The sequence below is a fragment of the Actinia tenebrosa genome, unplaced genomic scaffold (genome assembly GCF_029948245.1).
Source record: "Actinia tenebrosa isolate PJP-AT-01 unplaced genomic scaffold, QUT_ActTen_1.0 utg344__unscaffolded, whole genome shotgun sequence".
NCBI lineage: Eukaryota > Metazoa > Cnidaria > Anthozoa > Actiniaria > Actiniidae > Actinia > Actinia tenebrosa.
The window spans coordinates 929,049-1,139,312 of record NW_028292606.1 but is presented as its reverse complement, the minus strand read 5'-3'; the positions used below and the strand labels follow the sequence as shown (position 1 = coordinate 1,139,312).

The following is a 210,264-nucleotide window of genomic DNA, read 5'->3' as shown; positions in this document are numbered from 1 at the left end:
CTAATTAAACTGTAGACGTGTTTTTTCGATTCCCACCGTATTTTGTTTTCTTTTCTTTCGTCTGCTTCGTTTCCACAGCCTGGAAATTTTTTATATTCAATATTTATTATTTTTTAATAAACGACTTTTAGTATTCAAGAAATGAGACTCTTGTGTTTTTTTTCTTTCCTTTAAAAGGAATCTTAATCTAGAAAATTCGAGCTGTTGCTATTTTTTCCCCCCCCCTGGTATAAAAAACTATCGAGGGAGCAGTTTTGACTGACAAGAGCTTTTAACACTAGTCTAATATGCATACAATGATTTCGGGTCGGCGTTATTCTATTGTTACTAGCAATCACGTGACTTTTTTTGGAGTTGACTGGAGAGCAAACAATGCGGTGAACTGGGGGGCACTATCGATGCTAGTCAAAACCATATCAAAAGTCAGTCCTAAAACTAATTGTATTTACTATGTCACGACATCACACCAGAAAAACAAGAGATCCAACAACCTCCAGATTCTGTAAGCCACACAAAAATAGCTATTACCGGAAGTGACGTCTATTGATAGCAACCTATAGAGAACCACACATACTTCGTGGTCAATTGCTCTCGGGTGATTATAATAAACCTAAATACTTTTCTGATATTATCAGTGACGAGCCTGCTCGTAATGACGTTCATTGCTAAAAGTAACATAGGGAAAGGCGTGATCGGTAGTGAACAGCCTATCTATATTTTTTTATTGTATGGTAAAAATGTGTTGTATAAATTTCATAAACTTTATAGGTGGAGAATTGACAAAAAACATAAAAAGAAAAGTGAGGCTCGTACCTAGCAACGAAAGTAATAGTAACAACTCGGAAAAAAAGAAAAAAATAACTACTCAGTCAAAAAATTCTTCTAACCATTCCAAGGCAGCAATGACATTGGAGACTCTTGAGGACCAAAGATAGACGCCCTTGGACATAATCTTAAAAAACCATCCCACAATGCACTGCTATTCCAACGTCACTCAGTTTTTTTCCTCAATCTTGGAATTTGCTCATTTGTCGTAATATTCCGGACCAAGGGAAAAATTAATTGTTTCTTTTTTAGACATGAATTACAGCAAAATGGAAGAAGATGCAATGTTAGGGAATTCAAACATGGAATTTTACTTGCTGCACGATTACCAGGTGGCAAAACAGTGGTTGAGATCATCAAAAGAAGTCAAAATAGTCAAAAGTGTTGACCATCAGTTTTGGCATTGGGATGTTAGTAACTGGTGATTTTGATCCTCTGACAAGCATGTTAACCGCATACAAAGAGAAGTCACTGATTTCTATCAAATCGAAATGGTATGTGTGATTCATATTTTCAATAACCATTTACTTGTAACTCTAAGGGCCCATTTTTTAACGGCTAGTAGGGGAGGTGTGGTGGGATTTGCTTGGTAACCCATACAAGAAATCGTAATTCCTCCCCTCTCCGTTGTTGCATTAAGATATGTCCCCTTCATTGTTTAACCTAATTTATAAAAGAATCTAATACGTTTACCACTCCTGGGTGGACGACTTAATGCCTAACAGGCCTTGCGACCCAATTGATAAGGCAGGCGGTAGATCGAATTATAATTTAGAAGTTGATTTTTGAGGAGAGGTAGGAAAAAACCGGAGACCCCGGAGGAAAAACCCTCGAAGCACAGGAGAGAAGCAACAAAACAACTCTAATCACATACGACACCGAGACCGGCAGTGCTCGAACCCGGGTCGCATTGGTGAGAGGCGACGCATTAGCAGCGCGCGCCACCCATAGCTTCTCAAGAATGAATTTGATCCATGACCCACTCTCATCCACAATACAAAACTACCACCAACCACCACCATCTCCCTACCGAACATAGACCTATTCTGTTTATCATAAAGTTCTGTGTATTCTTATGGATTCCCCCTTTCAACTGAAATTCTTTTGTGTCCGCCCCCTACTTTTCATGACCTCCTCCCTCCCTCCCCTGTAAAACAAACAGCCCCTATACACATATTCATTCTGTAGGCCAACCAAAAGCTGCAAGCCCACAACTCATCTTTCCCGCCACAAGAGTCGGGCATCGCTTCTCAACACGTTCTCCTGATTGCCACTGCTAGTTTGCTCGTACTTTTAGTAGTGATGGGTTTCCTGTGTGAATGGCTTAGGAAAGGAAAAACAGCAAGAGTATCAGGTATGTAAAGTCTTTGAATGAATTTTAACCGACACCCGCTTGGCTCAGTTAACTGAGAATCGGACTTTCATGCGTGAGGTAGTAGTTCGATTCTCGACCGGACCAACATTCAGGGTCTTAAGATAACTGAGGAGAAGGTGCTGCCTTTGTAATAACAATTACAAACAGTTAGACCTTCGTACTAGACCTATCCCGAATTCGCTTGACTGGTCACGAAACAATGGTTTCAAGTCGAGGTTGAACTTGACGAATACAAGAATCCAGTTCAGTCTCGACTTCAAACCATTGTCTCGTGGTATGGTCAGTCAAGCGAATTCGGGATAGGTCTATTGACTGTCCCATCTCTTCACACGCCTCACCCTGCATCGGAGAGACGTAAAAGAACCACTGAGGACGCAAAGAAAACCTGGCAGTGACCACCCTCAGTGTCTGGCCTTTACTGACCGGATTTGCCAAATATACTCCAAGTTTTTTTTAAGTCGGCAAATATTAACCATTTTCCATACATCGGTTCACTGGTCAAACACAAAGCGTTTAAGCGAGGCGCCAAGGTACTTTCAAAGGATTATTCAAATTTGGACCTTGAAACCTCGAGTGAATGCTTCGTGTTTGACCAGTGAACCCATGTATGGAAAATGGTGAATTTAGTTCTGCTGCGACGATCAGATTATAATTTCCAATGTTTTTCTTATTTTGAGGAGGTTTCAAAAGATCATAAAAATATATCGAGCACATTTTAAAGTACGTTAACCTTCAAATTTTATCTCAAGCAACTCTGGGCTGATCTAAGTCAGGCAAGGTGTCTAGGTCTTGCTACGTCCCATTACGACAGTCTGAAATAAAGAATTTAGAGCTATTCCACAAAAAAAAAAAAAAAAAAAAAAAAAAAAAAACGTGTTGACAGCTTATTTTGCGTTCTCCTTTTTCTAGGTTTATCAACAATTTAGCTACCATACAGCATAGAATGACATACAGTATAGAATGACATGGTTAATATATTCAACAATTTCGCGAACATTAAATCAAAAAAAAAATGCTTGGGATTTATGTTCGTCGTTACTTTGGCAACTGAACAAAATTAGCTGCATTACGTCATTGCAAACTTTAATCCTGGTAAAACATCTGGCATGAAAACAAGATCGATTCACTCAAAGTAGCTAGCATTAATTATTTGCCGACTTAAAATTTGGACTTGTGACCCGAAATTTTTTTTACTAAGAGCCACTTTGAATAGCTGCAAATCCTGACATCATAAAGGTTTGATTTGAGAACGCTCAGAAGTGTTTTATTGGGATTGGGATCGCGTTTTTCATATGGCATATTTTCCCGATGTTTTCCCGCTCACTTTAACGCGCGTTGTAATAAGTTTGTGGATGTATCTACTGATATGATAAAAAGAAAATTAGATGTCGGCTTGAAGATATGAAGTTTATCTTCTCGTCGGATGAAAACTGTTTTACCACTCAAAAATAAACTTCACATCTTCGCGCCATTATGTGATATATTCTATTTACTCTGGTAATCTTAAAATTCAAGATTACGGGTTTTTACGTAACTTCTTGTTTTTTCATCAATCATTTCAGATGTGGAATCCCAAGTACCAAGACCTGCATTTTCGACAACGATTCCATCATTTTTTTTTGTCGAGTCAAGAACTTCGTCCAATAAACTCGAATATTAAAAGTAAACCGGCTCTGAATCAATGCTATGAGATGCGATTTCGAAAGATATTATCATTCTTTATTCCTTTTATATATGTTCAGTGTTCTCAGTTTGTTCCGACATTAACAACTCTTTGAACTTCTAAACGTCTTTAAATGCCTTCTGATTTTGAGACATTCATGAAAGAGAAAATTCGACTGATCTCAGCAAGTTCATCTTCAGTTTCATTGAAAGATGAGATAAATCGCGTTTAGCCTGTGAATATATTTGCTTCTGCAATTTAATGCAGTCCGCCCATAGCATGGTAAATAATGGGTGAACTATTTCTAATTACAGTAAAGGCGCGATTACACAGAGCATTTTTCTCTGCAACTTGTGGCAAGAGTGATTGCAAAATGCAAAGGAGACGCTATCGCTGCCAAAAGTAGAAAAGAATTCCGTGCAACTTGATTCCCAACGCCGTTGTAAAATGACTGAATCATGCAAAATAACAGTCTTAGTGCCTTCATTAGGTCAATCATTCTGGGAGATCAATAGATGATTTTATTTTTATTGGGCGTAATGTTTACCCATTGTAGCTGCAGACCACTTGTCGTTCTCTTGAAAATGAGATTCTTTGTAAATTTGAATTGTATCTATCGATATTCATGAATGCGTCGTCTCATGCGCAGCTGTTAAAAAGAAAAGAAAAGAAAATCTTGGGAATAATATACGTGGTCTGAAATGGGAAAACATTACGCCCAAGGTAAACGGTCTATAATTTAAACTAGTGACTAGACATTATCACTTTGTCATGACCAACTGCTTGAAGCCATCAGTAAATATTCTGTTTATCATGGGCACACTTAGTGTTTTGCTATGTTACAAGTCAGCAGGGGATCTTTAGTGAGACTCTTCTCGTTATCACGTCCAATTAGTTTGCAGTGTGTTGTTTCTATCAAGATCGTCACTAGTTACTGACGGGTTTCTATAGTTTTCCTTCTCAAACCTAACAAGTTCAATTCCTATTCGATGTGTGAATTTAGCCGTCCCCTGACTTAGATCATCATTGAGGGTTCAATCCGAGTTATCCGTGCCCTAACTTAGATCAGCCCAGAGCTGGTCTCAGGGTTCGAATTGTGTTACTCGTGCCCTGACTTATATAAGTCTAGATGTTGTTTCAGAGTTCAATAACATTTGAAGATTTGATGAATATAAACGAAGTTTATTCCATTTTACGTGTGCATGTATAGTTCTTGTTTTAAAACCATTTTCCAAATCGAAAAATTAATATAAATATGACGTGAACAATTTATAAAACTAAATCAAAAAGTTAACAAAAAACTAACAAAGCATTTTTTTATTTCTAGTCTTCTTCTTTTGTCAAGTTTTACTTGGTTCTTGGTTCCAGTAGTTCTTATAATTCTTTATTCAACACTTTAGCACGTTCTCTAATCAAAAATTATACCTTTGACTAGGAATCAATTTTAAATATTCATGAAAAATACGATATGCTAATAATCTGAGAGCCAATTACGACATCGTTGAACACACGAACATTTGCGTCACCGAAGGACTAACGACAATCAGTTTGAGGAAATCTATTTTGTAAGACTTGTCTAAACAAGCTGCTTAATGAAACTATGTATGTTAAACTAGTAAAACATATTTGCTAGAATGATACGGCCTTCGATGGTCAAGAAAGTGATTATTATTTTGAGTGCTGTATTCAGTTTTAACATGACATTGGCTCGGAACGACTCGATGTCTTGTCCTTCCATTCTGAACATCACCATCAATTGGATAGAACTTATGCCATTCTTGTTCTTTAGCTTGGAGTACAACAACAAAACGGGGCTGGCCGCCGGTTATTTACCGTATTATATGCAGCGTGCTTCTAACAAATGTGGCTGTCCAATGATGAGCTTCAACTATCAAAGAATGAATATTTCCTCATCTGAAGAGATGGAGATCAAAATTCGAAGCAGTCTTCGAACAACAACTCCAGAATTGTATTTTCCTATTTTTGCTAATCGTAAAGAATCGACTCAATTCCAGAGACCTTTTCTAGCGCTGTTCCAGTCCCCGGGACCTGCAGTTGTTGAGGTTGAAGTTGGTTCTTGGAGTGAAAATGTGGCATCAATTAACATGGTTATGCAGACTTGGCCTATTTTGTCTGTTTGTTTGTTGTTCGGTATTCTGGCAGGTTTTATCGTATGGGCCATTGTAAGTAACCTTACGTTTACACATAACATATAAATTAACAACCGTTTATTCCACTTGAATGATTTTCTTTGAATCTCAATTGAAGTTTTTTTTATTTTTTATTTCTTCCTTTTAATAATACTTCATTCACAGCACATTTTAGAAGAAGAAAAACAATACATTTAGTACAGTGCAATTTAGAAATTAGGGAGGATTGATTTTTACAAATTACAAAATTGCAGGGATTATCAAATCAAAACAATTATATAATGTATAATAGCGGTTTCCATCTACGAACAAATTTCCCAGACGATTTGAAGTTTAGTGTAATGTAGTACCACCTGAATTCACTCGGAGTTCCGAATTACTTTCGCAGTTGCCGAGGCATGAGACATACATCCATGTTGAGAAACTTTGATATTTTTATATATATATATATATATATATATATATATATATATATATATATATATATATAGCTATTTCAAAAGAAAACAACTCCGTTAAAACTGATAAAGAATGAAAATATTTTGATGTTATTGGGAATTCCAATTAATAAGTCGGTAGAGAAATTTTAAAAACATTTTTAGGTTAATATTTTTAAGAACCGTCAAATATCAACAAATAATTGTTTAGGTAAAAATAAAAAGTCACGTTTTTGGCTTTTTTTTGTGTTCATTTTTCTTTAGAATTTTTCAAATTGAGAGTCGGTAAAAATTCTATTCTCTTCGCTGGGGATGTTATTAGCATCTATTGGCAGGATTCTCCGTTTAGCTTACTTCTTATTGGTCCATGCCGGATTATGGGCACTTTCTCTATAATTTCCCGTAAATATTGTGGAAATTTCGTTTATGGCAATATTGATCTACTTCACTGCTTCAATTGTTTCTTCAACCCAAGTTTGAACAATTCATTAGACTCTTTCGGCCATAAACTGTCACCATAAGCATAAACTCGGCTATTTTTTAAAAAAAAGGTTGATGAAGATTTTGGTGCATTCTAAAATTTTAATAACAATTGATAAATAATGATTGAATAATTTTTTGAACATGTTTTTAATTTTTTAGAAGTTTAAGAACTTCTGCGATCTCTAGAAAACTAAATATCTCGTTTAGAAATATCTTAATAAAAAAAATTCCTCAGATACGATACATATTCTATTTTAGGAGCATCGAAAGAATTCAGAAGAATTTCCCGCCAAATTTCCACACGGTGCTTTAGTCGGCATATGGTGGTCATTCGTTACCATGACAACAGTAGGGTAAGAAGGAAATATATTTACCATAAATTATTTTGATAGTTAGACGTTTTCAATTTAAGTCGAATTTACTCTATCTAACACAATGACAGCTGATGATTGACTTTTGATTTTACTCTCTCTTCGAGGTACGGCGATAAGACAACCCGCACTTTCTGGGGTCGTATGTTCGCAGTGTTTTGGATGGTTCTCGGGACTATTGTAATGTCCATGTTTACTGGTCAAATCACAGCTAATATTACGTCCAGTGAAATAGCTACTGTTGACTTGATGGATACTAAGGTATAATCCATTCGATGTTTGCTTATTATTTTGAAATGGTATTTGCAGAAACGTATAAACGTATAACTGATTGAAACGTGTAACACTATAACCATGCTCCGCAATATTGAAATATGCAAATTAGGAATTTTGATACTATATTTAGAATTTGTATGCAAATTGCACATTTCAGAACACGTGACAATTCCTTGAGAATACATTTTTTATGACTATTATGTTAAAGTTTTTATACATGAAAGAATCGACTCCCAAGAGTTGCATCACATGGTCTGAATTGTGACAACAAACAACCAAGCTAAAAAAAAGTGTATTCAAGAATTAAGGGTAGTGTAGTGGAAGTACATTCACTTCTCACCTGTGTAGTCTCTCAGGTTTGAACTCTGGACTCGGCACCAATTGTGAGTAGTCTTCGTTAGTTTAGATCCCTTCCTGTATTCCAGATTTCAAGTTTTTCCAAATTTTCTGGTTGATACACTTACAGCTTCAAAGTGTACGATTGAAAAATTGATTGAAAAAAAAAAAAAAAAAAAAAACATTACTTCACAACAGTTTCTGATGAATCATTTATAATTGTTTTATTGTGTTTTTTAAGGTTGCTGTTCCCATGGGTATGAAGTCGTTTCTTGGACAGGAGTTCAACCTTGGTGCCCAGTATTCGGGTAAGTTTGATAACCATGATAACGGATCGTAACCATGGGAATGAAAATTTTGGCCACTTAAAATTCACATTTCCCATTACCCTCAATACAAATCTTCTTTAGACCAAAGACAAAGACGATCAATAGATCCTTTTAGCTTGGGCGTAACAGTTTTCCATTTCATAGCACAAGTCATCTCTTTCAAGAATAAAATTTGTTTTGAGTTGTGTATACTATATTCATGTGTTTTCTCATGCGCAACCGTTAAACATAGAAACAATACTCCAGGGAATGACACATGAAGACATTACGCCCTAGCTAAAAGTGTCATTTCTCATAATATCGGAACACAGGCTAACCACTCTAATAAATGAAGGAAATACTCTAAAAATGGTGTCTTGTCTTTGTCTTTTTTATGCGCGCGCGTTAACGATTTTTTGTCATCTCCCCTACCCCCAAGTGTTTTTGGTTCGTTACCACATACTTCCCAACCAACCAAAAACGAACCAAAAACACTTGGAGAGGGAGGGAGAGGACTTGTTTGGAATCCCTTTTCTCGTGTTCAGGCCCGCTCGGATGCAAGCATAACTGACGGCACATAAGTTTTCGTTAAAAAAGCCCAAAAAACCCTCCTTATAGAGAATTTATATTATCAAAAATCCTTTAAATTATTGAAGGTTAGATGTAAGTACGACGTTCTGTATACTTTTTTTTTGTTTTCGGAGTCAAAATATCTGGATAAATTCGCGGCTTTCTCTCGTCAAAGTTTGAATTCTCCTCAGGAAGCCCGTGAAGTTGCCTACCTTGTTAGTATATTGTATAGTAGAAAAACAAAATTGTTACCAAGGGGGGTAGGGGAGATGACAAAAAATCGATAACGCGCGCGCATAAAAAAGACAAAGAAAAGACACCATTTGGTATTTCCTTCATTTATTAGAGTGGTTAGCCTGTGATCGGAATAATTGATATAAAAAGGCCTTGCTAACTATTTTCTAGACATGACGTACAGTGATATGCAGAAATTATTGATGACTCCAAAAGATGAATTGAAATACTTTTTGATACACGATAATGAAATGGCAAGGAAGTGGATGGTCAATGAAACAAACGGCAAACTGAAGATCGCCAAAAACATTGACAAACAGTTCATGATCGGCTTGACGGTCACTGGTGACTTTAAACACATTCAAGTATTTTTCAGCTGTTTGCAAGAGGAAGTCATCGATATTTACCAGATTGAGCAGGTACGTGCTTTGGTGGTAATAGATCAGTGGCAGTGCTAGTGCTAGCGGCACGAGTTTATTGAACGCATTTTGAAGGCAAGAACAATATTTAATATAAATTATTTTACTTTTGCTGAAGGCTAAAGATAAACTGGCTGTGAAGTCATCAGAGCCTGAGAGCGAATCAGGACCCAACACACAAGTATGGTTCATTATATCGACTGCAACGATATTTGCTGTATTCAGCCTGTTGGGTTTCCTGTGGGAATGGAGGAGGAGAAGAATGATGTCCAGGCTTTCATCTGGTAAGTTATTGTTACATTATTACAGGGCGCGGTTGTACAAAGCGGGGTGGATAGTGCTATCCAAGCAACAGACAAATCTTATCCAGTGGATAAATGTATTGGATAACAGCATCATCTTATCCACTGGATAAATATTTATCCACTAAAAACCAATATCCACCCTTCGTACAACCAGGACCTGAGCTTTAAATATAATGTTCTAGCTTCTTACTCGTGCGTGACCATTTGCAATTCCGAAGTTGACAGGGAGACTGGTAATAACTTAATTTTTTATTTAAGACGTAGAGGATTTTAGACGAACAAGAAAAGTAATAGAGGTGCAGCCAGCTCGTGGTCAACATCCCTGGGAAACAACGCATCATTAAAGAAAATGCTGTACAGTTACAACAACAACTGAGTAGCAACAGCGAGAGCAGAAACAGAAGCAACAACAATGGCAACAACAATAACAGCAACAAGCAAGAACAAAAACAACATTAACAACAGCAATAGCAACAGCAACAGCAACAGCACCACCACCACCAACAACAGTACTGACAACAACAACAGTAGCAACAACAACAGCAGCAACAACAGCAGCAACAACAGCAGCAAAAACAGCAGCAAAAACAGCAACAGCAACAGAAGTAAATAGCAGCAACAACAGCAGCAATAGCAACAGCAATGGCAACAGCAACAAACAACATTAGCAACAACAGCAACAGCAGCAATAGCAACAGCAGCAGCAACGACAACAGCAACAACGCAACAACAACAACAGTGGCAACAACAGCAGAATCAATAATAGCAACAATAGCATCTAGCTTATATATCTGAGAAAAATGTCAGCCAATCAGGTTCGAGAAAATTTGCAAAACTGAGGTGTTACTTTTCCTCTTGAAATTATGGATTTCCAGGCCACAAAATGAAAAAAAAAAACCTTGATAATAAACGGGTTATACAAAGTAACACAATAGCTAGTGAGTTTTATATTCATATTGCAATGGTGGACAGGTTTTTTATTTTTCGCTCGTTAATTAATTGCACAGGCTTTATGACACTTCAGTTTTGTAGTGACGTCATTTCTACGTCACTCTTTCAGATCAGCTCGATCCAGCAAGAGGGTAATGCAACAATTAACCAAATTCAATAAAATAATCACATCAAAAATAATTGAATGTTTGATACATAATATTTCAAATTCCAACATTTTATGAGAGCGCAAAATTAGGTCGACATCGGCTGTTTCATCCATCAAGTGAAGTGTTAATCAGGAAGTGCATGTTATACACATATCCGACGCATACTCTGGTCATTTCTATAATCCACCAAAGCTTGGAATAGACAATACTGAGTTTGAGTTTAACTTGAAGTGTCCAACTGATGTCAGATATTATTAATTATATCTAATAGTTGATAAAGTTTTTTGATAAAAGCTAAATGAAATTTTCAAGATATAAATAATGCATAATAATTCTAATAAACATTTTTTAGCTGGTCACTCTCCAGTGTCATCGTGTTTCGTTGGTTCCGTGTCTTATTAAAACACTAGATGCTTGAAGCTTGTTTGTTCGTTTATTCGCTGAGTTTCATCTAAAAATAGGCCAGTTGATACGTCCCAGCACCTAAAAAACGAACATACATAACACACCTTAGTCTAGTGGAGCCGAGTTTGAAAGAGGTGCCGACCGCTCGCGCTTGGTGTGTCATACATACTTCATTAGTCAAATCCAGATAGGGGTCTGTATTCAATGCTGCGTTCTGATTGCATGAGCTACTACTAGTCTATAACTTATACTCTACTACTGCTGTGTTCTGATTGAATGAGGTACTACTAGGCTAAGTTATACTCTACTAGTAGCAAAAAGTGCCGGCTTTGAAAACTAAAACATTAAATTTAACTTTTATTCAAAACTTATCTATATATTTGACCGACTAGTTGGATTTGACTAAAACAATTGGTCCTCTCGTTCGTATGGGCTATGAGTATGAGTATGGCATGATGCAGAACACAGTTTTATTTATATCTAACAATAGGCCAGTTGATACATCCCTGCTCCTGACATGAGATAAATGAACATAGAAAAACCACTCAGTCCAGACGTCTTTACTTGCAAAGGTGCAAAGTCAACCCATTTCAGGTTATTCTCTTGAGAATAAGATTTTTTTGCTTGAGTTGTATCCATATTCATATGTCTCCTCGTGCCACTTGTTCGTTCTTTCATTGAGTCGTGTGCTTTGTATCTCATATACACCTATTTCAGAAATCGTTGTCTCACCAAAATCCTCAAGCAACAAGCCAAGACCGCAGAGAACGCCGGTACTTTTAGCTGTAATAGGCCCTTTGCAGCTAGTGGTCACGTGCTTGGATACCGCTTAGCAACACAAAACTGGAGAGCAAGCCTTCCAGTAAACAAAAGTTGTAATAGGTCAAGCACGCGTGGTTTTATACGATAGTTTCATCGTTCAAAACGCTTAATCCTTTTGCCCTATCTACAAACACAGTAAGATAATCTTAAATTCTCTCCTTTGGACTCGATTTTTGGTTCGAAGTAACGATATTCTTCGCGTTATCGCGAAAAAATTGTCACCGCCGGCCCGCTCGACGGCTGAAAAACATGGCGACTTCGCAAGGTATGTACTTCAAAACTCTCCTTTTTTTTGGTTTCTTTTCAATTATTGGACTTCTAAAATCTCTAAAATAACAGTTTAGATTGTGAATGGTGATCGATTGTAATTGGACGGCATTTTAATGGACGATTTGTTTATTTTTTGTGAGAGTGATTCCACGTCTAAAGTCAAGACTAACCCATGTTTACATATATTCGCTGTAGATGTTAGAACTCCCGACGAGCCATCACATACCAAGAAAAATTCTTCGTACTGATATTTTTATATTTATTTTTGTTTTAGATGAAGTAGAAACTCAAGACATCTCTATCTTTCCTTCCCTCACCTTCGATGATGTAGGGAGCTACGCTATAGAGAAGTCTGGCTGCACAAGCACTTCGAAAGCGTACAAATTTATGGCGGAACCAGGCTATTTACATGACGTTAAAGGTACTTGATAGCCAAAATGTTTTTTCTATTTCATTATGATATGAATGGCAGACAATTCACACTAATTTTTCCAATTTTTTAGTGATATATACCGACCAGTGCGTGAGAGTTAAATGCAAGTGTTACCGCTCAATGAGGAAGTCTGAACCACCGCACATTTTAGAGGTGTCAGTCCAGAACAACAATTTGACATTGCTGTCTGGGCTGTGCTCATGTGTAGCCGGGGCAGGTGGATACTGCCATCATGTGATCGGGCTTCTTTACTATTTAGCCCTTCTTAAGCAACTGGGACATCGGACATTGCCTGATGAGCTAACATGTACCAGCATGAAGCAGCGTTGGAGCATACCTAGAGGATCCAAAATCGCACAAAAAGAAATACAAGACGTGCTAGTGAAAAAACCCCAACTTGGCGCTTCGTACAGTAGATATATCAAGAGTAATTTGTATTCCCCATCTACCCAGTATCCTACCCTCACAAAAGAGCACTTTAATGGCTTCCAACCACCTTATCCTCTCTTTACAACCATTCTGCCCAATCAAGATCAACTTGGCAATATCCCATTTGTACAGAGCAAGTTTGGAAATGTCCCAAAAGGCTGTGTCCTGTCATATCAACAAAAGATGTCAACTGACTACATCATAAATGATTTTACTTGCACTTCTTTCCCAGAGCTTCCCCTCTCAAGTGCAGAGGACAGATTTAATAACAATGTGTCAATCTGTCTTGACAGTCGTCAACAATCTATATTTGGAACATTGTCTGTGACAACAGAGTCATCACTGAGAGTGCAGCAGCAAACAGTCACTCAAAGTCAGAGTGATGTATGGCACCCGCTCAGAAAAAAAAGGGTAACAGCAAGCAAATTTGGCATTGTCGCTCGCCGGGTGTCACATTTTGACACCCTTGTCAATCAGCTAAACCCCACCAGATTTGTACAAACTGCAGCAATGAGAAGAGGCATTGAACTTGAACCACATGCTGCCATGGTCTATGCTAGCAATGCAAAGGGTGGAAGAGTAAACCTCTTCCCATCTGGGCTGATTGTCCACCCAAAGTGCCCATGGCTAGGTTGTAGCCCAGACAGGAAAGTTTATGACCTTGATGCCGTAAATAATGGTCAGAATCCCTTTGGCTTGTTAGAAATAAAGGTCGTTAAAGAGGGGGAAACATCATTTGACAATGTGAGGTATCTCACCAAGGACCAGAACACTAACCAGTACAAACTGAAAACAACAGACATTTATTATTACCAGATCCAGTGCCAGCTTGGACTCACAGGATTAGAATGGTGTGATTTTTTCAGTTACATTGACGAAAATTTGTTTGTTTGCTCTAGAATTAATTTTGATTCAGTGTTTTTCCAGCAAGCAAAGGACAAAGTTGATAGTTTTTTCTTCAATTACTATTTACATTAATACACTAAGATTTTTGTTGTTGTTCTCAAACCATGGCCAGATTTCTTATGATAACAAATATTATATTATTTTATTAATGACAAATCAATTCATAATCTTAATTTATTTTTTATTAATATTTATATCATATTAGTATTATATTTATTTGTGCTATTTAGATTTTGTGTTTGTTCATTAGTTTTTTTTTTTGAGTTTTCATTTACAAACAAATTGAAATAGTTACAAAAAGCAATCCAAGACACATGATAAACCAACCTGCATTAAAGATTATCTAATGGGTTATGTAAGCCACATTAATCATACATTCACCAACTTCTTACAGACACTATGCCTCATTATTACCATTGGATAAAATAAGTGGGCCTTGAAAATTTGTAAGGAGGCAGGCTACAGTATATAACTGATTGACTGAACCTAAAGTGGACAATGGCACATCTGAATCAAAAAAGTGGTACTCTTTGACTCTTCTTATTGCCCTCTCGACATGAATTCTAAGACTTGCTAGTGTCTTTGTTTTTTGAACATCTGCGGCCTAGAATTGTTCCTGACTTTCAAGAAACGGAGGAATATTTAACTCTACCCGCTTCTCCCTAAGTAAATCTTCAATGTCAAACCCTTTGTCTGCCATGACTGAATCACCAGGTTCTAACAAATCTAGAATGCCGCTGCACCTTGTGATTTCCTTATCACTAATCCCCCCTGTGTAAAGGCTAGAAACGAAGCTAATAGCTCCATTAGGGGTAATGCCTATCAAACCCTTGAGTGTAGTATTACTCTTATAACTAGAATAAAGCTGCGACTGAAGTAGTAGGGAGGTAGGTGTTTGAACAAAAATCTCTGTACAATCTAAAATGACACGTGTGCTTGCATAAAGCTTTTTAAAACCTTCTGGCATAAACCTATCAACATCTTGCCTTGAAGGCCAGATCACTTGACTACCAAGAAGAAAATACAAAAAATTAGTCCATGTGATCAATTTCCTGCAAACTGACGATTTATGTATTCGGAACCTATGAGCTAAATCCTGTCCGAATAGACCTAGTTTGAGGCGTACACAAAACATAAACAATTCATCCACAAGAAGCATATTTCTTGAGTCTGGTCTACTTTCTCTTTCTCCAGAGGCATAACAATATGTCATTTGTGCAGCACATGGCTGCAAAAACTTAAAAAAGAACTGAATATGTAAATAGGATGGGAAACCTGTATAAAATCTTATGATCTCATTGTCTGTGCCAAATCTCTCAAGCCCAAATTTATTAAGTGCTAATTGTTCTGCAGCTTGCCTCTTAATGTCCTCAATTTCTTTTGCAGCTTCAACTTTAACCCTTTTTATTTCAGTGAGGGCAGCTGCAGTTTCATTTCTACTTTGTTCAAGTTGCTTTTGTGCATCTTGGAACTGTGCTCTGAGTGACTGGACTTGTGCTTGTAGGTCATCCATGCTGAAGGTTGTAGAAGTGCTGGGACTATTATCTTCATTGTCATCACTTTCATCTGTCTGAGTGTCTCTGTAAAAAGGTTTTGAAATTATGATGACACTCAGTTCACACTCAGTTCACACTAAATAAAAAATTATAAAAGACTAAATTATTAAAATTATAAAATTATTTTGGTTTAAACCAAAATAAACATCAAGTACAATTCCATCAGTCAAGTCTAAATGAAATGTATTGAAGTAGAAATATGTGATATTCATTACCTATCTACTTGTCGAATTATCTTTCTTCTTGCTTTGGATTTGGTTGACCAGTCAAAGATTGATGGTACAGCTTCTCTTTTTAGCAACTGACGTCCAGAATCAGTGGGAGGATTGTAATCTTCCTCAGTGAAGTGTTTTGAGCACACTCTGGTACTTTTGTTAACCTATTATAAATCAAATGTCCTTTTAATAACAATGTAACTGTATTCAACTATTTTTATCTTCATTACAGTTTTTTAAAGATCCACAGGCAATTCGTATTGTGCATTGATATTGTTAGATTCCTATATACCTTGAAGTGTGGGCCCACATCTCTTCGTATCTTCACCAGCCATTCCTTTTTCAATTGCTCATCCCTTGCACGGCCTGGTAAGCGGTGAAACTTTAAATCAGGATGATATCGAGAATCTCCGTTACACAAGGGAACACAACAATGGTACGAAGAATTTTTCTTGGTATGTGATGGCTCGTCGGGAGTTCTAACATCTACAGCGAATATATGTAAACATGGGTTAGTCTTGACTTTAGACGTGGAATCACTCTCACAAAAAATAAACAAATCGTCCATTAAAATGCCGTCCAATTACAATCGATCACCATTCACAATCTAAACTGTTATTTTAGAGATTTTAGAAGTCCAATAATTGAAAAGAAACCAAAAAAAAGGAGAGTTTTGAAGTACATACCTTGCGAAGTCGCCATGTTTTTCAGCCGTCGAGCGGGCCGGCGGTGACAATTTTTTCGCGATAACGCGAAGAATATCGTTACTTCGAACCAAAAATCGAGTCCAAAGGAGAGAATTTAAGATTATCTTACTGTGTTTGTAGATAGGGCAAAAGGATTAAGCGTTTTGAACGATGAAACTATCGTATAAAACCACGCGTGCTTGACCTATTACAACTTTTGTTTACTGGAAGGCTTGCTCTCCAGTTTTGTGTTGCTAAGCGGTATCCAAGCACGTGACCACTAGCTGCAAAGGGCCTATTAGTTTATTCATGGTGCATTTTCATTTATTGACTTCACATATTGCTCCAAGCAAGGCTGCTTGAGATGATAATTAGTGGAGAGCTATAGCCACTTGCATGAACCATGATAAATCAATTATAATTAAAAGTACCGACGTTCTCTGGAGCCTTGGCTTGTCACTTGAGGCTCTTGGTGCGACAACGATTCTCGAAATAGGTGTATACTTCGTTTGTTCGTCCATTCAGTCGCGTGCTTGTTGTCCCGTGTACACTAGTATATACTCACCACCAGTCAAGACTTTATCGATTGGTAAAGTAGTTAGAAGAGACAAAGCCACAAGAATCGCTCCCACACACACGATAAACACGATCATCCCTGTAGTCTGCTGGTAATCAGTAATCCCATCCAAAATCTCTCAATGTTTTATTGTATTCTTCTGAAAGTATAAGATTTTTATATTTTTGGAGCATTAGGTATATTTTTCTGCACGCCATATTTATTTTTGAATGACTAGTCATTCTTCACCAGACAGGTGCCAGCTCTTTTTATATATACAGGTACATTGTTGCCTGAGGGGGGAGGGCTCGGGCTTACTCGTCGTTCTTCACCGGACAGGTGCCAGCTCTCTGTATATATACAGGTACATTGTTGCCTGAGGGGGGAGGGCTCGTGCTGACTCGTTATTTTTCACCGAACAGGTGACCAATCCTTTGATCTACATACATGTCCAAAATAGACGATCTGATACCGACGGTAAAAGTATTTTACCGACGGTACAGATGGTGAAGTTAATTTATATGCAAAATTCACGAATTAATTATCAAACTCATTAAAATCAAACACACCCGTTGATAAGTAGAATTGGTCACCCTTTGGTAAAGCGTGCGTCTTCATAATAATAGAATTGGTCACCCTTTGGTAAACATGAATATTCATCAGATGCAATCACTGAACACATACCACTTTGGTTTACCGATGGTACCGATGGTACCGATGGTACTAATTCTTTGCCAGTATTATGTCATAATAACTTTGGTCGAATTCCCTACTAATTCATTAGCATCCTGAGCGACAATACGTATAAGACGGATCTATTCATCGATCTCTTGTACTTCGATTTCATCTACGTAAGTTTGAAAAGTAAATAATCATTGGAAAATAATCGACTCTTGTGTGATGCGTCGTTTTGAACTTGCTAAGACGGATCTATCCATCGATCTCATGTACTTCGATTTCATCTACGTAAGTTTGAAAAGTAAATAATCATTGGAAAATAATCGACTCTTGTGTGATGCGCCGTTTTCAAGTCGCTAAGACGGATCTATTCATCGATCTCTTGTACTTCGATTTCATCTACGTGTTTGAAAAGTAAATAATCATTGGAAAATAATCGACTCTTGTGTGATGCGCCGTTTTCAAGTCGCTAAGACGGATCTATTCATTGATCTCGTTTACTTCGATTTCATCTACGTAAGTTTGAAAAGTAAATAATCATTGGAAAATAATCGACTCTCGTGTGATGCGCCGTTTTCAAGTCGCTAAGACGGATCTATTCATTGATCTCGTTTACTTCGATTTCATCTACGTAAGTTTGAAAAGTAAATAATCATTGGAAAATAATCGACTCTTGTGTGATGCGCCGTTTTCAAGTCGCTAAGACGGATCTATTCATTGATCTCGTTTACTTCGATTTCATCTACGTAAGTTTGATAAGTTAATAATCATTGGAAAATAATCGACTCTTGTGTGATGCGCCGTTTTCAAGTCGCTAAGACGGATCTATCCATCGATCTCGTTTACTTCGATTTCATCTACGTAATTCAACAAAGTAAAATTCAACTATGATTAATGAAATCCATATATAATATATATTTTTTTAACATTAGAGTGCTTTTAGTCTCACTGTTGAATAGGTGACGTCAACTAAATTAGATAAGTTATTTACTATTTTAGGTGACGTCACCCAAATTTGAAACTGAGTAAACAGCTACTGAGATCAGGGGGAGAAACGATAATACAGATGAATGTCTATTCACTCATTCTCTGGTAAAACAACCCCCTGGATTAGCATGACCGTTATTTGGCGCGCTTTTACTATTTTAGGTGACGTCAACTAAATAGTTATCTAAGTTAGATAAATTTATCTAACTATTCAACAGTGAGACTAAAAGCACTCTAACAGTATTTCTTTGCATAACTAATAGTAACATCTTTGCAAAGGGTGTATAGTCACTTTTTTATTTTCAATTATTAAATTTTAAACTATATCCTTATCATTTATGAATATCAGTAGGATATCATATATTGCCTTTTTTAAACTTAGGGAAATATGGATATAGAATTGTACCCCCAAACTATTTTGCCAAAAATTAAAAATGACCACCTCCCCCTCCCCCCCAATCATTTCCAGTCTGTTTTGAAAAACGTGCCCCTATCTAAAAACCGCCCATGCCCTCCTGATGATAATTAAAGAACAGATTGATAGATTACAGAATAGAGCTTGCAAGTTTGGGTGTATTGACCATGTCACTCCCATTGAGCAGATCATCTGACTTGATCAATACACCCAAACTTACACTCAAGGACCTTTTACCTCCAAAGAATGCAGTCTCAGAAAGAGAAATCATGAATTTTTACTACCTAAAGTTAAAATCGTAACATTTATGAATTGTTTTGTAAATAGGTGTCTTTTCAAATAGGTGCATGCAATTATTCTTTGAGAATATAGTTTTCAGTTTTGTAAAAATTCTGCATTGTGCACTTTATAACATTCATGCTGCTTCAAGATCTTGATGGTCGTATACAATAAATAACAGGTAATAATAGGTGGGAATTTCAGTGTACCAGACCCTGCATAATCAATTAAAATAAAACTATATCCATGTATTCATGCCAGTAAGTATTGATAGTAAATATTGAACTATAAGACTTTGTGAATGAGAATGGCATTTTGAGGATATTTTTTTTTAACATGTCATTGTATCCTTTCTACTCTTGATTGATATCACCAATAAAGCATGGTTCCCATATTTCTGATGCATATTCAAAGTGACCAACATCAGAAGTGAGTTATAGCATTCGCCTCAAAAATACACACTGAATGTAGTAAGTGTTTTCTTTTAAACCTATAATTCTATTATTATTAAGTTGTTTACTTCAGCACCTTTATGTTTCTACTGTAGTTAACTTGTTGAAGCCCAAGACACACAAATCTTGATAGTCTTAATTGTGAGAAGCCCTCTCACCAACGCGACCCGGGTTTGAGTCCAGCTGGTCTCAGTGTCGTACGTGAGTAGAGTTGTTTGTTGGTTCTCTCATGTGCTTTGAGGGTTTTCTGGGTTCTCCGGCTTTCCTCCCTCCGCAAAAATCAACTCCTAAATTTCAATTGGAATTACAGTGGATGATTAGCTACTCTGTAGAAATGCCACTGCTAAATCCCATTTATTTTATTTATTTATTTATTTAATAATTAATATACAGTAGTGACAACTAAAATAACACAGTAATTTTTATTACTCTATGATTATGGCCCTTTAGTTCACTGTGCAATGAACTTAGCAAATAAATTGTCTAAGAATCTCTTATCATTTCATTGATTAGTAAGGCCCATGTGGGTATTACAGAAGGTAAACGGATAGTGGGTTACATAAAGACCCATCTACATTTTTTCAAATTTTGATATGAGGGATTTAGCAAAATTCTATTAAGATGGTGGAAAAAGCACCTCAAATTTAGCACATTTGCCAAGTTTGAGGGTAGTTTTTTATGTTAGATTCATTAGATTAATACAAGAAAACTTGTAATGATAAAACAATTAACAACTGAAATAATATAAATCCACAAAAAGATGCGATTGAAAAACTATGAGCATCTGTTATGTGCTTAAGCAAATAAGAATGTTTTACTAAGACTAAATTATTTCTTTTAATTAATTCTTTCCTAAGACTCGTTATTACCAACAGGCCCTTATGTATTAATATCACATAGTATTTCTTTAACATGATTGTCATATCTGTTATTTGACTGTAATGTTATTCCAATAAGCTCCTTACATTGTGGTATCTGTTCAATACAATGCAATACAGTTGTTGTAATCATCATTATCACCCTTCTTTCTAAAGATAACCTCTTTACAATTTGATGTATTAAACTTGTCCAGTTAAGATACTCTTTAATGTAAACATGAGAGTTGTTAAAAATATTGCTATTGTGATGCCTTACAGGTGATACAATAGTTGTGTCATAAGCATATTTTATAATAACTGATTTGTTGATGCATGTGTTATCACTAATTTTCAGATCATTTATATACAGTAAATAAGCTGAACAGGTAAGGCCCACTGACACTTCCTTGGGTGGTAGCCCTATTAACCCACTTCCAGTCAGCTATATTCCCATTTGAAATAACCCGTTGTTGATGGCCAGAAAGACAACTGTGATACCAATTTCATATTAATATATTATGTTAATAATTAGTAAGGGTCTATATTGATCAAAAGTACAATAGCTATCAAAAGATCTAGATGTCATATTATTGATAATTTTTGTAATATGATTTACTCTCACTCTCTATATTCTGGTGTTTTTTTTTATGATTGATAAACAATTCCAAGACTTTTATTAGTGTCGAGCATTTAAACTAAAAAGTATAGCAATCAGGCAACTTTCCAATGCCTTCATTATCTGCCCAAGTTATCTGGTAAATTGCTTAATCTGTTTAACAAAACCTTAAAATATTATTTATCAACCTTTCATAAAATTATAAAAGTCATTTCCAGAGTAAAAGTAGGTCGTAAATTATCACATTATTTCGTTGACCTTTTATTCTTTACAGTTTCGCTGTAATTCAAATTCCCATGAATCAAATCCTAATCTCACGAAACGAAGCAAACATTAATTTAGTCTAAGTACTCATACTTAGAATAAAATCTTATTCGATATTTTGTTTGCTAGAAAATATTATAAGCAATTAGTACATATAACATTGTAATGCTCTATGAATGTTGCATGTACTGACCTCATATTTTCGAGAAGACGAGATCAACTTCAGTTTAAAAAGTCATACATTGTATAACAAAATTAAATTCCTTTTTCATAACTTGATCGGTATTATACCGATGGTACCGATGGTACACTTGGTGAAATATAGAATTGGTTTTCCTGTGGTAAAGCAAAGCTTGTAAATTTTGGAAAAGAAAATGGCGGATGATATAAATATCGGAGTACTGCTGAAATATGAAAGTTTTTACTCATCTGGAGGCCAATCACTGCGTATTTTGACCGTAATTTTTTCATGTGGATAAAGACATAACCACCTATTGGGCAGTTGCATTTTTAGTCCGCACCCCCCCTATTGAGGACATAACTTTTCAGTTCCCCCCTCCCCTGGATTTTCCAGGGCCCTCAAACCCCCCCTCCCCTGGATTTCCACTTAAATTTAATACCCCCTCCCCTGGATTTTCCAGTGCCCTCAAACCCCTCCTCCCCTGGATTTCCACTTAAATTTAATACCCCCTCCCCTGGATTTTCACTACCAAATTTAATACCCCCTCCTCTGGGTTTTCCAGTGCCCTCAAACCCCCTCTACACTGGATTTCCACTTCCAAATTTAATACCCCTCACATTTCTACTTAATTTTAACACCCTTTCCCTTATTTGACATAAAATATGTATTTTGTCTTATTTAAAAATTTACCTTATTGGAAAAGTGTTTCAAATTATTTCCAAACTACATTCTTTTTGTTTTTCGACTGCTTTTACATACACGGCCTAGTTGAAAGAAGCCTCGTAGGAAGAAAGAACTTATGTAATTTAGTGAGGAATTTAATAATTAAATTATTAGTGATTGACCATAATCCTAAGGAATGTCTTGGTTATTAAAAAAAAGAAAAAGATCAGCTCCAGTGATTTATTTTGTCTTTTTAATACATTCCTTTATCAGTAAATCAATAATTAAAATCCTCACTAAATTACAAAAGTTCTTTCTTCCTATGACAACCTTCTTGCAACTAGGTGTAACTTGAAACAGTTCCTTACGTTTATGTATGAAACTGAATTCTGCTAGAATGCAGCGCTTCTAATCAGATCAGAGATTATTTTTTCAATATTCAATTCAATGACAAGAATGATCTTTGTTATCTACCAATGGTCAGTTTGATTATCATCATCAAGAGAAGTCTTACGCCAGGAAAGGACAGCCAGATCATCGTAATGGTTGGACAAGAGAACAGCTAGATCATCTTAATGGTTGGACGAGAGAACAGCCAGATCATCGTCATGGTTGGACAAGAGAACAGCCAGATTATCTTAATGGTTGGACAAGAGAACAGCCAGATCATCGTCATGGTTGGACATGAGAACAGCCAGATCATCGTCATGGTTGGACCAGAGAACAGCCAGATTATCTTAATGGTTGGACAAGAGAACAGCCAGATTATCTTAATGGTTGGACAAGAGAACAGCCAGATCATCTTAATGGTTGGACGAGAGAACAGCCAGATCATCGTCATGGTTGGACAAGAGAACAGCCAGATTATCTTAATGGTTGGACAAGAGAACAGCCAGATCATCGTAATGGTTGGACATGAGAACAGCCAGATCATCGTAATGGTTGGACGAGAGAACAGCCAGATCATCGTCATGGTTGGACAAGAGAACAGCCAGATCATCGTAATGGTTGGACAAGAGAACAGCCAGATCAACGTAATGGTTGGACAAGAGAACAGCCAGATTATCTTAATGGTTGGACAAGAGAACCGCCAGATTATCTTAATGGTTGGACAAGAGAACAGCCAGATCATCTTAATGGTTGGACGAGAGAACAGCCAGATCATCGTCATGGTTGGACAAGAGAACAGCCAGATTATCTTAATGGTTGGACAAGAGAACCGCCAGATTATCTTAATGGTTGGACGAGAGAACAGCCAGATCATCGTCATGGTTGGACAAGAGAACAGCCAGATTATCTTAATGGTTGGACAAGAGAACAGCCAGATCATCGTAATGGTTGGACATGAGAACAGCCAGATCATCGTAATGGTTGGACGAGAGAACAGCCAGATCATCGTCATGGTTGGACAAGATAACAGCCAGATCATCGTCATGGTTGGACATGAGAACAGCCAGATCAACGTAATGGTTGGACAAGAGAACAGCCAGATTATCTTAATGGTTGGACAAGAGAACCGCCAGATTATCTTAATGGTTGGACGAGAGAACAGCCAGATCATCGTCATGGTTGGACAAGAGAACAGCCAGATTATCTTAATGGTTGGACAAGAGAACAGCCAGATCATCGTAATGGTTGGACATGAGAACAGCCAGATCATCGTCATGGTTGGACGAGAGAACAGCCAGATCATCGTAATGGTTGGACAAGAGAACAGCCAGATCATCGTAATGGTTGGACAAGAGAACAGCCAGATCAACGTAATGGTTGGACAAGAGAACAGCCAGATTATCTTAATGGTTGGACAAGAGAACCGCCAGATTATCTTAATGGTTGGACAAGAGAACAGCCAGATCATCTTAATGGTTGGACGAGAGAACAGCCAGATCATCGTCATGGTTGGACAAGAGAACAGCCAGATTATCTTAATGGTTGGACAAGAGAACAGCCAGATCATCGTCATGGTTGGACATGAGAACAGCCAGATCATCGTCATGGTTGGACAAGAGAACAGCCAGATCATCGTAATGGTTGGACAAGAGAACAGCCAGATTATCTTAATGGTTGGACAAGAGAACAGCCAGATCATCGTAATGGTTGGACAAGAGAACAGCCAGATCATCTTAATGGTTGGACGAGAGAACAGCCAGATCATCGTCATGGTTGGACAAGAGAACAGCCAGATCATCGTCATGGTTGGACAAGAGAACAGCCAGATCATCGTCATGGTTGGACAAGAGAACAGCCAGATCATCGTCATGGTTGGACAAGAGAACAGCCAGATCATCTTAATGGTTGGACAAGAGAACAGCCAGATTATCTTAATGGTTGGACAAGAGAACAGCCAGATCATCGTAATGGTTGGACGAGAGAACAGCCAGATCAACGTAATGGTTGGACAAGAGAACAGCCAGATCATCGTAATGGTTGGACGAGAGAACAGCCAGATCATCGTAATGGTTGGACGAGAGAACAGCCAGATCATCGTAATGGTTGGACGAGAGAACAGCCAGATCATCGTAATGGTTGGACGAGAGAACAGCCAGATCATCGTAATGGTTGGACAAGAGAACAGCCAAATTAACGTTATAACGGTCTTCACTTTTGTACGGGCATCAGCTTTCCTTTTGACAAATATTCTGATATGCATATTGTATATACACTTTCCTCCTCAGCAAAATATACAATGTCTATTGTGTCGTTTTCAATGGAAAAACCTTGGACTGCTGCAGAGTACCATCCTACTTTCCAACCACTATCTCCAATTTCTTCTCTTGACCACTTGACTTTCACTTTTTTCCCGACCACAAAGAATTGTTCATGGTCGGGAGCTTCAGGTTCTGGCATATCTTGATTAAATAGCGGCTTGGCTTGTAGCGTTTCACATTTCTGTCTCCGACTTTCCTTTAAAATACTTAAATAATCATACAGGGGTCTTAACATTTCTAAATGGATATTGTTTATATCGACACTGTCAGGAACTGGAAGGAAGCTTTTATCTTTGATATTTGACGAGTGGGTCCTTTTTTTGAATTTGTCAGTTGGGTTCAATATTGCCATTCTCCTCTCCTCTAAAATAATTTTAGGAATTAGAGAAAGCATTCTTCTTATTTCGTCTTCATGGCTTTTAAAGGCAAGTTGGTATCGGTTTTGTCTCAGTAAGAATATCCTCAGGCACAGTTCTTCTTTGTTACCTTGGGTTGGTAAGCCATGATAGTGAAGAATGTACCTCAGCTTCGCTACAGGTAATTTTCTTAGACGTGGTATGGATGATGGAACTGTCTGAAAATGTCCATTATAGAGCTGTTCTTTTAATGGTGGCTCGTCTCCCTCCGACGTTGCAATTCGTTCCACTAAGTGGTGTTTCTGCCCTTTTGTTGAAAGACCCATCTTTTTACAAACATCCCTTAAGGTTGCAACATTTTTAGAGAACCGTTTATGTCTCCTCCACCGTTCCCTTTCTTGATCTTCGATCACCTCTGTTGATATTCTTTCCCCTTCCTCTTGAAAATATCTAGCAACCTCTTTTTCAGGAAGCCACACCAAAAATGATATTGCAGGAAAGACACTCTCAGGAGGGTCACAATTCATCGCACTCATTATATCCAGAAGTCTCTCAGGTCTGAAGAGCCCTGGAGACTCGTCCCAGGGTCCGCAGATTATTTGATTTCTATCAAATGACAGATAATGAAGTTCTCCACCAGTAGCTAGCCATCTCATATAATCAGGAATTGGTTGCATTTCTTTTCTTGGCAGTGCTTCCCCTCGCCACTGTTCGTTTGGCCTGTAAAAGGTAGCCTCATACTTGTCAACCCAAGCAGTTCTAAATTGAGTATAATTATTATTAATCATCTGGTAGTCATCCAGATAGTTTCCTGAAATATTTTCCTGCTTCAAATTCCAAATTAGCTCAATGTCTTTCCAAACCCAGCTCTCCTCTATTACTTTGTATGACCAATCACACTCTTCTTTATTTTCTTCTGAAAGCGACAGAAAGTTTTTCAAGCGTTCCTCGTCGTTGAAGATATATTCTGATGACCTTATCCCCCTGTAGGCCTCCAACGCCTCCCCCCCATATTTTGCCTGGCTAAGGCAGGAAATAACATCATTTGTCATTGCTTCCATGTTCTCTTTGTGCTTGTTAGACCCGGGGTCTACTTGGCCTTGGTAAACTTTGTGAGCCGAAAATGGCCCGTGGCGAGATAGAGCCTCGTCCTCGATGGCGTGAACACGTTCAACGAAGTTTCTCTTGCTGTGATATTCCGCAAAAGATACTTGTGTAATCTTGTCAAGATTAAGAAGACGTAAAAGTCTAACAAGGAGCATTTGAACCAGGGGACTTGCTGGCTGTTCAGCTGGACCGTTGTCGACAATGAAAACAAAAATTGTCTTGAGACTTCCTTTCGAGGGGTCCCGGAAAACGCAATCCAAAGACGGTTTTGACATCAGAAGAAAGAGCTCATTAAATAATTTTATAGTTGTATCGGGCTCCAACAAAGATGGATTTAAAAGCGTCACTGCTTTTCCAGTACGAGTAACATGAAGAAGAGTGTTAGAACTATGCAGATTCAAATGGAGGTCATTAACAGTAAGAGAGGACGGAATGCTTTCACGTTTTGTTATCAACGTCTTCATGAACAGGTGGGTCATAGGTGTCACTGCATCTGTTCTGCTTTGGTTCCAATCGTGGTCTGGGCACTCTATGGTCTTCCAAGCTTTTCCAGGCTTTTGAACAGGAGTTATTTCACCACATACAATTTTTTTGGCATCTTTAGAATCAATAAGTACGTTGTCTTTTCTTTTGTCACTTAAATCGCAAATATAATTTACATTGGCAGTGCTGTAGTGGAGATTTACTACAAGTTTATTTACAAGAGTTTTGGATTGGTGGTGCAAGGAAATTTTAGCGTTGACTTCCTTTCCATGATGATGTCTTAAGGCGCTTGCAGAATTTTTTTTATATGTCATTGTGTAGTTGAAACAAGTACTGAGAGAAATGTGAAAAGAGGGAGGTGAAACGGCGTTAATTACTTCTAAAGCTTGCCTCATGAAAGTGTTGTTATCTTTACTTCTAAACAACACATCATTCTTTAGTCGGGGGTGTGCCTCTAATCCTCCTCCTGAATTTTCTCTTTGATCCGCTTCACCAAAAACGTACTCTAAAACACTTGCTAGCTCAGGCCATTCCTCGCACTTCATCATTCTTCCTCTACTTTCTATATTGAGTTTCATTTCCTTATCCTTTCTAGCTTTGATTATTCTTTTCTGGAGACGGCTTTGCTGACTGTTTGTCATGTCGTTACGGACACATTGGGACGTAATGTTGATGTCAAGAAACTTTGAAATATTACCTTTAAGCTCGTCTCTGCAATTCATTACTGCGGTCTTATTTTTTACGCCTTGGAGTTTTGAAACGAAGTTAACACTTGTAGCATGTGCGAAAATTCCTTTAAGAATGTCTCGATCCCTTTTGGTATCCATCATCTCCAGAGACTTGTTGAAAATTCCTCCGATTTTCTGATCTATGTCATTGTTCATGGAATATTGGGAATCAATTGATAATTTTTGCAACTGTTCTATTACTACCTCGAACGTTTGGTTTCTGTTTTCCATAATGTACGATTTTCCATTAAGATAAAATTGTACAATGTTAACGTATCGTCCGAAATAAGAAAATAAGTATGACGAAGGCATGGCACGGGGTTTCTCTGAGAAGATTCCTTCACTTTCTTGTTTGGCTGCGACGTATACTTTTCCTGCCTCCTGAACCGCACTGACTGCAGAAGATTTGATAAAGTTTCCCACAGCCAGCAATCCCGATAACTCAGCTGTTCTTTTACTTCCAGTTTTAATAGACATCTCTGTAACTATATCATTAATGTTTTTTTCCAGCGTTCCTTTCGCAATACCAAATTGAAACCCGTTCCCTCCATTTCTTGAATGTTTATTCGTTTCCGCCGTTCGACTCCAATTCTTTGCAGCCAATCTACCTCGCTTTCCCAACCAGTTCTTTGTGACTGCATTCATAGCTATCTGCACGTCTTCGGGTTTGTCATGATATCTTAAATTTTCTTCTTCGTGTTTTTTATTAATTGCTATTCCTCTTCCAACATCTTTATTTGGAACATTAGTTGCAGGCCTCGCAGTCTTGTTTCCCCTCGCGCGATACCATTTTCGTGAAACTAATGGAAGAGATAGCAAAGATTTAAGATTTCCGTTTTCGTCATTGGTATTACGAAGCTCCAATTGGTTACCTCTAGTATTATATCAAGACCGTGACAAACTTTGCATTGAAACGTAAAAGAAGTCATCTTTGTCTTTGCTGTTCTCGTCACTATCAAGATTCACAAGAGGTACAGAGGCACAGGAAGGGGAGGCAAGAGAAGAATTATCTACACCATCGTCATCTTTGTCTTTGCTGTTCTCGTCACTATCAAGATTCACAGGAGGTACAGAGGCACAGGAAGGGGAGGCAAGAGAAGAATTATCTACACCATCGTCATCTTTGTCTTTGCTGTTCTCGTCACTATCAAGATTCACAGGAGGTACAGAGGCACAGGAAGGGGAGGCAAGAGAAGAATTATCTACACCATCGTCATCTTTGTCTTTGCTGTTCTCGTCACTATCAAGATTCACAGGAGGTACAGAGGCACAGGAAGGGGAGGCAAGAGAAGAATTATCTACACCATCGTCATCTTTGTCTTTGCTGTTCTCGTCACTATCAAGATTCACAAGAGGTACAGAGGCACAGGAAGGGGAGGCAAGAGAAGAATTATTTACTTTATCGTCATCTTTGTCTTTGCTGTTCTCGTCACTATCAAGATTCACATGAGGTACAGAGGCACAGGAAGGGGAGGCAAGAGAAGAATTATTTACTTCATCGTCATCTTTGTCTTTGCTGTTCTCGTCACTATCAAGATTCACAAGAGGTACAGAGGCACAGGAAGGGGAGGCAAGAGAAGAATTATCTACACCATCGTCATCTTTGTCTTTGCTGTTCTCGTCACTATCAAGATCTATATACACAGAGGCACGCGGAATTGAGCACTTTTTCATCTCTTGTTTCCTTTTTTTCTGTGGTAAAGGTTTTCTTTTTTGTTTCTTGCCAGTGCTAGAAGGTACTAGTGGTGGAAAATCAAACTCTGTAAAAATAGTATCGTTTTGAGATGGAAAAATAGGCCAGAAATGGTTCGGCTGGAATGCTGTTCCTTTATTGTTATCAAGATTGCCGTCTCTAGTAAACATTATGTGAAGTACTCCGTCGCCCCTTTTTTTACCACGAGGATTAATAAGGCCATGGAAAAGTGGTCTGATGGCTAGATTTAACTCTGGATATACGGAAAAGATTGGTATACCAACGATAGATGAAAGCGCCATCATATGTATTAAACCAGACCAATTTCTTTGTATACATGTTTGTGTTGCTTGTTGTTTTAAGCAATGAAGTCTTTTATGTCCATCCATTACGTCGACCGACAGAGACATCACAAAGAGCGATGTTGTGCTGTAGTTTGTACTTGCGTCTGTAAACCTTTGTTGGTAAAGTTATATGTTTCATGTTAAAATCGTACAAAATCCTGAGATTAATTAATTTATATATATATAACATGTAATATTAATTTTCTTTGCATAATTTAAATTTTCTAATATTCCTTTCACCAGGAGACCAAAACATAGAGCTACATATTTAAATTCGCTTAAAGAATTAAGCAGCAAAGCACTTTTTAGCCAGAAACAAAGGTTCAACGAGAAATGTTGACCAGATCTTCATATAGATCTAACCGAAGGAATTATCGCTTTTCGCGGGAATCTATTTTAGAGCACTTAGCTTCATTAAAGTAATAAATTCTTGAAACCATTTCAAATCTAATAAATATCGATTTTCGAAATTTGAAATTTGAAATTTTTTTTTTAACTGTTGGCGCCCGGAGTCACGAGTCCAAATTTCTAGTGCGAACGTAGATTTAAACGTCCATCAAATCTTTGCCAACTGACTGAAATATCAATGGCGAAGTCGGCAAGGGTAGAAACTGGACTTTTCGGTTCCCTGGAAATAGCATTACAAGTTACGAAGTTACAAAATTAGGAAGTTAAAAAATTACGAAGTTACAGACTAAATCAGTATCTGTCATATTTCTGTCAACATATCGTGATTGGCCCGGGTCGCACTAGGTTTGGTAGAATTTGGTGTCTTAATCCGACTGAATCTGTCATCGCAAGACGATTTCTAGTGCGACCGTAAGTTTGCCCGTCCACGAAAAATTTGCCAAGCGACCAAATTATCAAAGGAGCCGTCGAACATGTTCGAAGCTGGAACTTTTGGTCAAAGTTTCTCTAAACAATAGAAATCGCAGCGAGAACTGTCATCGCTTGTTAGTATGGCTGTTAGAATAAAACCAGAGAGCGATTATTATGCCCCTAAAATGTGTTCTGAAAGGATACAATCCTACCAAAACTTTAAAAAAAGATTATTTTCTATCAATTACGAGTTTATTAGTGACTGCGGGTTGATACATTTCGATTTAAGACATTCAGATATCGCATCGTGTAAAACCAAATCAATTTGTTTAAAAGTTATAGAGTCAAAACTACAAGAAGGACAACAAATAAGCACAGTTTTAGGTACGCTTTGATTACGCGCCCGTTACTACTTCTGTTGAACGTTGACATTCAAAAATCGGTATAGATCTCTAGTGCGACCCTGTTCAAAATACCAGACATTTGTTGTTTCCGGTGTCAGGGTAAAAACTTTGTGGGGACTTTGGCGTGCAAAGTTTTAAATTTGGCTTCGCTTGTCATATATTTACAGAAAACCAGAAGCCTTTATATGTCTGATCAACTAGAGTGGAATATTTATTATTTCTGTCATTTAATATGAATATCTGCTTTTTCGGCATGTACTGTTGTCTTTGCTTACCTTGGATGATTTGCGTAGAAGTCGGCATTTAAGAATAACTCTGCAGCGGTCAGGAGACGAAGCACAGCATTTAAATTTTCTTCTCCACATAGTAGTAAAGAAACAGAATTAAAGAGACAGTTTCCGTTGCCAGTCGACTTGATTGGTGTGGAATCGGGGGGAATATCTCTTGGCATTATGCACCTAGATAATTCATCAATTTTCCACGTGCTGTCCCATGTGCTTGTCTGATCACTCTTCGGGAGATATTTTTCATATACCTCTACAAGGTAAAGAGCAACATCTCTATTTCCAGCTTCAATTGCTCGCTTCAAAGTAAACAAATCTGCGCTGACGGTTTTTTCACTTGGAATATTCATTTTTAAATTGAGTAACTCCGTAATCCGATGCAAGCACTCACTTCTACTACTACCGAAGTAATAAGTGATAAATACAAAACAATGCCGACTTTTATCTATGTGCGACGATTCGCCTTACCGTGATAATTGTGCAAATCATTTACTGAGTCGGTCATTGTGCAAACCCCGATTTGGCAGCTGTACATTAAGAAATTTTGGCCGTATAATAAAAGAAATCAAATAGTATGTGCCCAAAAAATGATGTTTATTCCTATGATAGAATCATTCCATAAATGCGAGAAAATAGAAACTTTCAAGAAAAACTAATTACAATTTCTTAACTATTTACATAAGATCTTATAAAACATCAATATCATGTTCTTCTTTGATATTTTTTGCCAGCCCCTCAGTTTCATCAAGCGTGAGCTCTTCTATTTTTCCGTCATTTGTCCCCGCGTCTTCATATTTAGCTTTGCCTTGGCCTACCCAATTTAAGCTTTTCACTAGATCAGCCTGAGCAAGTTTCAGCTTAGAAAATAAGTCATGAAGTACGTTTTCTTCAGCTTCAATGATTTCCTTATTTTCTACAGTGACTTGGTTTAGCTCTACAATTCTTTGATATGAAGCATTTCGATCAAAATCTGCCTTCGAAAGTTTTTCAATATTTTTCAGTAGGTTTCGTTTCCTCTGCTCGCCTATTTCATCATTTATTAAGTGTTTATCAGCTTCTACTTTTAGTAGTTCTGTGTATCTTAGAGTCCATTCAGTGTCAATTATTCCATGTTGCTCCTGAATGGACCACGAACCATAAATGGGATGCCTGCTAATCTTTTTTCCAAAATCGTTCCAAAATTCCCTTCTTTGCCGCTCAAACCAGGTGATGCTTGGCGTATCAATCTCTATCTTGCTGTAGGTCTTCATTCGCTTCCGTGGATCCAAATTGGATTCGGAAGGATCAAAACATCTTTTTTGAGGTGGAGCAGAACAATTACCCGATGTTGAAGGTCTTTCAGTAAATCGCATGTGAACTTGGGACGCTGGTGGCTGGGAATTTTCAATATTGGTCATCACTTGTCGCAGCCGCAGCATGCTCTCTTGTTTCGTGGACAACGATACCATTCTATGGGTGAACTTGAAGATTGCCTTCATGCGCGGTTTTTCTTTAGAAATTAATTCTCTTAATTTCTCAAGCGTCATATCTAGAGCGATGCTCGGAAACTCTATAACTAAATCTTGGTTTTCGTCGATCACATGCACTGTTGCATACATTTTCTGTGTCATACTAACGGTATAAAAATTATAAATGAATATTGGGTCAAGAGAGGGTGTTAATAAATACTGGAGAAGAAACCGGAAATCACAGCTTGCATAAGATTTCACGGAACACACAGACTTTTCTGTGTTAATCCTTATAGATTACAAAATACCGGAAATAGAGCTTTGTCGGACCCCTCTGACAGAAATATGATTAAAAGTTGCTTTCGATCTTTATATGCATAATTACTTTGACAATGAATCCGAAATTGAGCTCGCGGTAAATTATTAGCCTTCCCGCCAACTTCCCGCTATTTAAGCGTTATTTACACGAAGGAAAAAGGTCTTAATCTTAAAATGTCTAAATCAGCCCGTAATAAATAGAGCTTTTGTTAAGGGTCATGATGATGTATGGTTTGTATTTTTGAACTCGTTGGGGTCTATTGCATAGCAACAACGTCGATGTATCGAAAGCATTTTATAAAGTGCGATGCTTAAACCAAAACAAGCGACAACAACATGCCTATGATCGCTTCCGAGAAGGACTCGGGCAGGAAAATCACATGAAGTCATGACGTCAGCGTATTCGAAACGTTCCGGTTACGAAATGTTAAGTTCCGTTTTTGGTGGAAAATTGTTCCGGATTCATCCGGACTAGTGTGGACGGAATGCCTAACCGGATAAATAAAGTTGCGGATTCAAATTTATCCGGCATAGTGTGGACGGGGCTCAGTGACCAGCAAAAACAGAACCAGCAATTAAAAAAATTATTCTTCATTTTTTCTTACATTTCGTTTCTTAGAAATTATACCAAAAATGTTCATAGCACCATAATTTTTTCTTCTGGGATTGATCCTAAAAATAGTCATGGAATTGAATTATGCTATATAAAAGATTACTAAAATTCGTAATTTCAAATCAAAGTAAACAAAGGAATGAACAATAACAAAGATATCATTTAAACCAAGTATTTAGCTTGATTTTTTAATGTTTTTTCTTAAAGCGTCTTGGGCTTTTCTTAGGGTACTTCGAGCTATATCGAAATTCGATTGGAGTCCTCTTAGTTCAATCATCTGTTGCTCGGTCTTGGCAGACTCAGTCTTCATTAGCTCCTTTATCTTGTCACTTAGAGTTTCACACTCTCTCTTAGCTAATTGAACTCTTTCTTTATTTTTTTCTAATGTTCCTTTCTTCATACTCGTGGATGCCATACGGACACCACTGCTTTCTCCTAAAAGGATTTCAGTTTTCTTTAATCGCCAAGCATTGTGTATTTCCTCATGAATTTGAGTTTTTTTCAAATTAGACTTGGCAAGAATTTTGGCCTTTGCATTCCAGAAGATTCGCCTTTCTTTTTCTTTGCCACGTGCATCTTCAATCTCCTTTTCCTTGTATATTTTGATCCCTTTAAGTAGCCATGCTTCGGGTGATTTAAGGCCCATTACAGTAGCCTGCTCAGGGATAGGTTCCTTGTTTGGTTCTTTTTCACAGACTTGCTTCACAGAAGAGGTTGATGTGGGTGGGCACACTGATTCACCAAGGTCGAAGACGGTTTGTTCTTTCTTTTCCGGAGGATATGTAGGATCTCTTTTTTCCTCAACAAAACGCATGTAGTGGCCTACTCCCTCAGTGTATGAGACCGCTTTAACTGCGACGCGTGCCTCTTGTCGTAGGGAAATATGAACGCCAGATGAAGGAAAAAGGAATCGAAAATCGTGGGGCAGCAAATCCGGAACTTCTTCCATTATTCTAGTTCTCAAATCCGAAAGAAAACATCCTGGATTAACTTCAAAAAGAGAACTGGAAGGCACATCGTTTTCATCATTTATCAAAGTCAAAACATCCATGATTACTCGGTGATGAGTATAGTTTAAACTTGCGCTTTTATGCTTCCCTACGGATGAAATCCAATTAGCGAAAACAGCCCACCCATTATACTCGGCGTATTAGTCATATCCGCAGGAAATAGGGAGGATCAAACCAATCAGTGTTAGCCATACACATCCCACTACGAGCGTGCATCAACGAATATTAATATATAAGGCAAATCTAAAATATGTCCGCTCTTTTTGTTGGTGTGAACAGCGTTTTAAAAGGGTTTCATGCCACTCAAGCTGTGCTTGAAGTGGGCAAAGAATATATTCTGACGAAAATGAATTCCGTGCATGATGAGAATGCATTTTTTGTTTTAAGTAAGGATGGGACTATCCAAGCATCTATGCCAAGAGAGCTGGCGAGACTTATTGCTCCATTTAAAGTTCGGGGGCAAGTGTTGTGCATCGTGTGGTAAGTAAAAATTCATATTAAGAATTAACAAAATAAAAATAAAAATGCAAAAGCTCGACGATTTTTTTTTACTATTTTCAGTTCCCCCACAGCCGGCCTCAGAGAATCAAACAAAGGTTTATTTGAAGTGGGAGGTGGCATTGTCATGCCTTGCATTTACTGCATACAATGCAAAAGCGAAAACGTTGCCCGGACTCTTGCAGGAATTATCCCGAATAGTCATCTGCGCAAACTAAAGGTTAGTAAGAATCAATTGTCCGAGGTTGGCAAACATTCACGTCTTCATTACGACAAGTAATTATATACTTATCAATCATATGCGACTTTATAAGACCCAAAGTGACAGTGTCATTTCAGTCTATTATGTTGTCACGTTTGGGAACCTGATTCAAAATTTTGTAAATACTATTGACCCAAGACTCGGTACCCACAACAAACTCTTTTTGGACCATGTAAAGCATTCGGCTTGCCATTGCTACTTTTAATACGAAATGATTGAATTTGAACTGATTTTGAAAATATGTTTATGAAGTTTGTTTGTCGCTAGATAACTATGAAAACTATTTTACCTTGGTTGTTTTTTTCAAGCCAATTTTTTATCCGTCTATTCGGAAGTGTTTTCAAATGCCGTTGTTGCTGCCGTTGTACGTGTTGAAGTATCATCTAAATATTACTAAAAAAAGTAAATTTATACGCGTCTTTTTATAAATTCAGGAACAAAACGATACTATAAAGGATCAAGAAATAAATGTCGGTAGCAGAAGCTCCTGTAGTGCACAGGATTCGGAAGACTGCAAGGACAATGAAAACCACGATGACAGTGAAGAAAGTGATAGCTATCGATATCAGGAGCAAGACGACCCTGGACAAGAAACGTTCTATGCAGAATACCAACAAGCCCAAGAACCAATTGACTTTGACGAGGAAGACAACTACGATTACGATCTGGTTCCATCTTCAGTATCCCCGCCAGGCATAACAGATGATTGGGATGTTTATTTTCAAGGATTACCCCAACTGAACCAGCTGTAATATGTGTACTCGGTTTTAAATTATGAAATGTGAAAAGACATGAACAAATTCGAACTTACATGTAATAAATCAATACTGTTAGTTTTTACTATGTTTGTGTCTTAGAATTTACCTCATAATTTTGAATTTTGCAAACTATTAAACATTGTATACTGTTTTAATACTCTTTGCAGTTGCATTTTGCCGTATGCAAGGTCTACATGTTACACTTAAAACCAAAAATTTTGAATCTAAATCAGGTATATACCCATGTGGGCCACGATCGATAATAAGATTTGCCACTTTTTCCGATATATTTGCTTTGCATTGAGTAAAAGCAGATATTTCAAAAAAATTTGAAATTTTACTGAAAACCTGACACTTTCCCATCTTCCTGTAATTCCAGTAAATTAATTAGATTATTAATTTTAGTTGATTAATTAATCTTCCCAAGGATAATTGACGATTTTAATTGACCCCTTTCATTTCTATCATTGAGTTATCCACCTTTTAACAACATTGCCAGGATTCCAATTAACCATACAATAAACCATACCTTGGAAATCCAACTTTTACAGACCACCCCTCCCTTGGATTTTCCAAAGAACTCAAGATACCCCTCCCTTGGAAATCCAACGTTTTCAGACCACCCCTCCCTTGGATTTTCCAAAGAACTCAAGATACCCCTCCCTTGGAAATCCAACTTTTACAGACCACCCCTCCCTTGGATTTTCCGAATGTCCTCAATAGGGGGTGTGCGGACTAAAAATGCAACTGCCCATTACATTGGGTGAGGGGACCTATACCAAGTCCGTACCACAGAAATACCAATTCTATATTTCACCAAGTGTACCATCGGTACCATTGGTATTACATTTGGTGAGGGGACCTATACCAAGTCCGTACCACAGAAATACCAATTCTATATTTCACCAAGTGTACCATCGGTACCATTGGTATTACATTTGGTGAGGGGACCTATACCAAGTCCGTACCACAGAAATACCAATTCTATATTTCACCAAGTGTACCATCGGTACCATCGGTATTACATTTGGTGAGGGGAAATATACAGAGTCCATTCCACAGGAAAACCAATTCTATATTTCACCAAGTGTACCATCGGTACCATCGGTATTACATTTGGTGAGGGGACCTATACCAAGTCTTTACCACAGGAATACCAATTCTATATTTCACCAAGTGTACCATCGGTACCATCGGTACCATCGGTACCATCGGTACCAGCGGTATTACATTTGGTGAGGGGACCTATACCAAGTCCGTACCACAGAAATACCAATTCTATATTTCACCAAGTGTACCATCGGTACCATCGGTACCATCGGTACCATCGGTATTACATTTGGTGAGGGGACCTATACCAAGTCCGTACCACAGGAATACCAATTCTATATTTCACCAAGTGTACCATTGGTACCATCGGTACCATCGGTATTACATTTGGTGAGGGGACCTATACCAAGTCCGTACCACAGAAATACCAATTCTATATTTCACCAAGTGTACCATCGGTACCATCGGTATTATATTTGGTGAGGGGACCTATACCAAGTCCGTACCACAGGAATACCAATTCTATATTTCACCAAGTGTACCATCGGTACCATCGGTACCATCGGTATTACATTTGGTGAGGGGACCTATACCAAGTCCGTACCACAGAAATACCAATTCTATATTTCACCAAGTGTACCATCGGTACCATTGGTATTACATTTGGTGAGGGGACCTATACCAAGTCCGTACCACAGAAATACCAATTCTATATTTCACCAAGTGTACCATCGGTACCATCGGTACCATCGGTACCATCGGTATTACATTTGGTGAGGGGACCTACGCTAAGTCCGCTACGTTTTTTTTGAAGTACTTAAACTTCAAGTACTACGTAATTCATTTATAAACGTTACGTAACAACCAAATTTGTTAATTATATGCGCATTTCTTGCATATAAATTACTTTCACCATCTGTACCGTCGGTAAAATACTTTTACCGTCCGTATCAGATCGTCTATTTTGGACAACCCTCTTGATCTACAGATATATTTTAATTTTTATTGGAAGGGCTCTCGTAATGTTTGCTGTAGCTGTAGTTCTACTTTCATAACCTCTTTCATGCATATCTATGCCAAGTATATTTTTCAAATTCTTTTTTTTTATCATTTTAAATTATTAATTTTGATATATAAACGTTTCACTTATGATTCTTTCTCTCTCTCTCTCTCTTTATCCTATTCTTACTTTTTAAGTTGCTATTGTCATAGCTTGACTACAATATTCATTGTTGTCTTTGATGGGAGACCTTTTTCTTGTCAAGTCATCGTGGGATTCTTGGAGTGCAAGCACGTGACCGAAAAATCCCTTGATATAAACAACAATGAAACCGCCGCCATCTTGGTTGATCTAACGAGAGAAGCTTAATGAGGAATGCTTTTTATAGTCAACCAACATGACGTATGACGTAACATGCACTCCAAGAATAGAGGTTCATTAACATCTTTGTGTTGTATATGACACGTCTGTTTTAAAGTCAAAGCCGGCTGGTCCACTCTGTTTCCATTCGTTCAGAGAGTACGGTAAAATGAATTTTATCCATGACTCCGCTTTGTGCTTTCTTTAAAAGCATGTTTGCATGCCTTGATCAGTACCATATTGATCACTCTCGCCATCAAAACCACCATTACTAATATGTTCATGGATATCTTCTAGTGCGGCCGAAGTGATGACAACATTTGGCGCTCTTTTGTCTTGTTGGTCAAGTGATTTTGTACTTTTGGACTTGCGCAGTTGAAACACAGATTCAAGGCTTTGTACTGTTCCCTTTCGATTCCATTGGACCTCAATGTGAGAAACTTCTTCAAACACGTTCAGAATGGACAGAATCACAGAAGAGGTAATAGACAGTCCGATGATCATGTAGATCAGCATCAACGATGACACAAAGATACGCTTGCCATTGTCACCCAATCGATTTAACTTCGTAGCCGAATCGACTCTCGGGAAAAGGTCTCCAAACCCGATGGTACTCAGAGCAATGAAGTTGAAATAAACTCCGTCAAAGAAGGTCCAGCCATCGAATATGGTATCTAGGGCTCCACCAATCAAAATGAAGGTAACCATTAATGAGAAGGAGACAGTAGCACATTTAACTTTACGATATTTCGGATTCTTGTCCATTCGCCTCCATTTTCTTTCCGACTTACTGATGACCTCGGTGATAAGCTTGGAGATTCTTCCCCCCACATTCCTGAGGACAAGCAGGTTGAGGGGAATCCCAAGAAGACCGCAGACGATACAGAAGAACCGACCACCAAGCGTTACTGGTACGGTATGACCAAAACCTTGGAGAAAAACAAAACTCATATCAGTCAATCAACTCAACAACTGAAAACTTCAAAAGACTGGTTTTTACTGTCGTTCTTCTAAGTCTAACCGTGAACAGTAGAGTTCATTTTATTTTATGTTTTTTTAGTGTAAATATACTTTTGTTATTATTTTTCTTTCATCATTTCATACCCTTGAATAGCTTCTATAGACTTTCAATACATATAGCTCGAATTCTACTGTTTTCGATTCGTTATCAGTTTGGTTGACAAACTCGAGTATTCACGGTTAGAATATAACGACATTTAGGACTTTAGCGATGTAATGAAAAAACGCAGTACGTAATATTATTATATGACCGTGAATCTTAGAGCCTAGACACTAGCAAATCGAGCAATCTGATTGGATAGATCGCATCGCGGACTGGTCTAGATTCTCCGGTATTAACCGGTCCGATCGCATATTAATCTTACGGCGAAAACATTTTGTCCTTTTCAATGAAAAGTGGTCATATAATAAGATCTAAATATAGGCAAGTCCATAGTTAATGGAGTGGAATGGTTTGGAAGCTCCATAGAACAAAGCTATTGTTTTGTTTTTGAAGTTGAATCGTACCATCACGTGTTACTGACGGTGGACAATGAACCAAAGCAAGTATGGCTGAAAATGCTCATTTCCTTATTATTTTCACGTATGAACACTTTGAAAGTAAAAACTTTCATTCCATGACCAAAAACCATGCGAATAAATATTGCCGTGCAGATACAGTTAAGTTACTAGATGATAAATAAGAAAGCATTAAAAAAGGCAATTTCCTTTCCAATAAACAATTAATATTAATCATATAGGATTAATTAACAAATAATACACATTTTAGAACGATTTTTAAGGGTAAAAAACTTATATTCCCTAATACTGTGAACAAATGGAGCAACGTTTCCTTCTCTGTGCAGGGTCAACGTCATATAACAATGGATAAAGACGAACAAAAACATAGAACAATAGGTTTCCAAACCATTCCGGTCCATTAACTGTGGCAATTCTAAACAAAAATATCCCCATCACATTCTTCTTATCTATTTGGTGCTAGAACTGATTGGATCCAGTGTGAAATTAATAATTCATGCGGACGCCCAATATCTCTGAATATCTTCATTTCTGCAGCTTGCATCGACCTCAAAGCTGGCAGGAATGAAGGCAATGTGGTGTTTTCTTCAAATATGAACATTTCAAAACTGATTTGAAATATGGAATTTGATGACGTCACGTTTCGGTATTTTTCAATCCGGCAGTAGTTTCCTGCCTTTACAAGCTAGCTAGTGTTACTGTTCGTTTCCCAGCGAGGCCGGAAATTAATTTTTCCGAATTTAATTCCAAGGGCTTTCGCCCGGAATAACCTCGTTCCCAAGCACTATAACTTATCTATATTTCTATATCTACTAGTGTTACTATGGAAACTGTTTTGATGATCCATTCATTAACGAATAAAGACATATATTTTCTTGAGTGAGCGTCAATTGTTTAAAATAACTTAGTGATAGGTCAGCTTAAATCAAATCAAAATAGAATGTTTGCAGAGGGATATGAAATTCAATTTTCAATTTTGAAGTAGTTTTGCCAGTATTCATTAAAAATGTCTTTAGAAAACAATCATTAAATAAAAATGATAGTAAAAAGGAAAAAAAACAACACAAATCTTCCTCCAAGCTTTCAAGTCTTTGGCTTATCTCAAATAATATTTTGAAAAATCACAAAATTTTGCTCATATTTTCTTTGCTTGGAGCTCAAAAGAAATTTTGTAGCCTTTGCATTTTAAGGTTCTAAATGTTTTACATTTTCTTTCACGTTAAACAAATTTTTCAAAGCTTAGAACGTTATAGCATGAAGCTGATGAAACAATTTGACATTTCGCTGATAATTTTCAAGTTTGTGTGGAGTTCAAAAAGTTGTTGTGGTGAAGCTTTGGGTTTTAAGGTTCTGAAATCTTTTACTTTTTTCATTTACGTATAACAAAACTAAAAGCTTCAGAACGTTATAGCTGACATTAAGCTGACAAAATTTTTGAGATACATGAAAAACAATCTTTTACACGTTATATAAGATATTCTTTTCGATCGTATCAGTCTTATGATTGCTGAGACTTATTCTTACCCATAGTAGTAATGACTGTAATAACGAACCAGAACGAATGATAGAATCCCCAGTCGTCTCTATACGAAGAGTAAAATTCCTTTTTCTTCATGACAGTTAAATCCACCATTATCTGATAAAACTCTTCCTCACTCATATTGTATTTTTCGACATAGAGGTTTTTTCGCTTCTGATATTCCTGATATAAAGCTTGATCATTTTCACTTTCGAGGTGGCTAAAGATGGCAGCACAGACAGACAGGAAAACTGTTAAAAATAGCAAGAGAGAAGGCAGCTTCCAAGCTTTTCGTGCACGTTGAAATCTCAGCGCCATTTCTTCTCCTGTATCAGAAAGATTACTGGCGTTTTCAAGCGAGGACTTCATTGTCTGTTGATGGATTTTTTTTTTGCTTGAATTCGTTGTATTCACTAAACTTTCCTTTTCTTTGTGATTCCGAGTTATTGGTTTTAACGCATTTGCTATGGAAGCTTCGTTGTGACGTGTGTTTTGATTGACAGCCAGTAATCTGACGAAAAATATAAGATTGCTCACACAACCAAATCATCACAACAGTGAATAGAATTATTAATCATGTGATACATTAACGCTGACTCGAAAGGATAAACTAGATATAAATGAGTTTATTTATAATGGAAGCAGATTTGAAAGGCAAATGAAATAAACAAAACAAAACAAGTGCATAAAATTCAATTTTGATGAAAGAACCGAAAAAGTCACTGAACTTTTAAAATGTTCGCAAATAAAAGAAAAAAAGCGAAAACGATCAAGACGTGCGCGCCGCAGTTTTCCAGGGAACTCGAGTGGCCATAGACATGTCGACTGGTAAACTCACTCAAGCATTCTCACATAAAGTGAGCAAATAGTACTTACTTTTTATATTTCCGTTTGCTATATATAAAAGCCGACTATTCTGACTCGTTTTAAATAACGAAAGCGTGTCCTTCAAGGGTGAAATTTACCCGTATGTATCTGCTACTCTGCTAGCGTATTTTTAGTTTTATTCCACCAACTGAAAAGATCTAAAATGTGGCATTTGTTGAGTTATCTATGAACAACTGCCAAATACAACAAACTTACCATGAATGAAACTCTTCAATAACGCACCTGCTGTTATATGACATATATCATAAACTGAAATAAGCCAGCTTCTTAATTTATTATTTTTTTGCCTTGCTTTTTGAATAGCAGAAGGCAGCAAAAATCGATTTTGTTTTTTAGTTTTATGACCATCGCCATCCCCACATTAATGCGGCGGCATAACTTTTTGTTCGTCAGAACTCATTTACGTGCAAATTTGTGACAGGTCTCTACAAATGGAGTATACATAGAAACCTGCAGCTGTTTGAAAATATTTTACTCTTGAACTTCACTTTTTGTCTCACGTTTTACGATATTAAGTGGAAATAATTGAAGCACTATGGTTAAATGATGTTCTGCTTGAAGTGCAATGTTATTGGTGAATAAAATGCATATCAAAAAACTTAAAAGTCCAAAAGCAATTTTTGTTTGCGTGGAAGATAAATTATATTTCAAGGAATAACTTATTCCTTGAAATATAATTTATCTTCCACGCAAACAAAAATTGCTTTTGGACTTTTAAGTTTTTTGATATGCATTTGACGTCAATGTGAAATTGAAAGTAGTTTTAGTTCAACAAAATTAAAAACGAGAAACATGCAATTACCTGAGGTAATTGCATGTTTCTCGTTTTTAATTTTGTTGAACTAAAACTACTTTCAATTTCACATTGACGTCAAATCTCGGTGTGAAATTCACTGTAATAAGATGCCTTAAATTAAAAAATAAATAAAATAAAAAATAAATAAAATATCAATGTTTTACGAGTCAAAGTACAGTTTAATTGGTTTTAATGTTAGATTTTAATTATCCAGACTGTACACACGAAAACAGATAACACCGATTTTAATGATTTGGCAACATGGTCACTCTCATCCAAGCAAAAAGCAATAAGCTCTCAGTTTAGTTTAAATTTTCAAATATTAAGGATGCGCATGCGCACTTAACGGTGCTAATTATTCAATATCGACCAAACGATGAGTGAAATATAGTCCAATGTTTAGAAGTTCAACACGTTCATGTTTTAACGAGCGATAGCTCCTCTATGATACGTGTTTAAATAAACTATTGTCTATTGTCAAAGTGTCATTCTAATTCAAATTAATAAAACGTCATAGCCGCCATGTTGGATGACTTGAACAAAAGATTTGGTCTTGGTGTCTTTTGATATATCAACCAACATGGCAGCCATGTCTTTTGCCCTTGTGCATGTGGCGTCATAGCCGCCATGTTGGATGACTTGAAAAAAAGATTTTGGTCTGTGTTTCTTTTGTCATTTCAACCATCATGGCGGCCATGTCTTTTGCCCTTGTGCATGTGACGTCATAGCCGCCATGTTGGATGACTTGAAAAAAAGATTTTGTTCTGTGTTTCTTTTGTCATTTCAACCATCATGGCGGCCATGTTTTTTTCGCCATTTTGGTTTACTTGAACAAAAGATTTGTTCTTGGTAATTCTTTATCCTGTGAACTAGTCATTTTATTTTCATGGGAAGTCGGGGAGGTATGAATTCCCATGATCCACTGCTCTCCTTCCCAAAATATGGTCCACATATCATCACCCTCATACGACGGCTAGTAGCTTTATATACAAGGTAAACCATATGCCCTCATTATTGCATACAACTTTGTGTTAGTAATGTAAAAAAGGTCATACATTGACTTGAATCTTTCAAAGATGATTATTCCATGTCCTTCTGACTTTTAGTATAAGATGACTATGAATTCAATATTGGTAAACAAATGCCAATTATTCACGCAAAACTCGAAGCTTGAGTACCGACAAAGAAAAAAAAGTTGAAAATTCAAGCACAGGTAACGGCGATCAGTTTTCGCGCATGACTGTGAAAAATCAGCGCCGTAAGCGTGCCGTGATATTATATACAATTTTAATTGGCCGATTTCTTCCCTCACGCAATGTGATAAGTCGGACAGTGCCGTGACCTGAGCGTGACCATGTCCGCGCTGTGTTTATGCCATGGAGTGTAAATTCTCGAGGGTTTTGATCTATCTGGCGTATCCCTTGCCGTGTCATGACCGTGTTCGTGTAGTGAGCTTTTCACAGTCATACGAAAACGTCTCTAATCACCGTTGATAATGCATCCTAATGAATTAACCTCATTCAAACAAGGAAGTAACAGACCTCTTTACCTTGGGCGCTTCATTCCCTTGATAATAAGATTCTTTGTTTGAGTTGTACCCATATTCATGTGTCTTCTCATGTTCAACCGGTTAAACAAAGAAATTATATTCAAGGGAATGACAGGAGGCCTGAGATGGGAAAACATTATGTTCAAGGTAAAAACGTCTATTCCAATTCTTGGTTTTCACGTGACGTCTTCAAAAAAACTAAAATCCAAAGTATTCACCGCACAAAACTGTTTGTCGAATATTTTGTTTATAGCATTAGAAGAAAACTCCTATCAAAATAATTTTGTATTATCGATGTTTGGTTTTAGATTTATTGCGAGTTCAATTCTGTCACGCAATTCTGTCACGCAATTCCGTCACGCATTTTCAAAGGATTAGAAATAGGAAATTCTTAAATGTTGTAAAGCTAAGTGAGGTAAGGATGTTTCAATTCGTTATTAATAGCGTGTGCCAAGATAACGGCCATCGTTGCAGTGCAGTGGGTGCTCATTAGTATCAACGGTTATTCATTCACTCAATCTTAATTTTGTTGTGGTTTATAGGACAGAATACTTTTGATAACAGATTGTTGGCTTTTGATTGACTGATGGCTGGGAGGTCTTTGTGCAACTTGGTTGAGTGCTTCAGCAGGAGGGATGTACAGACTTTGTTGTGTGTGAGGACGTGAGACCGGTCGACCGTTGCTCAGACGGCTTTGGTGTGCAAACACACGAGGTGAAGATCTTGACTGGAGGCGACTACGGATCTCTAATTAAACGAAATATAGAATATCAGTCAAATCCAATTACTATGAACTACTACTAGGCTATAAGTTATGTCCTAGTACTAGCGAAAAGTGCCAGCTTTGAAAACCAAAACATTAAATTTATAAACTTTAATTCAAAACTTCCTTGCATCTATATATTTAACCGACTAGTCACTAAAACATTAGTCTGGCCTCTCGCCCTCATGGCCGACGAGTCAATAGCCCATGCATTTGGGCTCATAAACTAATTGCTAATTAGAACGCATGCACTTGTAGAAAAACCACCTTGTGAATCAAGGCCAATGATCGTACCTAGAGCCCTCGTTCTTCGCCGCAGGTCAGAAAAAACGCAGGCTCTGGGTACGAGATTGAATTAAGGCAATCTCGTGCCTAGAGCCTTTATTTCTTACTGCGCATGCTTCACGAAATAAACTGTATTTATATATATATATAATTATTTATTTCGTCAAGCATGCGCAGTAAGAAATAAAGGCTCTGGTTAAGAGATTGAAATTAAGGGTGACGTAGAGGTAACACACTCGCATCACGCCCTTGGGATCTCAGGTTCGATTCCTGGACTCGGGATCCAATATGAGTAGAGTTTGTTCGGGTCTATCCCTGGATTTAAACGGTTTTTTTCTTCGGGTTCTGCAGTTTTCTTAACTCCGCAAATCTAACAAGCTAAATTTCAATTCTATCTGTGAGTCAGCCGTGTAAGATCAGCCAAGAGGTTATTTCGGGGTTAGATCTGTGAGTTAGCCTTGCCCTGTTTTTGATCAGCCAAGAGGTTGTTTTAGGGTTTGTTGCGTGAGTTAGCCATGCCCTGACTTTGATTAGCCCAGAGGTTGTTTCAGGGTTCGATCTCTGAGTAAGCCTTGCCTTGACTTAAATCCGCCCATAGAGTTTGTTTTAAAACTTCTGTAAACTGGAATAAAATGAAAACCCACCTTCAATCTCTGCCTCTGCTGTTCCAGGCCTTGGTCTTGCTTGTTCGGCTACGAGTGCATTTTTCTTTTCAGTTGCAATAAACGGTGAACTTGGTTTGTTCCCAGGAGCTGTCCATTTGTACTGAGTGTAGCCCTGCTGAGAGCCAGATCTAGGACTCCTACAATACAACATTCAAACGTTAGGAACCATAATTAAGAATAGGTTTTTAAACAAAAGACAACAAAGTCGCGGGAATGCTGTGGTGATTGTTGTGCAGAAAACCAAGAGCCCTAATCACGTGATGGCAGCCATGACAGGAGGCAGGAACGATTGACTCTAGTCTAATCTGGTTTACGCGGGAAAGAATTTAGTTTCCCAAGGGAAAAGACTCATGCGATACTGCAAAGCCTTTTACTATCAACTTACTTTGGTTTTTCAGCGTCTTCCTCTGCCATTTCTTTCAATTTCTCTTCTTCCTCTTTCTCTATTTGCTTTTCATTGTTGTACTTCTTGATGGCATCAAGGTCAAGGCTTGCTTCTTGCTGCAGCAGCTGATCTTCATATGGTGGTGAACGAACCACTGTGTTATATCCTTCCCTGAACTCGCGGTCAGATGTAGTAACAGCTCGCACCATATCAAGAACAAGTTCCTTTTCTACAAAGAAGACGTACGAAAACAACTTGTTAAGACCCGCAGAAGGGGAGGGGCTCAATTGCGCCACAGGCAAAACACTGTAAAAATTTAGCATCTTTTAAAGGCCCTGTTACACGTTGAAAATTTTAGCTGAAACTTGCTTGCAACGGCGTTGCGAGACAAGTTTCACGGGGGTGTTACACGGAGCAATTTCGTTCTGAAACTTGTTCCCGACACAAGTTTCAGTTGCACGAGTAGAAAGCTGTTTTACTTTTCGTGAAACTTTCTCGTGACGAAAGTTTCACAAAGCCAAAATTGCGCCGTGTAACACCCCGTGAAACTTGTCTCGCAGCGCCGTTACAAGTAAGTTTCTAGTTTCAGCTAAAATTTTCAAAGTGTAACAGGGCCTTAAAAAAGAACATTTCGCTTTTTCTTGGACTGAAATGCAACACAGGGATCCCACCAGTGGTAAATTGTGATGTAAAACTGCTGAACCCTTACAGTGCATGCAAAGGTGGAGAGATTCAAAACTTTCCGACTTAATTTGACTTGACTTCTTCATAGGAAAGAATGAACGATTTAAGGTAAAGATTTATATCAAATGATATGTGAGTAGAGTTGCTATTGGTTCTCTTCTTTAGATCTGCTTCGAGGGTTTTACTCCGGATTTTCCGGTTTTTCTCCCTTCACATGGGATGAATAGCTGTTCTGTGGGAGCTGTGCATGTGCAGCTTCTAAAATCCATTTTTTTTTTAATATCCCTTTTTCGCTAACATAGCATCATGAATATTTTATAACTTACAACAACTAGTTTTAATTCCAAACACTTGGGAATTTGCCTTCAGTCTAACAAATAGTTTCTAATGTTAAGTTCTGAGATAGTAATTTATATTGGATTGGATTGGCAGAAGCCAAAAATCCAAACATCTTTGACTGCTTTGGTTGAGTGATAATTTAATACAAAGACCTATAAAACTTGAATTTTATCTTTAAAGGTTTACTAAAGAATACTGACAGTTTTACATAATAATTGATCGAGAACAACATATCAGTTGATTTATAAAAGTATTATACACTTATTTCAATAAAGTTAGAAAAAGCCTGAAAAGCTACAAAGCTGAGACCAACAAGGATTATGGGTAGTTACATTTTACATGTTTCAACCGCTTTAATAACTGTTGATGGATTTTAGATCTTTTACCAGTTACAGTCTCACCTCTTCTGAGGATCCTCAAGCTGCAAATTGTATCAAAAGCTTTACTTGTTTGATATTAAAAGTTTCCCATGATCCTCAGTGATCTCAGCTTTCTAGGTTTTTTGATGACTAACTTTATTGAAATAAATGTATACAGCTATTTCAAAAAAGGTTGATTACTGAATACTGCATACTGAATAATGCATTCAAGGACCAAAGGGACAGGTCTTAATTGGATAGGTCTTGTTGATATGGGATTAATTAGGCAGCTATAAATTAATAGGTAATGGGATTTCATGCTCCCCGATCAAGAAATAATTAGACTACGGCCTCATCCAATTTTGTCAGTCCTCGGAATTTTCCTCGTCCAATTATTTCTTATTTGGACAGCATGGAGTCCTATTACATATACTAACCCTACTTTAGATAATGTCACTATGACCCACAATAAAAAATATTTGTTACCTCTATCAGGTGCTGTAACCAACCAGGACTGAATGGCTTGAACAGAATCTGTCTGTAAAATACTCCCCAAAAGTTCCATCATCTGTAGGTAATACATCATTTGGAATTGACTCAATCATTATTTTGACTTTTAAATTTCAAGTTAAGAAATAAAAATAAACATATTAGTACCAAATGAAGCAGTTTACTCGCAGGGCAGCAAGGTTTAGTGATGTACCAGCACTTTAACCAGCACTGCACCCATCCCTCCCTACCAAGTGTATTTTTGTGTTTTAAGTGTATCTTTTGACCACATTAAATAAAATTATTGTATTGTGTTGTATTGTACCAATTACCCCCAAATCACCACCCTACAGCCACCATAAAAGATTACATATCTAGCTTCCTAACCCTCAGCTCCAGAGGATCAACCTACTTCTGTGCATGTGATTCTTCAATGCATCTTGCTCAATCAGCACTGGAATGAGAGCTTGAGCCCCTTTCCCTACTCCCCTCCCCTCCCCTCCTAGGACCCAAGGTACCTATTTCCCTTATCATATTGGTAGTTTAACCAAATATATATGACAAACCCATTTTTGCTTGCTAAGTACTTATCAGTATATCACTAAAAGTAAAATTTCCAAAAAAAAAAAAAAAAAAAATCCCAAAAAAAACATTGCAGTGGGTCAGAGATCTAAAATGTGTAATCTGAGACTGACAGAAATTTTGTACTTTTAAGTCTCCTTGCTGAAATACGAAAAATCACATTTCTAACTCAAAAGGTCATGCTTCATATTCCAACCTAAAAGGGAACTACATATGTTGTTTGGCTGTGCATATGTAATTTTTATAATTTTCGATTGGAGTGTGCTATTAAGTCTTAGATTTCAGATCTCCAACAGACATAGTTGTTTGAAATAGGTGTATATGATACTTTCTATGCAGTCTGATTTACTTACATATCCTTCATTGTCAGGGAACATGGAGATGTGTTCAAGTGGACGATTTTCAATGTTGCCTTGAAGAGTTGGAGGAGGTCTCTCACTCTGCCTGGACATCTGTCTTGATTGTAGTATCCGCTCACCTCCCCTTGATGGTGGTGGGTTCTCACCATTCCTGGAGGGAGGAGGCCTTTCCCCTTGACGGGACCCTTGCCTGGATCCAGGTACTTGGTACGCATTAGTGATGGTGTAGGGATTCTTCGTCTTGAAGCCAGCAGCTTCAGTCAGTTTGCGCAGCTCGTCTCTCCAAGTGTGAGTAATTGGAACTGTAGAGCATATGGTACACTGTATATTTATATATTTTTAACATGCAACCCCAGATGTCTGGGTTTTGGGTTTCCATCAATTAACTAAATTACTAAGACCATAAAAACAATTAATAATAATAATAATTTAATATGTATGATACAGTATGCAAGGGAAGCACAGGTGGCATAGCGGTGAGTCCGCTCTCCTCTCATCAATGGGACCTGGGTTTGAGTCCTGCCGTGCTCGGTGTCATACTGTAAGTGAGCAGAGTTGTTTGTTGGATCTCTCATAATAGTCCCTTCCACAGTTCGCTGTGCCATCTTGAAAGGTAGCCATGCCTTTGCATCAAAGCGAGACAAACAGTGACCTTGCAATAGCCCACTTCCGAGATATGCTTCGCTTGTCACACACAAAGGTTTCAGTATGAGGCTATGTGCTAAATGCTCAGTCATTCGTGACAGGCGGTAAGAATTAATTTAATTTAGCACGCAGCCTCATACTGAAACCTTTGTGCGTGACAAGCAAAGCATATCTCGGAAGTGGGCTATTATAAAGACCTTTCTTAACACCTTGGACAATTAGTCCCATGTCTCTATGATTGCGAGCCCACCGTTCGTTTCGCTTCAATGAAAAGGCACAGCTACCTTTCAAGATTGCACAGGGAACCGAGAAGGAAACTATTCTTGGTTTGATACTAATTGAAAATAATAATCCATATCACTAACATGTTAATTACTTTTAAAAATAGTAAAATTTCTAAGTATGAATCTATAATTTCTGGTTTTCAATTATTTTCAAGAGGATGAAGTAACAAAAACAAGGCAGCCATGTTGGATGATATAACAAAAGAGACTAAATGACTAGGCTCCTGTTTAATTTACCCAATATGACAGCTGTGAAAAATATCAATACTGGCTAAAATTATCAGGCAGTGTATAACTAATATACAGCTGCCATTGTATCGTTCTGTTACTTAGAAACCATTTCATGTAAAATCATGCAGGTCCCATACCACTACAAATGGACAGCAGGGGAAAGGGTTGCTAGGTTAATACCTGTGAGTGATGCATATTCCGAATTATTTCTATAAATAAGCGTTTAATATTTAATGCTTTTCAAAAACCCATAACATGAATATTAACCAATTTTAAGGTAAATTGAAAAGAGTGTGGCTCCGTTTCACATGTAAATTTTTTAATCAGTATCTGCTTAAGCCAATCTCACTTAATTAAGACAATTAAGATAATGTCGATTTTTTTTAATGATATGAAAAATACGTTAAATTTTTCTCGATCGTGAATGTCGAAGTACTTGGAAGTTTTTTTTTAGGAAATGAACTGCAATAGACAGGAAACTGAAGTCTTAAATTACAACAACAAATGACAATACATCGAAGGGCACGCACATGTCCCGACGCTGGCACTGAAAAGGTTGTAATCGAATGTTGATAACTTCTACCTAGCTTCCAAGGCCAATATACTTTCACTTAACACAGCCAAGGAGTATAAGTCAATAAAAAGTCAATATACACATTTAGAGCTTAAGCTATGATAACAGAATTTACTGTAATCTTGTTATTTCTACTTTGCGAAGAGTTTTCGTTTATTGATAACAAAGAATCAAACATTAGCATAGCAACAACAACGTTCCTAAAAAACTTGGGATAATAATTGCAAAAAAAGATGCTTTTATTTCGTAAAACTGGTCGATATGAAGAGTTAGGGTCTATGAGTACATAAGCCTGCCAAAAAGTTTTTGTTTACTGAAGTAGATTTAATATATTTGATAGAATTCCGTGGCATTAGCACTCCAAACAATTAGGATAGTAACTAAGACTACTAATAAGCGAATTGACTTTTAATTTGAACGGATATAAACACGACATTGGCTTTTTTTACTAACCTAAACCAATTGAAGGAATTGCTTTCTCTCGTACAACAACATAGTTCTGTGCGTTGATAGGCATTCGAAGCCCTTTGAGTGGACGCTGTCTCATTTGGTCTATCGTTGGCGTGGAGACTAAAAATCGACTGGAATCGTCTTCTGCGCCCATCGAGTCGATCACCGTACAAACTGGAACATCTAGCAAACCTTTTAGATGCCTGACTCTTTGAGGATGAGGATTATGCCTGGCAAAGAACGGGTTTTTGCTGGCACGGCTTGGGAAACTTGCTCGGCTAGACGGCCTAGGGTCTTCTTTAGTAGGCCATGCATATCTACTTGTGTTTGGCAGCGAGTCGTGGAATGACTCTTGAATTGTGCCTCTTACGATTAATGGCTTGTTTCCTGACGGTATAAATGTAGTAGGCATTGTATCCATTCAACAACACCCTCAAGAAGTCAAGGTTTTTTTTTCTCTGTCTATGAAGATAATGTGACCGATCCTAACCTTTAGAAGTTGCTCCAAGTTTGTTTTAATGAACGGCAAACTAAACTAATAAAATGACGAGATTTAATTGGATCCGCCGTTCCTATGACTACAAATTCTCCAGGGATCAGTTACACACAAATACAGGTATCCCAACATGGTTTGAATTCAACCTGTTTACGACATATAAACATAAACTTTTTTCGAGTGGAAGAATTTTTGAGTGTGTCGGTTTAAACTAGACATAAAATACATAATTAAAAAAATGAAAATTTAAACAATTTTCAGCGGCATTTTGAAAGCTCCGCAAGCCTTTTAAGGTGACTGCCTACTTTTGGAAAACAATTTAAACTTTTTTTAAAACTTCGATTTTCCGAATTGAAATTTAATGCTGATTCCAAGTCTGGAAAGAAAAATTGGGTGTCCCTAGCTTGTTTTCGAGATAATCAGCATTTAATGGAAGCCTACGCGCGAGCTTTTGGAGCAAAACTTTCGCCACCGGAAGTGATTAAAAAAAATTAAGATTCATAAGATAATAGTTATTTGCAGACTCTATGATTGCATGAATGAAGGCTAGTCAATCATTCTACAATAATACATGGATATTTTCGACAAAAAGACAAAGAGATACATTAATTTGTTATATTTTGTAGTTTCGGTGCTCTTAAAAAATCTCATTAAGTCGAACAAAAATCCCTACAAAAATCTATTTTTTCATGTGTTAGAAATATAAACTTTTTCTAAAATGTTGATATGATATGTTGATATTCTTAATGCTTTAGATATAATATATACTTCCCATCGTGAAATATCAAGTATATAATATAAAATTTAACCAGTGTTTATTTTTTCTAGTAAAGTTTTATCCGAATTAGATTTCAGGCGATTTTCGTACAACAATTTGCTAAAACCATGCCTCGAGCATACGTTGAAGATTTTGACTGGCGAGTAGTTTGGATGACGCAAGTTCTGGGTAATTTACCCGTTATCCTTTTCGGTCTAGGCGCGTAGGGATGATCCGATCAACGACAACGTTTAGTCAAAGGACTGTAAACGACCAGCAATAGTTGAGTGTCAAGTATTCCTATTGGATTACCTGTCTGCTATTAAAACTTCTTACAAGCCCGCAAGCATGCGCGCACAAAAACCGCAGTGTTGTCATTGCAACCTTCGAAAAAATGAACAACTTTACGCGTACCGTAAAAACCCACGTATGAGAACCTAGGTTTTTTCAAGTTAGCCTAAACAGGTTCTTATATAAATGGTATTTAGTGTTAAATTAGGCTAACTAGGTTCTTAACTTTCGTTCAAGAAATAAAGTAGTATTTTTTAATACTGTAGTCCAATTACAGTATTCTTGGAGGCTTAGGTAATCAAATGTACTACAGTATACTATTTTAATCTGATTCTGTTATAATAACCACGTAAAGTTATAGTGTTTATAGCATTATTGTGTACAGACTGTGTTATAAATATATTTTTGAAAAGATTGATTTTTTTTTTTTTTTTTTTTTTTTTTTAATAAGAACCTTTGTTAGGATTTTAGCCTAAAATGGTTCTTATGTGAAGGGTGCTTAAAAATGAAATTTTAGCCTAACAGGTTCTTAAATTTTAGGTTCTTATACGCGGGTTTTTAATGTATTGCCAAATCTTTGGCCCTACTTGAGTTATGCCCCTTGAGTTATAAACGAATTTCGTAATAAAAATAATGGATTCAATTTTTCTTGCCCGGCCGAAAAAAGAATTTTTACAGATTGATGCGCATGAAACATTTTGACTCGTAAAGTTTATTTCCACTGGTGTAGCAAATAAAAATTCTGTTAAAATTAAGCTATTAATTGGATATACAATCAATGAAAATTTCCTCCAAAGCTTTTGAAACCATCTAGAATAGAAAATAATTTTAGATTTCCATTGACTGTTCTCTTAGGGATGAGGGCAAAACAATTGTTAGCTCAAGGTACCCGATTTAGGGGGGAGGGGTGGTGTTACCCGGTACCCACCACCTCTGGAAGTGAAATCTTAGATTTTTGTCTCCAAATATCTCTAAAACTAAAAGCCAAATCACAGAAATGAATGGACTGTCTGTCTGTCTGCATGTATGTTAAAAAACACATTTGTGTATAGAAATTGCCACTACAGAACCCCAGTACCTAGCATTTGAACAGGTCTCTGACGGGGGAGGGGGTATGTACCGATACCCACCACCTTAATTCATAAAATCGGGTCCCTATTTTGGACCATTGTTTTGACCTCGCCCCTTACTGATTATAGATGACATCTTAAAAGTGTTCAAAACTCAAGAGGAACCACGAGCTGATCAGCGTGTGGTTTCACTGTAAAGCTTTAAACAGTTAAAGACGTCATCTATGATCAACCTAGACCTCTCTAAACTTATAGATGTCCGCAGACCTACACGATCTCTTAGATCTTCTAACAAATTACTCCTTAATCTTCCCAAGATCAATACCGTCACCTATGGCCAGCGGACCTACTCGTACGCGGCTGCTGAACTCTGGAACTCTATACCTGATAACATTAGAACTTCTCCATCAGTTGAAACATTTAAAACTAAACTCAAAACATTTTTCTTTGATTTAGCATATAATTCATGATAATTCATTTGAACATTATTATCATTATCATTATTATTATTATTATTATTATTATTATTATTGTTATTGTTATTATTATTTTGATGTTCTATACATATTTTACTCTATTTTACGAATTGTAAACGCATCGAGATGCGTGTATAAAAATATATATATTATTGTTATTATTATATTTCAATAAGAGGACAGTCAATGGAAATCTATGAGTGATATGCAAAATAACAAAATAAAACAAAAACAAAAAACAAAACAAAGAAAAAATTTAAAAACAAAAGGGGTTTAAAGCGCGCGCAGGCTCATTTGTTGTCTGTCCACTTATAGCTATCAGCCAATCAGTGAGCGAGAATTTTGCGTGTTATTGTAAATTCTACCATTTTTGTGCACAGAGCCTTTTTGATTTTCAAGGAGGACTGGACAAGAGTATGCTAACGTATAGTTTACAGCTGATGAAAAAAAAAAGAAAGAACAAGACAAAACAAAACAAAACAAAACAAACAAACAAAAAAAAAAAAAAAAAAACAATGAACGAGTCATGTTAATCTAATCTAATTTCTATCTTGGTTTTGTTGTGCCGTGCCGATCCTTCCGCCCACGAAGTCTATTGATCACTTGATAGAAAAAACAGTTACAGCTGGAGTTCCCATTCTTTTCTATTTTAACCCTAATGGTCGAATGATGGCCTGGGGTGCACCACAGTAGGGCAGCCGTAAAGGATAGCGATTGATAAACAACCCCCACGACTTCCGGTCGCTTTGAAATCATTAGCGACGTCACGACAAGTTGGATGTTATCGCATTTCCTCATCCTCGAGTGTCGACAAAAACAAATGTATGACTTAAATGAGGACATGATTTGATTTTAAAGCATTGTTGGTCTTAAAAACATATTTTGACATTTGCGAGTGACGAAGACCATTCTGCTGCTCTGTAGTCTGGTCTCACGCAGTGTTGGAGTACCTCCCGTGAACCACCAGGACAATTAGGTAGAGTTGGCATTTTGGTGCATTGTGGGACTGTTTTAGGGGACAGATCTCCAAGATGGCGTCTACTTCTTCATCTACATCTACATTTATTTAAGTCCATGAAAGGGGGTACCCATCACAGACAGACAGACCAAAACCGCCCCAAAATGCAATACGATGCCAACTCGTCCCACTTGTTTGAAAATAGCCATGAATTTGTAGCCTCGTACCAAGTTCTTCTCTGCCATATATTTCAACACAGGAATCCCAATTACCTTCTGGAGAATAAATAGCCTGATAAGGAGGCTATTGTGTCTGCACGAGAGCTTGGATTATCAGCCGCATTTCAAGGTCAGCAAGAGTTTCCTGGCTTACACGGCACTTGGTGTTCCGGCATCATTCGATTTGGATCCCAAAAATTTCTCGACCGACGAAAACATTTGTCGACCGAATAAAGAATTTCTTAACCACCTTTTTTTAATCAACCACGTCCACTTTGTCTTCCTTTGAGGGTTGGGGCTGAGGAGCTCATTTGACCCGAGTTAAGGTCTATATTATTTACTAGGTATCAGTAACCAGGGCAACGAGAACATGACAAAACGTGTCTCGGCACGGTAAATAACATTGCCGTTATCCAATACTAAAGGAAGGAAGTTATCTTAACGAATTAACTTGCAAGGGAAACGGTCGATCCTCAAAGTACTGCAATTCAAGAACTCGTTACGTAAGAACGCCTGGTACAATCAGGATCCAAGCTACCCGTAGAGAATCGCCTTATATTACAAGAGCACTCATTGGACGACATTCTGGACCGGAAATGCGGCTTCACCTGAGAACCTTTAACCAATGAATTCTTATGGGTGAAGCGCAAAATTTTTTGGCGTTTGCTTTTTACTGTGACAATGTCTACTCTCTTATCGTCGTCCATATTTGCTAACACTTCACAAAATGCATATCAGAAGTACTATCTATTTAACTCCGATTCAGACAAGGTAAGTTCTTTAGAAATAAGATTATTTTCTATTGTTGTCTTATAATCTTATCTTTTATGACGTACACAAGAAAAAGTATACATTGGTAAAGTTTGTCGACGGTTTTATAAGAGCATGACTGGAAGTAGTCTACACATTTAGAAAATAAAAATTTAGGGATCCCTTGAGTATAACTTGGATCAGGAATTCCGGACTATAAAATACAGTTAATATCAAGTTGACGTTAGTTTTGCGTCTTTTAGTTTCTTTCAAGACACTAAATTAAGATCATAATCCTCTGTAATGACACCCCAAGATGTCCCTTTGCCGTATGCCTCAGACTTGCGATGCTGATTTTATATTTTTTTCTTTTCAACTTGAGCAAACTATCTGTTAAACAACTAAGACTGTTCGAGCGTCCTTATTTTCAACTTCAAATACCTATAATAAGTAGTTGACCTCGTTTGAGCATAGTGATGTATAACACCAATCTAGTAGTTTACATCTGTCCACAAGTCTAGATGCACAGCAAAGCAACGACTCAACTCCATGCAAATAGCGGGCAAATCAAACATAGCAGTGAAAGGTTTTCATCAAAGCTACCCTTTAGAGAAGATATTTTGGCGAATGGAGAAAAAAAAATTAAAAACCTAAAAGCGTTAGGTCCTAACGGTACCGACAATTGCGTGCCCAAGCTATTGAAAGATTTAAAACATCTTGTACAATTAAACAGATACTTGTACATTTTAGTGTATAAAAAATACACCGTAATCTAATGTTCGTCCGTTTAAAGAAGTGAGAAATTTTAAACAGCAATATAAGTGTGAGGAGATATTTTGCGTGGCCAACTTTACAGAGACGAGGAGACGTATTTGGCCTTGGGGTGCAAACTACCGACTCGTAGACAAACTCTTTATAATCTCTGCATCCTGTTCCCCCTTTGAAGCATTTTTGGTAGTAACAAAATAGCTCGGTTTGTTATGTTTGCTAGTTGGTCGAGAGGCCAAGGTGAGCACCATACTACGAATCGTGGTTTTTCCCGGAAATCATTTTTGACGCCTGTCCAAGATATGCCAACCATTTTTTTTAAGGTCGTTGAACTTTAGCATTAAAGAAGTTTGTTTTCAAAAAAAAACTTCGCGAAAACGGTACTTTAAGGCAGTTTTCGATATGCTTTTTCAAGAAATGATAAGATGAACCTTTTAGAAGGATGCATGGCACAACGATTCATTACCAATTTGGACGTATAAAACTAATGTACTAGCAATTCGCTCATCATCGTATAAACTGCACGGCTGCTAGAGTGCAAACCATATATATGCATGAAATAGAACAAAAACTAAATAGAACTAAAAGCATCGATTTTTTTTCCCATTGGTGCTATTTTGTACTGATAGTTTGCACTTTAATATTGCCTTTAAATGCAGCCAGTATAAAAGTCTTCCAGTGCTCATAAATCAGTACGCAGTGCAAACAATATAACCGTGAAACTTTAGTAACACTAAATAGCACAATTTCATGCAAATTCCATTGTTTTCTATTGTTTAATTAGCACTATTTTGTACTATTTTGTAATTAGTGTTTCACGGATTAACTGTTTGTACTCTGTAAGAACTCCCCATTATTATCATACGTTACCAGTTAGATTCATGTTGCTTTTCTAGGGGAGGAAGAGGATCTAGAGATCACTGAAGTTTCGGCAGAATGTTGTTTATTCAATAATAAAACAGGAAAAGACAGAGAAGTGAAAACAAAAATTACAAAACTCCCCTAGAGCGTCCGAACACACAAGAAGATTGTCAGTATAGTTACAGTGTGTAGTTGTTGGATTTGGTGGAATTAAAAATAAAAAATATCAACTTCAATTGATGATCAAATTACAATCCCAAAAGTCTGAAGGCCTTAACATAGACAAGCTAATTTTAGATTTAATCCCTGTATCCATCACGTTCTCGGTAAAGTTCAAGTTCAAACAATTAAATGAGGGAGGCGCTAGCACATATTTTTGAGTCTTTTAATTAAAATTGAGAGATGAGATTTAAGAACTTTTTTTTTGCGCTTCATTGTATTTCGTAAGGTTCTCCGTTTCGAACAAGAACAAAAATAAGTAAATTATTGGAATCTGTTCAAAGTTGAATAATTAACATCGAAAGATTAAAAAGGAAAGATTTTTTATTTAAAGACAGAGTAAATTAATGACTTGTATGTAAACAGGGGTGTACGTTAATTCTGTTGTATTGTGTACCTAGTTGGGCTTATCAACTTTTTGCCTGTTTTGATTTTGTCTGCGTTTGTTTTTATTCCATTGCTCCATAAATATTGTACATTATTTATCATTTCCGTGAAATCTCCCTTAATTGAGAAGCTGCTTTTCAACTCTTGCATAAGTCTTGTTCCTTTGCTCCATAAATATTGTAAATTATTAATTATTTCTGTGAAATCTCCCTTAATTGAGAAGCTGCTTTTCAACTCTTGCATAAGTTTTTGTTCCATTGCTCCCTAAATATTGTAAATTATTAATTATTTCCGTGAAATCTCCCTTAATTGAGAAGCTGCTTTTCAGCTCTTGCATAAGTTTTTGTTCCATTGCTCCATAAATATCGTAAATTATTAATTATTTCCGTGAGCTCTCCCTTAATTGAGAAGCTGCTTTTCAACTCTTGCATGAGTTTTTGTTCCATTGCTCCATATATATTGTAAATTATTAATTATTTCCGTGAGCTCTCCCTTAATTGAGAAGCTGCTTTTCAACTCTTGCATAAGTTTTTGTTCCATTGCTCCATATATATTGTAAATTATTAATTATTTCCGTGAAATCTCCCTCAATTGAGGAGTTGCTTTTCGACTCTTACAAAAAAGGCAGAGGAATAAATTATTAAAGAAATTCGAGGGGGGTTGGGGGAAAGGGTTTGAAGTTCAGGGCGCCACATTTGTTTTGGGTAATCATCTCATTTGATATTTCATTTCTTTTTTGCAGGATACTTATCGAAGTTCATCTTCTTCAGACCCACTTGAATCATTGACATCAGAACTTTACGAGCATTTGAGCTCGTTAGACAGTTCTCCGTGTAGTGAGACATTCAACGATCAGTTGCCATGGTCAGTGGACTCAGACGAGATATCAAGTCTCGCTGCTTCTTTACAAGACTCGTTGCTACTCCATCAGAGACCGTTACGAAAAAGCCCGAAGAGACCCCCTGAAGGGTATCTTTGTCACTTGTGCTTTTGTAAGGGGCATTACATTAAAGATTGTCCTCAGGTAAATACTAGCCTAGTCTAATATAGAACTATATCGGCCTTTTCTTACAGTTCAGTTTAGGATTATTTTACTTGTTTAGGAGCTCATCCGGCGCTTTCGGATGTCAAAATCATCTGTATTAAGAAGTCTTGTAGATTAATAGATAACGAAAAGAATAATCTTCACTCGATTGCAAGAGAGCATCACAGTGACGTGTCTTCCTATCATGTCGTTCTATCCATTAGGTTAACTAGCTAATACATTATGTGGGGATGCCGAAGCATTACAGAAAAACACCATCCGTTATGTAAAATATATTCTAGAATAAAAGATCAAGTCTAAGTGAAGAGGGGGTGGGGTGGGGATGCCGAAGCATTACAGATATGCACCACCCGTTATGTAAAATATATTCTAGAAAAAACATGAAGGCTGAGTAGACTAGATGCCGGTGCAAACTGACTGATTCTAGGCTTGGAGACAAAGAATATTTCGTATATTATGACCAAGTAATCAGTAACAGTGAGGGGATGTTTTTAGCAGGATTTTCAGGTTGTTATTGCTGAAGTTCCGAAGTTTTCTTTTTGCATGATCGGAAGTCCCTCGCTGATTGCAGGTCATCGCATCGGATGTTTTCACTCGTGTGAGACTTAAGGTTCTGAGAGCGGATTATGGCTTAAGTATTTAATGTCAAGGTTAAGAGAAAGTGTAACACAAACTTCTCAAAAAATCATCAACGGATCTATGCATTTTGCAGCATGAACGAATACGCAGACACAAATTTGCACTATAATTGACATTCCTAGCTACCAAGCTATCAAGATTCATCCTATATTTCCTAGGCACCACTAACTTATCAAACTTTAGATGGTTGCCCATTGAAAGTTTCAGGATGAAACCTAGAAAGCCAGATCGTGCATGTATTCATGAATTTTGCCACGATAATTGACATTCCTAGCTAGCTATCAAGATTCCTTCATTATAGGCACCCCTAACTACCTATCAAGCTATTTGATTGACTCCGACAAAGGACTAACGTCCGAAACGTCAGTCTACTATCTTTCGTACCTACGGTGATAAAATTATCTACTACGACACATTTGATTCAACTAAAAAACACCGACGCAGTCCAAACTAGTTCCAAAACTAGTCGTCATCTACCTATAAAACTACGTACTTGCATAGCTGCCCAGTGAGGAATCAAGGATGGAGCCTAGAAAAACCGTCAGCACATAGCTTCCTCTTTACATTCATTACTCATTATTTTTTGGGGGTGAGGGGGCTAGCTATCCACCAGCTCCACCCTTTAGGAACCACCCGCCATTACTGCCTGCCTGCAAACACCTTTCAAGTAGTGAGATGCATTTTTTGATGTGGATAGTATTTTATGATAACCATCAGTAAATATGTAAATTGTTCAAGGCGATAACCCCAAGTCATGGTCCGATCAACCAAAGGACTTGCCATACGATATACTTTGAACTGCATTCGAGTCAGGACTAGACATGTTAGAATCCCACCCTTCTTTGATATCTAATTCAAAATTAATGATGACACTACCGTCAATAGGCGAAGGAAAGACTGCAGCAAAGGTGACATGCGGTTTTCCGAAAATATTGCACCGTTCTCGACAGACCACTTTACCTTGGGAGTGATGTTGACCCATTTCAGACCACGTGCCATTCCCTAGATTCCTTCTTTATTTATAAGTTGAGCACGAGACACGAGACTCATGAATATGAATACAACCAAACAAAGAATCTTATTCTCAAGAGAATGTTACGTTTTTTGAAATGGGGAAACATTACACCCAACGGTCTATTCATGGTTTCCAATCAGACAATATCGAACCAATCATCGTTGGATAAGTTTTCCCTGAGGAATTAAAATCATTTGCCCCACAAACGACTATATGTGTAGTATCTGTTTTCACAATGATTACGAATCACTTTCCTTCTTTGTTACAGAACAGCAAACAATTCAAAACAATTTATAACCATATTTTTCGCGATTACAGTCGGAACCATGAATAGCAGATATCGAAGTTACACTCTGCTGCCTTCAGACAATTGTTGCATTTGGGTCAGTTTCTACACATTTCATTGTATTGACCCAAATGCCCCGACTTGCAACAACTGTTTGAAGGGAACAGAGTGTAACTCTGATATCTACTATTGCTTTCCTCATTTGACAAGACGTTTATTTCGTACATCATGATGAAGAAAAAGACTGGTGTACTTGTGGGAACTGTTTTACTGAATATCATGTATTAATTGCCTAAAAAACTAAGCGACAGTTAGTTGTCATATTGATCTGTATAATGGGCAGTAACACTCATTTGTCTTTATGGTTTTAGTACAGTAAACACCTGCATATAAGAACCTAGGATTTTTGAGATCAGGCTAAATAGGTTCTTATATATCAGGGTACCTTTTGGCAAATCAGGCTGATTAGGTTCCTAATAGGTTCTTATATTTTTCAGATTTTGTCGTAGCATAATCATTCAAGAATACTGTTTAAACTGCATGGCCCACACTTCAGCATGAAAACATTTCTATATTGTCTTTTACAGAATTAAAAAAAAAAAAAATCTTCAGTGCACCATAACGATATGGAAAGGCATCTGTACTGTCAACTTCAAACATGTTTTAAATTGTCTTCGATAATTATTTGTTTATTTATTTATTATTTATTTATTTCATGATTCGCCCAAGGGCAGGTGATAATACAATAGGACTCTAGGTCCCCTATATAATATTAACACCCAGACAGTTAATATCCAGAATTTTTTTTTAAAAGTGCCATCTTTGGAATCTCGTATTGACAGAACTGAAGATGAATAATGCAGCATCAGAGTTTATTAAAGAATAGGTTGATTGTATTCTTAACCTGGATTCCATTCGTGACATCACGCTTCTGATCCTTGTTGATTGATGAAACCTTATCCCAGGCTACTGTAACGAATGACTGAAGGCCAAACTAGAAGTTCCTCCTATAGTTACTATCTTTTCTCCAAAAGAAAATGCCATTCGGCCTGCTAATACTGGCTGAGCTGAATGCTAGGAAAACTTATGCTTGGTTGATCTTTTTTTAACGGAGATGAAAGTTGTTGCATGTCTGATCCGTTTTAATTACTTGACATAAAAAACACAAATTAGGATTGGCACTAATCAACACAACATGTCTGAATATGGCTTAAGGTACCAATTATAAGCGGGATTATTAGGTCATTTCCTCCAAGGCCTTGTTTGTTTTCTTTGCATTACGGCGCAATCCATGCACTCTTCCTGCAAATAACGGCCACGCAGACAGACCGACCGACAGACAGTCAGAATAGTAAAATGTATATTGGGAACTCTTATTTATTTCAGTTATCTTTATATTATCTAGGCTCGTCCAAAAGGAGAAGGCCTGACCCCTTATCAGGGTAAAAAGCGTTGTTTTGGAGAGTTCAAATGTCCACTGTGCAAGCGTAAGTGGATGAGCGGTAACAGTTGGGCCAACATGGGTCAGCAGTGTGTCAAGTGTTTTATCAACGTCTATCCGCACAAACAACGCCCCCTTGACAAACCAGACGGCTTAGACGTGTCGGACCAGACCAAAGAACACCCCCAAGAGCTTTGCGAGAAATGTCAGTTCCTCGGTTACTACTGTCGAAGAGCCCAGCAGAGCTAAGCCTACAGTGATGTAACAATAACAATTAAGATTAGGGACGGGGTAAAGATTGGTATAAATTTTATGGGGAAAAATACAGAGTATTATCGAGTGTGTTGTATGGGTGCCATATCAGAAGTAGAGACTCCGATTAGAAAATTCGGCTATTTAAAGTATGGCTGCCATGGCAACCCTTATAGTTAGTTGTCAATTTCTTTTCTGGGTGTGCATGTGGGATTAACGTTAGCACGTGATGGCGGCCATGTTGGATGACGATACAATAACATTCTCTTTGTAGGGGGAATGGCACCTAGTAGAATGGAGTATTTTTTATTTTGAATAGTGCCATCCAACATGTCTGCCTGCTACGTAATGCGTCGGATCCTCTTTAACATATATGTTTTATGATAACTGCATGGTAGGCTATAGATTAGATTTTGTTCTTTGTTTTAAAAGAACGGCAAGGATCGACGAGGGATGAATCGATGATATTGGGCCAGTGGCGTTCAGACTCAGATATAATCGATATCGAAAGGTCATATGACAATTGGACGATAGTTATTTTAACTGTGTGCCATCTATGTTTATTTTGTTCATCTAAAAAAACCACTTTATTACTTAATAACCAAGAAACAAGCAACCAACAAACCAACTACTACACCAAACAACCAACCAACCAACTACTATCCAACCAACTATCCACCCAACAAACCAACCAAACAATCAACCAGCCAACCAACCAGCTACTATCCAACCAACTATCCAACCAACAAACCAAACAAACAAACAACCAGCCAACCATTACACCAAACAACCAGCCAACCAACTAGCTGTTATCCAACCAACTATCGACCCAACAAACCAAACAAGCAAACAAGCAAACGAACAACCAGCCAACCAACTACCAAACAACCAACCAACCGACCGACAAACCAAACAAACAACCAAGAAGGAAAAAACTGAACTAATTAACCAACAAAATCAACCAACAATCAGCCAAATAAAAACAAAACAAAAAAGTCGATAATTTCGTGAAAAGTAAACCGGAACTAATCCATTTTATAAATCATTTTTTCCATGCATTTCTAAGACGAAATTCCAGAGACATTTTTAGAGCTGTATAACTACTGCTCACCAGTACTTGTCGTGAAAAGCAACTCGCACAAAAACTTTAACTTCTCAGAGTTTATGGTTCATACTTCATTTCCAAGATTACGGTCAAATTTTTCCTCATATTAATACTTATAATAATTATCGTCCATGCTAGAGTCCTCAACAATATACCATTACTCAGCTTGTCTTGTCGTCAATATTTGACTACAATGTAGTCGCGAGAATCTTTTTTAGGTAACTTTTGTATATCATCAGTTTTCTTTTTATTGAACATTGGGTTATAATTATTATCAACGATTATTGTATATATTACACGAAAACAAGTTTAATAATGTGGATATGTCTTATTCGTTGGCTTTTAAGTTTGTTAGCCAAATCAATCGCATTAATTATTCATTTTCCTTCAATCCGGACGTCGCACATTTTGTCTTTGGTCCAACCGCGTGACAAAGAGTGGCAAGAAAATTTGTCCGGTCAGAAAAATGTGAAAACTCAAGCTATATTAGCAGTAGTTATAGCAAGATTGATACTCTATGGACTACTTCGACGATGCGGCGGCCATGTTGGATCGCGAGACATCATGGGGCGTCCAGGGGGCAAATTAAGCTTTGTTACATAATAATGACGTCGACTAATATAAACAGCTCTTCATTAGAGAACACAACAAAAGATAAATTAAGACGACAAATCGATCATCTTTACCCATAAAAGAAAGATAATCACACGAAACTCTATATATTTTTGTCATTTATGTTTCGTTTTGCCCCCTGGCAAGATGGCCGCCGTATCATCAAAGTTGTACATTGGTCGTTACTAGGTTAAGTAAAAGACCGGATTAAGTTGGATTTGCATTGCATCGTGGGGCTGTTTTAGGGGACAAATGGACCTTTATCACAAGGCGGCCATGTTTACTCATGAGAATAAAAACCATTGTTTCCCCAGCATAAATTAATTCTCAAGCGCTTGAATTCGAGGCTACGCGTGGTGGAATCCATTGTCCAATCCAACATGGCTGCCGCGTGAATAAGGCCCATTACACGCAATCTGGAAATGTCGCCAGAACAGTCCCACAATGCACTGCAAAGCTAACTCGACCCAGTCCTCCTCAACCTTGGAATAACTATTATTAAAAGCCAACAAATAAGAAGTATGTAATTAATATGAACATTATTATGATTCTATAATGGTGTATAATGTGCGGTGCATGCGATATATATTTTTTATCTTTTTATTGATGTAAGTGTGTATATTTTTGCTGGGAGCTTTATTGTTTCACGATTGTAAGTATTGTTAATATAATATCAATAGTAAAATTGAAATTATCCGATGAAATATTCAAAAGATTCCTACAATGCATTATGGTCAGTTTGTAATTATAATTAAGTTAGGCATGACGTCACCAACCATTGCAGACTCAGTAATAGACCTATTTTCTGATATGGCGGCCATCTTGAATTATTGGATGTCGAGGGGGCAAACACGCAAAAAATTTATAAAGCCTAGAGTGGCGGCGTTACGTTTTTAAGTAATTCAGTGAATTAATTGCTTTTTAGATGTGCTTCTTATTGAAAAAGCGTAAGGTTATAGACCAAATTCAAAACTCGCACGGATGTGAGGCTTAAGTTGTGAACAAAGGGATCTGGCGTGACTCAAAGTAATCTGGCGTGATTCAAAAGTCAGGAATCACGCCAGATTCCTTTGTTCACAACTTAAACCTCACATCGGTGCGAGTTTTGAATTTGGTCTATATAAAATGACAGCTGTGCAGTCTATCAATTTTCCAATAGTTTCCCCCTCGGCATCCAATTAATCCAATTAATTAGTATATGTAATAGGACTCCATGCTATCCAATTAAGAAATAATTGGACGAGGAAAATTCTGAGGACTGACAAAATTGGATGAGGCCGTAGGGCGAGTCCAATTTGGCAGTCAGAGGAATTTTTCGAGTCTAATTATTTCTTGATTGGGGAGCATGAAATCCCATTACCTATTAATTATATAGCTGCCTAATTAATTCCATATCAACAAGGCCTGTCCAATTAAGAAAATAATTGGACAGTTACCTATATGGAATTAATGAGAAGCTGTATAATTAATGACTTAATTAATACAATAGAATTCAAGATGGCCGCCGTATCGGTAAAAAGGTATATTGTAAAAGATTGTGATAGCTGCATGCAGAATAGCGTGTTCAGTGCAAACGAATTTGACAATAAAATTCAACCCAGTGAAATGGGAGAAAACAAATCAGATGTTTTTGTCAATAGCGCCGTGCCAGATCGACAGAACACTTGATTGTGAGCAGTTACGTAACACAAACATTCTCTACCATCATCAACGGCAGCTGAAAAATGTGTTTATATTGGTCATTCGAAACTGGTATGCGTTCTTCCTACACCCTGTGCAGTGTCTGTTATGAAGAATATACACCTATTTTAAAAAACATTGTCATTGCCAAACGCGATAGGGAATAGGCGAAAAGTGATAGGAGGTAAGAGGTCATTCCAAAATCCAAGAATAACTGGAATGACTTGTGTTTCTGCTTCTTATTCTCGTCAAGAACATGGACCCGTATTGAGACTGATTCAATATTTTTTTGTATGCAACGAAACCATTTCCATGTCGGAATGAACTATCGCCTGTCGCCTTTGGCTATGACAACTTTTATTCAAATAGGCGTATATTTTAAACGTTTTCTGTGGCGAAGGAACGTAGTGACCCCTTGCTTGTGGCGTCTTTTTGGAATAGCGTGCGCTTAGGAAAACTGATCAATCAGTATCGACGTTTCTTGCCATGAAAATTATTAAAACAGCTTTTCTAATTAGACAGTCAAGGGCTTCTGAAAGCCAAGGACAAATGGCGGCAAACGAATTTGGTCAAAAAATGTTAATTTTGAAGACGTTTCTTTTAAAAGTAAATGCTAAAAGTGGGGGTGGGTGTCGGGGAATTAACCCGCTTTTTTCATTGCCATCAAGCGCTTAAACAATAACTTTCAAACAGCATTCCACAGGGCCGACATGGGTGTTAAGGTGTATATGCAAGTGATAGGCCGGGATTGCTGGTCATATCGAACGCTTAATCATTGGCAACGGTCTAGGGGACGACTAACCTTTCTCTTACCCTGTGGAGCTTCCTAATAACTTTTGGTAATCATTTCCCCGCGACAACAGTGGCGGGGCCGAAATCTCCGGCTTTGCTTCGCCAAGCCACGCGACGCTTTAGCAATCGATATCTGCAGTTATGGCACTGGTTGGTCAATCAAACATTTTTTCCAGAAGTCAGATCAAATAGATCAAATTGATGGTTTTCAACCATTCCCAAGAGAATTAAATAACAAAAGACACGGCGGCCATGTTGGAGGATATAACAAAATAATTCATTGCAATTATTTTGTTAAGTTCCTCCAACATGGCCGCCGTGAAAACCATCAATAGATTGCCTTATCTTGATCAATTATACATAAATTCAATATAAACGCTCAAATTTTTCGGCAGGGAAAATAAGAGCAACATTTTAGATAAAAAGGGATTTTTCGACAGTCTTTTCGAATTATGATTAGAAGTAGAAAAATACTCTTCGCGGGGCTTCACAGTTACGCATCAACGATAAGATTTAAAAAATATAAGACCACAACACAAGCTTTTTTTCATTTACTTTTACTGAATCTGATCAATAAAATTCTCAATAATATGGAAAATAAGTATTCGATTCTTAGGAAACTATATTATTCTATGTATCTTAAATCATGGTAAATGTACTTCTCGATGGTTTTTTTAAAAGGTTAATCGTAAAGTTTATTCCACGTACCGCAAGACGAGAATGCATATCAGCAATCTCAATCAGCATCAAGAAATGAGTTTAAGAATAAACTTCCCATACAGACTGTGAATATTTTGCATTGCTAAAATTGTTATTTAAACCCAGCCGGAACTGACCTATTTGAGAGTATGACTGGATAACGCTTCGCCAGCAGTTTGTATACACCTATTTCAAAAAAGGTTGAATACTGAATACTGCACGAGTGCAATAGTACATTTTTGAAATAGCTCCAACGGTTTACGACAGTACCTGGGAAACCAGCGATTGAAAAACTCGATTCAGCTGATGATAATTCTACACGAGACAGGAAATTAAGCAGTTGAATAGCAGATATTAGAGTTGCACTCTATTGGCTTCAAACGATTGCTACATTGGGTTAAGTCGCACAGTCCTAATTAGAAGTTCAAAGATGGCGTCTATTTCGTCTCCTAAAACAATCTCACAATCCATTTTTTGTCACATGCGCAGTTTTCCGGAAGTGAAATATAATCAATGAAAAATTATGCTTTTAACAGAGTTTTCTGTCTATTTTCCATCAAAATAGAAATTAGAAATCAGGAACATATATTTTTTAATTTTTGGCAAGTCTTTTAACGCATGCGCTATACCGGAAGTCAAAGAAATCCTGGTCTTAAAAAATGGATTATGCCAGAGCACTCGTTCTTTGCCACAGGCCAGAAGAAACGCAGGCTCTGGGTTCGAGATTACGTACTGTCCTTTTTTCACGAGGGTAGCACTTAATAGTCAATGGCTAACAAACCTGTGGCCCTCATTATGGTCGAATTGGAATTTAGGAGTTGTTTTGTTGTGGAGGGAGGAAAACCGGAGAACCCTCGAAGCACAGGAGAGAACCAACAAACAACTCTACTCACATACAACACCGAGCACGGCGGGACTCGAACTCGGGTAGCATCTATGAGAGGCGAGCGGGCACACCGCTACACCACCCGTGCTTCCCTTTGTTATTTTCCTATAGTAATCAATGGCGCGCATAGGCATATGCGATATTCAGTCTCTATCAAATAAGTCAACAAGGAATATTCTTTACGATATTGATTTGATAATGTAATAACGAGCTCTTTAGCAGGAATTTCTATATATTTCTTTTTAAAAAAGTGAAACAATTTTGTGTAAATCAGCCTCTGATTTCATTGTTTTTAAAATCGCCTTACATAACTAGCTAATATTTGAAGATATTTTCTTGGTTTATACGTTATTTTTTTACCTAGACTTGCAATGATAGATGACAGCAGGCCCGTCGCTAGGACCTTCAAAGGAAAGGTTCGTTTTTCTACCAATCTTAGTTATGCTATTTCTTGAAAAAATAAACTAGCGCTAACCATTAGTTTGTACTCCTACGACGCTACGACGTTGTAGAGGTGGGTGGGGTTCTTTGGTACTATCGAATCACCCCTAGCGACGGGTCTGGACAGTACACAAAGCAAAATAAACTAGCGCTAAACATTAGTTTGTACTCCTCCTACGACGGTGGAGAAGTGCGGGGGGGGGGGGGGGGGGGGAGTTCTTTGGTACAATTGAACAACCACCCCTAGCGACGGGCCTGGACAATACACAAAGCTTGCGTTATTCTAACAACCAACAAATAATCACATTTAAAAAACTAATCTAGCAAAGTATCAACCGATACACATCAGAAAGGCCTGTTGATTTGTCTGATATGCTATTCCTCGCCAGGATCTCAGGAAGCTCCATGAAGGACGCAGAAAGGCTTCCCGCCATGTGCATAGAACTGGTTCCCTTCCAGAGGTTTGTGGCAGTTCTATTCAAAGTCAAAGCATCAATAAATGAACCAAATAAACACACAGTTTGAACGAGAAGTAAATTAAAATAAACAATTTAGTCAGTCAATAGATCTCCTTCCTTTCCGCCGGCTAACACACCATTTTGAAGAAAACGCGTAGTTATAAAGCACGCGGGGGTTGGCAGGACACGAGAGAAGTGTTAGGAGAAGCACGACGCTTAGTGGTTATACTTCTCAACATTGTGTTCTTAGGATCCTCAAGTACTTTATAGAGTGCATACAATATATCCTTGAAAAACTTTGTAAAAACATAAAGTAGACCTCAGTAGACCGTAAACCTACAAAACGTTGCACTAATTTGTACGATCTTGTTAGTTAACTTCAGATAAGGATTTATGGTATGTACTATAACTGCACACAACACTGCATGCAACTTTTTTACCTTTTTTATAATAAGATACAAATTACAATTGCCGTTAATATATTATGTAAGTTTCCCTGATAGCAGGGCCTATTTTCCTTTTGTTTTGGTGGAGTGAGAAAAATAGACTTTGCCGATGTAGGACGTTATACTTGTTGCGCCTGCGTGGCGTAACTTACCAACACTGTCATGATTTTGACAGCCGCTCTCTCATCAAACAACATTTGGCGCCATGGTGTTTTACATTTGCTCATGTTACACAAAATGTACCCGGTTAAAAACCGGTTTTAAAACTGGTTTAGTTCGTCCACAATCGTGGAACGGCAGTGTATCAAAGGAAGCGCTCTAAATCGGGAGAGTCTCCCTCCTCCCCGCCTGAAAGAAGGGAGAGAAAGAGAAGAGACTCTGCTAGCACGGAATATGTAAGTTAGAGCGCTGAAAAAATCTTGTGATCACTAATCACCACCGCAAAGAATAGTTAATTAACAAAATTGTACTAATGAGTGCAAAGTTTTGTAGGTCTACGGTCTACTGAGGTCTACTGAAACTTCCCAAAGGCCGGTTTAGACGGTACGATTTTCGCCTACAACTATCGTATACAACACGCTCGCGCCATCCTACAACTCGAGTCGTAGCGTGTAAATCAAGCCTACAACTCGCCTACGACAGACGCGAGCGTGTCGTATACGATAGTTGTAGGCGAAAATCGTACCGTCTAAACCGGCCTTAAGGCATTCGACACCAACCAATCGGAAACCAACTTTCATAACAGGTATTTTGTAATTCTCTTCAATGCTATTACTTACAGAGCACTTGAAGCAATGTGCGTGCCAAGAGTCTCCAATAGCTTCTACCCAGCGGTCACCCCCTCCAATGGCTGTCTTACATCCAGCACACTTGATGCAGAACATGTCTTTGTAGCATGGTTCACAGTAAGGCATTCCACGATCAACGTTGAAGCCCTCGCTACCGATTTGTTTGCCACAACTATTACACGTGAAGTGATCAGGATGATAAGTCTTCCCGATAGCTTGAACACATGGCTGAAGAAAAATTGAAGGTTCGGTTCTGTTAAGTAGTACTAAAAAGCTGTTATCAGGTATTTTTAAACTAGTAAAACAGTAAATAATTACTATAGCTGAAAAGAGCAGGTTAAGATCTGTAAAGCTGTGGAGTTTGAAGGAAATATATTCAAAAGTCTCGAAGATATGATTTTTGAAAGTGTGAATTTTGTATGAACCTTTGCTGGAGGCAAGAGTTGTCTCCAACGAATGCTTTCATACAAAATTTCGATTTTTGAAAAATCCTATCTTCGCGATTCCTAAACTTATTTCCCTCAAACTTCACAGTTTAACTGATTTTATTATGCTTTTTCAAGCCGTGGTAGCTATTTTGTGAGTGTAGACCTTTTTCGCTTCGTTGTTTGTTGTGCACACTCTTGAGAGTTGATTCTTTCGTGTGTAAATATTTTAACGTGTTCGACATAAAAGAATAATTCTCAAGGGAATGTCACGTGATCTGAAATGGGCAATTTGCATGTGACGTCAAAGCAGCTCAATTTGGAGGACAAAACAAAAAAATTGCAATCCCGTGAGAATTGGAAATCTATGGTTTTGTCTTCGAAAATGAGCTGCATTCCAACGTGCTGCAGGGGACTTTTGGGATTTTATGATAAAACTCGTTCATCAGGAAGTGTTTGTCTGCAACAAGTCAGAAGAAAATGTGACAAGGTTTATGGCGCCTTCTGTTTGGATGTCTGCCTTACACTGACAAGTGTATGCCTTTCTAGTCTACTACGCAACCGCTATTACTGTCCTCACCCAACGCTCACTACTTTGGGGAGTGAGCGGTGCGTGACGACACTAATAGCGGCTGCGTAAGAGATGTCTAATGCCTTTCGTGGTGTGTTGTCTACCTCGTACAATAGCTCAACTGCTGAACTACCAACTTGCTCGATATCTACCAATATACACTAAACTGCAAAGATACTGTCAGGTTCAAAACAGAGATTATAGAAAACCGAAAGGTATGCTGGGAAATGACGTTATCTCAGATGTAAAACAGTAGGGACTTGTAGATAAATTGGATCATCGTAAAAAGCTTTGTGAAACCGACGTTTCATGCTTCGCTTTCCATTTCTCACTTTTTGTTTTTTCGATCCTTTTGTTTCTTTTTATTCCTTCATTTGCTTATTTCTCATTGGTCACTTTATTTTCCATCTTAGTATTTATTCACCCCTTCTCATCTTTTCTTTCCACTTACTCCGACGAAGGACTAACGTCCGAAACGTCAGTTTCACAAAGGTTTTTACAGTGATCCAATTTATCTACAAGTTCCTACTGTTTTATTCAGAAACACCGACGCAGTCCACGCTAGTTGTACTAGTTATCAACACTCTGTTATCTCAGACGTATTTATTTGAGATACACAGTCGATATGAAACAAGTGTTAAAAGCCTCCTGCCTTTCTGTCAGTGCAACAGTTTATGAACATTACACTATTTGTATTTTCCTTTTTACTCCGACGAAGGACTAGCGTCCGAAACGTCAGTAAGTTTTTTCATCTTTTCACGGTGTATAATTTACCTTTTCATCATTACTGTTTCATTAGAAACACCGACGCAGCTCACACTAGTTTTTAGCTAGTTATATCTTCTTACTATTTGTATCACTGTTGTTTTACAATCTTTGGTTTTCAATGCCAAGGACTTTATGGCCTACCACGCAGCTTACCATACCGTAAGGTGATAATACACCGATCCCGCATTCATTCATAGTTCTACCTCCCTAGTTACTGTTGCTACGAGAAGCTAAAATGTGTTTGTGTTTTTGAAATACATAATGGAAAAGATACCGATTGATGAAAATTGTAAATGTTTGTCTTAGAATAATTGCATCTATGATACTCCTGAGAATAACATTTGGGCTGAAATGGGTTAACATTGCACCAACATGAATTAGGTCTATTCCTGTGCGTATGGCTACTCTATGCTATGCTCTACACTAACTATATATTCTCTTTTACTCCGACGAGGACTAGCGTCCGAAACGTAAGTTTTTTCATTTTTTCACGGCGTAAAATTTACCCTTTTATCATTACTGTTTCATTACAAACACCGACGCAGCTCACACTAGTTTTTAGCTAGTTATCACTTCTTATGACTATATATTTATTTCAATAAACGTTGTCATGGCCAAAGGCGATAGGTAATAAGCGATAGGCGAAAAGCGATAGGAGATCGGTCATTCCAAGATCCAAGAATAGCTGGAATGACTTGTGTTTCTGTTTCTTATTCTCATCGAGAACATGGACCCTAGTGTTGAGACTGATGCAATGTTGTCTGTAGTCGACAAAACCATTTCCATGTCGGAATGACCTAGCGCCTATCGCCTTTGGCGTTTATTGAAATACCTGTAAATTCGCTATTTAGCTAAAGAAGGACTTGCTAGTAATAACAACGAAGCGAACCACATTACACGTCATCGATTAACAGTTTAATTGTCAAAAACGTTTCATAGGAATGCAACAAAAATATGATTCCAAGTATAAAAATATGAATTTAAGTATTTATCGTTAAAAAACTCTAAAAAATGTTAAAAATTACTAAAATATAAAAAACATTCCACTATCAAAATTTTCTAGTTCTTTTTCAAAAAATCGATGCAATGAAATAAAAAAAATTTTTTTGAGTCTCGAAAAAACCAAGCTTAAATGTTGTAACATGACAGTTAAATTCTTTGTTTGTTCGTTTGTTTTTGGTTTGTTTGTTGTTGTTTTCTCTTGCTATTTATATTAATTTTTTCCGATCTTGTTTCCTTTTTACAGTTTTTATCGGGTTTGTAAAATATATTATCGTTAATCTATGACTTTAAAAATATTGCAAGTCTTGTCGTATACATTGCTGTCAATGCGTGATCCAATACTAATCCTTGCAGCAGACGTAAGAGTAAAAGTGGCTGAGATGTCCATGCAGCGAGCTAGTCTTTGTTTTGATTTTGATTCACTCAATTTACACCAATTTCAAAAGGGTTAAATCAACAAAGTTAAGACCGAGAGGTATTCTGGGTAATCGATGTCATAGGCAATAGCCCACTTCCGAGATATGCTTCGCTTGTCACACACAAAGGTTTCAGTATGAGGCTACGTGCGAAATTAAATGTATTCTTTTCTCCTGTCACAAATCACAGATCATTAGTGCAGCTTTCGAATGACTGTGTAAAGTTCACGGCTCGAACACAGTCGTGACACAGCAAGGGATACGCCAGATAAATCACATTGCACGAGAGTTTACTCTCCATCCAATCAAATACCCGGAACACGGCATAAACACGGCGCGGACACGGTCACGCCAAGATCACGGCACTTTTAGACCAATCATATTCCGCGTGAAAAAATCAGCCAATTATAATTCTAGAAAGTATCACGGTCACGGCACGTCACGCTTACGGCACTGAGCTTTTCACAGTCATACGAAAACTATACTATGCAGCAAGGCTTGCACTGAAACCTTTGTGCGTGACGAGCGAAACATATTTCGGAAGCGGGCTATTCAGTGGAGACTTTTGGATACAGACAAATGTAAAAAGAGTGATAAAATGTTTAGTTGATAAACTGAATCGATGTTCGAGAACTGCAAACTGTTTCAGCTTCTATGACACCATCTTTTTGAACCAGACGATGTTTAAAATTAAAGATTAAAATCCACAACCTCACAACCCATGCCACAGAAAAACTTGTTTTCACTGTCAACCTCTGGCCTCAGTTAGTTCAAGTGTCATCATCATTCTCGAGTAGAATCGTCAAAAGTCAGTATAGTGTCTAGCTGCACGAAGACGTTGCTGATAGGCAGCTAATTCATACGATAGGCGTCTTGTATTAGACTTCTCTTCTGTGACAGCATCTTGGAGCTGATTTAAGTAGATTTTTAAAGGCAACATCATTTTTTCGGCTCGTTTAAAGCGCTCCGTACACTCGGCAATGGAATCTTCGACAATGTGAATACGATGGACCTGCTTCTCGTTTCTCATTGACAGCTGAGATGACCTGCTATGAATATTATTGATCCTTAGTTTGTACATCTCTTTCATATCGCTAAGCATTTTCGAACGAGCATTCATGGCGTTAAAGTGATCTTCAGCATTTTGGATAGCGGCTTGCTTTACGGCGAGTCTGCGCGACACTTCTCGAAGTCGATTCAATGCAGAATCTCGAGCGGCATTCACCTCTGTCATTTCATATTCGATGTTTTCTTTTTCTCGGATGTTTTCTTTTGTTACGTGTTCTGCTCTTCTCTTGTTGCCTAAAGATTCCTGGACAACCCGACTACGTTCGTAGAGGCGTCCACGTGTGTTTTCTAGTTTCGTCTCAAGCCTTTGTAATTTGTCTTCTGCGTCTTGAATGCGCCATTTCAATTCGTTGGACAAAATCTTGCTTTTCTTGTATCGCTGAGCAGCGACTTCTTTGGCTTCATTAGCATCTTTTTCTTGTTGAATGGCGCTTCGTACTTGTTCTTTCAATTGCTTTACTTTATCCTTCATGGAACCACTTCCTGGCTCAGCATAAGTCATTTCTGCATGAAGCTTTTCGAATTCCTTGACAGCTCTTGGAGACACAAGTGGCTCCCATTGATCACTTGAACTCTCACTGCGACTTCTAAACACATTCCCGCTGTCACTCGAACCAGTAGACGAGGTCCGTGATCTGGAATGACTCGAATCCCTTCTTGACATGTAGTCAATACCATGTATTGGATAATGAACTTTCCCATAGTTGTTTGATTCCGACAAGCTCTTCTTATGTGTGACTAATGACGGGTTAATCTTAGGTTTTCTTGGTATTTTAGCTGTTGGCTGGCCTTGTCTTATGGCTTTCAGCATATCAGAAGATGGGACTGGGACCGAAGACTGTGGGGTAGATTTTGGGAAAACGCAAGCATGCAGGCTCTTTGGCTGAAAGGAAATACAACACAAGTTGCTTTGAGATATAGCACGAGCTAAAGAGATTGAATTAAAAGTAACCAGCAGCTGAAAGCATTAACACTCTACTATGCAGGAGTTACTTCGCGCTTTACCCTTACAGTGGCTTAATTATTTTTTATTAGTAATAGGCCAATCAGATGTGAATATCTTCGTTACATACTCGAAGACGAGAGACGTCAACATCATTTTGTAGACCGGATTCTTCCCCTTGGTCACGTGACCTTATGTGTAACTTTAGCTCTCTGTCTGTTAGTGTTGTTATTTGTGCTATTAATAGTGCGGTTAGCAAAGAGTTAGATGTGGTTAGCGTACATAAGAGAAAAGAGTTAGTTGAATGAAGTGCTACAGGCCTCAAGGAGGTCATGACAGCGTTTGTCAACTCCAGAAGGCGGACGGACCATTCCTGTGTTCAGAGTACGCCGCTGAAGTTCCCCAGCCATACTCGCCGGTTGCTGTTGTTCTGTTTCTTGGTTCTGTCATCTTGAAGTCCAACAAAACATACAAATATTCCCTACTTCATCAAAATGCAAACGTTGTCAATACTACAACATTTTACTCATCATGCTGATACATCACCATGGAGACTTGATCCTCTAGATTGGCTGAAGATATTTATAGAATACTGTCACAGATAGTTCATTCAGTAAAAATTCCTTAAACATCCCAGTTTCTAATTCTGTTGTACAGAGCTTCCATTTCGTGTTAATTATTCACGTGTTCAAGTGAAGGTCCGTGGAATTCAAAGCATTTGTATTCTTAGAGTTGTATATTCTTAACTTTACCATCGATAATAGCAGATAGAGTTACACTCTATTGGCTTCGAACAATTGTTTGAAGTCGAGGCATTTGGATCAATATAATGACGATATAGAAACTGGCCCAAATGCAGCAACGATTTAAGGCAACGACCCTTTGCATGTGACATCAAAGCAGCTCAATTTGGAGGACAAAAGAAAAGAAATGCAATCTCATGAGAATTGGAAACCTATTGTTATGTCCTCCAAATTGAGCTGTAAGCCGACGTAAAGGGTGTAATATTTGCTATGATGAATATTTTGATGCTTAAATGAGGCAAACCCTGAGTAAACGAGTCTGTAATCACGGTAGAAAGCAGTAGTTAGATTTCCAAAAAGGTATGTATATTCTTAGGAATTAAAAAAAAAGCTTTAACCCGACACTGGGGTTAAAAATCTATAACCTTGTTAATGACGACAATTTGAAATGAAAGGCCGAACGAAATCCACCTTTCAGACAAGCCAAATTAACTTTAAAATGCTATTCATGGTTTTCACGGCGGCCATGTTGGAGGTACTTAACATAAGAATTGTCAATGAATTCTTTTGTCATATCCTCCAACATGGCCGCCGTGTCTTTTGTTATTTAATTCTCTTGGGAATGGTTGAAAACCATCAATAAACGTTGTAACGTTAGTGCCTCATGTGCCATGGTCGTTCTTTAACGACCACATAGAGCCAACTGCACCGAATGACAAATTAATGCTAAGAGGCTACAACTGTCTAATCTGTACTGTCAGCCTAACATGTGTAGGAAACTATCAAATATGTGGTCTATAACAAAAATCCATTCAAAAAGTACATTTCATACAGCTTGCACGTACTGTATATGTTATTCCTTTGTTAGTACAACACTTAACAGGTTATTAATGACTGACTGATGTTTACTGCTACGTTCGTGCGAATGAAGGAGCATAGAAGAGGTGCGTTGTGCGTGAATGAATACGACAAAAGCTCATGGTGAACACAAGAGAGCGATAGATAAGATAGCCTTGTTTAGTCATGTACGAACCACCACTTTCCATACATCGGTTTATTGGTCGAACACGAAGCATTCAGAGATTATTTGAATTATCCTTTGAAGAGGGTCCTGAAGAGGGTCCTGAAGGGGTAAAATGGGAGCTGGGATTCAGCTTTTTAAGGCTGGAAAAATGGGATTTTAGGCACTGGGAGTGGGATTCACAAAAAAAATCGAGAAATGGAAATGGGATTGAGATTTGAACACAACATAGGCTGGGTTTTGGTATTTGGGGGCTGGGAAATGGAATTAGGACCCCTCCCCCTCCCTCAGGACCCTCTTTGAAACTCCTTGCAGCTTTCCATGGTTGCTGTGATTGATCAATAAAACGATGTATGGAAAGTGGGTTAATAATGTATCATTTAGCGTATGACGTCTTGAACATCTTTTTTTGCAAACGGCACAGTGTGGAAATCCCAGTTTTTATTGCAGGAAATCTAAAAGCAACTAGTCAAAGGTAACAAGTGGTACTCTGTTACCTTAGCCTTGAATGCTTGCATAGAAACATGGCTAAACACTGATTTTACCACAAGTCCTTTTAGATTCCTTTTAGTTTGGCGTAAACTTTTCACATCTCTGATCATGTAACATTGTTTTGAGAAGTGATTTTTTTCGTTTCCCGGTAACAATTAAAAATTTTAAGGAAAGGTACGTATTTTATTGAAGAGGAAGGGCTGGAGGAGGATTCGCAGTTAACTTTTTAAAAATGGGTTTAGCCACCCCCTCCCCCTTTACTCAGTAGCATATTCATGATTTTCATATTAAAAGGAACTAGCTTTCAATGTTAACAAAAATCCTCCAAAAATGTTTTTACTGACGGCCCTCCCTTCTAAAGTCCCACCCCCTCCCCCCCAAATAAAAATGTACCTTCCCTAATAACAATAGCGCAGCGCACTGATTCTAAAAATAGCTTAAATATTCGGACAAACATTGCATTTTGTTTAACTGCTACGAGGGTTGTACGAACCGATTTTATTATTTTTACTTAAAGTTACAATAATAACCCATGTAAACTTAGATCAACTGCGATCGGCTGTGAAAATTATCTGCTGAAAGTAAACTTGTAAGTTTGTTTGTCCGAATTTCGCCTTTGTCTTCGTTTTTATGACGTCATGACTGCGCTATTGTTCATTACTGTGAAAATATTATGTTCAATCTGTTATACAGATTTATTGCAATAGACCTAATTCGTCTCGGTGCGAAGTTAACCCATTTCAGATCCCGTGTCATTCCCTACAGTATAAGATTCTTTATTTGAGTTGTATCCATTTTATGTGTCTATTGTATCCTCTATTTATGTGCAACTGTTAATTAATAGAGAAATGATACTCTTGGGAAATGAGACGTGGTCTGTAATGGGAAAACATTGCAACAAGCTTTGGCATAATTTTTTCCATTTCAGACCACAGGTCATTCTCTTGAGAATAAGATTCTTTGTTAGACTTGTATCAACATTCATGTGTCTTCTAATGTGCAACTTTTAAACAAAGAAAAGATAATATTGAGAATGACATGTGGTCTGTAGTAGGGAAACCTTTTACCAAGACAATTTGGATCAATAGCCCTCTTCTAGCATGTTGGAATGCAGCTCTATTTGGAGGACATAACAATAGGTTTTCAATTTTCATGAGATTGAAATTCTTTCGCCTTGTCCTCCAAATTGAGCTGATTTGACATCACATGGAAAAGGTCTTTAGACTACTTGCATTGAATTCCTAGAGGGATTGTTCTGGGGGAGAAAACAATAGGCCGTCTTTTCTTATGCAAAAAAAATCCATTCTTTTGTCCCCCAGAACAATTCCTCTTGGGACTCTTGCAAGGGGCCTATTGCTAGAGAGTAGCAATAAGCAAATTTCTTTCGTTGTACTTACCCCAATAATAGGCTGCTTACAAAAATTGCACTGAGGGGCAAAGTGCTTGTTGTAGTCTTTCTCACAGTAGAGTTTGCCTCCCTCCTCAATGAACCCTTGGTTCTGCAGGGAGTCACCACATCCAGCACAAGTGAAGTGATCTGGATGCCAAGACCTTCCAATGGCGCTAACAAAGGGCCCACTATCAAAATAAAGTGACACAGATAAAGAAGGGATAACTAGCTAAAAACTAGTGTGAGCTGCGTCGTTGGTGTTTCTAATGAAACAGTTATGATAAAAGGGTAAATTATACACTGTGACACAAATCAAGGTTTAATCTTTTATGGTTTTGGCTTTTCTGATGGCTACATTTTGTATTATCTGCCACTAGAACAGTGACTGGACAGCATTATAGTTGTGAGAGTGGGGGAGGGGGTTGCTAATCCTAGGGGCCCAGGGAATTGTACCCCCCCCTCCCTCACCCTAAAAATGTTGAAATGGAAGCTAAAATAGCCCTCTCTTAACTTTAAAGTCCATGTGGTCTTACGCCCTCATTTTAGTATTAAATAAATGTGAGAATGATTTTTACAATGCCACTGACCATGGAATATCAAGTAAAATTCTGGGGTCCAATTTTGATAATTTGTAGTTCTAGAAATCATCCCCCATTCCCCCACAATAGAGGAATTTTGAATTTCCGAGGAGTGGGTGAGTCAGAGAAAGAACAAAATTACAGAATTTGTATGGAAAAACATTGGAATTTTCAGGGATAGAGGGGGTCTCCTTCGGAGGTATGGATAATTTCTGGAACTACACAATAACAACTTCATGTTTTATTTCTAGGCCAAGTCCCACTTACAAGATTTCCTGGCCACAAGCATCACAGTATGGAGTACGAGATCCATCAGCTGGCTGAGGTGGCTTGATGGGCTGCCTTTTAATTTCCTGGTGCTGCCCTCCCCCATAAGCTGGAGCCCTTGGCGGTTGTGGGGCTGATGGTGGATGAGAGGGATTGTGCACAGAGGGGGCCTGAGGACGCTGGGTCTTTATCTTTGGTGGGGAAGATTGCGGCAAAGGTTCTTGTCTGGCCATTCCTGGTAAGGCTACTGGTGGTGTCTGTCCAGGTCGAGACATAGGAGGAGGTGCATATGATGGTTCATTAGTCGACCTGGCGATAGGAACAGTTGGACGAGATGGCATTGGTGTTGTTGAAGGCTTAGTACGGTCACCACGGTCACGACTGAAGACACTTGGAGGTGTTTCTAAACAAGAAGCAACAACAGTCAAGGTAATCATTTCCAGGGTTGTCAATAGAAGCTGACAACCGGCAGATTCCACCATCTACTCAGTCAATTCCCAATAGACCAGTTTTGAATTCCAAATTACCGCTGTGTTCCTTGATTACAGACTCATTTGCACAGATGCAGGGTTAGCCTCGTATCAATGTTTAAATATTCACAAATACCAACAGTAAAGTAAAGAATGCACAACTTCAACAATACAAACACTTTGAAACTTGACGGACCTTGACTGGAACACGTGAATATTCTGCACAAACTCGAGGCTAACCCTGTGCAAATGAGTCTGTAATCAAGAAACACAGTGGTAATTTGGAATTCGAAACGGGTCTATTCTCTCACTAACTCAGCCACTTCCCAATGTAATTGTAAACTACAACGATTGTTGTCTGTCATCTTGAATTTTTGTGAGAAGAGTGAGACTGGTGACAAGTATGCCTTGATCACATGCTCCAGCGATTTCGATCCAGTTTACTGCCTATTTATATTTCTTAACCGCCTACCAAAATTTTTATTGACAACCCAGCATTTCATATTTAGAATTAGCAATGGATATTTATGATATAGTTGACGTACCTCCTGAATCCACAGCGCTCCTCAACATTTGGAAAGACTTGGATTGCACTTTCCCCTCATCTGGATCAACGTCATAAGCTTCTGGTGGGGGTGGTGGAAGGTCATCTAAATGTAAATAAACTTTGTTAATGCATAGAGGAGTATTTATGGACTTAATCCATCTAGGCCTAACTTTTTTCCATCTCAGAAAATGTGTCTTTCTCTTGAGGACGCTCTCCACAAAATCGGAACCGATTAGCCAGTTCTGAAATGGTTGATAGATAGATAATTTATAACACCGTATGGTATGTAAAAATGAAACTGACGTTTCGGACGTTGGTCCTTCATCGGAGTAAACCAATTCTGAAATGGTACATGACTTAGAACTGTACCTACGTGGCTCAAACCAGTTCTAAGGACTGACACGTACCATTTTAGAATTATTGGCAACTGGGGCCGATCGGTTTGACTTAATGGAAAGTCCCCTGAGATTCCATGTTCGAATAGTTGTATCCATTTTTATGTGTCTTCTCATGTGCAAACATTAAACAAAGAAATAATACTCTAGGGAATGACATGTGGTCTTAAATGGAAAAGATCAGTAAGTTAGGAATCCCCATTATTAAGTCAAACCCCAATAGACTACTACAACGACTATAATCTTTGCACTCACTGTTTATTTTACAGGAAAAAATATATAAGAAAACAAGGCCATAGCCACAAGTATATGGTTGGTCTGGTTTTAAATACAATACTTTTTACCATTCCCCCCCCCCCCCACCCCCCTTGTAAAAGATATTTTTTACACAAGTAAATAAAAAAACAGGACCACTGTTTCGAAAACTGGACCACTGTCCAAATGATGGCTTTTCACCTTCAGCACCATTTTCCCCCTCATAAAAAAATTATTACACAAGTAAATAAAAAAACAGGAGCACTATTTCAAATACTGTCCACCACACTGTCCAAGTGGCAGCTATTGCGCTAGCCTTGAAAAATAATTATTAGTATTTCCGCAGTATATAAACATACCGTCTTCATGTTGCTGCAAGTGCCTTTGTAGCATCTTGAAACTCTTAGACTGTACATTTGGATCTGGTGGGTTACCCCAGTTGGGCACTTGGCTGGCTTCATCATAGTTTACTAACAGAAGAAAAGACACACATGCAATAAATATTAGTAGTTTATTCAAAACACTACAGTTTCAAGTTTTGTTGGAGACAAGTATTGACATAATGTCTGTCATCATAAGTTACAAGATGGAATCTCTGAATGATGGTACTATAGGCCGTTTTGCAGTTAACGGTCACGTGTCTGTACTGGAATGCAAAATTTTTGTTTTTATATTAAATTGGTGATTCTTTTTAGGTACTTGTAAAGAACTGAATGAAAACATGTGTATCCAGTGTGTTACGAAATGTAGTTTTATTACGATCTCTGGAAACAGGTCGTAGAAAGTTTGTTTGCAGTCCAGTAAATTTCACCCATGGGAATCAAGATGTTCATTCATTTGCTCTCAGTGAATTAATCAGCACGTGATTGCTTAGCTGCAAAGGGCCTATTGACTGTGTGCACACATGCATGTAGCTAGCACCCTATACGTTTATCATGCATATGATTTAAAATATTAAAATGAAATATTTCAATATTTATTGGTCATAAATAAACATATTGCATTATATCATAAGCATATATGTCTATCAATTTATACCCAGAGATCCCCCCCCCCCCCCCCCCCCCACACCATACAGTAATACAAAGTATAATACAGAAAAATTAATACATCATTGTAATGGTCTACTTTGACGATATGGCGTCCATCTTTGATTGCAAAGCATTATGGGGCATCCAGTGGGAAAATAAAGCTTTGTTACAGTAATGACGTCCATTGATATTAACAGCACATCTATCACCTTTACCCATAAAAGAAAAACAAACACACTGTATTCATTTCCCATAATCTTTTTCTTTTGCCCCCTGGCAAGATGGCCACTGTATTGTCGAAATAGTCCACTAGCTAATGTATGTGGATTTACCTTCACCATCGTCTGAAATTGACAACTTGAACCTTTGAGATAACATTTCTTCTTCAATCTCTTTTTTCTTGGCTCTCATAGCAGCATCATTATCGATAAAATCTCGACCAGGAGGTCCACCAGTACTGGAGCAAAGATTAATAAAAAGATATGAGGTTTGTATATGTAACACTATAATAATATATATTCTTGAAACTGTCATATATTGTACTAGTACTTATGATACTTTCATTTGCAATATATACACATGACAAAGTTTTTTGGGTTTTCACTTCTTTTTTGTTAAAAAATTAAGTTAACTCCGATATCCACCGTGTCATCATATATTTTTAGTTTCTGCTTCAAGTGAGTCGAGCACATGCAACAATATGAGAGATTAAAAGAATAAAATAATGTGTATGTATTCATATTCAAATTGGGGTTTTGGTATGACATACAAACTAACAACCTTGTCCAGTAAAAACAAAGTTGTTACAGAAACTTAGAAACACTTAAATGCCTCATAACTGCCCAGGGGGTACTCCACTATATTCGCTATACGGGTACATGCTGCCAAACATGGTATGGTTTTCAGTGATTCTACTCTGGAACAGGGTATATAAAATCGCGCTCGCTCTGGAACAGGGTATATGAAATCACGCTTTCTCCTCTCTGGAACAGGGTTTTCAGCGATCTTGCTCTGGAACAGGGTATGAATTTAAGCGATTTTGACTCTGGAACAGGGTCAGGGTTCAGAGGGCTCAGCGGCACATCCATACCCTAAACGGGCAAGAGTACCCCCGGGCATAACTGTACAGTGTACATACTTGCGTGGAGGTCCACCAGTGTAATGAGAATATGCTGGAGCCATGGGAGAAGATGGCTTGGGAGCAGTTTGGGGTGGTCCAGATCTTACAGTAGGAGCAGGCTGTGCTCCTGAAGGTGATGCTGGAGATTGTCTTGGGGGTTGATAAGATGTGGCCCCAAATGGCTTTGGAATAGCATTATATTTATGGTCGACCTTTCCTGAGTGTAAAGTCTCTGTCTTCGTTAATGGAGCACGGCCAATTTTTGGACTGTCTCCTCTGTTGAAAATTAAAACAGATAAGCCACGTGTTGAAGTCACAGGGACTACCTGATTTCATTTTGTTCAATTTATGAGCTGTTCAGTAAATTTATAATCCCCTTCACAGTTCCATGCACCATCTTGAAAGGTGGCCGTGCCTTTGCATTGAAGCAAGACGAACGGTGAGCTTGCAATGATAGAGACCATTTTTAACACCTTGGACAATTATTATTCACATCTCTATCATTGCAAGCTCACTGTCCGTCTCACTTCAATGCAAAGGCAGGGCTACCTTTCAAGATGGAACCAGCAACTGCGAAGGGTTTTGTTCAATTTTTGAGTTGTTATGTAAATTAATTTGTGTCACAGCAAAAGAAAACTAGCTTAAGTGCAGCTAAACAAGGTTCAAGGCACAACAAGCTGTCATATAATCATGATAAACGTGTTGTTCACAAGTTGTAAACATGTCTGACTGCTGAGGTCCTATACACAATAATCTTTTCCCTCAAACCATTTTCTGAACATGGCCAAATTATAGTCTCATTTCAAACATCAAACTTCATATGAGCCAAACCTAATGACATCAAAGAAGACTGCCTTGTAATCCATTTTTTCAATTAGGTTTGGCTCATGGGAAGTTTAACGTTTGACACGAACCTTAGAAAATTGTCTTTACAAATTTGTTTAGAAATGTTTTTTAACAGTGTCTTTATTCAAGTCTGTAAACTATACTGATCATTTGGTGATGGAGCAAATCTCTCATAGCCGAGACTCTGGAGGCTGACAAAAAAGTGAGCTATAGCTATTTCATCCAGATAGAGGAAAATGGTAATAGATATTTTATTGATGATTATATATTAAAAATCACGTCTTTCAAATTTCAGCTTTCAAAGGGAAAAACAGGTAGTGTGGAGTTGAGAGAACTTGCCTCTCATCAATCAACCAGAGTTCAAGTCCCTCTGGGCTGAGCAGTGTTGTGTGTGAGTAGAGTTGTTTGTTGGTTCACTTCTGTGCTTCAAGGGTTTTTCTCCAGGTTCTCTAGTCTTCCTCCCTCCACAAAAATCAACTCCTAAAATTCCATGAGGGCCACAGGTTTGTTAGACACTGGCTATTAAGTGCTACCCATCAAAACAAGGATTTTTTTAAAAGAGATAATTATATATTAACAAAGATGTTAAAGAACAGATCATGGATAAGTGAGATAATTAGTTAACATTGATGTGCAGGGGTGTTAAATCATTTGCCAACAGCTGGCCATAAAGATAAAGTTGATATCTATCTCTCTCTTGACTTAAATCATATAATGAATAAGATCCTATATTTGTTTCTGGTCCTGTGATATAGTCAAAAAATGTAAACTGCATTGAGGCAATTGTGAAATGCACTACATTAGGACTCCATAATTATTTATAATACACATATACTAGGATATATATATACATATGAAAACTATAATATATATATGGTTTGTTCTATATATACATATATATACTTTACATAAAGTGCTACACCAGTTTATTCTTAACTGGAAATTTGTTATATGCTAGAACATATGACGCATACAGAAGAACATATTCAGACTAAATATCAATAATGCTATAAATGAATAAAATATCAAAATGGAATATAAATGAATTAAAAACTCTTTGTTACGTTCTGTTCTTAGTGTCTAACAATCACATGCAGAATGAAGTTTTGTTCTGATATAAAAAGTATTCATGGACATCCATTCATCTCTGAACAATGATCAAGTGTACAATGAAAAGTTATTAAATACAATCAAACCTTCTATTGTGGTAAACCTCTGGGAGCAAAACCTTTTACACTACATACAGTATTTCTTGTATTTATAATGACAATTTGGTAGTTTCTGATATTTTAAAAAATGACAGGCCAATGTATCAATTAAATTTAAGTCACATTAGGAAAAATTATGATATAACAGAAGATTTTAAACAACTAAAAAATTAGTCTTAGACATTTATATGTAATGCTATATGAATAGTCATTATTTCTCTTTAGGGGTCCTTTTACATAATCCATTCTCCATGCTCCTAAGCAGGACTCCTTAATTGCAACTTATCGTCCTCTAAAATTTCTAAAAATAAGCCTCCATCAAGATTAGGTTATCTTCATGGAAATTATAAGCTGCTGGAATAGAGCTACATGTTTTCATATAATTTGAACTACTTGCAACAAAAAGATATAATAATATACTAAACGGTGCTTTGCATTTTCAGACGAATGAAACTATAATCACAAAACAATTAATGATCCAATGCTTAACTTACTATAGCGCTGGACGGGAATGGTATCGCGATAATAATCATTTCAACATTTAAAGTTCAAAATTGTCTTTTGTATAGCCACAAACGTCAACAAGTTAAAGATTGAGTCAGGATCAAATGCAAATACCAAATCCTCTAAGTAAACAGAAGTGTTAAGCTGAAATGACTGTCTTCTTTTTATCGGACGGAATACTAATGCTAAGCGTAGATGTGCACAAAAGTGTAAATACTGACAAAAAATATGTACAGGAATTTCACATTACTACAACCTTGAGCCGGAAAATTGTGCAGAAGTCTCCAAATAATCTGTTTTCATGGAAAGTAAAACATCGTGGTATTCAAAGGGATTGGAATGAGGTTAAGCGCATTTTGAGAATTATTTTATTTGATCGAGTTACAATTTTGTTTTATCAATGTAACATAGTTAAAATCGTAGAATAGTGTTTTTTAAACCAGCGTGCAGTCTTAGAAGAGAAAATCTAAGGGTTACTACAAGGGATCAAGGGCATACCTGAGCTAATAGTTAGCACCAGAAATTAGGAATTTACACTGAGGTGTAGTCGAGTGATAGTGAGCAATCATTGAGATGCTAGAACATCTAGAAATAAAACCAAACCTCGCAACTGCACACGATGGCTATTCAGCATTAGTATTTTAATATAACGGTTTATTTGGTTTCATATCTATTGTAAACGCATATTTTTTAAGAACTGAGACTCACATACCGCCTAACGCTCAAATCCAGGGTTGAACCAGCTCGTTTGATGGCTTCTTGTGCTTCAATGTGGATCATATTCCTAGTATCTTCATAATTGATGGATAATATTTGATCTTTTTCTCTCAACCCATTGTACGAAGCCTTTCCACCAGGAGTGATCTACAACCAAAGATCTCCGATATTAGCAAAAGGAAAATATTAATAAAAACCAAGATCACACATGGAATCATCTAGTGCGCGTTCCGTTTCAGTATCAAGACACAAATACTATGTGCACGAACCTTGCTAACGGTGAGTGGAGAGCCAAAATCTTTGCCTCCAGTCAGCCTAAAGCCCCAAGGACCACCGCCTTCAAGCCGTATATTAATGTCTTGGTCCGCCATTGTCATCAACGAAACAACAGCTTCCTAAAAACCAAAAGTCTGGCCGAAATTTCCCTTCAAGAGGACTCAAACATTTCCCTCGGACAAGGAGGGCTCATTAGATGGTTATTCTAATTCGGGTGGACCGACCCTAGCCATTGGTTAATAAAACAATAGATCGTTTAGCTCCATGGGATTGGTCAAAAACATCACCTACACGCCTAATAGGGAAACATGCTGAATATTTCAGGTATTTAATTGAGCTGATGCTGACGTAACCGGTGATTATAATCATTTATGGTAAGAGAAATGCCAAAAGTACATAAATAAGAAGAATCCAGAAAATTCTGTGGTTCAATACAGCAATTGTTTCATCAATCAGTGAGCACCCACAATTGTAATCCCACATGGTTTCTCCTTTCGTTCCATTTATTTTTAATTTGAAAATTAAGTTCTGAGTTTTTACTAGATATCTGTGTGATATGTCAAAAGCCAAACTACTTATTACCGTAAAAAATACATCGTACATGCCAAATATATGTTTTCGAAAATGACTGGTTTGACTCAACGGATACGGAAATAGTAGATAGATATTTTCAAGGTCATTCTTACGGACATTTCTCTTGGAATACATTAAACATAATATGAATAGATACAAATCGTTCCTTAGTAAAGTTTGTCATTCGAAAATAACAATAGATTTTTACTCTTAACCTATACAATAGTATTGCGGGTGACCCCGTCATTTCCTCTATCGTTACCGCGATTCAGCAAGGCTTGTTTTTATTGTGACGTATCGCGGGCCAAAGCAATGTTATTTTGAATTGATTCTTTTTATTGTGTCTACATACGGCAGCCAAAACTACTCGTTCCTAGCTACCAGCTGTCTCCTTTTCCGCTTCTATTTTATTACTTCGAAGTTATTTATCTTCTTGATATGTTTGCCGAGTTTATTATTATCATCATTATCATCATCATCATCATTATCATTATTATTACTATTATTATTATCATTATTATTATCATTATTATTATTTGATTATTTATCTATTTTATAATAGTTAATGGAATGGAATGGTTTGGAAACTTCATAGAACAAAGCTATTGTTTTGCCTTTGATGTTGAATCGTACCATCACGTGTTACTGACGGTGGACAATGAATCAAACCAAATATGGCTGAAAATACTCATTTCCTTATTATTTTCATGTATGAACACTTTGAAAGTAAAAACCTTCATTCCATGACCAAAAACCATGCCAATAAATATTTCCGCGCGGATACAGTTAAGTTACTAGATAATAAATAAGAAAGCATTAAAAAGGGCAATTTCATTTTCAATAAACAATTAATATTAATCATATAGGATTAATTAACAAATAATACATATTTTAGAACGATTTTTAAGGGTAAAAAACTTTTATATCCCCTCTGATACTGTGAACAAATGGAGAAACTTTTCCTTCGTTGTGCACTGTCAACGTCATATAACAATGGATAAAGACGAACAAAAACATAGAACAATTGCCGGTTTTCACATGACGTCATCAAAACATCAAAATCTAAACTATAGATCGTAGAAAGGCATTTCTCAAGTATGTTTCAGAAATCAGTGTTATAAGGCACAAGAAAAAATCTCGAGTCATTTCGATGTTTGGTTCTCGAGTTATGAAGGTTGAGTTTGTGTCACGCAATACCATCACGTCTCTCTAAATAGCGATAATTTACTCTAGTTAAAAGATTTTCCCTTAGACACTTTTTAAAGATCTATTTAAAGAATATTTAAGTGAAATATAGCCAAAAATATTTAAAATGCCATCATCTTAAGCCTTTGAAATTTCGTCCGCCATGATGGTGTACATAAGAACTTGGAACACCAAGATGGTCGCTCCATACATTTTAACCAAAAATTGCGTCATGTTTACTCGCCTCTAGTTCCGCAACGAAATGCTTTACAGCCTCAAAATTTGGCTGGAATGTGTAGTTTTGACCGCTTTACAAGATTATGAAACTTTTATTTTATTATGATGCGAATTTGGGCTTTTGAAATTCATGATGACGTAGTGAAAACCAAGAATAGGTTTCCTAACCATTCCGCTTCATTAACTATGATTTTATTTTTTATTTTTGTAGCCTGAACTTATATTCCATCCGTCTGTTCTGTCCATCCATCCATTCATTCGTCCGTCCGTCCGTCCGTCCGTTCGTCCTTTACTTTGATCCGTGTAGCTTCAGCTATTAATAGAAATACTCTTAAAACAAAACACTGATGTAGAGGAGGTAGGTGCGCACCGTTGGCCTCCTGGGGTACCAGCCTCGCAGCTGATCTTGAAGGAGCTATCGACATTAAATACGTTACTTTCGTAATTGTTACCTTTATAGCCATCCCCCGCTCCCCCGACACACACACACACTCACACACACACTTCTCCTTTTGCACTGACTAGTCTCTTATATTTTTTCAGGCTTAGCCCCCAGTTTTAGTTTGCTCCCTAACATGTTGATTTGTTTGGACTGAACCTCCGCCTAATTCAAGTGCTTACTCAGAAGTCCATGGTCTATAGCATGAAAAAAGCCACATGAGCAGGGACGGATCCAGGGGTGGTATTATCGGTGACTAGTCACTCCTTTTTTGCTTTAATTTCTCAGTATATCGTAAGTAACAGTCACCCTCCTTTTTCCTCAAATTCCTGGTAAAACCTTTGTGATAATCACCCCCCCCCCCCCCTCTAAAATTCCTGGATCCGCCCCTGATGAGATACAACCCATATTGTTATATAAGACAACCAATGGATATGAGCAGTCGCGTTCTCTGATTGGCCACTCTACCACTTGGATATCAGCTCATATAGACCTACATAAACAGAGTTAATACCTGTCAAAAGCAGTTTAACAGCTCGGCTATACAACAAGATGGCTCCGTTTACAAAGCCACAACATTGTTGGATTCCATTCGTGCCGGCAGCTATCGCCAAGTTTTTGGAAATATTTTCGTATAAATCAAATTAACTAAGCGTTATTTTCTCATATTCCAGTGAATCGCAATAATAAACCAGTTATTTCACTCACTCTCGTCGTACATAGGCTCATGTACAACTCGAGCTCATGGAATAACTGTTAATTATACCCGATCAAAGTGCATATGACATGTACACCATTCATGTGTGTTAACTAAAGGGATTAACACCTCAGCCAATTGGTACTTATCTGTAATACCCTACCGATCTCAAGGGACCCCCATACGGCATTGAAAAGTCTGGTACTATGGTTGCAGATTTGATTACAATTCATCGCCTAAACAATTTGAGTTCACAACACGAGTTTACAAACAACGTATTCAAGTAGCTGAATAGCCTGGAAGAACTTAAACGAGTATATGAAGTGCTAATTATTTGGTATATACACCGTATGGATGGAAATAAATCTTTGGCAGGGATTGATTGGGATCGTGTTGCTCGTCATAGAAACCAAATGCACGATATTGCTTTAAAGAAACAAATAAGTGTTATTCAACGAGAAAGCAAACTCATAGAAAGAGAACTACGAGAGATTACAAAAGTTAAGAACACTTTGATGCAAATTCGTTCTCCTTTGACGAAACGTGTCCTTCTTTCTGAAGCGAAGAATAACTGCAAAGAAACCAAACGACCTACAAGAAGCCATCAAACATCGAACAAGCGATTTTCTTCAAAACCAAGAAAAAAGGAGCAGAGTTGCAATAAAACTGAGTCAAGTGCAGCTGTTGAGGGTTGTGAATTTGAAAGGGCAAAGTTAAAACCAATTGCTCAACACGAGGGAAATTCCTATCCAAAGCAATTAAACCCAGTAAGAAAATTACACTCATCACATGAAGAGAATGTGGCAGCAAGATTCAGTTCTTTACCACCACCAGGCGAAGGAAACCATACACAATCAAGAAAGATATATTTTGGAAAACCTGAAAAGCCATCGGAAGAACGAGCAATGGAGAATGTCGAAAAACTTCAGAATCTGTCCGCAGACAAAAACTGCAGTTTCCCCCCAGTTCTTACGAGCAATTGTAATAATCTTAGAATGCCAGAACGTGAAGCAAATATTGACGTGCATACAAAGCGTTCTACATCTGCAAAACTTCCGTCGAAAGATGTCTCTGCCTCTGTACAAGATCGTCCAGAAACTACAATGACCGTTGCGCTACGTAAGAGTAAGTATTCCGAACAGCTGGTCGAGTTATCCCAGCCATCTGCATCAAGAGGTCGCCACGAACAACAAGAAGAAGAACGGCTTACTTTAACGATGGAAGAAACATTGAGAATAAAAGGCAAGTTTCGGCAAATTGGTCATTCGATTATCGCTACGGCTCTATTAAATGGCATCAAACAAAGAGGTAATTTATCCTCTGAAGCCATTCACAACATGCATAAACCAGTTATGGTAAGGGATAAATCAACCAACAAAGACAAGGAACAAGAAGGCAACGAGGACAACAATGTTGCACCAGTAAAACCAGGTTTGGAAAGATTTCGGAAAGTAACTCGTAAAGCAATGAATATAAATGCCTTTATCAATATCAAGGGAAGACAGAATTCGGCAAACCAGTTGCAACAACGAATGAGTAAGACGAACAGCGATGAAGGAAACGAAGGCAGCCAAGATCCACTTCAAAGTGTAGAACATGAAAAGAAAGACTTGCAAGGGAGAAAAAGGTTTGCAGGAGCAAGCCACGCCATTTTATTTGCAAGAAGTCGGGTGCAATGTAAAGAGGAAGGTACAGAAACAGAGAATGAGAACAGGAGGGTAAATAAGAAACCACTCATGAACCTGTTTACTCAAGAACGAAGGAAGAAATTGAACGGTGTTGCTGCTATGGCAACTAGTCCTTCGGAGAGTACGTCATCCACGTTAGAACTGCCCGAAAAAAAAGTAGTCACATTTCGTTTAGATCATGCCTGGGAGTAATCATTAAATTCTGAAGCCTTCGATCTTTATGCATACTCTGAAAAGATTGAACCCTGAAACAACCTCTGGGCTGATATAATCAAGGCACTGCTAACTCACAGATCGAACTCTTAAATAACCCACCTCTGGATTGATCTAGGTCAGAGCACGGCTAACTCACTCGATCAAATCCAATTGAAATTTAGCGTGTTAGGTTTCACGCTGGGGGAATTCAAAGAGACTTAACAAACGCTTCTAAATTTGATGCCGAGTCCAGGAATCAAACCCGAGACCTTAGAAGCAAGAGGAAGTATGCATGTACTACCGCTACGCCATCCTTGATTCTCGAGTATATTTACTCCATAATTAAAAAATATCAATATGGCTGCCTTGTGAGTGAAAACGCTCTATTCCTGCCCGCATATGTGATGTTGAGTCCAGGAATGGAACACGAGAACCAAGAGTTAAAGTGCCTATCACCCTTCGGACAATATTCTCAGCGTTGATTCTACATGGGGTAAGATGTGGAATAGCCCGAAAATATTTCATAGTTTGAGAGCGGCTTCTTGAAATTATAAAGGTTTTTTTTTCCACGCCATATGCTAATGCTGTGACGTATGAGGAGTAATCATTTAATATACAAAATATTACTGGCACACATAAATAAAATGTGGAATGTGTCATTGTTTTTCCTATTGCTCTTATAGAAATTATTGCAAATTAGTTTTCACTCAGAAGCCGGTGTTTCGAATTACGAGGAACAACAAATAACCATAAATGCCTTCTCATACGTCACAACATTAGTATATGACATGGAAAAACCTTTATAACTTCAAGAAGCCGCACTCAAACTATGAAATATTTTCGGGTTATTCCACATCTTACCCAATGTAGAATCAATACTGTGAATATTGTCAGAAGGGTGATAGGCACTTTAAGATACGGTGCTCTAACACTACGTATATGTATAACTCTTAATTGTCCAAGTAAGAACTAAATTTTAGTGACTAAATTATTTGTAGCCCGACAAAACTGATTCAGTCGAGTAAATTAGACGCCAAAATACTTTATTTGTTTCCACTGTTAACCTTTAAAAATATTGAATACTTTACCTACAATAATAATACTTGACAAAAGAAATAAACTTTTACGCATGTAACTCATGCCAGCATTTAACCATTTTTCTGTGGTTGGACATCATTTCCATCCAATGATCGCACTCTCTTCCTCTAGCGTACATCCTCCCCCCTAAGAGAACCCTCCCTATTAGTTTGTCCTCCATTGCTGCGCCACCACTGTGCATAACAGAAACTAGAATTGTACTATTGTTAAGGTCCTCCTCTGTTACCGTGAAGTTGAAGGCCTCGTTAAACATCGGGCTCATAGTCTCTTTATGGACAGCAGTTCTTTTGGTTTTCATGATCTTGTTCCCGATGGAAAAGGAGACTTTGACGAAAGTTTCTAAAAATTAGAAGAGAAGAGAATATAGTAAAAAAAGGATATAATATATTGTGGTGTGTCTAAGAGAGGCGCAGCTTGTCTTGGACCGAATAGAGGTTTTGCACCATCACGTGTCGGCGCCCATAAAACAGTATGGGCTGCCTGCGGTTAGATGGCAGAACAATAAAATCCCTTTGCTCTCGGGAATTTAACTCCTTTTCATGTAAAAGGAATGTATTGTTCCTGCCATCTAACATGGCTGCCGTCCGTAAAGGTACAAAACCTCTATACAGACTGCATTCAGTGGGTCAAACAATAAGCATTCATTCGAGGCTGCTGAAAGGTTCGAATTTGAATAATCTCTTTAAAGTACCTTGCAGTCTAGTTTGAATGCTTTCAGTAAACCGATGTATGGAAATTGATAAATTACTAAGTTCTCTACAATATAATAACAATTGGCGGTGATAATTGTGCATCGTGGGATTAAAATGCGGATCAGCCAAGACCAGCGCACATGCTAACATGTTACAACGATATTTTGTAGTTTTGTCGTTTTCGCGATTTATGGAAAAACTGTTTTTTTCGCCTGATATTCTTTTCCTTTTCAATGTAATCCAAGCCTTTATTTGCAATTTGTCCAGTGTCCGCGTTTCGGTCCCAAAAGACTTTGCAACATTTAAAACTTAATGACTGGTCCCGAGGGAAACAGTTTTGTTTCCCAAGAATCTCGATGTTTCTCGAGGCGGGGCCGTGGCGTGTAACAGTGAACTCTTACCCTCTGACGTCATACATTTTGCAACGTTTGCCCAGAAACTTTTGGCGGGAAACAGTTTTATTGTTAGATGTCATGTGACCAGAATCAACCAATGAGAGTGTGAGCATTAGAGAAATCATGCCAGCTAGATAACAATTTTTTAATTAATGGTGAAAAATGGTATTGAAGGTTACCTGTATCTCGCTGAGACAAATGTTTGAGACCAGTAGCCCTTAGAATGATGATTGTAAGGCGTTGAAGTGCAGGATAGTATGACAATGTAATGTGAACATTTCCTATTTCCACAGATTCCTGTGAAAGGTTAACAACAACAACAAAAAAACATTTAAAAAAAGTCTTGAGGCTTTCCTTCACGATGACTTATCAAAGTACCCCTCAAAGGAAGCAAGCGTAAATGAAATCATCTCTTGACGTCTCGACTATGTCGATAGTGTGCCTTCTTTAAAAGGAGCTTATTATCGGGACCTAAACCACGCTATCATTTGCATAGATGCCCATCAATAAAGTGCAAACCATTTATCTGTGAAAAAGTTCACTAACAAAATTGTATGAATTAGTTTAAAGTTTTGGTCTACGGTCTACTGAGGTCTACTGAACTTAGTAATTTGTACAAATTTGTGCAATCTCAGTTTTTCACGGATCGATATATGGTATGCACTCTACCATTATAGAAAGAAGAAAGAAGAATGATACACGGGTATGTCTGAAGTATAGCGTGCACACATGTATATATGTATGAAGTGGATGCGCACCCCTGCAGAATGATACACGGGTGAACACGGTTATGTCTGACGTATAGCGTGCACACATGTATATATGTATGAAGTGGATGCGCACCCCTGCAGAATGATACGCGGGTGAACACGGGAAGAGATGCACACCCCTGATAGGAGAATTGATATCATGTATGTCTGAAGTATAGGGTCCGCACATGTATATATGTATGAAGTGGATGCGTACCCCTGACAGAAGAATCGATGCACGTGTATGTCTGAAGTATAGGGTGTGCACACGTCTATACGTATGAAGTAGATGCGCACCCCTGATAGGAGAATGATACACAAGTATATCTGAAGTATAGGGTGCGCACACGTATGAACTTGATGCATTACCTCTTTAGCTTTTGTTAAATCTATTTCCAAGTTATTCTCCACATTTAAATTCATCTCTTTCAAAGGGTACAACACCTGACCTATTTGCTTTTGCTGATCCGCTCGATACCAGTCAATGGCTATAAAACAAAGTGTACATCGCTCGATTTGGGTCGCTGGAAGAGGAACGAAAAACGTCTCGTCGTAGACCGGATTTGTGTTTTTTCTTTTGTATCTTGATTGTCCGATTTGTTTATTTTGAGGCAAGAGTGAGATCTTCACCAGAGGGTTGCATTTAACTCCTGAATCGCTTCGATAAGGTAGATGTTTTGCTTTATCTAATACGACTTTCAGATTTTCTTTCACCTGATCGTAGTGTACACTGAACCAAATTCTTCCAATGTGATCCGATGGATATTGACTATCAGCTTCGGCACCAGCTCGTGATGGACTCGGCTCCCGACTAGATAACGACGGAGATCGCCGCCCTTCGTTGTTGTCCTCGGCGTCATAGTAGGTATCGTCACTGGATAGTGGAGTCAATGATTCTTCCGATGACGTTTTTTGAGGAAGCTGCAAGGTATCTCTTTGTAATCTTGGTTTGATTTGTTGATTAACGACTTTTTGACCTGGTTTTACGGGGAATTCTGGTGGTCTAATGGATTCCTTAGCAACTTGGCTATATTCTTTGTACTTGGATGTCTTACGCTTCCTTCTCATGGTGCACAGAAAAACCAGAAGCAAAAGAGATAAAACACATAGTGATATAGAAACTGCCACCGCAGCCACGGGAACTAGAAAAGACGAGAGAGAAACACATATGGGTTATTTTTGATTTCCATACACACACACACACACACACACACACACACACACACACACACATACAAAACTCCCTCTGATATTGTCTTGGAGACGGCTATCATTCTTAGATAGGTTAGTACTATTCAGCGATTTCTCGTTAAGACAGGGTATTCAATCTTGACTTTTTCTGGAAACTGGTTTCTTTTCGTCGCTATAACAAGTTTTTTGCTCGAAACTCCTACATAAACGCCTCTACATTCTCTTAGGTATTTGAAAGGGTTATAATTTACGGCGTTTTCAAGATAAACGCCTTTCATTTGTATATATTATTGATGTGTGTAATCAGTGGCTTCAAGTATTAGCCTTTCACTTAAACGAGCAAGGGATTGGGTCCAAGTTTGAAAAAACCAATTCAGTAAATATTAGAGAAAACGTAACCTTATCACAAGAAAGAACAACATACAATATAGCGTTTTCTCAAGGTTGCGTGCCCTTCCAACTTGATGGGCCACAAAACTGAAGAACGCAAATTCAGTAAAATTGAGAAGCCAGTTTTAAAAGAATAATCGGTTTTATGAATTGGTATCGTTTGGTATTGGTATTTGGTATCGTGGCTTGTCAAGTTTCTTTAATTTGAATGAGCGCGCAACCTTGAGAAAACAGTCTATTCAATAAGCTTGTTGACCAAGTTTCAGGATGTTTGGCCTCAAAAATAATGTTTAGCATCGTAACCCTGCCAGAATTACAAAGAAATGTATGCATGGTGTCCAGCCAAACCGTCCACTAGAACGGTTAGAACTTGGCTAAACGTGATCAAACTTTCAATTCGTACTTATTTTCATGTGCTCAAAGGTAGCCCAAGCTTGGTTTCTGTGGTGTCATGTTATAAGGAAATGTATGGGGATTCTTCAAAGATTTCAATAAAATCATTGAAACGTGAAATAAAGCCTCGAAAATTTACCCAATCATCGAGAAATAGCACTTCTTTCGCTCTGTGTGGTTATTTTTTGAATTTAGCCCCAATAGGGGAAGAATATATTAAAACGGGCTAAATTAAAAAAATAACCACACAGAGCGAATGAAGTGCTATTTCTCGATGATTGGGTAAATTATTAGTGCTTTATTTCACGTTTCAATAATTTTATTGAAATATTTGAAGAACCCCCATACATTTCCTTATAACATGACACCACAGAAGCCAAGCTTAGGCTACCTGTGATGTGATCTTTCTTGTAGTGGGGTTAGTTTTTGAATTAGAGTAAATTAGAGAAACTTGGTTCCAGTCCCCAAACAATTTTGTAGTTTTCGGTCACAGTTCACTTTTTGAATACATAACCTTTCTTTAGCTCAATGAATCTGAATCGTAAACCAGGTTTCAAACTTGGATGAAGGTTTTGAACGAAATTCATTTTATGCTAATCAGCCTTTCCATAGCAACATGAAAAACAAACTTTTCGATACAGTTTTTCATATTTTCCGGGGTTTTCTTTTTTTGGCTTCCCATGAAAAGGGGAAAAAAATGCAATACTATCGACACATTCTAGCACATTTTCTCAAAAATGAAAAAAAAAAAAAAAAAAAAATCAGGAATTTCATTTGTGCAGTTTTGAATAAAGCGCCGAAACAATTTTAAAATTTGTCTTTTTTTATGTTTCTTTTTCTTGTGCTTTTTTTGTTGCTATGAAAACGCTAATTAGCGTAAAAAGAACATTTTTCAAGCCCTTACACCTGGTGTAAAATTCAGATTCATTGAGTAAAAGTTAGATTGAGCGGATTCGAAAAAAGAAAGTGTTTACCACAAAAAAATTCCTCGAAACCATTCATTGAAAAAATTCCTGTTCTAAATAATGAAGCCACGTGACTGTCTTGATCACCAGCTGTCATTACATGCTTCTTTACTTTTTATTCACTGATGCGTTTCGTAAGATATACTTTACGAATTTAGATTTTTTTACATATTTTTGTCAAACATTTTCCAATAAATAGTGTGGCTTTAATTTCTGGTAAAGATTCAAAGAGAGAAAAAATTGTCGCTTGTGTGTTGAATTTTGGTTTGATTTGTTGGAGTCTTTTTATATGAAATATCAGTGGAACTAACTACAACGCTTAATATAACTAATAAAATAAAAAAATAAAAAAATAGAAAAATATTAATAATAATAATAAAAAAAATAAAATAAAATAAAAAATAAAAAACACACACACACACACTGAGAAATGTTTGGAAAAAGAATTATTCAAGTAATCTCTCTAATTTCTCTCTCCCCCCTCTCTCTCTCTTTATTTCATTCTCTCTCTTTGTATTGTATTAGGGAAATCGAAACACACATTGAACACACCAAAACCATTTCGGTATAAGACAGATCGCCATGACTGAGTGAGTCCAGTGACGAGCACCAACCCTGCATCATAAATAGTAGTTTTCCTACTCATATTTATTTTTTTTATCAGTAAGCACGAGTGAGTGACTGTATGTAATACCGGCAGATGGCATCAAATATTGAGTTTCTTTAACAAAAAATCAAAAAAAAAAAAATCTTTTTGTGAGTTATATTTAAATACTGCGTTCGATTATTCACTGGTGTTGTTAAAGATTGTATTGAATTAATGTGATTATTTTGATTTCTCGTTGGAAATGAGGAGGTTTTAACGTGGAGATAATTCCTACATCGGAGCGGTGTTGTACTGAATGGAGCTAGACAAAGCCATACTTACATTTACTAGTAGAGTCTTGATCGCCAGACTCCGAGGGTTTTCCAGTATTAAGATTTGATGCAACGCCATCTTCTTGATCTAAATCAAAAACCATAACTAGTTTTTATCAAACCTCAAAAGTTCTTTTCTTTTCTCTGCGTTTTAAGCCGATGAACGGAACGGTTTTTCATATTTGCTTTCCTCTTTCATTCATGAAAACATATGTTTATATGCTGTCCTTTTAAATTCAACATTTGCAAGTCAAATTTATTCCTTTGGTGACACGTAATTTACACATGAAAAGCTTAAAGCGGAAAGGCGCCGGTTCAGACGGACTAGAAGATGACACTTCGCTAGCAGTTCATTCTGACAAGAAAAACAGGTTTCACTCGCTAGTAGATTGCTGAAATTATTTATGAAAAAAGCTTAAAAAAAAAAAAAAAAAAAAAAAAAAACTCCACAAAAAAACATAAAATGTTATAAGTGGGTGGTTATATATTTTACAATAAAAATCAAGGTAAAAAAGATGATACACGAATGCTACTAGGCAACATGACATTTATTAGATTAATTGTGTTTTTTTTTTTCAATTTTAAAGTCGAAGAAATAAGTGTTTTTTTATTCTTCGAGTATATATTTTTTCTATTTTTTTTCTTGTTGATTTTTGTTCGTATTATACCGTCTGACACTATTGCTTTAGGCGGTGACTGGTCAGCCACTACTTTTATTAAACACCTTGGTTTTAACTCACACAAGTCGTTAAATATTTCTAATTAGCGTTACAACATCATTGTAAAATCCCCAAAGTTAATTTATTTTATTGGTATATATTGTGTAACAGTAAAGTTAAAGTACCTCACGCTGATAAATACGTGACATCAATCAATGATCATGAGCGATTCTTGAGCGATGTCAACCATGACAAAAGCTTCTACTGTCAAACTGCTTTTAAATTATATCAAAAGTTGATTTATTAAATATAGTAAATCAAGGTTTTGGATCTTCGTGACCGCATGGCAGGAGCAATGCAATCATGAAGTATACACGAGAAACAAATAGTAAAACATTCGCTTGGGTTGTCAAAAACTTGATAAAACCATAGTGTAAAAGACAGTAAATATATAAAGACCAAGTATCAAGTACAACATCGAATTAAAGGCAGTGTTTCGGGGTCACTCAAGCGAATTCACTTTTAAAGGGAAGCATGTTTCCTCCTCATAAAAGCCAAACATATTTTGTACCCTCGTACGATCTGGTATGAGTTCTTCACGATCTCTATACGAGCACTTTTCGATCTCTTACTGGCATTTTACGATCTTTCACGAGCACCTTAAGATCTCTTACAAGCCCTTTTTTATTTCTTAGGGTCTTTTACTAGCACTTTACGAGCACATCACGATCTTTTACGAGCACATCACGATCTTTTACGAGCACTTCACGATCTTTTACGAGCACTTTTAGGACTAAAAATTTCATAACTTAGCAAAGTTGAATGCATCCATTGAGGTAACTGTCATTATATACGACTGATATCTAGCGCTGGATTTTGTGACTGACTTATTCCTGCTTACAAATAGACAACTTCCACTTTCTTCCTTTCATCTTTAGTAAGCAGATTCTCTTCATTTTCCATTCTGAAGGATTCCTCGGCCTGTTCCTTTGGGTTATTTGATTTACGTTTGATAAACAGATAGACGACCAAGATGCACAGCGCTAGAATTATCATCAAACTTAGCGTCACGCCGATAGCTATGGCTTTTGTTTTATATCCTTTTGAATCAAGGAGATGTTCCACGGCACCTGGAATATAAAAAATACCGATTTTTTCCACCCTTGATAGACCTAATTACCTTCGTATGTTAATTGCCCATTTTCAAACCATGTGATGTTTACATGGTTTCTCTGTTACTTTGAAACGTTTTCATACCCACACGTACCCTGCGAGCAGAGTCTCCTTTGAACTCCCCTGCGGGCGAGAGAAGGAAAGGCTCCTTTCCTTCTCTCGCCCGTAGAGGAGTTCAAAGGAGACTCTGCTCGCAGGGTAACCCACACGAATATGGACAAATAAATTTCAGAAAAATAAAGGAACAATTTTCTAGAGAGCATCATGTAAACTCACATAATTAGACTCTTCCACAGTCTCTCGCTCGTCCGTTCCGTCTCCACGCTTAGAGACTGTAACGGTACAATGACCGAAAGGACTTATGGGTCCCGAAAACTTGGACCCGGCGTGCTTTGGGAACCAAAATACTCGGCCACAGTCTCTCTCTATTTCGCCGCCATCTTGAAAATATTGAAAAGAGAGAAACTGTAGACGAGTATTTTGTAAAGTAATGAGTTAAAGTAATCAAGTTTAGCACTGATAAAAGTGTGGACCAAGATCTCACAACTAGTTTGATTAAGAAATTTACGAATCTTAGAAATGTTTCTTAAGTGAAAAAAACGATGTCTTACATATCTGTTTAACATGATCCTCCATACTAAGTGAATTATCAAATAATACACCTAAATTACGAACAGAATGACTGGGCGCTACACTTTTAGTTCCTACTAGTATATTAGCAATATCAGGCCTAGGACGAAACTTAGAGCTTATCACTATCAGTTCAGTCTTGTCTTGGTTTAACTTAAGGTAGTTTCTAGTCATCCAGCAGTCAATATCCTGAACACAACGTTCAACTGAGGACTGTGTATGCTCAAGATCTTTGGAGCAACTTGTTTTGAACGATACATATATTTGAGTATCATCAGCATATAAATGATATTGCAATTTATGTCTTTTGATGATGTCTGCGATTGAAAATGTGTTAAGAACGTACAACAACGGTCCCAAGACCGACACTGAGGAACACCATGTTTGCCACTCATACAATAACCGTTCTTATGGAAAGCCATTTCAATATTACAGCATGTCGTACAGTGTATGTGCTGTAAGTCAGTACCGTACGTTTCCCACTCATACGATAACCATTCTTATGGGAAGCCATTTTAAATGTTACGACACTTCGTGCCGTGTACTTGCTAAACGCTCTATATCACCAGTATTCGTATACTTACCAGAAGCAAGCTGGCAAGAAGGCGGTGCATCAGTCCATGTTCCATTACTCTTAATACAAAGTATTTGATCAGCACCAACCATCTTGTAGCCCTTGATGCAAGTAAAATGAGCAGTCACGTGATGTTCTGTTTCATTATACGTCGTATTTCCATTGAGAATAGTTACTTTCGAACATCCTGGAAAAATAGAATTTGTCAAAATGAGTTTCATTGATTTAAGGTTTTTACGTGTACAAGTCGACGACGTGACGTCTCGGTATCTTGTTAGAAACCATAACAAAATCATACGAAAGCTTAAAAAAAGTTAAATAAATAACTTCTATAAAACCTCGTATTCTCCTCGTGCTGAGCTGTCAATCTCATTTCACGTCTTTACTATTAAAAAAAGCTTTATTTCTCCCTCGGACGCCCCATGATTGCTAGTGATCCAAGATGGCCGCCGTATCGTCGAAGTAGCCCATTGCAATACCACTACACCCCCCTTGAATCCCCAATGATCATAATCCATGGTAACATCATTAGACGTTTGCTGTCGTGACTTACTTTTCCTGCAGTAAGGTATTGCCCTACTCCAAGTATCATCCTCCCTACACACGATAGATTGTGCACCAACAAGATCATACCCTTCTACACACTCAAACACTATCTCAGAACCGGCAGTGGGTAGTCGGCCACGTGACCTTGCTTCACCGTTTTGGATCTTCGTTTCGACACTTGGGCATTCTAATATCAAATAGTAAACATTTGCATAATTTCCTTCTTAAAACACAAAATAAATTACTTTTTTCTAGATGGAAATTGCGGCATTTCTTTTATATTTTTAATGTTAGATATTTTTGAAAAGGGTCCATATTAAAGACTTGAGCTAACATACTGGTCACGTGACAATGATATATCTGTGCACACTGGTCATGTGACAGTTGGTGTGTGTTTGTCTGTATCCAGCTGATGTAAGAAAAATTGTTAGCCAATCAGAATCGAGAAAATTGCAAAACTGAGGTGTCACTTGTCCTTAAAATTATTGATTTCCATTCCACCAAATGAAAAAATAACGTTCCTAATAAGATTTATTTTTTTAATTTTCACTGGTCACTTTTAGCAAGTTTCATGACACTTCAGTTCTGCAGTGACTCCATTTCTACGTCACTATTTCAGATCAGCTGGCTACACTAGTTATTTGACACCAATGTGTGCTTGTCAATCACGAGATATGGTCGCAAGATATGGAACAAACATTAACAAAGTCCAGTGGCGGATCTAGGGGTGGGTTTTGGGGGTTGCAACCCCCCCTATGAAAGCCATCGTGATTTATTATTATTATTATTATTATTATTATTACTATTATTATTATTATTATTATTATTTTCATGATAACACCAATAGCATCGCGAGTGGGTGCCGAACACATTTCGCTCGCTTTTTTTTCTATACGCCGTGTGTGGGACCTGAAACAACCATGCTCATTATCATACGACCTACTTCCGTTTGGGAACCCTGTGCTACTTTCCCGCCAAACAAATAACTCAATCAATGCTACAACCCCCCCCCCCCCCCCCCCCTTTGAACAAATCCTGGATCCGCCCCTGAAAGTAAGCCAGTTAAAATAAAGATTGCTGTATCCCTGAACCTAGTAACGATGGTGAAGCACCTTTTGAACTTTAGAACAATCTCCTTTTATTTGGACTCACTAACTCGTCATGCCATGTGTTCTGGCTTGCATCTAATGCGCATGTTACACAGGAATCCCACTAAGTATTCAACAAAAATAATTTCTACCTTTGGCTTCGATAGGAAGACAACTAGGTGCTGTTCCGTTCCATTCTCCTTGGAAACACGAAACAATGGACGATCCATTGAGGATGAACTCAGGCTGACATCTGTACCAGTAAGTGATGCTTCCTTCTGAATCATTTCTTTCGTAAAATCCATTCGCAAAGTTTGCATCCAAAGGAATACAGCCTTGATGAACGAAAAAAACAAAACAAGATGTAAACGAGTGCACTACTTGCAACCATAGACCGTATTTGAGATAGCTAACAGGATGCATTGTGGTCTAGTTTCAATACAATCATATTTTGTTTATCATGTCTTATATGGTATTGTTTGTGTGAGAAGTGGTAACTTCGGGATCCCTGTGCCGCCCTACTCGTGTTCCCTGGCACTAGTCAGGCCACGAGTGTCAAGAGCCGCCATGTTTTGTTCGTTCGTTTTCTATTTCAAGTAGCATATTTCTATTACAATAACGAGACTTTACAAACACAGGGTAAGTCTTATTTGTAATCTGTCTTTAGTACAAGCTCAGACTCATTAGAATTTTGTATAATAGTCCCTTTCACAGTTCCCTGCGCCATCTTGAAAGGTAGCCGTGCCTTTACATCGAAGCGAGACGAACGGTGAGCTTGCAATGATAGAGACATGTGAATAATTGTCCAAGGTGTTAAAAAAAGGTCTCTGTCATTGCAAGCTCACCGTTAGTCTCGCTACCATGCAAAGGCACGGCTACCTTTCAAGATGGCGCAGGGAACTGTGAAAGGGACTATTCTAGGCCATTACTGCTGTTTCGCTTAATAAAACCGTGGAATCAAAGTAACCTGTGTCACATTTGTACTGAAGCTAGACCACAATGCAGGCTTATTGAAAATATGGTTGGATAGGTTCCCGAGTAACTGAGGTGCAAGAAGCATCATGGACGGTCCGCCTTGCATTGGGAACATAGTTTTCCCCTTCTGTAACCTCGGTATCATTTCGTTTTTATATTTTTTTCTCGTAATGTATACACGTCATTGCAGGAACGTTGTCACTTAAAAATAACAAATAGAGGTGTCCATGCCCATAATACGGCTTGGGCTGCCTGTGGTTAGATGGCAGAACAATAAAATCCCATTACTCTTGGGAATTTAATTCTTTCTCATGTAAAACGATCGTGTTGCTCCTGCCATCTAACAAAGCTGCTGTCACGTGATGGTGCAAAACCTCTATTAAGGAATATGAATTGATTATTTTTTAAGCAAATTTGGTGTAATTATTTCACTATTTTGAAGGTAGGTATAGACTGACATTTTTATTTTATGTGCATGTATGTTTTTACATTAGCCAATACCTTTAGTTTCTGTAATATTGATAATCTCTTGTAGCTGTTGAATGCTGTTTTTAGTCACGAGTCCAATATTAGTATCACCTGTTGCTTGAACATCAAACAAACACTGCACGCTATTACCACAAGCAGAACGAGCCTTTCTCTCTAACACTTTATCCTCAAACACCATGTTATTCATGTCCACGAAGACTGGAAGGAAGTTTGGGTTTGAGTAGGTTTGATGACTCTTCCCTTGTCCATATGTGAATAGAGACTCGTGAGCTTGTGTTGCCCCTTCGTAATAAAGAACAAAACAGCATGAGGAAGCTGTCGCACACAGGCAGTCATCTTGATGTTCATGGATTTGTACGTTAATTGTATTATCAATTTTAGCAAATATCTGACGACGAGAAAAATCTGACCGCGGTAAAAAAATATGACAACGCCGACAAAAAAACTGACGATGCCATACAAATCACAAGTCTGACTCTGCATTACGAATCTGAAAACCAAGAAAAAAATTAACTAAGAGAAGGAATCCGCGCGCCCAATCATGAGCACTCTTTGATGCTATTTTTAGAATGCATACTGCTCGCGCTCTAAGCTGATTGCTCATGCTTTCATTTTCATTTTCATTTTCTCTTGTGAAAATGCCATACGCATCTCAAAACGCCATACAAATCTTAAAACGCTACAAGAATCTGAAAAGACCGTTACAAATGTGACAACGATATACAAATATAACAAAAACACCGACGCAAATCCACAAATATCTGGGTAACGCCTTCAAGACCTGAAAATTTACGGAATTTAAGGAGATTTTCATAAGTAAGTGCAGAAATGTTATGCCAGTGAGAAGGAATTTTGCACAAAACAGCAAAAAAGTACCGTGACATGGACGAATATGTTTATGTGGGCGAACGGCCACACAGGAAGCAATTGGATGACAAAAGATTACGAGGGCTGCTAAGATTAGAAGAGGCCACAGAACAAATGTAGGCCTATTTTATTTATTTTCAGTATTTTATCATAAAACGCCCTGAGAAACGGTCTCAACATTAATTAAACCCAACATTTGTCCCAACATTTAGCCACAATTTGACCAACATTTAGCCAATACACCATTGTTTTCAGACCATGATAAATTGTTCCCCCAACATTCTACACAACAAATGTTGGCTTACATCTGGGGTGAAATATTGAGACCATTTACCAGTGCCTTTGCCGTTACTTGTAGTTCCTACGATCACTAGACTAAATCAATATTTTCAGCGTTGATTCTTCATGAAGTGAATAGTTGAATGGTAAAATATTTTCATATGATTTGAGTGATGCATCTTGGAGATATCAAAGTTTACACTTCCAACAAGCTAATGAGTGTGACGTCAAAGGAGGCTTTATTGAATATACAAAACTTTTCTGGGCAGTACAATATCCTGTATAAGACATCATTGTTTTACTCGTCGTTTATTGATAGGTTATTGCAAATTTGTTTTTTTCATAATAATCAGTGTTTCAATTTACAAATGATGACAAATAAACTAAAATGCCTCCTATGACATCCAATCATTTACATATTAGAAGTATAAACCTTGATAGCCCCAAGATGCATCACTCCAATCTCATAATTTTTTTTTACCATTTATCTATTCACTTCATGTAGAATCAATGCTGAAAATATTGATTTAGGTGTCATAGGCACTTCATACTTACATTTAAGACCAAAGTCGTAATGTAAAGACTTGGAATTCGATGATGTGTTTAAGAACGAGCCATTTGGAAGAAGGAATTCTTGATTCTTGTTGTCATCCCAGTATCCCAGTAAACCACTCGTATAACCTGTAAGTAGAAATTGGCATCTCGTGTACTATTGGTTGGAACTCGGGGTTCTTAGTAATAAAGAACATGGCGGATATGATGTTATGCGAAAACGAGGAATAGACACTAAATAGAGACTATTTCTACATTTGATTTATTCATTGGATAAATACAAGACCTTTGCATTGCATTGCTGCAGAACAATGATCAGTTAAAAAATAAATCACCTTATTTAAGTGTCTAGTCGTTATAGCGCTTTCGCACTAATTGGGGACACTTTTCGCTCACACGCACTACCACTACATTTAATATTCTATGCACGCAGCACTCAATTCACATGTTGATTTTTACGGAGGGAGGAAACCGGAGAACCCGGAGAAAACCCTCGTAGCATAGGAGAGAAGACACATCAAACAAACTCAATTCACATGTGGCGACCGCAGGGCTCGAAAACAAGCTACCCGACCCGTTGGACCCGTTTAGCCGCGAACGCCACCCATGCTACCCACAACTTACGTTTAAAATATTAACTTACGTTTAAAATGCTTTGGCATCATAACAGTGAACTGCATAAGAGTGGTGAATCCTTCAGCAATAACAGCTACTCCAGAATGGAAGATAGCGGAATACTTCGTGTTATTTCCTTCCTTTATTATCATAACGTTCTTAAAATCGACTGTTTGTTCGTCATCGAAATTCTCTAGCTGTCCATTCACAACCACGTCCAGAAACCCTCGGCCATTGAGGCGAATCTAAAGATGACACGCAACATTATAATAAAGAAAAAAAACCCCATTAAGCCTGGTGCACAACGCAAACGCAAACTCGAACGCAAGTACAAATGCGAACGAAAAGGCAAAGTCGAAGCAAGGGCAAGCAAAATAACGTGTGAACTACAGCAATGCAAACGCATGGAATGTAATCTTTACAATATTGTAATTGCTTTTAAATTTGCGTTTGCGTTTTAATGTGTGAACCGGGGAAAACGCAAACGCATGCAAAAGTAACTGTTAACTACAGTAACACACACACAAGCAATTCTATGTGTGAATTATAGTAACGCAAACGTAAACGCAAGACCAAAAATGTTTTTGATGCGAACACGTTGGTACTATTGCGCTTGCAAATCTTAATTTGCTTGCGTTTCATGTGTGAACACTGCTTGCGCTTGCTTTGCATGTGTGAACCATACGTTTTTGTGCCATAAAGCCTGGATCACACTAGCGTCGTATTCGGAGTCAGAAGGAACATACACAGACACAGTAGTGTACTGATCATTAACAGTGCTTGTCTTTTTTCACACCTAGGCGATAAATGTAATTCTCCGTATGTTGCTTTCGATTCCGATTCCGACGTTAGCGTGAACCAGGCTTGATGGAGATGTTAGAGTACCTCTATTGTATCTGATCCGTTTTCTTTCATTGCAAAGGCTGTGTAGACAGTAGCTTTGATCTGTCTTCCATCCCTTGCAGGAAGTGGTTCCATTCTACCTTGTAAGTGGAATCCAATGGTATAGACTTTTAGCAGCGTGTATTCACCATATCCATTGAAAGTGTATTCAACACCGTCTAATGTTACCATGTGAGGATCACCCACTCCTGAAGCTGTTAATAAGAAAAACGATGTATATTAATCCAATTCTAATGCCATACAGTAAAGCTGATCTGAGAAATATATTAGCCAATCAGAATCCAGAAAATCTGTAAAACTAAGGTGTCACTTGACCTCTTAAAATTATTGATTTCCAGGGCACCAAATGAAAAAAATAAGGTTACTAATTAGCGTTTGATAAACAGCGACGCAATAATCAATACGTTATATATTTTTATTGCAATAACGGGCATATTTTTTAAATTTTTCATTGGTCAATTTTAGCAAGCTTCATGACACGTCAGTTTAGCAGGGACATCTTTTCTACGTCACTATTTCAGATCAGCTGGATATCGCTATATCGGAAAAGGATGAAGGGGCGAAAGGCGATTGTTTAGGTATTTAAGAAATGAATATAAAGACATTCTAATAGGACGTTTGCATGATGGCGTCATTTGACTCCCACTACCAATATGCTTTGCGGATTTTCTTTCTTGTTTAAATTTGTATTCCCTCATGAGAATAGTAAGACAATTGGTGCTGATTAACTGAACAAAAGAAAGTGTGCAAGGGAGTCTGGTAGTAGAGGTCAATGACGCCATCGTGCAAACGTCCTATTCCCCCACAGTGGCTTTTGGTTATGCAATCGCCAATCACCGTTCACCATTTGCTCCTTTAACCTTTGAAATAGCTGTAAACACGTTATATTGGAAATTCCATTGAGTGCACAATAGAACTGCCAATGCCAATTTTCTCCCAAAAGTGTGAAATGAATCGTTCATTTATGTTGACCAACGGAAAATACCGGATTTTTCAGAAAAATGGTAAACGCTCTAGGAGTCTCATGCTAATCCATATAACTAATACAAGAAATCTGTTGCATAGAAAAATGGCCCTTGAATTGTTTTCCATTCTGATTATCCCTCCCCCACAAAATCTTTTCATTATGGGGCTTTTTGAGGTACGCTTTATCAGTCAGTTAACATTTTATGCTAAAATTAACAAGACAATTTCAGCAAGCGAAAATGACGCCATGCCATATTAAAGAAATAGAAAACGCGCGCGCGTGCTGTGTGCTGTTATAAAGCACGCGGGGATTGGCAGAATACGAGAGAAGTGTTAGGAGAAGCACGACGCGTAGCGGAGTGCATCTCGACACTTCTCGAGTGTTCTCCCAATGCCCCATTGAGCAAGTTTTTTATTTCTTTTATAAAATACAAGGGCGCGTGCGTGCTGTGTGCTCGCATAAAGCACGCGCTCCTAACCAATAAGAATGCGATATTTATAGCAGTTATTTTATAAAAATATTTTAGCGTACCTTAAAACAGCTTTATTTACCTGCTGCCGGAGGATCATAATCGGAGCCATCGTCATTGGGTCGTTTTTCAAAATATTTTTGACAATTTGGTGATAACAAGCAGCATTCGTGGAACGGCAGGATATCGTGAAAGTAATGGGTAATGTATGGGATTCCTGTGTCAATGTGTGCACGGTTTAAGTGACCAGCTCCTGGGTTGCTGTTGAGTAAGTTTCCCTTATCATTGTAACAGCATTGCTGACCTGCGCCCTTTGAACTGGAAAAACATAAGATAAAACATTTCTCAACATTAATAAGTATTTAAGACAATAGACCTTATTCGTGGTGTGATAATGTTTTCCCAATTCAGCGTGACAAACCTCCAGGGGATTCATTTTCTTTTGCTTTTACTCTTCGAAAAATTTATGAATATCCCAAAGGATACGAAAGGAATAACGATGATATCCCGACGAGTTGCAAAACAATAGCTCTTCATTCCCCCAGAGGTTTGTCCGGTTCAATTGGGAAAACATTGTCACACCACGGATAAGGTCTATACAATAGAGGTTTTACACTATCACGTGCCGGCGCCCATAATACGGCTTGGGCTGCCTGTGGTTAGATGGCAGAAAAATAAAATCCCTTTGCTCTTGGGAATTGAATTCTTTCTTATGTAAAACGATTGTATTGTTCCTGCCATCTAACATGGCTGCCGTCACGTGATGGTGCAAAACCTCTGACCTTTTTCCTGATACGGCGGCCATCTTGAAATATGATTGGTTGAAGTACCATTTTAGAGGAGAGTATATAAAACGCTCACGTCATTTTTTCCAGCGCTTTGAATTTTAACTTTCATAAGAAAAATCAGACAGTACTTTACGTTAACTTGTTATTTTAAAAAGGAGATATAAATCAGTTTTCAATTTTAGATAGTCTGATCTAAAACTTGGAATGCCGAGAACTCTATAGAAGCTGCAAACCCTCCATGGAGTGGTTTCCTAGGCTTCTCTCGTGCTCTCCTGTGCTCTCAGCATCCAAGCGTTTAGTTCAGAGTATCTAAAACGGAAACTGTTATATATTTCTCAATTATTTTCACAAGTAGTTTACGACATGGGCTGGCGTATTGTATCACATCGAAAATCACCCGCCTTTGATTGCCCAATTCTCCCGAGCTAGTGCCTCATGTACAAAGCGCTCTAAGGTGCGCACTTTAGCCCCTCGGACTAGTAGAAACAGACGTGGAGGTCCGGAGAATCGAACGCCGTGGACCTCTAGCTCCGAAGGTCGCGCACTAGCCAACTGTCTCACTATCAATATTCTACTCTAAGTATTTTTGGATACACTCAATTGAAGAATCGTTGTCGGGTTCAGAAACATAGAACATAGAAGCTGAGACCGAAATGGCAAATGGGGAGTAATTAAGCGGTTTCGTCTACGCTGCAACCTATAAAAAGGCGAAGCCCGAACGGCTCTTAAACGCAGGTCTTCTGAATACGCGTTTCGCATTCTAAACCGACTGCATGGATGGCGCAAATGAATAAATTATAATATATTTATGTCATTTCCCAGGTGCCATTTCTGTCTCAGCTTCTATGTTTCTGAACCCGACAACGATTATTCAATCGAGTGTATTCGTTTAATTATTCTCACTAAAAGCTTACCTGGGCGTGATAGTTCGAAAGCACTGAGTAGCTTTTGGGTGGTACTTTTGGCATCTATCTTGATTCTTTTTATTACAAAATTCATCTGTTATGTAATTTCCTCGGTCAACCCTAGCTTGCAAAAAGGACTGTGGGCAATGCAGTAAAGTGTTGTCCTCTGTAAAATGTATAGTAAGGGATGTTAGTCAATTCAATTGTTTATCATACACTGATTGAACCATTCATTCGTATTGGTGGGATTTACTTGACGTCGTTTCAAGTCTCATGCGAAATGTTCATCATGTAAATCGCATTTTTAAACATATTTCTTTCGAACTAATAGCACATGGTGGTCAGTGTTTGAACACCATTCAAAGCAGATAATGAGATTTAAAGATTTTTATTAGCTGATTAAAACCCAGCAATCATCCATTCTGCGCTCGAGTTGGCACTGCAGTGCATTATGGGACTGTTGTTTTAGGGGAGGAAAAGAATTCATCTTTAAAATATTCCCTAAAATAGTCCCACGATGCACTGCAACGCCGACCCCGCTTTTGATCGACTGCTGAATGGCTAATACAGGTGTAGTGGACTTTGGGCTTTCTGTTTAGATCCCCCTTCCCCGCAAGGGGTTACTGGGAGATTTAGTCATGCTAGATACGTTTTATGTACGTCAAACATGAAGTAAAGTTTGCCATTTCACACGAAGTTTAGGTGTATTTTAGTGGTGTCTACACAGGTTTTGCATCCTCACGTGCCTGCGGCCATGTTAGATAGAAGAACAAGAAATTCAGTTTACTCTAGGGAATTGGATCTTTTCTCATAGGGAAGGATTGCAATGTTTTTGCCGTATAACATGGGTGCCTACACGCGATGGTGCAAAACCTCGATTACAGATTAAACCTATACCTACTTCTAAATGTATTTGGATCAGGTTCGTTTTGTTGCCAGTACTTGCACCGATCCCATGCTTTGGATGAGTTCATGACTGAAAACACATCACTCCATATCCAATCATTAGATGATTTATCGTCAAGGGGTTGTTTTGCTGCATTCCTTGATACACGGACTAACGACACTGATCTAGCACTGTTGCCTTTGACGCTGGAATATAGAAAAGATAAGTAGGTGCTGCGGTAAAAAGCGCATAATAGGTTATTATAGGGGACGCATTAACAGCCCAAACCACCCGCGCTTCCTTCGATCTACGTCCTGTCCCCCTCTCTCTTATAACGGAAAGGCTAATTTGGGTTTCCTGTGGCTGTTAAGAAGTAGACTTTGGATATACGTACATGTCATCGGCTCCTTCAGTAGGTAAAGTGATAATACCCGTGCCATTGTTTTCCTGAGTAGATATGGACACAAACCCATCTAGTTGTATTTCACCGCTTTTTATTTTGTAGTTTGCCATTTCAATATTGACATCTTGGGACTTCTTTCCCAGTTTATTTGCGTCCCATTTGATTCCAACCTGTTTTCCTTCCATCCATTCAATGTCGGGTGAACGAAGTACGAGAGGCGCTTTTCTTATGACTGTGACTGTAGTACAAACAAACAAACAAGCAAAAAAAAAAACAAAACAAAAAAAAAAACAAAAAAAAAAAAAAAAAAAAAAAAAAAAAAAAAAAAGAAAAACAAAAAAAAAAAAACGTAAAAGTTTTTACAAAATATTTTAATTAAGGTTACGGAAGACGTGTCTGAGCAACACGTTCAACAAAACCCTATAAAACTATCTATTACGCATTTAGGGTGGATATCCGTGAGATAAAGCCGTGAATAAAACCATATCAGTCAAGTGATACGATGCCACTTAACGGTAAACTGCAAATTTTGTCATTTTATCGACCTTAAATATGCAATAAACTAGTAAACAAATTATTACATTTTAAGAGCCTGATATCCTTTTTATTCACTCGTTTTCCATATCGTATCACTCACTTTCTCGCAGACTCACTCGTTCGCGATAAGGTGGGAAACTCCTGAATAAAAACGGATATGGAGCTCTTAACATGTGACAATCTCCCTGTGTCGTTTTAAAGGTCATATGATAAAGAATTCGAAAATAATATTATTCTAATTATATTAATATCCGGTTTCTTAAACACAAATCGGGCTCGTTTCGTAGAGGAACGTGCCCGATTTGTGTTTTGCATTTTTTAATGGCGTGACATCATAGTTAAAAACCTCAACAAAATCAAGTGTATTAAAACTCACCATAGTGAATAAACCCCTGGAATGGATAAGTGTTCCCATCATCAATTGAAACCTTCAGTTGTATACGCCCTGTCTCACTGAACATTGGTGCAACACACTTGGCTTTAACCTCGTCTATTTTAGATCCCGTGACTTTCTGTTTATCACCAAAATTACAAACGATTTTTCTTTTTTTTAATTCGTCAAAACAGGGGCCGGCAATGTAAATATGTTCGCCTCCTAGCATCAATGTTTGTCTTGGAGATATAGTAAGCCTTCCTGAAAAACAAATTAAGTTAGGCAAAGCAAAATATAGGCCGCATATTGATGGTTTTCACGGCGGCCATGTTGGAGGAACTTAACAAAAGAATTGTCAATGAATTATTTTGTTATGTCCTCCAACATGGCCGCCGCGTCTTTTGTTATTTAATTCTCTTGGGAATGATTGAAAACCATCAATATACTTAGTAATATTTAAAATATGAGCGGCCGATTTGTACGGACATCAGTTATAATGTGGAGCCGTTGTAAAGCCCGTACATATTAAACGTGAATATTGTATATTGCTTATCAAATGTCTAACACTTAAATTTTATGATGCAGACGATTTTAACTGTATCCGATTTTTAGACTTCTCTTGGGTGACTGATTGGAAATTCTATTTCCTCATTTCTTATTCATAATCAGTCAGTTTATGACATATGAGATTAGCGTATGCCAAAGTGATTGAGGTTCGTAAAAACGAAGCTTTTTTTTTAAAGGCAAACATTATCGTAAAGTGCATAAAAGCACAAACAAAAGGAGGGGGAAAACATTTAAAGCGATAAATTTGATAAATTAAATTCTCAATTTCCAACCCGCGACAAAAATGACGGATCCTCGAAACGTCCCGCAATAAATAAAGCCGATGAAGTTGATAAATTTTAATTATTTCAGAGCTAAAAAAATCTTACTAACACTACCGTTGTTATGGAAACCTGCAGTTAAAAATAGTTGCTTCCCGAGATAGACGTTACCTTTTGTGTTGCAGCCTTGAGATTGAATCTCAGCGTTATCAACCTGGAACATCCAAACACCAGGTCTGTTCACATTAGTTGTTCTTATTAGATTCAGCACTTCTTTTGTTCTTGATCCTTTGATCGTGAAGTATGTTTTATTATCTCCAGCATTGAAACCACACTTTAAAAGAAAGATAATGTCAAGACTTCTTCTCAGTGTCGTGCTATGACTCTTTTGCAAAATGTTATGCCTTTGTCATTATAATAATTCATTATTACACATTTTTCAGCGATTAGACCATCTCCAGCATTAAAACCACACCACAAAAAATAATGTTTTATCACTCAATAATCCTTGTGCCGTGCCACAACTCTTCCTGAAACATTTTGCTTGTAAAAAATGTAATTCTGCGACTTATACTGAAAGTATATTGTTTAATGAAACTGGAAATGAAAAATGAAAATGAATAATCGAACACTCGAACCATGAACAAATCAAGGTTTTTTGAACATTACTCGAATAATCCAATCAGTCTCTTGGTTGTGATTTGCCGTTAAAGTTTTTGAAAATTTACGATATCTCATAACAGCTAAGAAATTTTTGTTTTACTTCTGTAAATTATTGAAAGTTTGCACTTTGTTGTGATTGAATGGCGCCGTTTGTTGTGATTGGATGGCGATTTTTTTGATTCCTTCGTTTCTATTTTTTGATTGGATAATTATGAAAAACGTCAAAAAAACCTTGAAGTGTTCATGGTTCGAGTGTCTTCACTGTAATGGAGGTTAGACCTTAATCATTTTTATCGTTTTCTTGTGTGTTTATCTATCTTGTTTGACTATCAGATATTGAAAAGTTTTTGTACGAAGGGTTTGGTAAAGTACCTCTAGCTGTCAAATTCTGGAATACTCCACAAACGTGGATTGCAGCACATACATTTCATTAACTTCCGAGGTTGAGGAAAAAACTGGGACGAATTTGCATTGCAGTGCATTTTTGGGAGATTTTAGGGGACGAAATCTTATTAGTGTTTAGGTTATAAAACGATAAGCCCATACCTGTGCTGGTACTCCATCTGATACTGTTCCTGATAACCACTCTATTCTAGCGTAGTTGTAAATGACAAACGAATGACGACCATTGGTGACGAGAACAGCTTGAAAAGTGTTTCTCTGTGCAGACAACAACAACAACAACAATTGTCAAACTTAAGATTAATAATCAATTCTTTAAATACAGCGACTTTCAACCAAAAGTCATCCAAATATTTAACAATTATTCGTCGCCGAAGGCGAGGTGAATATCGGGAAATATTCACTGAGCCTGAGGAGAAAGATTGTTTTAGTATTTTTAACACAAGTGAATTCAATAATTAATAGGAAAAGAACTTTTTTTCAATTTTATTCATCTCTGCAAGTGGTACAAATCGATAAACGAGCGTGCGTGTGCACGCTATGTTCACCTGTAGGTGAATATAGCAGGATAAGACGTAAATTGTGGCCAATGAGCGCGCCGGATATGTTAAATTCCCTTTTGTAAAAATACTAAATATATATACAGCCATATACATAAACGATGACCTTTATTATATATATATATATATATATATATATATATATATATTTTTTTTTTTTTTTTTTCCAAAAAGACCTCGTGATGGGCAACTCGAAAAAATATCAGGTCTTACGTCCCATGGTTTTTGATATACTTGTATATAAGTACAAAAGGGTCAAAGTTTATTCAACGTTAGCACGAATCCAAGATAAAAAATAAAAAGATGTTCAAAACTTTTGAATTTGGAGTTCCTTTTTCTGCGTTAAATACTGAATCTACCGGAGTTCTTTTTAGCCTCGATAAATTCATAAGGTCAGTTTTTGTAGCATGGAGGTCAATGCATGAATGGTGTCTACATCAAATGCACATTACTTGGCATAGCAGTCCCTATTATTGTTCGGTGACATTTAGAAAGAGTATATTGCATTTCACTGTACGTACTTTCTGTTTATAACTTTCATCAGCGCCATAGAAAGCAACTTTGTCCCATGTAGCAACATAAAGCCAGGTTGGAGTAAATCTTTTGAAGTTGATAAATGCACGTCTGATGTCGATAGAGGCGCGATATAACAAACCGTAATCAGTTGTTTCTCTGAACCACACTTCACCACCATTTCTGGTATCAACATCTGCCCAAAACGGCGTAAGAAGACGTCGATTATCTCCAAGAGGAAAGGGATCGGGAGTGTACTGGGATACTGAATCCAAAAATGATATGACTCCATTGGTGTTGACCTGTAATTGAATCATGCGTAAAACAAAGTCAACAAGAAGCTGTTGTTTGTACGAAGTGTACTCATTATCACAAATGAATAAGGGAACTTAAACACCGTGTAAAGAGGGAGTGAAACTGTACTACATGTGCAGTTACCATTATACAACGAATACTAAGTTAACTGACTAGCCTGTGATCAAGAAATTGTCATTAACTAAATCCACATTAATAACAGTTTTACTAAATGAACACTTCCGCATCATTAGTCTCGTATAAATTAAACTCATGATTCAAGCGACTGATTAGCAAGCATAAAAAAATGATGGAATCTGTTGGCCGTTATCATAATATTAACCATTAATATTCTCCTAAAATAGTCAAAATGAAATGCAAAACAAAGCGTTTAGCAGTCAAGCTCTTTATCTAGCAGCTTAGGTGATGCTAAGCACTGCAAGCTGTAGCTCGATAGTTATTTGTAATTAACGGTTATAATGTAGCGCCATAGCTCCGTTACCCTGCGAGCAGAGTCTCCTTTTAACTCCTCTACGGGCGAGAGAAGGAAAGGAGACTCTGCAGAAATCGTGTACAATTTTATTTGAGCATGCGCAGCGGTTGCTAAGAAACTAACTCGTTCACAAGCTCACTCGTTTTATAAATGGTTTCCGGTTCCTGTCCGAACACGAGTACCGTTTAAAACATGTTTTTAGAGTCATGACCTCAGTGAAAGATGATCTCGTGTTCTTCTTTCACTGCTTCAATTTCATCAAGCTTAGCAGTTTGAAGCACTATTTTTTCACAAGCGGAAATTTGGTCGCTCATCAGTGCCTGGAGCGGAGTTATTGCCACCAAAAGAGGATTTTAAGGGTATCGACTAGTGTTTGGATCGATTTCTTGAAGATGTTTGATCATCGGAGTTACAAGCTGGAAAATAAGTGACTTTGCATGACCTGTCGGCAGCGAAACAAACGGGTCTTTGGCATCCATAAAACTTTCTAGCGATTTCCTTTGATGAGTAATTGGTTGAAATTGATTTTTGTTTTGATAAAACGTGATATAGATCGCTTTCGAAATTACGAAACGGGCTCGATTTTGGTCATCGGCCATATTATTTAATACAGACTCGCGCATCAAAACCAGTTTAAACCAGTATGAAACCTGAAATTATGCATCTCATTATCCAGATTCTTGGATAACGGCACTACAAAAGAAATAGAGAGAATAAGAGAAAAATATCAAATGCCTTTGGCAGGATTCGAACCCACGTCTTCGGTATTCTAGTCCGATGTGTTAACCACTACACTACAAGGACCAACCACGCTGGTAACGCAGCCAGAATATGAAATGTAGGGTATTCGTGAGGATCCCAGAGCAATATTTTTTATCTATATTCTATTTATTTAATCAATTTAATGGCAATAAAAGAGAACATAGAGAGAAGAAAGAGCCATATGGATAATCCGTAAAGGAGTCCTAGACCCCATATGGAAACAGATCACCAGGCAAGATATAAAATAGAAATAAAAATAAAATCTATAAAAATATGTTAAAATCTAGAAAAATATATTACTATAAATCTAACTTGTTATACCGATTTATCAAATCCAGCAAAGAAAAATATTAGTAATAAATAAATAAAATTTGAAATTTGTCTTAACCTAGTGATATATTAAATAATTCAATTTAATCCTCCCTCCCCTAGCAAAGAAAAAATATCAATAATGAATATATAAAATTTAAAATTTGTCTTAACCTAGTGAAATATTAAATAATTCAATCTAATTTCCCAACCCCTTATTTGATTGCTTCAATAAAAAATCCTTCACTTTTGACTTAAAAGACTGAACTTTAGTTTCACTCCTAATGTCCTTAGGCAACTGATTCCAAGAATCAACTATTCTATTGAAAAAACTATATTTGAGCACATTTGTTCTAGCAGGTTTCTTTTTTAAAGATAAACTATCAAAATGCCTAAGAGAATATGAATTATGGTGAGTAGTATAAACATCTATATAAGGATTAATGTTAATATTAGTTATACCATTAAGAGCCTTAAATAAAAATGTAACATCTGCTAACACTCTCCTACTTTCTAGTGACATCATATTTAACTTCATCAAACGAGTGTCATAATCGTCCTCAGTCTTTAAGATAAATTTTGTTGCCCTTCTCTGTACTCTTTCTATCTTATCAATATTCCTCTTGGTATGGGGGGACCACACCACTGAGCAGTACTCCAAATTTGATCGTACTAAGGAATAATATAGAGTCCTCAATGTCTTTGGATCATCAAGACCTCTACAAGTTCTTTTTATCAGTCCCAGCATCTTGCTTGCCCTTGCCACAACCTTATCAGTATGAGAATTCCAGCTTAAATGCTTATCGGTAGTTATGCCCAGATCTTTGAATTCTGTAACTTCGTCCAACGTAGTGTTATCCAGAGAGAAGTCAGAGATAAAAGGTTGCTTCTTCTTTGTTATTTTCATGATTTTGCATTTCTTCACATTAAACTTCATGGCATTCTGAATACTCCATTGATTGAGATTATCCAAGTCCCGTTGAAACAGATTTAGATCTTCAACAGAGTCAATAATCCTTGAGGTCTTACAGTCATCAGCATAAAGTGCAATGATATTACCAGGCAGAACAGCTTTGGGTAGATCGCTTATAAAGATAATGAAAAATAGAGGACCCAACAAGGATCCTTGAGGAACACCAGATGTAACCTCACACCAAGACGATGAAACCCCATCTAGTACCACTCTTTGTCTTCTGTGCGTCAAATAACTTTCACACCATCGAAGAAGGGATCCAGAGATTCCAAAACTGCAGAGCTTCTGTAAAAGAACTGAATGACTCACTTTGTCAAAGGCCTTGGAAAAGTCCAAAAAGGCCACATCAACTTGACGTCCCTCATCCAAAGCCCTCGCCCACTGATGATGGGTCAAAACTAACTGTGTCTCGCAAGATCTTCTTTTGACAAACCCATGCTGCCAATCAGATAAGAAAGGTGAAACATGATCATAAATAACAGAATGCATCAGTCTCTCCAAACACTTTGCAGAAATAGATAGCAGAGAAATAGATCTATAATTCTCTACAAGTTCCCTTTCATCACCTTTATGTATCGGAGTGATATTCGCAGACTTCCATAAAGTAGGCATGACCCCAGAGCTTAAGGATAAGTTAAACAAAAGAGCCAGTGGTACAGATAGTTCAGTTGCACAGGATCGAAGGATTCGGGCAGGCATGTTATCCGCTCCTGAAGCTTTGTTGATATTAATGTTACTTAAAATTCCTTCCACCTCTTGTGCTGTAGTATAACAGTCAGATAATAAATTAGGATTGATTACATCAGGATCAGTCCGATTAAAAGCTGAAGAAGATGATGAATAAATTGATTGAAAAAAGTTATTGAACAGCTCCACCTTAGATGTCATATCTCTAGAATGTACATTGTCGTAAATTACAGTTTCGGGGATCCTCTTAGTTTTGGATTTCATGGAGTAGAAGGACCAGAAGTGCTTAGGGTTTTCCCGAAGTTTTCCAGACAGAGACTTTAAATACTGTTGATAACTTGAGTTGATGAGTTTCTTAGTTTTCTTTCTGAGTTCCTTGAATTTTAAGTATAGTTCCTGTGATTCACTTGTCTTCAAACGTTTCCAGAGTTTCTTTTTTTTTCTAATTAGTTTCATGATTTCATTGTTAATCCATGGAGGTCTTGATCGTCGTTTAATTGTAACTTGAGAAATGTGATAATCAATAGCAGAAAATAAGATGTCTTGAAATTTCTCCAAACAAGAGTCAATGGAAGCATCAGAAATAACCAGATCCCAGGGCAAAGCATGTAGTGTCTCTTTTGGACCTTTAAGGTCAGCATTTTTGTAACAGTAGACCTTTCGTTGGACATTATTAGGCCTTCTCATCTTTGAGCGTATCTTAAAGGTAACTGAGTAATGGTCAGAATCAAAGGCATTTGGACGAACCACAACATCTTCAACAAGAAATTCATTGTTTGTAAGAACTAAGTCCAAAATGTTCCCAGTATCAGCTGAATATCTGGAAACACGAGTTGAATGCAAGGTCTTTTGTTGCAGGAAGAAATCACCCAAGATATTACAAAACTCTTCTGTTCCAGGGTCAGAGATGAGGGGACATCCAGTATTCCAATTAATATTTGGAAAATTGAAATCTCCAGTCACAATTAGGTTTGATAACCCTGTCTCTGAGTACTTGACCAGAAAATCTTTAAAATGAACAAGAAAAGAATCATCTGCATTAGGTGGTCTGTAGAAAGTAGAGAAGAGAACACACATAGTAGGGTTTGGTCGAATCTCAAGTGCCAGCATCTCGGCTTCAACTTCGAGGTCTTTCCTATGAATACAGGAGATGTGATTTCGAACAGCAATAAGCACTCCTCCACCTCGTTTATTACATCTATCCTTCCGGAAGATATTGTAGGATGCAAGATGAAGCTCAAAATCCTGGTAGTTGACAGCCAACCAAGTCTCGGTCATGGCAATGATATCAAAGGAATCCGTGAGCAGTAAAGCCTGTAAATCAGCTACTTTATTACGTATACTTCCAATACTTGGTAGTATATTGGTAGTATATTGCCAAATGTCAAGGGATCAAGTGAAAAGGATTGAAGTTGAGACTAGAGGGCAAAGCTGCAACCAAGAATGGTTCAAACAAAGAGAAGGGCGAATCACTGCCTCAACCTTCCATCAACACCATACTAAAATGGAGACTATTCTTCGATCACATAGAAAGAACAAAGGAACATATACTCCTCTAGTGTTCAACATTTTGAACAAGAGTGATGACATTTCACATTTACCCCAAATTAAATGGGGAAATGACCACGAGAAAGATGCTATTAAAGCGTTTATGTCTGATGTTGCATCCCAACATGCAAATGGAATGAATGGATTCAAACAATGTGGCTTATTTATAAAGCCTGATTATCCATTCCTTGCTGCCTCTCCAGATGGAATGTTTATTTGTGATTGTTGTAATCCAGCTATACTTGAGGTCAAATGTCCATTCTCAGTGAAAGATGAGGACATCAATCTAGAGGCCACCTACAAACGCGTAGATTTTCTAGAAGAAATGGAGGGCAGACCCAGACTAAAGCGATCTCACAAGTATTATACTCAGATGCAAGCACAGATGTGGGTTACTGGCACTGACCATGGTTTTTTTATTGTGTGGACTAAGGGACATAAGCCAATGTATGAGAGGGTGGAGTTGGACAGAGAATTTTGTAACATTGTAGTAAATAACATTACTCTGTTCTACAAGACGTATGTTTTGCCCTGCCTGTTAGGGTATAGAGATATATACAAGTGTCCAAAGTGTGACAGCATTATACTAGAGCCTCCTGAGATCAACAATGCAGAAGTTGAAAACAGCATTTGTTGTGACCACTGTAATACTTGGTGGCACCTTCCCTGTGCTGGTCTCTCAGAGGAAGTTGCAGATTCAATGGAATCATGGGTCTGCTATAGCTGTCTGGTTGATATTGCAGTTATTGACAGTGCATCCGACAGTGAAAGTGATTTCAACAATGTACCTACAGATAGCAATTCTTGTGACATTGAAAGGATTTGGCAGGATTTGGAATACCATCAACTAGTGGTTTGCATGTTGTTGACACTGTAAATCTATGCAGTGTATGTTTACTACAAAGTGTTCCTGTGGGTCGGGAACACATTTGTACAATTTGTAAGAAAGCTGTCCATGCATGGTGCAGTAATCATGAAAACATTACGAGCTCAGCAGACTTAGTATGCCAACACTGCAACCCATGAAATAGGACAAAAACACAGATATGTATGCTGAAAGTGTATTTATTTCATATCTTTCAATATAAATAATATTGATAATCTTTTGTGCTGTAAATATGTAAATATCCATTACCATTAACTGGAACATTTCTATGATTTATATAATATTATTGTATAATTTTTGTAATTGTCATTTCAAGTTATTTTGCATGTATATTGTGGTAATCACTTCAAACCAATTCATCAATTTTGGTCTGCCTTAGTGATCAGATGTACTTGCATGAAATGCTTCTATAACATAACAAATAGATAATAATATTTGAATACATACAAATGTGAATTTGAAATTTAAACATCTGTACATATTCTATTGTTCTATTCCTATTGTTGGGAATACGAATTCCTTAGGGCTTGTATGAATTGACCCTTAAATTTGTTTTGTTCTACTATGTAAGATTTAGAGAGGAGTTTTCTCTGTACTCTTGTTACAGTTAAATTATACCACATTTGGGGTATTATACAATACAGTGATAGAGCAATCTTTTTTGCTTAGTCCACTCATTTCAAACAGTAACAATGAATGATGGGTACTTGTATTGTGACATTAAAAGCACAATGGAATTCAATATTGTCTTTCTTAATTTACTAGAGTAAAGACACATGAACCATGATTAATGGACGTTATTCATATCAAGTCTTCTAATTGATTGAAGTTACATCTAATTTCATGGGTGCAGTGTATTTACTCTATATTCAAAATCAACACTAGAGTACTTTTCATCAGACTTTGAAACAATTACTTATAGTGAATGCAATGGACTTAGGTTCTACTAGTGTCTATTATAGTACCTATTAGCCTTAAAGTAATCGTTTCATAGTTCAATGAAAATCACTCTATCAAATGAATGTTAGTTACTCACAAAGCGCGGGAAGTAAATTGCACAAAGCACAGCATACTCTAACAATATCATCTACTAGAGGTAGTAAGGTTATTGGTAGTTCATGTTTCAAAATACGGAATAGTTTAACTCGACCAATAGCTTGCTCAACATAAATTCTAACATTGGCAATGTTTGATGTCTTCTTGACATCAGATGGTAGCATCTGCATAGAGGCAGCGCAACTTGGTGGTATGCATAATGTTGCCATGGACATCATCAGGTCTTCTTTGATTTTGAAACCTCGGTCGGCCATCACTTCATCATAAGGCTCAATGAGGTTCAAAAAGCCACAACCCCTGACAATAAAAGCATCTGATGCCCTCCCTCCATAGCTTGGGGATACATATGAAATAGCACCTGTAGGGGTGATGGCTACCAATACTTTACATGTGTAGTGATGCTTGTATTCACTCCACAGTGCAGCAGCAAGGCTTAAACCACTAGGGGTTTCTGTAAAACACTCGAAACAATCTATAATGCATCTCATTTTAGGATAAAGTTTCTTGAAGCATGATGGCAGTGTGTTCTTGACTTGTTGTTTGCTTGGCCATATAATCAAGACTGACAGCTCTTTTGACATCAGTTTGACCCAAGTTATAAAAACACTGCTGACTGTAGTTGAGGAAACCATAAATCTAAATGCCAAGTCTTCATTAATGAGGCCCAATTTAAGTTTCATCAATGTTAACAGAAATTCTTGCTGTAAGTCTAGCTTGCGTCCTGGGCCTGGGCGACCTTTTGTTACTAGACCAGGAGCTTTCTTCGGCGCTTCCTTCGCAGTTTGTTTTGGCCCGCGCCAGTACTGCATATTTTGCGCTCTAGGCAGTAAATATTCAAAAATACATTTGAATGCTTTGGTAGACGGTAGACCAGTAAATGTTTTAACGTCTGCTTCCCTGGTTATTTGTTCGAAGCGCATTGGAACTTGAAAATCAAAATCATCTTCGTCCCTTGAATCACACTCGTGGTCAGTTGTCACCTCACTTGTCACTTCCTTTTCAGAATTTTCGCTCTCTAAACGCTCTATAGTTTTGCGTTTTTTGGGCGATTGAGCCTTCAAAAAATCACTGAGGGTAATAAATAATGTTGGATAGTCGGTTTTAGAGTTATCTGGTGTTCTCTTGCCCTCGGGAAAATGGTTTGAACAGACAAATGTCCCCTGCGCTCCCGGCTTTGGATCGAAGTCATCACCTCGACCTTTGGCGATTTGTTTTCGCCATAATGCGGCTAATTGCGGTGTTCTTGGCCACTTATGGAACTTCAGGACTTTAACATGCGATCTTACAGTCCAAAGATTGGGAAACCGCTTGTCATTATCACAATAACCAACGCCACAGCGAGCATGTTTTGGCATAATGATGCGTCGATGCGTCCGCCATGCGTTGGCCGCGCGCTCGCCCCAATGATTTTGCACCCCCGGCAAGATGGCGTCCATTAACCTTGGATCGGTCTATTTGAGGGAAGCAGATGAGTGTTCCCATATTCTTGCATTGGTTTTCACGTTGATACACTACCAGCAAAAAGGACTGAAGGAAGTACCGACTTCCTTGTCTTGTACTAGTTTACCCCAACAATGGCATAGGCCCAGAGGAACCAAAATTAAACCCCGACCTGTCGTAAATATGATCTTGGCTAAGGCAAAACGCTATGCGACGAGAAAAAAAAGGCCTGTATTCACCAAAACAATAAAACAAAGGTAAACTGATCAACACAAAGATAAAATCTTTATTTTCATCAGCAGTTATATTTACAAATCTTATTATTTTTGGTTATTTTATCCAGGTTTTCCAGCAACAAAGGTGTAATCTTTTTTTGCTTGTGACAGGTTGGTCCCTCCCACCAAGACAGAAATTCAGCAGCTAAAATCTACTTTGAAAAATAGTGCTATTGCCTATCTTGTCAATGAGAACAATAATGAGACAGACACAGATATGGGACGTGTACAACAGGGATCACCACTTATTTATCAGGTATTCTATTTTATTCCTGTTTTTGATTAACAATTTGCATGACTTCTGTTATTCATGATGTGGGAATCTTTACCAGAACATCTTGAAGTGCAGTTAAATAGCAACAAACCAACCAAATTTCATTGATATTGTGAAAAATACAGACTGGGATCCTTCTGTTCACAAGTTTAAAATTCTTAATTCTATTGATGGCCCTTTCCACATGGATTCTATGTTTGGCTATCACTCTTGTTTTTTGTACATCACCGCTTGTCATTTGGCCAGTGGAGGAAGAAAATGGTGGGATATTCAGCTGCAAGCCCAAATCCTTAAGTTCCTTTTCAATAGTAAAGCCCTTATCAGCCATGATGGCATCATTTACCTGAATCTTGTTATTTTTGAGGTGGTCTTGTAAGAGGTCATAGAAACCACTGTCTTTACAAATATTATTATCAGATATTGAGCCAGTGAACAAGGATGAAGTATACATTAGTGATCCTCTTGGGTCAGTTGCAACTAATGCTTTCAGGGTGGTGGTTGACTTGTAATCTGAGTATAGCTGTGACTGACAAGACAGGGATGATGGTCGTTCTGTTTTTATTTCTGTGCAGTCAATGATTGCAATTGTGTTAGGGAAGTCTTTCTTGAATGCAGGTGTCATGTGCTGGATTATTGTATCCCTGTCAGGCCAGAGAGACAAATAACCTAACCTTAAATACATATAGTGTATCCAGGAATTAAAAATGATACTCACAAGCTGCTCTGATATATTAAACCGGTAGGCAAGATCCTTGATATGGAACCCATTTCTCAGCCTACACATCACAAGGAAGTATTGGTTTTTTAAATTCAGTTCCATACAAGCATTTGCCTTTTCTGTGTAGCAAATTGGATTTTCATCAGGTTTGGGAATCAGGTACTTGAAGAGAGCTTCAAAAGCATTGTAATCAAACCCAGTATAATACTTCAAGAGTGCTTTTATTTTGGATTGATTAACCATCTCAACTGAAAACCCAATTTCTCTTGTATCTAAGTTCATTTTGGCCACTTTTTCATGAAAGCTCCTTTTAAGTGCTTCCTCCTTGAGAACTGATGATGCCAGCTGCTGTTCTAGGCTATGTCTTAGTTTCTGCTCTTCTTCTACCTGCAGCTTCAGTCTTTCAATTTCATTTTCAAGTCTCCTCAACTCACAGGCATTAGCCAGATTGTCCAATGAGTATGTCACTCCTATAAAATTTCAAAAGAAGTGCTGTTATTAATGATAGTGCATTTTGAATATAATGTGCATATTTTTTTCAGGCAAAATTCTACAACCAAGAACAACCTTATCTTTGTGCAACAGTATCATCAACCTGTGGAGATGTGATATTTCCACAGCCTGTTGAATATAACTTGACAAGCCCCAGTCACCTCCAGTGCAACAGCATAGAGCCAATAACCCACAAGGATGCAGTAGACTTAGAAAAGGCAACAGTCCTTCAATCCGAAAGCAGCCTGTGGTTTAAATGTCGAGCTAAAAGAATCACTGCCTCCCAATTTGGGAGAATTCTCAAGAGAAAAAAAGATATCAATGAAAAATTCCTTAAAAGCCTCTTTGATGCTGACACATTTTCATCTCAGGCCACTTCTTATGGAAAAAGGCATGAGGGAGATGCCAAAGGAGCATATGTAGAGAAAAACAGAGCCATTCATGTTCATGATTGTGGTTTAGTTGTTAATCCTGCTTTCAGTTTTTTGGGGGCCTCTCCTGATGGAAAGGTTTGTGATATGGGGAAGACTGGAATCTTAGAAGTCAAATGTCCCTATAGTGCTAGGGACATGATCTTAAGGCAAGCTGTTCAACTCCCAAATTTTTGTTTGGAAGCTAATAATGACAGTCTTCAGCTAAAAAGGGGTCATGATTATGAATTCCAGGTCCAGGGGCAGTTATTGGTGACTGGAGCTCCTTTCTGTGAATTTGTTGTGTACACAAGTAAGGACTTATTTGTTCAGAGAATTTTTCCTGAAAAAACAAAATGTCAACAAATGCTCATGAAGCTTGCTGACTTTTACTGTAAATATGCAATTCCATATATAACAAGAAGTTCTGAATAATGAAATATAGCATGTAAAAGCATAATTTCTAACCTTGTAATATCGGCGGATCCAATGTAAATGTATCTATGCCTGTGAACTGTTCGGGCTCGTCTTCGTTTTCTTTTTGTCTTTTTTGTTGGGTTACATTAGGACTGTATAAGAACCAAATAAATGGAGTATTGAGTTTAGTGTCTTGTTATAGCTGTTTACATTGAAAACACACGAAAAATTATGTTATATCAATCTTACTTTGAGGATTCAGTAGTTTGCATTCTCCTTTTTGGAGCTGGTCTTCCTTTTTTTACAGCACTGCCATCTGCAGGTATTGGATCTGGGAAGTTCTCGCTTGGATGACCATCGATGAAGTGCTGTAAGAACGAATATTGAAAATGTCACAAAATGATTGTTCTGATAATAAAATATCGTTTTTATTGCTTACCTTTGAACATATATATGTGTCCTTCGTAATTTTCTGGATGTTAAAATCGCTGTGAGGCCTTCCACAAGCTTTAATCCAACGAAGGCAGTCTTCATTGTTTTGGGTTTTGGGAAGGGGAAAAACACGACGGATATATCACTTTTCCGTGAATCAGATTTACAAGTACCATAGCAGCAGTGCTTGACCATACCTCTAGTTAATTTTCGGAACTTAAAAAATTTCAAAAGCAAGCCTCAAAGCAATATTTACTGAAAATATTACTAGATATCAAAGGTATCAACCTCCACAGACCTTGATAACTTGTGTGACAAAATGGCGTCGTCTAAAACCGGAAATGGCGTTTTCAAAGTTTGACTTCTGATTGGCTACTTTTATTACGGAGATTGACAAGCGGGATCGGTGTATTCGGACTCATACGCGCGGTGGAATTTTTGACGGCTGGGGAAAGCCGTCTCTTGGCTATGGCTAAGGACACTAAGAATTCATTTTCTTTATATGTAATGGGTATGCCATCAGAAGCAAAAGAACGGTACCGGAAAAAATTAAGTTTTGGTGTATCTGGAACTATTTTACCGGACCCATACATCATAAAAGATGAAAATTGGTCGACCGACCCTACTCTTTGGCCGGACCTGGACTTTGGACAGATTTACACGTACCTAGTAGAAACACCGTCTATTTTTGACAAAAAATCAATGAAAGCATACAAGAGCTTAGAGGCACATAGGTAAGTTTATAATACTAAATACTTTTTTGTTGGTATTACTGCAAAAGACTGTTTTACCAGTACATAAGCTTTTAAAGAAAAGACTAGTTGTTTTGTACAAATATCAACCCCATCAACGTACGCCTCTAGTCTATAGATGGCTTTTATACCGAGCATTGAATGAATTTTATGGAGCCGTAAATTAATCAACCTCTATGGCAAACCTAAAAGCTTTATTCAAAATTTATCTCAACTTTTAAAAAGTTTTCAAAATATTGCTTTTCGGTCATTTTTATCGTGAACTTGTCAAGCGACTTGAGCAATATGGCGGTCGCTAATTGGCTGTTTATGACACTTATATTGTGATAATATTATTTGCATATGTAAACACAAGATTGTTGTCTTGAAGCTGCTTTACTTTTTACAGCACAAGTCAACTGAACTAGGTTCTTTAAATGAATTACACTGTGTCATGTTTGGAATTTAAAAGATTGCTTTGACTTTCAAAATCCTATACTTTTCGTGATAAATTTCGCAAAGTTAAGTAACTTACGTACTTTTTATTGCACCCGCTTACCGGTTTGTAGATATGTTGAAAGTGGCCACGTCGAGGAAATCAAAGCGTTCGATGTTAAAGAAGCACCTTACTGTTTTTTAAAAGCCGGAGTTCTTCCCTCCATGAGAACGAAGGAAAAAGCTCATCAGCCGTGGGTCTGTCTACACAAAACCAGTGCAGACATATTTTGTGCCCATTGTACATGTGCTGCAGGGTAAGTAGTAATTTGTAAGTGAATAATATTATAAATGTCTTTTATGCAATTCATGACATGATTTTAATTATATTTCTTCCAGGTTAGGGGAAGCTTGTAGTCATATTGCAGCCCTGCTGCTTAAGGTAGAACTGGGCATTAGATATGGAATCAATAAAACATCTGTGACCAGTGAAGCTTGCAAATGGAATAAAGTTTTCAAAAAAGAGGTATATATGGTATTTACACACACGCAGTTTTGTACAAATCTAATCAAAAATAAGCAAATTGGAGTATCTAATCCATTCAATTTGGAAGGAAGGAAGCTTCTTTATTTTACCACGGTAAAAACATCAGTCGATTGACTAAAATATTTAAAAGTAAAGATTTACGATTAAGCTAGGACACTGTACATGTTGTAAGAATTTTTGTTGTATTTTGTTTTAGATTAAGCCAACCACTGTCGATAACATCCAAGGGTTAGTCAACAGTAACAGAAAGAAAAAAGTGGAATCTTTTACACCATCCAGCAGGGATCCACTTCCAGATAGCACTGCACTTACTTCTTTCCACAAAATCTGCCCTAATGCCGCCTTTTTTAACCTCATTCCTCCATTGCCTGGTATTTGTCAACAAAGTACAACATCTGAGAAACTGTCTGAGAATAATTTTCCTGTCACACTAACAAGCCTTTATAATGAAGAAAACAAGTCCCTTACTGATCATCAACTGTCAAATAAAGTACAAGAAACCTTTTTAGCATATTCTGTTACTGAACATCAAATTGACAATCTTTTTGAATTCACCAAATGTCAGAATGTGAGCCCCTTATGGTTTGATCACCGCAAGGGAAGGATCACAGGTACTAAAGCTCATGATGTATTGGTCCGAAAAGAGACAACACCTCCTGACCACCTCATTACAAGAATAATGAGCTACAAGTCATATGATCTTAGCAGAAAGGATGCTGTGAAATGGGGGCTAGACAATGAAAGCATCGCATTTCAAGAATATTTACAAGAAATGCAATCCAGCAACCACAAGAACTTCACATGTAATAAATCTGGGTTCAGAATCAGCACCGCAAATTCATTCATGGGGGCAACAGCAGATGGTGTACTATCTTGTGACTGTTGCGGAGGGCACACTTGAAATAAAGTGCCCTTACAAATATAGGGCTCTAACTGTTGAAGAAGCTGCACATCACTCAGATTTTTGTTTAGATGAAAATCTTGAGCTTCCTAGAAATCACAGATACTACACACAAATTCAATTTCAAATGCTTGTATTTAATTGTAATTATTGTGATTTTGTTGTAATGACATTTCCCAGTCCAGATGAAGTTTCTATGGCAATTGTTAGATTGCCTAAGGATATAGATTTTTGTAAATTGTTGCTTGAGCGCTGTTCATTGTTTTTACTTGAACATGTTATTCCAGAGATTCTTACAAGGAACATAATGGACAAACATTTGGAAAACAGACATGACAAGGATGATGAGACCAAATGGTGTCTGTGTGAGGAACCAGAGTATGGAAAGATGATATTTTGCGACAACGAGGAATGTAAGATTGGGTGGTTTCACTATCAATGTGTAAATGTTAAGAGGAAGCCTGTTGGCAAATGGTTCTGTCCTAGTTGCAAGAAGAAAAAGGAATGACATTATAGACATGCTGTGAAGATGAATCTGCAATGATACATACTTTAATAGGTGTTTTGCTTTACAAAAATGTTTTTCTTATCACATGTATCAACATATTCTTGGCTCTAGCTCATAATAACTTTCTTCTATTTATTACATATGGAAAACGTATTATTTGGTTTAGCATTGGCATTGCTCACACATATTATACATACAGTATGTGTAAGAGTAAAAACAGTTAAAGCTGTTTGCAATACTTTCAATATCTAATAAATCATAGAAGACATTATTAGAATTTATATGGTTAAGCAGCATTTAGTACTATGTTGCACACTTATAGAGTACAAACACTATAAGCGTGCAACATAAATACCACTAAATACTGCTAAATTATGCTAATCCTATTGTTTTCTATTGTTTAATTAGCACTATTTACTACTAAATAGTGCAAAGTGTTGCACACTTTTAGTGTTTGTACTCTAGTGTTTGTACTGTATCATAAGAAATCCACTATACAGCATTTAACTGTTGTGCTAACAGTGTTCTTATACAGTTCACTAGTCTTGGGTGCATATTCATAATTGCAGCACAAATGGTCATTATACTGTCAGCATGAGGAACCATGTTCAAGCTCATTTTTCCAGATAGAATTCGAAAGTTCTTTAGTCTTTCCATTGCTCTCTCCACATGTATCCTAATGTGAGCAATTCTCCTACTCTTCTCCACCTCTCTTGCACTAAGCTGCTCCTTTCCTTTCTGATATGCAGGAATGACGGGTTTTGCCCCTCTAGACAACACTTCATCCACAATCAAAAAACCTCTATCAGCTAAGATAGTGTCTCCATGCTGAATAAAATCTAAATATCCTGACTCTAAACTGATGACTTTATCTGAAGCCCTCCCCCCATATGCACGTGATATGAATGATACACCACCAGATGGTGCAATGCTAACCAAGAACTTTATTGTATTAGCATGCTTATAGTTACTGTAGGTGGCAGATCTTGCATTGAAGTTTGCTGGGCATTCTATAAAAACTTCAGTGCAGTCAACTATAGAAATGCAGCTAGGGTAGGTATCTTTGATACACTGCGGCTGAGATCGTCTTGCTTCCTCTCTTGTTGGCCAGTGAATGAAGAAACGGATTTGCTTCGCAAACACAGGAAGAGCACTGTCTAATAGAGAACTTACCAGAGATGGAGAAATGTCAAAGCGGTAGGATAAATCCCTATGAGGTGCATTTAGCCTAAGTTTCATTAGAACCAAAAGAAGAATATCAGCTGAAGCAAGAATATTTGATGACGGGAAGGAATCTGCAAGGAAACTACTTAACCAGAGAAAGCAATCATGAGATGGTAGGCCAGTATAGAAAAGAGTAGATTCATTTGGATTGGTGGAGAGATTCACGAGTGTTGAGGCCCTCATTTTTGATGTGTTGTTAATAGTCAAGGAGTGTATCTGTTCTTGAAGACGTGCCAACTCCCTTAAAATTTCCTTCTTTTCCATATTCAACTCTGCTAATCTTTTCAAGCAAATATTACGTATAAATCGATCTGAAAAAATAAATATAATATATGTAAATAAAAAATATACTATATATTATTTTTACTGAATTTTAATATAAACAACTTTAAAATATATAAAACTTATTACAACTTTTTCTACAAAGAAATTGTATAGAAAAAAATGTATTTTAACAATATGAGCTAAGATATCATTTTCCTACCTTTGTTGTTCTCTTTATTTTCTGACAAATCCAATAAAGCGCCTGCTGCCATTTCTGTATCTGTACGTGTCACATCATCATCATGCCGTCGTTTGCTGGCTTCTGTCGATCTTGATCTTTCAGCAAAGAAATCTTCAAGTGACTTTTTATAATTTCGCTTAGAAATTCTAGAAAATCTTCTGCTGGCAGTTTCTGAACCTTTACAATATCCCATGTTCATCGTTGGTTTATAGTCTGGGCTCTCTGGATTATCACTCTTTCCTTGTACGCAAAAAAAATTATTGCAAATTGTTTACATCGATAATGAACGCACTTAGGAGATTTTGAGCGATATTTAAACAAAAATATTTTGAATGTAGATATTTTTAATCCCTTTTTAAATATTTCCCGAGAGAAGCATGTTTACTCATACAAAAACAAAAAACAAAACAAAACAAAAACATAACACTTTGTTTTCGTAAACTGTACACGAAATAAATAGACATAGATAGACATTTCTATACTATTTTTGCGTACTCTGTATCACAAATACACGGGGAAAATTACGATTTAAGATCAGCTTACCTTTAACGAAATGTTCACTACAAATTCTGTCGTTGTCTGAAGAAGGAATCCATAAGTTTCCGTTGTTTTCTTCTCGTCTGTTGATAGCTTTTATCCACATGCTTCGCCTGGGCTCCTCTTTTAGTATCCGATGAAACTTCACATTTTCTTTCCTATGTTTCCCCGAATCTTTGTTCGTACAACCCAATACAATACACGTTTTACCCATCGTGACAAAACTTCAAAAATTTAGCTTAATTATATCAAGATACACTTTTTAAAGGGCAACAGTTTGTTTACAAAATGATGGCTAAACTGACGGCCGCGTGACGGCCAGCTTCGTTTTCAGGGTGGTCACGTCACCGGAAATACGTCAACAATGAAACCTGCCATAGAGAAAAAATATCGCTCTGGGATCCTCACGAATACCCTACATTTCATATTCTGGCTGCGTTACCAGCGTGGTTGGTCCTTGTAGTGTATTGTGGGAAAATCTTAAATATTAACAAAATCTTAAAAAAGCAACATAGCTTGCTCAGTCAGGTAAAAAGTGTATACATGGAAAGAGCATTAAATATTTTCGTCCAGTATATTAAATGATACGGAGATGAGATGCGATACTATACTATGTCTATTCTTTGCGTACATATTTACGGTGTTCAACTTATCTATAGAGAAAAAATATCGCTCTGGGATCCTCACGAATACCCTACATTTCATATTCTGGCTGCGTTACCAGCGTGGTTGGTCCTTGTAGTGTAGTGGTTAACACATCGAACTAGAATACCGAAGACGTGGGTCCGAATCCTGCCAAGGGCATTTGATATTTTTCTCTTATTCTCTCTACTTCACTATATACACACCGAACGCATAATTTATTGATACTATAGGAGTTAAAAGGAGACTCTGCTCGCAGGGTATAGCTCTGTCTTTTGGTCAAAAACAAATAATAATATACTTACATACAGTTTGTCGTGATTTCTATCAAAGAAAGGAAATGATACGGAGATGTCAAGCCGACCTGAATTGCCGTCATCATTTTTAGGAAGATTTGAATCTCCAGAAGGGTTCCCAAATGGATAAAATTGAGATATTGGAACAGATTGTACTGAAGGTAATGCTATCCATAAGCACAAAAGCAGCAAAGTTAAACTGTTGAAGTTCATTTTGGTTTCCTCTTCCTTGCCTTACTGCATTGTACGAGTCAGACAGAATATTGCAGGTGAGATTAATACACCGATCCCGCACGGCTGTTTCCACTCAATAAAAAATGGACATTAGGTTTCAGTCTTCGGAATGTGCAGAAAAACGCGGCCAAACTGTTTTGAATCGAGGCTGTAGTTTCTGTCATCGAGGGTTTGAGAGTCGGAAGTTCGTAGATCCTTAAAAAAAATGATTTTTCCCCTCAAGATCTTTAAATACAACAAAGTCATTTAGCAGGATTGGTAGGATGCTTGTAAAATTGAGTGCTCCCAAGTTTGGAAGTAGATTTTTCCCTAAATAAAACTTGACTTCGTTGAGTTCTTAATCTGGACAACGTACGAGCAAAATGGCGGTTATGGTCCACATGGTTCAGAAGGTTGAGATGTTCAGCGTAATTGCTTCAGGAATGGAAGTTTTCCAAGTCTCAGGTGAGTCCAAAACGCAAAGATATGCTGTCAATGTAATTAAATATGAGAAATATTATTTATGTCCATTTTTTTATCGAGACATTTTCGATTTTTTTAAATAAGCGTATTGAATTCGAAGCTAATAATAAGCTTAAGCTTAATTTTAATATGGTCAGTGAAACTGAACTTATTTAGCTTACGATCAATTCTGAATCACCTTTTAATAGCTTCGAATACAGTAAACGATTGAGGTCTTGATTTTTAACGCAGTTTAGTGCTGTTCATACAGCTGTAAATTGTAGATAATATTATGCCAAGCTTGTGATCTACAGATGATGTATTACATCATGTATGTAAAATAAGATAAACAAAGTAGTTCATTGCACATTTCCCAAATTATGTTTTCGGACAAAAAAACGATTATTTGAGATTTTTTGGATTGGTGGCAATATGATTTTCTAATTAAATTTTCATGACTCTATTTATAAAAAAGTCATCTACAGTAGTGTCTACTAGTGTCTATATGCGTGCCACTTAATTGATAAGCTTACTCACATTTCTAAAGTGAAGCATTGCCAAGTTTCATTCTTCTTTTTTCTTTCTTCTTTTGATTTCTGGAATTAGATCTCGATTAACAGGGTTGCATCTTCTGTTATGCTCTTCTATCATACATTTCAGCTTTTCTTCTTTGTTCCTAATGCATGAATATGTTCTGGAAAGTTCATTAAATTCGTGATGAATGGATTCTGCACCTTGTTCCCCAAGCAGTCCAAGACCTGTGTTGAATCTTCTTACCCATTCAAGGGCATGATCTTCCAAAAAATGCATTTTGGGTAGGACTGATGCATGCGGAAAAAATGCTCTATACAGCTTCATGAACAATGACACATTTTGTTCTGTAAAAACATAAATTAAATTTATGAATGAATTTTTTACATCTTATTTTTATTCCAACATATAAGTTCAAGTTTAAGATATAATTACCTAACTCAGCTATTTCATTTTCTTCAAGCTTTCGTGAGCTATTTAGAGTTCTGCGTACTTTGCCAAAGGTTTGAAGAACTTGTCCGAACTTGTCAGAAATTAGTTCAGCTTCTATCACATCTTTTTTCAGCAATTGACTGCATACCAGGATAGGTATTTGTTTCAGTTGATCTATACTAGTAACCTAAAATTAAGAGTTTGAGTTAGTGTATTTTCTTAATACTGTCATTCTGAATTTAGTTTCAATTTTACTGGTTCAGATTTTAGCTGTTTTTTTTTCTAAACTAACAATAAACTACACAATTTGATAGGGCCACTAGATTTACACAGAGTAATTTTCATCCAGGCCATTTCTAGATCAAATTATAATTTTTTATGAGTTGATTTTTATTACTTTTTATTACTGTTAATTACCTTCAGACATTTATTTGTGTGATTTCCATTGAAACTACCTCCATGGTAGGCTTGTCTTTCAGCCCCTATTTTCTTGAGTACTCTTGCTAGTTCTTGCACACAGGGACCATCCTCATTGGGTAGTACTGGAACAGAGACCGAGGCCATACGTAGTGTCTGAAATGTGTTTCACAATATGATTTATGCAAATTCACCTCTAATTAAAAGAATATCAGTAGTATACTATGGATTGAAATAATAAGAGTTTTGTTTTACATTGAAGTTTTCAAAGTACAGTATGAGAGAATACCATGTTGGCCTCATATTACAGATAATTTTATCTACTCACTAAGTCATTAGCTTGACTGCGTAGGCTATCTGCCCTGTCTAACAGAAATTCCACCTGTTCTTCATTGTTGAATCGCATTGCATTATAGGATGCCATTGATTCCAACTCTTGTGCTTCTTCCAAAAGGTTGGACTCTTGGTTTTTTAAATTTTGATGGACTTTGATTCCTTCAATATAGTTTTGGAATTCATGATTTCCAATCTGTATTGTTTTGCATTAAACTGGATGAGTGTTTTACCATGAAATTAATTTTGATGAATGATTGTTGAATCTCACCTCTCCATCTCTAATTTCATTTGCAATGTGGATGTCTAAAGTATGAAGTTCTTGCACAAGTAGGTCATAGAGTCTATTAAAAATTCCAATGCTGATATGAAGTCCAGGCAAGCAAACCTTAAAAAGACATTCATCAAATCCCATTGATTAAAATTAACTGTTTTTCGAGTGCTCATATGGATTGGTTGTTCTTTATCTCTGCTGGTGCAGTATTTAAACCTTAGCATTAGTTTTTCTCCTCATCTATTTAGGTTAAATACCTATTTTCATTACAAACAACAGTGTTCAAAACTTCATATAATTTTATATTTGAATTTTTGCTATTAGTTGCTATGGAAACTGTTTTAAAATTAGCCTGCCTACCTGTTCGATTGGGATATCAAATAGAGGTGGTCGGATTGCATTGTTAAACATTTTAGCCTTCTTGATATTTGACCCTGCCTCTATGAACCATTTGTTGTCCTCTTTCAGAGTTTCTATAGTTCTGCTTGGTTTCTTTCCTCTCTCATCAAGTGACTCTTGCATTTCAGTTTGAGTTATCAAACACCACAAACAACAGTATTTGCCTACAATATTATAATGCATGTGTTTTACATTGTTAACAATAATCAAATGCTAATTTATACTTTTATATATAGATTGCCTATTCATGTAACTACTGGAAATTCTTCATTGGTTTCCTTTTTTGGCACTTGCATTATGGTAAGTAATGTACAACTGGTAATAATTGATTTTCCCTAATTTTATACTCACCACTGGCACCAGATATTCCAAAGACTGTGCATAGGAAAGCGTAATCTCCATAAAAAAACAATTTAAAGGACAAGTCTCTGTAAAGCCAAAAAATTGATTTTCATTGTAAAATTATAAATTGGTCAAAGATACGCACAACATTTTCTTAATTTTTTTACTAGCAGAAAAGAGAACTTATTAACGGGGGAGGAGGGGGGGGGGTTGGTACATGGACTGGGTCATGATAGGGGATCGGAGCCCCAATAACCCTCACCCTATCTAAGACGCAGTGATATCTTAGAACTCCATGCCCTATTCAAGACAGATTGAGACTCAAGCAGAAATTCTATACCTTTAGGTCAAAATTTATTACCCTATCTAAGACACACTAAAGTGAAAAATTATGATCCTTGCCAGGACAATAGTCCCTATTCAAGACAATTTAAAATTAAACATATAAATGTATATATAAAGTTAAATGTGTATCAAAGACAAGAAGCTCAATTACCATACCCATATAGCAAATACATAGGGCTTATTTACCTCCATGTCTCTTGCTGTAAACTGGTCACATCATCCTGGTACTGTTTCAAAGCAATTTCAAGATTGTGAATAGAGTCTGGAGCTTCAAACATTGAAAAAACCACTGTATTTTTGATGGAATTTGGGCTAGCAACATTAGCCAGTTCAAAGCCCATCTTAACACTTCCTCCTCCTTTGTCACCTCCTACTTTTACCCAGATTTCATCACTTGGCACTAGCCCATCATGCCAGGTCAGGCTGTTGTGTCTAGGTTGCAAAAAATGTTTTGAAGAGGTACATTAACTATATTTACAAAATGTGTTTTAACTTGTGGCTAGTACATTGACTTTTTGGTGTTAAAATTAGTTGCCATAGTCAATGTGTTTATTTTCCTTTTGACTACCTATCAATAATATTATAGTACAACAACTTACTTGCTGTGCTCTTCAAGATAACCAAGAACAAGGCCATGTAAATTTTGAATCATAGCACACTCAGTCATCCGTATCTCCGTCCCCCCACCTGATTTGGTAAAAAGAAATGGCATTCCCTCACAGTAAACATCCTTAATTTTTTGTTTTTTCGATAACACTCTTTGCTCCTTCTCACTAGCCATTTGGACACCCCAGCTGTCTAACCACCTAAAAGAGTTTCAAGAATAGTCAGGATTAATTGAAAAGTTTTAGCCAACATGTTATACCTAAGAAAAATTAGTTTCATACATGTAGGATATTCAAACCTTCTAATGTGCCGCATTTTATTCCAGGGAATCCCAAGCTCAGTTTTAATGGCCAACCCCTGTCCTGGTGGCACTGACAGCTTCACTCCAGACAACTTGATTAACTCTTCTCTATGAGATTTTTTCATTATTTGAATATCACGGATATGTTGAGCCTTCATGTCCTCGTCAGACCCACCACTGATGTTTTTTCGAACATTGTAAAGCACCAGTGCTCTCCGTTGTAAAGTTTTTTTGCTAGCAGTAGAACTGCCAACACGGGCTTGCTTGGCAACTGAGAGTTGAAGGGGCTGTTAACAGGATTGAGTTATATATTATTTGTGGTATGTTGATGGTGGATATATTTTCATATGAGCATTAATTTGGATTTTGTCATCCAAGTTAGACATCATTGCACAATATTGAACATGTAAATAGGATAGTTATTTTTCTAGGGTGTGAGATTAGTGAAACAAAACCAAAGGCGTATTGTCTAATTGCTATTGGATATTACTGGAGTAGAACATTGAAAACTGAAGCAAATACCTCTTAAGTGCCTTTCTTTGGTTCATGCATGCGTGAATCCTTAGTTATTAAGTAGCAGATAACTGATATTTTTAAGCACTACGTAGCTAGTTATTCTTTTACGCATGTATGACCTGCCCTCTATTGAACTGGGCTTTCTAATTTGGCCTCGATTATTTTTAAAATCATATTCTGATGCCATATTTTTTCAGTCATTATTAATAAAATAAGTAGCAAAGAACTTTGTAATGGGAACAACATTATGCCCAAATGAGGAAGATGTAAGCTGGGGGTACTCCCATGTAAAAAGGGCAGGATGATCATTAAAAAAATAAATTTAAACCCTAAAAGATACTTTACAGTTAGGGCGTGGTCCTGGTTTAATTTTAGCCCTAAGAATACCACTTTGAAACAGGAGATAAATCATATACAACAAAAATCATGAGAAAACCCACAGGTTTTCCTTTTTGAGCCCTAAAATAGGGAATGACTTATGATCTCAACCTCAATCCTCTCAGCCCTTTGTTATGTGGGAGTAATTACCCCCGGAGGTTTAAGGTACTTACAGTGCCCCCTGTTTTTAAAATTATCTGTGATGAAGTAGAGTTGTTCATTTTTCTTTTCATCAAGTGAGTTGCCAGAATTTCCTCGGAAGATGATAGAGGAGCACTACAAGGGGTTTTCAATACTTCTGATACCGTGGTACTACATGGTTGAGCCAGGTACTTTGTACAGCTTTCCTCGTGTTTTTCAAGACAGTCAAGACGTACAGGGGTTTTACAAGAAGAACAAGACACCAGAAGGGAGCACAAAAGGTTTAAAACTAAACGGGGAACTTTAGAAAGGGTCTCAACACTGACAGGGTTTTTACAAAGGGGGCAACTTGAGGAGTTTCCAGTGTTATATATCCATTCGGCTATACATTCATAGCAGAAGTGATGTTCACAAGGGCATTCTAAAGGCCTGTCAAGAACTTCTTTACAGACGGAACAGACAAGTTCTTCTGGTGGTAAGACAAATCGCTCAAGAGCTGGCATTTTACTAGTAGTGGCAACGGGAATTATTTCCTTCGGTATAGCGTTTGTTATTTCTTCTAAAGAGTCGAAAGAGGTTTTAGTAATTTGTTTTTTCTTGGCCGGGCGTCCCCTTGATTTCATATTTTTTCTTTTTCTTCCTCCATTCTGAAATGTCTTAAATACTTTGCAGATATCACATGAGTTATCTTGATGAGGAAACCACTTAAATATAAATACATCTTTGGAGACTTTCAAGTTGTGATGTACTTCCCGTTTGAAACACTTAATGTAACATTTATTGCACATTTTAGTCGGATAAATGTCTGAAATATCATTTTCGACGTCCACACCGAACGTAACTAAAATTTTCTCTGCGAACTTATGGCATTCTCTGAAATATTGTTTTACTTTGCTTCCGCTATACTCCCCACAAATACGACAACAACGCTGCAGGTTTTCGTGATGGTACTTCTGCGAACCTGTGAATCCACATATTTACGATACCAAATATAAGATGAAAAAAAATGGACATTAAATAATTTGAAAAGAAACGCAAAGTAAAAGAAGTATAGGTAAGAATTGTTGCTTACCTGGTCCTGTAAAAACTTCCATTAAGCTCCCATTAGACTTCAAAAATCACTTAATTTATTGTCTTTAAAAGGACGACTACGATCGTACTTCGTAGTTACAAAGATTTGAAAATGATATTTTTTCGTTAAAACAAAATTTCAAAATACAAAATCGAGAAAGAAGGCTTGCAGGTACCTCTGAAATATATTTGCTTTCAAAAATAGTTTGTGTTTAGTGAAAAAATAAAGGTTTTTTTCTCATGGCGAACAATTTTAAATTCGGCGCCATTTTGGTTGCTAGCGAAAGACGTGCATAGCAACATGGATTGGCCGAGTAGTGGCCTGAAACCTAATGTCCACAACGAAACAGCCGTGCCCGCTTGTCAATCTCCGTACTAAAAGTAGCCAATCAGAAGTTAACCTTTGAAAACGTCATTTCCGGTTTTAGACGACGCCATTTTGTCACACAAGTTATCAAGGTCTGTGGAGGTTGATACCTTTGATATCTAGTAATATTTTCAGTAAATATTGCTTTGAGGCTTGCTTTTGAAATTTTTTAAGTTCCGAAAAATAACTAGAGGTATGGTCAAGCACTGCTGCTATGGTACTTGTAAATCTGATTCACGGAAAAGTGATATATCCGTCGTGTTGTTCCCCTTCCCAAAACCCAAAACAAGGCATGAAGACTGCCTTCGTTGGATTAAAGCTTGTGGAAGGCCTCACAGCGATTTTAACATCCAGAAAATTACGAAGGACACATATATATGTTCAAAGGTAAGCAATAAAAACGATATTTTATTATCAGAACAATCATTTTGTGACATTTTCAATATTCGTTCTTACAGCACTTCATCGATGGTCATCCATACCTGCAGATGGCAGTGCTGTAAAAAAAGGAAGACCAGCTCCAAAAAGGAGAATGCAAACTACTGAATCCTCAAAGTAAGATTGATATAACATAATTTTTCGTGTGTTTTCAATGTAAACAGCTATAACAAGACACTAAACTCAATACTCCATTTATTTGGTTCTTATACAGTCCTAATGTAACCCAACAAAAAAGACAAAAAGAAAGCGAAGACGAGCCCGAACAGTTCACAGGCATAGATACATTTACATTGGATCCGCCGATATTACAAGGTTAGAAATTATGCTTTTACATGCTATATTTCATTATTCAGAACTTCTTGTTATATATGGAATTGCATATTTACAGTGAAAGTCAGCAAGCTTCATGAGCATTTGTTGACATTTTGTTTTTTCAGGAAAAATTCTCTGAACAAATAAGTCCTTACTTGTGTACACAACAAATTCACAGAAAGGAGCTCCAGTCACCAATAACTGCCCCTGGACCTGGAATTCATAATCATGACCCCTTTTTAGCTGATGACTGTCATTATTAGCTTCCAAACAAAAATTTGGGAGTTGAACAGCTTGCCTTAAGATCATGTCCCTAGCACTATAGGGACATTTGACTTCTAAGATTCCAGTCTTCCCCATATCACAAACCTTTCCATCAGGAGAGGCCCCCAAGAAACTGAAAGCAGGATTAACAACTAAACCACAATCATGAACATGAATGGCTCTGTTTTTCTCTACATATGCTCCTTTGGCATCTCCCTCATGCCTTTTTCCATAAGAAGTGGCCTGAGATGAAAATGTGTCAGCATCAAAGAGGCTTTTAAGGAATTTTTCATTGATATCTTTTTTTCTCTTGAGAATTCTCCCAAATTGGGAGGCAGTGATTCTTTTAGCTCGACATTTAAACCACAGGCTGCTTTCGGATTGAAGGACTGTTGCCTTTTCTAAGTCTACTGCATCCTTGTGGGTTATTGGCTCTATATTGTGGCACTGGGGGTGACTGGGGCTTGTCAAGTTGTATTCAACAGGCTGTGGAAATATCACATCTCCACAGGTTGATGATACTGTTGCACAAACATAAGGTTGTTCTTGGTTGTAGAATTTTGCCTGAAAAAAATATGCACATTATATTCAAAATGCACTATCATTAATAACAGCACTTCTTTTGAAATTTTATAGGAGTGACATACTCATTGGACAATCTGGCTAATGCCTGTGAGTTGAGGAGACTTGAAAATGAAATTGAAAGACTGAAGCTGCAGGTAGAAGAAGAGCAGAAACTAAGACATAGCCTAGAACAGCAGCTGGCATCATCAGTTCTCAAGGAGGAAGCACTTAAAAGGAGCTTTCATGAAAAAGTGGCCAAAATGAACTTAGATACAAGAGAAATTGGGTTTTCAGTTGAGATGGTTGATCAATCCAAAATAAAAGCACTCTTGAAGTATTATACTGGGTTTGATTACAATGCTTTTGAAGCTCTCTTCAAGTACCTGATTCCCAAACCTGATGAAAATCCAATTTGCTACACAGAAAAGGCAAATGCTTGTATGGAACTGAATTTAAAAAACCAATACTTCCTTGTGATGTGTAGGCTGAGAAATGGGTTCCATATCAAGGATCTTGCCTACCGGTTTAATATATCAGAGCAGCTTGTGAGTATCATTTTTAATTCCTGGATACACTATATGTATTTAAGGTTAGGTTATTTGTCTCTCTGGCCTGACAGGGATACAATAATCCAGCACATGACACCTGCATTCAAGAAAGACTTCCCTAACACAATTGCAATCATTGACTGCACAGAAATAAAAACAGAACGACCATCATCCCTGTCTTGTCAGTCACAGCTATACTCAGATTACAAGTCAACCACCACCCTGAAAGCATTAGTTGCAACTGACCCAAGAGGATCACTAATGTATACTTCATCCTTGTTCACTGGCTCAATATCTGATAATAATATTTGTAAAGACAGTGGTTTCTATGACCTCTTACAAGACCACCTCAAAAATAACAAGATTCAGGTACATGATGCCATCATGGCTGATAAGGGCTTTACTATTGAAAAGGAACTTAAGGATTTGGGCTTGCAGCTGAATATCCCACCATTTTCTTCCTCCACTGGCCAAACGACAAGCGGTGATGTACAAAAAACAAGAGTGATAGCCAAACATAGAATCCATGTGGAAAGGGCCATCAATAGAATTAAGAATTTTAAACTTGTGAACAGAAGGATCCCAGTCTGTATTTTTCACAATATCAATGAAATTTGGTTGGTTTGTTGCTATTTAACTGCACTTCAAGATGTTCTGTTAAAGATTCCCACATCATGAATAACAGAACTCATGCAAATTGTTAATCAAAAACAGGAATAAAATAGAATACCTGATAAATAAGTGGTGATCCCTGTTGTACACGTCCCAAAGCTGTGTCTGTCTCATTATTGTTCTTATTGACAAGATAGGCAATAGCACTATTTTTCAAAGTAGATTTTAGCTGCTGAATTTCTGTCTTGGTGGGAGGGACCAACCTGTCACAAGCAAAAAAAGATTACACCTTTGTTGCTGGAAAACCTGGATAAAATAACCAAAAACAATGAGATTTGTAAATATAACTGCTGATGAAAATAAAGATTTTATCTTTGTGTTGATCAGTTTACCTTTGTGTTGTTGTTCTGGTGAATACAGGCCTTTTTTTTCTCGTCGCATAGCGTTTTGCCTTAGCCAAGATCATATTTACGACAGGTCGGGGTTTAATTTTGGTTCCTCTGGGCCTATGCCATTGTTGGGGTAAACTAGTACAAGACGAGGAAGTCGGTACTTCCTTCAGTCCTTTTTGCTGGTAGTGTATCAACGTGAAAACCAATGCAAGAATATGGGAACATGTTCCAGACATACTAAAAAGAGATGCCACATATTAGAATCTGATGATCTCCCTTTTAAGTGATAAACAAAATGAAGAGATGCATGCTTACCCTGCCACGCAAGTGCAATTACAATCTGTAAAACGACGTTCCTCTGTAGAAATATCCATATGGAGTTTGTGTGGTGTTTCATTTTTGCGCATCGATCGGTAACATTTGCTTGAAACAATTGCATGTTTTTCTTCAGATGTTTGCAATTTGACATCAAAGAAATAACCGTTTAGGAAATAGTTATATCCTCTCTCCTTTGATCTTAACGTGAGAGGTCGTGATCCGAAGAAATTTAATCCAAAGTCTTTGGGTAATGCATTCATCGATGTAACGCCAGTAACCGCCATAATGGATTTAATGTCCGAGGTTTCCTGGTTGCTATGCGTTGCTATGAAGGGGCGGAGCTTGAGGGACCGGTGTAACTATGGTCACGCAATTCTGATGGTAGTCACATTTTGTAAAACAAGGCTTTGGCTTTTCTTAATAGCCAAACGAATTAGCACTTAGAAAAAAAAAACTATTTTTATGCATACATTTAAGTCTGGTGTGTAACAACAAATTAATATTAATTAGCATAATATGTAAATTATACCCAGGCCTGCGCGGCAGTTTTTTTTATATTCGAGTTTTTGTCAACACGTGCAACATCATTTGAAGTATAATTCATCTATTTTTTGTATCATAATCTTTGTGTAGGACTCTTAACCGTCAGGTGCGGAACGAGTATACTATTTCTCTTATATTCATATTAGTTTTGTAATATTTTGTTGTTTTTCGTTTAGAAACCTCATCGCATCTCATCCACATCTTGTTGTAATCTCACTCAACTGATCTAGATTACATAATCAAATCGTTCCGAATGCAATTATTCTGCAATTATTATCTACTCAAGGTCTTCAAGTATGGAATAAATCGTTTGTTATCAACCTTATGAGCGTTTCTGCGTTTTAGTGCCTATATGGTGTTATAATAATCCCATTATGTTCAGATAGCTGACGTAGTAGTAACAATCTTTAATACGATGTTACTGCGGTTTTCGATATTCTGCAAACTCGGAAGTAGCCAGCTGCAAGCTAAAATTCTTTTTTCGCGTGATCAATACATGGAGTATCTATCGCCACCCTATTAGCATTGTCTAAATGGCTTAAACCCGTCTCTTCTAAAATTAGAACATCGGGTCTGACCCAAGACAAATGATCGCCCGAGCCTGTTTTACATCTCATTAAGAATGCAAAAACAGAACAACCAATCAGATCGAAGGACGTCCGTCCGACTCGAGAGAGAGAGAAAGAGAGAAAACATGGCGTCCAATTCAAGAAAAAGAAAATATAGCAAAAAAAGTGATGAACAACGCAATATTTTAGAAAGTTACTACGAAAGGGGGATGACAGGAGCAGGAATCCTTCATGCTGAAGCAATAAAAAATGCTTCGGATGAGGCAGTAATTACAGTTGACCAAGTTAAGGTAAGGAAGCTTTAAGTATTTTCCAAACTTGGATGAAGGTACAGTTCTTATTAAGCCTCTCTTACGTACACTAAAGGTTGTAAAGTTCAACTTTTTAAAGATTTTACTATTTTTTTAACACATAATTAAATTAAATATTCGAAAAACAGAAACAACAGTTTTACATCGAAATGTGTGAAGTGTGAAGTGTGTGCATGACCAACAATCAACAAAGCACGACGTTGACAATTTTTAAAAGAACAGTACAGTAAAGGAACAGTAAAGGTAAAGGCAATTGGGTGAACGAATATCGGTATATACGTCAGCTTAGGAAGGCTATATACACAAGCAAATTAAAAGATGTATGCATCTCTTGTAATTTTCTAGAAATGGATTGCTAATAATAACAAGAAGATCAGCATTAATCCAAACGAGGAAGCGGCGTCCTCCTCTTTGACCACTTCTACGAAAATTCCCTCAGGTATACGCGGTCAGAGTGCTTATAATGTATTCTGTGGAGAATTCCTTCAATCAGGTATATATAAGCTGGTTCTTTTTATTTGTTGCTTACACAGGTATAGGGTTTATTTGGATTAATTTTCCCAACGTGTAACCCTTTAAAAGTGCAGAGATACCGCTGATCACAAAGGGACACTTCATGGACCCTCACATGAAGGGATACCGCTGACCGGGGGTGAGAGGATCCGCCATTTTGTTTTAAGTTAAGTGATCATGTCGGGACATTTGACAGTATAGTCGTTTCATTTATACGTTTATATCGTTTGTACTTCATTGTACAAGATTATTGTAAGTAATCCTTCCATTTTACCTAGAGTTAGGTTCCATTTAATTGTGATTTCCGCCTTAATGCTTTCCATTCTACCTCAGGAACATTCTTTCATCGTTGTCATTAAAAGTATTTCGGACGATCGAGGAGTGTTTTTTCTTGATGAAAGAATCTTCAATAAAACATGGCAGTAGTCGAATGTTCTGTCCCAAGTTGTGACTTCAAAACTACTGATGTCAGTGAAACCCTGGCAATTGCTCTTCTTGCTAATCATGGTTTGGCCCATCAAAGCACAGCACCTACCATTGCCGGGCCCATACCAGAACCAGCTCCTCGCGGACCTAAACTAGATCGGACTAAAGTGAATGTTGGAGTCTCTACAGAGTAGTGGAATGTGTTCATACGTCGATGGGAAGTCTTCCGCACAGGTTCAGGCATATAGATGCAGCCTCAGCACCCTCACAGCTATTTCAATGTGCTGGACCAGAGCTAGGAGATAGCATCCTGAAAGTCAACACAAATGCCGCCTCAGGCACTCTCACGCAACTGCTCGACACCATGCGCTCTCTAGCAGTCATCCCCATAGCCACTTGAGTCCTACGCACAGAGCTACTCCAGCTACGACAAGAAAGAGACGAAACCTTCCGAGCCTTAACAGCGAGAGTGCGTGGGAAAGCCGAAACATGCGACCTCACCACAGAATGCGAGAAACCATGTCATACATATATTGACAAAATACCGCTCGCTCAAACAGCCAATCAGAACGCACGAGTTTTTAGGATACCGGACCGGAAAAAAAAAATTAATGTAAATTATTGTAAATTATTATCATGTCAAGTGATCATACAATTAATGTTCAATTTTAAACTCAAAGGGAAGTGGAGGGAAATTCAAAATGAAAATGGCCAGAGATGCATAAGGCCAGAGGAACCTGAAGTGGAGTGTAGAAAGTGATATTAGAGTTTCTTTTAATGTTTCTTTTACTCCGACGAAGGACTAGCGTCCGAAACGTCAATAAGTTTTTTCATCTTTTCACGGTGTATAATTTACCTTTTCATCATTACTGTTTCATTAGAAACACCGACGCAGCTCACACTAGTTTTTAGCTAGTTATATCTTGATATTAGAGTTAATGGAGTTGAGTGTTTAAGTTATATTAGAGTTTCCCTGCTGCTGGGCGAACGCGTTCATATGCTCCATACCGACGTGCTCGTGGTCCTAGAACATGTCTCATTCGTTATCAGGAAGGGCATATCGCTCGGTTTTGCCCACATAACCAAGCTGTTAAACGCTAATTGGAATTATTATGATTGATAAAGGAAAACGACTAGCACTTCGAACGGAAATGGAAATGGAAGTTGACATTAATGATATGAATCAATCAATCAATTTTATACTATGTATTAATTTCTGTTGTTTAGTCTTGGAAATCTATTTATTTAGGCTAATTAAGTGCAAGAATACGTCCACGACAAGTGCTTTGTCCTTTAGGGCATACCCTTGAGCCTGCATCAGCGAGTTATTCAGTGGTCATCTTCTTGGGCTTGGGGTTTTCATGTTTATTGTCTTCGCCGGATTTCGATCTTCCTTTTCTTTTACGTTCCTAGTTATTCACCAGACCTTGTTCTGACTCGGTGCGTTTAGAGCGTCGTGGTGCAAAGAATGAAATAAATTGGATTAGCTGATTGAGACCCAAGTTTAGGAAGAATATATGACCAATATTCCTGGGGATATGGTCGCTGATGTCAAACGAATAGTAATTGGAATCAGAGAGTATGTTTGGGTGTGTTATTATAATAAGGTTGGGGATTTTAGGATGTCATGCTAATAGGTTTGGATTTTGTCAGTATCTTGGTTCTAAAACCTAAAGAATAGGGTTTCAGATATTAAACCCATAAGGTTGGGATAAGGTTGGGATTTAAATAGGAATTGAGTACAGTGTTGTTCATGGTTAGTATGTTATGGCTTGTCGCCATGGTGCTGCGAGGACAGGGGTGACTCTCCATACTTTAATGCTAATGAGTAAGCAGGATGGATAATGACAGACAGACAGACAGACTTTTTTATTCGGTATCGAGTATTGGAGTATTATATATGTACTATTCTAATTTCATGAATATTCATTAGCCATCCTGATGACGTAATGGGTATTATATAAGGTAGCATAAATTATGTAGATGTGTCACTTGGCGCGAACCAAGTTGGGGAGAAGTCGCCCCTCCCACCCACCCTACCTGCTTACTCATAGGCTTCTCCCTACAAGCCTGCTCGTTAGGGGTAACTCACCATACCTTAATTAATGCTAATGAGTAAGCAGGATGGATAATGTACTATTTCTTACATGTAGACTAGCTGATAACGTCAATCAGTGAGGCTTGAACGCTAATCCAATTAACGCAACTCAAAAGAAATGCCGCAGTGCACGGATCAAAACCCTCATGCTTTCAGACACAACATAACAAGACCCTCAGGGCAGGGTAGACTAGGATACCTGCACGGATCAAAACCCTCATGCTTTCAGACACAACATAACAAGACCCTCAGGGCAGGGTAGACTAGGGTACCTGGATGGCACTGTTATTAGCTGAGGCCCCGTCCACACTATGTTGATGACTACGTAAAGCCTAGAAATGCCTCCCGCTCCACAAGAAACAACTGCAAGATGGACCTTTTTGTTCCTCAAACTAGAACTAAACAATTCCAGAACTCATACTTCAATAGATTGCCCAGAATATGGGATCAACTGCCTGCCGACATCAAATCTTTAGATTCTGTTTCAAGTTTCAAGACTGCTCTTCATAGCCGTTACTTTGCTCGTCTGTTGAACACTTACTGCATAAGACATAGAAATCAATCTGCCCTAAATGCTGTACTACGAATGACATTACTAGCAAACCATTATGTTGCACTCGACGAAATAATGGATTTGGTCATCATATGTCCACTTGGCAAATGTTGTGCAAATATGGTGCTCTATATTTGCCCATACATTTGCCTATGCAGGCAAAGGTCGGGGTAAATTTCTAATAAATTTGCCATTGCTTTGCCATACATCTGAACACATGGGTAAATATGTTATATATTTGCCCTTAGTTTAGACGCATTTACCCAGTGGGGATATATGATAACCGTTTTTGCCCTATATTTGCCCTATTGTCAAATGAAGGGCACATATGAAATCAACTTTGCACTAGGCTTTGCCCCATATTTACCTGGGGAGCAAATACAATACCCCAAACTGAGTATATCCAATGTGAGGTTTCCGTTTCAATTCATTGCAATCAAAACTTTTCAAAACAAATCAATAATTTTTCAACTGAATTATAATGGATGTTGGCTTGTTTTTACGACTTACGAGGGGGGAGTGCATGCAGGTCCATCTCAGTCATATGTGTCAATTTTTTCTCCTAACGCATGACATCAATGTTGCGACCACATTAATTCAATCATTGTTTTGCTTTGATGTCATGAAGGAGAGGTTATATGCGTTGATACACACAGGAAAATACGCGGACGATGTATTTATAATATGCGTAAGTCGTATATGCGTTTTTTCCAGTGACAATAAGAAAACTCATTAACCCATTAACCTCATGAGCTGCATTTCAAACCGCTAACATCTGTAATATTATTTGAAGCATCAATTTTGTTTAGTCTAAACATATGAATTCATCTTTTTTATTGGCAATATATGCAATTTCATTCATAATTATTTTAATTCATCTAATTTTAAAGTCATCAAATAATTCATTCAATTTTCATTTTGACTATCTAGTTACTGATGCACAGTTCAAACAGTTTATTTTTGATAGCTTTGAATATTTTTCCTGGATGATACTTTACTGTCATCTCCATCATCCGTACAATTTACGTTGTAAAGGACAAACAATTAATACTCTTTCTTTGTCAATAACATCGTAAGCAGCAACAAACTGGCTGTGTATCCTTTGTATGGGTATGAATGTAGAGGGCCCTTCCATTTCAAACAAGTTTCTGCACCAAATTTCATGTGGTCTGCCAATCCTGTGTCTTTCTGGATGTCGCTGATACCATCGAACCTTTGCCATACACAATGATTCCTGCTTGCCATCAATTATAATGGTTTGTTTAAGAAAGAAATCGACAACACCGGGGCGCAAGTCAAATGAATCGGTCTCAATACTGCCACTATATTGGCCACACCAACTTGCAAGAATGAAGGAAGAACGTTCCAGTCTAGAGTCAGAGGACCCTAGCTTTGTCCCCGAATATCCAATGGTACTAACTCTCTCAAACGTATCGGTAACACATTCAATGACCGAGTGTTGAGGTAAAATTGTTTCATAAGCTTTAAAGAGATATTCTGTATAGTCATCATCAAGAACATCAATGGATCGAGGTGAAAAACATGAGTATGCATTCATATTGCTCCACTCTAGCAACGTAGTACTTGACCAACTGAAAGATTAAGTGTTGATGGTATTGATGGGATGCTTTCGCCAAGTGTTCCTACTTGTTGTGCCTCCTGAAGAAGTTGAAATACTGGTTGGAAAGTTTCTCGAAATCTCTCTGGTAAAGGGATATCTCTTAGTTCATGTTTTTGGAGAAATTTTCTCATGATTTGTATTTTAACAGATCTATTGTTAGTTCGAAACGCTCCTAAAATCCCATTGAAACGTTCGAAGCTGAAAAGCCAAAATGAATATACAGGCCCGTAATCTAAAATACATTGTTTGAGGTGCAGGTGTAGATGCATGTTTGGCGTAACACGTTCCTTTCCATATCTTTTTTCAAACGATTTACAAAATTCCACTAGGTAATCATGTCCTTCTTGTAGCTCTTCAGTTGTAATAAGTGGAGAGCAAAGGTGAAAGCAGGACAATACGAATAACCTCCACAGCTCCAAATCATCTGTTGGAACGATATTCCAAATGCAGAATACAGAATACAAGAGAGTCCATGTTTTCCACTGATCAGCAGTAAATCCTCCAAACGATGTTGATATCTTTTTCGGGAGACGCCCAATAAATGATGGTGCTTTGACGTCATCTACCTTTTCCTGGATTTTATTCAAATTTTCTTTAGAAACAATTGGCGTTTCAGCATTTAGCCATACATTTTTCATTAAATGTTTTGCTGTCCCTAAAAACAAATTGTGCATAGGATCAACAACATGGTAACGAGTACAATCGAAGTAAGGCAACTGTAAGAGTTCAGAATATCTTGTTCCAGTGGAAGTTTCAATTTGGTTTCGTTCATCAGCGGTTGTTGCATTGAGTATTTTCTGAGCCTCTCTTCGGTGCTCTTCATTTGTCCTTGGTGTATTGTCATCTTCGAAACCTGAAAAATTCATGCTACTAAAATCTCCGGGGAAAAATCTTGTGCACTTTGAGCACCCTCGGTGAGCAGTACATCCTAAGAAACCGCAAACTTTTCTTAGTGCAGGAATGTCACAAGCAATACAAAGGAGGGCAGCTCGAAAACATCTTGCTGTTCTACTCCCATGAGGCCGAACTTGGATGCCTTCGTGCCACAATAAGTTCAATTCGGCTACAAGTGGTTGTAAGTACGTATTGATATTCAATTTGGGCTCGTGTGGACCAGGTATTATCCCAACTATTATTACGTTTTCCTCTTTGTACCTTTCTTTTCTCGGAAGATTTAGGAGGACCATATATATGACTCCAACGCTATAGACACTGTGCTTAAAAGGCTGAAACCAGTCAACATTCAGCATAAAAGCATAATTATCAGGCTGGGCAAGGAAAGGAGTGCTGTTAAAATATTGCCAATCTTTCCACACTTGGCCATCGTAAATATCAACTAAAATATCATCCGGTACATTCCGATTTCTCCAAATCTCACATTTTTGTACAAAGTCTGGTCGCTTAATAAAGTGAGTTAGAGTCTCTCTGATGCTTTTATAACAATAAACTTTACGTGGGTACAATTTCGTCTGTCCATTTTTCAAACGAATTTCCTTAAGCAATTCCGCTCCACAAGGTGTGCGGCGAAACAATTGACGGTGATTCGGAAAAGCAATGTGAGAACATGGTTTAGCAATGACACGCCCGAATCTTGTTGTTATGCAGTCTTGAAAACGGTATAGGGTGTCGCATTTCGGACAAACAACATACTCTGAATGCTTATCTTTAAAAGAAAGATAATTTTTCAAGAGTTTGAAGGAGCTCGGGAAAACCAATACTGCGGTTGGGAAAATGATTGGCGAAAGCTCACACAAAACCTGAAAAATCGCTTTAAAAAAGGCGAGGAGAATATCAATGCCTCGGTCTGGTACAGAAAAGTATGCAGACCAAAAGCACACAAACAAGGCAATCTAGTTAATAAGGGTCACTCGGGAACTTGCTTCGACGGCAACGCTTATTTCTGCACTAGATTGTTCAAAATCTCTTTCTAGGTCTTCGATATCAATATCCCAAGTTTCAACCAATCTCCTTCTTTCATTTCCTCTTATCTCTTCATGGTCAGATTCACTGTCCGACTTGTCATCCCAAAACACTTGATCTTCTTCCTCAAAGTTATATATTCCGTCTCCTTTAAACATAAGCAAATACGATGTATTTTATTCATTCGGCATTGCATAACTGCAACATAGTATAAGATAAAGTCTGAAACCATTATAATACTAGAAAAAAAATGTCAGTAAAAAAAACCTCATGGGCTAAGGGACCGGACATTATTTAAGTTGGGGGGGGGGGGGGGGGGGGGGAAGAAAAAATTGGGGAGGGGGGGGGGGGCCTGAAATTTTTGCTAGTGAAAAATGGGGGGTCTTGGAATTTAAAAATGACTTTTAGGGAAAATTTTTAAATTTTTTACTACAATCCATGGGGGGTTTTCAATAAACTTGGATGCCTTCAAAGGGGGATCCTTGAAATTTTTTTGCCTCACTGACAATTTCTCCTCCACCCCCCCCCCCCCCCACTCCCCCCCCCCCCCCTCCAACTTAAATAATGACCGGTCCCTAAATGCATAATTTTGACCCAAATTTTGCTCTGAAAATAAATGATTTCCATTGAAAATAAAATATAAATTTCTAAGTCAGCAAAACAACAATTTATAATTCGTGAAAGAAAAATGATAAATCGAAAATAAAAAACCCAAGAGACATATTAAATAAATTACTTATAATTGTATTTCTCTAACTTGACAAACATGTTTTGCCGGATACCATGCTATCTCAGGATGACCACAGTCATGAATTGATTTGGAGACGAAAATGTACAGCAATATCCATTTGAACATAGTAAATTCTTTTTGGCGTTTTAAATGAGTTATCTCTAGCTATGATTTTATAAACTCTTTGAATGAACCTTTCTGAATGAACACTGAGGTTTTGATGGCAACCATAAGCCGATTACTTAATAATGCACCCTTCTTAAAAGTAACGGTGAAAACGAGGCTAAGATAGAAATAGAAAAGAATCATTTGTACCTCTAACTTAATCTCGCTTCAATAACACTAATGCTTGGTAGTAAATCCAATAGGGGAGCTAGATCATGTGCAAATCAGCCGCTTGTTAAAGATTCAGTCTTTTATCTATATGCAGTTTGACTTTAACATTTAAAGATTATATAATCTAATCATCAAATAAACGTATAACATCAATACCTTTTTGTGAAGTAGCTGGTAAGAATTCGTCACTTGATGGTTGGTTTGTATTTGGCACATCAGAGGAGTCTTGATCAGTTTGGTCCAAAACGTTTATCTCGCTGTAGTCATTAGAAGAAGTGTCGTTCTGGCCGTCAATCTCGTGAGTGAAAATACTATCATTTGAGTCTTCGTCGTCATTCCGCTGTAATTGCCATTGATTTGTTAAAGGATCATAAAATTCTTCTTTGTGACGGCAAAATACTCTGTAATGTAGATCTTCGTTACAATGAAAGCAATGATAACGCTTTGACATCGCAGAAGACATTTTGTTTTCCAGAACTATATAATTAAAAAGACGGTGTGTATCATTGGGATAATTACTCAAAATCCAAGCATTTTGAATGACTAAAAGCCATATTCCAGCGTAATAAAGTTCCACGTCCATCAACCACATGCCATTGGACAAAAGCACGCCGGATCTTTATTACCGCACCCTTTTCCTTAGAGCTGTCACTGTTGGCGGCAGATAATGGTACGATGGTTTTAGAGCTAGAAGCTAATCAAGTTTATTGCAATGATATTTCGTGAATCTAGGCTTTAGAAAAAATTTCATAACTTTATAAAATGGAGCAAATAGCTTTAAGATAATAGATATATTACTTAACATGAATCCTGGATACAACTTCAGCATTTTTATAAGACAGTTATTCCTTTTTTTATTATTAGACTTCATTATATGAACGTATATGTCATCACAAGTCACGTGATACGCCGTGATAGATAGGGGGTAGATTTGTTCAGTGGATGTACTTATTCGTTCATTCGCCTTTTGGTCACAAACAGGTAACAAACTCTGTCGGTCATCTAGTTTCCCGCACATTCTATATCTTTGCTTATAAATTGCGTTCATTCGTCGCGATCAAAAATGGGAAGAACATCTACACCTTTACCAGGACGCCCAATGCCAATCCATTCTGTTACTGCAACTACCAGTACAAGCAGTACGAGTAGACATACTGAAAATGGCGCCAATTCTCAAAGGCTTAATATACTTATTCCCTCTGTCCCTGGTGGTAACGAGGATGTGCTAAGAGAACACAGAAATCGCCTATTGCAAGCAACAAGCGAGAATGAGAACGTTGACCCCGACAGCGAAAAAGAAGAAATTTCTTCAAATTTCGAAACGATTGTAAAACAGTTTAAAGAACTGCAAGAACAAAACCGCCAAATACTAGCGGCCTTAAAAGAAAGCCAGCAGAATAAGGACAACAGCAAGACCAAGATTACTGTCTCAAAGGCTGTTGCAGTAAGTAAAGTGGCAATATTTAAAAAAGCAAGCTATTTTTATTGATAATTTTACTGGGAATTCTTGGCGCGAAGAGTAGTTGGTATAATTATGTAGCGGTATAATTTATGCAATACTAAAATTGGCGGGAAACCCGCCATGGCAGTGGTTAATGCTACCAAACTTTACTATTGATTTCCAATAACAAGACACTGAATGATAATGATAATTTCCTTTTTTGTAAAGGAATTGATTTGATTTCGATTTTTTCCCCAATATTATACAATCACAGCCATAAAAATAATGAAAACATTATTACTATGTCTAAGAATAACTTAAGGTACAACTTATGATTTTAATGAATTATATTATGTTATTACAGTCTGAAGTACGCTTGGTAGCAAAGAAATTACGGGACAGGGAAGAAAACCCTCTTATATGGGATTTTACTAAAGCGTAAGTATGAAAATTTAATAAAAATGATATTGTCTGAATCATCCATAGTTACTTTCCATATTAAGTTTCCACTTACCACTCAAATATGGTATTTCCTAATTAGTTTCAGAGATGACGTCAACGAACAGATTAATAACGCAATAAGGGATAGAGTTCTGAATGTTCATAAGGATGTCTCTGCCGTCGAGTTAGAAGGTATTTATGTATTTTATATTACGAAGTGCGAAAGGCCTTATGCACCTATCAAAGTTAACCCGGGGGGGAGGGGTGAGGACAAAGGATGGGGGTGGTGGTCGGGGGGGGGGGGGGGAGGGGGTAACGAAATCCTTTTAGAAATATTCAAATGCCGAAGGGAGGGGAAGCAGTTTGAAATAAAATAACATGGGAAAAAAAAAAAAAAAAAACGAAACAAAACAAAACAAAGCAAAAACAAATGGATGCTAAAGGAGTAATTGTCGGCCAAATGCCAAAATTTCTAACAAATTTTGTCTCAAGTTTTAATATATGGGTACTTGATATAATTTCAGCTGCCCTTAAAAGTCACTTTCTGACGAGGAGAAAGAGAAACAAAAGAGAGCGTTCAGGGGCCCTTGGAAGGCATCAAAAGATGCAGCGGAAAACACAAAGAAAACAAAATGTGAGTAAACTGAATTTGCAACGATTATGACTTTGTTTAATAAGAAACTTTGACTGACGGTGTTTTTTTTTTTTTTCTTTTTTCTTTTTTCTTTTAGCTCCTAAAATCCAGATCCAAGGCAGCGGACTTGTCAACCTCGCTATCACCAGGGGACAAAGAGAAAGTCAAGGCAATTATGAAACTGGAGTATATGTCATCAGAGGAGTCGATGTCAGAGGCGGATGACCAGGCTGATGACGATACAGCGGACAGTGGCTCTGATAACGAAGGGGGCCCTACTAAGCAGAGTAAAGTTTTAATAAAACACCCTCTGGCATGGAGAAGCCCCCTAGCTAACCAGTTCATGGAAAGCATGGACCGAAAAGCAAAAAGGAGGCTGTCAGAGCGCAGTCTCACCATGCTTTTGAAGTGGAAAATCGGAGAGCCGTCAAGACGCCCAACGCTATCTGGAGGTCCCGAATGGGCATTGAGAGCCTAAAGGTTTTTATCAAATCAAGGGCACTGGGACACCGAACGTGGTTGGGGTTTCTACGAGTTTTATGAATTAAATCTTGTGTCACTGTTCCTCCGTTCCTTTGGCCTGATTTCTAGGGTTTTCGTTCTTCTTTCGATTACTTGAACGTTATACTCGTTTACTTGAAGAAATCCAAAGGTCAAACGGTATAGCAGCGGCTATTTAAGCCTATTGACCTTTGGATTTCTTCAAGTAAACAAGTATAATGTTCAAATAATCGAAAGAAGAACGAAAACCCTAGAAATCAGGCCAAAGGAACGGAGGAACAGTGACACAAGATTTAATTCATAAAACTCGTAGAAACCCAACCACGTTCGGTGTCCTTAATTAAATTTTTGCAGTTATAAATGAAGTGTACTACTACAGAATATCTAAAAAGAATCGTACATAAGCCAAAGATCGATTGACAACTAAATATATTATGATCTTCTTTCACAAATTCTGTCACAAGATGAATCAAACACCTATAATTAATTTACAGAACTAGCATTTTCAATTAGTTGTAGTTAACAAATTGTTCATAGTTAATCAGTCGTCAAGAAAAGGAAATTCACAATAAAAATTTTTCAGTATGATTTATGTCTTTTTTCCTGCTTCTTAACATAGGTTAGCTATGTTTAAAGTATGAGGTGGTTGTCACGGCATATATCGTTTCTATTTTTTTTGGCCTGCCATAAGTGACAATACCTGAAGACTGATAACATAGTTAAATTTAGCAAATATGATGAGCATAATTCAACTGAGCAAATATGGCTAAGACGCGCTGGTACATCTAAGGCATTAAGGGGGCATTAATCACATATACGGTCAGAGCATATCGCATGGTATATGTAAGGCATAAATCACATATACGGCCTGGAAAAATACAGGGTATATGTAAGGCATTAATCACATATACGACCTGGGCAAAGACAGGGTATACGTAAGGCATTAATCACATATACGGCCTGGGCAAACACAGGTTATATGTCAGGCATAAATCACATATACGACCTTGGAAAATACAGGGTATATGTAAGGCATGAATCACATATACGGCCTGGGCAAATACAGGGTATATGTAAGGCATAAATCACATATACGGCCTGGGCAAACACAGGGTATATGTAAGGCATAAATCACATATACGGCCTGGGAAAATACAGGGTATATGTAAGGCATAAATCACATATACGGCCTGGGGAAACACAGGGTATATGTAAGGCATAAATCACATATACGACCTGGGCAAAGACAGGGTATATGTAAGGCATTAATCACATATACGGCCTGGGCAAACACAGGGTATATGTAAGGCATAAATCACATATACGGCCTGGGAAAATACAGGGTATATGTAAGGCATGAATCACATATACGGCCTGGGAAAATACAGGGTATATGTAAGGCATAAATCACATATACGACCTGGGAAAATACAGGGTATATGTAAGGCATGAATCACATATACGGCCTGGGGAAACACAGGGTATACGTAAGGCATAAAACACATATACGGGCTGGGCAAATACGTGCACATATCAAATGAGCATTCACATTTACTACCGGGTAAATGTATGGATGATATGATATCTGCTATATATTTGCCGTTTGGGATTTTACTGGGCCATACGGACTTTGCCATCTGTGCCCATGGGATAAATGTGTAGGTACATATCATATACAGTCATTGGGCAAATATTGTCTACTATTAGTCAAATATGATATTTGCCCATATATTTGTCTATATGTTTGCCTACATGACAAATCCATTTTTTCGTCGAGTGTTGCTACTGAACTTTACTTAGCATATCATTATGATATGTCTCAATATATCATATGATTCTATTCTCATATCTTTTTCTTATTTACATCAAGTTGATTATAAAATCACTAATTCTTCAGTCATTATCATTATTATCACACTATCAACTATTATATCCGTCATCGTAACATACGCCATTTGTAATATTATTCCACTTATTATGTGATCATATTGTGATCGTACTTTATTTGGAGTCATGCTCTGTTGTACGGACCATACCACTAATTGTTTATGTGGTTTAAGCCTGATAAATAAATAGATAAAATAAATAAATAAATAAATTTGAATCCGAATTTTTATATATTCGGTTTGGCCTACCGTCCACACTAGTCCTGGCGAAGTCCGGGCGAATCCGGAACGACTTTTCACCGAAAACGAATTTTTTCGAATACGGTCTCCAGAGTGGAACAATTTAAAAATGCCGGCTAGCCGTATTAGGACGGTGAACATTTCGTATCATCGATGACACGACGACGTCATGATTGTCATGGGAACATGGCGGGAAGGCTAAAAATTCACCGCGGGCTCAATTTCAGCTTCGACGCACATGCTCAGATGTGCAATGAAGCGTTTTTGCCGCCTCTGATCGGACTATAGTGGACGCCAAACATTTTATCCGTTTTAGTGTGGACGGAAAACTTTTTTTTCGGTGTGAAAGTTGCGGATTCAAATTTATCCGGCATAGTGTGGACGGGGCCTGAGTCTCTAATAATCTTGAAGCCAAAGTGAAAATAAGTTGTTACGTTTCGTAAGACAATGAGAGATTAATGTACAGTAAGAGGCATTTTGGTTAAGGTGGTTGGATTGTACAATTTATAGCCGACCACATCAAGCTTCTTTATTCGCTTCGTTTATAATGTTGCTTTTATTTGACTATCATAAAACTTTCATCACATATTAGACAATAATTGTCCTAATTAACTATGACGTCACTGTTTGTTTATGTGGGGGATAGAATCGTCAAATCCAATAGAAATTCAACAAAATTTGCTCCTAGCGAAACAGTTTAATCTAAAATGGCCTGGTTTTCAAATATAATATATGCTAGTATGTACTAAAAAATATTCTGAGCGTTTGCTGGCTATTCTACTTATCTTCGTGGATTGATACGGGTTTTAGAACAATTTTCGGTGAATTTGCGTTGATTTGACCCCGTCCGACTACTATGATCCTTTGCGTTTAAACAATAGATTGTTGAAGATTGTTTTGATGTGACGTCATAGTGAATTAGGGCAATTGAAGCTTATGATAGTTAGCTTTGTTTTGAAATAATAATAATAAAAAAATCAAAGTTATAAGGAAATATTAAAATTAAGAAAAAAACAAATTCTGTGCGTTTCTCTCGTTTTATTTTCAAATTAATTCAATTACACAAACTATGATATATGACTTACAAGATATCAAAGTTTAAAAACTCATTCTTGCTTAGTTTTGCCAGCGGAACGAGCTGACTGACTCTTTAGTTCTCTACTACGACCCACGTGGAAATACAAATGGCAGAGCAACGTCCAGTGGAAGAAAATGTTGCAGAAGAAGTACCCGCTAATCAGAATATCCCGGTCCAACAGGATGTTGAACAACCAGCAGCTGCTCACCAACCGCGGAGGAAACTTTGGAGGTGATTTTGATTTTTTTCTTTGAAAGTCTTACTGTGAATTCTTCACTTCAATGTAGTGATCTCTCGAATATTTGTAGTAAATTTCTTAGCAAATTATCCGAAGCTCGACCAGATAGTCTCGTTGTGATACTACATTCATCACAACACTGCTGGTTTGTTGGGCTGGCGTGCTCAAATACGATATCTTATTCGTGACTTCCCGTTAAAAAAGCATACGACGGATAGTAGAGAAATAACCTCTGGATGAGTCTACCCGCGCATTTAGACTCTTCCACAGTCTCTCGCTCGTCCGTTCCGTCTCCAGGCTTAGAGACTGTAACGGTACAATGACCGAAAGGACTTATGGGTCCCGAAAACTTGGACCCAGCGTGCTTTGGGAACCAAAATACTCGTCCACAGTCTCTCTCGTTTCAATATTTTCAAGATGGCGGCGAAAACGAGAGAGACTGTGGACGAGTATTTTGGTTCCCAAAGCACGCTGGGTCCAAGTTTTCGGGACCCATAAGTCCTTTCGGTCATTGTAGCATTACAGTCTCTAAGCGTGGAGACGGTACGGACGAGCGAGAGACTGTGGAAGAGTCTACCCGCGCATTTTCCATGAAGTAAGAAAGTAAGCTATTTTGTGCTTGGTTCCCAGCGATATCAGATATAGTTCGCATATCATTCTAAAAGAAGTATTTAAAGTAATTAATTGATCTTTACTTACGATATTTCGATGTCTTTAGAAGCTTTTTTTAGTGCTCAAAAACGGCAAAAAAAATCCACGTCAACCAACGCTCCTTACTGCATGAGGCGACACATGATATGAAGCAGAGCATGACGGGACAGGGACAGGGACCCCATAGTTTGAAAATTAGAGACACCGGTTATCTCTGGTTTTTAAAACATTACATAATATTTTGTTAAAGAATATAGTTTATATTTATTATATAATTACCAATGAAATATCTATTTTTTTCTATTTAGAAAAATTGATATCTTCACACGTGAAAATAACATGTTATTTAAAATAAAATAACACCATAGCGATGGCTATTCAAAAATGCACGGAGAGAGTTGCCTGAAAAAGCCAAAACATACTTTCATTGATAATTATATAATAAACAGACCGCGCTCACTTGTGAGAGATCTTTTCAACACTCGAAGATAAATTTCGTATCTCCGCGCGCCCATGTGATATCCTCTATATCTGTTGCTTCGTTTTCAAATATATTTATACACGATTTTCAAATTCAAATGACACCGTTGGCTTGATATTTTGCCATCCGTTATGCTGGGTTGCCTGTGGTATGGAGCATTCTTCTAGTCTTGCTTAGGGGGGTCCCCTGAGTATTTCAGATGCAAACGGGTTTGAACTATTTTATTGTCGTGTTTTCTTCTGTTCTGATGTTTATTTTACTGCGATCGCTGGAAAAATACGCAAGGATCCCCTTCATATCAACCCGTAATCTTATTTCACTCAGAAGCATGAAGTATCTTAATCAAACTGAAGCTCAAAATATCGACCAGGAATTGTTCAACGAATATGCTTTCAGTGTTGACCAGCTCATGGAGCTAGCAGGATTGAGTGTTGCTGTAGCTCTAGCTAAGACGTATCCTAAACAAGAAGGCAGTGACAAAATACTAGTCTGCAGTGGACCAGGAAATAATGGAGGAGATGGTCTAGTAGCTGCAAGACATCTCAAGTTGTTTGTAAGTCCCCTACTACTGTAGATGCTTGAGTCTTTCCACTTTGGTCATTTTACAATGTAATTCTGCTTATGATGGTCAGTGATTATCATCTTATGATCACTGGTCACTCAAACTAATAATTACAGCATGCAAAACTCTATATTGAAGTCTAAGACCAAAGATTTATTCAATTTAGAGAAGCTAGAAAGACTTAGAGAGGCTAGAGCATACAGTACCTGGAAACAGCTAGAGGACAAGGCGAGGGGCAAGGCTCTGTGGCGTTCAGATGTTGCTGATGGCCTATACCCCACGAGGGGTGTACAGGCTTAGGAGGAGAAGGAGGATGTTTTTTATCAGAGGGAGGACAAGCACTTCAGAGGGGAGAGAAAGTCATTGAAAAAGAACTTTTGTGGAGTGTGTAACCTTTTGGTTTGCCCCCCCCCCCCCCCAAGAGAACGGGGGTGGTTCACTCAATATAATGATATAGATTTACTGATACTTGATCTTTTATTTCAGGGCTATGAGCCAGTCATTTTCTATCCAAAAAGACCCAACAAGCCACTGATGAACAACCTCGTAACTCAATGCCAAAAGATGAATATTACATTTCTGTCTGCACTTCCCTCTTCTACGGATATTGATTCACAGTACAAATTTATTGTGGATGCAATTTTTGGGTTCAGTTTTAAAGGCGATGTTCGAGCACCCTTTGATCAGGTGCTGAAAACACTGAAGGAAGTCAAAGTTCCACTTTGTGCTGTTGATGTGCCATCAGGTAAGTCCTATAAAGTAGATTTAATGAGAATGATAAAAAATATTAAGAGGATACATGAGAGTTCGTATACTTATGGTTTTACTGAATACCGCCAACCGGTTGGCTCAGTTGGTTGAGCATTGGACTTTCATGTGGGAGGTCGTGGTTCGAGTCCCAGCCGGACCAGCACTCAGGGTCTTAAAATAACTGAGGAGAAATGCTGCCTTTGTAATTGCATCTGCAAATGTTTAGACTTTCAAGTGGCTTGGGTGACCACTTTAAATGACGGTCCCGTCTCTCCACACTTCGTCATTGCTTACCAACATTAGACGGAAGTAAAAGAACCACTGAGGATGTAAAGAATCCCTGGCAGTGACCACCCTCAGTGCCTACACCTCATACTAACCATCTCTCATGCTTGTAAATTGGAAGCAATTCACGGTTCTCATTTACAGCTCAATGTAAGTGCCTTTCATTATACCCATAAGGAAAAGGCACTATATAAATCATAAATCATAATAAATCATTTGCTTTGACCCAGCAAAACAATCATCATCTTCAGTAGTGCAAGTGTAAGTATCTAAAACTGAAAACTGTTTTATATCTCCTTTTTTTAAACAAATAAACGAAAATTACTGCTTTATTTTCCCTATGAAAGTTCAAAGTCAGAGAGTGCATGTTGAAAAAAATGATATAAGCCTTCTTAATACTCCTGAATGAAATGGTATTTTGACCAATCAGAGTGTGCGAAAGAAGAAAGAACTCAGTTATTTATAAAATGGGCCTCTTGCTTGAGAGAACAGAGGGATTACCCCTGTGAGTTGTCAACAACAACATACAAAATAAACATAAGAGTAAAAGAGGTATAAATACCATCGACTGTCTTATTTTCTCACTGGACTCTGAAGATGACTTCCCCTCTGGTTGTCGAAATGTCAGTCACCACCAACAACAGTTACTCAAGACTACACTTACATGGACGATTGCATTTCACACCAAAAATAACCTTTTTTTTTAAATTTTTTTCTTTTAGGTTGGGATGTGGAAAAAGGTAACCCAGAAGGACTACAGCCAGATTTTCTTATTTCACTCACTGCACCTAAACTTTGTGCAAAGCACTTCAAAGGAAGCTATCATTACTTAGGAGGTAGATTTGTGCCAGAAACATTATTAGAGAAATACCAACTTAGTCTTCCTGAATATCCAGGCACAGAACCCTGTGTTTTACTTGAGGAATAAAAGAAAAGGCCTGCAGGAACAAGTGTTTTGAAAAAAATTCTATGTAAGAAGTGAATAATAGTTTTTTTCAGCTTTGCCTTGTTAACTCTACACTTGGGTCACCTGTGGGATGTCTTGGCCTTATAAAGTACATTGTAAAAAGATTCACTCAATTGACTGGTCAGTTTTGAGTTCCAAATTACCAGTGTTCCATGATGGTTACAGACTCATTTATACAGGGTTAGCCTCTTATCAGTGTCTAAATATTCACATAATTTATACCAATGGTAAAGTAAAGTGTGCACAACTTCAACTATACAAACACTTCGAAACTCAACAGACCTTGACTGGAACATGTGAATATTCAGCAATAATCGAGGATAAGCCTGCAATATAAATGAGTCTGTAATCAAGAAACAGTGGTAATTTGGAACTTGAAAATGGTCTATTCAAATGAGACTAGCTGTCAATTTTCATGATAGCCAGAAGCCAAGAAAAGGCATCTGTGGTCTGTAATTTAAAAAATATAAAACACTAAGTGCTGCCAAGAGATCCAATTTCTAAGTGCAATAATCCTAGGCCTGTCATTTAGACTACTATCAAGTAATGTTACATTATGTTTCAAAGCAAAAAAAGAATCTGAATTCCAAAATGAATTAACAGAAAGATTATATTTCACCCGAGTAAAAAATAGTCAACATAATAAATAGTAGACACAAATTCTGTTGTTTTCTTTTGTTTTACATTAACTGTTAGTCATTATTATATAACTAGATTATTACGCATGTTCTGATTGGCCAAAAAGCAAGGAACTATTTCCCCATTGGCTGCACGCTCGTGCACTCTAAATTTTCAAATCTGATGGCATCAATAGCGCATGCACGAGCAAGATGAGTGATATCATGCGTGCTCTGATTGGTTGAAAACCTATGAACTATTTCACCATAGACTGCATGGTTCAACTTCTGTATTGTGAATCAATTAGACAACAGAAAGTCGCCCATGGGCGCACAACTTTCTGTTGTCTAATTGATAACTAAATAATGCAATGACTATGTAACCTATTGTTTTCCAGCCAATCACAGGCTAAGTCTTAAAGGATCCCAAGTTTCTCATAACATTAGCCAATCAAATTTCGACCCCAAAACCATATATTTCTTGAATTGTTAAATTTTGGGCGATGGGATTTTTTCTATGTACTGTGGTAACACAGCTAATTGGAAAGCAGCATCTGTAATAGGGTGATTTTACTTTGCCAGTGTAAGAAAAGTCATTGTAATAAATGGTAGTGGACACTAATTCCATTGTTTTCTTTTGTTTTACATTGGTTGTTAATAATGATAATAATAACAAAGAGTATTTTATATTCAATATCGCCAGGCTTCAATAACGCTTTACAATATATTGGTCATGAGAAAAGAAATTAGGATAAAACTGAAAAGTAGGTTTATAATCGAAGCTTAAATCAAATTTATTTGAAATATATTAGTTGAAATTGATCATTAAACTTACATAAAACTACAATAATATACATTTCATTCATTACAATTCATTTCAAAATATTACATTTCATATACTACATATTGCATATAAAATTTCAATATAAACTTTATAATGACAGATCAAAAACAGTCATCAAGGAAATTAAGAATTAGAAATTAAAACATATTTGATAAAATGCAAACAACTATCTTAAAAATACATAAATAAAATAAAAAAATCCCTGCCAATACTCATTTTCATAAAAAGGCATCCTTAAAGAGCATTGTTTTTATATGAATTTTAAAAGAGGAAAGAGAATAACACTGTCTTATTTCTGGAGGTAATGAATTCCTGAGAGTCACTAAATAATACACTTTTGTTTCCCAAGTGAAGTAAAATAACTTGATAATTTAATTGAATTAAATTAATATAATTTTACTTGTCGAAAGGGTTTTCCTTGAGGATTCTTTAGGAATATACAATATTGTATTCTGATGTGTGGAATTTTCAAAGGTATGGTGATATATTAAATAAAGAATTGTGGTCAATCAGATCTAGAATCAAGGCTCAATTCTAGTAGTAGTTTCCTTCTCTTTTTTTTGTTAATTTTTTTTTCTTTTTTTTTCCTTTTTTTTGTGTGTGTGTTTGTACTCCACATCCAAATGTGTAAATCTTTTATTAAGTAAACTCTGTAGATGAGCTCGAATGAGAGCGCTTGGAGTAAACTTGAAAAATTTATATGTTTAAATAAAAAAACAATTCGAAAAATATATAGGCAGACTTGACAATTATAGAATACCCTGCAAATAATATGCAGTTGTCAGAACTCTTTGAAGAAGGACTCATACAACAATAGATTTCATGGTCATTAAGTATGTGCATATTGGATTTGCGGAGTATTGATGGGTTGCAAGCATTCGCAAGGGATTTAAAAGACAAAAGCATGGCGGCCATTGTGGTGCCGTTAACAATGGATGCTAATAAGAAATCTTTTGTTTAATGGCACCAACGCTCCCTCGAGAGGCCGCAATGACGTAACGTGCAATCGAAGAATTGTATTCTATAAGTATACCCATTTAAATAAGGTTATGGAAAGGTATTGATAAAAAGCAACTCTGTAACATTTGGCTTGAGCCATTTTATTTTTGATTTGGTTCTTTGGCACAAAATCATTTTGTCTTTCTAAGAACACTTAATTATTAAAATTATTTTTGCCTTGTTTTGTTTGGTTGTTGATTATCATTGTAAGATTGTACATACAAGATCAAGTAGCCTTTTACACTTTTTGCTGTTCATTATTGGATTGTGTAAATAAATGTCCAAAACGCTGTATTGAATGTGTGTTGTGGTTTATTGTCTGCACCAAAACGCTAATGAAAGTTTGAAAACGTTAATCAACCCACGCAAACATATTCATGATTGTCAAATTCAATGCTAATTTTCTTAATGAAAGTTCCATCGCACTATTGAGACTCCGTTCGCCTTATTGTATGCCTGTTCGCTCTAATGACAATGCTTCTTCACTTCAATGAATATTCATTTGCGGTTAATGAACAGCAAAAGGTATACTTAATAGTGTATATCAATATAATCTTGAAGGTTTGTGTTTATTTTCTTTTTTGAAGAGCTGAGTATGTTAGTCTTTTAACTTTTTTCCTCCATTATGAGCTAGGCGTACGATAAAAGCCACCCTTAACTTGGTTTAAAATTTCAATATACTGGTAAAAGATTCTTATTTTGAGGTCCCCAGATAAGACGGTTCCTAAGAGACGACGAACGAATGCCTGCAAGATTCCAATAGCTTCCTTCCTCTCTGTCCTTTACACAGCCGAGGCCGTTCGAGCTTTTATTCTTTTTGTGCCATAGACATGATATAAAGACCGTCTTGTAACCCTTTAAACAACATCAGTCTCTTTTTCTTGTTTAAAATTTCTTGCATATCATAAAATGGAACTTGTAGTGGACGTTTTGACTGAAGGCATTAAAGTAGGCTTCACACTCGTGTTGTGACGCAGTGACGCACTTTTGTACCATGAATACGAAAAGTACACAACTATCACAAAAAGTGTCCAAAAAACTAGTGATAGAAGGATGCTGGATGGTGTAATTAAACCAGTTCTGCTGAAAATCTTCATTGATTTGTTGTAAGGAGAGTCACCACGTTGAGGCAGTCTCTTGTACATCTTGGATTTCTTGGGCAATAAAACCTTATTCTAAAGGATTTTTGGCTAATGTCTTGCTATATATTTGCGTATTATTTAAAAAACTTTACTACCAATCGAGAAAACTAAAATAAAAAAGCCACATCAATCTTGTTTTTCTTTCGTTTCCTTCGTTTTCATCTCTGATGCATAAACAAGCAGGCGTTAAAACCAAAGCCACAGGAAACCCATATCGGGGAATATTTTCCGAGACGCGAGTCTTCGAGCCCGTGGGGGGGGGGGGGGGGGGGGGGACTCCTGGAAAAAAGTACCAGGGATGCTCATCGGAAATTTTCAAAAAGAAACCCCTAAAAGATGCCGGAAGTCTTTAAAAAAGGGCGTGGCTGAATGATTTTTAACCCCTAAGAGATACCACAACAAATAATATGAAATTTTGTATAAAAAGCGTCTAGGATAAGCCATATCCTTTTCCGACACCATAAGAGATGCCAGAAAATACTGATTCTCAAAAATTCGCATTTAACGCTCTAAAAGTTACCAAATCGCGAATTTTTAGGCTGAGGCAAATAATTGTTTTAGTATAAATATGCAGGTGATTATTTAAAAACAAGAAGAAGAAAAAAAGAAGATTAAAGACACATTTGAAATTAGAAAAAAATTTAATTGAAGTGACAAACGCGGCTTTCAATTACTGGCAACACAGACGAACTACGACTTTGCGATCAAAACTGTTTGTTTGAGCTTATTTGATTGTTTTAAGTCCTTTTTTACCTTTCAACAAAGTTAGTGCAAATTTGTTAGCCTCTTTAGTCCTTTTGGGGACAGCATTCTCTTTCACTATTTCTAATTCCTCTCCGGTAACAGCAACAAAGCGGCTGGCCGCCATTTTGGATTATCGCTGGAGGTGATTATCGTGTGATAGTGTGAGTTTCTCGACCAATCAGCGCGCGAGATTTTCAATAATTACCTGTGTATTTTTACTAAATAGCAATATCTTTGGGGGCCTCTCCAATTTCCCTTCATGCTACTATTTCCCTCATTAAATATACTGTAAATGATAGATACTATAATGGGCACAAATTTGATCTCAAAGCAATATCGATAGGGAAGCATATTATTCTTGGGTTGTTACGTCATAACCGCCATGGTGGTTGACAATAAAAAAGCATCCCTCACCTCCCTCATTAGATTCTCTTGTTAGATCAACTAAGATGGTGTCTGTTTCATTATTTATATCTTATATTTTGAGTCTATTGCATAGATAAAATTTGGAAAAGAGTTGGAAAGCCCAAAGACTTGCCTGCGGAGCCCGCTGCGGAGCAATGAGGATATGCTGGACCTTTCAGATTTGTATACGAATCGACAAAGCATTTTGTACTAGGATTGCTCGCTTCAAACAACAAACACACTTTGTGTACAGACGGACCAGCTGCGGTCTAGCTTAATTAATAAGTCAAGCTTAAAATTTTAATTTTAATTTTAATTTTAATTTTAATTTTAATTTTAATTTTAATTTTAATTTTAATTTTAATTTTAATTTTAATTTTAATTTTAATTTTAATTTTAATTTTAATTTTAATTTTAATTTTAATTTTAATTTTAATTTTAATTTTAATTTTAATTTTAATTTTAATTTTAATTTTAATTTTAATTTTAATTTTAATTTTAATTTTAATTTTAATTTTAATTTTAATTTTAATTTTAATTTAATTTTAATTTTAATTTTAATTTTAATTTTAAATTGTAGTGGAAAAAAAGAAAATATTTACCTCCGGTGGGACTCGAACCCACAACCTTTGAATTAGAAGTCCAACGCGCTAATCCATTGCGCCACGGAGGTTGACATTTTTTGGATTTTTATTTCTGAAAATCGAACTTCGTGTAATGTTGTTAAATGTAGGCGTTGGTTATCTCGTCCCCTGAGCCTGCGTTGCTATTGGTCAGCACCGGGACAGAAACAGGTGGCTATGGGGAAGTATATTCGCACAGGGACTTGGAGACGTCCCCAATAACTGGGGTTCCATGATCCAATGAGCAATGAATTAATGAAGCACTTATATAGAGTGTCTACAAAAAAGTAAGTATAAAAGGAATTGGTCAACATATGAACATTAATTGTCAAAACGTGGTAATATAGTCCAGAAGTTATCTTCAAAATCAAAGAGCTTAAATCTCAAGTTTTCGTAGTGTAGTGGTTATCACGTGCGTGTCACAAATTTGACTAGAGATATCGTTAATACGATATCAAAATACTGAGGAAATAGAAAACGCGCGCGCGTGCTGTGTGCAGATATGAAGAACGCGGAAACAGGCAGAACACGAGAGAAGTGTTAGCTGTGTGTCTCATAAAGCACGCATCCATTTCATTTTATGATATTTTTTAATATTTTAGGAATACAAAAATTATGCTGGGTAGCTAAATTCTTAAGACGGAAAAATTTTGACTTTTTGTTATGGTTTGAAGAAATGCTTGCATTTCAAATTTGGATTTGCTAGAAGTTGCTTTTGGATAGTCATTCCATCATCTCAAAATCACCAAATGGAGTAAAAAGGGTATATTACAAAGTCGATCAGAGAACTGTGAAACAAAAATTGTTTCCGCTGGGGCTCGAACCCAGGACCTTGTGCGTGTTAGGCACACGTGATAACCACTACACTACGGAAACAGATCTCAGTGAATTTTCTACAAGCGAAGATTTTGTTGCGTCCACTCCCGTAAGCGACAATTCTTTGTTTGCACGTTACGTCATCGCGGCCTTGTTGGTACCATTTAACAAAAGATTTCTCATTAGCATCCATTGTTAACGGTACCACAATGGTAGCCATGTTTTTGTCTTTTTACTGTCTTGGGAATGCTTGCAACCCTAGATCGTACGATTTACTAAACTAATTTTCTCCTTTCTTATATTTATACTTTTAGATTCTTTAATCAATGATTTTAATATAGATTTTATTTAGATTTTCATAGATTTTATATTGCGGATCACCGTTTTATGCATGCAGCAGTTCTTATTTTCAGCTGATCGTTGTTTTGTTTTTGTTTTTTTTTTATCAGGATATGAATGTTTTATTATATATGAAGAACCCTTGACAGAAACAGTTGGCTATGTGCAAGTACATATCGTATAGGGCCTCGGAGACTACCCCAATAAATGGGGTGCTAATGACCAATGAATCAATGAAACACCTATATAAAAAAAAGTAAGTAAAGATGGTATTGGTCAACATATTTTTTGTGCATTAATTGTCAAAAAGTAATAATTTAGTCCACAAGTTACCTTTGAAAAGAAAGCATTTGAAAATAAAGTTTCCGTAGTGTAGTGGTTATCACGTGTGCTTCACACGCACAAGGTCCTGGGTTCGAACCCCAGCGGAAACATTTTGCCCAAAAATACCGTTAATACAATATCAAAACACTGAAGAAATAGAAAACGTGCGAGCGTGCTGCGTATCGTATCTTCAGGATCAGTTTTCTGTCAAGGAAGGGGGCTGAGTTCTGTGCACCATACAATACAATACAATACCACACAATACAATGTGTTTTATTTATACCAGAGATTACAATAGAGAAAAATAAAGATATAAGTACATTGTCAAAAGAATGGTGCAAGGGTGGATCCAGGGTTTTTTTGAAGGGGGGGTCTCAGTGGTAAATGTTGTGGACAAAGGAATCCCAGTCGCATTTTTACCACAGGAAGCCCATTTGACCTCAGGAATGACAGGGGGGTCGCGACCCCCCCGACCCTCCCCCTGGATCCGCCCTTGTGGAGGTAGAGGTTACCTAGAATAACTATAAAGCTAAACGAGCTAGGTAACACCAATATCTAGTGAGATTTAGAATACGTTTTATGATACTTATTATCGCTTTTAAGGCTATTCATGGTCTCGCTCCTAGTTACTTATCTGATTTAATTTCTATCAAAAAGCAGTCTGGTTATAATCTTAGGTCCAATAATGAGCTTTTATTAGCACCTCCACCGACTAAACCTCGACCTACTCTTGGTGGTAGGACTTTTTCATACGCTGCGCCAGTAGAATGGAACACTTTACCATCTAGTATTAGGCATAATACATCATTACCTTCTTTTAAAGAACACTTAAAGACATATTTTTATAGAAAAGCCTTTATTTAGTTGTTTTTGCAATTCCCATTGATTAACTTAGCTTTTATGTTTCTAGTTATTGTGTATTGTTTCTGTATTCAGCGCAGATGAACATCTTGTGCTAATCTGCGCTTTATAAATGTAATTTATTATTTATTATTATTTATATCTGAAATTACAAAGAATAATGTGTGGAAAAGAAGACTAAAATATAAAGATTACAATATCGATAGGTATCTACTGTATATATACATTATTATATATATTTATGATTATTAAATTATATTTATACGTACTGTATTACTATTTACACGATCTAAATCCTATGTATGCACACAAAAACACACACACATTAAAGAAAAGAAAATGAACCATGGTGTGCAACATCTTTGTATTCACTCATAAATGTGGTGTCAATGTTAATTCTTTTATTACTGTCCCCTTTTAAAGTCACTGTCTACTATCGTCACATTCAAGACCTTGTGTCTTCGTCGCATCCTTGACTTTCATCGTCAGTAGAAAAAAATTATAAAAACATGTCAATCAATAATGGTGAGTTCTTATATAGCCCATTGCACATTCCACTTTAAATAGTAACTCACTTTTAGTATATTAAACGTTAAAAAGTGGTAATTTAGTCCACAAGTGATCTTCAAAATCAAATATCTTAAATCTCAAGTTTCCGTTGTATAGTGGTTATCACGTGCGTTTCACACGCGCAAAATCCTGGGTTCGAACCCCAGCGGAAACATTTCGCCACGAAATACCGTTAACACGATATCAAAATATACTTCATATGTTTTAAATGCTGTGTGCAGTTTTGAAGAACGCGGGAATTGGCAGAACACGAGAGAAGTGTTAGCGGAGTAGCGCAGTGCTTCTCGACACTTCTCGAATGTTTTTGCAATCCCCAAGTGCTTTATGACTTCACACAGCACAGCAAGCAAATTTTTAATTACATTTATAAAATAAAAATTGCAAGAATGACGAAACTGAAAGTGCGCTTGCTTGCTGTGTGCTCTCATAAAGCACGCTCTCCCAACCATTCAGAACGCGAGATTTAAAACCGTTATTCTGTAATATTCCCTAATAATTTTTTTTCACAAATAAAAAATTATTCTGGGAAGCTAAAATCTTAAAACGGAAAATTTTGATCCTTTCGTTATGGCTTGAAGAAATACGTTTGGAATTTGCGAACCCTTTGTATTGCAAATTTGGTTTTGCTAGGAGTTACATTTGGATTAGTTCCAAAAAATCATCCCAAAATGACCAAACAGGGATATTACAAAGTCATTTAGAGAACCGTGAAACAAAATGTTTCCGCTGGGTTCAGCCAGTTCAAACTTTAAGATTCGTTTCCAGTGCGCATACGATTTTATCCCGAATTTCTCACTTTCTTTTGTTTAATTAACGACAAAAGAAGGTTTAAACAAAAGAAGGTGAGGAATCGTGATAGAATTGCATGCGCACTGGAAACTATTCTTAAAGTATGAACAGGCTTATCAAATATGGCTTAATGCAAGTAAAAACGGAAGAAAAAGATCTGTAAAGATTTAAGTCGCGATTAAACGGGACATCTTTCTCTGCGACTTGTGTCAATGCGTTGCAAGATTGTTTACGCGGTGCAACGGAGACGTAATTGCCAAAAGTAGAAACGAACTATACTTTTGGGAACAATTGCTGCAACTTGTCTAGCAGCTTGTTTTGCTGTAAGTTACACGCTGCATGCAACTCTACCTACGACTTGTGTAGCGACGCCGTTGCGATACGAGTTGCAAAGAAACATTGCTCCGTGTATTCGCGTCTTTAGTCTTTAGACACGCTTAACTACGTGACTGACTTACTATACTTTAAAAACATATGCAAACAGCACATAGTTAATCCTAGTTAGGAGGAGTTAGAGTTAAGTTACGAAGAAAAGGATTTTGTTAATTCTTATTTTGTTTTTAGTCAAAATGAAAAAAGGAAATAAGTCGTTGTGTTAAAAATTGGGCAAAAAATTTGGAACGCTTCACGAATTTGCGTGTCATCCTTGCGCAGGGGCCATGCTAATCTTCTCTGTATCGTTCCAATTTTAGTATATGTGCTGCTGTTAAGCGAGCACAACCTATAACTCATGGCTATTCTATATGTATGAGGAAACAAGCTACCATCCAAGCATGTGGGATTCAAGTAGGATAGAACAATGGCTTTGTTGCGAAGTGCGATCATCCGTGTGAGTGTAAAAATAATGGGTTTGTTACGCATGCGTAGTGAACGTATAACTTCATACAACGGTCGTTGATAACGGTATGCCTGACCTCATGTTGATGGATGATTTGTGCTTCAACGACAATGCGTGATGAAATTCACTTCTCACAAGACAATTTTCCAAAATGTTTGCCACAAATATGAGAATGTGTCTCGTGTGAATCAACTAAAAGTTGGAAGTTGAGAAGTTGACAATTTCAAATAAATTTTATTTTCTCATAGTTAACCCTAGTTAGGAGGAATTAGAATTACGAAGGAAAGGATTTCGTTAATGTAGACGTGAGGTCGTGTTGAAGTTTCCCTTGGCCGCCATCTTGAAAGGTACGCAAAAGTACTGGGACCTTATTTCCATAGATCCTTTGCCAAAATGTAGGTCGCAAGCTCAAATGAGACAAAATTGGACTGATTTAAAAACAAATACTATGCCGCACTAGAAAGAGCACCTTTACTTTAGTAATTCTACTGAGATCAATTATCTCCGGTGTTTTACAAACATTTGTATCATTGGAGGTATGTCGTATACCCCGACTCATACAAACGTCTATAAAGTCGTGAACTGAATTTTCAACTTAAGTTTTCTCGGCCATATATAACACCCCAGATATTGAATCTTTGTAGAATGGCTCAAGTAAAAATGCTCTTTCTTGTGCTGGCATAGGTGTTAAAATTTTAACTTATTTGAATTCGTGGCCATAATTTTGGATAAAGGTCAATTGTAGAAAAGCGAAGTTCACCATGCCTTGAAATTGGCGGTCAAGAACAACTCCTGTATCAAAGTGGGGTCAGACAAACCGTTATCAAAGACCGTTGTCTGACTTTATACGTTCATTGCGCATGCGTAACAAACCCATTATTCCTACACTCACACGGATGATCACACTTCACAACAAAGCCATTGTTTTATCCTACTCGAATCCCACACGCTTGGATGGTAGCTTGTTTCCTCATACAAATAGAATAACCATAAGTTATAGGTTGTGCTCGCTTAACAGCAGCACATATACTAAAATTGGAACGATACAGAGAAGATTAGCATGGCCCCTGCGCAAGGATGACACGCAAATTCGTGAAGCGTTCCAAATTTTTGCCCAATTTTTACCACAACAGCTTATTTTCTTTTCTCATTTTGACTAAAAAACAAAATAAGAATGAACAAAATCCTTTTCTTCCTAACTTGAATCTACTCCTCCTAACTAAGATTAACTATTTGATATAAAATTTAATTGAAACTCTCAATTTCTCAACTTCCAACTGTTAGTTGATTAACATAAGTCACAGTCTCATACATTCACAAAGCCTTTTCCTTTATTTTTGGAAAAATATATTCACAATTATGGTTTAAGAGTAGGGACCAAATATAGAAATTCCCGTCTGTTAACATTGGCTATCAGACACTACGTGCTATTTGCATATGTTATTATAAGTAGTGAATCAGTCACCTGCTTAAGCGTGTCTAAAGACTAAAGAAGCGAATACACCTAGCATTTTTTTGTGCAACTTGAATCGCTACGACATTGAATTACTAAACCTAAATAGCAATTTGAAATAATATTACGAGACAAGTTGCAGCAATTGCTCTCAAAAGTATAATTAATTTCTACATTAGGCGACGATTGCGTCTCCGTTCCACCGTGTAAGCGATCTTGCAACGCGTTGCGGCACAAATTGCAGAGAAAGTTGTCCTGTGTTGTCCGGATCTTTTCTTCCCTTTTTACTTGTATTAAGGCATATTTGATTGAAGGGACAAGTTTTTAATTGACAAGTTTTTAATTCCTCGTGTAAATGAGAAAAAGTAAGAAGTCTCCTTGTCTAGTTGGAAAAAATCCGTCAAGACAATTATCTTGCAGAAATATGTAGGCAAAGGGCTGTGCCGACATTGAAGGGTCATCAAAGAGCCGTGTTACCAAAAGGAGCCGTGGGATGGCAAAGAGCCGCAAGTCGGCAAGAAGACGTCTGTCGGTAAGGAGACTCGTGAAAACGGTAAGGAGCCGTGTGTCGGTAGGAAGACGTCTGTCGGCAAGAAGACGTCGTCGGTAAGGAGCTGTGTGACAACGGTAAGGAGCCGTGTGTCGGTAAGGAGCCGTGTGTCAAGAAATGGCCTAGATGAAAATTACACAAAGTAATTCTAGATCGAGTTACAATTTAGTAGTTGGCTTTTGCAGAGGAAGGAAAACCGGGGAAGCCGCGGAGAAAAACCTTTGAAGCACAGGAGAGAACAAACAAACAACTCTCCTCACATACGATGAGTCCGAGAATGGAACCCGGGTCGCATTGGTGAGAGGCGAGCATCCCTTGTCAGTCACTTGGCTCCTTATGACTTCAGTCTGGTTCTTTCTCTCAATGATTAAGAATTCGATGATTTACGCCATTCACTAACGGACAACCAAAAATTCATTCGGCATTCAAAAGATAAATCAGTACTAAAAGGGTAAATTTTTCACCGTGAAAAGAGGAAAAAACTTACTGACGTATCGGACGCTAGTCCTTTGTCGGATTAAGATAAATCCCTTCGTTATATATGTAAATTTACGCGCTCATGCAATAAAAGAACGACACTTATGATAAGTGCTATATAATGTTTTATAAACGAGCAGGAGTGTTTTATCGGCCGGTTCAAAACCACGAGGCGCCTATTTCGTCCCCTAAAACAGTCCCAACACTGCAACGTCAACTCGACCCATTTTTCCATTCAAACTCGATATGCTCTCGCTCGTAAAATGTTCGTTGGTGAATCGGATTTCGAGACGAGCAATTGCAGTTACGACATCATTCGGTGGGAGACAATGGAACCATCGAAATAAAAAAATAAATGAATGAAAGAAAGGAAGAAAGAGAGGCGGGAGAGATTCGACTGCACATATATTTCATACTATGTCTGTTTCCGTAGTGTAGTGGTTATCAATTGTGCCTAACACGCACAAGGTCCTGGGTTCGAGCCCCAGCGGAAACATCTTTTGTTTCATGGCTCTCTAATTGACTTCGTAATATCCCTGTTTGACTCCGTTTGGTTATTTTGGGATGATTTTTTGGAACTAATCCAAATGTAACTCCTAGAAAAACCAAATTTTCAATGCAAAGGTATCGTGAATTACAATGAAGTATTTTTTCTAACCATAACGAAAAAAGCAAAATTTTCCGTTTTAAGATTTTAGCTTCCCAGAATAATCTTTCGAGAAGAACTGCGCTACTCAGCTAACACTTCACTTGTGTTCTGCCAATTCCCGCGTTCTTCATAACTGCACACGGCATTTGAAACATATGAAGTATTTTGATATTGTATGAAAGGTATTTCTGGGCAAAATGTTTTCCCGTCCAAGTCTCACACAGCCATCTTGAAAAGATTGAAACGAGAGAGACTGTGGAAGAGTATTTTGGTTCCCAAAACACTCAGGGTCCAAGTTTTCGGGACCCATAAGTCCTTTCTGGCCTTGTACAGTCTCTAAGCGTGGAGACGGAACGGACGAACGGGAGACTGTGGAAGAGTCTACAGAACTCCCCCATGACTTGACAGAAAACTGACCCTGAAGATACGATACGCAGCACGCTCGCACGTTGTCTATTTCTTCAGTGTTTTGATATTGTTATAACGGTATTTTTGGGCAAAATGTTTCCTCTGGGGCTCGAACCCAGGACCTTGTGCGTGTGAAGCACACGTGATAACCACTACACTACGGAAACTTCATTTTCAAAACGCTTTCATTTCAAAGGTAACTTGTGGACTAAATTATTACTTTTTGACAATTAATGCACAAAAAAATATGTTGACCAATACCATCTCACTTATTTTGGTAGATATTGTATATAGGTGTTTCATTGATTCATTGGTCATTAGCACTCCATTTATTGGGGTAGTCTACAAGTCCCTGTGCGATATGTACTTGCACATAGCCACCTGTTTCTGTCATGGGTTTATATATAATAACACCTTTACTTATCCTGTTAAGAAAAAACGATCAACTCGACATCGGAACAGCTGGCATAAACCGGTGATCAGTAATATAAAATATACGAAAAACTAAATAAAATCTACATTAAAATTTGCAATTAAGTATAACTTTATTCGCACCCATTATTGCATTTTTTTGTTCTAATTTACATTATTTTATGTTTAAACAGATTGAGGGGTACCAATTTCAAAAAAAAACTAGAAAGCTAAAAATGCTTGGAAGTTGATTTACATATTGTTGATTGGATAGCAATTACATTTCAGGGTCTGGATTTCTGCTATTTACAGTTATAATAGCACAGAGTAACACATAGGTAAAAAAAAATAAAAAATAAAATAAAATAAATAAATAAATAAATAAACGAACAAGAAAAGCAAATGATTGAAAAATTGACACAGAATAACAAAAAAACTATACAAATACACATCAGGGCCGTAGCCACCGGCAAGGTTGGTCCGGTTTCAACTCAAAGTAAGAACACTCTGGACGCCTTCACACCTGTTACATGTGAGGAACTTTCCTCATTGATAAAGAGTATATCTACCAAGTCATGCAGACTAGACCCACTCCCATCAAATATACTTAAAGAATGTTTCCTGCTTGTACTTCCAGTTATAACAGAGATTGTGAATGCGTCAATAGAAAGTGCTACAGTACCAGATTGCCTGAAGTGTGCGTCTCTTCAGCCTCGTCTCAAAAAACCATCTTTGGACCCACGCGAGTATAATAACTTTCGCCCAGTTTCTAACCTCAAACTTGTCAGTAAAGCAATTGAAAAGGTGGTTGCAATTCAAACTAATCGACATGTATTGGACAATGACTTGGATGATCTTTATCAATCTGCCTATTAAGCACACCACAGTACAGAGACAGCATTGATTAAAGTGCATAATGATATCCTTAAAGCTCTTGATAGTCAGAAATGTGTTATTCTTCTGCTATTAGATCTGTCAGCTGCATTCGACACCGTAGATCACCACATCTTGCTGGAACGTCTAAAAACAAGGTTTGGCATCGCTGGAAAAGCGCTCAACTGCATGGTTTAAATCTTACCTCTCTGATAGAACATTGACAATCAACGTCCCCAATGGTGAATCAACAGTACGACCTCTTCCCTTTGGGGTCCCACAAGGGAGTGTACTTGGACCTGTACTATTTTTTATGTACATTTCGCCTCTAGGAGACCTCTTTAGGCGTCATGATTTGGAGTATCATCTCTATGCTGATGACAGTCAACTGTACATCACCTTTAAAGTCAACTGTGCAGAAGAAATGAATGTGGCAAGATCTAGGATAGAGACGTGTGTACGTGATGTCGATGCATGGATGACTTGGAACAACCTCAAGTTTAATACAGACAAAACAGAATTGTTACTATTGAATGCACGCCATCGTCCTCAACCACCTCTGAAATCGCTGTCAGTATGTGGTGATGTAATAAACACAGCAGCTGAAGTTCGTAACATTGGAGCACTGATGGATTCAACTTTGTGTATGGACCAACATGTCACGAACATTTGCAAAACATGCTTCTATCACTTAAGGAACATTAGTAGAATAAGAAAATATCTTACTCGCAAGTCTGCAGAAACATTAGTCCATGCACTTATTACATCTAGGTTAGATTTTTTGCAATTCTCTCTTATTTGGACTACCAGACTATGCTATCGAACGTTTACAGAAGGTTCAGAATTCAGCTGCTCGTATAGGAACCCTTACTCGCAAGTATGAACATATAAGACCTATCTTATGCGATTTACATTGGCTACCAGTCGAACAGAGGATTAAATATAAGATATTACTATTAACATATAAAGCCCTTAATGGACAGGCTCCAGGATATATATCTGATCTAGTTAATATCTATAAACCTAGACGTACTCTTAGATCGTCATCAAGTAATAATTTAGTCATGTTTAGTTATAATTTACGATCTTATGGATATAGAGCATTTTATTATGCTGCCCCTTATTTATGGAATTATTTGCCTCATGATATCAAGACTGCTGGCTCAGTTTCCAGTTTTAAGTCCTTAATTAAGACTTACCTTTTTAAGGAAGCATTTGCTTAAGTATAATTATATTTCTTAAATTGATAGAGAGACAATTTCTTAAATGACTCATCAACAGAATTCCAGATTTCAGGTCCTTGAAATCGCATGTTAAATTTTCCATAATTTGTTCTAGCCTTAGGTAAATAAAAAGACTTTTTTGTTGCTGCTCTTAAAGAATCTAAAAGTATCATAAAATCTAAGGAGAAAATTAGTTTAGTAAATCGCACGATCTCGAGTACAATTCGGAATTAATAGGTACGAGTGATGTTTTTGATGAGCCTTTAGGTGAGTCCAATTTGAGAACTTTCAAAACATCATCTCAGTGAAATTTCCGAATTGTACGAGAAGATTGTGCGATTTTTTGTTTATAATATGCTCAAGAAAATTGAGCAATTTAATTGGGGTTCTATAAAGTACAACTTGGGATTCAATATTGTACTTCTCTTGTCCAGTCAGAATCGAATCGAGTAATTTCTCTTAGGGTATTATAAAGTATGATATATACATTTTAGTTATTTAGTATAATTTTAGACTTGAATATAGAGTGCCTCGAGCTGTGATTGGTCGAGCTACCGCCCGGTGATTTTGAGACGATAATCACCACTTGAGCTAAACCAAATGTAACCCTACTACAATACAATAATGATACTACAATAATCCGGAACTCCTTTGGTGGTCGCTTACGAGAGCTTCATATTACAAAGTTTGCATCGGGATGTAAACGGGGTTTCAAAATCAAGGTCGTAACTACACTTGGGCGCTTATGGGAGTGCTCGCAAAGAAAGCTTCGACTGCATAGATGTTTAACTTATATCTGTTTCCGTAGTGTAGTGGTTATCACGTGTGCCTTACACGCACAAGGTCCTGGGTTCGAACCCCAGCGGAAACAATTTTTGTTTCGGGGGGACTAGCATGAAAATTGTTCGAATTTTAAATCAGCGGAATCTTGAATTTCCTTAAAGGTCTAATAATCACTGGTTAAAGTCTTTTTCCTAATATTCGGATGGGATCAAGTACTATATTTTTGCGAACTTTTATAGGAGTCTGTGACGTCATACACTCAACGCTAAACATTGCTTCATAGATTTCTTTGTATTTTGTAATCAAAATATCTTCTAGTTTTGTACTCAGTATTGAAGAAAAGATACCATAAAATGTTAGATAGGCAGAAACCTTCATTTAATGAGGGTTGCACGAAATAGCTAAAAGCTAATAAGCTTGTGGCCCTCATGATTGTGGCCACAAGTTATGTACGTTAAGTCAGTCCCTAAAAGTCCCTAAGTTATTTTGGGATAATGGGATGACTATCCAATCACCAAATGTAACTCTTAGCAAAACCAAATTTGAAATGCAAAGAGATCTGAAATACCAAAAGCATTTCTTTAAATCATAACAAAAAGTCAAAATTTTCCGTTTTAAGATTTTAGCTAACCAGCATAATTTGTATTCGTAAAATATTAAAGAATATCATAAAATAAAATGGGAGCGCGTGCTTTATGAGATATTCAGCTTCTCTCGTGTTCTGCCTATTTCCGCGTTCTTTATAACTGCACAAAGCACGCGCGCACGTTTTCTATTTCTTCACTATTTTGATATTGTATTAGCGGTATTTCTGGTCATTTTTTTTCCGCTGGGGTTCGAACTTAGGACCTCGCGCTTGTGAAACGCACGTGATAACCACTACACTACGGAAACTTGAGATTTTAACTCTTTGATTTCGAAGAAAACTTGCTGCCTAAATTACTATTTTTTGACAATTAATGTTCATATGTTGACCAATTCCTTCTATACTTACTTTTTTGTAGACATTTTATATAAGTGTTTCATTAATTTATTGCTCATTGGATCATGCAACCCCAGTTATTGGGGACGTCTCCAAGTCCCTGTGCGAATATACTAGCCCATAGCCACCTGTTTCTGTCTCGGTGCTGACCAAGAGTAACGCAGGCTCAGGGACGACATAACCAACGCCTAGATTTAACAACATTTCACGAAGCTGGATTTTCAGAGAAATAAAAAATACAAATATGTCAACCTCCGTGGCGCAATGGATTAGCGCGTTGGACTTCTAATTCAAAGGTTGTGGGTTCGAGTCCCACCGGAGGTAACCATTTTCATTTATTTTTCTATTTTTCTTATGATATAAAGTTTTTCAGCTTAACTTAAGCTAATTAACTTAATTGTTTTTGTTGTGTTCCAAGCGTGCAATCCAAGTACAAGATTCCGCAGTGCATCTTTGTTGTTTTACCGATGCATGATAATGAAAAACTTGCGATATCAGTTCTGCTTTATTTCCACTGACTTGTAAATTATACTGCTTGACGTAGATCTCCAGCTGTTTTGCTGTCAGAGAGTACATGACTTCATGTTCCTCTTTCCAGTTATTGCCTGGAAGGGTGTTTCATTATTTTATATTTTACAAATCTTTTTCAAAGTATTCAATTCAAAAATTGTCTCTCGCCCTAGGTTGCTTTCTATTACCTTAAAGCTGGAGAAAAATTTTGCCTATAGAAGATCAACTATGGGTGTCACAAGCACTGTTTAAAATCAGTTGAAAGACAGGAAAAGCAAAAACGGACTAGAGCAGGTACATGTCATTCTCCAGTCTGTAGTTCGTGAAATAGTTGGGGCAGGCGGAGCGGATGCTCTTCTCCGATAATCGCGCAATTCGTATTCGTGGCCAGTCGTTTTATGGGCCTCAGAAACTCATGGGACTCCGCCAATGACTTGGGGCCAACGAGGGTCTCGTCATTGCTGGTGGCAACTTTTCTTTGCTGACAAGCTATGTTGTAGGCACTTCAAGGCCTTTCAATAGCAGCTTCACCTCATCGCGGCGCACTTGATCTTTATACCAGATCATCAAGGTGGTCTTGTTGATGTGGAACAGCTGAAGGTTTACATCTTCTAGTGCCTGGCTATTAAAAATTCTTGCTCTGATTGCGTTATATTCCTCGAGCACTAGTCGCCATCTTGATGTGTATACGTTTCTTCCATGGTTTCCGTGTTACGTACGTGGAGCTGTGTGTTTTCCACACAGATGGATACAAATTGCTTCTACAAGCCTGCTCAATGATGGTGATGAAGCTGGTTTACAGGCTGTAATGAAGAAAAAGAATGGAAGAGTGAAACTCTAATACTTACACTCGCACTTGAATTAATAAAAAACAATAAACAGTTAAAATCGTTGGGAAACGGGAACGAACAGAAAGCGATCGAACTCAAAACGAAGAATAGTAGCCAACAGTCGAAGGTTTGAAGTTCTATGAAGTTCTTGGATGTTACTCTGTAGAGCAGAGGGGCTGTTCCCAAACGTACGTGTTCGGAGGAGTGTCACGATACTTTTGTCACTCGCGTATTTTCTTGTCAGGATCAGTGGGAAACGGGCACAAACGCCATCTGATAGTTGGTTTAACATTCTGCTGTCCCATGCAATGAAGGTGCCTTTAAAATAAAAACAAAACTTGAAGTTAATTACACTACATGTACCCATTTTGGAATAATGGATAAATGTCAGGAAAAAGAAGATATATACCTTTACATGCATTGCAATCCATGTACTTCGTAGCAAGGTAGTAGTACTCTTGTGTGTCAAGTTCCAGTCGCACACGATTGTAAAGGCCTTTAGGCCTCAATGAACACTTTTCCTTGCAGTTCGGGCAAATAAAATCGACACCCCACATCTTTCGTGGCATCCACAGAAACAGGCGACGCAGGAAGTACTGATTCGATGATGCCACCTTTGTTTCATGCTTGACTTGCGGTGGATACCACCAATAGACCAGTTTCGAATTCCAAATTACCGCTGTCTTCCTTGATTACAGACTCATTTGCACAGGGTTTGTTAGGGAGGTAAAGTCCTCCACTGCAATGTAAAGCGCATTGAGACAATGTGGTAATGCACTATATAAGAACCCCATTACTGTTATTGTTATTATTATTATTATTACTATTATTATTAATATTAAATAGTAGTAGATATAAATTCCATTGAATGTTTTCTTTTGTTTTACTTTGACTATTTTTCACTAATTATACAACTTTGTTTCATGGGCCGAGTAAAATCACTCTTTCCTATTAAACATGTAGTACCCTACTATGTGTATCATGGTACATATTAAACATGTCGTACCCTACCACAGTATCATGATTATATATACAGTAACATATCACACCTAGAGCGATTTTTTAACCCACAAAACAAAGTTGTATAATTAGTGAATGATACTCTAAGTGCAACAAAAGAAAACAATAGAATTAGTGTCTACTTACCCTGCGGGCAGAGGTTTTTCCCAGCCCACGGAGGGTCAGATAAAAAACCTCTGCTCGCAGGGTAGTGTCTACTACTAAGTAAAATCACTCTGTCATACATATAGTAGAGGGAAATCACTAAACTCATGAAATAGAAATAGTTGCTTTTTTGAAGTGTAATAGTCAAATACTTATTGACAAAAAAAAAACAAAAAAACATATTGGAATCAGGGTATAGTCTATACTAAAGTGTATTAGTCTAATAACAATAACACAGGTTTAGTGATTTTACTCCATCCTACCGCAACTACTAGTGTATATAGGTAAACAGTTATTGTTATATTATATGGCTGCTTCATCCCAATAATATGATACATTTAGCATACCAAAAGCATAGTGTGCTTTCAACGTCAAACACAGTCACACAGATTAGAATTGCATGTACAATAGATACCTCCTTACTTTGACATACAAAACTATATAAACTCTTATGAACTAGAAGTTGGTTGAGATACCTACATACATAGTAGAAAGAGTGCAACTTGCTGTTCTTCCAGACTAATTGTCCCATCAAATCTTGGTTGCAACTAAAAATAATGGCTTTTGTGCTCTCTTTCATAGGGGGGGGATTCCATTCATGAAATCTTTACTAAATAAGGACTGATGTGTTTATTTGATATTATCTGGGCACTGCTAAACAGCGAAACACCTGGACGAAACACCTGGACGAAACAGAGACAAATTCTTGATATATGCAATAAAAAAATAAAAGAAATCAAAACACACCAGTGTTTGTAACGCGTAACTTAATACCGTGATAAAATTCAAATTCAAATACGTAACGCAGGCGTTAAGAAGAGAAGAAACGGGGCGTCTAACACTATTGCATTACAAATTCTATTAGTAGTGACCGTCAAGGCTTTGCTATGTTGCGCAGAGTTGATGCCGTCAATCACGCAAGGGTAACCCCGTCTAGAAAAAAACTCTAAATTTAATTTATATGTCATTGTATCATTACCTTGATAGTGGAACCCTTTAATGTCTGACATTTACTAGACCTTTTCTTTTGGTTGCAATGTTTTCCCATTTCAAACCACGTCTGTCACACGTTTCCTTACCGACAGACGTCTTTTTGCCGACACGCTGCTCCTTACCGTTGTCACCAGTCTCCTTAACTTACCGACAGACGTCTTCTTGCCAACACACGGCTTCTTATCGTTGTCACAAGTCTAACGTACCGACACACATCTTCTTGCCGACACCCGGCTCCTTACTGACACACAGCTCCTTACCGTTGTCACAAGTCTCCTTAACTTACCGACAGACGTCTTCTTGCCAACACACGGCTTCTTATCGTTGTCACAATTCTTACGTACCGACACACATCTTCTTGCCGACACCCGGCTCCTTACTGACACACAGCTCCTTACCGTTGTCACAAGTCTCCTTAACTTACCGACAGACGTCTTCTTGCCAACACACGGCTTCTTATCGTTGTCACAAGTCTAACGTACCGACACACATCTTCTTGCCGACACCCGGCTCCTTACTGACACACAGCTCCTTACCGTTGTCACAAGTCTCCTTAACTTACCGACAGACGTCTTCTTGCCAACACACGGCTTCTTATCGTTGTCACAAGTCTAACGTACCGACACACATCTTCTTGCCGACACCCGGCTCCTTACTGACACACAGCTCCTTACCGTTGTCACAAGTCTCCTTAACTTACCGACAGACGTCTTCTTGCCAACACACGGCTTCTTATCGTTGTCACAAGTCTAACGTACCGACACACATCTTCTTGCCGACACCCGGCTCCTTACTGACACACAGCTCCTTACCGTTGTCACAAGTCTCCTTAACTTACCGACAGACGTCTTCTTGCCAACACACGGCTTCTTATCGTTGTCACAATTCTTACGTACCGACACACATCTTCTTGCCGACACCCGGCTCCTTACTGACACACAGCTCCTTACCGTTGTCACAAGTCTCCTTAACTTACCGACAGACGTCTTCTTGCCAACACACGGCTTCTTATCGTTGTCACAAGTCTAAAGTACCGACACACATCTTCTTGCCGACACCCGGCTCCTTACTGACACACAGCTCCTTACCGTTGTCACAAGTCTCCTTAACTTACCGACAGACGTCTTCTTGCCAACACACGGCTTCTTATCGTTGTCACAAGTCTAACGTACCGACACACATCTTCTTGCCGACACCCGGCTCCTTACTGACACACAGCTCCTTACCGTTGTCACAAGTCTCCTTAACTTACCGACAGACGTCTTCTTGCCAACACACGGCTTCTTATCGTTGTCACAAGTCTAACGTACCGACACACATCTTCTTGCCGACACCCGGCTCCTTACTGACACACAGCTCCTTACCGTTGTCACAAGTCTCCTTAACTTACCGACAGACGTCTTCTTGCCAACACACGGCTTCTTATCGTTGTCACAAGTCTAAAGTACCGACACACATCTTCTTGCCGACACCCGGCTCCTTACTGACACACAGCTCCTTACCGTTGTCACAAGTCTCCTTAACTTACCGACAGACGTCTTCTTGCCAACACACGGCTTCTTATCGTTGTCACAAGTCTAACGTACCGACACACATCTTCTTGCCGACACCAAGCTCCTTACTGAGACACAGCTCCTTACCGTTGTCACAAGTCTCCTTAACTTACCGATAGACGTGTTCTTGCCAACACGCGGTTCTTTGCGAACCCACGCCTCCTTTTCGTAACACGGCTCTTTCATGGCCCACGACTCACTGCCGGCACAGCCCTTTGCCTTCAAATCTCTTTATCGAAGCTCTGCTTCTGGTTAACACGCTTCCTTAGCTAAATTTTCAATAACAAAATTTTGTTAGTTATCCGGATTATCCTAAACTCAGAGTTCTGCCAAACTAGCTTGTGCAATTGGTCCTTGCGGACAAACCACATATTGATAAAATATGCTTCGTCGACGACAATAAAGAGAAAGAAAAAACATTTTACAGCTTTGTATAATTTGTCTAAAAGCTAAACCTTCGGAAGACAACTTTTTTTGGACAAGTTTTGCTTGTTTCTGTAAAATATTCGAGCAAGTTTTACTTGAGTGTTATGTACAGTAGAACACCAAAAAAAAAAAAAAAAAAAAAAAAAAACTTAAAAAACTACCCCATACTGTTCGCCTCAAGCCAAAATAATATGGCCATTACTAAAACTAACTAAACTCGCTTCAGTGGCCGCCATCTTGGAAGATCCGCAAATTGTACTGGTAGCGAAACTCCTTTACACGTTTTCCTTGTTCTCCTTATGCACGAGCAAGTTAATTGTCTTGACGGATTTTCTCCTTAACCAAAACCACCTAGACAAGGATACTTCCTGCTTTTCCTCTTTTACTGGAGGAAAAAAAATTGTAAAAAAACTTGTCTCTTCAATAAGACAGTTCATACTTTAAGAATCGTTTCCAGTGCACATGCGATTTTATCCCGAATTTCTCACTATCTTTTGCTTAATTAACGACAAAAGATGGTTTAATCAAAAGAAGGTGATAAATTAGGGATAAAATTGCTTGCGTGCTGAAAACGATGCTTAAAGTATAAACTGGCTTATTAAATATGCCTTAATGCAAGTAAAGATGAAAGAAAAAGATCTGAAAAGATTTAAGGCGCGATTAAACGGGACATCTTTCTCTGCGACTTGTGTCAATGCGTTGCAAGATTGTTTACGCGGTGCAACGGAGACGTAATTGCCAAAAGTAAAAACGAATTACACTTTTGGGAACAATTGCTGCAACTTGTCTAGCAACTTGTTAAATAAAGGAAAACTTTTCGTGAGTGTATGAGAATGTGACTTATGTAAATCAACTCATAGTTGGAAGTTGAGAAGTTGAGAGTTTAAATTGAATTTTGTCACATAGTTAATCCTAGTTAGAAAGAGTTAGAATTGAGTTTAAGAAGAAAAGGATTTTGTTAATTCTTATTTTTTTATAGTCAAAATGAGAAGAGAAAATAAGTTGTTGTGGTAAAAATTGGGCAAAAAATTTGGAACGCTTCACGAATTTGCGTGTCATCCTTGCGCAGGGGCCATGCTAATCTTCTCTGTATCGTTCCAATTTTAGTATATGTGCTGCTGTTAAGCGAGCACAACCTATAACTTATGGTTATTCTATTTGTACGAGGAAACAAGCTACCATCTAAGCATGTGGGATTCAAGTAGGATAAAACAATGGCTTTGTTGTGAAGTGTGATCATCCGTGTGAGTGTAAAAATAATGGGTTTGTTACGCATGCGTAGTGAACGTATAACTTCATACAACGGTCGTTGATAAGGGTATGCCTGACCCCATGTTGATGCATAATTTGTGCTCCAACGACGATGCGTGATGAACTTCACTTCTCACAAGACAATTATCCAAAATGTTTGTTGCAAGTATGAGAATGTGTATTGTGTGAATCAACTAATAGTTGAAAGTTGAGAAGTTGACTGTTTAAAATAAATTTTATGTCACATAGTTAACCCTAGTTAGGAGGAGTTAGAATTACGAAGGAAAGGATATTGTTAATGTAGACGTAAGGCCGTACTGACGTTTCCCTTGGCCGCCATCTTGAAATGTACGCAAAAGTAATGAGACCTTCGTTCCATAGATCTTTTGCTCAAGTGAGTCAAAATTAAACTGATTTCTCGGCCCATATGTATAACACTTCAGGTATTGAATCTTTGTTGGATGGCTCGAGTAAAGGTACTCTTTCTAGTGTAGGTTTTAAAAAATTTTACTTAATTGAATTTGAGGCCATGATTTTGGATAAAGGTCAATTGTAGAAAAGTGAAGTTCACCATACCTTGTCGGTCAAGAACAAATTATTTATCAAAGTGGGGTCATGCATACCGTTATCAACGACCGTTGTCTGACTTCATACGTTCATTGCGCATGCGTAACAAAAAATTATTATTACACTCACACGGATGATCACACTTCACAACAAAGCCATTGTTTTATCCTACTCGAATCCCACACGCTTGGATGGTAGCTTGTTTCCTCATACAAATAGAATAACCATAAGTTATAGGTTGTGCTCGCTTAACAGCAGCACATATACTAAAATTGGAACGATACAGAGAAGATTAGCATGGCCCCTGCGCAAGGATGACACGCAAATTCGTGAAGCGTTCCAAATTTTTTGCCTTTTGCTTACCTCAGCTGCTTATTTTCTCGTCTTATTTTGACTGAAAACAAAATAAAAAATTGACAAATCCTTTCCTCTAAACTTTTAACAATGGCAAAAATTCTGAATTTACGCTTTTTATTAAGAATTTAACTCTTTTGAAAACTGTGCTATATTAGTGAACGGAGCACAGTGCTGACGCCATCTGAGCGCGCGAAGTGCTGTTTGATCCTGCGACCGTCTTTCTTCTTGCTCCTACGGCTCGTGCTTCTCCTTACACTTCTTTCGTGGTTACGCCACTTCCTGCTTGCTTTATAAACTGAACGGAGCACGTTAAAATCTGTTTTATTTGTTAAATAATAAAAGTTCTTGGCAACTTGGCAATTGGTGTAATAAAGCGCTGGTGCTCTTCATCACAAAGCCCCTTTGATACAAAGCCCATCCGATGTTTCTTGTCAATGACCAATGGCGACTTTGCATTGTAGTCAAGTGCACGCACCTTGATACTTGATCAAAAACGGATCAAGACACTGTTCAAAACACTGACGAATAAACGAATAATTGCGAAGGAATTTTAAGTCTCCACGAGACTCAAGAGCAAATTAATCATAATGAGTTTGAGAAGTAAGTTCAAAAACTCGTGCTTCGTGTTTGATTAGGGCATCCAAACAACTCGAAACAATAAAAGCATCTGTTTCTCGGTGTTTGGATGCCCTAATCCAACACTCGCACTCGTTTTTTTTGATCTATTACTTAGCAAACATGTGCAAGAAAGACAACATTGAGCATACATCCTAAAACTTTTCTTCAACAAGTTTCTTGAACTGCATCAAAGTAAATGAATACTAGCAAGCTAACAATTGATGAGTTGCAAGCATTCCCAAGAGAGAGTCAAAAGGAAAAAACATGGCGGCCATTGTGGTGCCGTTAACAATGGATGCTAATTAACACTTATTTACTGGGACCGAGGGAAACAGTATGTTTTGTGATCCCGAGACCGCTGATGTTTCACGAGGCGAAGCCGAGGGAAACATCAGCGGTCGAAGGACCACAAAACATACTGCTTTCCCGAGGTCCCAGTAAATAAGTGCTTTATTATCATACCAAGTGTCAAAGAGAACAAAACGTCCTTTTTCCTTGCATTTGCGTAAAACGGTTTCAACAGTTCATTGAGGTCTTCTTTGTCCATGTTTTCAAAATCTTGAGGTTGGCATTTTTCTTCACAAAATTCTTGTAAAATCTTGACTGCTTGTTTAGTCGATTTTTTTGTCGATGTAGAATCCTTGTCTTCTAGTAACTTGGATATTTCCGTCTCTCTGCGGCAAGAAAATCGGGAAGACTCCATGTTTAATCTGATGTTTCGTGAAAGAAAACGTGTGAATGAATTTTGCAAACGCGCGATCAAATGTGTTGCTTTCTGGTTTCCGGTTTTTATATTTTTCCAATCACGTGACTTCCGGTTTTCTTATTCCCGGTCAATAACATAATATTCCCCTCCCAGAATGGTCGCCAGGAAACAGTCGAATTTCTTCACGTTCACGTGACGCACTCTCGACCAATAGAAATTGAGGAAAATTGAACTTTGACACTTGGTATATAATAATAAGAAATCTTTTATAAAATGGCACCAAAATGGTCGCGATGACGTAACGTGCAAACGAAGAATAGAAGTAGTTTTTTAATTATGCTATAAACATTACAACAGAAGTATCCTCTTTTTATCGTAATTTTAACGAATAGTTTCACAAATTTGGAGCATTATTTTTCAATGTTTTGTATAGACGGTCTGAACCCAGGTGAATGAATTTTTATCGAAATATTATGATCATCCGGATGGATGTAGTCCTGAGAAGGACTGTTTGATGTGACTGACGTTTCGGCAACCTGAGCGCAATATAATAGGCTTATCAGAAACAATAACTCCGCCCACAACACCGAAACCGCGACACGCACTCAGACCAACGCCGCCACTTACTTGGCAATTATTTAAAAGAAAAATAAATATTTCGTATCTAAGATAGTTAGTTTTAAGATAGATAGATAACGATGATGATAATTTTATATGCACCTATTTTATAAAAGGTTGAATACTGATTACTGCATACTGAATACTGCATACTGAATACTGCATACTGAATACTGCATACTGAATACTGCATACTGAATACTGCATACTGAATACTGCATACTGAATAATGCATACTGAATACTGTATAATGAATACTGCACACTGAATACTTCATACTGAATACTGCATACTGAATACTGCATACTGAATACTGCACACTGAATACTGCATACTGAATACTGCATACTGAATACTGCATAATGAATACTGCATACTGAATACTGCACACTGAATACTGCATACTGAATACTGCATACTGAATACTGCATACTGAATACTGCACACTGAATACTGCATACTGAATACTGCATACTGAATACTGCATACTGAATACTGCATACTGAATACTGCATACTGAATACTGCATACTGAATACTGCACACTGAATACTGCATACTGAATACTGCATACTGAATACTGCATACTGAATACTGCACACTGAATACTGCATACTGAATACTGAATACTGCATACTGCATACTGAATACTGCATACTGAATACTGCATACTGAATACTGCACACTGAATACTGCATACTGAATACTGCATACTGAATACTGCATACTGAATACTGCATACTGAATACTTCATACTGAATACTGCATACTGAATACTGCACACTGAATACTGCATACTGAATACTGCATACTGAATACTGCATACTGAATACTGCATAATGAATACTGCATACTGAATACTGCATACTGAATACTGCATACTGAATACTGCATACCGAATACTGCATAATGAATACTGCATACTGAATACTGCATACTGAATACTGCACACTGAATACTGCATACTGAATACTGCATACTGAATACTGCATACTGAATACTGCATACTGATTAGTGCATTCCAAGACAGAAGTGCATTGTGGGTCTCGTTAATTTGAAATAGAAAGTAAATATACAACAATAAGCCTGAAGCGAGATGAGGTTTCACCCCCGACTTTATACCATAATAGTTTTTAAAATTCTTTCATATTAACTTTTTTTATTCCTTAGAGAATACAGGAACAATAGTCATAATTAAAGAAAAAAGCAGTGTGAAGAGGATTATGGTCTAGAGACGGGGGGTAAAACGTCATCTCGCTTCTGGCTTATTAACCTTCTACATGTAGTTCGTATATTGTTTCAGTGGGATACACTCAAAATAGAATATATAATTGTTAATAATCCTACTTTAGACAATGTCACCCAGAATGCACTTCGGTCTCGCAATGCACTATTCATTATGAAGTATTCAACCTTTTTTGAAATAGCTGTAATAAAAATAGTAATATAGTACAGAACTGATTATAAAGATCGAAAGAACTGTCTGAACAAGTCATAGACGTATCTAGAATAGATGCATATTGATGTATATTGATGGGTTGCAAGCATTCCCAAGAGAGTCAAAAGACAAAAACATGGCGGCCATTGTGGTGCCGTCAACAATGGATGCTAATGAGAAATCTTTTGTTAAATGGCACCAACATGGCCGCGATGACGTAACGTGCAATCGAAGAATATATACTGAACAGTAATTTATAAGTGCTTTTGCTTTTACAGTATTAGTTCTTATCGTTATTTATTACCATCTTCTCTTTTTATTGGTTTACTTGAGTATATATACAGATTCAGCAGCGATTTACAAGTTTATAAGTTTTTTTTTCTTACTAAACGTTCTTAATATACTATTTGTTAGTATATTTCAGTATATATACACATTTAATTTTTGCAGTAATCTATATAAGCCTATCAGTTTTTCTATTGGATTTTACATATCACTATTAGTCTAAGTTCAATCAGTATTGGCAATGCCTTAGGCTTGCAATTGTTGTAAGACATATTTAAGGATATCGCTTGCAATAAAGCATTAGTCCGCAATAAAATATTTTTAAAAATAGAGATAAATAATAATAATAATTATTATTACAGCGACGACCAAAAGTCCAGTGTACAGCACATTAGAATGCCACATCATGATAGATAAAACTTGATAAAGGAGTGTAAAGCACAAGGAAAGGGTGTTAGAGATATCAAACACGTCAGGTGGACTATCTACAGAACAATCCGCTTCAGAAACGTCACTTATAACATTCTAAAATTTTTAGCATAGCGCAAAATGCACACGAAATATTTCTACGTACGGTGAGGATTTACTAATTTTGAGTGAGGATGGGTGAGGAGCGGCGAGGATTTAATCATGCTCTAATACGTCACGCATTACCATGAAAGCATCCCTTCCTATTGTGTCAAAACACAATGAAATTCAATAGAAAAGAGGATTTTAATAGAGAAGTAGAGAACAAATCTGTGATGTCATAGGTAGCTTTATTTAGTGAGTGTATTTTTTTAGAAGGATTTAGTTATTTTTATTTCTTATTACCATGAAATGATGGGCAAGTGGTGAGTTATCGTTTTTGAGGTTGCTTCGAGCAAGTCCATGCCAGGCTATTGTATACAACACAATGGAAACAGCTGAGTTGATCAAAACAACATATCAAATCGACCGACCTTCTCCTTTATTAGTTGAACCAGCTTTAAGGTCTTTTTCTGTGATATGACCAGGCGCAAGAGTTATATGGATTGTTTTATAGCTGTAGATTCTTGGACAAATCAGATATCCCTCATCAAACTCAAGAAATACTTCGAGTATTTGATGACTATTGTACCCATCACAATGCAATTAATGACTCATAAACGATAAACAATAAGACCTACTAAGTTCTTCCTAGTTATGCAAAAATCAGCTGAAAGTGATTAGTTCTGTTATCTTGCTCTTTATTATATAAACAGCGATCATTCTATTTCATACTGGACCATAGTAATATGATTCTGAGTTCCCTTGGCATTCAAGCTTATTAATGCTGTCATATCTCTTTTCCTTCAATCATTTTTTGTCACGTGATAAATAAGACACGGCATCAAAACAATTTTATGAATGCACATGTATTGAAAAAGTTAGTTACATGTATTGAAAAACACAGGAGGCCCATGGCCAATTCTTATTTCCACGCCCAAGACCATTTGAAATACCAAAATTAATAACTGACTCTATGATAATCTTATATTTACTTATTTTTTTCTATGAATGAGGGTCGATGAGAGGTCGATGAGAGGTCGATGAGAGGTCGATGAGAGGTCGATGAGAGGTCGATGAGTGGTCGATGAGAGGTCAATGTCAAATTACCTTCTCCTCTCCCCCTCCTCTTCCTCCTCTCCTCCTCCTCCTCCTCCTTTTCCTTCTCCTGCTCCTCCTCTAGATGAAATAATAAACTAGAACTATGAGTGAATGAATTTTTATAGCGTGTAGCCAGGTAGGAGCTATCGATAGACCTGGCTACACGCTATAACATTTCATTCACTCAAAGTTTGTTCTAGTTTATTATTTCATCCAGAGGAGGAGGAGGAGGAGGAGGAGGAGGAGGAGGAGGAGGAGGAGGAGGAAAGGAGGAGGTAATAGCTATTGATAGCCTGATAGCTAAGCTATTGATAGCCTGATAGCCAAGCTATTGATAGCCTGATAGCTAAGCTATTGATAGCCTGATAGCTAAGCTATTGATAGCCTGATAGCAGGAGGAGAGGAGGAGGAGGAGGAAGAGGAGGAGGAGGAGGAGGAGGAAGAGGAGGAGGAGGAGGAAGAGTAGAGGAGAAGCTAATTTGACATCGACCTCTCATCGACCTCTCATCGACCTCTCATCGACCTCTCATCGACCTCTCATCGACCTCTCATCGACCTCTCACCGAAGCCTGGATAGCGCTATTCGGCAGATAAATCCTTATTCAGTGAATAAGTCGATGCTGTTATCCAATAAATTTATCCACTGGATAAGATTTATCCGTTGGATAGCGCTATCCAGGCTTCGTACAACCGGGCCCAGATGTTTAAAAAACTGCGCATATAATAATAATGATACCATTTGAACAGAAAGGCTGTAGTCGTGGATCGAGAGGAACGAAAGACCAACTCCTCATCGACAAGGTAGTTCTGCGAAGTGCAAAGCTACTCAATATGGCGGCCGAAGAATGATAAAAGCGATTCTGGACTTCTCATCTCAAAACCAGCCTACACAGTGACTGAACAAATACTTCAAAAATCGGATCTCACATTTAAATCCGCAAGAAAGGATTCATTTAAGGCAGTGAACAATGGTAATGTACTGAATCATTTGTTATACATGGATGATATGAAGCTCTATGGGAAGAAAGATAAAGAAATCGAGTCACTACTGCACTCTGTACGAATATTTAGTACAGACATTGGGATGACGTTCGGGGTAGAGAAGTGCGCCAGAGTAGGAGTAAGAAGAGGAAAGGCGGTAAAGGGGGATGCGATGAAGCTACCCCTATGGTCAGCAGATAAAGAACTTGGACGAGGAGGTAAAAAAGTAGCCCCCTTTTGCTCCGGAGCGGTTCCAGAACTCAATGATGGAGAACACCCCCTCTGATCCTGATCCAAAACTGGTACTTTCATATTATACTACTTATAAAAAGCCAAAAAGCAACAAAAAACAAGCACAAAGTTGAAGTTCTAACCCATGCAGACGCTAAAGTGACGCAATATAGAGTATAGGATCTTCATAAGAATAATAAAAAAGTGCATTGCAGTCAATATTGTACAAAAAAATCATATTTAATGGATACAAATGTCTTTTTGCATAAAGTTCCTTTAAACTATTTTTTCTAGGGTTTTTCCGCAGGCTCTGCCTTGCCGTCAATTTGCAATACTCCAGTCTCGAGTTCTCTTTGCTCAGTCTAGTAGTATAGGGAATGGGGGTTCCAGCGCAATCTCAACACGGGGTAAGACCAGCGTCAAAAATCCACCTACGGAAACAACCCACTCCAAGTGTGGTTGGGGGCAACAGCGCAAATATGTTAGTCTATATATGGAGTGCGAAGATTGTAAAGAGTTTGTTTATGATTTCTGTGTAAAGTGCTTGAAACCCAAGTTTGTGCCTACTAAACCAAATAAGTATATTTGTTGTGATAAGAAAATGCAAATAGAAGACGACACGTCAGCACAGTGTTACGAATGTGGTAAGAATATTCGTAATGCCGTACCAAATGCTACCAAAGAGCAATATTACGCCAATGGAGGTCGTAAGAAGACCCCATACAAAAGAATAAAATACTTCCGAGACTGGATGAGTCATATCCAAGGTTTACATCCGATATATTTAAGCGACGAAGTAAGGAAGAAAATCATAGACCATTTAGAAGAGCCAACCCCACAAAGTCTACGGAAAACGTTGAAAAAATTAAAGCTAGGGAAATATTACAAAGCTATTCCCTATCTTTTGTCTGAAATTACCGGTAAGTCTATTCCCGAGGTTTCTGATATGACAAAAGCCGAGTGGATGTTTTGTCGGCTGAATAAGGATATTCCTTATTATCCTGATGTAATTTACGAAATATTTTACAAAATAGACCCCAACCACCCCCTGTTAGGATGGATTCCGAGAAAATAAAAATGCAAAACTGGCGTTTATTTTGCCAGAAACCCCACTGGGGAATGCATCGCGCAGAACACCAAGCTATCCCCAGTGGGGTTTTTTGCATTTTGGGCTTACGGGGCTTATTTCATCCCGCGCCAGAGGCCCTCTAGTACGTACACATATATCTTTCTTACGACCCACCAGAGGGTGAACTCCGGACAGCGTCCCGAGACACCCCCTGACTTTTCCAACTTTTCCTCACGAAACCCCCCATCGCGGGGTTGAATCGCACTTTCTACCCCTCCCCCCACGGTTGCTGTGAGTGTGGGGAGGCTTTTTTTTTTCACTCACAGCAACCGGTCCAAATGCGTCTACAGCGAGGCTCGAACTCGGGACTTTAGGCCTCCCCAGCTCCAAAGTCCCACGATCACGAGCGAACGCCAGACACATCTGGACGCTTATGTATGTGAAAATTATTATATTTAATCTGCATAATTTCTAGACTGACGTTCGATATGTAAATAGAATCCCGTCACGCTCTTTTCGAAGCAGATGTTTACTGAGCAAGCTTTCTTTGAAGCTCTTCTTTCGCTTCTTGATAGATCTTTTTGCGAGATTCCTCGGAAAGATCTCTTACGACTGTTTTTTTATTCCTTATGTCAGTCTTTAATTTCTCGTACTTTTCCTCTTCGGCTAAGATAAGCGAGAATTCTACGTCGTCTATCTTTCTGTCACGCAAAGCCTTTGAGACAAGGTCAGTGATCGTATTTACTTTAGCCCTTGACAGAGCTATTGTCGTGTCGTGTTTTGATATTTTGCTTGACAACTGTTTCATAATGCCCGTAGCAACAGCCGAGATAATACCACAGGCTGCCCCAACGCCGGCCAAAGGAACTCCAACAATTATTCCCGGTCCAGTAAGCGAAGTAGCAACGCCGGAGCCCGTTAACACAACAGATATGGACCCTGAAGTTATCGCAATCTTATGTAGCGTACTCCGGGCTCTGACGTACTTTTTTCTAACTTTTTCATAGTGTTTTGTCTGCCCTTCCAAGTAAGCCAGGATTAAGTTCGCTTTATTCAGACGAAAGTTTTCAGCGTTTAATTCGTTAGGACCCTCTTTGGAAAGTTCAGGATAAAGTGGAGGCGCTGATGGTATAACATCCATTATATATACTAATGTACGACGCTTTTGGGAATGATATTGAGGAGCAGCCACATCACGACAACCGGGATTACTGGAATTGGAGAGTATTTAGGAAGATGTTTCCACATGCAGACCCCAGTAAGTTCGAAAGAAGACCCGATGGTATTTACTATAACGGCTCTAGGATGTACAGCAACGAGGATTTGAAGCCTACGCTGGTTAATCAAATAGACGATCAACTGAAGCATTCGCCAATGCATAAGCCAACGCCAGCGCCAACGCATGTTGAACCCAGTTGGTCAAAGGAATTATTGCTTGGTACCAGTACTTATCCGATACCCGCAGTTTCATTTGATAAACACCCAAGCTTGGACCTAACGCTGAACATGCGGATTTCTAACAAGCATTCCTTTCCGTTAAAGGTGCGGGATATCTTCAAAGACGTACCCATTATTCATACCACCGCTAAGGAATCTCATGAATGGTTAAGTGGTCCTAACATGCGTTATTGGCCGCAGCAACTAAACTTTGCAGTTTGGTGTACCACTAGCGGCTGTGGTGTAAGCGCAAGCTTGATGAAGAATTCAATATTTATGTTTCATTTTCACTTCACGGTTAGAAGAATACTGCATGAAATGGGTGTTATTGCGCTGCCGGGAGATGCCACGTTTTATCCAAGAGATAATAAATACAGCGTGCCGGCTTATGACAGACTTTGTAAGGAGTTTGACGTTGTAGGGAAGGATTTCCGATGCACTGTCGGCGCTAACAATGGTCTGGGGCATATTTGGGCTTATTGGGGGATTGGTGGACACGAGCTAAGTGATAAGGAAGTTCATGCGTTGAATCTACGATGGAACACTGGGTATCACAAAGAAACTCACGACAGTAGCACCTTCTTTGAACCAAACGCTAAGACCACTAAGGAAGTCAGAGACGGACCTCTGTTCAAAGACGAGGGTGGTAAGTATGCAGGGGCTAATCCACTGATTATCAAAATTACCAACGACGAGCAAACAAAGCAATATCTTAATTTCATACCCCCAGAAGGTAAAGGACTAACCAAAGCCGGCCTTGCCCGTTTGAACCGCAGCATAGAAGCTTACGTGTATTCCATCCTTGGAGCTCAGGTAAACACCCGATCCAGCATAATCGGAAATACTGGCGCCGCAGAAGAAACGCGAGCCGAAGCCTTGATCTTATTCGAAAGTTCAATCTTGGAGGGTGACATTAGCAAGGGCGTACAGCGTTACCAACTAGCCATACAAAATTCTAAGGCGAGGTTGGACTATGCAGTAGCCCCGGGTTGTTGGTTAATGCCTAGTAATTTATCTATAAATACTGGCTCTGTAGTAGGATACAACAATAAACTGCAGCGAGCTACTAAGGATATGAAGTTTGGGGCGAATGACGTGAACTCTGACACTCTTAGGAACATTCCTCACTTCGTAGAGAAGCCAAAAAAGTCACACGAAACGAAGCTACCCGTAGTTAAGAAACCATCGAAGAAGGTCCTGCCTGCGATACCTGAGGAATATGACCATAACTTACTAAAGGCCGGCTTAGCAGCTGCAAGCATTGGTCTGAGCTATTATATATGGCGATGAACAACCCCTACGTAGCTGGAGTAGATTGTGTCTATACGACTTACACAGGCGAGAAAAAATATACCCAAGCAGCTTGGGTCGATGTCACTGGGATGTCTGTGAATTTGAACTACTCGGGAAAGAAGTTAATCCTTTGTAGTATTTGCATTGGCGTGAGTAGTCATGCAAACGTAGGATTTCGTTTCTGCGACGACAATGGAGCATTACAGCCTATGCGTACGAAAACGAACAACAGGGAGCCTGCGCATTTTTCCGTAGAGCCGCCAGCGAATAGCCTTGAAAATCATTCCGTTTGGACTTTTCACATGGTTGCCGATTGCCACGGGAAGGTAAAGCTGCAGATAAGAGTAGACGATACGGGAAAGGTTACGGTAAATAGCATAGAGGATCAAAGAGATTACGTTTATAATCACAAGAGCATTAGCACTCTTACGGTGGTTAGCCTTTAAATATATGAATAACCCACACGTGAAGGAAGATTGGTTCCTTCATTACTTGGAGGAGAAGGACTACGTAAATGATGAATGGTTTGACACCGAATTGTGGGCAAAGGTTGGAGGTCTGGGATTAATCATGTGTACTATTAGTATTTCAACGGGGTGGTCATGTAATGTTGGGTTTAGAATCGTTGATGAGAGTAACCGACCATTACAGCCTTACAGAAAAAAAGACAACAATAGGAACCCAGTTCATTTCTCATTTGAACCCTATCCAACAAGCGCAGAAGACTTAACGCCGGTAACTTTTCACATAATAGCCAATTGCCAATATGCGAAGTTACAGATTCGCCCCAGTGATAAGATTACGTCGGGTGCCGATGCCGGTAAGCTGGGTCGCGTTCAGATAAATGCCGCCCCGTCAGAAAATCCTCCGACTGATGCTATTTGGAATCATAAACCCATTAGCACCATGAGTGTGCTGCCGCTAGTTCCGCATTATCAGGGTGGTGTGAATACTATCTTTACTTATCCCCAGTCGAGGAGGCCTCGGGCGCCCGACGACGATAAGCCACCAGTAATACACAAGGATAAGATTAACCCTTCATCCTCTTCAGGAGTACCACTCCAATAGCTACGACTAATATCCAAATGTTGTTACCCACGAACTTCAACAGTTCGCCGCCGGCCCTAAGTGCCAAGGAAACAACCGAACCCAGCAGCCCAGGAAGACCGGCTGCCATCTTTTTTCCCAAGTCCGTTAGTCCATTGCCTAATTTCTTTACGCCCGCGCCTGTAGCCTTAAGCGCGGATAGGATAACTCCTACTACGGTGCTAATAGCGACTGCAAACGCCAGCGGAACGCCATACTTCAAAAGGGCTCTTTTTACCTTTTCCTTGGTAGTAAGCCCCAACTCCCTTTCCAGGTTTTCCTTTTGCACCTGTAATTCCGCGACTCTTTCCCGAAGGGTTTCTAGTTTTCTTTGAGCTGCTTCCCTTTCCTCTTCTGGACGAGTCTGGTCCGCAACTACTTCTCGCTGCCGCTCTATTTGCCCCTCCAGGTCTTCGATGGCCTGATCTCTTTGCTGGATTTGCTCTTCTTTAATGTTGATTTCAGCAACTAACTGCCGCCGCTCCACCAAAGAACCCTCTATGGTGGTACGTAAGTCCTTGGCTTCTTCCTTGCTTATATCCAGGTCTTGCAGGGCGAGATTGAATGCCCTTTGGGTGCTGTCTTTTTCGCGAAGAGAAATGTCTCTTTGTTCTCTAAGTTCTAATATGCGTTGATTCTTGTCGTCAAGTTCTCTCTTTTGAGCATCAAGGAGTAGTCGGTTTTGCCGCATGTAATCTGCTTCCCTTTCCTCCATCGCTTGCTTTAGCTCTTCTACTTCCCTTATCGCCTCAAGACCTTTTTGTTGCCGCTGCATTATGGTCTTAACTCTTTCGACGGCTTCGTCAATATTCTCACTATTTTCTCTCATTCTTTCGGGTAAGTTGGGTTCTCCTAATGTCTTTCTAAGGGTTGGAGGAATATTTTTATCTGCGTAGTATTTACCATTTATGTCCCTGATGACATATGGATGAGCATTAGACCTATTTAACCTTGCTACTACGACTTCCCTGCCCCATTCGTTATCCGCGTCAAACATTACTTGGACTTTGTTTGGATCCCAGTTTGGGAATTCTTCCTTGATCCTATCAAAATCGTCCGGGGTTTCTTCCATGGATTCGTCCATTTGTTCCTGAACCCTACTAAGCCATGCAGCGCCGGGGGCTTCGGGGATGTTGCCGTCCGGACCAAAGCTGCTTTCCGCGGTTTTGCTCCTAGGAGGTTTCATCATCGTCTTACTACCAAAGTCGATGTTATCGAGCTTTATGTATTCTGGTATGGGTTTGCCTGGGTTCTTAGTGCGGTATTTGTCTAGGAAAGCCATCCAGCCGGCGCGGACTCTTTTTCCAAACCGACGCACCATGTTACCTCGGAATTCCGTGGGGTCGTTGGTTTTAGGTAGTAAAGACTCGTATTCTTCGTCGTTAATGTCTACTTGGCCTTCTTCGGTGGTGGGGTCAAAATCCGTTCCTTCTACTTCCATTATATATGATAAGCTCAAAGTTAAACCCCAACATATTACCTAAGCAGGTTGGCGGACTGAAAGCAGAACGAACCTTTCACCGGGTTACCTTTACCCCCAGCAGCGCAAAGCCAGGAGAAACGCTGTATGTAGGCGTACCCCGCCTAACGGATAACCTAGTGTTGGTTCCTGGTACCCTGGCGCTAAGGTTTGACCTAGCGGTGCAGCCAGATACCGCAGACGCGCGTCATGTCGTCAATAACGCAGGCAGGAACATCGTCTCAAAGATGCGGGTGAAGTTCGCCGGGGAATCCCTCTTGGACTTAAACAGGTACGATCTGTATACCACGTACAAAGACTTATGGTTGACTGCATTCGACCGCGCGCAAAGGATAGAGCAGGGAATCGCAAGCGAAGCCATACGCAAGGTAAGAAGCGGCACCGACAGCGCCTCAGGAGAAGACGAAATAAAGACTGCTTATGGTACTAAATATGTTATTCCATTAGATTTCGAAGTTATCACGAACCACGGTGCATACTACCCAAGGCAGCTAAGCGAGCTGCAGTTCGAAGTAACCCTAGCAGACACTACGAACATCCTGCAGGGAAAGGACGTAAGTTCATCAGCCGTGGATCCTTATTTCATCAAGAACTTGGAGCTGCAGTACGAGACGGTACACAGCGAAGAGCTGGCTCGTAGCGCTGGCATGGAATACAGCGCTGGGAAGGCTTTCCTTTACGATCACGTCGTGATGTACAAGACCTTTAGCTTCACGAACAACGTCGAAGAGGTCATCAACCAAAGCATTAACCTACCCAGACGCAGCCTTACAGGGGTAATGTTACTGTTTGCAAAAACATACACGGCAGGATTGCGTGACTCTGAGGCGTTCTTTAATCCTAACATCACTAACGTAGGCGTTAGCATTAACGGAGTGCCTAATAAGGTTTACTCACAAGGGATAAAGCCCGCGGATATGTACCGGGAAGTCGCGCGTAAGTTTGGCGACCAAATTGACCCAAAGAAATTCTTTGAGGATAAGTACGCGCTGTGGATCGACATGCGCACGACGAACGACGAAGACCTACATGGACAGGGATTGCGGCTGGTAAATACCCAGGACGGCATTACGTTGGAGATCAAGCGCACCAAACATGCCAGCGACACTACTAAGATCAACGCGTATATCTTCGTCGTGTCTGACGCGCAACTGAGCGTAGAAATGAATCAGCTAAAGAGCGTTGCGTATTAAAATATTCCTTACGTATATAATGCTTCGCGTATTTCAAAACAACGAAACCAAACTGCAATGCATAGTGCAAGGCAACGAACTGTACTTCAAAGCAAAGGAGGTGGCTGTGGCGTTGGGCTACGTTAACTCTAGGGACGCAGCTAGAGCACACGTCTCAGAGGAAAACAAGGTAACTTTAAGGCGCCTAAAGGGTGTCAATCTGACCGACACCCTTAATGCGCAGCCGCATTCCGTTTACGTAACAGAAATGGGTCTTTACGAGTTAATATTTGGATCTGAAAAGTCCGCAGCCAAGGAGTTCAGAAAATGGGTGTTAGGTGACGTTCTCCCTACGCTAAGGAAAACAGGTAAATATGAATTAGAACAACGGTTCGACGGTCCAAACAAGTTAATATTCAAAATAGAAAATGAGTTCGATTTGCATAAAAAGCTCGTAGATTACATGCGTAGGTTTCACCCGCAGATGCTAGTTGCACCAGGTCTAGGGGAATTGCAGGATTCCAGTTATAAGCGTATTACTTGCTGGCAGAAAGGTTATCAAGCAGGTCAACCAGATCTGTTGATTTTGAATGCTCATAAAGAATACAACGGGTTCTGTTTGGAGTTGAAGACACCCAAAGGTAATGGTGTCCTATCGGAAAAACAAAAAGACATCATTGGTCGTTATGAGGAAAACGGATATTTAACGATGGTAAGCAACGATTATGACTTACTCTGTAGGGAAATAGATGAATATGCTGCTGGAATTCGCATACCTTGTCCTTGGTGTGTGAAGGCCTTCAAATCACAAGATACCTTACGAACGCACCAAAGAATATTTCATAGGTATAATGATCCTTAAACAAACACACTGGCGCGATCTAATTCAAGGAATTTCATACAGAATAAAAAATTATGTCGTGTTCGAAGACATTAACCGTTTAAGGTTGGTCTTAGAACGCGACCGTCAGGAATATAGCCTTTGGGCACCTGACTGTGTGAGGTATGTGCTGCAAGGCGAAGAATACACCCACATACGTACCTATGGTAAAGTAAACGGTCGATGGAAGTTTGACATCGAACGTAAAGTAGAGGCTAATCCATTGTGTGATTAGAAGTCGTCTTCGTGGGCTGTTAGATACTGATCTGCTAAGTCAGCCCTTATTTTTTCGGTTATCGTGTAGCTGGATATCGTAATTAAGGCTCCTCCTATGAACGCTGCAAGGTGAATCATTATATATCACCCATATTCCAGCCTTTTCGTACAGCAAGGTAATGGTCTAAGGGCCTGGGTCCATTGTACAGGCAACACCAAATATGTTGTCCGCTGCGTTGACAGCCACAGTCCTCGCAGATGGAGTCCCAGTGTTCCCTGTCCTCCCATCTCACGCCCTCGACGTCGTCAAAGCATACGAAGGTCTGGTCTATTTCCTTCTTACGTCGCGTTAGCGCCCGGGAGGTTTCAAGGGGGCAACAGCGTTCGGCTAAGTCTCCGTGGGTTTCACAGACGACATCTTCGAGGTGGTAACGACGACAACGGTATTTATGCCAATTCTCCTCAAAGAAGGGTTCATCACAGCGTCGACAGCAGTTCTTAAGGCAGACTCTGTTCTCGCGATGATATCGTAGGGCCTGTACAGCGGACAGTTCCTTACCGCAGTCACCGCAAAGGGTACTTACGGTCTTCTGACAGACTTTCTTGGAAAGATGGTATTGCAGTCGCTGCTTACTGCTGAAAGATTTATTACATTGCATGCACTCCATTATACATACCTTTATTTTTTATTGTTATTTTGTTAAACCCTGCAAGTGGGTTTTAGGATAGGGTCTATTATTTCTTGTTGTTTTGTTAAATGCCTGCGAGAAGGTCTTAACAAAATAACAATAATTATTAAGACTCTTTTGAAACCTCTTATCTTACTTTAACAAATTAACAATAAATAAGAAGACCTTATTTGAAACCACCTTGCAGATCCTCTTTGTAGGTGTCAGCTAAGGTTCGCTGTGCTTTAGGATCTGCGGGGCACCAATGCCCAATAAAGGATCCTTCGGGGAATACCTTATTACAATGAAGGCAGGTGTATTTTTTACACGGTTTGGGTATCGGTGTTTTTGGAGGGATTATGCAGTCGGCAGGTAGTTCACACGTAATACAGTCCATATATCTATGGAGGGTATCGTATGAAATCCTTGATGGACTCCTTAGCCCAGCCCGCCATTGTCAAAAGCGCGCCAAACCGTTCTGCACGCTTCAGACCGCACATTTCATCGTACAATTCCTGCACGCGCTCTTTTAACCGGTCTATCTCTTCCCTTTGCATTTCTATGGTGTCTCTTTTATCCTTTGCGTCAGCGGTAATCCTTCTTACTGCTTCCACTGGGTCCATTGTATATATAATGGATCCGAATCATATTCCCTGCAATGCTCTGATAGTAGGACCCACCGGCTGTGGAAAGACCCAATTCGTCGTGGAGCAGCTATTAGGGCCCTTTAGATACCGCTTCGACTACATCGTGCTGCTTTGTCCCACCTACGTGAACAACCGCACCTGGACGGGTATAGGAGTGAAAGATGGCGACTTCTTCGTAGATATCTTAGACCCTAACGAGTTATCCGGCCATTTGAAGTTCTGGCACAAGCAATTCCCTAAAGATACACAGACTTTACTCATACTGGATGACATTGCCTGTGGGGACGACGTAAAAAAGCGCACCTCCGAATTAGTGAAGCTCGCCTTCAGCGGCAGGCATGACAATATCAGCGTTTGGTTACTCTCGCAGCAGCTTACCAGCGTCTCTAAACCCTTCAGGGAAAACATAGGCTCCCTAGTCGTATTTTATACGCCCAGTAAGTCTGATCTGGAAACCATCTTAAGCGACTACGGCGGCGAGATAAGCAAGGAACAGTTGCATGAATACATGCGGCATTTAAAGACGCACCAACATTCCAAAATGATCTTCTCTTTGAGGTTTCCTTATGACACTAATGTATATGGAGATTGAGCAGCTCTTAGATGAAGTCCCCACACAGTTAGACGAAAGTAACCTTAAGGAACAACTTAACATCCTCGTGTCTTCTGGGAAGTGTAAAGAAATGATAGGTAAGGAACTTACCCATGAGCAGGTTAATAAGCTGTCAGAAGAGGAGGTTAAGAAGTTCCATAAGAGGTACGAGGCTGCCCTTGCAAGTAAGACCACGGACGCCGTAGCAGACTCCGCTATCCGACTTGCCACTAAATTGCTTGGACTTGCGCTGCCCATAGACGACGTGGAGCAACTGCGGAAGGACATTAGCGAGGACTATGTCATCGCCCAAGAACTTAAGATAACCTGTGGGTGGTTGTCTTTGAAGTGCGGTAAGTTAATGGCAGTCGCCTCTGCGGCACTTCACGTAGCTCAGCACGTCGACTTGAAGGAGGTACTAGGTTCCTTAGGAACATCTTGGAAGGACTTCAAGAAGGACAGAGAAGTCGAAAAGGTCTTCCAGGCAGCACTTGCTGAGGCACCTGCAAGTGACTTATCAAGTACTTAGTCAAGTCATTCGCGGGAATTACCCAGGCCGCCTCAAGTACCTAGTTAAGTCATCCTTAAGTACTTAGTCAAGTCGTCTTAAGTTACTTATCAATTCCTTCAAGTCCTTAGATATAAATGAGTGAACCAGAGTCGAAGGTAGAGCAGCCTCAAGAGGAGCAACGAATCACCAAGGCTAAATCTCCAGGCAGAGTTGCTGCCGGAAAGAAGCTCGCGGAGATGAACAGGAAGAACAAAGCCAAAAAAGAAGAAAAGGTGGAGGAAAGAGAAGAGGAATCCTTCATTAATCCCGGCTACGTCATCGGCGCGATAGGAATTGCTATAGCAGCAGGCAGCCTCTACTTACAATGGCGGGTAGCAAAGTCAGGGGTGAAATTGGAGCCAGCGCATTACACGCCTACGGAGCCGCCCGCGAGAAGGAGCAAAATCCCTGAAATGGAGTAATAACCTTCTCGCTTTGTAATATAATGTCAACCGCGTTGTTGAAAACTGTTGAAGAAGCAGCTATCATTACTTCTATTGTTGCGGGTATTGGTTGGGTAGGTAAGAAAGTGCTCAAAGAAGACTTTACTGAAGACCCAAGCAAGAGCTTCGCTAATTTTGCTAAGATGACCGCTGCCGTTGGCGGGGCTATCATGGTAAAGGATTACCTACGGAAGGAAAAGTACATCCCTAATGTATAAATGGCTAGCGTGGTCGCAGGTGGAG

The 210,264-nt window shown here is 37.9% G+C and overlaps 26 protein-coding genes, 4 long non-coding RNA genes, 12 other non-coding genes and 1 pseudogene across 49 annotated transcripts; 21 read left to right on the top strand and 22 right to left on the bottom strand.

Moving 5' to 3' along the window:
* Nucleotides 1-1,078: 1,078 nt before the first annotated feature.
* LOC148904314 (uncharacterized) lies at nucleotides 1,079-3,862 on the top strand. The gene is made up of 3 exons (XR_016118967.1): nucleotides 1,079-1,319; nucleotides 2,014-2,179; nucleotides 3,763-3,862. It is a non-coding gene; the product is annotated as an uncharacterized LOC148904314 (long non-coding RNA).
* Nucleotides 3,863-5,270: 1,408 nt separating this feature from the next.
* LOC148904313 (uncharacterized) lies at nucleotides 5,271-10,246 on the top strand. The gene is made up of 7 exons (XM_089025512.1): nucleotides 5,271-6,046; nucleotides 7,192-7,286; nucleotides 7,412-7,565; nucleotides 8,158-8,224; nucleotides 9,200-9,447; nucleotides 9,566-9,731; nucleotides 10,011-10,246. Exons 1-7 carry the CDS (start codon nucleotides 5,498-5,500, stop codon nucleotides 10,094-10,096), a joined length of 1,365 nt encoding a protein of 454 aa, XP_088881638.1. The 5' UTR covers nucleotides 5,271-5,497; the 3' UTR covers nucleotides 10,097-10,246.
* A 462-nt stretch (nucleotides 10,247-10,708) lies between these two features.
* LOC116290827 (uncharacterized) lies at nucleotides 10,709-17,381 on the bottom strand. Its single transcript, XR_004196509.2, has 2 exons — nucleotides 17,140-17,381; nucleotides 10,709-11,335 (listed from the first exon to the last, which is right to left on the bottom strand). It is a non-coding gene; the product is annotated as an uncharacterized LOC116290827 (long non-coding RNA).
* LOC148904312 (uncharacterized) lies at nucleotides 12,047-14,199 on the top strand. The gene is made up of 3 exons (XM_089025438.1): nucleotides 12,047-12,344; nucleotides 12,545-12,770; nucleotides 12,853-14,199. Exons 2-3 carry the CDS (start codon nucleotides 12,545-12,547, stop codon nucleotides 14,187-14,189), a joined length of 1,563 nt encoding a protein of 520 aa, XP_088881564.1. The 5' UTR covers nucleotides 12,047-12,344; the 3' UTR covers nucleotides 14,190-14,199.
* LOC148904311 (uncharacterized) lies at nucleotides 14,345-16,855 on the bottom strand. 2 transcript variants are annotated; one of them, XM_089025437.1, is made up of 4 exons: nucleotides 16,575-16,854; nucleotides 16,181-16,374; nucleotides 15,889-16,052; nucleotides 14,345-15,697 (listed from the first exon to the last, which is right to left on the bottom strand). In XM_089025437.1, the coding sequence occupies exons 1-4, from the start codon at nucleotides 16,588-16,590 to the stop codon at nucleotides 14,722-14,724; spliced, it is 1,350 nt and encodes a 449-aa protein (XP_088881563.1). In that variant the 5' UTR covers nucleotides 16,591-16,854; the 3' UTR covers nucleotides 14,345-14,721. The 2 variants fall into 2 exon arrangements, with proteins under 2 accessions (XP_088881563.1, XP_088881562.1); XM_089025436.1 differs by having other exon boundaries at nucleotides 16,181-16,855.
* Nucleotides 17,382-25,020: 7,639 nt separating the features above from the next.
* Nucleotides 25,021-27,838, bottom strand: LOC148904310 (uncharacterized). The gene has a single exon (XM_089025497.1). It carries the CDS (start codon nucleotides 27,815-27,817, stop codon nucleotides 25,121-25,123), a length of 2,697 nt encoding a protein of 898 aa, XP_088881623.1. The 5' UTR covers nucleotides 27,818-27,838; the 3' UTR covers nucleotides 25,021-25,120.
* A 1,870-nt stretch (nucleotides 27,839-29,708) lies between these two features.
* Nucleotides 29,709-33,335, bottom strand: LOC148904309 (uncharacterized). Its single transcript, XM_089025470.1, has 2 exons — nucleotides 31,440-33,335; nucleotides 29,709-30,053 (listed from the first exon to the last, which is right to left on the bottom strand). The coding sequence occupies exon 1, from the start codon at nucleotides 33,056-33,058 to the stop codon at nucleotides 32,135-32,137; it is 924 nt and encodes a 307-aa protein (XP_088881596.1). The 5' UTR covers nucleotides 33,059-33,335; the 3' UTR covers nucleotides 29,709-30,053; nucleotides 31,440-32,134.
* Nucleotides 33,336-34,740: 1,405 nt separating this feature from the next.
* Nucleotides 34,741-36,510, top strand: LOC148904308 (uncharacterized). The gene is made up of 3 exons (XM_089025469.1): nucleotides 34,741-35,317; nucleotides 35,399-35,555; nucleotides 36,032-36,510. The coding sequence occupies exons 1-3, from the start codon at nucleotides 35,088-35,090 to the stop codon at nucleotides 36,347-36,349; spliced, it is 705 nt and encodes a 234-aa protein (XP_088881595.1). The 5' UTR covers nucleotides 34,741-35,087; the 3' UTR covers nucleotides 36,350-36,510.
* Nucleotides 36,511-38,422: 1,912 nt separating this feature from the next.
* LOC116308054 (potassium channel subfamily K member 15-like) lies at nucleotides 38,423-42,974 on the bottom strand. The gene is made up of 3 exons (XM_031718410.2): nucleotides 42,907-42,974; nucleotides 41,829-42,334; nucleotides 38,423-39,694 (listed from the first exon to the last, which is right to left on the bottom strand). Exons 2-3 carry the CDS (start codon nucleotides 42,190-42,192, stop codon nucleotides 38,970-38,972), a joined length of 1,089 nt encoding a protein of 362 aa, XP_031574270.2. The 5' UTR covers nucleotides 42,193-42,334; nucleotides 42,907-42,974; the 3' UTR covers nucleotides 38,423-38,969.
* A 706-nt stretch (nucleotides 42,975-43,680) lies between these two features.
* Nucleotides 43,681-52,661, bottom strand: LOC116308058 (protein TBATA-like). The gene is made up of 6 exons (XM_089025495.1): nucleotides 52,154-52,661; nucleotides 49,961-50,268; nucleotides 49,023-49,104; nucleotides 47,155-47,383; nucleotides 46,749-46,906; nucleotides 43,681-45,803 (listed from the first exon to the last, which is right to left on the bottom strand). Exons 1-6 carry the CDS (start codon nucleotides 52,569-52,571, stop codon nucleotides 45,577-45,579), a joined length of 1,422 nt encoding a protein of 473 aa, XP_088881621.1. The 5' UTR covers nucleotides 52,572-52,661; the 3' UTR covers nucleotides 43,681-45,576.
* Nucleotides 52,662-56,858: 4,197 nt separating this feature from the next.
* Nucleotides 56,859-67,416, top strand: LOC116308057 (zinc finger CCHC domain-containing protein 24). Its single transcript, XM_031718413.2, has 3 exons — nucleotides 56,859-57,187; nucleotides 60,144-60,425; nucleotides 63,792-67,416. Exons 1-3 carry the CDS (start codon nucleotides 57,098-57,100, stop codon nucleotides 64,074-64,076), a joined length of 657 nt encoding a protein of 218 aa, XP_031574273.2. The 5' UTR covers nucleotides 56,859-57,097; the 3' UTR covers nucleotides 64,077-67,416.
* A 2,263-nt stretch (nucleotides 67,417-69,679) lies between these two features.
* On the bottom strand, nucleotides 69,680-89,232 carry LOC116308055 (PDZ and LIM domain protein 7). 2 transcript variants are annotated; one of them, XM_031718412.2, is made up of 10 exons: nucleotides 89,033-89,232; nucleotides 88,759-88,910; nucleotides 85,507-85,764; nucleotides 84,701-84,825; nucleotides 83,697-83,807; nucleotides 82,686-82,790; nucleotides 81,671-82,073; nucleotides 80,833-81,013; nucleotides 71,978-72,214; nucleotides 69,680-70,768 (listed from the first exon to the last, which is right to left on the bottom strand). In XM_031718412.2, exons 1-10 carry the CDS (start codon nucleotides 89,138-89,140, stop codon nucleotides 70,688-70,690), a joined length of 1,761 nt encoding a protein of 586 aa, XP_031574272.2. In that variant the 5' UTR covers nucleotides 89,141-89,232; the 3' UTR covers nucleotides 69,680-70,687. The 2 variants fall into 2 exon arrangements, with proteins under 2 accessions (XP_031574272.2, XP_031574271.2); XM_031718411.2 differs by lacking the exons at nucleotides 69,680-70,768; nucleotides 71,978-72,214 and adding an exon at nucleotides 74,834-77,119.
* A 3,178-nt stretch (nucleotides 89,233-92,410) lies between these two features.
* On the top strand, nucleotides 92,411-94,505 carry LOC116308056 (uncharacterized). Its single transcript, XM_089025496.1, has one exon. The coding sequence runs from the start codon at nucleotides 92,521-92,523 to the stop codon at nucleotides 94,048-94,050; it is 1,530 nt and encodes a 509-aa protein (XP_088881622.1). The 5' UTR covers nucleotides 92,411-92,520; the 3' UTR covers nucleotides 94,051-94,505.
* A 574-nt stretch (nucleotides 94,506-95,079) lies between these two features.
* LOC116308053 (synaptotagmin-15) lies at nucleotides 95,080-101,079 on the bottom strand. Its single transcript, XM_031718407.2, has 4 exons — nucleotides 100,855-101,079; nucleotides 97,357-98,129; nucleotides 96,418-96,535; nucleotides 95,080-95,490 (listed from the first exon to the last, which is right to left on the bottom strand). Exons 1-4 carry the CDS (start codon nucleotides 100,946-100,948, stop codon nucleotides 95,177-95,179), a joined length of 1,299 nt encoding a protein of 432 aa, XP_031574267.2. The 5' UTR covers nucleotides 100,949-101,079; the 3' UTR covers nucleotides 95,080-95,176.
* A 295-nt stretch (nucleotides 101,080-101,374) lies between these two features.
* On the bottom strand, nucleotides 101,375-136,579 carry LOC116290174 (sushi domain-containing protein 2). Its single transcript, XM_089025439.1, has 17 exons — nucleotides 136,289-136,579; nucleotides 118,496-118,789; nucleotides 117,559-117,672; nucleotides 116,521-116,683; nucleotides 115,526-115,783; nucleotides 114,604-114,850; nucleotides 114,225-114,415; nucleotides 113,333-113,489; nucleotides 111,713-111,948; nucleotides 110,177-110,388; nucleotides 109,320-109,536; nucleotides 108,680-108,805; nucleotides 106,991-107,260; nucleotides 105,667-105,849; nucleotides 104,434-104,613; nucleotides 103,891-104,067; nucleotides 101,375-102,633 (listed from the first exon to the last, which is right to left on the bottom strand). Exons 1-17 carry the CDS (start codon nucleotides 136,490-136,492, stop codon nucleotides 102,401-102,403), a joined length of 3,462 nt encoding a protein of 1,153 aa, XP_088881565.1. The 5' UTR covers nucleotides 136,493-136,579; the 3' UTR covers nucleotides 101,375-102,400.
* LOC148904307 (uncharacterized) lies at nucleotides 120,529-121,418 on the bottom strand. Its single transcript, XM_089025473.1, has one exon. It carries the CDS (start codon nucleotides 121,280-121,282, stop codon nucleotides 120,545-120,547), a length of 738 nt encoding a protein of 245 aa, XP_088881599.1. The 5' UTR covers nucleotides 121,283-121,418; the 3' UTR covers nucleotides 120,529-120,544.
* On the top strand, nucleotides 123,282-124,579 carry LOC148904306 (uncharacterized). The gene is made up of 2 exons (XM_089025500.1): nucleotides 123,282-124,337; nucleotides 124,373-124,579. The coding sequence occupies exons 1-2, from the start codon at nucleotides 123,282-123,284 to the stop codon at nucleotides 124,577-124,579; spliced, it is 1,263 nt and encodes a 420-aa protein (XP_088881626.1).
* LOC148904305 (uncharacterized) lies at nucleotides 126,922-129,581 on the top strand. The gene is made up of 3 exons (XM_089025460.1): nucleotides 126,922-127,192; nucleotides 127,322-127,466; nucleotides 128,745-129,581. Exons 1-3 carry the CDS (start codon nucleotides 127,119-127,121, stop codon nucleotides 129,537-129,539), a joined length of 1,014 nt encoding a protein of 337 aa, XP_088881586.1. The 5' UTR covers nucleotides 126,922-127,118; the 3' UTR covers nucleotides 129,540-129,581.
* LOC148904304 (uncharacterized) lies at nucleotides 127,202-129,878 on the bottom strand. The gene is made up of 3 exons (XM_089025459.1): nucleotides 129,771-129,878; nucleotides 129,573-129,673; nucleotides 127,202-128,672 (listed from the first exon to the last, which is right to left on the bottom strand). Exons 1-3 carry the CDS (start codon nucleotides 129,791-129,793, stop codon nucleotides 127,519-127,521), a joined length of 1,278 nt encoding a protein of 425 aa, XP_088881585.1. The 5' UTR covers nucleotides 129,794-129,878; the 3' UTR covers nucleotides 127,202-127,518.
* On the top strand, nucleotides 131,108-133,075 carry LOC148904303 (uncharacterized; annotated as a pseudogene). Its single transcript, XR_016118965.1, has 3 exons — nucleotides 131,108-131,436; nucleotides 131,519-131,645; nucleotides 131,863-133,075. The product of XR_016118965.1 is annotated as an uncharacterized LOC148904303 (transcript).
* On the bottom strand, nucleotides 133,104-135,735 carry LOC148904302 (uncharacterized). The gene is made up of 3 exons (XM_089025458.1): nucleotides 135,348-135,735; nucleotides 134,784-135,044; nucleotides 133,104-134,610 (listed from the first exon to the last, which is right to left on the bottom strand). The coding sequence occupies exons 1-3, from the start codon at nucleotides 135,553-135,555 to the stop codon at nucleotides 133,568-133,570; spliced, it is 1,512 nt and encodes a 503-aa protein (XP_088881584.1). The 5' UTR covers nucleotides 135,556-135,735; the 3' UTR covers nucleotides 133,104-133,567.
* Nucleotides 136,580-136,845: 266 nt separating the features above from the next.
* On the bottom strand, nucleotides 136,846-141,092 carry LOC148904301 (uncharacterized). 4 transcript variants are annotated; one of them, XM_089025440.1, is made up of 11 exons: nucleotides 140,932-141,092; nucleotides 140,627-140,833; nucleotides 140,214-140,459; nucleotides 139,692-139,768; nucleotides 139,302-139,504; nucleotides 138,939-139,055; nucleotides 138,663-138,863; nucleotides 138,335-138,490; nucleotides 137,921-138,104; nucleotides 137,492-137,832; nucleotides 136,846-136,981 (listed from the first exon to the last, which is right to left on the bottom strand). In XM_089025440.1, the coding sequence occupies exons 1-10, from the start codon at nucleotides 141,090-141,092 to the stop codon at nucleotides 137,519-137,521; spliced, it is 1,866 nt and encodes a 621-aa protein (XP_088881566.1). In that variant the 3' UTR covers nucleotides 136,846-136,981; nucleotides 137,492-137,518. The 4 variants fall into 4 exon arrangements, with proteins under 4 accessions (XP_088881566.1, XP_088881569.1, XP_088881568.1 ...); XM_089025443.1 differs by lacking the exon at nucleotides 138,663-138,863; XM_089025442.1 differs by lacking the exon at nucleotides 138,939-139,055.
* LOC148904300 (uncharacterized) lies at nucleotides 136,882-142,922 on the top strand. The gene is made up of 4 exons (XR_016118963.1): nucleotides 136,882-136,957; nucleotides 139,577-139,640; nucleotides 140,959-142,444; nucleotides 142,905-142,922. It is a non-coding gene; the product is annotated as an uncharacterized LOC148904300 (long non-coding RNA).
* LOC148904299 (V(D)J recombination-activating protein 1-like) lies at nucleotides 141,975-143,390 on the bottom strand. The gene is made up of 2 exons (XM_089025445.1): nucleotides 143,042-143,390; nucleotides 141,975-142,930 (listed from the first exon to the last, which is right to left on the bottom strand). Exons 1-2 carry the CDS (start codon nucleotides 143,061-143,063, stop codon nucleotides 141,975-141,977), a joined length of 978 nt encoding a protein of 325 aa, XP_088881571.1. The 5' UTR covers nucleotides 143,064-143,390.
* Nucleotides 143,391-143,496: 106 nt separating this feature from the next.
* Nucleotides 143,497-146,529, top strand: LOC116286249 (uncharacterized). The gene is made up of 4 exons (XM_031692713.2): nucleotides 143,497-143,794; nucleotides 143,866-143,962; nucleotides 144,060-144,160; nucleotides 145,061-146,529. The coding sequence occupies exons 1-4, from the start codon at nucleotides 143,785-143,787 to the stop codon at nucleotides 146,212-146,214; spliced, it is 1,362 nt and encodes a 453-aa protein (XP_031548573.2). The 5' UTR covers nucleotides 143,497-143,784; the 3' UTR covers nucleotides 146,215-146,529.
* LOC148904298 (uncharacterized) lies at nucleotides 144,194-145,029 on the bottom strand. The gene is made up of 2 exons (XM_089025499.1): nucleotides 145,024-145,029; nucleotides 144,194-144,988 (listed from the first exon to the last, which is right to left on the bottom strand). The coding sequence occupies exons 1-2, from the start codon at nucleotides 145,027-145,029 to the stop codon at nucleotides 144,194-144,196; spliced, it is 801 nt and encodes a 266-aa protein (XP_088881625.1).
* Nucleotides 146,530-148,095: 1,566 nt separating the features above from the next.
* LOC116286248 (uncharacterized) lies at nucleotides 148,096-148,945 on the top strand. Its single transcript, XR_004195945.2, has 3 exons — nucleotides 148,096-148,260; nucleotides 148,627-148,720; nucleotides 148,815-148,945. It is a non-coding gene; the product is annotated as an uncharacterized LOC116286248 (long non-coding RNA).
* Nucleotides 148,946-151,933: 2,988 nt separating this feature from the next.
* LOC148904297 (uncharacterized) lies at nucleotides 151,934-157,070 on the bottom strand. Of its 2 annotated transcripts, none has more exons than XM_089025463.1 (2): nucleotides 156,635-157,070; nucleotides 151,934-155,560 (listed from the first exon to the last, which is right to left on the bottom strand). In XM_089025463.1, exons 1-2 carry the CDS (start codon nucleotides 157,068-157,070, stop codon nucleotides 155,343-155,345), a joined length of 654 nt encoding a protein of 217 aa, XP_088881589.1. In that variant the 3' UTR covers nucleotides 151,934-155,342. The 2 variants fall into 2 exon arrangements, with proteins under 2 accessions (XP_088881589.1, XP_088881588.1); XM_089025462.1 differs by having other exon boundaries at nucleotides 156,635-156,759.
* Nucleotides 157,071-157,529: 459 nt separating this feature from the next.
* Nucleotides 157,530-159,700, top strand: LOC148904296 (uncharacterized). The gene is made up of 5 exons (XM_089025464.1): nucleotides 157,530-157,922; nucleotides 158,284-158,357; nucleotides 158,461-158,552; nucleotides 158,885-158,994; nucleotides 159,092-159,700. The coding sequence occupies exons 1-5, from the start codon at nucleotides 157,542-157,544 to the stop codon at nucleotides 159,470-159,472; spliced, it is 1,038 nt and encodes a 345-aa protein (XP_088881590.1). The 5' UTR covers nucleotides 157,530-157,541; the 3' UTR covers nucleotides 159,473-159,700.
* A 4,549-nt stretch (nucleotides 159,701-164,249) lies between these two features.
* Nucleotides 164,250-167,872, top strand: LOC116286251 (NAD(P)H-hydrate epimerase). Its single transcript, XM_031692715.2, has 3 exons — nucleotides 164,250-164,622; nucleotides 165,118-165,376; nucleotides 166,389-167,872. The coding sequence occupies exons 1-3, from the start codon at nucleotides 164,269-164,271 to the stop codon at nucleotides 166,592-166,594; spliced, it is 819 nt and encodes a 272-aa protein (XP_031548575.1). The 5' UTR covers nucleotides 164,250-164,268; the 3' UTR covers nucleotides 166,595-167,872.
* A 4,111-nt stretch (nucleotides 167,873-171,983) lies between these two features.
* On the bottom strand, nucleotides 171,984-172,057 carry Trnar-ucu (transfer RNA arginine (anticodon UCU)). Its single transcript has one exon. It is a non-coding gene; the product is annotated as a tRNA-Arg (tRNA).
* Nucleotides 172,058-172,810: 753 nt separating this feature from the next.
* On the bottom strand, nucleotides 172,811-172,883 carry Trnav-aac (transfer RNA valine (anticodon AAC)). Its single transcript has one exon. It is a non-coding gene; the product is annotated as a tRNA-Val (tRNA).
* Nucleotides 172,884-173,523: 640 nt separating this feature from the next.
* Trnav-cac (transfer RNA valine (anticodon CAC)) lies at nucleotides 173,524-173,596 on the top strand. The gene has a single exon. It is a non-coding gene; the product is annotated as a tRNA-Val (tRNA).
* Nucleotides 173,597-174,998: 1,402 nt separating this feature from the next.
* On the top strand, nucleotides 174,999-175,071 carry Trnav-cac (transfer RNA valine (anticodon CAC)). The gene has a single exon. It is a non-coding gene; the product is annotated as a tRNA-Val (tRNA).
* Nucleotides 175,072-176,315: 1,244 nt separating this feature from the next.
* LOC116286257 (U6 spliceosomal RNA) lies at nucleotides 176,316-176,424 on the bottom strand. The gene has a single exon (XR_004195950.2). It is a non-coding gene; the product is annotated as a U6 spliceosomal RNA (small nuclear RNA).
* A 1,123-nt stretch (nucleotides 176,425-177,547) lies between these two features.
* Nucleotides 177,548-177,656, top strand: LOC116286256 (U6 spliceosomal RNA). The gene has a single exon (XR_004195949.1). It is a non-coding gene; the product is annotated as a U6 spliceosomal RNA (small nuclear RNA).
* A 1,791-nt stretch (nucleotides 177,657-179,447) lies between these two features.
* Trnav-aac (transfer RNA valine (anticodon AAC)) lies at nucleotides 179,448-179,520 on the top strand. Its single transcript has one exon. It is a non-coding gene; the product is annotated as a tRNA-Val (tRNA).
* Nucleotides 179,521-180,175: 655 nt separating this feature from the next.
* Trnav-cac (transfer RNA valine (anticodon CAC)) lies at nucleotides 180,176-180,248 on the bottom strand. Its single transcript has one exon. It is a non-coding gene; the product is annotated as a tRNA-Val (tRNA).
* Nucleotides 180,249-183,386: 3,138 nt separating this feature from the next.
* Nucleotides 183,387-183,459, top strand: Trnav-uac (transfer RNA valine (anticodon UAC)). The gene has a single exon. It is a non-coding gene; the product is annotated as a tRNA-Val (tRNA).
* A 1,144-nt stretch (nucleotides 183,460-184,603) lies between these two features.
* Trnar-ucu (transfer RNA arginine (anticodon UCU)) lies at nucleotides 184,604-184,677 on the top strand. The gene has a single exon. It is a non-coding gene; the product is annotated as a tRNA-Arg (tRNA).
* Nucleotides 184,678-185,745: 1,068 nt separating this feature from the next.
* Nucleotides 185,746-186,397, bottom strand: LOC116293903 (uncharacterized). Its single transcript, XM_031701399.2, has 2 exons — nucleotides 186,103-186,397; nucleotides 185,746-186,011 (listed from the first exon to the last, which is right to left on the bottom strand). The coding sequence occupies exons 1-2, from the start codon at nucleotides 186,260-186,262 to the stop codon at nucleotides 185,746-185,748; spliced, it is 426 nt and encodes a 141-aa protein (XP_031557259.1). The 5' UTR covers nucleotides 186,263-186,397.
* A 4,456-nt stretch (nucleotides 186,398-190,853) lies between these two features.
* On the bottom strand, nucleotides 190,854-190,962 carry LOC116286253 (U6 spliceosomal RNA). The gene has a single exon (XR_004195946.1). It is a non-coding gene; the product is annotated as a U6 spliceosomal RNA (small nuclear RNA).
* A 925-nt stretch (nucleotides 190,963-191,887) lies between these two features.
* LOC116286254 (U6 spliceosomal RNA) lies at nucleotides 191,888-191,996 on the top strand. Its single transcript, XR_004195947.1, has one exon. It is a non-coding gene; the product is annotated as a U6 spliceosomal RNA (small nuclear RNA).
* Nucleotides 191,997-210,264: the final 18,268 nt, after the last annotated feature.

Excerpts from the sequence above, each read along its gene's own strand:
- LOC148904313 (XM_089025512.1), top strand. The coding sequence starts at position 5,498 with ATGATACGGCCTTCGATGGTCAAGAAAGTGATTATTATTTTGAGTGCT. Across the intron at positions 7,566-8,157 it reads TTGACTTGATGGATACTAAG|GTTGCTGTTCCCATGGGTAT; the intron begins GTATAATCCATT and ends GTGTTTTTTAAG. Across the intron at positions 8,225-9,199 it reads CCTTGGTGCCCAGTATTCGG|ACATGACGTACAGTGATATG; the intron begins GTAAGTTTGATA and ends ACTATTTTCTAG.
- LOC148904312 (XM_089025438.1), top strand. The coding sequence starts at position 12,545 with ATGTTAGAACTCCCGACGAGCCATCACATACCAAGAAAAATTCTTCGT. Across the intron at positions 12,771-12,852 it reads CTATTTACATGACGTTAAAG|TGATATATACCGACCAGTGC; the intron begins GTACTTGATAGC and ends CCAATTTTTTAG.
- LOC148904311 (XM_089025436.1), bottom strand. The coding sequence starts at position 16,456 with ATGGACGATTTGTTTATTTTTTGTGAGAGTGATTCCACGTCTAAAGTC. Across the intron at positions 16,053-16,180 it reads ATGTGGGCCCACACTTCAAG|GTTAACAAAAGTACCAGAGT; the intron begins GTATATAGGAAT and ends GATTTATAATAG. Across the intron at positions 15,698-15,888 it reads ATAATTCGACAAGTAGATAG|AGACACTCAGACAGATGAAA; the intron begins GTAATGAATATC and ends ACCTTTTTACAG.
- LOC148904310 (XM_089025497.1), bottom strand. The coding sequence starts at position 27,817 with ATGACAAACAGTCAGCAAAGCCGTCTCCAGAAAAGAATAATCAAAGCT.
- LOC148904309 (XM_089025470.1), bottom strand. The coding sequence starts at position 33,058 with ATGACACAGAAAATGTATGCAACAGTGCATGTGATCGACGAAAACCAA.
- LOC148904308 (XM_089025469.1), top strand. The coding sequence starts at position 35,088 with ATGTCCGCTCTTTTTGTTGGTGTGAACAGCGTTTTAAAAGGGTTTCAT. Across the intron at positions 35,318-35,398 it reads CAAGTGTTGTGCATCGTGTG|TTCCCCCACAGCCGGCCTCA; the intron begins GTAAGTAAAAAT and ends TACTATTTTCAG. Across the intron at positions 35,556-36,031 it reads GTCATCTGCGCAAACTAAAG|GAACAAAACGATACTATAAA; the intron begins GTTAGTAAGAAT and ends TTATAAATTCAG.
- LOC116308054 (XM_031718410.2), bottom strand. The coding sequence starts at position 42,192 with ATGAAGTCCTCGCTTGAAAACGCCAGTAATCTTTCTGATACAGGAGAA. Across the intron at positions 39,695-41,828 it reads TACAGTCATTACTACTATGG|GTTTTGGTCATACCGTACCA; the intron begins GTAAGAATAAGT and ends TTTTTCTCCAAG.
- LOC116308058 (XM_089025495.1), bottom strand. The coding sequence starts at position 52,571 with ATGGATACAATGCCTACTACATTTATACCGTCAGGAAACAAGCCATTA. Across the intron at positions 50,269-52,153 it reads AATTCCTTCAATTGGTTTAG|TTCCAATTACTCACACTTGG; the intron begins GTTAGTAAAAAA and ends TATGCTCTACAG. Across the intron at positions 47,384-49,022 it reads GGTTACAGCACCTGATAGAG|AAAAGGAACTTGTTCTTGAT; the intron begins GTAACAAATATT and ends TCTTCTTTGTAG.
- LOC116308057 (XM_031718413.2), top strand. The coding sequence starts at position 57,098 with ATGTCTACTCTCTTATCGTCGTCCATATTTGCTAACACTTCACAAAAT. Across the intron at positions 57,188-60,143 it reads TTAACTCCGATTCAGACAAG|GATACTTATCGAAGTTCATC; the intron begins GTAAGTTCTTTA and ends TCTTTTTTGCAG. Across the intron at positions 60,426-63,791 it reads ACATTAAAGATTGTCCTCAG|GCTCGTCCAAAAGGAGAAGG; the intron begins GTAAATACTAGC and ends TATATTATCTAG.
- LOC116308055 (XM_031718411.2), bottom strand. The coding sequence starts at position 89,140 with ATGACAATGGCGGACCAAGACATTAATATACGGCTTGAAGGCGGTGGT. Across the intron at positions 82,791-83,696 it reads CTTGCAGCAACATGAAGACG|ATGACCTTCCACCACCCCCA; the intron begins GTATGTTTATAT and ends ATTTACATTTAG. Across the intron at positions 82,074-82,685 it reads GAGCGCTGTGGATTCAGGAG|AAACACCTCCAAGTGTCTTC; the intron begins GTACGTCAACTA and ends CTTCTTGTTTAG.
- LOC116308056 (XM_089025496.1), top strand. The coding sequence starts at position 92,521 with ATGGATGGAAATAAATCTTTGGCAGGGATTGATTGGGATCGTGTTGCT.
- LOC116308053 (XM_031718407.2), bottom strand. The coding sequence starts at position 100,948 with ATGGTTTTTGATTTAGATCAAGAAGATGGCGTTGCATCAAATCTTAAT. Across the intron at positions 98,130-100,854 it reads TCAAGACTCTACTAGTAAAT|TTCCCGTGGCTGCGGTGGCA; the intron begins GTAAGTATGGCT and ends CGTCTTTTCTAG. Across the intron at positions 95,491-96,417 it reads TTTGTCTCAGCGAGATACAG|AAACTTTCGTCAAAGTCTCC; the intron begins GTAACCTTCAAT and ends TCTAATTTTTAG.
- LOC148904307 (XM_089025473.1), bottom strand. The coding sequence starts at position 121,282 with ATGAAGTTTAATGTGAAGAAATGCAAAATCATGAAAATAACAAAGAAG.
- LOC148904306 (XM_089025500.1), top strand. The coding sequence starts at position 123,282 with ATGGCAATGATATCAAAGGAATCCGTGAGCAGTAAAGCCTGTAAATCA. Across the intron at positions 124,338-124,372 it reads GTGAAAGTGATTTCAACAAT|GATTTGGCAGGATTTGGAAT; the intron begins GTACCTACAGAT and ends TGACATTGAAAG.
- LOC148904305 (XM_089025460.1), top strand. The coding sequence starts at position 127,119 with ATGATCTTGGCTAAGGCAAAACGCTATGCGACGAGAAAAAAAAGGCCT. Across the intron at positions 127,193-127,321 it reads ACCAAAACAATAAAACAAAG|GTTGGTCCCTCCCACCAAGA; the intron begins GTAAACTGATCA and ends TGCTTGTGACAG. Across the intron at positions 127,467-128,744 it reads GATCACCACTTATTTATCAG|GCAAAATTCTACAACCAAGA; the intron begins GTATTCTATTTT and ends TATTTTTTTCAG.
- LOC148904304 (XM_089025459.1), bottom strand. The coding sequence starts at position 129,793 with ATGCAAACTACTGAATCCTCAAA. Across the intron at positions 129,674-129,770 it reads CAAACTACTGAATCCTCAAA|TCCTAATGTAACCCAACAAA; the intron begins GTAAGATTGATA and ends GTTCTTATACAG. Across the intron at positions 128,673-129,572 it reads GGATCCGCCGATATTACAAG|GAGTGACATACTCATTGGAC; the intron begins GTTAGAAATTAT and ends GAAATTTTATAG.
- LOC148904302 (XM_089025458.1), bottom strand. The coding sequence starts at position 135,555 with ATGGGTAAAACGTGTATTGTATTGGGTTGTACGAACAAAGATTCGGGG. Across the intron at positions 135,045-135,347 it reads TAGTGAACATTTCGTTAAAG|GAAAGAGTGATAATCCAGAG; the intron begins GTAAGCTGATCT and ends TTTGCGTACAAG. Across the intron at positions 134,611-134,783 it reads AAATAAAGAGAACAACAAAG|ATCGATTTATACGTAATATT; the intron begins GTAGGAAAATGA and ends TTATTTTTTCAG.
- LOC116290174 (XM_089025439.1), bottom strand. The coding sequence starts at position 136,492 with ATGAACTTCAACAGTTTAACTTTGCTGCTTTTGTGCTTATGGATAGCA. Across the intron at positions 116,684-117,558 it reads CAGATGGAGTACCAGCACAG|TGTGGTTTCAATGCTGGAGA; the intron begins GTATGGGCTTAT and ends TTTCTTTTAAAG. Across the intron at positions 107,261-108,679 it reads TTACGACTTTGGTCTTAAAT|GGGCAACACAAGCTCACGAG; the intron begins GTAAGTATGAAG and ends TTTATTACGAAG.
- LOC148904301 (XM_089025440.1), bottom strand. The coding sequence starts at position 141,092 with ATGAAGGCTCAACATATCCGTGATATTCAAATAATGAAAAAATCTCAT. Across the intron at positions 138,491-138,662 it reads GCAGTCAAGCTAATGACTTA|ACACTACGTATGGCCTCGGT; the intron begins GTGAGTAGATAA and ends AACACATTTCAG. Across the intron at positions 137,833-137,920 it reads AAATGAAATAGCTGAGTTAG|AACAAAATGTGTCATTGTTC; the intron begins GTAATTATATCT and ends ATGTTTTTACAG.
- LOC148904299 (XM_089025445.1), bottom strand. The coding sequence starts at position 143,063 with ATGGAAGTTTTTACAGGACCAG. Across the intron at positions 142,931-143,041 it reads GGAAGTTTTTACAGGACCAG|GTTCGCAGAAGTACCATCAC; the intron begins GTAAGCAACAAT and ends GTGGATTCACAG.
- LOC116286249 (XM_031692713.2), top strand. Across the intron at positions 143,963-144,059 it reads CAAACTACTGAATCCTCAAA|TCCTAATGTAACCCAACAAA; the intron begins GTAAGATTGATA and ends GTTCTTATACAG. Across the intron at positions 144,161-145,060 it reads GGATCCGCCGATATTACAAG|GAGTGACATACTCATTGGAC; the intron begins GTTAGAAATTAT and ends GAAATTTTATAG.
- LOC148904297 (XM_089025462.1), bottom strand. The coding sequence starts at position 154,742 with ATGCTGAATGTTGACTGGTTTCAGCCTTTTAAGCACAGTGTCTATAGC.
- LOC148904296 (XM_089025464.1), top strand. The coding sequence starts at position 157,542 with ATGGGAAGAACATCTACACCTTTACCAGGACGCCCAATGCCAATCCAT. Across the intron at positions 158,358-158,460 it reads ATATGGGATTTTACTAAAGC|TTTCAGAGATGACGTCAACG; the intron begins GTAAGTATGAAA and ends TTTCCTAATTAG. Across the intron at positions 158,995-159,091 it reads AAACACAAAGAAAACAAAAT|CTCCTAAAATCCAGATCCAA; the intron begins GTGAGTAAACTG and ends TTTTTCTTTTAG.
- LOC116286251 (XM_031692715.2), top strand. The coding sequence starts at position 164,269 with ATGCAAACGGGTTTGAACTATTTTATTGTCGTGTTTTCTTCTGTTCTG. Across the intron at positions 164,623-165,117 it reads CAAGACATCTCAAGTTGTTT|GGCTATGAGCCAGTCATTTT; the intron begins GTAAGTCCCCTA and ends CTTTTATTTCAG. Across the intron at positions 165,377-166,388 it reads TGCTGTTGATGTGCCATCAG|GTTGGGATGTGGAAAAAGGT; the intron begins GTAAGTCCTATA and ends TTTTTCTTTTAG.
- LOC116293903 (XM_031701399.2), bottom strand. The coding sequence starts at position 186,262 with ATGCCACGAAAGATGTGGGGTGTCGATTTTATTTGCCCGAACTGCAAG. Across the intron at positions 186,012-186,102 it reads GGATTGCAATGCATGTAAAG|GCACCTTCATTGCATGGGAC; the intron begins GTATATATCTTC and ends TTTATTTTAAAG.